The sequence below is a fragment of the Patella vulgata genome, chromosome 3 (genome assembly GCF_932274485.2).
Source record: "Patella vulgata chromosome 3, xgPatVulg1.2, whole genome shotgun sequence".
NCBI classification, from domain to species: Eukaryota; Metazoa; Mollusca; class Gastropoda; family Patellidae; genus Patella; species Patella vulgata.
In genome coordinates this window covers 84,850,516-85,112,734 of record NC_065881.2, presented here as the reverse complement: position 1 = coordinate 85,112,734, position 262,219 = coordinate 84,850,516, and the positions used below count along the sequence as shown (strand labels likewise).

Sequence of the window (262,219 nt, the reverse complement as noted above, 5' to 3'; positions counted from 1 at the left end):
TAGGGTCCTGATTCTTGCTCCGTGTTGCCACACTATGGGGGATGGCGGGGGATGGCGGGTGGGGGGGGGCTCTCCAACCGGGCGCGAAATGTTTTTGAAAAGCTGTATGTAAACGGTACTTTCTATGGTATATCATGGTGTTTCTAGCTTATGCACATATTTAACATGTGGCATTCTTAACAATTCATCAAAAACAACGTAAGTTCATGACTAACAAGGGGCGCTAAACTACTCAAGAACATTAACTACGTTAGAGACCTTTGAAACTACCATACCCCTTTCCAGTCCCTCCCCGGAATTGATACCACAAGGACTGTAAACACGGATAACTTAAACATTTCTGACCGGCATCGTGAAGTTGGCACGTTATTCGGGATTCGCCAATAACGAATAACGAGCCAGCATGTTATTCGGGATTCGGGTTTCGCCAATAAAAGAGAACGATCTATCTTGCATCCGACGATTTCCTCGTTAGGTGACCGATTAGCACGGAGACGACCGTTTCTAAAGTGCGTAGGGTGCTGACTGGTTTGTTAGAGTGCACGGGGAAGTCATCTCTAGCAATCACCTGTTTTATTGAAGAATCCCGAATAAGGGAGATGACTGCCCAGTGCACATCAACAAAGCAGTCAACGCCTTATTCGCTCAACAAACATTCGTCTCCTTGTTAGTCGGTCACCCAACGTTCACTTACCCCTACGGTCGGGGTTAGCGAGGAAATAGTCGGATGCAAAGTAGGTCGGTCTGTTTTAGTGGCGAATCCCGAGTCCCGAATAACCTGCTGGCTCGTTATTCGTTATTGGCGAATCCCGAATAACGAGCCATCACGTTATTCGGGATTCGGTATTCAGCAATAAAACAGATGCCTGCTGGAGAGAGAGAGAGAGAGAGAGAAATGGGATTTAACGTCCACTCGACACAAACTAGGTCATTTCGGGACTAACATATGGTTTAATTTTATTTCAATAATTCGCTTGCGCATAGGGGTCTTTAGCAGTGGGAGGAAACCGGAGGACCCGGAGAAAACCCACGAGGTTGGACAGGCGACCCTATTCCTTGTCGCGTACAACCGGGGGTTCGAAACCACGCCAGTCGACTCAATGACAGACTTTATGATACAGCGCGCGCACGCTAACCATTCAACCATCCAACCCCCCATGCTGGAGAGGACTGCTCCGTACACTCTAACAAACCAGTTAGCTCCCTACTCGCATAACAAACGGTCGTCTCCGTCCTAGTTGGCTTCGCAACGTTCACTTAGCCCTACGGTCGGAGGTAGCGAGGAAGTGGTCGGGTGGTAGGTAGGGCAGTCTGTTTTACTATCGAATCCCGAATAACGTGCTGGCTCGTTACTCGGGATTCGACAATAAAACAGGCGAGTGTAGCTACCATACCTCTTTAGTATACGTTTAATATTGTTATTTGTGAAATGTATAAGGGTACAGTTCGATGTCTACTTTCGGTTTCACTGGTTTTCAGAAAACCTTACTGGCGGTCTTAATCCGCGCCTCGTTTTTGGTAGTTCCCGGTATAAATCATGGCGTGGTTGTCATTTCCAAGTGTGGACGGTTCCTTCGGTATTTGTTTGTAGATGTGATCCCAAACAACTTGAAAAACAGTGAATTCAGTGAGTTAAATGAATTTGTTAATGTGTGGTTAGATACGGACATCTAAACCCATTCGGTAAACTGTTTTAGTATGTATATCGGTTGACTGTTAGAATTTCACTGTGTTTCATATTATGGGATTGAACCCACCGGTAATTTTAATAAACATTGAACTTTGATTTGTCTTGACTTTTAATATACTGTGCAATTGGCACATGAAGTTTTCAAGTTGTAAGCGGACCGACATTAAGATTGGTGTATTCTAGACTGTCAAACAAACACAAGTGTTGTTTTCTATATGGTGTAATTCATGTTTTGGTGCTTGATTATTTTGTTGACATTTAGGCCTACTTGTGAACTTAGTATGGCTCTCGACAAGTTCCCGGATGCTGCGAGGAATGAACTTTACGCGGAACGAGACATATATCTCACACAAGTTCGAACGCTAAAAGAAGAGATTCAGTATCTTATAATAGTCAATTTACCAAGAAAAACACTCAACCTAGAACAAATTGCAAAAGAAATGAGTTTAATTCTATCAACAACTTTGAATGTCTTAGAATAACATATAAAAAATGTAGAAAAATTCAATAAGTGGAACATTTTCATTTTTCATGATGAAATACACCCTATGACGTGTGTTTGAGATCCCAAATATTGCAATTTTAAGGAATGTTAAGGACATATTGCGAGACAGCTGCGTCATTTGAGCACATATCAATACATTCTATTGTTGATAATGGAAGTAAATTATGTGTAGCAATACAAATTATTGGAGACATTTAATTGGCTGATACTAGTAACTAACCCGTTTATCCATACTATAAGTCTGGATAATTGAAATCATCAGACAATCCCAAATTTTCCCAATTATGTCCAAATTTGTGATAGTTTAAAGGCAGTTATATCTACAAAGATACATTTGGTGTATGTACACTGCGTTTGCCTGTATATTCCACTAATACTGGTCACAAATAATGAACTGTTCATCAGTCAGGTTACACATGGCGTTACTGCACGCTACACCCCTGCATTGTCCACATGCCACTGAGCATTCAAGACCATGTGTTCTGCAGGTGCACCTTCTGCTGTCACACTCTGTCTTGCAGTTGCAGCGGATTACTCTCAGAAGTGTGTCTGGAGCTGGAGGTTTATCTGTTGTGCGTGGTTCAAGTTTGTCCGCCACTTTCATCCACATAACTACTAAGGACACATTTTGTAATATTGAGTATAGGATTTCAAAACACGAAAGTGCATGGACAAATTTTGTTCGATGTCACGAGAATATTTATAAAGATTTGGTGGACGCGGAAGAAAAAGAAGCGTCTCGACAATTATATGAGAGTGAGTTATTACAGAAAACTCAATTCGACAAATTGACAATTTCATGGCAAAACGATAAAATGAAGAAAACAAAGACTGATGAGAATTCTATATTCGGTAGTGTAGATAGTCACACAACATCACGTGGTTAACTGACCACAGGGACTTGTAAGATAAATGACATAGGAGTTCGTACTAAGCCTAGTACTAATGACTATGGCGCTCAGTTCGTTTGAAGAAAAGAGAACAGTTAGCCTTAGCTAAGCTTAAAGTGACACAGTTGCCGAAAAAACATGAATTAGCTCAGAATTAATGGAAGCAAAAATGGAGGAAGAGCAAGCAGAAGTTAGCCTCAAGATTTACATGGATGAAGAGTCTGATGAAGAAAAAAGAAAAAATGTGTCTACAGTTCCTTATGTTAATGACTTTGATAATTTTGAGTCTCCCTTTAAAATGAACTTGCAAACTAGTATTGCTAATTCTGCCTTGTCTGCTAATAATGCCCCACCCCCTCCTGTTGAACAATTTAATTAATCCTGTATAGTGTTATTTCATCGAATTTGTCAGCTTCTATATCAGATAGTTTACCAATAACTGTTTCAAGTACGTTACCTGTGTTTATGTCAAATAGTACTTATTGTACCAGTATGCCTTATTGTAGCTCTGATAATTTACCTTTGTTTACATCTGTTAATATTCCTTCATCTATGCATGATAGGCCTTATACTGTTTACTCTATGCCATATGATAGATTTAATCATTGTTTACCTGTTCATACAGTAGACAATACTGGTGTAAACACCACATATTTTAATCCGCATGTGAATAATGTTGTTCTACCTTATGTTACTGTACCACCGCCTGTTAGTAATATTTCATCAGGGCATTTTCAAAATGAAATGAAATGAAATGGGGTTTAACGTCCTACTGTTCTGCTCCTAACCTGGGCTAATGAAGACGGACATACGCCATACAGTGTGCTATGAGGGAAATTTTGCCGGGACAGCGGCACTACGGCCTACTCGTATATCGAATTCCAACTGTCAAGGGATCTTTTACGTGCACGCCAATGTGTACACGGGACCTCGGTTTTTCGTCCCATCCGAACGACTAGACAGCTTTCCTTGTCAGCCCCTCCGTCCTGCATCACTGACAAGGGAGAACCACGCCGGAAAAACCGGATGAACTTTCTCGGCCAATGCAAGGATCGAACACCCGACCCCCAGGCTAGCGAGCTAGCGTCTTACCCACTTAGCCACGTGATCCCCAGGGCATTTACAACCTGCTGTGTCAAATAATCTGTCTGTAAATCCTATTGATAATAATCATAATAATAATCCGTGTGTGCCTTCTCAACGAAATCCTGTTACAATGCATGAACATATTAACCCTTTACCTAGCTTACCAAATACAGGTACAGGTTTGTCAAATTATAGTGTAAATTCTGATTTGATTCAATTTGATGATAATAATAATGTAAATGTTGATAATGTAACTGTAAATCAACAAATTAAGCAGTCGCCAAACGGTAACGTAAATTCTTCACATAACAGCGACATGATGACAAAACTGTGTGAAGCTATGTTAACACCAAAGTTGGAATATCTACACTTTGATGGGAATCCGCTGAAACATGCATCATTTATTCACAACTTCGAAACATGTTTAGAAAGTCAAAACTCGGATAGTTCCAGGAGACTGCAGTTATTGATACAACATTGTACTTTTAAGGCACGCGACGCAATAGAAAGTTGCGTAAATTTACCCCCAGAGGAGGGTTATGTCACAGCTAAAAGAACATTACTAGAAATTTCGGTCGATCACATATTGAAAAAGCTTGAGAATTTATACCCCAATTAAAGTCGCGGACAGTGCGTCTTTGTTGGAGTTCGGACGGAATTTGGAAGATACCTATAGAGTGTTATCGGGAATGGGACCAGAATATGTGACAGATTTAAACCACATTAATACAATCAGATCATTAAACAAAAAATTACCTTTATATATGAAAGCCAAATGGGTAGAATTAGCGGGTAAAATATTGGATAATGGTTCGCGCCCAAAATTTAATGATTTCATGCAATTTATAAAGAACCGTGCGAAGTTAGTTAACAACGAATACGGAGAAGATTTAGTTTCTAATAATCACGGTCATTATAATGATAAACTTAAAGATAATATTAATAGTAAGCAACGGAAATTTTATAGTAGACCTGTAACTACACTTGTAACGGAAGAAAGGAAGCCTTTGTTAAAACCAAAGGACACTGTTAGTAAGCAGGGTGCTGCTAATGTCAAATGTTTACATTGTTCTATGTCGCATAATATCTGGAATTGTGAAAAGTTTATCAATATGTCTAATCAAGATCGTGTTAAATTTGTCTTTGAGAACAGACTGTGTATTAGCTGTTTAAGAACTGGCCATATTGCTAAAATTTGTGTTAAAACATTTGTTTGTCAAATTAAAGGCTGTATGAGGAACCATAATACACTATTACACGGTGCTGATTTTTCTGCATTTAGGAAGGACATAACAACCGAAAATACTAAACTAATGGAAGTTGCAAATAAAAGATCGGTTACAGCCGCTACTGGGGCTGGCGTCCCGCGCATTTCTTTAGGTGTTATACCGGTAAGACTAACAATAGGCCAAGGAAAATCCTTTACGACTTACCTCGTACAAGATACTGCTAGTGAATTAAGTTTATGTGCTGAAAACAATTTGGAAATCCACGAGAATGATGATACCCAAAAACTTGCCTTGACTTGTGTGACAGGTTCGACGGAAATTACCAGCCGAAATGTTGATATTGTTGTTTCATCGTTAGACGGATCTATTTCGTATAAACTAGAAAATGTTAAAACTGTTAAAAACTTACCTATTTCTAAAAATTGTATCCCGATGACGGATGATATCAAGTGTTATCCCCATTTAGATGATATTTCATTGGGACACGTCGATATTCCTGAAGTTAGTTTATTAGTTGGATTAAAGGAGAATCCCAGTTTATTTATCCCCCTTGAATCTCGCTCTTCAGGAAAGGAACATGATCCGATTGCTGTTCGGTATAATTTAGGATGGATGATTCTTGGACCTTTAAATGACTCTAATTCGAAAGGTTGTGATGATTTTACAGTAAACTATTTAAAGGTCGAACCGGTAACTGATTTGGATGAACTTTTGAAACATCAACTTGATCGTTTGTGGACAACAGACTTTGCTGATCTGGAGGTTGATTATAAAGTAGGGATGTCGGTTGATGATAAGCGAGCATTGGAAATTATTGAAAACAGTTTAACTAAAGTTGATAATCACTACCAAGTGGCCCTTCCGTGGAAAAGCGGAACTCCTTATCTTCCAAATAACAGGACAGTTGCCGAAAACAGACTAAACGGGCTAAGGAGACGGTTTCTAAGAGATCCATCGTTATTCGATCGGTATAAGGTCACCATTCGAGGTTACATCGACAGTGGTCATGCTGAATTAGTGCCAACAGAGGAAGTGAACACGACATCGCCAGTTTGGTATTTACCCACTCACCCGGTAACACACCCTTTAAAGCCTGATAAGGTCAGGGTTGTGTTTGATTGTGCTAGTATATTTAGCAATACATCTTTAAATGATCAATTGCTTCAGGGACCGGACTTAGCGAATCAATTAATTGGTGTTCTTTTACGATTTCGGCAGCATAAGATTGGCATTGTTTCGGACATCGAGGCCATGTTTCACCAGGTGCGTGTGGACCCGAGGAACTGTGATGCTTTAAGATTTTTATGGTTTAAAGACAGTGATTTGTCTAGTTGTATTGAAGAATATAGGATGACTAAGCATATTTTTGGTGCAACATCCTCTCCCTGTATAGCGAACTTTTGCCTGAAAATGTGAGCTAAAACTCATCAAAATGAATTTGATCCGGAAACAATCTCGACTGTTCTAAATAATATGTATGTGGATGACTTAATGAAATCGGTAGACAGTATAGAAAATGCCACTAAGCTGTATCGTGAGGTCACTGAACTTTTGTCTTTAGGTGGATTCCACATAACTAAATGGTGCAGCAATGATAGACAGTTCTTAGCCGCCATTCCGGAAACGGAGAGAGCAAAATCCGTTATTAACCTCGACATTGAAAAGTTGCCAACCCAAAGTACTTTAGGTATCAACTGGAATACTGACTTGGATTGTTTTGTTTGGGAGAATGCTGATGAACTCTCTAATAACGCATTAAATAAGCCAATGACTCGTAGAGGTATTCTCTCTGTTGCATATTCACTGTTTGACCCCCTTGGATTTGTTGCGCCCTTTCTTATGAAAGCCAAGTTGTTGCTGCAAATGTTAAGCAGAAAACAGATAGGATGGGATGATTTAATTCCGGACGAAGATAGAAATCCGTGGATTAGATGGTTAAATGACTTTAAACGGTTATCGGAGATTAAAGTTCCACGGTGTTTTAAATTACAAGACTTGAATGATATTGTAGACATTCAATTACATATTTTTGCGGATGCCTCGAGAGTAGGGTATTCGTCAGTAGCCTATTTGCGCTGTATAGATAGAGATATGAACATTCATTGTGCCTTTTTAATAGGTAAGGCTCGGTTAGCGCCATTAAAGGAGATTTCAATTCCTCGGTTGGAATTATCGGCTGCTGTTGTTTCCCTAAAATTGTGTCGCTTGATAAAGAGTGAAATTGACATTGAAATTAACAAAGTTGTGTATTGGATTGACTCAATGTCGGTTCTTAAGTGTATTAACAATAAAAGTAAACGTTTTCACACTTTTGAATCAAACCGATTAACTGTTATTCATTTAGGTTCAAACCCCTCTCAATTTAGGTACATTGACAGGAATATTAACCCCGCTGATCATGGGTCTAAAGGGTTAAAGATGAAATCGTTTATTCAAAACGATCGATGGTTAACGGGACCCGATTTTGTTATATCGTGATGAGTTGTTTTGGCCGGATAAAGTGGACATTCCGGAAATGACGGATACAGATCCAGAAATACGTAAAGAAGCTCAAGTATACGCCATGGTCAATGTTCCGGACAGAACTGTGTTTGATAAACTGTTCGAATATTTTTCATCGTGGTGGAAATTAAAAAGAGCTGTAGCTTATCTGATACGTCTAAGGGCTATTTTACGCGATAAAGTGTCTGAACGGTTAAACGGGAGTAAACCAAGATCGTTACAAAAATATTTAACTGTACAAGAAATTAATTATGCCGAATCGCAGATAATTAAATTTGTCCAGACGGGAGATTTTCCAAAAACGTACAAAGCTTTAAGTTTAAAATCTGAATCTAATATACTATTCCAAAAAAGTAGGGGATATTTGATTTTGGGGGCATAATACTAAAATATGCAAATGACTACGAAAAAAGTCACTATAGAACCTAACAGAAGAAACATTTCCAGTTACATGTGACGCCCAAACGCACCAATGGGCTACCGCATGGAATGCAGGTGATGCTTGGGAACATCATGGGGGTCCAACCCAAGATTTGCACGACTCTGACTTTGAATGTTACAGTCATTGTGGCATTGAATTCCTGGATGGAAACATCAGTTTAATTGTTTTAGTGACCAGAAAACAAATTTTGATATGCGTCGGCTTACCCAAAATGAAAGGTTACGTGCCCTTGGCATGCTACAGATCGGCACAACACAGGCGGTTGTGGCGCGGACGATGAATGTTTCTCAGTCTGTCATAAGCAGGCTATGTTCCAGATACCGTGATACACAATCTGTACAGGACAGACCACGCTCAGGTCGACCAAGGGCGACAACTCAAGCCCAGGATCGATTTATCCGTACCTTGGCCTTGAGAAATCGTGTCATCACAGCAAATCAGATCAGCGCTCGTCTTCAAACAGACACTGGTGTGAGAGTGAGTGGCCAGACGATTCGGAATCGACTGCATAGGGGTCACCTTCGCGCCCGACGTCCTCGCGTGATCCCTTGTTTGAGAGATCATCACATTCAGGCAAGACGTCGTTGGTGTAGGGATCGTCAACACTGGGATAATCGACGCTGGGTCAATGTGATGTTTTCAGATGAGTCAAGGTTCACTGTTGATTTTTTGGACAGACGTAGGAGGGTGTGGCGTCGTCGAAACGAGCGCTTCCAAGACGTTAACGTCATCAGACATGATCGATTTGGGGGTGGTTCTGTTATGGTGTGGGGAGGCATCACTGTTGCTGGAAGAACGGCTTTACATGTTGTTGCAGGGCGTGTTACAGGCCAGTACTACCGGGACAACATCTTGGCAGTCCATGTTGTGCCGTTCGCACGACGTCATGGCCGCCGTTTCATCTTCCAGGATGACAACGCAAGATGTCACAGGGTCAGGATCGTTACAGGTTACCTCCAACAACAGAACATCACCACATTACCTTGGCCAGCACTGAGTCCCGACCTCTCCCCCATCGAGCATGTCTGGGACATGCTTGGACAGAGGTTACGTCAACGTCAACAACGTCCTGCCAATGTCCAAGAACTTGCTACTGCGTTGCAACAGGAATGGGACAATCTGGACCAAAATGACCTTAGACGTCTCATTAGGAGTATGCCACGTCGGATCAATGCTTGTTTGGCAAACAGAGGAGGATTTACCCGTTACTGACTTGGTTGTGATGCTGTGGTAACTTTGCTGTTTGACCCCGGGTATCATTTTACCCTTATAATGGTCAGTCTGTGCCTTACTTAGTCTAACGATCATTTGGAATAAATCGATGAATGTGAACTTCATTTCATTTTGTCATTTGTTTCTTCGTCAGTTTCATTAGGTGACAAATAACACTTAAAAATCAAATATCCCCTAATTTTTTTGAATAGTATATTAATAAGCTGTCATTAAAGGAGGTTGGATCTTCGTTGGTTAAATTGGATCCTCAACTTGAAAATGAACTGTTTTGTGTTGGAGGTCGATTGGAGAATGCTTCAATTGATGGATTGGCAAAACATCCAGTAATTGTGCCATACAGGCACTCGGTGTCATGTTAGTGAGAGCCATATGGGACAAGAAACGGTTCTTGCCACTTTAAGACAGAAGTTCTGGATAATAAAGGGTCGATCAGCCGTAAGACGGATACTTTCAAAATGTGTAACTTGCCAGAGGAGATCTAAGCCAACTGAAACTCAATTTATGGGCAATTTACCGAAACAAAGACTTATTGCTGATAAACCACCGTTTTCATGCGTTGGAATTGATTATTTCGGACCTTTGTTAGTGAAACAGGGACGAAGTATTGTGAAAAGGTACGGCTGCCTTTTTGCTTGTATGGCTTCAAGGGCTGTGCATATAGAAATTGCACATTCGCTTAACACAGATTCTATGATAAATGCCTTACGGAGATTTGTTAGTGTTCGCGGCCAACCAGAGGAGATATGGAGGGATAATGGTTCGAACTTCACAAGTGCGAACAAGGAACTTAAAGAGACACTCAAGGATTTTAATCAGTCTAAACTCTCTAGATTTTGTGTTCAGCGGAATACAACTTGGAATTTTAATCCACCTGCGTCCAGCCACATGGGTGGCGTGTGGGAACGAATGATTCGTTCAGTACGCCAAATATTAAAATCTGTATTAAAGGAACAGTTAGTTTCGGATGAAGTTTTATTAACTGTTGTAGCCGAAGTTGTGTTTATTTTGAATAGTAGGCCGTTAACAAGAAACAGTGACAGTGTTTTAGAAGACGGGTCTTTAACACCAAATCATTTGTTGCATCTTCGGTGCAGTAATAGTTTACCCCCGGGTATCTTCGAAAAGAAGGACTTATATTTAAAACGTAAATGGAAACAGGCCCAATATTTGAGTGATGTTTTTTGGCGCCGATGGGTCATGGAATATTTGCCTACATCAAAGTGGAATCAAGCCAAACGTAACATATGCGTTGGGGATCTGGTGCTTTTAGCGGATGATAATTACCCGCGCGGTCAGTGGCCCTTGGCTCGAATTGTGGAAGTATTTGTGTCCAAGGATGGGTTTGTGCGCACCGTTAAGCTTAAAACAAAAGTAACCGTTGCGACTTGCGCAAAGTATCACAGGGATGCTAACATTAAAGATGGTTATGTTATTCTTACTCGACCAATTCATAAAGTATGTTTACTTGAATTGGACGAACCTGTTATTTTGGATAATTAGTTATTAATGTATGTTTAAGTAACAATTTTGGAAATTTGTAATTTGTGTTTATTACTGAGTTAGCCATAAGAATTAAAATGGAAACTAATCTTTTGTACATAAAAATGTTAACTGTCATTTTTATGTAGGGGCTGGTGTAGCTACCATACCCCTTTAGTATACCTTTAATATTGTTATTTGTGAAATGTATAAGGGTACAGTTGGATGTCTACTTTCGGTTTCACTGGTTTTCAGAAAACCTTACTGGCGGTCTTAATCCGCGCCTCGTTTTTGGTAGTTCCCGGTATAAATCATGGCGTGGTTGTCATTTCCAAGTGTGGACGGTTCCTTCGGTATTTGTTTGTGGATGTGATCCCAAACAACTTGAAAACCAGTGAATTCAGTGAGTTAAATGAATTTGTTAATGTGTGGTTAGATACGGACATCTAAACCCATTCGGTAAACTGTTTTAGTATGTATATCGGTTGACTGTTAGAATTTCACTGTGTTTCATATTATGGGATTGAACCACCGGTAATTTTAATAAACATTGAACTTTGATTTGTCTTGACTTTTAATATACTGTGCAATTGGCACAGCGAGTGCAGTAGAGGACTGCCCAGTGCACATCAACAAACCAGTCAACACCTTGTTAGTCGGTCACCCAACGTTCACTTACCCCTACGGTCGGGGGTAGCGAGGAAATGGTCGGATGCAACGTAGGCCGGTCTGTTTTAGTGGCGAATCTAACAAACCAGTCAGCACCCTACGTGCTTTAGAAACGGTCGTCTCCGTGCTAATCGGTCACCCAACGAGGAAATGGTCGGATGCAAGATAGATCGTTCTCTTTCAGTGGCGAATCCCGAATCCCGAATAACGTGCTGGCTCGTTATTCGTTATTGGCGAATCCCGAATAACGAGCCAGCACGGGATTCGCGAATCCCGAATAACGTGCCAACTTCACGTTACCGAAGGACATACCAAATGAAGAAAATCGCACTTAAAAAAGGGAACGCTAACAGATGTTTGAAATTCTTAAATTCAATTTTGAACCCAAAATAGAATTTAGTAACCCTGAAAATCTTATTAGATACAATGTATATTTTAAAAGCAATGTCCACATGGACAAAATCGCCATTATGGATTCCATTTTGACTGCCGTTTTCAAAGTTAGTTTTAACCCAGTAACCTCAAAAACTTTATCTAAGGCATATTACAGGCTATATCCCACGAAAGAAAATGACGATAAATTCATTTTAGGGGCCATTTTGAATTTCTAAGTTTAAAATCAGAATTTAAAATCCGTCATTTTGGATTCCATTTTGGCTTTCATTTTGAATTTCTACCATGTTGGATTTTCAAAATTCATTTTTAAATTCAGAGACATCGAAAACCATATAAAAGACATAGTAAAATTTATATCTTACGCGATAGTGCCTGGTTATATACGGGGACAATGCCATTTCCTTACCAAATTTGTCAGCCATTTTGAAAAATGGCCCGTACCATGTGAAAAATAAATTTGTTAAAGTTGGTTTGGTCAAGTTTGTTACTTTCGGAATGTTATTTTCGGGGAGGGGGTGTCCATAAAATGGGGACAAACGCAAGTAAAATTGTTCGTAGAATACGTTGCCGAGAGGTAATCAGTCCGTCCTTGGGACGTTTTCGAGATATTGGGGCTCAAAGGTCAAATTAGGTCCTTTGCACTGAAAATGAATGGCCAGCCATTCTTTGTATCATGAAAACATGCTGAAAATGATGGAAAGTAATCACCCTTTCAATAAAAATAATTAATAGTTGTCCGAAAAAAACAATTGAATAGTTTCATGGTTGGACTCCAGCCTGCGGGCCGCGTCACGAAGCCTGCCAAACTTTTTCCCGGTAACATTGAATAATACGACATTTATATCCCGTGAGCTATTATCTACACCTAACGAGGTTGTGACTCCTAGTCACATACAACCAGTGAATCGAAACCATGCCAGTTGACTCAATGACAGACCTTATGAAACGGTCTGTTACAGCGAGCTTTTGGTGTGTGATGCACGGAACTGTGGGTAATCCGTTAGAAACACCAATGCTGATTGGTTAATCAAATGTCTGACGTCATAGGGTCAAAAGCCGCTCGTATGACCTATCACTACAACAGGTCAGATGTTCATTCATGTAGTGTAGGCCATCAAAAGTATAAAAAAAAACGAAACGAAATAAAGATATGTATTTTAATCCGATTGACGCGATTATAAACTCTCTCTCTCTCTCAACTGGCCACTTAAACGTGATGTATGTATATATCATCTAGTTTGATATCTGAGTAACGACCTTGATATACATCAATGAAATGTAACCGGAAATAACAACAAATCGACTCAGTGCATTATAGAAATGGTTACTTCCGTGTCATCTTCTGATAGTTTATAAGGTTCTATTATCACCGGAAGTCACCAATTATTTACATATTATAATTCAACAGTAACCGGAAAAGTTTATAACTTTAAATGACTCTTAGGTCTTAAGGTCGTTTCGACGCCAGGGGTTTGTCATGGTATATGTGAAATAGAGAGAGAGATCGTGGTTAGTGCGCCAGTGCATAAGATGAGCAGCCACCGGGGAGAGAGGGAGAGAGAGAGAGGGTGGTAACGTCAACTCAAGTCAAACTGGGTAATTTCTGGACTAACATACGGTTCAGTTTTAATTTAAATAATTCGCTCTTTAGCAGTGGGAGGAAACCAGGGGACCTGGAGAAAACCCACGAGGTTGGACAAACGACCCTACTCCTTGTGACGTACAACCGGGGAATCGAAACCCCGCCAGTTAACTCAATGACAGACCGTATGATACAACGCGTACATGCTAACCGGTGTTAATACCATAGAATCTGAATTGAAATGAAATGGGGTTTAACGTCCTACTGTTTTGCTCCGAACTTGGCTAATGAAGACGGGCATACGCCATACAGTGTGCTATGGGGGAAATTTTGCCCGGACAGCGTCACTACGGCCCACTCTTATATCGAATTCCAACAGTCAAGGGATCTTTTACGTGCACGCCAATGTGTACAAAGGACCTCGGTTTTTCGTCTCACCCGAATGACTAGACAGCTGTCCTTGTCAGGCCCTCTGGCCTGCATCACTGACAACTGGGGACCATGCCGGAAAATCTGGGTGAACTTTCTCGGCCAATGCAGGGATCGAAAACCCGACCTCCAGCCTAGCGGAGCCAGCGTCTTACCCACTTAGCCACCGTGCCCCCCCCCCCCTTTAATAATAACAACAACAACAATAATAAGTGATCATTTATTAACAAAAGAAGAACTTAAAGTGACTATGATAACAATTGCAAATTTCTAACTGACTACATGGAAACGTCTTTATTATTGGTCGGGTTCTTAATTTCCACTGTGTGCAATAATAAAACCGCGGTTCAAATCCCATCCTCGGTAGCCTCTCGGTCCATTCACGGGACAGATACATAGTTAAATTATCCGCACTTAATAAGTGAGTTAGTGGAGTTGAACGGAACAACACCACTGGGCATACCGGGGATGTTTATGGAACAACACAAATGGGCATACCAAAGATGTTTATGGAACAACACCACTGGGCATACCAAGGATGTTCATGACCATGTTATAATCTCTAGTAACAACAGGCAAATTTTTTTGACTGGCATTTAGTAATTGAACATATTAACACAAGGTACAATTTTATGGATACAAAACTATTGAGTTTATCATTTGCTTTGATAAAGATGAGAGTATCCTCGTGGAAATGTCGCTTAGTATTAAACTCAGTTTATCCATAAAATTGTACCTTGTGTTAACAGGCAAATTATAGAAAGATATAGAGTTTAAAGTCTACCATCGGTTGACTGGGATATTAATTGGATTAGAAAATCAACATTATTTAATTGATTAACGTCAAAAAACGGATAATCCACACTTCGATAGCAAGAACGACTAAGTCTTTATCTAAATCTTACATAATTCATCTTTAAGTAGTACATTAAGACATGAATTAAAACTTTATAATAAATCTTTTAAAGTAGTGGTATTATTATTTATATAAACAAGGGCCTGTTTCACGAAACGTTAACTAAGATAAAATCCAAATTTTAGTAATCTGGTTGGATAATAATATTAGATTGATTTTAGTGCTTAGCCAATCAAAATTGGAGTATCTGCTAAAATTTGGATTTTATCTTTAAGATTTCGAGAAACAAGGCCCAGACCAGGTTCTGTCTGTGCATGTAGTTTAAACATATTATATTATGACAAGCTACAATCTTACAAATCATTATTTTCTGATTGACATATTCCACTAATCCTCTCACTAAAACAATTCAATTCTTTAAATTTAATACCATTAGATGAACCTAGAGTCATATATAGACAGCGTCTCACCAACTACTTAAGTGGTCGCCAAAAATAAATCTTTTAAATAACTTATATTCTGTATAATTGTGTAATATGTAAAAATGGCGACCATTGCTGTAGTTGACCAGATACTAAGCTTGTATAAATTTGATCTCGGCTCTGATCAACACAATATATTCATAGTTATTCAATAACCATGGAAACCAGTACAAGAAGATTCCCAAGTCATTTATCAGCAAGAAATGAAACCATCTGAATACTGAACATGGCCTTGCTGGGAGAACGAATGACGTTTAATGTCTTGACAACCACAGAGTCGGCTCCAGGGGGTGAGGGTGGCATACCGAATTTAAACAATTATGTACCAAATTGAAATAGATATAGCCTGAATAACTGATACCGTATTTGTCAAATAACCAAGGCGGATGTGTTATCTTTAACTAAATCAAAAAGGTCTGATCATTTTCAGACAAAAAGAAGTCCATTCCTAAAACGTTTGTTTATAATCAAAGATTAATGAAAACATTATTTTAAAATCCTTCGTTTTTATGACAATCAACAGACAATATCAATGTACATCAGTTTGATTTCATACAAGTAATAACACGTCATACATCAGTTTGACGTCATACAGATAACACGTCATACATCAGTTTGACGTCATACAACTATTAACACGTCATACATCGGCTTGACGTCATACAGGTAATAACCCGTCATACATCAGCTTGACGTCATACAGATAATAACACGTCATACATCAGATTGACGTCATACAGAAAATAACACATCAGCTTGGCGTCATACAAATAATAGGACGTCATACATCAGCTTGACGTCATACAGGTAATAACACGGCATACATCAGCTTGACGACATAAAAGTAATAACACATCATACATCATCAGCTTGACGTCATACAAATAATAACACGCACTGTGAAACTGGTACCGTTACTTACGGAGACAGGTATTTTAGTTAGGACATATTTTACATTAAATCACCCAAGTTCTCATTACTTTAAATCAGTGATTCTTAGCCAGTGTGCCGCGAGATCTTCCTAGGTGTGCCGCGAAGTTTTGAACGGCACACTAAGACAATGCGAAATATCACGTGATCCCAATTGACTTTCACTGGTGTCTACTGATAAGTTTATAGTTGTGTTTTTTTTTTATTTAGTTTGAGTCATTCTATGTGTGTATGACTAGTCCGTGTCTACGGATGCATGCCGTCTATGACCTGCCACGTTTTTATTTTGCAAAATTCAAATATTTTTCATATATATTTAGGCGGGTGTGCCGCATTTTGTTTTTCATGCGTTCCAAGGTGTCCCGTTGGCAAATAAAGGTTAAGAACCACTACTCTAAACTAATGTTTATGTTTAATATGTATAGAAAGTGGTTAGATATAACACGGTAGTAGGTATGAATCCACCTGTAAAAGTGTGACTATTCCTAATATCTACAACTATTGAATACACAAACCAAACCAATAGCTGTATATATCATTCAATAGTCACAGTCTTTACATGACCACTGTCTGATAACTAACCATTATGCATTTAAAATGAAGACTTCGATCTGTTTGTATCAGATATTTTCATTAGTAATAGTCATGTGTTTACAAGTGAATGATATCAACTTTACAGTGACGACAAAGACTACATGTAGAAATAAAAAAATATAGGGGACTTTTCATAAAACCATACATTAAAGCCGCCGATTGCTATTTACATATTTCGAACAATATCTCATTTATCATTTAATTAAACATACATGCAAGAGCTAAATCTGCCTAATGCAGGTCTTTCTTTAGGCCTGTAATATTATCTAAATTATTAATTTGACATTAATTAACTTATCCAGACCATAATCAACTCTCGATGGCATCGCTAGACTGCGATGTTTATTGGATTAGGTTCCGATTTGCTGTTCGACTTCCATTCATAATTAAATCATGAAATGGATAACCACCGAGACTATGTTTTTTATCCTACCGACTTTAGTAATGAATACCCAGGCTAGGCCGAAAATTCAATGCTAAAAATTCGGTTCAGAATGTATCAATTTGATTGAAATTTTCAGCAAATTCCCTTTTCATTATCTAGTTTTTAACTATTATAGTGAGAACTGCCAGCTCTTTATTTATTCTTCCATAATGTATCTTTAAAAGTAAACACAATCTAAATATCAATGGCTTAATTCAAACTAAATGTATTTAAATTGATTATTCAAAATTCGATTAAGAAAACCAAAACAAAATATCAAGGGTAGAATCTCTTGTACTTAGGTCAAACTTGTTTATTGTATACAGAGAATCCTGAATTTGGGGAATTTTTTAGTTCACCATATCTTTGTAAATAGTGAATAGAGAGAAAAATGGGGTTTAACATCCACACGCCACAAACCAGGTCATTTCGGGACTAACTTATGTTTTTTTTTTTTATTTCAATAATTTACTTGCGTGTAGGGGTCTTTAGCAGTGGGAGGTAACCGGAGATCTCGGAAAAAATCCATGAGGTTGGACAGGTGACTCTACTTCATGTCACGGACAAGTGGGGAATCGAAAACCACGCCAGTTGACTCAATGACAGACCTTATAATACAACGCCCACATGCTAACCATTCGGCCATCCCCCCCCCCCAGTCTATTTTTAGACTGATATTACTTTTAGAGATTCTACTTTAACAATGTCGTAGTTTGCAATATTGTTGTTTACAAGAAATTCAAAATAACGATCAGAGATGAACTTCTCAATGCTGTGTCTTTTTATTGAAGAGTAATAACAAATGTGACAGATTATACACAGGGACTTGGTACAACTATTAACACTGCTTTGATGTCGCAACGCTTAATTGAATGAGAAATACACCTAGACACATACAGGGGATTTTTTCATGAAGAATTACATTAAACTTACTTTAAATTCAATCCGATTAAAACACATATCTTATTTCGTTTCGTTTTTTATAGTTCAAAATTTCGTTTTACTTGTCTTTACTACACTAGGATCTGGAACAGTTGTTATCATTATCGTGTTCTGAATGATGTGAGCTATTAGCCAATGAAACGGTCTGTTACGGCCAGCTTTAGGCGTTTTTTGCACAGAACTGTGGGTAATCCACTAGTAAAATCAATGCCGATTTGTTAATCAAATGTCTGATGTCATAGGTCAAAAGCCTCTCGTATGACGCGACCTATTGCTACAACCGGTCAGATCTTCATGTAGTGTAGGCCATCTAAAGTATAAAAAAACAAAACGAAATATAGATCTGTATTTTAATCATATTGATTTAAATTAAAATATCTTTATCATTTCTGAATTCTTGTATGCAAGTTTCAGAGAGACAAAGAGAGAGAAATGAGGTTTAACATCCACTCAACACAAACTAGGTCATTTCGGGACTAACATATGGTTTAATTTTATTTCAATAATTCGCTTGTGCGTAGGGATGTTTAGCAGTGGGAGGAAACCGGAGGACCCGGAGAAAACCCACGAGGTTGGACAGGTGACCCTACTCCTTGTCACGTACAACCGTAGATTCGAAGCCACGCCAGTTGACTCAATGACAGGTCTTATGCTAACCATTCGACCATCCAACACCCCCCCCCCCCCCCCGTATGCGAGTTTCAATTGAGTTTTAATAAAGTTCCATATATGCTAATTCAAAGGAGGTTTTCAGGGTTCAATGTTAGATTGAATGCAGGGCAAATAACACATCTGATTAATAATATGAAATTAAAAACAGTGACTTGAATTTGTTTACAAATAATAAGATCAAAGTTTTAAACAGTTAAAAACAAATGCTTGTGACATGGAAAATCTCTTTAAAAAATAAAATTATGCTGTGACTAAGTACATGTAAGTGAGATTATCAAATAACTGGTCTGAATCCGATTCTCACCATCCAGGCAGCCATGTTGGGTTTTTATTATCACCCTCTGACTGGCCATGCTTGGCATAGGGTATTACCCTCTGACTGGCCATGTTGGGCATAGGTTATTAACCTCTGACTGGCCATGTTGGGCATAGGTTATGTTAAAACCTCTGACTGGCCATGCTGGGCATAGGTTAATACAATCTGACTGGCCATGTTGGGCCATTTTAGTAAATTCTAATATGTACAGAGTGGACCTCGTTTCCTTATCAGTGTTTTATACATAGTTGTTGACCGACAAGCCCCTGCGTTTAATAAATTGTAATTGACCTGCAAGCCCCTGCATTTAATAAATTGTAGTTGACCTTCAAACCCCTGCATTTAATGAACTGTAGTTGACCTACAAGCCCCTGTTTATTATATGAACTGTATTTGACCTACTATCCCCTGTTTATTAATTAAATGGTAGTTGACCTACAAGCCCCGCCTTTAATAAATTGTAGTTGACCTACAAGCCCCTGCGTTTAATAAATTGTAGTTGACCTTCAAACCACTGCGTTTAATGAACGGAATTTGACCTGCAAGCCCCTGTTTATTATATAAATTGTAGTTGCCCTACAAGCCCCTGCGTTTAATGAATTAATGTTGACCTACAAGCCCCTGCGTTTAATAAATTGTAGTTGACCTTCAAACCCCTGCGTTTAATGAACTGTATTTGACCTACAAGCCCCTGTTTATTATATAAATTGTAGTTGCCCTACAAGCCCCTGCGTTTAATGAATTAATGTTGACCTACAAGCCTCTGCGTTTAATAAATTGTAGTTGACCTTCAAACCCCTGCGTTTAATGAACTGTAGTTGACCTACAAGCCCCTGTTTATTATATAAATTGTAGTTGACCTACAAGCCCCTATGTTAAATGAATTAATGTTGACCTACAAGCACCTGCGTTTAATAAATTGTAGTTGACCTACAAGCCCCTGCGTTTAATAAATTGTAGTTGCCCTACAAGCCCCTGCGTTTAATAAATTGTAGTTGACCTTCAATCCCCTGCATTTAATGAACTGTAGTTGACCTACAAGCCCCTGTTTATTTGGTAGTTGCCCTACAAGCCCCTGTGTATTTTTGGTAGTTGCTCTACAAGTCCCTGTGTATTTATAACAATAATGTATATGTACACTATACAGATTCTATATACAAATAAACAACACGATATATCAACTATCAGCTAACAACAGGCGTAGTTTTCTCACGATATTTCTTAAACCGTTTCCATTCACCCGTTAAATAGTTCATCTGGAAATATGTGTCTGCTATCATAATCTTTTTATTCCCATCCGTCTGCTGAACAAGTTCGTCATCTTCACTTAATTTTATACTCAAAACACTTCCTTGTTGAGGGCAGGGATTTTCTGAAATAAATGATGATAAAATTAAATTGTATCGTTAACACCATATGTAAGCCGCTCCCAGAAAACCAGGCTCTAGGTCATCTTTATGAAAATAGAGAGGGAAAAGAGGGAAATGGGGTTTAACGTTCACTCAAAAACAAAACTTAGTCATTTCAATAATTCGCTTGCGCGTAGTGGTCTTTAGCTGCCAGTGGGAGGAAATTGGAGGACCCGGAGAAAATCCACAAGGTTGGACAGACGACCCTACTACTTGTCACGTACAACCCGGGGATTCGGGTGCGCCAGTTGACTCAATGACAGGCCTTATGATACAGCGCGCACGTGCTAATCATTCGGCCATCCAACCCCCCTCTTTATGAAAATAGAGCTGGCAGCATATTTGAATAGTCCATGGCCTATGAGCTTGCCAAAAATGCAATTCTTTTTAAATTTGTCGTTTTGTCTGGAGTTTGGCTCATTCACAGCAACAAGAAGGCACACAGTTTACGCTTTTGTGTTCTTAGTACAAAATGAAGTTGTGCGACAAACGCCTGGTTTCGAGTGAGCGGGTCACATATACAATGACGATTTTAGTGTCCTTGTAGTAATATTAATTTCACTCTTCAGGATTTTGCAGTGGGGTTTCCTCTTGTCACTGGTTCATGACGGAGGGTCTGGCGGCACGTTAAAGATCCCCTGACAGTAGAAATCAAACTAGAGAGAGAGAGAGAGAGAGACACACAGAGAGAGAGAGAGACAGAAATGGGGTTTAACGTCCACTCGACACAAACTAGGACATTTCGAGACTAACATATGGTTTTAATTTTATTTACATAATTCGCTTGCGCATAGGGGTCTTTAGCAGTGGGAGGAAATCGGAGGCCCCGGAGAAAACCCACGAGGTTGGACAGGCGACCCTACTCCTTGTCACGTACAACCGGGGATGCGAAACCACAGAGAGAGAGAGAGACAGAGAGAGAGAGACAGAGAGAGAGAGAGATGGGGTTTAACGTCCACTTGACACAAACTAGGACATTTCGGGACTAACATATGGTTTTAATTTTATTTACATAATTCGCTTGCGCGTAGGGATCTTTAGCAGTGGGAGGAAATCGGAGGCCCTGGAGAAAACCCACGAGGTTGGACGGGCGACCCTACTCCTTGCCACGTACAACCGGGGATTCGAAACCACACCAGTCGACTCAATGACAGACGTTATGATACACAGAAAAGTAGGATGTTAAACCCTACTTCGTTTCATTTCCACAGCTGATGCAGATTTAAACATACATTATACAAGAGCTAAATCTGCCTATTGCAGATCTTTTTTAAGGCTTGAAATGTTATATAAATTATTAATTAGACATTAATTAACTTATCCAGACCATAATCGACTCTCTATGGCATCGGATTTCTCCGATATTAAATAGATTAGAACAGTTCAGCCATATTTTGATTTGAGCCAAAAATGGAGGAGCCTGATGTTATCTAAATTATTATTAATTAGACATTAATTAACATGACGAGACCATATTCAAGTCTCGGTGCCATCTGATGGGTCCAATTTTCCAAAGATTTATTTTGTACCTTTTGTTATCTTGAATAATTTCATGAAATTATGAAGGAATTGATGTTTTTATAAGTTTATGTAATATTTGTCTAATCATTTTACTTTATGGTAATGAAATATGTTTAAAGCGATAATTTCATATTTTCTAAGAAAGTCAAAACATAATTATTTCTGTCTTTTGCTCAGTAGGTTGTCCACTCAATATCATACGATCATAGGTATTATTCTCCCTCTTAAAAATCTTCACAACGGAAATAATAACACAATTTCCTCCCTTGTTTTTCTATTCTCCCCATGGAATAGCTATCTTCAGATGTTTGAATTTGAAGTTGAAAATGATATTTTTGCCAATTTCTCAACTGGCAATAGCAAATTATAGGATTAATAGGATTATTCTTTAACAAGGTAGGACTGTTTATGGATACCATCTATTTTAAGGCTTTATTTTAATAAATTTTAAAAATATAACTTAAAAATATGAAATTGCAACTTTAGCCCAAACAGTGTCTAGTTACCTGGATAGGACAAAATAAACAAGATCCAGTGTACACACTGCCATTCATGTAAAAGAACCAATAACAGTTGGAATTTGAAATAAGAATATGCTGTAGTGCCACTGTCCAGGCAAATTTCTCTCATAGCACACTATTTCGTTAAGACTTGTGTTGAGAGGTCTGATGTAAATGAAAGACTTGTGTATAGAGACCGGATGATTATGAAAGACTTGTGTATAGAGACCGGATGTAAAGACAGATGAATATATAGAGGATATTTGTTGTTTTAGAGTGAATAACATATTTTATTTCATCGAGAAGCAAGAAAACTTATATTTTCACGAAAGCCTAGCATGAGTGAAAATATAAACGTTTTCTTGCTTAGAGATGAAATAAAATATGTTATTCACGACAAAACGACAAATGTTCTATTTATTTTATGATTTTACAATAATTTTAGGTAAAAACAACTAGCCAGTGGAATAACACTTTTATTTCACTGATAAAACGCGGTATTCCACTACTGATCATAAAATAAAAATTACTCTTACCTCTAGAACCAGCCATAAAACCTAATATTAAAGCTTTCTCGGGCCTTGATACTTTATTAGAATCTCTAAACATTTCCTGGGCTTCAATCATTTGTTCACGCTACAAAAGAAAAAGGTTTAAAATAATTGATGACCATATCGTACGACAACTTTCAACACGTATATTCAAACACGGAATAGTCAGCGGATCTTATTTCAAAATATTAGAATCATATCTTCAGGTACATTAATGAGATAAAACTTTTGTTGTTCTCTGGGTGTGAAAATAATATTTTGGATTCAGGGAGCTAAGACGCTGGTTCGCTAGCCTGAAGGTCGCGGGTTTGCTCCTGGTGTTGACCGAGAAAGTTTATCTGGATTTTCTGGCACCGTTTCCCCTTGTCAGTGGTGCAGGACGGAGGGCCTGACAAGGCCAGCTGTCTAGTCATTCGGATGGAGCTGTCTAGTCGTTCGGATGGGTTGAAAAACAGAGGTCTTGTGTACACATTGGTGTGCACGTAAAAGATCCCTTGGCAGTTGGAATTTGATATAAAGGTAGACCATATCTTGGCTGCCCGGGCAAAATTTCCCTCATAGCACACTGCATGGCATATGCCCGTCTTCATTAGCCCGGTCGGAGCAGAACAGTAGGACGTTACACCCCATTTCATTTCATTTTCATTTGATTCAGGGAGCCTCAGTGTTTATGCAATAGGCCATTGACCTATCAACCAGAATTGCCAAGGTTCGAATCCCTGCGTTGGCCGAATTGAATTGTTATGGTTTTAATTTTTATTCCTGAATTACGTGCGATGCACTGAACTGTGGGTAAACCAGTAGACATGTCAATGCTGATTGATTAATCAATGTCTGACGTCATAGGGTCAAAAGCAGTTCGTATGACCCCTGACACGACTTTCGAGTACAACTTGTCAGATCTTCATGTAGTGTAAGCCATCGAAAGTATAAAAAAAACAAAACGAAATATAGATCTGTATGTAAATACATCTCGAAACAACAAAACAATCGTTTTGGTTTGCAGCACCCTACTTGTGGAACTCCCTCCCCCACCATATTCGAATAATATCATCACTGCATGTGTTTAAACAACAGATAAAGACTCTGCTTTTCACAACTGCTTTCCAAGACCAGTATTGAAAAATTTGCCTAGCGCAATAGAAACTTTAATTAGTATTGTTGCGGGAACATAAATTTAGATATATTATTATTATTATTATTATTAAATCAGATTGGTATTTTATATTACTTGAGTAAACTGACAGAAGTTTCCATGCATGTAAAATTCTTTTTAAAAAATCTTACCGTTAATGACAGGGCTTTTTTAATTTGTGTTCCTTGTGCTACTTGAGGTTGAGCCACCATTGGTGGAGCGGCAGGAGCAGGAGGAGCTGGTGGTTGGACAATAATAGGTTGCTGTAGATTGGTTGTTGATGGTGGTGCCATGACAACTGTTTGTGTTCTGATCTGTGATTGGCCAAGTTGTTGCTGTAACTGTTGTTGAAGATTTTGTCTAGCTGTAGCCTGAGCATTTGACGATAATGGAGCTATAAATAAATACAGTGAATTTTAGAATTCAGAACTAATAAGCATGATCCCATTCAGTGACAAACACAGTTAGTGCTAAATGATAAGGCCAGCTCAATTTTTCTTTATAGATCACGAGATGTAAACAGAGCTAGCCCTAACCCTAACCCTGGACCTAGCCTCAATGCTAACCGTAACCTACAATCTCGCCAACAAACACGTGCCCTAACGATCTTGACGAACATTGAGCTGACGTTAACAAATAGATTTAGCCAACAAACACTGAGAGAGAGAGAAATGGGGTTTAACGTCCACTCGACACAAACTAGGTCATTTCGGGACTAACATATGGTTTAATTTTTTTATTTCAATAATTTGCTTGCACGTAGGGGTCTTTAGCAGTGGGAGGAAACCAGAGGACCTGGAGAAAACCCACGAGGTTGGACAGGTGACCCTACTCCTTGTCACGTACAACCGGGGAATCGAAACCCTGCCAGTTGACTCAACCAACAAACACTACTCCACTTTGTTATATACGTGTACATACCTTCTGACACGGCCATACAAAATAATTTGATCTTTTAACGCACCACTGGGATGCTCAATTGTCAGTCTGGAAGCTTCCGAATTGACAGAATTGCAATCGAGTGATGTGGAATTTAGTCACGACACAGTTCTGTCATTCCTGACAACTGACGTTGTGTGAGTTAAATCGTGACGTAATTAAACACGATTATCTTTCAGCTGTCACGGTTGGTTGAGATATTTTCTTATGCAATCCGTGCATGCATTGTAGCTGGAAATCTTTCTTTTCAATCGATTGTAAATATTTATTGAGAGAAATCAATTCCTGAATGTTCAGCCAAAGCCAAGAGAGAGAGAGAGAGATTTAATGTCCACTTGACACAAACTAAATCATTTCAGGACTAACATATGGTTCAATTTTATTTCAATCATTCGATTCTGGAGGAAACCCACGAGGTTGGACAGGCGACCCTACTCCTTGTCACGTACAAGCGCAGGAAGTTGAGAAAGCCTAGACTAAATCTGTATACTAACCTATATTACCAGAGAGTGTTATTCCAGTAACTGGTACATTTGGTATGCGACTAGTTGCCGAGGGAACGTACGCCGGCGTTGAGGCAGACAATGGTATAGATGTCGTGCTTACAACAACCGTGGCTAATTTCTGAAAAAAAGAAATATTTCGTCGAAATTAAAGAAAATCTGTAATTTCAAGGGTTATAACATAGATAAAATAAGAGGCATGGGTTTCAAAGAAAAAGTCGGAGGTAACCGGAGGACACAATGCAACCCACAAGGTTAGTAAGACAACCCTACACACTCACCCATCTCTCCACAGGGCTTTTATACTTAACCATCTCCCCACAGGGCTATTACACTTAACCATCTCCACACAGGGCTATTACACTTAACCATCTCCCCACAGGGCTTTTATACTTAACCATCTCCACACAGGGCTATTACACTTAACCATCTCCACACAGGGCTATTACGCTTAAACCATCTCTCCACAGGGGTATTAAACTTAACCATAGTAAACACAGGGCTTTAACTTTACAATTTTGTAAGTTTTTGATTTATTTTGTCAGCAACATATTCTTTTCTAAAGATTGACAAAAACTATACTTTATTTATTCAAATGTGTTTTACAATTAAATACTCTGACATACAAATATTGTGGCATGTCAATTCTACTGCTGGATTCAATGCACTGCCAGTCAGTGTAGGCGGGTCAATATGACAGAAACAATAACCCCCTCATCCAAGAATTACTAATAAAGGGAAATAACTCATTTAGGTGTCAGACCACTATTCTTGTTACATGTAAATTTTGTGGTATGCATATCTACTGACAGACAAGTTCTACAAAGACAGGCAATTTCCATAATAGTCAGTTAAAACTTGTAAATATGACTGAAACAATAGGCCCCACTCCAAGTATTATTTAGACGGCTTCAGATCACTATATACATGTTGGATCAATTTCACTGCCAGTCAAGAGGCGTGGTTTACAAAATTATTCAAGTGTTAAATTGACTTGCTGGCAAATTTTAAAGTTTGGCAGAAAATTTACATTAAATTAAATTAATGTCATTTGAATTTATGGATTATTTTCTCCTACTTGTGACCAAACCAGACAGGCAGTGGGGCTGAGTGAATGTTAGGTGATGTACTGGTATATATTCTTTAAGTCGTGCTTTTAGAATAAACTAGTGATTGTATGCCATAAAAACTGTGTTCTGTTAATGATGTACTGGTGCTTGCATTTCATTTAACTGTACGTTTTGGACATGTGGTGGGCAGAAGAAACTTTGAGTAGGAATACCGGGAGGGTTAGTTAATATATGAAATTTAAACTTACTGGTGTAGCTGGCGTCATCAGACCAGCGGCGTAATCTGGTGTGTAAGGTGCTGTAGTTGTCGTGGCAACAGATGTTCCTGCAGCAATAGACGCCTCCTTCTCCTTACGTTGTTGTTCCATGGCTTCCACGTCTAGAAGAAGATAAATAGTGATTAGGGAGAGAGAGAGAAATGGGGTTTAACGTCCACTCGACACAAACTAGGTCATTTCGGGACTAGCATATGGTTTAATTTTATTTCAATAATTCGCTTGTGCGTAGGGGTCTTTAGCAGTGGGAGGAAACTGGAGGACCCGGAGAAAACCCATGAGGCTGGACAGGCGACCCTACCCCTTGTCACGTACAACCGGGGATTCGAAACCACGCTAGTTGACTCAATGACAGACTTTATGATACAGCGCGCGCGTGCTAACTATTCAGCCATCCAACCCCCCAAAATAGTGTTTAACATTCATAAATATTGAATCCGATTAAAATACAGATCTATATTTGAACGATCTTTTACATTCATGCCGGGGGGGGGGGGGGGGGGGTTCGGATGACCTAGTGGTCTAAAGTGCCGCCCTTCGACCTGTAGCTGGCCGATCACCTTTGGCTTGCGGCTGTGGTTTCGATCCCTGGTGTGAGTGTATGTGGCTTGGAGATAGGGGTGCCTTCTCAACCTTGTGGTTACTCCGGGTACTCCGGTTTCCTCCAACAGGAAAGACCCCTGCGCGTGCGCTCAGATAATAAAAATGAAAAATAAAAAAAATTGTCTGCGATATCACCGTCGGTGAAAGCGGACTTTAAACACTAAGAAGAAGAACAACAACATTCACGCCAAGATGTACTTCAGTTATGGAATGAAATGGGGTTTAACGTCCTACTGTTGTGCTTCTAAACTGGCTAATAAAGACGGACATACACCATATAGTGTGCTATGAGGGAAATTTTATCCTGGGCAGCGGCACCACGGCCTACTCTTATATCGAATTCCATCTGCCAAAGGATCTTTTACATGCACACCAATGTGTATACGGAACCTCGGGTTTTCGTCCTTGTCAGATCTCCGTCCCACATCACTGACAAGAGGAAACCACGTCAGAAAATCCCGATGAACTTCCTCGGCCAATGCAAGGAACGAACACCCGACCTCCAGGCTAGCGAGCCAGCGTCTTACCCACTTAGCCACCGTGATCCCCACGCCAAGATGTACTTGAGTTATTTGTTCCGTCCGATTGAACTACAACTTGGGTAGCATGTAGTTGTTCTGTTTTAGCTGAAGTTTCTTTATTTAATGTTTAGTTTCAAACCATTGTAGGCAAATTGCTCAAATTCTTAGAGCTTGAAATATCACTAATGGGCGACACTTTATAGGTTATAAAAAGTTCCCCGTCCGATACGATTCAAACCCAGGATATTTTAGTCACGAGACTGGTATCTCAAACACTCAATACAACAATCTCCATTTTTTTTCAAATAAAAATAAACGATGCCTGCAGAGAAACACTGCAGAACACCATATACACACACCCAACCATCAGTAAAAAAATAGATACAAATTCTTACCTGCTTGTTTCTTTCGTCTTTTAGCTTCTTTTGAACCGATAGGCTGCTCACCAATATCCAAAAACTATAGATACAGAAAAGATGAACATAAATATTAATGACATGAAGTGAAATAGGCTTCAACGTCCTCTATTTCTCCCCGTCCTCTATTTCCCCCCTTCTCTATTTCTCCCCTTCTCCGCAACAAAATGGATGAGAGAGAGAGAGAGAGAGAGAGAGAGAGAGGGTTTAAGGTCCACTTGATACAAACTAAGTCATTACGGGACTAACATTGGGTTCAATTGTATTTCAATAATAAAGGGGTCTTTAGCAGTGGGAGGAAACAGGAGGACCCAGAGAAAACCCATGAGGTTGGACTGGCCACCCTACTCCTTGTCACTACAACCAGGGAATTGAAACCATGTCAGGACCTAATGATACAATGCGCACACGTTAACCATTCGGCCATCCAATCTCCCTTGGTCGAAGGCCCCTTAGATCATAAATACGAAACTGTGGGTGTAATAAAAAAAATAAATCAATGAAGGTACCTTTATTCCGCCTTCTTTCTTGCTGGATCCTGATCTGGGTGCTATTGGCATGTGACCAATCGGTGAGCTATTTAACCGGGCTAAACCAGAACTTGGTGTTCTGTAGCCAGACGGTAGAGGGGTTCGACTCGGTAATCCTTTCAATGGAGCTACAAAATAACAAAAACATTTATTAATATTCTTTGGACCTCTAAAAAATATTGTATATATCTCAGCTAAAACTGTATTTGGAAGACGGAGGAAGAGAGAAAGGGTTTAACATCACAAACTAGATCATTTCGGGACTAACACATGGTTCAATTTTATTTCAATAATTCGCTTGCACGTAGGGGTCTTTATATTAGCAGTGGGAGGAAAATAGATGACCCGGAGAAAACCCACAAGGTTGGACAGACGACCCTACTCCTTGTCACATACAACCAGTGATTCGAAAACATGCCAGTTGACTCAATGACAGACCTTATGGTACAGCACGCACGTGCTAACCATTCGGCCATCCAACCCCCATTTGGAAGATGGAAATGGTACAGAGATTACTAAATCTCTCTCTCCCAATTGACTTCCATGTTAAATTGTCGACATATCTTAGTTCACACACAGACACAGCTCACTAAATATTCCTACCCCGAGACCCACGAATGAAGTGTAAAAGTTATTTCTAGTATTTCTCAGCCTTTCCCTTTTTCCGCCTTTTGCATGGCAGTTATTTGTTGACTTTTTGGTGTAGAATTGAAAAAAAGGGTTTGAAAATACTGGTGAATATTGGTGAATATTCATGATTTTGAGACGGAAGGATAGAACAGTTGAGAGGTTAGTTAGGTTGAAATGTAGGGCAGAAAATTGCATGTTTAGTGATCTTTACTTCCAGTTTGTGTATCTCAAGTTTTCCATGGTGAAGCTCATACATCCTTTTGAGTAAGAGGTTGCCACATGTTGCTGCATCTGTGGTAGAAAGCGTTCCACCCAACGAAAATTTGGGAAAAAGTTAGAGCCAGTCTAAGAGACGAGAATTAACAGGGGAAATCATTAGTGATCTGTGGTCGTGGACACAGATGATAAAAAGAGTTATCTCCCTTAAACCCAAACCATGAAAACAATTGGTATCCTTCAAATTATTTGAGGAAAACAGAAATCACTCTAGGTGGAATATGAACAAACAACAAGAAATGAAATACTTACTGGAATCATCCATTTTTTTCACAAAACTTCTGATTTTAATTGGGACACTATTTGGCATGTTATTCTTTCTATTATTAGACACTTCATTGGCTGTTTAAAAATAAAATAGATCAATATATTCACAATATACATGTACACGTATAATTCAATTAAATAATACACACAAAACAAAATCAACAAGACAAACATGCGGATAAGACAAACTACACAGACATTGCAAGAAATAAACAAATATCAAATCAAGTAAATGAATCCGGCGTCCAGCCGTACAGTTTGGGCCCATGTACATGTAGATATATTATGTAAGAGCTAAATCTGACTATTGCAGGTCTCGTTTTTAGCTTGTTATCTAAATCTTACATAATACATGTCTAATCTCAGTGGTTATTCATAGAATTGAGGCTATTTCGATAAATTGAAATGAAATGGGATTAAATGTCCTATTTTTCAGTACTAATGAGGCTAATGAAAAGAGACATACGTCATGTAGGTGATATGAGGGAAATTTAGACTGGTTGGACAGTGGAGCTACGTCCTACTCTTATTTTAAATTCCACTGAGAAGGTTTCCTTTACGTGGGATCAAACACCTTGGCTTTTCGCCGCACTCCAATGACTAATGCTTTTTCCACGTCAGGCCCTTTGTCCTACACCCATGTCTGACAACGGAGAGAGAAATGAGGTTTAACATCCACTCGACACAAACCAGGCCATTTCAGGACTAACACATGGTTCAATTTTATTTCAATAATTCTCTTGTACGTAGGCATCTTCAAGAGTGGGAGGAAACAGGATGACCCAGAGAAAACCCACGAGGTTGGACAGACGACCCTACTACTTGTCACATACAACCGGGGAATCCAAACCACGCCAGTTCACTCAATGACAGACCTTATGATACAAAGCGCATGTGTTAACCATTCGGCCACCCAACCATCCTGTCTGACAAGGACTTACTCTCCCCAGATTTCGGAGTGAGACAACGTCTTACTCACTGGGCAACTTTGGCTCTTGTACTCATAACAAAACTCATTGGTAGTTTAACTGTCAAAATATTCTTACATTTTTGAAGAAGTTCTCGTTTTAAGGTTGCTGACTTTGGTTTTCTTTTAAGTGTAAAATGTTTGATTGGTTGAGCAGAGTGACCAGCAATAGAATTTAACGCTGATCTGTTTACAAACTGACATTCTAGTGGTAACATCCTCGTCTCTAGAGATTTCTTCACTGAAAATACAAATATATACTTTATTACATGGCAATATATACTTTATTACATGGCAACCCTTTATTACACGACAATATATACTTTATTACACAACAATATATACTTTATTACATGGCAATCCTTTATTACATGGCAATCCTTTATTACATGACAATATATACTTTATTACATGGCAACCCTTTATTACATGACAATATATACTTTATTACATGGCAACCCTTTATGACATGACAATATATACTTTATTACATGGCAACCCTTTATGACATGACAATATATACTTTATAAACCAACAGTCAGCATATTATACATGTAAGATAGGTTGCCAAGCAACAAAACTTATACCCACATAAATTTCATCTCTATGGTTACATGCACAATATATCAATATATGGAGTTTTCTTAATACACCCTAACAACTAGACACACATGCCACGTCAACCCCGTCGATGTGACACCCGACAGCATGTTCTCATCAACCCATGTCGTGACTTAAAGCCAGAAAATTATAATCAAGAGACCAGTACTCTATTACTTACCTGTATCAAGCACAGATCAGAAAGACATCCCCATTGTGACCCGGTATTGAGTACAGGGACCGTATTCACGAAAACTTAAACTAAGTAACAACGGAAATTTTAAGGAATTCTGCAACTTCATTGGATATATGCAAATTGATTTTACTGGTCAGCCAATCGAATTGCAGTATTTCTTAAAATTTCGATTTTATCTTAGTTTAAGTTTTCGTGAATAAGGGCCCTGGTCAGTACACTGTAACCCAGGTATCATTTAATCTTGTGTATCTAGCACTAATTTCTTTCACATTCGTTTAATATCCAATCTTTATTAATTTGGGTTGTTTATTTTTTTAACAGTGATTGAGAAATTAAACACTTGTAAATTGGACACTCATTATCAAAATTGAATGGTCAACTTTAAACTGGACACAAGTACAAATTAGATGTTTTTTGGTGATTTTAAACGATTTTTACGAATTTTTTAACCAAGAATTGATATTAAACGAATGTGAAAGAAATTAGTGCTAGATACACAAACTGGACACAAGTACAAATTAGATGATTTTTGATGATTTTAAACAATTTTTACAAATTTTTTAACCAAGAATTGATATTAAACGAATGTGAAAGAAATTAGTGCTAGATACACAAGATTAAATGATACCTGGGTTACAGTGGTAATTATGACCTGTTTTAGTAATTATGACCTGTTTTTAGCAATTATGACTTGTTTTTAGTAATTATGACTTGTTTTTAAGTAATTATGACTTGGGTTTTTTTTTAGTAATTTATCTAATTATGACCTGTTTTAGTAATTATGACCTGTTTTTTTAGCAATTATGACCTGTTTTTAGTAATTATGACTTGTTTTTAGTAATTATGACTTGTTTTTAAGTAATTATGACTTGGTTTTTTTTTAGTAATTTATCTAATTATAATAACTTGTCAAAGGACTTACTCATTTTTTTAAGATCTGTGATGACATCAGAGAAAGTTCCGCTCACTTCATCTAAATCAAGATTTACGGTTCCAGTCGACGGATACATACGTAACATTTCTGCAACCATGGTAACCCAGGGATCAGAATCATTTTCAGCCATGGTCAAAATTTCTTCTAGATCGGCCTTCCACTACAAATATAAAACAAAACAAAAATAATATTTATTGTCAAATACTTCAGTCAGACTAGAATACATGTACATCTAAGGGGGTTGGATGGCTGAATGGTTAGCGTGCGCGCTGTATCATAAAGTCTGTCATTGAGTCGACTGGCGTGGTTTCGAATCCCCGGTTGTACGTGACAAGGAGTAGGGTCGCCTGTCCAACCTCGTGGGTTTTCTCCGGGTCCTCCGGTTTCCTCCCACTGCTAAAGACCCCTATGCGCAAGCAAATTATTGAAATAAAACCCCATTTCTCTCCCTATAAATCGGCCTTGGTCTGGTTTTCCCTACATAAATTCTAACACTGAAATTTGGGTATTTACAACAGCCCGAATCGGCATTGTTTTCCAGAAGTTTGGCTACAGAATGCAAGTATCCAAGCCATGTAGGTTATTAAAACATATATTTATTAGTTGGACAGTGCGTTCTATTCAATGTTACCAAACACTCCTCAAATAATTATGACAGGTTTAGTAGTTTTTGGGGCCTTACACTAATTTAGCTCTGAGAAACATCACCCTTTGGACCCTTGTATGTGTAAATATAGACTACCCCAGTTAAACCTTTAGCCCCTTGTGCATGTAAATATCAACTACTCCAGTTAACCGTTTAGTACCTGGTACATGAGGATATAGATTACCCTCAGTTAACCCCTTAGTACTTGGTACATGTGGATATAGACTATCCGTAAAACCTGAAAATATTAGAGAACAGTAATCTTGTTTATATTGTGTTTAGTAGCACTTTTTCGAAACTGATCAAAAATACTGCTCCATGATCATAGATTGCTTGAGTCACAGAACTAGTACACCTTATATATCTGACTAGTTACAGGTTTGACCACTTGGATTGATATAAAATCATTTATATCTGTGTCAATTTATATACTTAACTGTAATAATAATAATAATAATAATAATAACTTTATTTTCAAAGGGTTGAAAATTAGGCCAGGAGGCCTGCCTTACATTTTGCCCTTTATAACAGAAGTTAAAGAAGTTAAAAATGAAATTTGAAAACAGAAGAGCAATATTTACAAAAGAATATTAACAAAATCACAATTGAAAATATCAATTACAAACTCAATATAATAAAGTTGTCACACACGAATCATATATTTATCATCTAATACTATGCTTATGGTACATGTAAATAGAACAAATTAATTAATGGAAATTAATTAAATAATCAAGCATTGTTTTGAAGAATTATATGTTTTTGAAAGTGTTGACAACAGTTGCTGTCTCCAAAGAAAACTACATTGTATAGCTCAAAATCTCTTCTCTAAAGACAAGGCGGATTGAGAGATGGGTAGCCACTCGATGATACCATGTCACAGTAAATAATCTAGAGCAGTAGTCGGATACACAGTTTCTTTTTTGACTTATTGCAAGTACAGTGGTTAGGAGTATGGTTATCTGCATGCAGCATTTATAGCATTTACAGCAATGTGGTATCCTCGAGTAGGCTACCGATCAGAGAGAAGAGGTACAATGCTGAATGCATGTAGGCCTACTCGCTCATGTAGACTCAGTAATCTTTGGTTTGGAGGGAACCTGGACCCTGCACCGTACAATGACACAAATTATATTGATATTAATGGGCAACAAACCATCTGTTTCAATAATAATAGGCTTAGATCTACCATTCTATATCCTGGTCATGGACATGGTGATGGTCAGCAAAGGAGCATTGAAACGGATATAAACCTATATGTAACGTACATTTTATGATGAATTATAAAACATTATTTGATACGGAGATTGTTACGTTCAATTTTTATTATGTTACATTTGTAAAATATTGGGTGGAAACAGTGGTTACGGAGTTTAAATAGAACTAAAAATGTAAACAAAAAAAGGCATTTCACCTGTTCGGTATTACGTCTGGGCATATGAAGGAATGCCAGCAAAAGCTTCACCTTGACATGCGGCTGGAGTGTGTGAAAACATTCTTGGATACTTTGCAAACGTTCCTGCGAAAGCTGGGAACATATTGTTCGCCCAGACCACAAATCATCCGTGGAGCCTAATTTATTATGAAGCCACAAAGCAGTGTCTCCAGCGGCCATATTGAAAAGAACCTGCTGCAAAGGAAACCATCATTTTTGATTGGTTAATAATAGTAAATATTAAATGGAGTTTTCTCCCTTGTTTCAGGAAATTGCAACAAATCGACGACATAATTTTCATGTACATTTCTCATACTAGAGATTCTAATTCGTCATTATTTAATTGAAGCTTGTAGCTTGTGCCGTGGTCACACGGTGGTGTCTGACGTGTTTTGAAACAAAATCGGTATTAATGCAGCCTAGGCCCAAGTAAATAAAAAAAGGAAAAAATTAAAAAAAATCATTAATCGATCAACAATCAGTTTATTTTTTTGTTTCTTCATGGTTTTTTTTTTTTGGTTTTTTTTTTTTGTGTGTGTGGGTGTGTGTGTGTGTGTAGGTGTGTGTAGGTGTGTGTGTGGATGTGTATATATTGTCGACTTCTATGTACCGGTATTGCCCGAAAGGTATAGGCTTATATCTAATAAAATATATCTGATATAAAAAAGTATATATATAAATTTCATAAAAGACCCAATCCGTTTTGGTGCTCGTTGAAATTACCAATAGGATAGAGAGAGAGAGAGAGAGAGAGAGAGAGAGAGAGAGATGTTTTTAGTGTCCACTCAACACAAACTAGGTAATTTCGGGACTAACATATTGTTAAATTTTATTTCAATAATTCGCTTGCGTGTAGGGGTCTTTTATAGCGATGTGAGGAAACCGGAGGACCCGAAGAAAACCCACGAGGTTGGACAGGTGATCCTACGTACAGCCGGGGAAAGGAAACCACGCCAGTTGACTCAATGACAGATCATATGATACAGCGCGCACGTGCTAACCATTCGCCCCCCCCCAACAACAACACTAGGAACATAGGCCCTAAACGCTGATTGGTTACATGCAATATTAAAATTTGTTTTTGTCATTTCTAATCAATTATGTTCGGTGAAATTGAACGACAATCCTTTTCGCCCGCTTAGTCCATTCTACACGACTTTTTATATTATTATTTTGTTATTTGTGAATAAATTGATTGGTAAATTGGAAATCAGGTGGGCATGGAGGGAGATTTGGGTTGCAAATCCGTTTAAATAAAACTACATTGGACCATCTTCAAACTGCGCGAGACGAACCTCTTGTCTTGCCCCTCTAGCAAGTTTCACAGGAAACACTTGTCTGCGATAAACATCAAGGCGAAAGCGGACTTTACTTCCCACTGACTAACTGACTGAAAACTTTCAAGTTGATGTATTCACGGACTGAAATAGAAGGGAAACGCATTTGTAGCCGGGCCGAGAAAGTTTATCCAGATTTTCCGGCGTGGTTCCCCCTTGTCAGCGATGCAGGACGGAGGCCCTGACAAGGACAGCTGTCTAGTCTTTCGGATGGGACGAAAAACCGAGGCCCCATGTACACATTGGCGTGCACGTAAAAGATACCTTGACAGTTGGAAATCGATATAAGAATAGGCCGTAGGGCCGCTGCCCGGGCAAAATTGGAATCATAGCACACTGTAGGTCGTATGTTCGCCTTCATTAGCCCAATCGGAGCAAAAGTAGGACGTTAAACCCTATTTCATTTCATTTCATTTGTATTGTGTTATGGGAGAGGCCCAATGCACCATCTACCCCTAATACCCTTTGACGGCATGCGGCATTTATTTTGACCAATTTTATTCCCCCCCCCCCCCACCCGACTTCTCAAGTGCCGATTTCTCAGTGGCTAAACAGTGGGATTTACAGTTTTAAAACTATATTCAACCACTTTCTACTTGCTATACTCACAAGCTAGAAGGACAGGAAAACCTCGCCAGCGATCGGCTATTTCACTTGTTCACCCCACCTCACATGATCTTGTCAGGTGGACGAAGAGTGGGATTTCGGTTGCAAAGTTATATAAAAGGCTATGTGACACCACTTTCTAGCTGCTGTACTTGCAGGTAAACGCTCTAGCGGCCATCTTATTATCAAAATTTTCTGGGTGAAGCCCCCATACCCGCCGTCGCCGTGCTTCGCTCCTTTAAACGGGAATGTTTTTCGACTATTTGATTTCCATGTACTGAAACATTGTGCGTACCATATATGGTACCATTTTCTGGGAGTCACGATTGCTCAGTTCTATCACTGTGTACCAGGAGTATTGCAGCATGGTTTCCTCTTGTCAGTATTGCAGTTCGGAAGAGAAACAAGAAAATCTAGTTGTTCGGGTTGTCCGAAAAACCAAGATCAAGTCGTGCAGGCTACTCATTGGCGTGCACGTAAAAGATCCATTGATAGTTGAAATTTGACGAGGAAAAGAGGCGGAAATACCGCTACCCGGGCAAAATTCTTACTATACCACATTGGAAGGCGCTCATCATTATCACATTTAGAGGGGTGGGGTGGGGGTGGATGGCTGAATGGTTAGCACGTGCGCGCTGTATCATAAAGTCTGTCATTGAGTCAACTGGCGTGGTTTCGATTCCCCGGTTGTACATAACACGGAGTAGGGTCGCCTGTCCAACCTCGTGGGTTTTCTCCTGGTCCTCCGGTTTCCTCTCACTGCTAAAGACCCCTGCGCGCAAGCGAATTATGGAAATAAAAATTGAACCAAATGTTAGTCCCGAAATGACCTAGTTTGTGTCGGGTGGACTTTAAACCCCATTTCTCTCTGTCTCTCTCTACACCGCAAACAAACATTTATATCCAATCAGTGGCAGACTGGCCAGGTTGTCAGCTTGTCCAATGGCAAGTGGGGCCCCTTAGACATTAGACAGTATATTTAAAATATAAATTATCCCAAATATATGAATATTAGAACAAAATTATTAGCATGAAAATATAAAATGATAGAATTGTATTGGTGCTTGGACTCCCTTTGTCTCCTGACACACGATATTTTCAGACCCGGTCCCCCACTGGGTACGGGAGCTAGCTGACTGGGGTAATAAAGACGGGGATACGTCATCCCATGTGTTAGTCCCGAAATGACCCAATCTGTGTCGAGTGGACGTTAAACTCTCTCTCTCTCTCTCTCTCTCTCTCTCTCTCTCTCCCATTTATAGCAAAACAGTCGAGGACGTTAAACATCATTCCATTTCTGACTGTCGACTAATTCATGACAATATTATCTTTGTCTGTAATACCTAAGTGAAAAAAAGGCTTATTTTTTGAAAAAAAAGATTGAATAGTTTATTCGCAATTATATCTACAAGTACAAGTAAAAGGTATTATTGCGTATCTTTTTATATATTATATTATTATTTAATTTGAATTAAAGCACCAATTGCCCAATGTTTTTTTTTAACTGTTTGAGTTTATGCTTATATGTTACGATAACGTAATTACAGTCAAATCGAGTTCTTGCTAAGTCCATATCGTCATCTGTATAAAATCATCTGTATCCTATAACATTTCTTATCAAATAATATTATATAATTATTTTAATCCAAAGCGTGTATATCTTTGTAAGTGGTGGAATAAACTACAACCACCAGAAAACAGCACCACGGTAGAAGACACAACAAGCAAACAAGAACAAAAATAAGACTTTTCACATAGAAATAAATGATAGGTGCAAATTCAAATCTTACAACATAGCATTACTTATCAAAAACAAACGAGTAGGGGGGTTTTCTTTCTCTTTTACATGCAAAAAATCTTAAAATAAAGGCAATCGTAGATATTTAAAAAGCTATAATTTTAAAGGTGTTGTTGGTTTTTCGTTCAGCTACACTGACATTGGAAGGGTTCATAAACACCTGGACACTCGGACGCATTTCTTAATACACAACGCCCGGAACTGTAGCCGATGCTTCTACATCGGGTTCCGCAACTCTGCCAAAACCTATCGATTCCATCGGAAGTCCAGCCACTACATCTGCTCCAAGTGCTATAACATCCAAAAACGGCATCTGTAGGCGGTGCCATGGTTAAAACTGCAAACAACAGCAACATAATCGAACCACTTAGTACTTTTGTATCCACCATTTTGTATTTGTAACTAAAAATGAAAATGAAATTATATGTAGCATTTGTTTCTATTCCAGATGACCTGCATCAAATCCCTTGTCCGGCGTCCATTAAGTTTTACGTTACTTCTCCTAAACCACATTAGCAAATATAGACATTTCTTCATAGACTGAAAAATTATTAATTTATTAATGAGGCAGCTACAGATAAAGTCACTAAGACAGCTAAATTTGCCGGCCGTTTTTTGTGTTGTGTATTTAATGTATTTGCCGTATGACGATAACTTGTATAACTCATCCTCGGTTACCCAGTGTACTCATTCCGTTCTACTCCACTATACCCTGGGTTAATCTAGGGGGGGGGGGGGGGGGGCACGTTTTCAAGTTATCCGCCCTTGATGATTGTGCTATTGTTATCGGCCTATCCCATAAACTGTTATTTATAAAGGAAATTGGCAAAGAGAGGTAACTCTCACCGGACAATGTTAGGAGATGCCCTAATTCCTCGGGTTTTTTTTGGTTTTTTTTGTTTTTTTTTATAAAGAATTTATTCACTCAATAAAAATATTATACATCATATCAAAAATCCCATCATCTATGTACAAACAGTGTAAAAATGTACAAAGATAAAAATTAAAAAATTGATGATGGGGAGTGAATAATGTTAAAATATTGTCATTATTTACTTTAAATTGCAATTAGAAAAATAAACAAAGTACAAATTAACTGTTAACAAAAATATTACCAAAAACGTATATACACCAAATAATATAAAACAATAAACATATTTACAAGCATAATACACATAAACACATGTACAATATTATAATACACAACAAACTATAGCTAATACAACAGAATAATCACAATGTGAAGTGAAAAGAATCTAAATTAAAAAGTCGAGAAATTTTCATAATTCAAAAACTAAAAGACAACTTACCATTTTTATCTAACAAACAAAATAAACCGGGATCAAGCCAATATTTATGAAATTTGCTAGGGGTAAATCTAAATTTATCAACAGTTATTCTAAATCTTAATTTCTCTAAGAAATCACAAATAATAGTTTCCGTAGATACAGACTTCTGTTTAAATTTACAATCCTGACGATTACGCCATATAACAGCCTTCGCTAAATTAACAATATACAAAATAACATCAAAAATAAATTTGTTCATTTTAGGAAAAGTTAAAAACCGAATCAATTCAAAAGTTAATGCAATAGAGCCTAAAGATAAACTGTCAATCCAATTATGAATAATTACCCATATAGGGGAGACAACTCCACATGTATAAAATAAATGTTCCAGTGTTTCAATATTATTACAAAAAGTACATTTTTTTTCTAAAGAATGCTTACGTGTAAAAAGTGTCCACATGCAAGGAACAATATCATGCGCGAAACGCCAAGCAAAGCTTCTTACATGAGGATCAACAAAATTACAATGAACATTAGAAAATACAGTTTGATAATTAATCTGAGGCATAATCTTAACTATAAAATTTTGTTTAACTATAGGTTTCAACAATAAATAATAAAATTCTTTAGATGAAGTATGATCATGCCAATTAAAATCCGGATACAGCTTAATGAAATTCTCTAAAATTACCTTACAATTCTTATAGAAACTTGGTACAGAATCACCATGTGGCATATTATTTGTAAATAAGGAAGAGTCAATTTTTTTGAGAGTAAACCCTAGCCAATAAAAAACAAAATACTTAAAATTAGAATTACAACCATTAACAATATTATGTATATGTTTAAGTCTAAGAGATTGAAATTTTAATAAAATATGCACAACTGACAAACCCCCTTCCCGCTTACTACCGTATAAAACCAGACGTTTAAGACATTCAAAACGTTTAGTGCCCCATATAAATTTGAACATTATTGAATTAAATTTTTGAATTAATATATTCGGAACGTCGATTATACTTCCAACATGCCAAAGTTTTGATAAACCAACTGCTTTTATAATATTAGCACGACCAAATATGCTCATATCTCTATCACCATAATCAAAAGTAACATATATAAAAGAATTCAAAATCTTATTAAAATTATCATCTACAGTAATGGATTTCCCAAATTTAACTCCCAAAACTTTCTGAGAATCTACCCAGGATACACCATAGGCCTGATCCGAAATATTAAAATTACCAAAAGTTAAAACCTTCGTCTTACTTTTATTTAAACGGGCCCCCGAACCTCGACCGTATTGTTCATAAACATCTAAAACCCGCTGGACACTCAGTGCTGTTGTGCAAATAGCAGTGACACGAGCCTCGCCGTTATTACCGGGAAGGGAAATACCTTTAATAAATGGATCAGACCTAAGGCGAACCAAAAAAGGTTCTAAAGCTAAAACATATAATAATGGTGATAACGGACAACCCTGTCTAACAGAACGTGTCACTTTGAAAGATTTAGATATAAAACCATTAACGAGGACTGAGCTGGATACATCTGTATATAAAAGTTTCACCCACTTAATAAAAGATTCACCAAAATTATATCGTTTTAAACACGCGAAAAGGAAATCGTGATCTACTCGGTCAAATGCTTTTGCCGAATCTAGATTAACAAATGCGACTTTCAAGTGTTTTTGTTGACAGTAGTCAATTACGTTCCGTATCAAGTGAAGATTAGCAGAGATTTGGCGGCCAGGAACAGAACAAGTTTGATCAAAATGTACGATTTCCCCGATAACACAGCTCAATCTTCGTTGAATAATTTTTGAAAGAATCTTAAAATCTACATTAAGTAAAGATATTGGTCTCCAACATTTTATATCATAATCATGATTTCTGTCTTTACATAATAAAGTGATAACACTAAGTTTTTGAGATTCACAAAGAGAAAAATTATCATAACAAGAATTATAAAGTTCTAATAAAATAGGACCAAAAATATCAAAAAATTTAGCATAGAACTCCCGACTTAGACCATCAAGACCAGGACTACGATCATGTTTAAAATTATTAAGACTAGTTCTTATTTCTTCCAGACTTATATACCCATCACAGAGCTCGCTTTCCTCATCATCAAGTGTCGGTAAATCGTGTAAAAAATCGTTCATTATATCATGGTCAATAGGCTCTTTAGTGAATAAATTTGAATAAAAGTCACTGGCTATGCGAATTAGATTCTCAGAATCAGTAAAAGTTTTATTACAAGAAGAATCATTTAATTTAGAAATATATTTATCTTTGGCGCGTTTACTTTCTTTATTTAAAAAATATTTTGACGGTGTTTCGTTGTTATCTAAGTATCGGGCCTTGGCTCTAATAATATGACCTCTATCTTTAATTAAGTTAAAAGTTAACAATTCTTTCTTAACAGCCTTAATTTGATCAATATATGCACCAGGATCGGACGATTCAGCGGTCTTAACTGATAAAAACGTTTTTCTAATTCTCTACGTAAAATACAATTATTCTTATTTTTATTTCTACAAAACGACACAATAAAATTCTTTATATCTATTTTACATTGTTCCCACCATGATGTAGAAATTACCTCATCAGTATCAAAATATATCTCCCAAAACAATCTAAATTCAAGAATAAAATTATCATCATCAAGTATTGAATTATTCAACTTCCAAAAACCTGGCCCAATAGTAACAGAAGAATTTAAATTAATATTGATTAAAACGAAATCATGATCAGAAGCTGAACAAGGCAATACTTGATGATGATTAACAAACTGTAAATATCTCTGAGAAATATAAAATCTATCTATTCGTGATGAAACCCCCACCCCGCGCCACGTAGAAATGACCCCCGTAGGGTTTAACGACCTGAAAACATCAACTAAATTAAGATCAGCTACAAGATTTCTCAACTGCACATGGCCTTACAATACAGCAAAAGGGTTTCCCCCTATTTTATCCTTCTCAAGATCTAAAACACAATTAAAATCACCCCCCAAAATTAGAACATGTGATGTAATACAAAATTTATGGATATATGTAAAAAATTCCCGTCTGTCGGTACTATCAACTGGAGCATACACATTTAGAAATCTAAAAAATATATTATTAATGGATGCATCTAGAAAAATCATACGACCAGAAAAATCAAAATCAAATTTAATAATGTTAAAATTAATTCTATTAGATAAAAGTATCCCCACGCCCTTTTCTCTATTTGCCCCGAAACTCCAAAAGGCCTTAAAATCACCAAAAGATTCTAACATTTTGCCGTCTGCTACAGACTGAATGTGTGTTTCTTGTAAGAATACAACATCAGCTTTATGCGAATTAATATCGTTCATTACAAGTCTTTTACGTTTATAAGCAGCTAAACCATTAACATTAATAGTGATAATATTTAAAGTTGGAATTGACATTTTATTGTAGATGGGGAAATAACAGCAATGATAGAAATTGAAACAATAATAAGATAATTCAATAAAATACATATAAAAATATTTAATTGGCAAAAACCCATTATGAATACTAGATAGACAAAAACGTACAGGCTTACAGTGATTACGTTTTTACCTGTTAACACACATGAACAGTGGTGAGTAAAGGCTACAGTGACTGGTGTGTGTATAAAACCATACTCTGTACAAACATCGCAGCAGACGACAGAAAACAACATCACACTATATACACTTTCTAAACAGTTTAAAGTGGCGGTTCTACAACCTGCAAAATAAAAAACTTGTTGAAACAACACATCATTTATATATTTACACATGTTAAAGTTTATTTTTCTTTTTGTCCTTAACAACGGTAAAGCCTTCATCATCTTGCATATGACGTTTATTACGAGAGTCAAAATTTGTTAGTCTCAATCCGGGATGCCAAGGGGTGATCGGGGATAAAAGAGGACTACTACCCCCTGTCACACAAATCTCTTCCTCTTCCTCCTTAAAGTTATTGGTATTACTCTCGCGATCATCCATTTCTTCAATCATATTACCTTCCATTCCATCTACCTGTTTATCACCATCTTCGCTGTTCTGATCAATTTCCCTTTCATCCTCACTACCATCCTTTTCACCTTCTTTCAATACCTCGACCGCAGGCACCTGCTCAGCTGAAATTGCGCTAGTGAATCAAATTGCCAAGTATAAGTTCAATAATAATAAACATAACAGAATGACATATTTAAGACAAAGAACGAATAGTAATAATAACAACAAAAGTCAAACGTATAGATGTTATACATATTTGAAATCAACAACACATACTACAGATTTTGATAATACAATTAAATATAAATAAATTATAAATATATACATTATTTATATAAATCATTCAGCAAATCGACATGAATTTGATTATCTACCCTTATAAAAACGAAGGCGAAACGATTGGTTTGTAAACTGTTTTCTGATTGGTTCGTAGACTGTAGCTACATACGAGGCCAGGGCAGATAATTTGAAATCGTGGAAACCCGATGGATTAACCCAGGGTATAGTGGAGTTGAACGGAATGAGTACACTGGGTAACCGAGGATGGTATAACTAAGCTTACATAACACACTGAATTTATCCACGACTGGGCACAACCAGAGGCGTAGCCGTGAAATATATATTGGAGGGGGGGGGGGAGATCGCAAATGAAATTATATAAAATGTTGACAACCTGTGACGCCGGAGGCACGAGGCTGCGTAACAGCCGATGTAGCGCGATAGGGAGAGTGTGGGAGGGTAACCCTCTCACTGGGTGGGGGGAATTTGGGGGGGGGGGATCCCCATAAAAAAATTGTAAAGTTTCAGTCTTCTGTAAACACTGTTCTGGCATATTTCACGGGGTTAAACTAAAACATCACACCAACATATTGGGATATGTACAGGTTTTATACAGATAGAATCTTAACTAATCCTAATAATTGTTGTAAATAAATAGGAGTTTGGGCCTACTATGTAAAATTTTTGGGGGTCCAAGTATATTCAGACCCCCCCCCCCCCCCCGCCAAAAAAACAATTGGGGGGCGGGGGGGGGGGGTCCGGGGGAGTCCGCCCCCCCCCCCCCCCCACGTGTGACGCCCATGGCGGCGGACTAGACTCTTAGCAAAGCGAAGGCAAGAAGGGAAGAAATCTCGCTCTTTCGCGGCTTCGCTAGGAGTTACAGCGCGAAGTCAAGAAATGGACGATGCGAAGCTAAGAAGTAAGTCGAGAGCGAGATTTGGTCCGTTTGTCGCGGCATTTTAATTGAACCGCCTTCTCTCCACGTTGGCGCGAAGACAAGAAGGAGCGAGACGGTACTTATCGGTCACCATAAAAAAAAACCATCATTAAAATAAAATTAAAGATCCATTATGGAAGATTAGATAAAGAGCTGTCAGTTCTCACTGTAATAGTTAAAAACTACATGATGAAAACGGGATCACTATGAACCGAGATTTTAGCGATTGAATATTGGGGCTAGTCTCGATCATCATTACTATAAAGTCGGTAGGATAAAAACATAGTCTCGATTATCCATTTCATGATTTAATTATAAATGGCCGTCGAACAGCAAATCGGAATATAATCCAATAAACATCACAGGCTAGCGATGACATCGAGCGTTGATTATGATCTGGATAAGTTAATTAATGTCTAATTAATAGTTTAGATAACATTTCAGGCCTAAAGGAAGAGCGTGCAATAGGCAGATTTAGCTCTTGCATAATATATGTTTAAGTACATACCCGTTGTCGTTGTAGATGTCGTTGCTGAATCTCGATCAAATATGATCTGTAGATTTACGATTCTTGACTTAAAGTACCCATATTTATACATAACAGGGATATAGCGACAAATAATTCTCTAAGTCTAACCAATGAAAAGTTTAGTAACAGGGAAGAGGGAAGAACGAACACTATATATCTAACCTAATTCTCTAATCTAACTAATGAAAATTCAGAAACATATGGGAAGAGGACATATATCTGCCCTTGAAACCATTGAGTTTATAAACAGATCTAAAAAAATATTAAATATATGACCCAGTCGAACTTCACTCCACATATGTTTAGTAATGGCGGAAGTAGGGAGAGGGTAACGAGACTCCATTAAAGCGCACCACTGATTCGACTGCAAGTGCTGACGAGACATAAAACAGCTGAAATGTGAGGCACAGGGGGTAAAAATCAAAACTCAGTAACGCCGGTGTCTATGCACCTCTAGCAGCCATGATACACGCGATGCAATGTTATCGAATAAGCCACCAAAAGAGGGATCCATTTGCATAATCGTCGCGATGGTGTGTCCAGTAACTCTGGCCCTCACACACTCTTGAATTAACACACTGGCGCGTTTAGGTGTCAACCCGGGCATTTCGCTGAAAGCTGCGTCTTCCACAGAACTATAGGAGCTTTCGAAAAGCCGAATTTGTACAATAAAATAAAGAATTTCAATAATTTCATTTTGTCGAATTCAGCTATTTGTATTTGAGAGAATTGGTCTGTGGTGTGTTTAAGCAGTCGTGAAAACATCATTCTCGCGGTGTTGGAGCCTTGGTGACTCAGTGAGTAAGACGTTGGTAAGCTAACCCGGAGGTCCCTATTCGATCCCTGCGTTGACAATGAAAGTTTATCGGGATGCAAGACAGAGGGCCTGGGGAGAGAGAACGTATAATCGTTCAAAGGGACGAAAAACCGAGGTCCCGTACACACATTGGCGTGCATGAAAAAGATCCCTTGACAGTTGGAATTCGGTATTAGAGTAGGTCGTAGCGCTGCTGTCCGGGCAAACTTTCCCTCATAGCACACTGTATGGCGTATGCCCGTCTTCATTAGCCCAGAGCAGAACAATAGGACGTTAAACCCCATTTCATTTCTTTATCGTCGTGATCTGATTTTATTACATTTAGATTAAAGCGTATCTCTCAAACGAGATTTCCTATTGTCCATTTATAAAAGTGGTGCGTTTTCATTGAGTCTCGGTACATAAGTTGTGCATTTCAAAATACTGAAATTGGCAAGTTGAGATGTGCCTTTAAAGGAGCTAGATCGCTAATATTTGGGACATTGAAATTGACAGAAATGGGTCGCAACGCATATAATAATGTAATATGAATGTATATAAACTGATTTACATTCAAATGTACGCCAGAAGTCTCAATCGAATGGCAATGGTAAAATATTTATTTTGTCTTAAATATTGGATATCAGAAAGCCATCTTTTCCGTGTAAGATCACAACATCAATGTTGATTTAAATTGACAAATAATTCGCGTTTTCAATGTCGAAGACTTTGGATGATATTGAGTTAGAGACTTAGCTTCTTTAAGCAAGATAGCCAGACTTTAGCGGTGTAGGCTACGTTCTCGCCAATTTTACGAAAACATGTCTACCAATCCATTATCCATTAAACATACATTATGCAAGAGCTAAATCTGACCATTACAGGTCTTTCTTTAAGCCTGAAATGTTATCTAAATTATTAATTAGACATTAATTAACTTAACCAGACAATAATCAACGCTCGATGACATCGCTAGCCTGCGATATTTACTGGATTATGATCCCATTTGTTGCTCGATTTTCATTTATAATTTAATCATGAAATGGGTGATCGAGACTATGTTTTTCATCGTACAGACTTTAGTAATGATGATCGAGGCTAGGCCGAAATTTCAATCGATTAATTCTCGGTTCATAGTGGATGAATTTGACTGAAATTTTCAGCAAATTGCCTTTACATTATCTAGTTTTTAACTATTATAGTGAGAACTGCCAGCACTTTATCTAATCTCCCATAATGTATCTTTAAGCAACAATAATAATAAAAGTCCCTAAATGTACATACTCCTCGCAGTGTTTCGTTTGATTATACCTAATTCCACTAAACACTGCTTTCACGAAAGCAAATTTCGGTTCCAAATTATGAATGGTCAATGGTCTGATTACCAACCAATAGCTAACTGCGTTACAAAAGCATTGCGCATAAAACAGAGCTCCAAATTGGACCAGATATGTTTACATAACGTTACGTCTATATATCCAGTAATAATAGCACAACCATAAAGCTGCACGATGGAAAGATAAAAGGTACGCCGACACAAACTGATTTCAACACTGGTTTAATAACATTTTAACATTTTAAAGTAATTTTCGTCCGTCTTGGGACTATTCATAAATAATGTCATTGTATAAAGATGGACGGTATAGTATATTTATACATATTTACATAGTAACACTGTGGTTTTAATTGGCTATAGTTACCATTGTCTATGGAAGCCCGAAGCCTAGGGGGCCTGGGTTAATACAGTACTGCGACCGTGACCGATGATCTAAATGCGTTCTCTCTCCCTTGTCAGTGATGCAGGACGGAGGGCCTGCCAAGGACAGATGTCTAGCCATTTAGATGAGAGGAAAAATCGAGGTCCTGTGTACACATTGGCTTGCACGTAAAAGATCCCTTGACAGTTGGAATTCGATATAAGAGTAGGCCGTAGTGCCGCTGTCCGGGCAAAATTTCCCTCATAGCACACTGTATGGCGCAGCCCGTCTTCATTAGCCCAGTTGGAAGCAAAACAGTAGGACGTTAAACCCCATTTGATTTCAATTCTTTGTTTTTGCGTTCTCTTTACCGACTTGTTAAATTGTATTAGAATAAAAAAAAATACCTCAAATTTTTTAACTTTGTGAAAAAAAGGCAACTATATTTACAAAATTAACAATAAATTTATTCACGTTGTATACAACTATTTTAACAAGAGATTTAACAATTATTACAAACTGCATAAAATATTCATTTAACATACATTATGCAAGAGCTAAATCTGCCTATTGCAGGTCTTTCTTTAGGCATGAAATGTTATCTAAACTGTTAATTAGACATTAACAAAACATGAAGATAATCAACTCTCGATGGCATCGATACTCGAGATTTTAACTAGATTAAAACGGTTCGCCATTTAAAAATTTGATTTCAAAATGGGAAAGGCTAAGTCTCGAATATACCAGTGCCGGCTGGTTACCACAATGCACACATCTTGTCAAAACTACAAACAGTGATAATTAGGGTCAGAATGAAGTAATTTAAATGAAATTTTTAATATTTTCATTTTACATTATCAATTTTTAAGCTATTATAGCACGAATGGTCAGATCTTTATCTAAAAATTACAGAATGTATTTTTAAGTTAAGAATTTACTCAAAATTGTTCGCCTTATTTTAACTAAAATATAGCCCGCTATAAAACCTTTGTGGTTTAAGTGTATCAAATACATCAATAAGAAATTATGTGCAAAGTTTTGTGTTTCTGGATCAAAGATATTTCTCATAAACAGTGATTGAAAAGTGACTTAATTCGTAACTGAAGTCTGAGAATGCTGACACCATTCCTAATTTGAAGTGTTCACATAGTTCAGGACCGGATTAACGCGTGTGGGTCTGGGGTTAGGTTCCGATTTTATTTATCAATTTTATTGACTGAAAGGATGTAACTGTTACTACATTATTCAATTATAGATCAAAATAATAAAACTAAATTTTTAATTTTACATTTTTCCCTTTAGAGACAATCCGATTAAATACAGATCTATATTTCGTTTTGTTTTTTATACTTTCGATGACCTACACTACATGAAGATCTGACCGGGTGTAGTAAAAGGTCGCGTCAGAGGTCGTACGAACGGCTTTTGACCCTATGACGTCAGAAATTGATTAAAATCAACAAGCGTTGCCGTTTCTAGTGGTTTACCCACAGTTCCGTGCATCGTTCGTCAAGAAGTCGCCGTAACAGATGGTTTCATTGGCTAATCTATCACTCCATCCAGAACGCAGGTTATATAACAACCCTTCCAGATCCTAGTGTAGTACAAACAAATAAAACGAAATTTTGAACTATAAAAAACGAAAACCAATAAAACCATAGTTTTAAATATTATATTTTTTAATATAAGAAGTCAGGGGAACCTGTCAGGCCTGACATAGCCTAGTTACCAAACTTGGGCATGTAAAAAGATCGCTTCAATGAAGACGCCAAAGACGTATAGATGATTCGGCCTACGTCAGACTTGCTCCTACGTCCCACGCCTTACCAACTTGTGTAGAATTCTAAATAGCTTTGTGAAATGTCTCTAACAGCATGGCGTTTAAATTGGCCAGGTGGGTGTAGGTAGGACGTTCAACCCCATTTTATTTTGTAATGTGAAACAGTCCTGCTACTTTGGCACTGTCTCTGCATTTAAAATGGTACACGAGGCAGAGTATGCTTACTATTTGTGGACCACCTGATAGCACTTGGATCTGGTTCGTTCGTCGAGTTGACACGTGTCTATGATAAAAAGTCTGCATATTATTACGCAACCTTTCTTTCAGTTTGGGGTGGGGGGGGGGGGGTGTTCAATTATCAAGAACACAACACTGATAAATGTTGAGAATAATAAGATAGTAATGAAATGAAATGGGGTTTAACGGCCTAGGCCTACTGTTCTGCTCCTAAACTGGGCTAATGAAGACGGGCATACGCCATACAGTGTGCTATGAGGGAAATTTTGCCCGGGCAGCGGCGCTACGGCTTACTCTTATATCGAATTCGAACTGCCAAGGGATTTTTTACGTGCACGCCAATGTGTACACGGGACCTCAATTTTTCGTCCCATCCGAACGACTAGAGAGCTGTCCTTAAGATAGTAATCGTAAATAGATTTATAGTTGTCTGGAAATATAAGAACATTTATTATTGTGTGACCTTACTAGATGCTTCTATCACATTATATGTTAGGTCGTATTTGTTGGCGGAGCTGCGGGGATCTGGGTTCAATGATTCAATCCAGGTTAGATCTAAATGATAAGGCCAACTTCAAGTTTGGTCAAAGGTCACGAGATGTAAACAGGGTAGCGCTAATCCCAACCCTAAACCTGGACCTAGCCCTAATGCTTACCCTAAACCTAACCTACAATCTCGGCAACAATCACGTGTCCAAACCTTATTTACATCTCAGCGACCTTGACGAAAATTCAGCTGACCTTAACAAATAGATTTAGCCGTTCAATCCCAGTGATGGTCGATAAAGCTTCTCGGAGACATTAAACTCCATTTCATTTTATTTTTTTTTCATATTATATGGATGATAATGAAAGAAGCTCTGTAGCCTATAAAAGAACATCAAGTATTTAGACAATACTTGTCTATCACCTCGTTGGAAGCGGACGTAAAATACAACTAACTCACATATTAGACAAACCAAACCCATGAAAAAAGTATAATAATGGTGTAATAATGGCATAATGATGCTATAGTCTCATAATGGCTTCGTGGAAGATCAAATGCTCACAAATTATTTAATCTGTCTTCGTTCGTGTTTTAAAACACAACACAATTTTGCTCTGTATAATTTCTAATCTGGAGCAAGTACCTTTCCAATTAGGCCCACCGGGCAATGGCGATCAGAAATTAGACCTGACGTCAATCTCGCGAACTCATATCAACCGTACGATCCCCATTTCAACCAACAACATAACGATTAATTGTCAATGCCTCATTTAGCCTACAAAGCACATTCTGGGATCCTCCAACAATATATTCTTTCAATCTTAAATTCCTCATTCAGTTTACAAAGCACATCCTAGAACGTTCCAACAGTACAGTCTTTACCGCTGTTCAAACTGAACTTTCTCATTCAACATTCTGTAACGTTCCAACAATACATTATTTCCTGCCGTTCAAACACAAATTCTTCATTCAGTTTACAAAGCACATCCTAGATCGTCCATAAATACATTTGTTACCGCTGTTCAAACCGACTTTCTCATTCTAATTAAAAGGCACGCGTTCTGTAACGTTCCAACAGTACATTATTCCCTGCCGTTCAAACACAAATTTCTCATTCAGTTTACAAAACACATTCTGGAACGTTCCAACAGCACATTCTTTCCCGCCGCCTTTTAAAACACAAATTCCTCATTTAGTTTACAAAACACATTCTGGAACGTTCCAACAGTACATTCCCGCCGCCGTTTAAAACACAAATTCTTCATTAAGTTTAGAAGACACGTTCTGGAACTTTCCAACAATACAAGCTTTCCCGCCGTTCAGACGTCAACTTCCGCTTTCAAGTCGCTGACATCATCACCGATAGGTGTCACCAGTAATTGACCTCCAGTACAACTACCTATTTCCGGGAAAACCGCCACCGGGGAAGTTCTAGAAAAGAAACGAAGTTACCAATACAATGTTATGAAAGCATGAGAAAGAAAACAAAATGTACGCAATGGTTGTCTTATATGATTTTGGACTACAAAATAAAGCACTTAAACCATGAAATAGTGCCTTTTTCGGCGATAGGGAATCCCCAGTTGTACGTGACAAGGAGTAGGGTCGCCTGTCCAACCTCGTGGGTTTTCTCCGGGTCCTCCGGTTTCCTCCCACTGCTAAAGACCCCTACGTGCAAGCGAATTATTGAAATAAAATTAAACCATATGTTAGTCCCGAAATGACCTAGTTTGTGTCGAGTGGACGTTAAACCCCATTCCTCTCTCTCTCGGCGATAGGGTCCTAAAGGAGGTAGAGTGAGGGAGAGAGAGAGAGAGAGAGAGAGAGGTAACTCCACTCGACACAAACTAGGTCATTTCAGGACTAACATATGGTTAGAGAGTTTAACGTCCACTCGACACAAACTAGGTAATTTCGGGACTAACATATGGTTCAATTTTATTTCAACAAATCGCTTGCGCATAGGGAGTCTTTAGCAGTGGGAGGAAACCGGAGGACCCGGAGAAAACCCACGAGGCTGTTAGTCACGTACAACTGGGGAATCGAAAACACGCCAGTTGAATCAATGACAGACCTAATGATACAACGCGCACGCGCTAACCATCCGGCCACCCAAACCCCTAAAATTTGAAAAAAGACTTCGAAGTGTACTAGCCACAAATTATTGTACACATAGTGGACACAGTAAAAACACGGTGCCATACTCCACCCCACCTCTTTTCCCACAGACACCATTGTCTTCCTTAAACAGTGACTATTTCGTCGAGAATATTTTCAAATTGTCCGCCCCCACCCCCGAAAACATCTGGCATCGCCACACCAAAAAGGAGTAAGTACCCGGTTTCCAGCCCCTCCCTCACACCTCGAGAATGCCAAGTTTATTTATCTCCAATGAACTTTGACCTGAATGATTCACGAGCAGATCACAACCCCAGGCCCCGCATGAATGTAAAAACTTCCGGAACGTAAGGATCCCTATTATCATTTAAGCCGAAAGAGAACACACACTTTGTCCCCGAATTTATTTGTTAGCTATGGCGACAATAACACAACCATACCTGTCCACATACCCGCCTTCCAGTACTCCCACTGCGTTCCCGTAATCATCTTCTGAGATGGTATGAACAGCACCAAGGTCTCTTGAACAACGGATATTTCTGTGCCTCTGTTGAAGAACAAACAGTTTAATGGCGGCTTGGTGTAGTCTCTGGGACACCTTTTTATCTTCTGACCTAGAACAATAAGAAAAGATTCATGTAATCATATCCTTTAAATTGACCATTTCTGACAATGCCGTTAATTTCTGAAATTATATAGGGGTCCCAGAAGATATATTTTTGGATTCACTTTTCTTTTGAAACGCCAACACACGTCTTTCCCGACTGGGTCAAATTGCGATGGGTTAGCCAACGTTAATGGCGAGGATCTACAAGAATTGTTATGAACAGGGTCCAAGGGAATCGTAATGGTCAAGATCTATAAGAATCGTTATGGCCAGAGGGAATCGTTATGGCGAGGATCTACAAGAATCGTGATGGCCAGAGTCCAAGGGAATCGTTATGACCAGGGTCTACAATAATCGAAATGGTCAGGATCCATGGGAATCGTAACGGCCAGTATCAAAGAAAATAATGTTATGGCGAGGATAACGAGAATTGTCAGTTCGAGAATTCATGGGAATCGCCGGGTCGAGGATCACGAGAGTCGCCTGGACAGGATAACGAGAATAGCCAGGGTGAGGATCACGAAAATCGATCGTCTTAGCGAAGATAATGAGAATCGTCTGTGCGAGGATCACGAGAATCGTCCGAGTGAAGATCACCAGAATTATCTGGGCGATGATCACCAGAATCGTCTGGGCGAGGATCACGAGAATCGTCCGAGTGAAGATCACCAGAATCGTCTGGGCGAGGATCACGAGGATCTCTGCGAGGATCTTGGTGAATAATATCAAAATCAAATTAATAAGAGTAGACAACTTGCCTGTTGGATAAACCTATTGTTCGTCTATTTTCCTCCAGAATTCCAGAAAACTCGGTATGGTTTTGTTCTACTGACGACTGTTTAGTCTGGTAAGCCGAGTCTTGACTTCTAAGATGTTGCTTTATGTCCGAGTCTACCTGAGTCAACGGGTGATGGGACAATGGACTTAAACTTTTATTGAATGAAGAAAGAGCACTGTCACTATCAGTAGTAGACAACACGGATGTTGTCGGGGCTATCAGTCTCTTATTGTTTATCACTGACGCTGGATCCGAGTGTGATTCCCTTCGGATAACTTCGGGAGAATGTACTTTGACTGGATCTGAAACGGAAGAACGAAGTATCGGATGAATATTGTCTAAGTTCAATGGATGATTATAAACTTCGATATATTTATTCCTTTCCTCTGTTTCATCATCCACATAAAAATCCGTTAAATCTTGACTCAAGAATTTTCGTAAAATCTCTAATCTTGCCATATCCATGTTGTCTTCGCGTTCGCGATCCTCATACGACCTCCGCTTTTGGACATCATGGCGAGCTCGTCTGTGGGAAGCAAGTTTATATTTTTTATACCTGTCACTATCAGTACTTGAACCACGTCGCATGCAGCGCTCTTCCCGACAGGAATCGTGGTGGGAACACGGTGATTGTCGGCGATGTCGCCGTCGACGATCCGGGTCCTGGCGATGATTACAATAGTCACAGTTCGTATGATATCCTGGTAAACGATCGTCAAAGCTACGGGACTGATAGTCATCGTGCCTGTGCCGTTGATGGCGATGGTGATGGTGGTGATGATGATAGTTATGTTCCGACACGGATCGCGTACATGCGGAGCATTGATAATTGTCCTCCATTATCTTTATCTTCCGGGGTTCCAAATTGGGAAACCCCGAGGTTGGCACGTCCAAACTTTTGGATATTCTATGATAACCCTCGAGAAAATCTTTTCTGTACCGTTCTTCTCGTTCAACACATTCTAGTCTATCGACCGATCTTGTTTCGTGTAGCTTTGTACGGTTTACGGACAGAAAATTCGGTGAGAGGCAAAGTCGATCGGACTCATCCTTGCCCAGTTGTTTTAGGGCAGCTTCATCTCCGTCAGCTTTTTTCTGATTCTGCGCGACGATGACGTTGGGATAGATATGATCCGTGGACGAAGACGCGTAGCCATTGTTTATAGACCCGTCTAGAGCATAATCATCAAATTGTGTTTCCTGGCGAACTAAATATGGTCCCGTACTATGAGACCGTTTCATCCTGGCGCCCCTATTTACTGATGCTGCAGTCGGGTCGAGGGATGTCGATTTTCTCGGTAGACTACTGGTCGACTTCACCTGTAGATGATCCAACAGCAAACGTCCGCCAACAATCTCGCCATTTTTATCGTCTGCCGGTTCTGATAAAAATGTTGCTGTATTCTGTATGAAGTCAGTCGTTACTGGCGTTGTTATGGGAGTTGTTCCTGCACCATTATAGGACGCAAAGAAACGTTTAGCAATTTTTCTTCCTTCGTTTGCTGGCTGAAATCAAGAAAACATTTATCATAAACAAAACCCTGATAATGATCTCTGTTCTTGATGGACTAGTTTACGTTTGTGTCCCGTCTTCATAAGCCCAGTTGACCGGAACGGTAGGACGTTAAACCCCATTTCATTTCATCATTTCAGTACGGTAGGATCTACTACCGTTTAATAATGACTGCGCAGTTACCACGTTTTATAGTCTCTAAATGACGTCAGACTTGTTCTACGTCACAGCGCTATTCTGAGTGGCGTAGGACAGGGAAGGACTGAGAAGACAAATGGCGTAGGACATGGATGGTCTGAGAAGACGAGTAGCGTAAGATAGGGATGGACCGAGAAAAACGTGGCGTAGGACAGGGATAGGTTGAGTAAACAAGTGGCGTAAGGCAGGGATTGTCTGAGAAGACGATCAAGTAGCGTAAGATAGGGATGGATTGAGAAAACAAGTGGCGTAGGACAGGAATGGACTGGGAAGGAGCCTGCTAGTTTTTAAGCTCGAGGGTCCATAACGTAGTTTAAGGGCCATTTAAAGTCTTGAATTAATGTCGTTTTTGATGAATTGGTGGGCTTGTCCTGTGATATTATATAGTTGGTACTCTAGAAAGCACCATTTACATGCTTCTTAAGTGGGGCCCCTCACAGGACCAGGCCATTTCAATTTATATGGGTTTTTATGATTATTTTACTATTGCAAAGAGTCGAGTCAGGGTAGACTTGAATATTTAACTACGTACCTCAGAAACTGGGGTATACGGTGTTATTAATATGGGTGGTATGTTGGTAAACTTTTGTAAGGATTTTTCCACTGAGTATATATCACTGGAGAACGTTGTTTCATTCATATCAGTTTTATCTTTCTCTGAAAAATATAACACCAAATATGGAAATAGTCAAAGGAAGCGACGTCATTTATGTCTGTTTGCTTCCTGATCCTCCCGCCTTAAAATCACGAATATTCACCAATACCTGGCAGAAAAAGGAAATTCAATTCGATGCTAGACCAAAACGTCAAGCAAAAATGTCATGCAAAAAGGGAGAGAGAGAGAGAAATGGGGTTTAACGTCCACTCGACACAAACTAGGTCATTTCGGGACTAACATATGGTTCAATTTTATTTCCATAATTCGCTTGTGCGTAGGGATCTTTAGCTGTGGGAGTAAACCGGAGGACCCGGAGAAAACCCACGTGGTTGGACAGGCGACCCTACTCCTTGTCACGTACAACCGGGGATTCGAAACCACGCCAGTCGACTCAATGACAGACTTTATGATACAGCGCGCGCACGCTAACCATTCAGCCATCCAACCCCCAGCACTACCTAAGACCAAGGGAAGCAGTTAATAATCTTAGACTGTTAGTCCTACTATGTGGAGCCTATTTCCGGCTCGGAATGTTTCAATTTATTTTTGGGTTTTAGTGATTGATGTTAAATGATTTGACAGGCTTCTACATAAATACATTTTATGGCGTGTACCATCTGTGAAGATCCTGACCTCGTCATAACTAACACCCCCGTAACAGACGACACAAATTAGGCCTATGACACTGGTTAACATCATCCCATCAATCTAGTCGTCATGGTTATAATGCGGTCATAATTAGTTAAAGGTCGTAAGACGGAAATTTCTTAGAATAGCTTATTACCATTTTAAGAGATAAAAGTGGAATGGTGTTTAACGTTCTGCTTTTTTCGTACCAACTAAGCCACATAGTGTGCTATAAGGGGACATTTTGCCCGGACAGCGGCACTACGGACTACTTTATTTTTCGAATTCTAATTCTCTAGTGTTCTTTTACGTGCACGCCAAAGTGTACAGGGGACTTCGTTTTTTTTGTCCTACCCGATAGAATATACACTGTTGCTTGCCACACCCACAAGGGGCAACCACGATGGAAAATCCCTATGTACTATTTCGGGCAACACCGGGATCGAAACCCTGACGTCCTAGTTAATGAGCCAAGATGATGTATTACGAATCCGGTGTTTGGGTCAAAAGACACCCACATTCATTACTTAGTGTCCAAGCGTCCAAGCGCAGTCACCCCATTTTATGGGACAACATTAGATCGGAGACGGTCCTGCACATATGACGTCATATGCGGATTGTGCGTTAGGGTAAGGGTCACACTGATCCGCAGTGAATATTCGCTAGGCGCTACAATGACTGATAAGGATGACATCAATGCGACTTAATGAGTCTTAAATATTAACTTTTTTCCACCGACAAATTAAATTCTAAAACATTTCTATGATGTATTAGAAAAATAAATAAAGACGTTTGACGTATTTGTAGGTAAAAAATATTTCCTATTTAGTGTAAAATGGGTATTAAAATGACTAAAAGGCAGCATTCTGCCCGAAGCTGTAACGTCTTATGTAAACAATGCACGCGCCATTCAGCCAATGCTTGACGCCGCGTGCTGTGACGGCACGTGTTAAAGGCAGTCATCTTTTACAGAGATATTAGAGAAGATTCGTAATTCTCTGTGAAACAGATAGGGTAAGGGTAAGGCTTGAACCAGCGGTAGAGTTATCGCTAGCCCTGTTTACAATCTCGAAACTTTGACGAAATCTGCAGGTCCTAATCCTTACCCTAACCCACATATGACGTCATATGTGCTCAAATGTGCAGGACCGTCGCCGATCTAGCGTTCTCCCATTTAATAGCCTCGTTTTCGTTTACTCACTGTTATCTTTGTTCGGCGTCTTCTTTTTATTGGGTTCACAACATTTGAAATATTTGCCGCATTTTCTTCGGATGAGGTAAAAAATTCCAAAAAAACAGAGCACGGAGAGAATGACTATGAGACCAATCCAGATTGGTTCGCTCATCAAAATATCACTGATTGAGGATTGAGGTGTTAATACGACGATAGCCTGGGAACAGTTGGAACCTGTAAATAAACAAATCAGATAATCAAGTAGGCAAACTTGTTTTAAAAATAGCGTTGCCTTACAATGGATACAGAGAGAGAGAGAGAGAGAAAGAGAGAGAGAGAGAGAGAGAGAGAGAGATGGGGGTTTAACGTCCACTCGACACAAACTAGGTCATTTCGGGACTAAGAGAAAGAGCACAAGCTAGGTCATTTCGGGACTAACATATAATTCAGATTTATTTTATTAATTCGATTGCGCGTAGGCGTCTTTAGCATAGGGAGGAAAGAGAGACAGACAGACAGAGAGAAATGGGGTTTAACGTCCACTCGACACAAACTAGGTCATTTCGGGACTAACATATGGTTTTAATTTTATTTCATTAATTCGCTTGCGCGTTGCGCGTTGGGGTCTTAAGCAGTGAGAGGGGACCGGAAACACGGAGAAAACCCACGAGGTTGGACAGGCGACCCTATTCATTGTCACGTACAACCGGGTATTCGAAATCACGCACGTGCTAAACATTCACACACCCCCCCTCCAGTTCGAGGAAACCGGAGGACCCAGAGAAAACCCACGAGGTTAGACAGGCGACCCTACTCCTTGTAACTACAACCGGAGAATTGAAATCATGCAACGTGCTAACCATTCGGCCATCCAACCCGAAGAATTGTTTTCAATTAAATCTTTTTCAGGCGTATGCTTTCAAGATTCACAAAACAATGTTTAAAATACAGAAAACAAACAAATAGAAAGCTCGTTTAAACGACACAGAAGAGCTGTTTGAAATAAAAGATAGGACTAAAAAAAAACAAACAATAGCAAATTGATAAGTTCACCTTTAAATAGAACCTGGCATCGACATGTTGGTGTATTGGCGCTGCCTGTGCACTGTCCATTCCCATTACACACAGATATCGAACATTCTTGTGACGTCATGTGACAATGTCTTCCCCAGTGTCCGTATTGACAGTCACATTGATAATTGGTCGAATCGTGACGACACGTTCCACGATCACAAGGACCGAGTTCACACCACGTGACCTGACATAGTAAACCTGAAGTAAATATAGTCAAATGTAAATGTCAAGTCAGCTTAAAGATGCATCATAATATATGATTTAGATAAAGAGCTAATCGTTATTGCTATAATAGTTCAAAAATGATAATCAAAAATGTATATACTGAAAATTTCATTTAAATTACTTTCATATAAATAAAGTTGTGTGTGTTTTAAGCTGTAGTTTAGATCGTTTATTATCGTAAAAATAGTACTAGACAATCGAGACTAAATCTCATCGTTAAATTTTTTAAATCTGGCGGTAATTCTAATCTATTCAGGGGATCACGTGGCTAAGTGGGTAAGACGCTAGCTCGCTAGCCTGGAGGTCGGGTGTTCGATCCCTGCATTGGCCGAGAAAGTTCATCCAGATTTTCCGGCGTGGTTCTCCCTTGTCAGTGATGCAGGACGGAGGGGCTGACAAGGAAAGCTGTCTAGCCGTTCGGATGGGACGAAAAACCGAGGTCCCGTGTACACATTGGCGTGCACGTAAAAGATCCCTTGACAGTTGGAATTCGATATAAGAGTAGGCCGTAGTGCCGCTGTCCGGGCAAAATTTCCCTCATAGCACACTGTATGGCGTATGCCCGTCTTCATTAGCCCAGGTTAGGAGCAGAACAGTAGGACGTTAAACCCCATTTCATTTCTAATCTATTCAATATCACAACCATACGATGGTCTAAAGAGAGTCGATTATAACATGGGGTTTAACGTCCACTCGACACAATCTAGGTCATTTCGGACCTAACATATGGTTCAATTTTTATTACAGCGAGAGGAAATCGGAGGACCCGGAGAAAACCCACGAGGTTGGGCAGGTGACCCTACTCCTTGTCATGTACAGCCGGGGAATCGAAACCACGCCAGTTGACTCAATGACAGACCTTATTATTCATAAGACCATCCAACCTCCTGCAATAGGCAGATTTAGCTCTTATATAAATGAAATGAAATGGCGTTTAACGTCATACTGTTTTGCTCCGAAATGGGCTAATGAAGATGGGCAAACGCCATACAGCGTAACATGGGGGGAATTTTGCCCGGGCAGCAGTATTAGGGCCTAGTCTTATATCGAATTCTAACTGTCAAGGAATCTTTTACGTGGCACGCCAACGTGTACTCGGGACCTCGGTTTTTCGTCCCATCCCAACGACTAGACAGCTGACAATGCAGGGATCGAACATCCGACCTCCAAGCTTGCGAGCCAGCGTTTTACCCACTTAGCCACCGTGACCCCCACCTCTTATATAATGCTTCTTTAAAGGGACGATAACACCCTTGCTGGCTTGACAGCTCCAGAAAATAAAAAATAGCCTTATTCTAAGTACTAGATGTGTTAGTGTCCTACCTGTTGTGTAAACTATCCATTAAATCCTATTTTACTTGTCCAGAGGGTTCAAAAATATTTTTAAATCCAAGTCACATTTGAAAAGCTTTACGTCAGGCTTTTCAAATCATTTAGTTGAATTTTTCCAATTTTTTAAATTAGGTGTGTTAAGATGAAATTTGTATCATCAATTAATTGGAATATTGTAAAATAGTACAATTTGTTGACCAGAATAATGATTGGGACATATTATTCAGTTACAACAAGAGTGGTATTGAGCCTTTAACAAACTAATGATGGTAGTCCTAATCTAATGTTTCAATCTTCTACATCTTGTTTCATCAGATTGGTATTTTGTAACACTGAATGCATGTCTGACATTTTTCGATCAAACAGAACAGAAATGAAATGAAATGGGGTTTAACGTCCTACTGTTCTGCTCCTAAACTGGGCTAATGAAGACGGACATACGCCATACAGTGTGCTATGAGGGAAATTTTGCCCGGGCAGCGGCGCTACTGCCTACTCTTATATCGAATTCCAACTGCCAAGGGATCTTTTACATGCACGCCAATGTGTACATGGGACCTCGGTTTTTCGTCCCATCCGAACGACTAGACAGCTGTCCTTGTAGAGCAGTGGGAGGAAACCAGGGAACCTTGAGAAAACCCACAAGGTTTAATTAGCAAGCGACCCTACTCCTTGTGACGTATCTGCTTGCGATCGAAACCAGGTCACTTGACAGATCTTATGATCTAAAGCGCATGCGTAAGACACCCCACACCCCTCCCTACCAAATTATTTTAGTATCAGAGCATCACGTGGACGGGGACCTACCTGTATAGAACTGTGAACAATGACATGTATATGACGATGACGTCATAGTTTTACACGTGCTATTATTCAAACACGTGTCTTCAACACACGACTCTAGAACACCATTAGATATCCCTCTCGTCGCTTCAAGAAAATGTACGTCTGAAAACAAAAAGATATTGAAAATAAATTGACTAGTGAATGACGAATTATGATCAATGACTGACGAAGTCTTGACCTGTTCCTGTCGAAATCCAAGTATTCATAATTAAGTTCCAAGTATTTATAACCAAGTTAAGTTCCAAGTATTTATAACCAAGTTCAGTTCCACGTATGTATAACTAAGTTAAGTTCCAAGTATTTATAACCAAGTTAAGTTCCAAGTATTTATAACCAAGTTAAGTTACAAGCATGTATAACCAAGTTAAGTTCCAAGTATTTATAACTAGGTTAATTTCCAAGTATTATAACTAAGTTAAGTTCCAAGTTATATAGATCCACAAATAGTGGCGGTATATAAATTTCAGATCCACAAATAGTGGCGGTGTATTTAAATTCTAGATCCACAAATAGTGGCGGTGTATTTAAATTCTAGATCCACAAATAGTGGCGGGGTAATTAAATTCTTGATCCACAAATAGTGGCGGTGTATTTGAATTCTAGATCCACAAATAGTGGCGGGGTAATTAAATTCTAGATCCACAAATAGTGGCGGTGTATTTAAATTCTAGATCCACAAATAGTGGCGGGGTAATTAAAGTTTCGATCCACTGATAGTAGCGGGGTATTCCAATTTTAAATCCACTAATAGTGTTGAGGTATTTAAATTTTCTATCCATTGATGGAGCGGGGGGGGGGGGGGGCATTTATGTTTTGGATCCATTGATAGAGGCAGACGCGGGGACACTAGATGCAGCAATGACAAAATGATCGCAAATGATTTTTCGCACAAGACGATAACTTAAAACTGAATATTTACCTAATATGGTCGATATGTTTACAGTAAATGCTTGATACAGACTGTTATATCTGTTCTGTGAATATCGGATATCCAATTCAACTTGGTGAAACTCTGATACAATACTAAGAGTACGATTCTGCGCACTGGTTTCATTGTTTTTAATGGCCTCACAGAGATTGACGAGTTGTTTGTGATACTGGTCGCCAAATGATACCTCAGTAACCACTAGTGTGGAGTTAACACAGCTACCATTGTATCTGAAGACAAAAAAAATATTTTGTTAAAGGGACATTATGGGAGATTAGGTAAAGAGCTGCCGGTTCTTGCTATAATAGTTAAAAACTAGATGATTTAAAGGGAATATGCTGAAATATTCAGCCAAATTGATCCAGTCTGAACCGAGATATTAGCGATTCAATTTTATGCTATCCACCAATGTCATTACTACCGTCGGTACGTTAATAAACAGTCTCGATTATCCATTTATACGTTAAATAAATCATACATCATAAACCGTATTCAAATCCACTAAATAACGAAAGCTAGCGATGACATCGAGAGTTGATTATGGTATGGATAAGTTAATTAATGTCTAATTGTATTAATAGTTTATATAACATGTCAGGCCTAAAGAAAGACCTGCAATAGGAAGATTTAGCTCTTGCATATTCAAGGAAGGTGGGGACAGAGCTGGGTGTGGGGTTGGGGTGGCTGGGCTGTAGCCAGGGGTACCAATACTAAAGGGGCCCTCAAATTAGTTCTAAAAACAAATTTCTTCCATAATTAAATATGTAATTTATCATGTTGTACCAAATAAATCTATTTATCTACCATACTGATATACAAGTGAAATAAAATGAAATGGGGTTTAACGTCCTACTGTTCTGCTCCTATACTGGGCTAGTGAAGACGGGCATACGCCATACTGTGTGCTATGAGGGACATTTGCAAGGGCAGTGGCACTATAGCCTACTCTTATATCGAATTCCAACTGCTAAGTGGTCTTTAATTTGCGTGCCAATGTATACAAGGGACCTCGGTTTTTCGTCCCATACGAACGACTAGACAGCTGTCCTTGTCAGGGCCTCCGTTCTGCTCCACTGACAAGGGGAAACCACGTCAGAAAAAAATCCTGATGAGTTTTCTCGGCCAATGCAGGGATCGAACATGCGACCTCCAGACTAACGAGCAAGCGTCTTACCCAATTAGCCACCGTAGATCCCCACTGATATACAAATTGCATTTGTGTGAGTATGACGGGAAATGACCAGAACATCCCCCCCCCCGACTTTTGACTGTTTATGCAAGGCGCCCATTGACATTTTAGGCGACATGAAGTTAGCTTGTTGTTCGTTGTTCGGTGTTCGGTATTCGCGAATAACGAACAACGAGCTGGATTTTGTTCGTTATTCTTGTTCGTTATTCGCGAATAACGAACAACGAGCTGGTTTGTTGTTCGTTATTCACCAGATATGGAATGAGTAATATAATAAAGGCACTTTTAGAGAGAATATGCCGAGAGTTGGTTTTTATTAGCCTAATTGGTTCATAAATCTTCAAAGTCTTGGGAATAAATATTCTAACAAACTGGCTCGTTGTTCGTTGTTCGCCAATATGAAACAGCTCGTTGTTCGGGTATAATGAGAGGTTGTTGGAATCTTTTACCCAAGACTTAGAATATTTATGAACCAATTAGGCTAATAAAAACCCACTCCCGGCATAGTCTCTCTAAAAGTGCCTTTATTATATTACTAATTCTATATCTGGCGAATAACGAACAACAAACCAGCTCGTTGTTCGTTATTCGCGAATACCGAACAACAAACTAGCTCTAAAAGTGCCTTTATTATATTACTAATTCTATATCCAGTGAATAACGAACAACAAACAACGAACAAGCTAGCTTCACGTCGCCGACATTTTAAGCCAGGAGCCCCATGCAAGCTTAATCCATCCCTGGGTGGAAAGGGCTGAAGGGTGTTATTGGAGGTGATACGGGTAAGGAAGAAGGTGATACAGGTAAAGGTGTACCTACCTGTTTAAGCCTACAAAGGTGAAGGTTATTAATAGTTTATATCGTATAGGAGCTGATATAAGTGTTGTATATCTATAATCATCTGTGTGGTGATACGGGTAGTTTAAACTGTATATTATTATACTATCATCAACTTCTAATTCTTGTCTATTCTTTAAAACACCACCACCGGAAGTACCAACTAAATAAAAACATTCAAAATAATATTGTTAAACTTTCCGAAAAGTGGTGTGCTGTTCGTATATCAGGGAACGACAAGCTTGTTCCGTCTTATCTCAGGGTGTATGCGCGCTGTATCATTAGGTCTGTCATTGAGTCAACTGCCGTGGTTTCGATTCCCCTCTCGTACGTGACAAGGAGTAGGGTCGCCTGTCCAATCTCGTGAGTTTTCTTCGGGTCGTCAGGTTTCCTCCAACTGCTTAAGACCCCTACGCGCAAACGAATTATTGAAATAAGATTGAACCATATGTTAGTCCCGAAATGACATAGTTTGTGTCGAGTAGACGTTACCCCCCCCCCCCCCGCTCTCTTGAATGGTTTAACGCTTGCGCTTTAGATAAGAAGGTCTGTCGTTGAGTCAAGAGGTGTGGTTTCGATCATGGGTGGCGCCCTAGATTTGGACCCCCCCCCCCCCGTCTAGTTGAGAGTTTCTAGATCCACCACTGCTTCCTGGTTAGGGAGTCAGCGCCTTATTCGTTGAGCCACCGCGGTTCGTATGTCGCAAACCAGTTACTTACCTGTCGTATAGGACCCTTTAAAGCCGTCTGTCTCCCTTAATTCCTTGGCTCTGTATAATATCTTTATAATATTACCACTGGATATAAATTCTTTGCCTTCGATTGTCATATTGCTAACACAAAGAACACTGCTACCAATATCCACTGCCACGCTGCAGGCTAAATTATCTGCTACGACTGGCGGAATCAGAGATGTGAAAGTTAATAGAACACGCGACCCAACCTCTCCAATGATAGTCGTCACACAGTCCACATCCGCCGCGAAAGGTAATCCCAGGTTGAAGCTAGAAAAAATTCCTGATTGATTAGTCAACCGTAAGTTCGAACACATCTCCATATTCACTGCTTTCCACTGAACTTTGACCCCCGCCCTTCCTATGGAACCATCACTGACAAACCTCAAGTTCAGTTCGTCATCGGACGATAGTATATGTCTGGGTTTAGTTAAATTCCCGCATAGTTTTATTACCTGGTGGCTGTCGTTTATCATGAAATAATCATACAGACAATCTATTTGATATTCAACGTCTAATTCAACAACAGTTAGTATGATACGACGGTTGTCTACTTTCACTTTCCAATAAAGGTCAAGGTTATTTTGATACACGCCGCCATCTTGTTCCGGAATTGTTATTGCACCTTGGTATGTGTTTATTGTTACTACTTGATGCTCGTCTGGTGAAACTAGATAATAGAAAAATAAACTTTGAACATAATAATATCGCCATTTATATCAGATTGTAGATAGGAGAGAGAAATGGGGTTTAACGTCCACTCGACACAAACTAGGTCATTTCGGGACTAACATATGGTTTAATTTTATTTCAATAATTTGCTTGCGCATAGGGTTTTTTAGCAGGGGGAGGAAATCGGAGAACCCGGGGACCCTACTCCTTTTCACGTTCAACCGGGGATTCGAAACCACGTCAGTTGACTCAATGACAGGCCTTATATGATACAGCGCGCACGTGCTTACCATTCGACCATCCAATCCCCAGTTAGTATTGAAGAACAATTTTCAAAGCACATTCAAACCATATGTAGTTAGACCTACCTGGGCACGGTTTCTGGCAAATAAAGGGAAGTAACTGATTCTGACTTCTAGTAACTATAGTTACATTGGTGGGTATTAAAGTTACGTTGTTTATCATCTTCGTCTGCCAGGTCATCGACAACATGGTGTTATCTAAAAGTTATAAAACAAAATACGATGCTAATAAAACATCCGAATTCTAAAAACAGGGCCCTTATTCACGAAAACTTAAACTAAGTTACAACCGAAATTTTAAGAAATACTGCAACTTCATTGGATATATGCAAATTGATTTTACTGGTCAGCCAATCGAATTGCAGTATTTCTTAAAATTTCGGTTGTAACTTACTTTAAGTTTTCGTAGATAAGGGCCCTGTAGTGTTACAATTTATCGTAGATTCTATGAAGTTTTGAATTGGCGAAATAGGATATTGTCGACCTGTTTCAACGATACCTAAACAGTTGTATGGACACAACGTAAATACCCAGTCTTGTAATCGTTGCTAATAGTTACCTGACGGGTTTACTTCAATCCATATATGGTAGGCACCGTCTCTTAAATCTAATAAAATAAAAATTAAAATATTAAACAATAACATTTAGATAAATACAGCTCGGGGTAAGTTTTATTTTGACTGATCGCGTCCCGAAATATAAACTCTGTAATAAAGATACTTTATATAGAATTAAGATAAAGAGCTGACCTTTCTCGCTCAATCTGATTAAAATACAGATTTATATTTCGTTTCGTTTTTTTATACTTTCGATGGCCTACACTACATGAAGATCTGACAAGTTATAGCGATAGGTCACATCATATGACCCTATGATGTCAGACATTTGATTAACCAATCAGCATTGATTTTACTAGTGGATTACCCACAGTTCCGTGCAAAACACGCCTAAAGCTCGCCGTAACAGACCGTTTCATTGCCTTATCCCTGACACCATTCAGAACACGAGTTAAATAACAACTCTTCCAGATCCAAGTGTAGTAAAGACAAGTAAAACGAAATCTTGAACTATAAAAACGAAACGAAATAGGATCTGTGTTTTAACCAGATTGTTTCTCGCTATAATAGTTTAAAAATAGATAATGAAAGATTGATATATTGAAAATTTCTGTCAAATTACTTCATTCTACACGAAGTTATGACTGGTTGAAGAATAGAGTGGTAACTATTTTGATTGCTACCATTGATTCATCCGATCGTCTTGATAGTTGATTATGGGCCTGGCATGTTAATAAATGTCTAATTATTAATTTAGATAATATTTCAGGCTAAAGAAAGACCTTCAATAGGCAGATTGAGATCTTGTATAATGTATGTTTTATCAATATATTTACCTGTATTTAAATAAACTGTAGCACCTATAAATCTTTCAGCTGTAGTCATTGGTCTCCACAATTCGCCATTTTCATCTTGACAGACACGCCTGGCATCTTCCAATAACATCTTGTTTTGATGAATTACCAATAAACCTCTATCGCTAGGTAATGAGTGCGATTCACACCTGTCCTCACCTGCCCAAAAATCAATACGTTTAATCTATATAATTACAGCTAATCACGTTCGTTAATATGTTAGGTTTATTATAAACTTCAATTTCATCATTCAAACTGTTTTTGTTTTTTACGTATCCTAAACAGTTTCTTCCGGGATGTCAAAAGAAAATTATTGACACAACTTCCGGTTATTATTCTTGAGTGGCATATTAGGCGTTTTTACGGGAAACCGATTAGGGCTAACCGATTTGCATTTCCTTTCCAAACACATTTACGGCAAAAATTAGCCTAATCGGTTTCACCTAATTGTCGTATTTACCACGACGATTTGCCAAATCGATTATGCAAATCTTCCAACTTGCTCGCCTGCCGGATTGACGATCTTTTGAATTTCACGTTAAAATATGAATATTATGGACATTCCTAATAAAAATACGTGGCATTTAGGGACAGTCAACTGGTACAACTTTTCGTTTTTATTTTTGGGCGGTGTCGCCAAGAACATAATAAAGAAAAGTGAATTTTTTTCACATTTTTCCTCAATTCTTCAGTTTTCAGCCATCTTGCGAGGCAACTCACTGCGTTTACGAGAACCGATTCGAATACCAACTCGCGACCTATGTCTTTGTACAAAACGAGATAGGTAATCAAAACCGATTTGTTTTCTCGTAAAAACGCCTTTATTGATTGAGTCTATTAAAAAAAAAACACAACACAATTTTATATGGAATACAATCACTGCTTCATATAGCACGACGTTTCGACAATTATTCTCTTATCGTTATCAAGTACAGATGATATTTGAAAACAAGTACTTGATAACGATAAGAGAATACATGTTGAAACGTCGTGCTATATGTGTATAAACCAGTGATTGTTTTCCATATAAAATTATGTTGTGTTTTTTTAACTTTCGGTTACATAAATGACCTTGGCTAACGAATCAATCAATACCGAATTTGAATAGCGTAATTCCCGGAGCAGACCGATTAACATTGGTTGGCGTCTGACAAAACAAATGTTTTATACCTTTTTTGAATTTCCCGCAAACGAAATATGTTATACGCAAAAAACGACCAACATTTGTTCAAAAGAAACCGATGACTGACGTTTAGATCTATTTTATAAGGCGAACTTCAAAGTTTGGTCAAAGGTCACGAGATGTAAACAGGGCTAGCGCTAATCCCAACCCTGGACCTAATGATTACCATAACCCTAACTTACAATCTCGACAACAATCACGTGTCCTAGCCTTATTTACATCTCATCGAACATGACAAAAATTGAGCTGGCCTTAACAAATAGATTTGGCCGATGATGGACCCAAACATCACGTGGTAAAAATTGGCGACGTCAGCCATTTCTGTACCACGTGAACGTTAACCAACAAATGTTCGTGTTGATGTCCAACGCAGGCCGGCTAACCTTTGTCGGAAAACATTGTTCAGCCAACAAATGTTAGCGGGTCTGCGGTGGACTTTAACAATGAAGACTCAGAGAAATCCCACGCGGTTTTACACCCTTTATGAACTTTGATCATAATATGTTAATCAAATGACGAATACGAGCGCCAGACCAAGACAATGTAAAGATTCGTTCGTACGCTGGCTCGCTAGCCGGGAGGTTGGGTGTTCGATCCCTGCATTGGCCGAGAAAGTTCATCCAGATTTTCCGGCGTGGTTTCCCCTTGTCAGTGATGCAGGATGGAGGGCCTGACAAGGACAGCTGTCTAGTCGTTCGGATGGGACGAAAAACCGAGGTCCCGTGTACACATTGGCGTGCACGTAAAAGATCCCTTGGCAGTTGGAATCCGATATAAGTGTAGGCCGTAGCGCCGCTGCCCGGGCAAAATTTGCCTCATAGCACACTGTATGGCGTATGCCCGTCTTCATTATCCCAGGTTAGGAGCAGAACAGTAGGACGTTCAACCCCATTTCATTTCATTTCATTTCGTTCCTAGAGTTTTACGTCCCCTTCCACCTAAGGTGATATCGTATACAATGTGTAAAGATTGTGTGTGAAATAGCTTTATTTAACGTCCGCTTCCACCGAGGTGATTATTTCAACCTACCTTTTATAGCAGAAACTTGAAGTTTAAAACCGCGAAATGTTCGCGAGTTATCCGTCGTAAACCTCATATAGACAACGTTACTGGATAACCTCTGGTTTAAAAGTTTAGACTTGTCTGTCCAGTCACCACACAGTTTCACTGTTGAATTGTCTTGTAGTTCGAATGGCGTCCTGCTGACAGACAAATAATCATATGTACACCTAAAAATGAAAATTGTTCAAATTAATGACGAAACGAAAAAATAAAAAAAGCAAATTGAAGAAAAAGGGGAGGTATTACATTTTTCTTGACGATGTAGATCCAGAAAGGTACACCATTACCATCATGCATCTAAAGTCTGGCTTGAATGATCAAGTAACAAATGCTTCACTCGGGCATTACTGAAAACTGCTCTTCATTAAAATGTCCGATATTTGTACGAAGAATCAGATTAAAAGCAATAAAACAACCCAAATGAAAACCGTAGAACAACTTTCGTGGTTTTAAACGAGCTTCGTTAAGGTATGGCCATGCACTAGAGACCAGAAGAGAGTAAAATAAAGCCATCAACCACTGGTCTCCGTATAGTGCTAGCATCACAAAGTAATATAACGTCATCAATGACTAGTCCCCGTATTGTGCCAGCACCACTGAGTAAAATAACGTCATCAACCAATAGTCCCCCTATAGTGCTAGCACCACAGAGTAAAATAACGTCATCAATGACTAGTCCCCGTATATTGCTAACACCACTGAGTAAAATAACGCCAGCAACCACTAGTACCCGTATAGTGCTAGCGCCACTAAGTAAAATAACGCCATCAACCACTAGTCCCCGTATAGTGCTAACACCATTGAGTAAAATAACGATTTCAATGACTAGTCCCCGTAGAGTGCTAGAACCACGGAGTAAAATAACGTCATCAACCACAAGTCCCCTATAGTGCTAGCACCACTGAGTAAAATAACGTCACCAATGGCTAGTCCCCCTATAGTGCTAGGACCACAGAGTTAAATAACGTCATCAACCACTAATCCCCGTAGAGTGCTAGCACCACTGAGTAAAATAACGTCACCAATGACTAGTCCCCGCACGGTGCTAACACCACTGAGTAAAATAACGTCATCAATGACTAGTCCCCGTATATTGCTAACACCACTGAGTAAAATAACGCCAGCAACCACTAGTCCCCGTATAGTGCTAGCGCCACTAAGTAAAATAACGCCATCAACCACTAGTCCCCGTATAGTGCTAACACCACTAAGTAAAATAACGTCATCAACCACTAGTCCTCGTATAGTGCTAGAACCACTAAGTAAAATAACGTCATCAACCACTAGTCCCCGTATAGTGCTAGAACAACTAAGTAAAATAACGCCAGCAACGTCTAGTATTAGGCCAACTGAGTAAAATTATTTTAAAAATCACAAAAGATATTTAATTTGTTAGCTACGTTAACTCCTCAAATGAGAATTGATATCAAATGTTTTGAAAAGAGTAAGCATATCCTGCCTTGTACCTCATTACGTAGAGATGAAATGGGCCTTGATTTCAGAGAGAGGGTTTAACGTCCGCTCCACGTATTGGCTTATTTTGGGACTAACATATTAATGTTATATTCTTTTTTCAATAATACGCATGCGTCTTTAGTAGTTGGAGAAGAGTATAAACGAGTTTTGGCATGCAATCCCAATTCTTGGCCCGTCACGTACAGGTGTCGGAACGATGCCATGACACTTGACTCAATTACAGACGTGGGGTGGGGTCTAGTGGTTTAAAGCTTAAAGCATTCGCGTGAAAGTATAAGGCCAGTCATTAAGTCAAGTGTCTCTTCTTGGCACGTCACATACATGTGTCGGAATGATACCACAACATCTGACTCAATTACAGACGTTACAACACTGAGACACGAACTAGGTCATTTCGCGACTAACACGTGGTTCAATTTTATTTCAATAATTCGCTTGCGCGTAGGGTTCTGTTTAGCAGCGAGAGGAAACCGGGGGACACGGAGAAAACCCATGAGGTTGGACGAGCGACCCTCCTCCTTGTCAATCAATGGCAGACCGTATGGTACAGCGCGCACGTGCTAACCTTTCGGCCATCCAAGCCCACATACAACACTGAGAGTCACCACCCCCTCCACTAAACACGACAGTAAGTACCTTCCCTACAGGGAGTCACCACATCCCCTCTACTTAACACGACAGTAAGTACCTACCCTACAGGCAGTCACCACATCCCCTCCACTAGACAGGACAGTAAGTACCCACCACACCCCCTACACTAAACACGACAGTAAGTACCCACCACACCCCCTCTACTAAACACGACAGTAAGTACCCACCACACCCCCTACACTAAACACGACAGTAAGTACCCACCACACCCCCTACACTAAACACGACAGTAAGTACCCACCACACCCCCTACACTAAACACGACAGTAAGTACCCACCACCCCCCCTACACTAAACACGACAGTAAGTACCTACCACATCCCCTGCACTAAACACGACAGTAAGTACCCACCACACCCCCTACACTAAACACGACAGTAAGTACCCACCACACCCCCTACACTAAACACGACAGTAAGTACCCACCACACCCCCTGCACTAAACACGACAGTAAGTACCCACCACACCCCCTACACTAAACACGACAGTAAGTACCTACCACATCCCCTGCACTAAACACGACAGTAAGTACCCACCACACCCCCTACACTAAACACGACAGTAAGTACCCACCACACCCCCTACACTAAACACGACAGTAAGTACCTACCACATCCCCTCTACTAAACACGACAGCAAGTACCCACCACACCCCCTGCACTAAACACGACAGTAAGTACCTACCCTACAGACGGTTCCACATAGAAATCTTTAAACTTAACATCCAAGTAAAGGCTAGGTGACGCTGTTACAACCACGTGACAGTCCAAGAAATTTGAATAATTATTGGAGTAGTTTGGACTGTGTATTTCTACGCTGCTTGTTATACTGTCTAGATGAATATTCTGATCGCAGTCTTTAGGCACGTCTAAAATTGGAAGAAATCCTGAAACAGATAAGACGAGAAAACATACAGTCGTTCGGATGGGACGAAAAACGGATGTCCCATGTACACATAGGCGAGCATGTAAAAGAAACATTGCCAGTTGGAATTCGATATATGAGTAGACCGTAGCGCCGCTGTCCTGGTACACTTGCCCTTGCAGCACACTGTATGGCGTAAACCCGTCTTCATTAGCTCAGTCGGAACAGAACAGTAGGATGTTAAACCCCATTTCATTTCTGAAACAGCAATAAAGATCTGCGCTTTACGTCAACTCAAAACAACTATTGCGGCAAGAGAGGTAAAATTTCCTAATCGTGGTTACATTTTCACCCTATGCTAGATTGACCTCTCATTTTACGACTGGCTTTTTCCACAAGCATCCTAGAAGATATCGGTCTGCGAATATCACCCAAGGAGGTAGCGGAATTAAAGCTTGGATATGGAATAGACTACCACAATCAATGAAACAATCACCATCTGTGGGCCATTTTAAATCTCAACTCAAAACATTCTTATTTCAAAACCCTGATCTGTAAATAATCAGTGAATATAAAAACCAACAGCACCTTAGAAACTGTTTTCTAACGCGCTTTATAAATGGCCATATTATTATTATTATTATTAAAACGAGAAGTTCAGTTCCCTTTCCTCGATTTGGTACTTACCCGTTGTGTAACACTGACAAATATATAAATTATTTACGGAACAATCTCGATCATTCCACATATACCGATCAACAAGTTCCGATTCCTTGCCGGAATGGCGAAAGGATCGCCGTAGTTCTACGCAATCTTCATTGGACAGGCCGTCATCACTCGGCTGACTCTTACTACCATCACCATCGGGCCAACCTTTAAACCAATCTAAATTTGAAAAAAAAATTATCAAAATATTAATCTAACACCTGGTTTAATTTTATTTCAATAATTCGCTTGCGCGTTGGGATCTTTAGCAGTGGGAGGAAACCGGAGGACCCGGAGAAAACCAACGAGGTTGGACAGGCGACTGGGGTAAGCTCGGGGCCTATACAGAAGTTAATATGCCCTCGCGTAGCTTGGGCCTACCCTTTGTTAGTCTTCTAAACGAGAAAATTGGATACCTATTTCTTTCTTGATCTATTATCTGTTTCATAGTTTTGCCGTCTCTGGAGATTTGGTATTCAGGATATACTCTAGAAAGCAGCATTTACAGTAGAGACTACGGCATTCAAGTGGTGTGGGACTAGGTAGATAGCTCCATATTTGTTTACGTGTCTAAAATACAGATTTATATTTCGTTTCGTTTTTGTTTTTTTCGATGGCCTCCACTACATGAAGATCTGACCGGTTGTAGTGAGGGGTCGTGTCAGTGGTCATACGATCGGATAATGACCCTGTGACGTCAGACATTTGATTAGCCAATCAGCATTGGACGTTTCTAGTGGGACACCCACAATTCCGTGAGCCGCATACTAGGAACTCGCCGCAATAGACCATTTCATTGGCTAATCCCTGATATCAACAACAGTGCGGGTTATATAACAACTTTTCCAGATCCTAGTGCAGTAAAGACAAGTAAAACGAAATTTTGAAATATAAAAAACGAAACGAAATAGGATCTGTGTTTTAATCCGATTGACGTTTAGATGAACTGGAATGACTTACCAGCATAGGTGACCTTTGACCCTCTCGTCCAGTAGAAATCTGATTCGTATTGGATATCATTGGCACCAATCCAAAATGATGACGTTTGGTCGGAACAATTACTAAAAAGAAAACACAGCGATGGAAATCCCGGCTGAATTTAAGAAAACCACCGAACCTTTATTAAATGGGGTTTAACGTCCTACTTTTCGAGCCTAATAAAGATGGACACACGTCATGTGCGCGTTAAATCATAAGGTCTGTCATTGAGTCAAGTGGCGTGGTTTCGATTCCCCGCTTGTGGGTTTTCTCCGGCTCCTCCGGTTTCCTCCCACTGCCAAAGAACCCTACGTACATATGCGAATTATTAAAATACAATTGAACCATATGTTAGTCCCAAAATGACCTAGTTTGTGTCGAGGGGAGTTATTCCCCATTTCTCTCTCTAGTCAATGCGTGCGCAGGACACCTGAACCAGGCTGAACAATCCGGAGGCTGGAACACGTGATCCCCTGGCTAGTGGTCCAGTGTCTTACTAATAGGACGGGAGCCACGGTGGCTCACGGAGTAGGATGTTGGATCGCTATCCTGAGGTAGCGGGTTCGATCCCGGTGTTGGTCGAGAAAGTTCATCGGGTTTTTCTGACGCGGTTTCCCCTTGTCAGTTGGAATTCGATATAAGAGTAGGCTGTACAGCCACTGCCCGGGCAAAATTTCCCTCATAGCACTCTGTATGGCCTATGCCCATCTTCCTTAGCCCAGTCTGGGCAGAACAGTAGGACGTTAAACCCCATTTTAATACCTTGGTCTTGCTTGTGATATATAAAATGTAAAATGACAATACTCACCTTTTTAGGAGTTGTGTGTTTATAACTTCTTGTTGTTTCACGTTTAATACAGACATTAAATGTCCACCACGTGATCGACAGTCGCGCTCACTTTCCCACCAAGAACGTGCCTGGTATACAATCTCAAAACACGTGTTATCTTTATTTAGCACATTAATCGCGCACGTGCTATTATTCTCCAAACTAATCGTCTGCCATTCTAAACTAAATCCTTTTCTAGTATTGACATCGTCGCTCACGAAACGTAACGTCACTGTCGGTTTATAAGATCTGAAAGTTAGGAAATCTTCCTGGCCACTCCAGTCCCCACAGATCCTTTGTGTTTGATCGTTAATCGTCAGTTCCAAGTAATCCTTATTGCATTCGGACCCTATTTGTCGTTTTTCGTCATTGTCAGATTCCGTGTGGAACTTTGAAAATTTCAACACTATTCCACCCGAGGCGTCGTCGACGTTAATATTGTAATAACAGTCCTCACTATTAGCATAGTTTTGTGAATATTTCGTGCTGGCTAAAACGCCATGGTTTAAATTAAACGTTTGATTTTCACACACTTCCTGTCCGCGGTACCACAAGCTAAATCCGCTATTCAGAACTAAAGACTCTGAAATGAATGTAACAGATATTTCCGAAGACGTTGACTGGAATTGGAATTCTTTCTGCTCGTAAAACCGTTCTCCAGCGCACCATTTTCGTGACGTATTAGTCACGTGATCGGTGATTATTAAGGCATCCTGACAGTTATTGAGTTCGAGGCTAAGGTTTGTAATTGTCACATAAACCCTGAAGTTCACGGGAAGTATGATATGAGTTACACAATGGCGGTGATTGACCGGTGGATAATCTGACGGATAGGTCGGACTAGTAACGGTTCCGTTCATATCAAATAGAGTAGCGTTACATCCTGAAACAAACAAGTACAATTATATTATTGGTGGGAGATGGTTAGCTATGAGAGAGAGAGAGAGAGAGAGAGAGAGAGAGAGGGAGAGGGGGGGTAACGTCCAGTCGATACAAAAAAGGTCATTTAGGTACTAACATATGGATCGATAGCAGTGGGAGTAAACAGGAGGACCCGGAGGAAACCACGAGGTTGGACAGGCGACCCTACTCCTTGTCAAGTACAACCGGGGAATCGAAACCACACCAGTTGACTCAATGAAAGACCTTAGGACACAGCGCGCACATGCCATCCAACACCCCCCCCCCCCCCCCCTGTTTTTAAAAATCAATTTGCAGAATTGGCTGTTTTAGAGTAAAACTGGGGAGTACCTACTACAAGATCGCCAGAGTCCAAGACAGTCTTTGCCATATTTGACGTAGATTTTATATTTCTATGAATATAGGGGGGTTGGATGGCTGAATGGTTAGCGTGCGCGCGCTGTATCATAAAGGCTGTCATTGAGTCGACTGGCGTGGTTTCGAATCCCCGGTTGTACGTGACAAGGAGTAGGGTCGCCTGTCCAACCTCGTGGGTTTTCTCCGGGTCCTCCGGTTTCCTCCCACTGCTAAAGACCCCTATGCGCAAGCGAATTATTGAAATAAAATTAAACCATATGTTAGTCCCGAAATGATCTAGTTTGTGTTGAGTGGACATTAAACCCCATTTCCCTCTCTTTCTCTCTCTCTCTCTATGAATATATAAATGGTTGTGTGCGACGCAATACAGATATGAATGAATTGGTAAATGGCAGTGTTCGACTAGAAATATGATGGCGAATTGGTAAATGGTCTTTTGCGATGGGCTACAAACATGCCTGGGAAAACGTAAATGGCCATGTTCGATGGCTACAAATATGACAGCAAATACGTAAATGGCCGTGTTCGACGAACACAAATATGACGGCGAATTCGTAAATGAGCTTTTGAGACGGGCTACAAACATTACTGTGAAAACATAAATGGCCATGTTCCATGGCTACAAATATGACAGCGAACTAGTAAATGGCCGTGTTCGACGGACTACAAATATGGCTGCTGTGAATTCGTAAATGGTCGTTTGCGATGGTCTACAAATATGGCTGCTGCGAATTCATAAATGGTCGTTTGCGACGGACTACAAATATGGCTGCTGCGAATTCGTAAATGGTCGTTTGCAACGGACTACAAATATGGCTGCTGCGAATTCGTAAATGGTCGTGTGCGAAGGACTACAAACATGACTATGAAAACATAATTCAACCGACTACAAACATGACTGGAAAAACGTTAAAGGCCGCTTTCGAACTTAAACCCATTTTAGCTTAAAGTTCAATAATCTACGGAAACTACGGTCTCGCATAACGTATGCAAACCCAGGAAACACCCCACTTAAAGGCCATAGAACTGATTCCTCGGGCATTTACTCACTAAAAAGATTGTTCATGTAATAAAATAGTTGAAATGCTGATCCACTGCTGTTGGTCCCATTCGATACAAAATTCACTGTGGCCTTGTTGGTTTGTGTCGTATAACTGTACCGTGTGGTATTATTTACACCACATAATCTTCCCGATGTTTGATTTTCATAAACAACTTCCACAAAATTCAAACATTCACCATTTAACGATTCCTCCATCTTTAATATATTTATCTAAAATGAAAAAAAAACAAAAAACGATAAACCAGATCAGTGGTTGATAACAGGCAGGAACGGGCTGGAGTTTTGGGGAGAGGTACCTAGTGTAGATCCAATCAAAGGCACGAGGATTCAAATATTAGAGTCAATGGGAAAATTAATCTGGTATTGTGGCCAATTCCGTGTCACTCGGTTGCTAATCCGTCAATTCGGAACGTTCCGGCCAAAGCCCAGCTTAGCCGGGGCGAGGCCCTGGGCCTGACTAGAACCGCGTGGCCCCTAACGCGACGAATAGATTATTTCATACCCTTTTGAATGGCACACATGCGTAACACACAATTAAACGGTTTGTAATACAAGAATAATTACATGATATCTGATCACATACGAAATCTATTCAGTTCCAAATGGCATACAATGCGCGGAAATGACATAACGATGGGTAACATGTGAAATCACCGATCACAGAGAAGGTTGAGGGATAGCGGCTAGATCGATGAACGTGAAACTTTCATCTGGAATTTAAATTTTTTCTCATTTTTTTCTATGAACCGCGGGGCCCCCTAAACCGCGGGGCCCTGGGCCTGTGCCCCCCAGGTCCATGCCTAAGTTGGGCTTTGGTTCCGGCGACAATTGAGCATCCACGAGGAGAGTAATAAAATTAACCACATGTTATCAAATTATTTCACTCCATGTCGGATGATTGATGATTTGTTGGTAGGTAAGTGAAGGTTATCTTGAAGGGAAACAAAGTTTCCTACTACTTCTGGATTGACTCTTCCTTCCGAATAATGACTGAGTATAAATTCCTTCCGAATAATGACTTGAGTATAAATTCCTTCCGAATGACGATTGATTATAAATTCCGTCGAATGATGGCCGAGGATAAATTCCTTCCGACCGAATAATGACTTGAGTATAAATTTCTTCCGAATAATGACTTGAGTATAAATTTCTTCCGAATAATGACTTGAGTATAAATTCATTCCGAATAATGACTTGAGTATAAATTCCTTCCGAATAATGACTTGAGTATAAATTCCTTCCGAATAATGACTTGAGTATAAATTCCTTCCGAATGACGATTGATTATAAATTCCGTCGAATGATGGCCGAGGATAAATTCCTTCCGAATAATGACCGAGTATAAAGAAGGCTAAAGCTAGGCCCAGATTATGTTTTATATAAACATTAGTTTATTTAATTCTAGGATTGGGAAACAGGGTAGATAATGCAGCACTATGCAGTTCGGCAACCAAGTCAAATATGTGGTGATGTGCAGTGCTATGAGTCGCTGGTTAGATGTGCAAAAACTCCCCACATGCAACGTGTGACGCAAACCCTCTGTTACATATTTTGATAGCCTTAGCTTGTGATCGTCTAGTAATGTCTCTGGTTATATTTCTAATTCTGTACTTATGGCTAAGACTTTTTTTTAAATGTCACCCTTAATTTGTTCTCCGCTTATTCAGCCAGTTTATGGTTACACACAGAAATAACATTACAACATGATGATGAGTTAGTTGTATTTTACGTCCGCTTCCACCGAGGTGATATCGCAGACATTACAACAGTTCGTTTCTACATTTTATATCAAGCACTGGATACATAGGTTACAAGCACAGATTTTAAAAAATCATTCGCTCAATCCCATCTAAACTCTCCAGTGCGAGTCTGCTAATAGAAATGGCTACATCTTCCTATCTAAGAATATGCCTGGTGTCTGACTATCGCCCAGGGCCCTGTTTCACGAAATTTTAACTAAAGATAAATCCAAATTTTACTAGATACTTCAATTTTAATTGGCTAAGCACTAAAATCAATCTTGTATTATCTAATCAAATTACTAAAATTTGGATTTTATCTTAGTTAAAATTTCGTGAAACAGGCCCCAGAGCTCTGGTGGTTTTCTAGCTTTGGATTTCGGCTATCTATTATTCAATTGACCAAATATGATGTAATTAATTATAATGATTGGCTCTCATGCTTAATGACGTGAGTACTATCCTAAAAAGGACAGTAGAAATATTATATTCCCCCCCCCCATGAGTGATCTCGACAATCGGAAAACAACAAATAGTCAAGGCCATAAATATTATAACACATACGTATGTGTTGTTTGGCACAAATCTCGAAATCACTTTTATTTTGTAAAGTATCAATTACTTTTAATTTCTAATTGAAAATGTTAATATCCCTTTAAATAAAGACGAATAGTTATATGATCATATCCCTTTAATTGAAGTAGAATAGTTATATGATCATATCGACTGTCAGACAGCTGCTAATTATCCGACACGTTAATGGCAAATTGAGGTATGCAATACGCTTATATAGAATATCACATCTAATCTGATCTGTAATCAAAGTTTATTATCCGTCCCAGACAAACTGTAATATCACTCAGTTCACCCTTATATATCAAACCGATTACATATCTCATGAACTCGGTGCCATGGAAACAGGGGGATTGGATAATGGATGAAATAGCAATTATGTGCGCATTATTCTTTATGTAACAACCAATTTCGACCCGTTTCTTTCCCGGAGGGATAGAACAGGTGTTAACTTCAGCTAATCGGATCAGTCTGTCAAGGGTCAAAATAGAAACGTTAATGGCCTTAAAAAATCAGACAGTGTTTAATGGGTGTTAATTGGTGCTAATAGGTAAGGAACACGGAGGTTAAATAGGAGTTAAATAGGGAGTTAGATAGGGGGTTAAATAGGAGTTACAAAGGGGGTTAAATAAGAGGTTAAATAGGGGTTAAATAGGATGTTGAATAGGTTTAATATGGGGTTAAATAGGATTCTAAATAGGGGGTTAAATCGGAGATTAAATAGGGAATTAAAAAGGAGGTTAAATATGAGTTATATAGGAGGTTATGTACAGTGGCTATGTAACCAAAAACTAAGCTACCAAAACAAATTCAACTGAATCAATAATATCGGTCAATGGAGCATAGCAAAGACGGTACCTGGTTGTCATTCAGTGAAATATACATTTGAGAATAAATAGGTCATTGGCTAGATTATCCGGTCTTTCACATTATCATGTAACAAAATCTACTTTTTACGCACGTGAAATTAATTTAAGAATTGCCATTTCAGAATTGAATTATGTGATTTAGGTAAGAAAAATCTCCATTGCCCATGCGCAACTGGGATTTTTTTTTTCGTGTGGTGGATTATCCAGTACAATTTCGTCAATTGTTGACAAATGACCTGTACGTTAAAGACTATGAGGTTCTGGGTATCCGAGACTGGTACCCGGTAAGTAATACCCCCTACTCTGTACCCCTTCCTATGTAACTGTCTGGAACTGGTGATATCTGACAAGGTTATTTCATATAGTTTATATGTTAATCCATATAATACGCCATGTTTCGCTACGTGTAGACCTTTAAACAACTTAAAATACAAATAACATTATCAAGCTGTGAAAAATCATCTGTATATAAAGTGCCATGGGCCGTTATTTGAAGCAATGCTAATTAAAATTAAAATATGACGTCATCTTTGACGTTGGTGCATGATGAAATCCATGATTCAAACTATAGGGGTACGCCAACGTGAAAGGTTGACGTCATATTTTATATTTTAATTAAAATTAATAGAAGGGATGGGTTTATATAGCATAGCGTTTATGGAGACCACGCCTATAATTAAGAAAATGTTAAAGACCACAGCTATAATTAGGAAATGCAATGGGGTTTAACGTCCTACTGTTCTGCTCCTATAGTGGGCTAATGAAGACGGGCATACGCCATACAGTGTGCTTTGAGGGAAATTTTGCCCGGACAGCGGCAATATCGCCTACTCTTATATCGAATTCCAACTGCCAAGGGATCTTTTATGTGCATTTTCATGTATACACGAGACCTCGGTTTTTCGTATCATCCGAAGGACTAGACTGCTGTCCTTGTCAACCTAGATAATAAAATGGCATAATTTTCTGTACCGACTGAGTAATTTTCACCGGGCAGCGAGACTACTGACTACTCTTTTATCAAATTTCAACTGTCAAGGGTTCTTTTGTGTGCATATTTATGTATACACAGGTTCGCGTTTTATTTTTGTCCCACCCTAACGACTAGACGCTGTTTCGTGCCTGGCCTTCTGGGCAGTGGCGGTCAACTGCTGGTTGTTGGAGGGGCTCTGAAGCCGCGTGCCCCACAGGGGGCTATGAGGACTTCCCCCAAAAGATTTTTAAAAATTAGACTGCTGGAAATGCAGCTTGGCAGTTTTTCAAGCACTGATCGTCGAGATAAATAGAGCTGACCAGATACCTAGCCCCTGTCGCCTAATCACTAGTTTATCAAATCAGACAGGGAGTTAACCATTGAGCTTGAGGGAGCATGACGTGTGAATCGAAAGTGAATAAGTTTTCTCGCCGCGTACGTTGAACCTATACCCCAAAACATTGAGGATCGTAAAAAGTGGTTCACGTGTTATTGTTTATAGTAGGTTTACAGCAGGATGGGCTTGGTAAGAAATCACTCGAACTCTACAACATGCAAGTCTATGACTGAGTGGGAATATGAGATTTAATCACCATAAAGTCGTGATTATCGTACCAAATCACAAATATTTTATTTCATTTTTAAAATCATGGGAGGGACCAACAGAGAGAAGACCAAATTTCATTTGTGGGGGGTGGGGGGCACTACATCATCAAAGGGTGAAACCATTCTGTAAAATCGAGGGGAACTTTCTCCACCAACACCGGTATGGAAACCCCGGACGACTTGGTGTGCCAGCGCCTTACTCACTGCGACACCATAGCACTGGATGTTCTTGGAAACATGCTCGTAGATAACAAATAACAGACAGCCAGATGTAAATTGAATAATATGTCCCAATCTTTATTCTGGTCAACAAATTGTACTATTTTAGAATCGGCTTATGAAACTACCCAAACAATGGACAGAGCCAAATAAAATATACAAGGGACACTGTTTTTTTTGTGAATTTGTTTACCTGTATAGAAAGAGTATTGTTTGAACCCGGTTTACCTGTATAAAACGAGTATTGTTGTAATTTGTTTACCTGTATTAGGTTTATCTGTATATAAAGAGTGTAGCCTATCTTTTGAACTCGGTTTACCTGTATAGAAAGGGTATCGTTTGAACTCAGTTTACCTGTATAGAAAGTGTATCGTTTGAACTCGGTTTACCTGTATAAACAGGGAATCCTTTGAACTCGGTTTACCTGTATATAAAGAATATCATCGTTGTAGTATGTTTAATTACCTGTATAGAAAGAGTGTCGTTTGAACTGAGTTTACCTGTATAGAAATAATATCGTTGTAATTTGTTTACCTATATAGAGTATTCTTTGAACTGGGTTTACCTGTATAGGAAGGGTATCGTTATAATTTGTTTACCTGTATAGAAAGAGTGTCGTATGAACTCGGTTTACCTGTATTTATAAACCTATAACGGTAAATCTCTTTGATCTTTGGGGTATATTCTATGCCCAGAATAACTTGCGGTCTGAAAGTCAGGGGAGGTTTTGCATTTATACAGGGAAATTTGGGGTTATTCTTCTGAAAGTTTTTCTTTAAACCTGTAACGAGTTATTCTTCCAGGGTAGGGGTTTTTTTCCATAAGAAAACACATAAATAGTGTATCGTTTGAACTGAGTTTACCTGTATATAAAGAATATCGTTGTAATTTGTTTACCTGTATAGAAAGAGTATCGTTTGAATCCACCAGTATTATGTACGTACAGTTGATATAATTTCTATACTCAGATGGAAATTCAGGTGAAGCTATCACTCCATATGGTTTGGTGAAATATTCAATGCAGTCTACAGCGAGAAAAAACAAACAAATTAAATTTTTATTATACCATTCTTTAACGTATATTCCAGCCTCGTGGGTTTTCTCCGGGTTCTCCGGGTCCTCCGGTTTCCTCCCACTGCTAAAGACCCCTACGCGCAAGCGAATTATTGAAATAAAATTAAACCATATGTTAGTCCCGAAATGACCTAGTTTGTGTCGAGTGGATGTTAAACCCCATTTCCCTCTCTCTCTCTCTCTTTAACGTATCTATGGTAGTTCAAATACAACATATTGTTTTATGTATAGTTATGGGGTAAGGGGTGAGGTGGTTGTGGGGGTGGGGTGGATGGCCGAATGGTTAGCACGTGCGCGCAGTATCATACGGTCAGTCATTGAGTCAACTGACGTGGTTTCGATACCCCAGTTGTACGTGACAAGATGTAGGGTCGCCGGGTCCTCCGTTTTTCTCCCACTGCTAAAGACCCCTATACGGAAGCGCATTATTGAAAAAAAAATTAAACCATGTGCTAGTCCCGAAATGACCTGGTTTGTGTCGAGGGGACGTTAAACTCCATTTCGATCCCTCTCTCTCTCTCTGTATAGTTGTATTTCAATGTCTCTGATATTTCTGTGGATTTAGAAGCCACGATGGCTCAGCACGTAAGGATACGGCTCACTTAAAATACATTCCAAGTCAAGTGGGTGATCAATTTAGAATTTAGATTGCAGAGAACATTTTTCAAAATGATCAAGGGGAATAACTCAATAAGTGAGAGTAAGACATGATTGGTCCAGAACGTTGGTATATAAAGTTAACAGGATACTGACGTCATATTGCAAATCTTTCGCATGGGTCATCAAAGTTAATTACCATAATCGTTAAAAAAAATCGCGGGGGGGATCTTTAACGTGCATGTCAATGTGAAGATGGATACGTCGGTAATCCACTAGTTACATCAATGCTGGATTATTAATCAAATGTCTGACGTCATAGGGTCAAAAAGCCGCTCGTATGACCTCTGACGCCACCTCCCAAAACATCTGGTCAGATCTTCATGTAGTGTAGGCCATCAAAGTATAAAAAAAAACGAAACGAAATAAAGATCTGCATTGTAATCAGATTGCTTCAAATCCATATTGTGAGGAATTCATCAAAATTATGATAATTATGACCTCTGTGAATGTTTATAAGTGAAACGTTGAAGACCTCATTACAATGTGGGCGTAAAGAAATTTAATATTTTTAAAAATCAATAAATGTCGTTCCCGTGGTATAATTTCAACGTGATTTATAATGAATTCCTCTTCCTAAACTGTAAAAAATCCAATGAATTTGTCATTTGAAAAATGGAACGAAATATATCGATATAAAACAGTTTGTTAGTGACATGAAATAAATAATCCCTGGCGATTCCTGACAATGTTAATACACGGAATTATTTGAATTTGTCAGGCTTAATGGTTATATCTGTCAATTTCTATTACATCTTCCTCCCAGATGGAACACCTTAAAGCATCTACTTAAACAGTTTTAATACAAGCAAATATTTATTTAAAGGGACTCGATATCTCTTTCAAAATGAAATGTGGTTTAACGTCTTGCTGTTCAGCACCGACCGGAGTAATAAAGGGGGCCAAGAAGTGAATTTTTCCCAGAAGTTCGGCCTTTAAAACGTCTCTTGCGTTTTATTTTTTTAAGTGCACGCAAAGTGGAAAGAGTACCCCAGGTTTTCGTCTCACCAGATTCTCGTTTTCGTATTGATGCGAGAGGTTCCTGTTGAATCCAACGACCGACCTACTCAACGATTATTTTGTGAGAATTTTCAATAAATTGTTTGGTAAAAAACCTACAAGATATCTGTACGACTAGAAAATGTCCCCACAGAGTTGTCTCAAATTTTGTGTCCAATCTAATTTATATATGAGAGAGAGAAAGAGAGAGGGGGGGGGGGTGGAATAACGTCCTCTGGACACAAACTAGGTCATTTCTGGACTAACATATGGATTAATTTTATTTCAATAATTCGCTTGCGCGGTCTTTGGCAGTGGGAGAAAACCGAAGGACCCGGAGAAAACCCACGAGGTTGGACAGGCGACCCTACTCCTTGTCACGCACAACCTGGGGATCGAAACCCCGCCAATTGACTCAATGACAGACTTTATGGTACAGCGCACGCGTGCTAACCATTCGACCATCCAGCCCCCCCCCCCTTCTCCTTCCAATTTATATATGTGCGATATAGAAATATATATATAGCCAAATCGATAAACAGCTTTTCCAAACCGACCAACAAAGTGGTCGTGCCTCTTTAAATATAAATGGATGTTTGTTTACATCCGATGAGATCAGCTTTAATTCCGAGTTGTTTTACTTTCTGCATCAAATCTCCGACATTGTCATTAAGAAATCTGCGTCCCTGATATTATATATTAACACATTTTGTGTTGCTGAAGTTGTTGTCAAAGTATTGGTAGAACTAAGGTACCATCATAAAATCTGACTTCTCAAACAACAGTTTTACGATAGCTCAGTAGTAGAGTGTGAAACTGCCAACTGTAGATAGATGGGATGCACCCTTCTCCCTTCCCCCTTAACATCACTATAACTAACAATGACTTTTGATTTACAAATTAAAATAGTTCATCACTGTGTGTAATAAGTAAATCGTTGGACCAGAAAATAAGGGTTATTATAGAATCTGCGTTGTTTTTAGGTTTACTGTACTATGTGACAGTTACACCCATAACATCACATCCGGGGATTTCACAGTTACCCTCAAAACGTCACATCCGGGAATTTTATAGTTACCCTCAAAATGTCACATCCGGGAATTTTGTAGTTACTCTCAAAACGTCACATCCGGGAATTTTGTAGTTACTCTCAAAATGTCACATCCGGGAATTTTGTAGTTACTCTCAAAATGTCACATCCGGGAATTTTATAGTTACCCTCAAAATGTCACATCCGGGGATTTTATAGTTACCCTCAAAATGTCACATCCGGGAATTTTATAGTTACACTCATAACGTCATCTCTAGTAGGTGGAGTCACTGCCCCCGCCCCCATCATACCCATCTTGTCTCGGTAGTTTGATTGTCAGTCATGACCCTTCCACACCCCTGCCCTCCCCACTTACTTTGTTGACATGCTTTGATTTTCTCTCAAAATAACTATGGAGCAGAATAAAAAGCCCAGGAAAAAGTGCTTTGTTCCGTATTACTTTATTCAATAAAATGATATTCATAATCCTTGTTTGCCTTCGATTTGTTTCAAAAATTTGTGTTTGACCCTTCACCTACATGTTTGACCACCATTGCAGTAGACCAAATAATAATAATAATAATATAATATTCTTATATAGCGCTATACAATGTACAAATAATATCTCAACGCGCTTTACAATGTTGTTGGTAGAATGTTGAAGTAAATTATTTTAACATTGCTAAACATTTAGAATTGGTTGTAATATTCTTTAAACAAAAACGTTTATAACGCCGTTTTAACGGACTCATATTTTTCAATGTTTCTAATTGTAACAGGCAATTCATACTTGAATATGGACACCATATAACTACCAGAGTATGAAAAATGACAAGATTCCGATAAAATACGTACTAATTGTGTTTGAACAGCTTGAGATCAGACAATAGAATGGCGAATATCTAGAATTAACCGGTTGCTAACCGTTTAAAGGAAATCGGAAAACATTACGTGTGGATGGGATATTATTGACGTTTATCACTTAATAAAATACTAGAATGTTTTCAGTCTTCACAGATTATTTTTTTTTTATGATAGGAGTGTTAGTAATGTCGAGACAAATAGTAAAATACGCTTTCTGCCCAACATCAATTCAATTTAACTTACCTGAAGGAGGGTGTAAATTTGTCGATAATGTCAACCAAAATGTTTCGTTCACTATAATTACAGCCCTGTAACACAAATAATATAAATAAAAAAATATAAACAAATAATATAAACACACAATATTAACAAATAATATAAACAAATAATATGAACAAATAATATAAACAAATAATACAAAAGCTAATATGAACAAATAATATAAACAGCTAATGTAAGCAAAAAATATATAAACAAATCATATAAACAAATCATATAAACAAATCATATAAACAAATAATACAGAAACTAATATAAACAAATAATACAGAAACTAAAATAAACAAATAGTATAAACAGCTAATATAAACAAATACTATAAGTCGCTAATATAATATAAACAAATGATATAAACAAATAATATAAACAAATAATACAAACAAATAATATAAACACGTAATATAGACAAATAATACAAACAAATAATATAAATAAAAAATATAAACAGACAATACATAAAAATAATATAAACAGCTTATATAATATAAATAAAATAAAACCAAGTACGAACGATCCAAACCATTAGACAAAATTCGAAGTCCTAAAAAAACGGTATAGGCAAAATAGTGTAATCAGCATAAACAAATAATACAACAGAAAATATAAACAAATAATATAAACAGACAATATAAACAAATAATATAAACAGACAATACATAAAAATAATATAAATGAAAATATAAACAGACAATATAAACAGACAATATAAACAGATAATATAAACAGATAATATAAACAGATAATATAAATAATAATATAAACAGATAATATAAATAATAATATAAACAGATAATAGGAACAAATAATATAAACGAATGATATAAACAAATAATATAAACAAATAATATAAACAGATCTTGCTTTTTTGCGCCGACTGGGATAATGAAGACGGGTTTACGCCATGCAGTATGCTACAAGAGAAAATGTTTCCAGGATGGCAACGCTACGGTTCCCTCTTATTTCAAATTTAACCTGTCGAGGGTTCTTTTACGTGCACACCAACGTCAAACCAATGACAGACTGACAAGCGTGAGTGACATAAGGTATAATTCACTATTATAACACTATTATAGTCCTTTTCACGTACAAGCCTGGGGTCGAAACCACGACACTTGAATCAATGACAGTCCATATGATCTAAATCGCACGCATTGGAGCACTTGGAGCACTTGGCTCCCACCCAACTCGGACAAGATTGGCATCAATATATATTTGCGCACTGTAACAGACACAAATTGATATTTATTTATATTCTGAGATAATATCAATAAAACATACCTGATTTTAACTGATGAAGTTATATTTATATCTGGTTTCCATAGCAACGATAGAGGAAGGGTAATATTGGATAGCTTGAAAGGACAAGTGGAATTTGAATCGTCAGTCGAGTCACCAATATTCACAAAGATTCCCCTCACAGTCTCCATTTCTATGTTAGGAAATATTTCCACTGAAAAGGAATAAAAACAAATTTGTTATTATCGTTATTTACAGTTGAATTACTTTATTCCGAGTGACGTTATGAATGTTTGAAGTTTAGATGAGATATATTCCCCTTTATTCACAACCCTGCATCCATCCTCCCGTCTCCCACCTTTATTCACTGTCCTGCAACTACCCTTCCGCCCAACCCTTTATTCAGAGCCCTGCAACTACCCTCCCGCCTCCACCTTTATTCACTGTCCTGCAACTACCCTTCCGCCCAACCCTTTATTCACAGCCATGCAACTACCCTCCCGCCCCCCACCTTTATTCACAACCCTGCAACTACCCTTCCGCCCTACCCTTTATTCACAGCCCTGCAACTACCCTCCCGCCTCCCACCTTTATTCACTGTCCTGCAACTATCCTCCCGCCTCCCACCTGTATTCACAACCCTGCAACTATCCTCCCGCCTCCCACCTTTATTCACAACCCTGCAACTATCCTTCCGCCTCCCACCTTTATTCACAACCCTGCAATTATCCTCCTGCCTCCCACCTTTATTCACAACCCTGCAACTATCCTCCCGCCTCCGACCTTTATTCACAACCCTGCAACTATCCTCCCGCCTACCACCTTTATTCACAACCCTGCAACTACCCTTCCGCCTCCCACCTTTATTCACAGCCCTGCAACTACCCTTCCGCCTCCCACCTTTATTCACTGTCCTGCAACTACCCTTCCGCCCAACCCTTTATTCACAGCCCTGAAACTACCATCCCGCCTCCCACCTTTATTCACTGTCCTGCAACTACCCTTCCACCCGCCACCTTTATTCACTATCGTGCAACTACCCTTCCGCCCAACCCTTTAATCACAGCCCTGCAACTACCCCCCCCCACACACACACACACCTTTATTCACCGCTCTGCAACTCCCCCCCCCCCCAAACACACACACATACACCTTTATTCACTGTCCTGCAACTACCCTCCACCCACCTTTATTCACCGCTCTGCAACTCCCCCACCCTCACACACACACCTTTATTCACTGTCCTGCAACTACCCTCCCACCTTTACTCACAGCCCTGCAACTACCCTCCCGTCTCCTACCTTTATTCATTGTCCCGCCCGCCCAACCCTTTATCCACTGTCCCTGTAAGTGCCTTTCCATCCCACTCATATCCCACCTATATATCCACTGCCCGGCAACCACTCTCTCTGCCTCCCGCTTTATTCAATGCCCGGCAACTACCCTCTCAACCTGCTCCTTTATCTACTGCCCAGCAACTACCCTCATAGCCACACCTACCCTCACCGTTTATTCCCTGAGACTAACATCACATTAAAGGATTTCTAGGTTGTACGTGACAAGGAGTAGGGTCCCGCTGTCAATGACCCCTTCGCGCAAGCGAATCATTGAAATAAAGTTGAACCATGTGTTAGTCCCGAAATGACCTAGTTTGTGTCGAGTGGACATTAAACCCTCTCTCTCTCCCTCTCTCTCTCTCTCTCTCTCTCCCTCTCTCTACTTCATTAAAGGATCTCAGTCCTAAAGAAAACCTAACACATTGATTGACAGTGACTTAAGCTAATTTCTGAACTGCCACAGGCGAGTTGAAGGAGATTAATTATTATAATATTCATATTACATTAAAGATCGATAACAGAGTTGTTAACTTCTTTATTAGCTATTTCTCAGAAATATTAGAATAAGTATCATGTGTATTTTAGGCTGATGGCAAGGCCATGTAGTCTCGGTAAACCATTCTTCCAGTACAGAGGTTTGGCAAATACTATATGTAGTACATATGATTTTTAAATAATACCTGTAAGATTGAGTCTACAGAGATGAATTCAAATATGTACAGCCGCTATCTTTCAGTTACAATCATTGCACAATCAGATTAAAATAAGATATATATTTTGTTTCGCTTTTTTATTCTTTCGATGGCCTACACTACATGAAGATCTGACCGGTTGTAGTGTGAGGTCTCGTCAGGGGTCGTACGAGTGGCTTTTGACACTATGACGTCAGGCATTGGTTAATCAATCAGCGTTGACGTTTCTAGTAGTTTACCCACAGTTCCGTGCATCGCACGCCAAGAACACACCGTAACAGACCGTTTCATTGGCTAATCTCTCACTTCAACCAGAACGCCGATAATATAACAACTCTTCTAGATCCTGGTGTTGTAATGACAAGTAAAACGAAATTTTGAACTATAAAAAATGAAACGAAATAGGAGAGAGACAAATTGGGTTTAATTTTAATGTCCACACAACACAAACTAAGTCATTTCGGGACTAACACATGGTTCAATTTTATTTCAATAATTCGCTTGCGCGTTGGGGTCTTTAGCAGTGGAAGGGAACCGGAGGACCCGGAGAAAACCCACGAGGTTGGACAGGCGACCCTACTCCTTGTCACGTACAACCGGAGAATCGAAACCCCGACATTTGACTCAACCATTCGGCCATCCACCCCCCCCACCCCCCCAAACGAAACAGGATCCGTGTTTTTAATCAGACTGAATCATTACAAAGCTGTTATCAGGCTAATCACAGACAAAATAAAATTTCAATCTCAGATGATCTTGTTTTCTCGTATTAATGAAGGTATATTTCCCTCATGGTAAACTAGATCGGGTATCAAACCTCGGATATTGTAATAATGATATGAGCTTGACTAATTATTGTTTACAGATTCATAGACAACAAAACAACACGTGAAACAAGAGAAATCTGTGATATTATGATACATGAATTGAACTAAAGGTTAATAAACACATTTGTCATATGCCATCGTAAAGGACAATATTGGTGCCAGTCATTATCACATATGTGGTAGAACTGGTTAAACACGTTCCAAATATTATTTTATCACAGAGATCATTGCTACGATAGATGCGTAATCAATGCTTCAGCAATCGGAAGTGGCGAACGCAAAAGGAAAACACGAGTTATCCCTCTATATAACGGACTGAGGTGACGAGTGATAACAGATACATGGGTGAATTTCTGCTCACTAATAATTACTTCGAAGGTGTTGGTACAATAAGTTTAGTGGGGGGGCCTAAACTGTAGTTATAGTTTTAGTCATGGAAGAGAATACAACATGAATATTAATGGTCCAATAGTGCTACAGTTAGGAAAAATAGTATGAGTCATTCTCTGAGTTTCTTTTTTTTTTTTTAATCTTTGCTTATTTCTATCTTCTATCTGAAACAATGGCTGTGGAATTTGTTAGAAATTTAGGTGTCCAATTGACAGGCTTGTCTTTTACAATTTCCACGAGAGAGAGAGAGAGACCACGCCAGTTGACTCCATGATACAGCGCGCACGTGCTAACCATACGGCCATTTGCACCCCACCCCCACCCCATTCGTTGTACAGCATGAAACATATGTTAACTATTTGGGTAAAAGGATACCAATTTGTGTTATAAATAGTACAAACAAAACGTTTAGATTAAAAAAAAGGGGTGCATTGATAGTCGCGCGATCGCTGAGATTGACAGTACAATAGCGTCGGTGGACCAAGTCTTATGGCAGACTTCGCGCTTCGCTAATGCCAATTTAAATGATTAATGTGTCAGATACTTAAAGGACAATATTGGTGCCAGTCATTATCACATATGTGATAGAACTGGTTAAACACGTTCCAAATATTATTTTATCACAAAGATCATTGCTACGATAGATGAGTAATCAATGCTTCAGCAATCGGAAGTGACGAACGCAAAAGGAAAACACGAGTTATCCCATTTTATAACTGAATGAAGTGACGAGTGATAACAGATACACGGGCGAATTTCTCCTCACTAATAATTCCGTCGAAGACCAAAAGTTGTTGTATGGGACTATGAAAGGATATCTGACAATTCATAAAGAAAATTGACTCTCACTAGATAAGAGAAGGAATTTTTAGTCAGCAGAAATTCGCCCATGTATTTGTTATCACACGTCACTTCAGCCAGTTACATAGAAGGATAACTCGTGTTTTCCTTTTGCATTCGTCACTTCCTATTGTTGAAACATTGATTATTCATCTATCGCAGCCATGATCTCTGTGATAAAATAATATTTGGAACGTGTTTAACCAGTTATATCACATATGTGATAATGACTGGCACCAATATTGTCCTTTAATATTTTGAAGGAAAATCATGATTTATTTGCTGTAAGAGACCCAGAGTTAGGACAAACAGATACGGTAAACACGGCCATTGATACAACTGATCATCTCCCATTAAACAGCAGGCATATCGTTCACTATTAATGTCTAGAACTCTAATATGCAATCAGATTAAAACAGATCCTATTTCGTTTCGTTTTTTATAGTTCAAAATTCCGTTTTACTTGTCGTCACAACACCAGGATCTGGAAGAGTTGTTATATAACAGGCGTTCTAGTTGATGTGAGGAATTAGCCAATGAAACGGTCTGGTACAGCCAGTTTTTGGCATAAGGTACACGAAACTATGGGTAAACCCCTAGAAATGTCAACGCTGATTGATTAATCAAAATCTGACATCGTAAGGTCAAAAGCCGCTCGTATGACCCCTGACACAACCTGGTCAGATCTTCATGTAGAGTAGACCATTGAAAGTATAAAAAAAAACGAAACGACATATAGATCTGTATTTTAATCCGATTGCGATTGATGAGATGTTATCCAGTAATATAATAAAAGGAAGCAACAGTCCTTGCTCGTTTTCTATTGTCTTAGTGGATAAGAAAGATGGAACAAAAAGATTTGGCATTGATTTTCGAAAACATAATAAAATCACTAAGCCTATAAGCTGGCCTTTGCCGCTCATCGATGACATGTTGAGTCGATTAGATAAGTCAGAATGCTTTACAACTCTAGACATGAAATCAGGATATTGGCAAGTTTTGATAGATGAAAAAGGTAAAGAGAAGACAGCGTTTGTCTGTCATAGAGGTTTGTTTGACTTTAATGTTATGCCATTTGGAATTAATAATTGTCCGAGTATGGTATCAAATTTAATGGCACGCGTTCCTAAGGGACTCAACAATTTTGAAATAGCCTATAATGATGATTTACTCTCGTTCGAGGCAGGAACACTATGAACATATTATGATTTTTTTTTAATAGGTTGCGAAGACATGTACTGAAATTAGAACCATCTTAATGTTATTTTTTCCAACAAGAAACAACATATTTAGGATTTGTTATCACTCCTAAAGGAATTAAAACAGATCAAGATACGGTTCGAGCGATACAAAATATGGATCAACCTCGTACTGTTACGCTGAAATCTCCCGGAAATCGTTCTCGGCCAAAACTGGAATCAGACCACCTGATTAGTAATCCATCGGGGGGGGGGGGGGCGAATGGTTATTACGTGCGTGCTGTATCATATGGTCTGTCATTGAGTCAACTGGCGGGGTTTCGATTCCCCGGTTGTACGTGACAAGGAGTAGGGTCGCCTGTCCTACCTCGTGGGTTTTGTCCGGGTCCTCCGGTCTCCTCCCACTGCTAAAGACCCCTACGCGCAAGCGAATTATTGAAATAAAATTGAACCATGTGTTAGTCCCGAAATGACCTAGTTTGTGTCGAGTGGACGTTAAACCACATCTCTCTCTCTCTCTCTTTCTCTCAGTAATCCATCCCCCACCACCACCACGATATTTACAAGAAGATGAGACAAACTTGTTGACATTTTACAAATTTAATAATAATATTATCACCCTACGCTTTCATTTATATTTGCTTTTATCTTCTCGTCGTCTCTTTTTACACAAATAATGAAATAATTGTAAAAGGTCATCTATAATGAAAAAACTGATATATTCCTGGAGAAACAGACTATTTTTAAACATTTATATTTTGATACCATCACCAACATCGTAAACATGCATTAACACAATGATTAAACTGTATTCAATTTATTTCTATCCGGCGTGGTTTCCCGCTTGTTAGTGATGGAGGACGGTGGGACTGACAAGAATGGCAGTTGTCTAGTCGTTCGGATGGGACGTAAAAACCGAGGTCTTGTGTACACATTGGCGTGTACGTAAAAGATCCCTTGACAGTTGGAATTCGATATAAGAGTAGGCCGTAGCGCCGCTGTCCGAGCAAAATTTCCCTCATAGCACACTGTATGGCGTATGCCCGTCTCCATTAGCCCAGTCCAGAGTAGAACAGTAGGACGTTAAACCCCATTTCATTTCATTTCCTATAAGTTCACGAGCAGCATCGGTCTACATGTGACGTCACATCATACAGCGTGCTTAACACATGCATTGTTTACATCGGACGTAGTAACGCAAACAGGTTACACTAAATAGCATCTATAATTTTTATCCAAATATAGGCCTACCTTCAACACAAATAATTGTAAAACACGCTTCGACGTCTAGCTGGGCACCTCTGGCTTGCGGTTTCGTGAGCATGTGTGGCTTGGGGTAATAGGGGCGCCGCCTCAACCTTGTGGCTTTACTTTGGTTACACCGATTTCCTCCCACATGAAAGATCCATCCGTGCGCGCTAAGATAATAAAAAAGATTGACTAGCGATATAACCTTCGGTGTAAGCGGACGTTAAACACTAAGAACAACAACAGGGCACTAACTATAATCACCGTAAACAAGCTCATTCAATGGTGTGTATAATAATGAGCTTGTCGACACTTCACCTATAAACCGTTAAGTGAGCACTACGGTAATTAAAGATACATTATGGGAGATTAGATAAAGAGCTGGCAGTTCTCACTATAATAGTTAAAAACTAGATACTGTAAAGGGAATTTGCTGAAAATTTCAGTCAACTTGATCCACTCTGAACCGAGATTTTAGCGATTGAAATTTTTCGGCCTAGCATCGATCATCAATACTAAAGTCGGTAAGATAAAAAACATAGTCTCGATAATCCATTTTTTGATTTAATTATGAATGGAAGTCAAACAGCAAATCAGAACCTAATCCAATAAATATCGCAGGCTAGCGATGCCATCGAGAGTTGATTTTTGTTTAAGTTAATTATTGTCTAATTAATAATTTAGATAACATTTCAGGCCCAAAGAAAGACCTGTAATAGGCAGATTTAGCTCTTACACAATGTATGTTTAAGTGGGCACTTACGGTAATTAAACAATAAAACGGACTAACAATAAATACGTCATTAAACGAATATTAATGGGAAAAACAACAAGTAAATAACGCTGTAGAATAAAGTGGCGATTTGCTGTTTATAATTGGTATGAGAGAGAGAGAGAGAGAGAGAGAGAGAGAGAGAGAGAGAGATGGGATTTAACGTCCACTTGACACACACTAGTTCATTTCGGGACTGACATGGTTCAATTTTATTTCAGTAATTCGCTTGCACGTAGAGGTCTTTATTAGTGGTTGTGGGAGGAAACAACCACGAGGTTGGACAGGCGACCCTACTACTTGTCACGTACAACCGGGAAATCGAAACCCTTCCACTTGACTCAATGATACAGCGTGTGCAAGTCCCCCTAAATGGTATGTAATGAGGTTCAATGTTTTAAGTTTTTGCACCAAATGGGGTTATAAAGATGGGCTTATTTCACACAGTTTGGCATGGGGGAAAGTTTGTCCAGACTATGGAAATGAAATAAAATGAAATGGGGTTTCACGTCCTACTGTTCTGATCCGACTGGGCCAATGAAGACGGGGTCCAGACTGTGATGTTTACCTCTATCCTTTCTTCCTATTCGAAATGTCAATGGCACTGTTATGTGCTCGCCAAAGCGGGCTGGGGACCACTGTTTAAGTGATTAATCTTAGAAGTACTTCCTGTATTATCCTTAGCTGGCGTACAATCTTGGTCAGAAACACAGGTTTCCGCGTTGTGTCTATTTTTTTTTTACAATTCGGAACCTGGCTTTCGCATTAGATACACGACTCAAAAACTCGGGCTCAGACATTCCTTAGACAAATTGGTAATGTTTTAGGCTACCGTAATTTAATTTTATTATAAGATACGAACACTGTTCTACTTTCATTTTATTTATCTCTAAACGTAAATAAACCAATCAATATTGACATATTAAAAGGTTATTTAAATTATCTATTAGCAATGGCATAAACATAAGTATTTAAAAACTAAATGATTGGTATGTATCGATCAAAAATCAATATAATATTACTGAGAACTATGTGTTCAGCGGATAGCGTTTCTGTGTAAATAGGCTACAAATACGTCCTTCTGATTGGTCAGTCCATGTTCCAGGCTATTATAGTGCCTGTGATCTTCCAGGCTCATAGCCCAGATTATCCCTTGTGATCTTGAAGATGACAATGCTCCGCTCGACAATAACTTGACGTTCGCGTATACAGTTCCCGTGGACTTACTTAAGAGAGAGAGGGAGAGAGAGAGAGAGAGAGAGAGAGAGAGAGAGAGAGAGATGGGGTTTTATCGTCCACTCAACACAAACGTGACAAACTAGGTCATTTCGGGACTAACACATGGTTCAATTTTATTACAATATTTCGCTTGCGCGTAGGGAGGAAACCGGAGGACCCAGAGAAAACCCACGAGGTTGCCGGTTGACTCAATGACAGGCCGTATGATACAGCGCGCACGCGCTAACCATTCGGCTATCCAACACCCAACTTATTTATGAAAAATGTCTCAAAGTAGTTGCCTAGAAACCATTATATAAAATATGTAATAAACAAATATGTAATGAAACTGTTTTTGTTACGGTGAAACTATTTCTAAAAATAAGACTTAATTGGTTCAATTATTAGCAGTTTTACAATTTCTATGATTTATAGTATTCTTGTTTAGGCCTATATACATGCATAATTATTGTTTATAATTAATGTTATAATAAATGCCAGAAGAGCAACTACGGTTGTGAAAACGTTAGCACAAATTATGAAGTTTCATTTCGCCAGCGAATTAGTGGAATAAAACTGAACCATTATAACACTATGGGGTCTATATACTGTGGAGGTTACCTAAGTTCTGTAGAGAGGTTCTGGTTAATGTTTCGTCGTCGTTAGCTAGTACCACTGACAACAAGAAATAAGCTAACAACAATGGTGGTCTAAAGTCGGGCAATAACATCATAGTCTGATAATCCAAATATGGTAGTCCCATGTGTTAGAAACGTGGTTAGCCGCCATCCGGGGTGCCCATATAAGTATACTGTGTTGAAATCCAGGGTAGCGTCTGTGCAGCTGACCAATCCGATAAAGGAGGTACCTGGTCAATTTCCCCGGGGCTCGATACATGACTCATGCACGTAACCTCTTTATAACAATCGTGCGCAGTTGAATTTCCTTTAGACAGTGCCGGACTGGTGGGCCGAAGGCCCACCTGTCAGGTCACTGACCAAGGCCCACAAAAGTACGCGCCGAAGGCCCGTCACGAGCGCACCGAAGGCGCGCGAGCGTCTGAGGGGGGTTTGCGGGGGGGGGGGGGTCTCCCCCCAGGAAAATTTTGAAAATTGACAACCGCAAACCCATTTTTGATTTCCTGATACAATTAGATAACAGAATGACCTAAGAGCACAATCATTAAATGAATTTGGGATTTCTCTTCAATGTCAAAAACCGTTTAATCTCCGTGATGAAAATAATGCAAATTAAAATATACATACAGTACACGTATTTGACAGTTCTGTTGTACATCACAGAATATAGCGAGAATCTTCGAACTCACAGAAGTGAACGAATATCATCATAAGCTCCTGAACCTCACGAGCTTATGACGGATATTTGTTTACTTCTGTGATGATAACTGATAATTGTTCTCTAAAGAAGTAAAAATATATTTCTTTAGCTTCAAGGATAGCTAAAGTAATCTTTAGGTCTTTTAGATTGATGGCACTAGTCAACTATAATTTTATAATGTTGTGACAAGCAGAACAGACAACCTGTACTCTCTGTAATATTATTTATTACTATATTAGTTCTTTCCTTGTAGTACCCTTCTTTTTTTGTGTTGTTTGTCAGTCATTTTGTTCCTATCTTTTCTTTCTCCTGTCCTCGTTCTGTCCTCTCCTTCCTTTTCTTTCCTCCCCCTCTCCTTTCTTTCTCTTTTCTTTTTTCTTTTTTTTTCTTTTTTCTTTCTCTTTTTTCTTTATAGGCTTAGGCTCACTTTTTTTCAATAATTCGCTTGCGCGTAGGGGTCTTTAGCAGTGGGAGGAAATCGGAGGACCCGTTGAAAATCCACGAGGTTGGACAGGCGAGAGCATAGAGTGGGATTTCGGTTACAAAACCATGGGACACCTTTGAATCTGCTTAGCTCACTGGCTAGAATATCAGAAAAAAGCATTTGCGGTGGTTAAAGTTTCAAAATTTTCTCCGTGAGGGAGAGATCAACCCATACCGCGAGACGATTGATTTAACATTTTGTGGGATTCAGGTCAGCCAGCTAAGGTAGGCTATATTGACCCACATTGAAGTTGCTGTATTCACGGGCTGGAATAGCAGGAAAACGCATTTGGGGCCCTCAAATTTTCCAAATTATCTTGGGGGATCCCTGTACCGTACGCTCTGCCCCTTCGCCTCTCGCAAAAGACTGACGCCGCCCTCTGTGACCCGAAATTTTTTCAGGCATTTCGGGTTCTGCCCCCTAACAGTCATCGACCCCGTGCGCCTATGATTATTACAACCCACACACAAATTAGAACCATGGCGAAAACATGAAATGGGGTTTAACGTCCAACTGTTCAGCACGCCCCTGTACTCCCCTTCCCTCAGTACTCAGTGCCCTCTAGTGAGGGTGGGGGGGGTGATCGAGTGACCAACTACGTGACATTTAGTCGAGTGACGTGTTTTTTGTCTCATGGGATTTTGTGTGCGGTTCTGCTGCACTTACTATTTCTGATCAGGAAGATACGTCGACAACTAATTTGATATGAGTTGACTGAACTACAATCTGATACGTCCATTAATAATCACAGAGTATTCAGTCATTTGATATTATACTTCCTATTTCATCCACCTTGTTTACTCAGATAAATAAATCAATACTATTTTTATATCATTTAATTTCAATACAAACTTGAACATACATAATGCAAGTTTGCCTATTGCAGGTCTTTCTTTATGCCTGAAATGTTATCTAAATTATTAATTAGACATTTATTAACATGACAAGGCCATAAACAACTCTCAATGCCACCAGAATGGTCCAATTTTAAGTAGATCGGAAAAGTTCGGCCATTTAATGATTTAATTTAAAAATGGCGAACAGAGGCTAAGCCTCGAACAACCAGTACGGTGGTTACAATCGGTGCTTACATCTTGTCAAACCTTCAAAGGCTAATATTTTCACCCAGAATAAAGTTATTTGAATGAAATTTGTAATATATTAATTTTGTATCATCTATTTTTGAACTTTTATAGTAAGATCTTTAATCTTTAACCTAGTTTGTTTTTGGTTGGGGGGGGGGGCTGAGCTGGACGGTGACCCGGGGTGCCGAACGAAGTCTTATATATAGGGGCCCCGGAACGGCGCGAGGGCCAGGGTACCAAAAGATAGGGGGGGGGTAGAAAATTTTGAAATTTGTCAATTCCGACACAGGAATCTGACCTTCTATCCGTATATATATGCATACACCATGTCGTACCAGACAATATGTAATATGTTTTTTATTATATATTGTCTGGTACGACATGGTGTATGCATATATATACGGATAGAAGGTCAGATTCCTGTGATTCCGATAACGCTGTTTAGAGCGCCTCTAGCATTCCAAATTTCAACATAAAACGCTTTAAAATACATGATAATGAAAGAGACAAAAGCCTGATTATTCACAATTCTCGTATCATGAGCAATTCATCTCATAAAAAATTCTTTTTAATTTGACTCAATACACCAATCTTCATCAAGAAAATAGAATAAGCTTTTTGAACTAGACAGTAGATTTAGAGACACGATTCTTGCAAGAGTTCATATTCAGGAGCAAGTGTTGACGAGACACTATTATATAATGAGACTATTATCGACCGAAATAATTGATGCACTGATCAGATTTCACAATAAATTCAGATAATATTTTCACAATGTCTATTTCGTCCATATTCAACTTGTGAAGTTTGGTAAATAGTTTAAAAATGAATAGACTAGTAAAAAGGTTGAAAACTTTCATCATTAGGGCATGGGTATACATGTATACCCCAGAAAAGGGCAGGGGACCATTTGTATACCCTGGTACCCGGGTTCCGGCGCCCATGCTTATATATGAACAAGTGAACAAGACTTGTCCAACACCTGTATCAATCACCGGATCTCCCGTGACTCCCTGATTGTCCAGAAAAGCCACCAAGAAGGTAAGCATTTGGGTTCCGGTGTATACTTTGGCGTCCACTTAAAAACCATTCCATATCATTTCATTTCATTTTCTGGCCAATCAACTGCTTTCTTTCAGAAAGCACGTGCTAACCATTAGGCCATCAAACCCCCCTGGTAGACATGTATTTAAGATATTAAAATGGTTTTATCACCCAATAAGACATTCTAGAGTAGATATCGCTAGTGTGGTAAATTACATAATCTACTGCGATAGGAGATATCGCTTTACATGAATCTGATTGGTCAGTTAAAAAGGAACTACTTTTTTTGTATTTTCAAAGAACAGTTCATTTTTTATTAAAAAAATATTTCTTTTTTTATTAAAAAAGGCCTATATATTTTTATTTAATTGGCCTTGATGGAAACACTGGGTCAATATAAAGGACTTTGCAATGGTTGAATTGCTGTCAAAAAATGATGTATCACTACGCTGTAATGTTATAAGGTTCAGTAAAAGTGAAATCTATAGAAAAGAATCATATTTATTTATATGTGCATGTAAGAAAGGATTGGGTGATAAATAAAATCTCCTACTCTTCTTTTTTGATATCAAAAAATATCAACACTAGTCGATAAAGTAAAAAAAAAAACTCGACAGAGTCTCGTTTTTTTTTATTTATCTCGTAGGAGATTCTCTCTATACAATGTATATGTAATGCCTGGAAATGGAATTTTTCCCGGAGATCGAAAATATTTGATGACCTTGAGACGGTGCCGTCTTCTATCAGCTATAAATATTTTTATCACTTCATCAGTGATAAGTAGACAATCTATAAATATGGAGGGGCAATTTCACATTGATTTACACTTGTAAGTTCCCGGTAGTTACGCATCGTAAATGTTATCAGCCTCTCATCAACATCATTATATTGCCCAGTATAAGATTGATGGCTCCACCTTAAACTGTAAACTAATATCAAGGTTGTTTGATGCTATTCAGACTATTCTATTTTAATCCAAATAAGTAGGGTTTTCTGCAATCTGGTTAAAACGCAGATCCTGTTTCGTTTCGTTTCGTTTTTATAGTTCAAAATTTCGTTTTACTTGTCTTTACTACACTAGGATCTGGAGGAGTTGTTATGTAAGAGGTGTTCTACTTGATGAGAGGAATTATCCAATAAAATGGTCTGTTACGACAAGTTTTGGTCTTTTTATGCACGAAACTGTGGGTAAACCACTAGAAACGTCAACACCGATTGATTAATCAATGTCTGACGTCATGTAGTGTAGGACATCGAAAGTATAAAAAAAACGAAACGAAATATAGATTTTAATCAGATTGGGTTTTCTGATTTATTCAAAGAGTCTGTCTAAAAGTGGTTTACAAGAAATCTAAATGATAGTATATGGTTAGTGCGTGCGTGCTGTATCATAAGGTCTGTCGTTGAGCCATCTGGCGTGGTATCGATTCCCCGCTTGTACGTGACAAGGAGTAAGTCGCCTGTCCAAACTTGTGGATTTTCTCCCGGTCCTCCAGTTTCCTCCCACTGCTAAAGACCCCTACGCACAAGAGAATTATTAAGATAAAATTGAACCATATGTTAGTCCCGAAATGGCCTAGTTTGTGTCAAGTGGTCGTTAAACCCCATTTCTCTCTGTCTAACCATTTGGATAGAGCAAATTACTAGAACTTTCTAGGCCCTTCTTAAATCCGAGGAGCCACATTGGCTAAGTGGCTAAGACGCTGGCTCATTAACGTGGGGATCCCGAGTCCAGTCCCGCGTGGTATCGAGTAGGGTCGCCTGTCCAACCTCGTGGGTTTTCTCCGGGTCCTCCGGTTTCCTCCCATTGCTAAAGACTAAAGACCCCTATGCGCAAGATAATTATTGAGATATAATTGAACCATATGTTAGTCCCGAAATGACCTAGTTTGTGTCGAGTGGACGTTAAACCCTCTCTCTCTCTCTCTCTCTCTCTCTCTCTTATTCCAGAGGTTATTTTGCTTGACCAAGAATCTATAAACAATTATTAGTCAAGGTCATACTCTCTCTCTCTCTCTCTCTCTCTCTCTGTCTGTCTGTCTCTCTCTCTCTCTCTGTCTATCTCTCTCTTGTGATAAAAACGAGATAAATTACTAGATTCCTATCTTACTAATTACACTAGAGTCTGTTTTAAACCTGGTTAGATTCTCTCTGTATCTGATAAAACAGTAATCAATATATATGAACAGGAGACAAATCATAGCACATGGAATGGAGTTTAACGTCCTACTTTTTTGTATCAACCGGGCTGATAAACAGGGGACTATGGTATGCAGTGTGCTTTACGAGTGGTCCTCTGACCGAAAAGCAGCGCTACGGTCTACTATTATTTCAAATTCCATCATTCAGGGTTTCTTTTCCATGCGAGGAGTCCCGGTGGCTCAGTGAGTAGGACGTTGACTCGCTAACCTTGAGGTCCCGTATTCTATCCCTGTGTTGACCACCTCTTAATTGTCGTCCAATCCGAACGACTAAACACCATTCCTTGTCAGGTCCATGACCCCGCTAGTTAAGTCAATGACAGACCTTATGATACAGCGCGCACGTGCTAACCATTCAGCCATTCAACCCCCGCACTCCTCATTGAACTTCAACATTAGGTTCAAATTACGGTCGTGTTTTTATTTATTTTCCGCCATGCACAAGGGTTGGTTAGTGTAGTACTATTCGATCTTTAAGCTTCACGTTGTCTACACCTCCGTGATGATAATTATAACTACAGTTCAGCTTTTTAGTTCTTTCTGTTTTTTATTTATATAGTTACAAATCTTCTTCGCTCTCAAATCAGTGAGAGAGAGAGAGAGAAATGTGGTTTAACGACCACTCGACACAAACTAGGTCATTTCGGGACTAACATATGGTTTAATTTTATTTCAATAATTCGCTTGAGCATAGGGGTCTTTAGCAGTGGGAGGAAACCGGAGGACCCGGAGAAAACCCACCAGGTTGGACAGGCGACCCTACTCCTTATCACGTACAACCGGGGATTCGAAACCACGCCAGTCGACTCAATGACAGACTTTATGATACAGCGCGCGCACGCTAACCATTCAGCCATCCACCCCCCCCCCCCACCTCTCAAATCAGTAAATGGCTAATATGTCAGGCAGTGTGAAATCTGCCAAATACTACTATCCCCCGCCCCACTCTATTTTATAGTGCCAACACCTTAATTGGTTGATGTCATAGAATGCCCACGGTTCCAGTTTACAGATATGGAATAGGCATACCCCCTACACTGCACTCTGGGAGGGACTTATTACTAAATTTGGTCAACAGACACATCCCATTCCTGACCATGGAGATGGCATATGACACATGTGTTTATTAACCTATAGTTCAATTCATGTAGAGATACATCCCATTCCTAACCATGGAGATGGCATATGACAAATGTGTTTATTAACCTATAGTTCAATTCATGTAGATTTCTATTATTTCAGTTGTTATTTTGCTTGACCAAGAATCTATAAACAGCTATCAGTCAAGGTCATAATATTATTACACTAGCTGGATTGCATCCTCAGTAGGGGTTGGATGGCTGAATGGCTAGCGTGCGCGCGCTGTATCATACGATCTGTCATTGAGTCGACTTGCGTGGTTTCGAATCCCCGGTTGTACGTGACAAGGAGTAGGGTCGTCTGTCCAACCTCGTTGGTTTTCTCCGGGTCCTCCGGTTTCCTCCCACTGCTAAAGACCCCTATGCGCAAAGCGAATTATTGAAATAAAATTAAACCATATGTTAGTCCCGAAATGACCTAGTTTGTGTGTGTCTCTCTCGCATCCTCAGTATTCCTAGTGGTGTCATTCCGTTCCACTCGGCGTACCGAGGATGGGTGGGTTGGGATGAGAGACTGGAAACGAAGGGAGTGCTATAAATAGACGAAGTACGTGAACCAGGGAGAGATAATTACTAGTTTTTTAGTCCCATTAAAGATACATTATGGGAGATTAGTTAAAGATACATTATGGGAGATTAGTTAAAGATACATTATGGGAGTTAGTTAAAGATACATTATGGGAGATTAGTTAAAGATACATTGTGGGAGATTAGTTAAAGATACAGTATGGGAGATTAGTTAAAGATACAGTATGGGAGATTAGTTAAAGATACATTATGGGAGATTAGTTAAAGATACATTATGGGAGTTAGTTAAAGATACATTATGGGAGATTAGTTAAAGATACATTATGGGAGTTAGTTAAAGATACATTATGGGAGATTAGTTAAAGATACATTATGGGAGTTAGTTAAAGATACATTATGGGAGATTAGTTAAAGATACATTATGGGAGTTAGTTAAAGATACATTATGGGAGATTAGTTAAAGATACATTATGGGAGATTAGTTAAAGATACATTATGGGAGTTAGTTAAAGATACAGTATGGGAGATTAGTTAAAGATACATTATGGGAGTTAGTTAAAGATACATTATGGGAGTTAGTTAAAGATACATTATGGGAGATTAGTTAAAGATACATTATGGGAGATTAGTTAAAGATACAGTATGGGAGTTAGTTAAAGAGCTGGCAGTTCTCACTATAATAGTTAAAAACTACATAATCTAAAGTGAAATAGATCCACCCTGAACCGAGTATTTAGCGACTGAATTTTGGGCCTAGCCTCGATCATCATTACTAAAGTCGGTACGATAAAAAACATAGTCTCGATTATCTAAAGGTAAAAGCTGATATTGATGCAGCACTTGACAGCAACCTTGGCATCAACCTAATACTTCTATATCTAAGTGCGGCATTTGATACCATCGACCATAGCATTCTGTTCAATCGACTGCAGTAATCTGTGGGAATCAAAGGATTGGCGCTGGATTGGTTGAAGTCTTATCTAACTGACAGAAGCCAATTTGTCCATATTCATAGCAGCAACTCTGTATCTAAACCGCTGTCCATTGGAGTCCCACAGGGATCGGTACTAGGTCCACTTCTTTTCTTACTGTATGTATTTCCACTGTTTCAACTTTTCACCAAAGCTAACCATCGGCGATACCAAAATTTCACCATCATGTAAAGCACGAAATCTTGGTTTAATCATGGACAAGACAATGTCTCTCATCCCACAGGTTAACAATACTATGTGTAAAATGTACATGAGATTAAAGCCAATATCCAGAATCAGGAGGTATCTTACTAACGATTCATGTGCTAGGGTTGTATTAGCATTGGTCATATCTCAGTTGGGCTATGGAAATGGACTCCTGGCTGGCATTCCAGATTTCACCCTCAACCGTCTTCAAGTTGTACAAAATAACTGTGCTCGACTAGTTGCCAAATCATCTTCTAGAGATCATGTAACAGAAACTCTTAAAAGTCTTCATTGGCTACCTGTGAAAGCCCGGATCGACTTTAGAGTGCTATCAAATGTGTATCAAGTTTTGTTGTCGGATACTGCTCCCTCTTACATGAAACAATTATTCACATTCTACAAACAGGAAAGACCGAATCTTCGTTCGTCCACAGATACAACTTTACTATCTGTGCCTGCTTACAAGAGACTCAGAGGAAAATTATCTTTTCCTATAAATGGTGCCCATATGTGGAATAAGCTACCAAGTTCAACTTTTGTTAAATTTAAATCGGAGTTAAAAACACACTTGTTTAAATATTACTACAAACTGTGATGTGACATTTGTTAAACACTTACAAATATCACCGGATATAATGAAGCGCTATAGAAGATGAATAATAATAATAATAAGCAGCAGACTAGGTTCCAATCCACTAAATATCGCAGGCTAGCGATGCCATCGAGAGTTGATTATGGTCTGGATAGGCTAATTAATGTCTAATTAATAATTTAGATAACATTTCAGGCCTAAAGAAAGACCTGCAATAGGCAGATTTGGCTCTGAACTGAATGTTGCTAGATTACTGTGTGTGTGTGTGAAATAGCTTTATTTAACGTCCGCTTCCACCGGGGTAATATCACAGATAATCCAGGTAACTTAACAATTCCCGACCTTATAGCTACGTTATCTACAGACACGTGAACAGTAGCGTCCAATCAAAGGTTGTGACATGGCGACCTCCACGGAAACCTTGACATTGAAAGAACCTTGAACTTTGCAACTCGATTATCACAGGTAGACATTTTAGCTTGAAAGCGTGAGACTTGGTATTCGCGATGATTGAGGAATCTGATCGGCTCCTAAGCTGTGTGAATACCCAATGGAAATTAGTTCCGAAATATGCAGGGTATTACATGAAGGCCTTTATAAGGGATATGTAGTTAAAGCGAGATTAGGTGGTTGGGATGGCCTAGTGGTCTACAGTGCTTGCTTCGACCTCTAGCTGGCCAATCACCTCTGAATTGCGGTTGTGGTTTCGATCCCAGGTGTGAGCGTATGTGGCTTGGAGATAGGGGTGCCTTCTCAACCTCGTGGGTTTACTCTGGGTACTCCAGTTTCCTTCCACAGGAAAGACCCTTGCGCGTGCGCTGAAATAATGAAAATGACAAATAAGACCTTTCTGCGATATCACCTAAGAACAGCAACAACAACAACAATAAAGCAAAATATTGTCTGCGATATCACCTCGGTGGAAGCGGGTGTTAAATAAAACTATTCCACACCAAAGCGAGATCAAGCCGTGTATTGAAGATGCCTATTACTGGCAGTGCCATGTATTTATCAATAATTGTGAATGATATATTCGTTTGTAACCTATTACTAGCAGTGCTATATATTTATTGTGTGGGCTAATGTCCTCACTACATTGATTCAAATGATAAAAACATGAGAAAAAATCAATCAAATCTTCTCAAAGTATGCAATCAACGATCGACTATTAGAAACAATAACGAAAACAATAAACGCTAATTGAACTTAAAATATCCATCCAAACCGACTTAATGAGTATTTAAAATCCTATTAGGGTCCATTGAACATTGGTAAATTATATAAAACTCTATATATCCTTCTACAGCTAATTAAATGAAATGAACGTGACATCACTGGCAATGTAATAGTCTTCGTTCTTCAGGTCAAAATGTGACTGACTTACTCTGTGACGTTAGTTACGTCACACCCATTTCTTCAGTTAGTGTTAAATGGTTGGATGACCGAATGGTTAGCACGTGCGTGCTGTATGTATCATAAGGTATGTCATTCAGTCAACTGGCGTGGTTTCGATTGCACGGTTGTACGTGACAATGTGTAGGGTAGCCTGCCCAACCCCATATGTTTTCTCCACTGATAAAGACCCCTACGCGCAAGCTATTTATTGAAATAAAATTGAAGCATATTGTAGTCCCGAAATGACCTAGTTTGTGTGGAGTGGGCGTTAAAATCTATCTCTCTCTCTCTCTCTCTCTCTCTAATAGATCAACATGGGCAGGTAGGCAGGTGGGCATAAAACAAATTAATCTTGCAATTAAAGTGCTTTTGTAATATCAAAGATGAAGAATTGATTCTATTACATGGTGTCAGGCCCACCGTCCTGCATCACTGACAAGGGGAGAGATATTAGAAGACTTTTGTCATACTCTGTGAAAGAGATTGGGTTGGGTAGTATTGAAATTCGTGTTGAGCGCCGAACATCAACTTGCCTCAAGTTTGGAAATGGGATAACTTTTCTAATTCTTGGACGCCCCCTCCTCCCAGTTGTGATCAAATTGCCCAATTGACAGTAATTCTCCACCGCTGTTATATTCGATCAACAGGTACCTTCATTTTCCTGTCGGTTGTTACTGGTAGTCAGGGACTTGGCAATCGAATATAACTTCCGGTCTAACGAAATGGAGTTTGAATTCCATCAAGTGCCAGCCCTGCTGAGAGACATGTAAAAAAAAAATATATAATACGCATGCACTGCATTGTGCACGACACCATTTTGAATAAACGAAGACGGATACAAATGGGAAATTTTACTCGGACGGAAAACAATCAAATTCCAAATCTCAAGGGTGTGTGGCAGCGTGTACACGGAACCTCGGGTTTTCGTCCCATTCGAACGACTAGGGTGTACGCCAGTGATTTCACGGGACCTCGGGTTTTCATCCCATCCGAACGACTAGACACTGTCGTTACCAGGCCATCAATCTTTATAACTATACCGAAGCACAATAGTGGATTTCGACAGAATATTTTCTCGATATTAAAATAAAGTTGAAGCTCAGTAACAAAAATATTTTACCTTTATAAGTTGCACCGGAAATCAGATGATCAGATTCTTGATGACCTAAGGTCACGCGTATACCTCCTGGATTCTCTTCTTCCGGTAATGACGTAATATTAGTAGCTGTTATATTACCACAGATAATGGTTTTGGTATAAAGGTGTTGGAGGTGCATTGGTTTAATCCATAGAAAGACAATGAAAAATACCGAGAGCATGATGGGATTTCATGACGTCAAGAACTCGTGCCTGAAAGAAACAGAAATTATTAATTGGATCATTTCACTCCAAGTGTCGTTCGAAATATATATTTTTTTTTTTTCTAACACTATTTAGTCATTTTACAATTCAGATATCATTTAGTTGTGTAGTTTTAGCAGGAGTTTCTGTATTTAATGTTTAGTTTCAAACCATTGTTGGAAAACTGTTTGAATTCGTTGAGAATCATAGAAAACTATTGGGTTTCTACTATAGCGTAGTTAAAAATGGTCTGTCCAGATTAGATAATGGGTTGTAGTGTAACAATACAATATATAAATCAGAATTTTGGGATCTGAAAACAAGCCGGAGCTTATCAAAATATTTAACTGTCACAGGCTTCGGGTAGCATTTTATGAGACTAGAAGTCTACAACAAGATGGTCAAAAGAGAGTCAGAAGAGGGTCAGAAGAGGGTCAGAAACCTGTACAGATGATTATTGTTGGAATATTTATTTACCAAATGGCCCTTCAGTCCATCAATTGGGCCCACCAGCCTACACAACCCAAAACTGTTTTTATGGACTATTTATACTCAGAAACGTTTACTTTCCACCATAAAAAACACGTTATCTATGGTCCCTAGTTACACGTACCTTGTAAACACTTCAAAAACTTAGTCGATTTCAGTGAAATCATATTTAAAATTGCCAAAAACATGATTTTTATATCGTTGGGCCTCTATTCGTTTTACGATCTCTGGTTATAGGCCGGATGGGGCGTTATAGGTAGACATAAAGGTGGTTTTCTAATCCTGGAGATATTCCAGAATGCATCAAATCATGTATGGGTCGGTTTTTTTTCGAAAATTTCCCGTCTTCTTGTTTGGGGTGGGGGGGGGGGGGCTTTCAATTTATTTTCATCGCTTTAAAACACTTAAAATGAACCGACAATCCCCCCCTGCGTCAATTTCGTCCCAGTTCAACTGAAGGATCATTTGAACATACGAAGCTTGAGGCTATATTTTACAAGTAAAATGACACGCAGTCAGGTATTATTTAATAGTATATTCCCATTGATGAAGCTCGTTATCATAAGCTCTAACGATTTTGCATTTGTGCTAATGGATTTTTACTCTGGAAAAGTCGTTTGGGTCTGTAATAAATATTGTGTTTCATATCGTTAGATTGGTCTCTACGTTATGTAAAATGAAATGGGGTTTAACTCGGGTCCTGGTTTCCAGGTTGTCCACAGAGGAAAGAGGAGGGAAGGAGACAATACGTTGATTTCTGATTTTATTTTGTCCGCAAAGGAATGGTATGATAGAAATGAAATGAAATGGGGTTTAACGTCCTACTGTTCTGCTCCGACTGGACCACTGAAGACGGGTATATGCTATACAGTGTACTAAGAGGAAAATCTTTCCCGGGCAGCGGCACTATGGCCTACTCTTATGTCGAATTCCAACTGTCTAGGGATCTTTTACATGCAAACCAATGTATACACGGGACCCCGGCTTTTCGTACCATCCGAATGACTAGACAGTTATCCTTTTCATGCCCCCACCCCTTCCTCATTGACAACTGCACCACTGACAAGGGGAAACCACGTCGGAAAATCCCGGCCATTGCAGAGATCGAACATCCCACCTCCAGACTAGCGGGCCAGCGTCTTACCCACTTAGCCACCATGGCTCCAATGGTGGGAGAGAGAGAGAGGGGAGAACAATAGGTTATTATTGGGGTTTTTTTATTTTCAATATGTACCCAGAAGTAGAGGATGGTGGGGAGGAGGACAATACGTTATTATCAACTCTTGTTATTTGACACTTATCCCGACTGAAATTCAATTCATTTGATTTAAAATTGATATTTATAAGGAGGATATCATTTATATTGCAGTATATTATATCAACATATTCGTTAGGCTAGATTTATATAGCAATGAATGAATAAAATGATGTTTAACGTCCTACTGTTCTGCTCCGAACTGGGCTAATGAAGACGGATTTTTTATATAGCATATTGCTGTATATTATGTATTGTTTAAAGGTCGAGAGCGAGACATTAAGTAATATATTGTAACAACAAGAGGGATGTCGGCCCGAGTGTTTTTACAATATATTACGCAATGTCTTAAGCTCGAGACCATTAAACGACTTCAAATACAGACACTCCGCACGCACTTTTACGGTGAATGCGTCACAAGAGTCCAATATTTCACTAGTATAAATAATGTACGATTGGCATATTCGTTAGTCTAGATTTATATAACAAATTGCAGTATATTATATCTACATGGGGTGTTGGGTGGCCGAATGGTTAGCGCGTGAGCGCTGTATCATAAAGCCTGTCATTGAGTCAACTGGCGTGGTTTCGGGACCAATTTTTATTTCAATAATGAAATAAAATTGGTCCCGAAACCACGCCAATTGAACCAATGACAGACCTTATGATACAGCGCTCACACGCTAATCATTCGGAGAGCCCCCCCCCCTCCACTTCCTTAACAAGATAGTAAATACAACGTTGCCTAGATTTGAAAGAGGAAGTTAGAGCTAGTAGAATATATGAATAATAGGTATTGGTTAACAGCCAAGTCGTGTCATCTGTGGTATATATAATAACTAATCATGGCTTATGTACTACTAATAAATAACATATTATTTTCTTTATTCGTCGGCTAATGAGTTACATAACAACTAATTATAACAACTAATTATAGTAATATTAAACTACCAGGACTAGTAATATTAAACTAACGGGACTAACTAAAGAAAGAAAAACCGTCTATATCACAAATTGTAATGTAAAAAAACGGCCTCTATCCGTTCAAGATTCCACAAATGTAAAAAGTGGAACTTTATCCGTGGAGGGGTTCAATTTTGTAAAAAAAAAAAAGGGGGGGGGGCCTTTATCCGTGGAAGACTTAAGTTAAGAATTTGCTCAAAATTGTTCTCCTTATTTTAAATAAAATTTAGCCCTTTATAATTTTTTTTGTTGTTTGAATACATCAACAAGAAACATGTACAAAGTTTTGTGTTTCTTGATCACAGATATTTCTCATAAGCAGTGATTGAAAGTTGAGTAAATTTCTTAATTTAAGTCTGAGAAAGCTTTCTGAAACCGGGGCATGATTTAGCTTTTGAATAATGTATGTTTAATCGTCTTCTATATGTGTACATAAACTGAGGAGATTTTGTTTTATATCTGCAATGTGAGACCGTCTTACTTTCTCTATATGTAGATATAAAGAGAGGGAGAGATAGGGTTTAACGTCCACTCGACACAAACTAGGTCATTTCGGGACTAACATATGGTTTAATTTTATATCAATAATTCGCTTGCGCGTAGGGGTCTTTAGCAGTGGGAGGAAACCGGGGGACCCGGAGACATCCCATGAGTTGGACACGCGTCCCTACTCCTTGTCGCGTACAACCGGGGATTCGAAATCACGCCAGTTGACTTAATGACAGGCCTTATGATACAGCGCGCACGTGCTAACCATTCGGCCCCCCACCCCCCCCCCACCCCGCACACCAATGTGTATACGTGACCTCGGCTTTTCTTCCCATCCGAACGACTAGACAGCTGTCCTTGTCAGGCCCTTTGCCCTGCATCACTGACAATGGGTTACCACGCCGGAAAATCTGGATGAACTTTCTCGGCCAATGCAGGGATCAAACACCTGACCTCCCGGCGCTACTCTTATATCTGCCAACGATTAGGCAGCTGTTCTTGTCAGTCCCTTCGTCCTGCACCACTGACAAGGGGAAACCACGCCGGAAACTCTCGATGAACTTTCTCGGCCCTCCGCCCTGCACCACTGACAAGGAGAAACCACGCCGAGGACATACAAGAAACCAAGGAAGCATGCATTCGACATAACCCAGTGTAAATAAAGGTATTTCATTTATTTGTTCAGCGATGCGGGTGCGTTTTTTACCCATATTATTGGAAATCCCACCCAGTGGAAGCGGGCTAAGTCTATGTGTTAAGGCCAGCTCAATTTTCGTCAAGGTCGTTGAGATGTAAATAAGGTTAGGGCACGTGATTGTTGGCGAGATTGTAGGTTAGTTTTAGGGTAAGAAGTATGGCCGAGTCCAGGGTTAGGTTTAGGGTTGGGATTAGCGCTAGCCCTGTTTACATCTCGTGACCTTTGACCAAACCTGAAGTTGACCTTATCAAATAGACTTAACCGTGGAATCGTATGTTACATAACACAAGAATCAAAGGTATTATATTGATAAAATAAATGATATTTATCTATACTTACAGGGTTAATCCCCCTGTATATAATAAAAACATCAAAATAAAATATTTAATTCCGTTAATGCGTCGTGTTTTTAAGATTAGTAATATGTCAAATATTAATACCATATTCCCAATCGGCGTGATCTGGTTGGAAGGTCACAGTGGCTAAGTGGGTAAGACGCTGGTTCGCTAGCCTGGAGGTCGGGTGTTCGATCCCTGTGATGCTGGACGGAGTGCCTGACAAGGACAGCTGTCTAGTCGTTCGGATGGGACGAAAAACCGAGGTCCCGTGTACACATTGGCGTGCACGTAAAAGATCCCTTGGCAGTTGGAATTTGATATAAGAGTAGTCCGTATGTATATAGTGAAATGGGGCGACCACTCTACACACAAACAAATGAAATGAAATGGGGTTTAACGTCCTACTGTTCTGCTCCGACTGGGATAATGAAGTGTGTTATGGGGAAAATTTCGCCCAGACAGCGGCACTACGGTCTACTTTTATATCGAATTACAACTGTCAATGGTTCAAGCCAATGTGTATACGGGACTTTGATTTTTTTCGTTCCATCGGAACGATTATACGTTGTCCCTTGCCAAACTACACACAAACAATTACACCGCAGACAAACCTACGGACAGGACACAATATACAGACAATACAACACAACAATAAACGCACGTGCATATAAACCAGGTATAGTCAACCAACTTACATACCATACGACAATCAGATGCGCCAACCAACGCGTATTGCACAGTTACGATACCTGATTGTACGGGACAAGGGGTATAGGGTCGCCTGTCCAACCTAGTGGATTTTCTCCGGGTACTCCGATTTTCTTCCAACGTCAAAGATCTCTACGCGCAAGCGAATATTGAAATAAAATAGAACCATATTCTCGTCAAAATCCCTAAATGATATCAAATCGAAATGACGTTTTTCAAATTACCAACAGACGAAAATCTCATTGGCACTAATTCCCATTGAAATTACTAATTCCCATTGAAATTACTAATTCCCATTTAAATTACTAATCCCATTGAGATTACTAATTCCCATTTAAATTACTAATTTCATTCAAATTACTAATTCCCATTTAAATTACTAATTCCCATTTAAATTACTAATTCCATTTAAATTACTAATTCCCATTTAAATTACTAATTCCCATTTAAATTACGAATTCCCATTTAAATTACTAATCCCCATTTAAATAACTAATTCCATTTAAATTACTAATTCCCATTTAAATTACGAATTCCCATTTAAATTACTAATTCCCATTTAAATTACTAATTCCCATTTAAATTACGAATTCCCATTTAAATTACTAATTCCCATTTAAATTACGAATTCCCATTTAAATTACTAATCCCCATTTAAATAACTAATTCCATTTAAATTACTAATTCCAATTTAAATTACTGATTGGTACAGATCTATTATTTGAATTCAGTAGGTTAGCCAGGTTATATGTTTAATGGTCGAGAGCGAGACATTTACAGTGAAATACGTCACGCGAGTCAAATATTTCACTAGTTAATGTACGATTGGCAAGTTGCCCGTACGATTATTTGAAATAATGGTACGCCAACATCTGTATTTTAAAAGTATTAAAGACACAACGCGAACTATAGCGTTCACCTATATATGTGACAAAGTACTCTATAACTTTCATCAACAGAGCTAATCCCGAATTATGTCTATTATCATATTCTTGTCATTATGCTGATCTTCAGTTATCTGTAGTGTAACGTATATCTCGATGGTAAAATATTTGTAAAAGTTGCTTTTTTATAATGTGATCAACACACCTGCAGGGCCCTCACAAGCCTATGTGGCGCTCCTGGGCAAAAGTTTCACTGACGCCCCTCTCCCCCAACCGGTTTGTTCAGTGCCTATGCTCAGTTGACTTTTTATGATTAAAGGAATTTTAAAATACAATTGTTTATACTTTTAACACTTTATCTTAAAACAAAACCTATTTATTAAATCAACTTATCAGTTTATGGTGTTTTCCCCTTCCATCCTCCATTTGACCAATATATCTTAGAAAAATCATAATTCTACCCTCTCAATTTGCTGAAAAAATATGGACTGGTTAGGGGAAGCGAGAGAGAGAGAGGGAGAGAGAGAGAGAAATGGGGTTTAACGTCCACTCGACACAAACTAGGTAATTTCGGGACTAACATATGGTTTAATTTTATTTCAATAATTCGCTCGCGCGTAGGATCTTTAGCAGTGGGGGGGGGGCGGAGGACCCGAAGAAAACCCACGGGGTTGGACAAGCGACCCTACTCCTTGTCACGTACAACCGGGGATTCGAAACCACGCCAGTTGACTCAATGACAGGCCTTGTGATACAGCACGCACGTGCTAACCATTCGACCATCCGACCCCCCAGAGAGAGAGAGAGAGAGAGAGAGATTTTAACGTCCACTCGGGACTGTAACACATGGTTCGATTTTATTTCAATAAGTCGCTTGCGCGTAGGGGTCTTTAGCAGTGGGAGGAAACCAGAGGACCCAGAGAAAACCCACGAGGTTGGACAGGCGACGCTACTTCTTATCACGTGCAACCGGGGACTTGATACCACGCCAGTTGAGTCAATAACAGACCATAGGGGAAGCGAAGGTCGGTGATTTGTTAACACGCCCCCCCCCCCCCCAAAAAAGCTAGTCCATAAATATTATAAGGAGATTTCTGGTATGCACTGAGGTAATTTGCCTCCCGCAAGAAGTGTCGCCCCCGGGCATATGTCCCCCTCAGCCTACCCCTATGTGAGGGCGCTGCACACCTGGATATTTTCTTTCTTTAACACACATAAAAAAATGGCGGTTTAAAGTCAATAATGTAAACTTTTAAAGTCCATAACTTAAATTAAAAATGGATTTATTTAAAATTTAAAATACGATTGGTGGTACATGTATAGAGTCGTCTTTGTTTTAGAAGAAATCCTCAATTAACAAATAGCGTATAAATTGCTAAAAAAACTTAATCGATATGTCAGTAAAAAAGATTTGAAAAAAAAAACTTTCATTATTCATGATGGGACGAAAATACATATCTAATAACGCACACGTGGAATTTATACACGAGATAGAAGTCGCGTTCAATAAACACTACTTTTTTTATATATATAATGATCATACTGCTGTTAAAATTATATATACAAAAAATTATATTTATTTATTTATTTATTTATTTATTAAAATCTTACCTATAAAAATAAACATCATTCATTCATTCATTCATTCATTCACTCATTCATTCATTCATTTATTTGTAAATGTATTTATTTATTAAAATCTTACCTATAATCAAAGGGTTGTATTATTATATCAAGTTAGCAACAGATACAACATCATCGTTTTCATCTTCGTCATCGTCATCCTCATCTTACGATTAAATAATATATATCCAACATCCACAAAAACTGTCGCACTTACTGAACGTGCACTATAAAATTGAACTCGTGACAAGCTATTACATGTTATGTATAAACATCAAATGAAACTTAACGGCCACACCCTGTTCATTAGGCAAGCCTGATTATCGCCGCGTGCATGCCTGTATATATACTTCGTGTTGTAACTATGAATATTTGCTCTGCCTTGCATGCCGAGCTAGTTGCCATGGATACTGAAAGAACATTTTCAAAGCATTCTATATATATGTATGATTATTGACAAGTAGTGCCTAATAAAGCGCGTCACGTGGTTACTTATCAAATAAGATAATGTATATATTATTAAACACGAAGAGCGTGAGAATTTCTGACAGACGAACAGAAGCCCACGGGCCGTTAAGAACGTCAATGCGTAAAAGCGCTCGTTTATACAAAAAATATACGATAAAGCTTTAACACGGCGGAACAAACGATAGATAAAAAGTTTAAAACCACACACATTTAAAAATAACTGTATTTAAAAACAAAATGTTCCAAATGTAAATCGCTGGCCGCATATGTTGGTATTTTCGCCATAATCGTCATGTGATCCCGAAATGTAAAACTACCGCTAATAACGTATCGACAAGATGGCCTCTCGTTTTCGGAAAAATTCATCGTAAGAAGGAAATGGGTTTAACCTCTTACTTTTGAGCTCCGACTGGGCTACCGAAAACGGGCATACAGCATACAGCTCCGACTGGGCTACTGAAAACGGGCATACAGCATACAGCTCCGACTGGGCTACTGAAAACGGGCATACAGCATACAGCTCCGACTGGGCTACCGAAAACAGGCATACAGCATACAGCTCCGACTGGGCTACTGAAAACGGGCATACAGCATACAACTCCGACTGGGCTACTGAAAACGGGCATACAACATACAGCTCCGACTGGGCTACCGAAAACGGGCATACAGCATACAGCTCCGACTGGGCTACTGAAAACGGGCATACAGCATACAGCTCCGACTGGGCTACTGAAGACGGGCAAACGCCCGCAGTGTGCTATGAGGGGAATTCAAACAGTTGGGGTTCTGAAATGAAATGAGGTCTAACGTACTACTGTTCTGTTCCGACTGGGCTAATGAAGACGGACATACGTCATGCAGTGTGCGATGGGGGAAATTATGCCCGGACAGTGGCACTACGGCGCTACTCTTATATCTGCCAAGTGATTTTTACTTGCACTCCAATGTGTATAGGGACCTCGGTTTTACCCTCTTAGCCACCATGACTGCCGCCTATAATAGAGATGACGTAGGAATATATAGATCTGTTTGTATCAGGTATATTTTTATGAAGTGTTTATCACCCGTGGGAAGATTAACAACTTGTAGTGTTTATGTTCTCTACTCGTATGTATTATTAACAAGGGTTATAATATAGATTTCTGTGTTAATCACTCAAGTAGAACAATGTCTAACTAAACCTGTCATCGAAACAGGTTTCATAGTTTTTATACAGAGAGAGAGAGAGAGAGAGAGATTGAGAGAGAGAAAGAGAGAAATGTGGTTTAACGTCCACTCGACACAAATTAGTTCATTTCGGGACTAACATATGTTTTAATTTTATTTCAATAATTCGCTTGTTCTTCCCCCCAGGAAAATTTTGAAAATTGACAACCGCAAACCAATTTTCCAAGCATTTCAGACCAAAGCAGAAGAAGGCAAATTTTTGATTTCCTGATACAATTAGATAACAGAATGACCTAAGAGAACTATCATTAGATGAATTTGAGAATTCTAGTACACTTCTTTTTTTGTGTTGTTTGTCAGTCATTTTTTTCCTATCTATTCTTCCTCCTTTGCTGTGTCCTGTCCTCTCCTTCCTTCTTTCTTTTCTCCCCCCCCCTCCTTTCTTTCTCTTTTCTTTCTCTTTTTTTCTTTATAGGCTTAGGCCCACTTTTTAAATGAGCTTAGACCCACCTGTCACGGACAGGTGGACAGGTGGGCCCAGTCCGGCACTGAATATAAGTGCACTAAGTGTAGAATGAAGCATGAGACTGAGGTTATGCTGAGAAAAGAAAGACTGAAGAAAATAACCCGAGAAAAAGAAAAACCGAGGCCGTTTTTTTCCCCAGCATAACTGAAGTCGAGGCCTTTATCTTACTTATAAACCGTTTATTATGTTTACATGTACGTAAAATGAGAAAATCCCAGAATTCTAGTAAGAAAAACCTTATGGCCTTATATCATGTTTTCTTATGGAAAAAATCTACCCTTTAAGGAAAAACGTTCAGAAGAATAACCCCAAATTCCCCCTGTATATATTCAAAGCCGCCCCGGACTTTCAGACCGCAAGTTATTTCGGGCATAGAATTTAATCCAAAGATCAAAGAGATTTGCCGGTATAGGATTATAAATACGGGTTAACAGTCTAACATGTTTACACGTCGTGAAATAGAATTTTTAAACGTGAATATCTTGGTCAAAGATTGGTAATGGTAATGACTGTTTAATTATAGGCCTATACTCGAACAGATTAGCCTATAATCTGTTTAGAGTAATGAACAAGACATTTAACGATTTCTTGACATGAAGACTTGACAGCATATAATAAACAACAGTTCATCAACAACCTTTAAACTGGTCTATATCATTCACTTCTCTCAAGACTACGGGGGGAGAGAGAGAGAGAGAGAGAGAGAGAGAGAGAGAGAGTAACATATCCTTCAATTTTATTTGAATAATTCGCTTGCGCGTTTAGCAGTGGGGGGGGGGGGACCGAAAGACCTGGAGAAAACCCACGAGGTTGGACAAGCGACTGAACTGAAAATTTCAGTCAAATTACTTCATTCTGAACGCAGTTGTCATTGTTGGAAGTTTGGACAAGCGACTCTATTATATAGCCATAGGCGTACAAACCGGGGTGGGTGGGTGGGGGGTCATTCTGACGGTACGTTCCACTCCTTCGCCTCTCGCAAACGATTGGTACCGCCGTCAGTGTCATTCATCGAGCCAGCCCGTAGGCCTATGTATCACGGGATCATTGTATGTATAAACTCATGTGTTATTTCTAGATTTATCTTGGTAAGAGGATACCGGTGTAACACCCTTCATGAAAGGCTTCTGGTTCTTAAAGATACATTATGTAAGATTTAGATAAAGAGCTAGTCATTCTTGCTATAATAGTTCGAAAATAGATAATGTAAAATGAATAATTTGAAAATTTCTTTTCAAATTACTCTATTGCGAGCGATGATATTAGCCTTTGAAGGTTTGACAAAACGTGTGCAATAATTTCAACCCCCGTATTGTTTGTTCTTAGCTAAGTTTCACTGCTCCATTTTTAGATTAAATTAAAATATGGCTGAACCGTTCTATCTTCCTGGATTATGGCCTCTAGAGGTCACAATTTTTATCCGATTTAAAAAAGAAAACGTTTTAGTATATCACCGTTATACCCTAATGATGGTTGAGTTCGAATTTCGTGAACATCGGACCAAAACTGTCGGACAAAAAGGCTGCCCTTTGTATGCAAATAGTGTAAACATCTAGTATATCAAGGTTGTTGACCTCACAGAGGTCACAATTTTGATCCGATTTTGATGAAACTTAAAATGCATGTTTATAACCCACAGATCTTGGTTCCTGTAGATATTTGCGCATATCGAATCGTAACTTCCTGAATTATGGCCCTTGATTGTACGAAAAATCGCGTTTTAAGCTTGTGGTCCCTATAGAGGTCACAATTATTATCCGATTTAAAACAAACCGTATGGATATATCACAGTATGATGGTTGAGTTCGAATTTCATGAAAATCGGACTAAATCTGACGGACACAATGGCCGCCTCTTGCACGCAAATAGTGTAAAAATATGGTATATCAAGGTTGTTGACCCACTAGAGGCCACTGATTTTATCAGATTTGAATGAAACTTTAAATATATGCTTTTATCATAAAGATCTTGGTTCGTTTTGATAATCACACATATCCGAACGTAACTTCCTGGATTATGGCCTCTGATTGGTCGAAAATTCGCATTTTTATCTTGTGGTTTCTCTAGAGGTCACAAATTTTGTCCGATTTTAAAAACCGTTCAAATATTTCACCATTCCACCATAATGAAGGTTGAATTTGAATTTCGGGAAAATCGAAACGAAACTGGCCGACAAAATGGCCGCTCTTTGTACGCAAATTGTGTATAAGTATGTAATACAAAGGTTATGGGCCCTTCTAGGGGCCACATTTTTTATCCAATTTTGATGAAACTTAAAGCATATCTCAGACCCTTTTGATATTTGCGTATTTCAGACCATAACTTTCTGGATTATGGCCCGTGATTGTACAAAATTTGTTTTTGTTTTTAGCTTGTTCTCTGCCCATCTCTTGCAAAATGTGGGCGCATCCTGCCTAGCAGCCGCTGGGTTTTTTTTTTTTTGTTTTTTGGTTTGGTTTTTTTTTTTATTAAATTCATATCATGGCAACCAATTTTTTACAATAACATTACTTGGGATGCCTCCGAGCCCCTCTAGTCTCCGGGCCCCTGGACAAGTGTCCCAGCCACCCCCCACCCCCTCTCTCTCACGGACCCCGAGATTAACAACATACAACAGAGATAGGTATTGTTCGTGAGAAGACAAGACGGACTATATAACTTTTGTATTTATATAAAGTAAATATTGAAAACGGATATCCTGTACATTACAGCTTAATCAAGATAATTATATAGTTATTAGTATATCATTACTGGTCTGATTCCAAAATCCGATAGTTGATCACCCAACATCCGGGTCAATGTCCTTGACTGAGGGAGGCTGGTGCTTTTAACTCCTTTTACGCGTTAGCGTACTATTTTATGTACTCACTTACACTAAATAGGAAATAAATTTTAAATCCAGATACGCTTCCAACACATACTTTAAATCCAGATATACTTCCAACATATTATTATTATTATTTTTTTTTTTTTAATAATTTAAAAAAAAAACCAGGTAATATTGAGAGCTAATTAACTTATCCCGATGTTGTCCCCGTCAACGAAAGTAACTATCAAGCTCCGCCGCAATTTCCGTATTTTCGCCCAAACTGCCCTATTTAATTTGAATAAAAGGTTTATTTCATCTGATTTGACATACTTAAAACGTCCTCGGTTCTAAGATGTTCCCCCCTTGTCGGTGATGCAGGGCGGAGGGCCAGACAAGGACAGATGTCTAGTCGTTCGGATGGGACGAAAAACCGAGGTCCCGTGTACACATTGTTGGCGTGCAAGTAAAAAGATCCCTTGACAGTTGGAATTCGATATAAGAGTAGGCCGTAGTGCCGCTGTCCGGGCAAAATTTCCCTCATAGCACACTGTATGGCGTAGGCCAGTTCTAAGCAGAACAGTAGGACGTTAAACCCCATTTCATTTCATCATTTCATTTCTAATCTAAGATCCCTGTGTAATGGGCCCTTTTGTTGGATTTTTTTTTGGTTTGGGGGGGGGGGAGCGTATATACAATCCAGAAGATGGCTCCGGGTACCACCATCACCGCCCCCCCCCCCCCCAAAAAAAAATTTTTTTTTATATTTATTTACGGTTTGAGAGAAGTTTTTTCATCAACAGATCTTACTAGAAGTTGTATCGACAAGTAATTACAATGTTACAGGTGCGTTATGATATTATTATATAGTATAAAAGTAATCTAATTAGTAATAAAAAGGTGGGGAAATGGGTGTAATTATGGGCCTCGTATATTTACTTAGGAAATCTGTCCTTCATTATATAAGCGTAATAATCAATGATGGAGTATGGCAGGGGCGTGGTGACACATGTTTTTGCATAAGGAACAAGATTCCGTCCAAGCCCCCATGCGCGTGTGGTTGGGGGTGGTGGGGTGGGTGAGGGGTGGTGCCGCCGGGTAATATTGGACTGTATGGAACATGTTAGAGTCGATTTGTAGAATATTGGGCTGTGTTTAACAAGCTAGGGTACATTTGTAGTATATCTGACCCACGGTATATGTTTGACATGGTTAAGCATTATGATTATAATTATAATGTTGAAAACCGCATTGAAACCGCACTAAAACGTCGTGATTTTTTATTTTTTTTGGGCCATACTTGCAGTCATGTTGCTTCAGGAACATGCTGGGTGTGGCATCAATCAATTGTCGGTGATTGAATATCACTACTGTGTGGAAGCATACGAAACTTTAGAACAGGCACTAAGCTAGTTGACCGACATTTTGGGTAGACCTTAATCTCTCTGGACTCAATCTTTTAATTAAATCTCACTGGATTCCCAGACTATTAAATCGCCAGCTATTAGTATTGCTGTGGCACTTCGATCATAAATATTGATAACAAAAACGGGTTAAAGATACATTAGTTAAGAGCTAAATATGCCTATTGCAAGTCTTTCTATAGGCTTCACATGCTATAAAATTATCATTCAGGCATTTATTTACATGACAAGCTCAAAATCAACTCTTAGGACCCACGGATGGCTTGGATACAGCTTGGATTTAAACAGTCGTCCATTTAAAAAAATCATTAAATGGCTGACCAAGCTGACGTTTACAGTTAATCACTGACGTCATTCCCGGAGACTGTCGATAAAGGGACCGATAATCGAGACATTGAGAATGTCACTTGATAATCGAGAATATATGGGCGGAGTTATCGTCAGTCAATCAAACGATCGGCAATTCTCGGAAACGGTGCGGTGACAGTTGATGTCTATTTCTAGTCCAAACTTCCAACAGTGACAACACCTTTCAGAATAAAGTAATTTGACTGAAATTTTCAATATTTTCTTTTTTTATCATCTATGTATCATCAAGAATGGCCAACTCTTTATTGAAGTCTCAACTAATGTATCTTTAGTGTCCAGAATTATTACCCCCCCCCCCAATTAACCACGGTGGCTCAGTGAGTAAGGCATTGACTCACGATCCAGGATTCCAGGGACTGGTCGTTTACCCTTGGTAGTGGTGCAGAGTGTCGGGCCTGGCAAGGAACACATTACCTACTGAATAATCGTTCGAATAGCACGAAAAACCAAGTCCCATGTGCACGTAGGCGTGCTCGGAAAACAACCATTGACATATGGAATTCGATTTCCTCATCTCATAGCTTACTGTTTGTGCCTTTCATATCTAGAATATCGTCTAGTTTTCCGGACAGCACGAGAAATTCGGGTCCCGTGTAGGCCCACACGTTGGCGCGCTCGCAAAACAACCAGTTGGGACTGGAATTCGATCAATCTGATTAAAACACAGATTATATTTCGTTAGCCAAGGAATTGGTATGTTGTGGCGAGTTCTTGACGTGCGGTGCACGGAACTGTTGGTAAAAATCCGCAGCGAAGACAAAGAAAAAGATGTAGGCTATTATGACCAAGCATAATGACCAGTCAGTTTTAGATAGTATTTAATTTCTCATGGTTAATATAAATCAGAATAGAAGCTAATTAGTGAAGTATTTAATCCATTATTGTTTATTTATGTTAAACATGTCTCTAGTGATAATCCTGTATAGTATATGTTTTGATGTCAACACTTGAGCTTATCCAATTATAGTTAGAATATAAAATGACTAATGTACATCAATAGGCAAGTCATTAGGTCACCCGACTTAGTAGCAGCTACGTCGGTCATCCACTGTGCTGTAAGTGTACATTGTATGTATTGAATTATTGTCATTTGTAAGAGATAAGTTCCAGTAATTAAAAGATTGAAGAACCATTCCAGACTTATTAGTTATTGAAGAACCTAGCGGTTATACTATTTCCTCGCTGATTGGTGAATCAAATTTCTGGCGCTCATATGACCCCTGACACCACTATATAGTAGTTAAAATTTAAGGCGAACAATTTTGAGTAAATTCTTAAGTCTGAGAATGCTTTGTGGGCCTGTTCTCTCATCAGATCAAACGATATAATCGTGACGTATATTATGGCGTATATCGTGACTCATCAATAATTCATTCAATAATGCATTTAACAGCGTTATAGCGGAACCAGGTCTCCATGGAATCGTATAAATTAACATGGTTAAATTATTCACGGCATTATTTCTATGATTCCGCGGAGTCTTATGAATTGATATAGTTAAATTATTCACGATGTTTATTTCTATCTCAGTGGGATCATATGAATTAACATGGTTAACTTATTCACGGCGTTATTTCTAATAACCCTGTAAAATAGTTGTATTTTGTCATCCATAATTCAGGCCTCATCATCAGTGGCAACAAAAGATCAAAGTGTCTGGTTATTTTTGTCTTTTATCCTGGGAAATGTAAGCCTGGTTGTAAACAAGAAAATAATTAATAAGTCAGGAAAATAATGAAGTCAAACAATGATACTTGTTAATCAGGACTATACTTGATAATCAGGAATATTACAGATAATTAGATAATTTGCACTTGTCTACTAATAATGTACAGCGAACGTATCAATAGGTTCATTAAATGAACAACGAACTTTCGAGAAAATAGCCCACTGTATTAGCATTGTTATATGTCATTTGTAGGCCTATCATGTCTAGTGGCATAATCTATACATACGGCAAACTTCGGTAGATTCGGGTACTCTACATGACCTTAGGTCACTAAAGGAAATGAAATGAAATAAAATGGAGTTTAACGTCCTACTGTTCTGCTCCTAACCTGGGCTAATGAAGACGGACATACGCCATACAGTGTGCTATGAGGGAAATTGTGCCCGGACAGCGGCACTACGGCCTACTCTTATATCGAATTCCAACTGCCAAGGGATCTTTTACGTGCACGCCAATGTGTACACGGGACCTCGGTTTTTCGTCCCATCCGAACGACTAGACAGCTTTCCTTGTCAGCCCCTCCGTCCTGCATCACTGACAAGTGAGAACCACGCCGGAAAATCTGGATGAACTTTCTCGGCCAATGCAGGGATCGAACACCCGACCTCCAGGCTAGCGAGCCAGCGTCTTACCCACTTAGCCACGTGATCCCCAGATCACTAAAGATTTCCACATTGACTTTAATGTTAACCCTCGTCTCTTAGACCGACTCTAACTTTTTCCCAAATTTTCGTTGGGTAGAACGCTTTCTACCACAGATGGAGCAACATATGGCAACCTCTTGCCCAAAAGCACGTATGGGGATCCTCATGAAAAACTTGAGATACACATGCAATTTTCGGCCCTACATTTCAACCTAACCAACCTCTCAACTCTTGTATCCTTCCGCCTCAAAATCACCAAAACATGGAAGAAAATGTATTTTCAAACCCTTGTCTTCCATTCTACACCAAAAATCGCCATGCAAAAGGGGCAAAAAGAGAAAGGGAGAGAAAGACTAAAAATAACTTTGGCCCTGGGTGACGGCGTGTTGTAGAAATATTAATTGGTGATCTGTGTCCACATGTAGGGTTTTGGAGCCTGCTGGGGTTTGCCGAGTGATAATCTATAATGGGGAGGTTCGGGAATTTCTGGAGTCCACAATGGCCGCTTATTTACATAAATGAGTATTTTGGGGAATGGGCTACTAACACGGAGAACTTTTCCTGTGGTGGTGGCTGACTACTCTGAAAGCTTTTTCACAATCTACACACTTCTTGCCACAGTCTCTCATGCTCACGATTTGTTTCCCCAGTCTCCCATTACAACATTTTCATCAGCAATTAATGATGATCTTTCATAGTAAAGGGTGACATATTGTTCTTTCAGGGGTCGCGAACAGATGATGGTTTCTGGAAATGGGTCGCAACCAACAGGAGGACCACCGGTCTAAAGAACAAGCATGCTAAGTTTCGTGACGATCGTACCCGACTTTGAGTGTCGTTACTAAGTGTGTGAAGCCACTGGTCCACTCCCTGCATTGGCCGAGAAAGTTCATCTTGGTTTTCCGACGTGGTTTCCCCTTGTCAGTAGTGCAGAACGGGGGGCCTGACAAGGACAGCTGTCTAGTCCTTCGGATGAGACGAAAAACGAGGTCCCGTGTATACATTGGAATGCACGTAAAAGATCCCTTGGCAGTTGGAATTCGATATAAGAGTAGGCGATAGTGCCGCTGCCCGGGCAAAATTTCCCTCCTAGCACACTGTATGGCGTATGCCCATCTTCATTAGTCCAGTATAAGAGCAGAACAGTAGAACGTTAAACCCCATTTCATTTCATTTCATTTCCACTGGTCCACAGAACAAGACTTTGAGTGTCGTCACAAAAAGCAGAAGAATGTGTGTGGAACCAATTCATTGGTTTAACAATCCATTATACTGAATTGTTCCCGGGTTGTAGACACCCACTGTCAGGGTCGGATTAAGACCTTAAGATGCCCTGTAGGCATGGACAAGATGGCGATGGCCCCCTATATATATGTGTGTAATTCAATTCCTGAACTGTTACCACCTTATGGAATCACCCTCACCTCATTTTAGCATCTTAAACCATGGACTCTTTCGACCTGGAACAACACCCATCTCACCTTTCTACCGTTGTTACCATCTTAAACCATGGACTGTTTGAACCTTCTGGAACCATACCGACCTCACCTTCTTCTCATTGTTACCATCTTAAACATGGACTGTATTAACCTCCTGGAACCATGCCGACCTCACCTTCTTCACATCTTAAACCATGAACTGTTTGAACCTCCTGGAACCGTCTTCCCATTGTTACCATCTTAAACCATGGACTGTATCAACCTCCTGGAATCATGCCGACCTCACCCTCTTCCTATCTTAAACCCTGGACTGTTTCCACCACCCGGACCACGCCGACCTCACCTTCTTTCTATTGTTAGCATCTTAAAAAATGGACTGTTCGAACCTCCTGGAACCGTCTTCCCATTGTTACCATCTTAAACCATGGACTGTTTCAACCTCCTGGAACTATGCACATCTTGTCACTAGCATCTTAAACCCTGGACTGTTTCCACCACCCGGACCACGCCGACCTCACCCTCTTCCTAACTTAAACCCTGGACTGTTTGAACCTCCTGGAACCGTCTTCCCATTGTTACCATCTTAAACCATGGACTGTTTCAACCTCCTAGAACTATGCACATCTTGTCACTACCATCTTAAACCCTGGACTGTTTCGACCTAGAACCATGAACATTCTGTCATTACCATCTTAAACCCTGGACTGTTTGAACCTCCTAGAAACACACCGACCGCACCACCCTCTCACTGTTGTAACATCTTCAACCCTGGACTGTTTCGATCTCCTAGAACCATGCCGACCACACCATAGTTCAATAATTCGCTTCCACGTAGGTGTCTCTAGCAGTGGGAGGAAACCGGAGGACCCAGAGAAAACCCACAGGCGATCCTACTCCTTGTCACGTACAACCGGGGAATCCAACACCTCGACCCCTCCAGTTGAGAGTGGTTCCCCCTTGTCAGTGATGCAGGACAGAGGGCCTGACAAGGACAGCTGTCTAGTCCTTTGGATGATACGAAAATCCGAGGTCCCGTGTATACATTGGAATGCACGTAAACGATCCATTAGCAGTTGGAATTCGATGAAAGAGTAGGCGAAAGTGCCGCTGCGCGGGCAAAATTTCCCTTATAGCACACTGTATGGCGTATGCCCGTCTTCATTAGCCCAGCATAGGAGCAGAACAGTAGGACGTTGAACCCCATTTCATTTCATTCCATTCCAGTTGAGAGATCTTGCTGCTATGTGGGCGAATCTCGACGTTTTGTGTGACTATCTTCTTGTCTCATATAAAATAAACTTAAGTTTTTAAAAGACCGTAACAATTTTATTATTCAAAATCAACCATATATCCTCTTCATCAATAGATTTAACAATCAAATTAAAATATAGGTATGCTAAAATAAAGGTAAGCATAATAATTTTAAGCATGTATAAAAATGGTAATAATAAACAACAAAAATCTAAATAGTTTAAAGCGAGAATTTCATATTTTCTAAGGAAGTCAAAACATAATTATTTCTATGTCTTTTACTCAATGGGTTGTCAACTCACTATTATACGATCATAGGTATCATTCTCCCACTTATAAATCCTTGACCCCGGAAATAATAACACAATCACCTCCCTTGTTTTTCTACCCCCCCCCCCCCCCATGGAATAGCTATCTTCAAACGTTTGAATTTGAAGTTGTAAATGATATTTTTGCCAATTTCTCAACTGGCAATAGTGAATTTTTAGGATTAATAGGATTATTCTTTAACAAGGTAGGGCTGTTTATAGATACCATCTATTTAGGGCTTTATTTTAATAAATTTTAAAAATATAACTTAAAAATATGAAATTGCAACTTTAATACGTTATTTTGGTATTCCATTAAGTTAAACTGATCCATATTTTGGACCGTTTTGGGTTCATTTTCAGATTTTAAAAAAAAACACGAGGTTGGACAGGCGATCTTACTCATTGTCACGTACCTTGACTCAATTACAAACCCTACCAACCTTATGATGCAACATTCACATTAACCATTCAGCCATCCAGTGAGTGAGGTACTAACTTGGTAAACAGGAGGTTCCCTGTTCAATCCAAGTGTTCTTTGATGTTTTCTGGCGCGGTGTCCACTTATTAGTTGTACAGGACGAGACCCTTTGACTGAAGGATCCTAGTCGTTTGGATGGGACAAACATCCAAAGTCCTGTTTATCTGTTAGCGTGCACGTAAAATGACATTTGTAAATATGAGTCTTCTCAGAGAAGTCATATAAAATCATAATTCTTATTTTTGAAAATGGTTGACCTGCTATGAACTAATCCAGCTTTCTAACTAACTGAGAGAGTTTTATCTTCTGGTCAGCTGGGGAGGTCAGGAATTTCCACATACCAAGATAGCCACCACATGGGGTTGACCCCAGCCCTTACCCTTGAGCATAGGGGGTCTTTAGCAGTGGGAGGAATTTGGAGAACCAGGAGAAAACCCACAAGCTTGGACAGCCAACCCCACACCTTTTCACATACAAGCGAGGAAACGAAACCACGCCACCTTACTCAATGACAGAAATTATCGTTTCATGTGTCACATTGGAGGTATTCGATTGAACGTTCCAGAATTGAATTCTCTCAATCCCCAAAATAGTGACAATCGAGTGAAAGCCTGGGGTATTTTGGGCTACCTACAACGCATGCGTCAACTGGATAAGTAAATATATCAACCAACCATGTTGGTTTAATAATGTCACGATTCTACTCACACCAACTCCGTCTCCAGGACTGACAGAACTGTGACAAGACTGAATTCCGCGTCACTCAATTGCAATTCTGTCAATTTGGGACATTCTGAACTGTGAATCGAGCACCCTCTTAGTGTAAGCAATAGTTCCAGGCAATCTTAAAGGGTTAATTTAAAATAATGGTACGTCTTTGATGACCTCACATTTGTATTTTCTGGTGGTTATTTAAAATATAAACATAAAAATAAGTATATGAATATAATAAAATAAAACAAGACATAGAAAGGAACCTTGTAACCCAGGTATCATTTAATCTTGTGTATCTAGAACTAATTTCTTTCACATTCATTTAATTTCAAATCTTTGTTTAAAAATTCATAAAAACTGTTTAAAATCACCATAAATCATTTAATTTGTACTTCTGTCCAGTTTAAAGCTGACCATTTAATTTTGATATTGAGTGTCCAATTTACAAGTATTTAATTTCTCAATCTCTGATGATTAATATGTATAATGATTAATTTTTGAACAGTGGTCAGGAAATTTAATACTTGTAAATTGGACACTCATTATCAAAATTAATCAGTCAGCTTTAAACTGGACACAAGTACAAATTAGATGATTTTTGGTGATTTTGAATGATTTTTACAAATTTTTTAACAAAGATTTGAAATTAAATGAATGTGTAAGAAATTAGTGCTACATACACAACATTAAATGATACCTGGGTTACAGTGGAATGTGCAACTATAGATAATACTGTAGATAATCTGAGACTAACACATAATCTTATTCCTTTTTCTGTGGTTCAAAGGTCAAAGTTCAAAGTTCAGGAGGATATTGATTAAAATACAGATCTATATTTCGTTTTGTTTTTTTATACTTTTGATGGCCTACACTACATGAAGATCTTAGCAGTTGTAGTGGGAGGTAGCGTCTGGGTCTGGGGTCATGTGCGTGGCTTTTGACCCAATGATGTTAAGACATTTGATTAACCAATCAGCGTTGATGTTTCTAATAGGATACCCACAGTTCCATGCATCCCACACTCCAAAGACTCAGGTATATTACAACTCTTCCAGATCATAGTGTAGTAAAGACAAGTAAAATGAAATTTTGAATTATAAAAAACGAAACGAAATAAGATGTGGGTTTTAATCAGATTGACATAAGACCTACACATTATTGAGAATTCACCAGAATGTTTTAATATTTTTTAAAGATGCATTAAGTAAGAGCTAGATCTGCCAATTACAGGTCTTTTTTGGGGCTTCAAAGCTTACATACATTATTATTTAGAAATTGATTCGTATAACAAGCCAATAATGTTGCTACGATAATACATGTAAACTCACCAGAATGTTTCTATTTTTTTTACAGATGTATTATGTAAGAGCTAAATCTGCCTATTGCAGGTCTTTTTTGGGGGCTTCAAAGCTTACATAAATTATTATTAAGAAATTTATTTATATAACAAGCCAATAATGTTGGTACAATAATAAACAATCTACACTACATCTCCAAACACTAATAACTTCGCCCGGAATAAAGTAATTTGAATCAAATTTTCAATATATTCATTTTTCATTATCTATTTTTTGCAAGACCGGCCAGCTCTTAATCTAAATCTTACATAATACATCTAGGGGGGTTGGATGGCTGCATGGTTAGCGTGCGCGCGCTGTATCATAAAGTCTGTCATTGAGTCGACTGGCGTGGTTTCGAATCCCCGGTTGTACGTGACAAGGAGTAGAGTCCCGAAATGACCTAGTTTTTGTCGAGTGGACGTTAAACCCCATTTCTCTCTCTCTCTTATAATACATCTTCAAATAGGTATTATCATTTTTACCAAGAGAGAGAAATGGGGATTTACGTCCACTAACATATGGTTCAATTTTATTTCAATAATTCGCTTGCATGTAGGGGTCTTTAGCAGTGGGAGGACCCAGAGAAAAACCCTTAGGTTGGACAGGTGACCCTACTCCTTGTCACGTACAACCGGGGAATCGAAACCACACCACTTGACTCAATGAATTACACGTGTTAACCATTTGGCCACCCAACCCCCACTTTTTACCAATGTACAATGTAAATAATCCTGAATAAAATCAGGTTCTATATAACCTTAAGCAGTGGACACATTAGCCGAATCGTTCGGCCGAATCAATGGGCGCCGAATTTTATCGGCCGAATGTGTCGACACACTAGCCGAATGCTTCGCCCGATTCAACCTGTCGATTGCATCACCTTTCACGTCACATGATTAAACATGGTGGCGTCTATGTCTTCATTCTATCACGTGACTTCTCGATATGAGTGTTGATTGGCTAATGAATTCTATATTCGGCCGAATGCTTCGGCGAAGGGGACACACCAGGCGAATATAATTCGGCCGAATATATCAAACCTGTTTGATTTGGGCGAATCATTCGGCCGAATTTCTATTCGCCCGAATCATTCGGCCGAATGACAGTGGACATACTAGGCGAATTTCGACGCCGATTGATTCGGCCGAACGATTCGGCTAGTGTGTCCACCGTTTTAGGTTAATAATCAAACTTGTAAAATAGTACTATATGTCAAACATTTGTCAAGCAATTTTACCAGCTGGGGCCTGTTTCACCAAATTTTAACTAAGATAAAATCCAAATTTTAGTAATTTGATTGGATAATATTAGATTGATTTTAGTGCTTAGCCAATCAAAATTGAAGTATCTACTAAAATTTGGATTTTAACTTTAGTTAAAATTTCATGAAACATGCATGCCACTGGTGAGAACCCCAAAAGCCCTAATTTCCCTTTAAGAATTACAATTTAAACAAAAAAAACTAAAGATAGATCAAACATACATTGTAATAATGTGGAACACAAGAAATGTGGAAAAAACCCAAAAATATATAAAATAACCAATCTTTAATAAACAATTTATGCAGTGAGAAATTCACACTTTAAAGGGGTATTAGATAAGATTACATACAGAGTTGAGAGTTCTCGCTATAATAGTTAACCAGCAGTTGCTCACATTTTGCAAGATTTGGATAGAGAACAAGTAAAAAAAAAAAATGTGATTTGTTTTACAATCAGGGGGCCATTATCCAGGAAGGCACGACTATCGAAAAGAACCAAAATCTTTTGGATATAAATATATATTTTAAGTTTCATCAAGATCGGATAAAAATTGTGATTTGTAGAGGGTTCACAACCTTGGTATTACAAACTTTTACACTATTTGCGTACAAGTAGAAGACATTTTGTTGGGCAGTTTCTGTTCCATTTTCACGAAATTCAAACTCAACCATGATTAGTGCGTAAAAGTGATATATTTAAATGGTTTTTCAAATCGGATAAAAATTGTGACCTCTAGAGGGTACACAAGCTGAAACAGGGGCCTCAATTCTCAATTCCATATCGACACAGTCAGTTTAACATGGTCTGCTAATCTGAGGCCTATGAAAGCAGGATATGATAGGTATTTAAAAGATTAAGTAAAAAGGTTTTTATTTGTGAATACTGAATGAAAGTATAAGTACTCTATATATATCTATTTATAAAAGTATTTAATCAAATATCGTAAATATATTATATGAGTCAAAAACAAATATTGGGCTGTTTTACTGGGGGCGCCACCACAGTACCTGTTCAATAATAACGACCTACGGAATAGTAACCCAATCCTGCACATATTATATCTGACTAGATAGCGAGCAATTACACGGTTAACTTTGACTGAATGATATAAACTATTTATATCAAACTTTTCATATACAGAAAACTCATCCCAAAGACAACTCATCAAAAAAGACAACTCATCCCAATATTTGACAACTCATCCCAATTTAGAAGACAATTCTTTCTAAGATAAAATCCAACTCATCCCAACTTTAAAACATGGGTCGAGATATAAGACAACTCATCCCAACAAATATAAGTGCTAGTTATATTTGTGTTAATACAATTGCTTTCTTCGAAGACAACTCAGACCAATCTGATTTTGTTTTAAAAATGTGCTACCAACCCAGATCAAAATGGTGTCTTGAGAGGAAATTGAGAAGACACCAACAGAAGCAGACTAGATCCACGCAGTTCAAGCTATTCCATCTGTGTAATAAAATGTATTATTTAATAAATTGTTCATATCTCGACTCATGTATTAAACCAAACAAAACTAAGTTGGGATGAGGTGTCTTTTATCTTGGGATGAGATGTCTTCTATCTTGGGATGAGTTGTCTTATATTGGGATGAGTTGTCTTGGGATAAGTTGTCTTTGGGATGAGTTGTCAGGTATTCCGAACTTCTGCTCTATAAATGTTTCTCCTGGATTCAGTGTATACTTGGCCTAAAGCTCAATTAAAACAGGCCATTTCATTGGCTAATCTCTTATATCTACAAGAAAGTGGTTTATTTAAAAATCCTTCCAGATTCGTTGGTAAAGAAAAATCAAAAGTAAATTTGAATTCTAAAAAGACGAATAAAAAAAGGATCTGTACTTTCACATACAATACGAAAATGAGAAAATGATTTTAACTTTAATTAACTAGCAAGAACTCCTCGACACACCAATCTGATTAAAATACAGATCTATGTTTCGTTTTTTTATACTTTCGATGGACTCTACTACATAAAGATCTGACCAGTTGTAGTGGGAGGCTTTTGACCCTATGACGTTAGACATTTGATTACCCAATCAGTGTTGATGTTTCTAGTGGGTTACCCACAATTCCGTGCACCTCACGCCAAAGACTTGTCGTAACAGACCGTTTCATTGGCTAATCCCTCACATCATCCAGAATGCGGGTTATATAACAACTCTTCCAGATCCTAGTGTAGTAAAGATAAGTAAAACAAAATTTTGAACTATAAAAAACGAAACGAAGTGTAGATCCTAGTGTAGTAAAGATAAGTAAAACAAAATTTTGAACTATAAAAAACAAAACGAAGTAGTTTCTGTAATTTAATCAGATTGTCGAAAATGATTTTAACGAGGACTCTAGCAATAACTCCTCGACACACTGATGTTACTGGAACGTCTGTGGCTACTTACTCGTCTGTATTTCGCTATTATTGCCAATTTCTTTCTGTCACTACTTTATCATCAACATATCTCCATCAAACACAAACTTCAAACTTAATTAACAATGTACTAAATACTTCACAACAAACAAACAAAAAAGCACCATAAACCGCTGCCTGGGTCGAATATTCAGTTCACACGATATAATTGTTTTCCTTCGGGACTCTAGTCAATGTCAGGTTTACCAGACTTTCTCAATTAAATTATTTATATCTGAAAACCAGCGGCCTTAACCACAAAATAAATCAGCTTTTTTCATTGGCTGAGAATCCTAGCTCTTCTTCTACGAAAAACTTGTGTAGAATCCGCATCCACCAGGAATATGAAAACAATGGATCGAAGGATCCGATACGGAAGTATCCTTCACTAGATAAATATTAACGTAGATAAACACACGACACCGACACTGTTTTCATCATCATATTGTTAAACCAACGGTTCGGAGAGGTACTCTCTTCTTCTTCAAGGTAATAAAATCAATGAAAAGGCTGATTCCTTGAAATATTTTAGTTTTAAGTTTTGCTGATTATGTTAGTTGGAGTTTTTGTGGATTACATCTCAAAACATGCTATTCTGTAGATCACCTTTCCACATCAAATTGTTTAATTACAATCATTTAAATTCACTGGAGGGAAAGATTCTAGAATTATTGAAAAAAGAAAAAAAAAAACAAACACAACACATGAGGACCTGTTCACCCAATTTTCCCAACAGCCAAATTCTAAACCCCATCTTTATTTACAGCTCCGCACATACCGTGATATGCATCTAATAGTTATACTGTTGTCGAAAGGATAGACACTACATGGAAAAGTACTCCAACCATGCCCTTTATTCACAGCACTACAGCGACCGCACCTACCCTGGTATCTATCAAACAGTTATAAAGTTGTCCAAAGGATACACACTATAAGGAGAGGTAACTCTAACCATAACCTTTATTCACAGTGCCACACGAACCACGAAATCCATCTATAATAGTTATAAAGTTACCAAAAGTCTCTCAATCTATCCATCAATTTTACAAAAAGTAAAACCTGAACTTTGTTCAAAGTTATGCGTAGTGATGTTAGTTGCAGACACAAACTGATGTCCAATCAAAAAGCACAGATAAATAGACAAGCATGGAAGCGGAGACTAGCACTAGTTACGTCCTTTACAGCAGAAATAAAAACATCTTTTTATATCAGGCCTCCGTCTAAATATGACAGAGATAAAACACCAGTATCGTATTCTATAATTAAAACTCAGGGGAGACCGCTAGATCATATGACCTCATTATGCGGAGTGTGGGTTAGGGTTAGGGTAAGGTTCTTGAGATGTAAACAGGGCTAGCACTAACCCTACTCCTAGACCTAAATTTTACCCTAACCCTAACCCACAATCCATTTGTGCTAGACCGTTTTCAATCTAGCATTCTCCAACACGATGACTTCCACAAAAATGAATGATTTATTATGAACTGTACACATCAGTTGATACAATCGGCACAGAGATTTTATTTTTAAACGGAATCCTATTTATACCAGTAGATGGCGACACTTTGTCTTGCTTGGTGTCTTCTGTATCTGATTTATCTGTTGCTGTCAGGTGGCTGAAAATATCAAATGCAGTATTAGCAAATATTACAGAAAATGCAATATTTTCAAATTTGAGAAATTCTGAATCCCTTGTAAGCTACAATATTGTAAATGAAATGGGGTTTAATGTCCTTCTGTTCTGCTCCAACTGGGCTAATGAAGTTGGGCATTCGCCATACAGAGCGTTATGAGGTAAATTTTGCTCAGACAGCGGCACTGAGGCGTACTCGTCCCATCGTGGCAAGACCCTTCCTCCATCCTGCACCACTGACAAGAGAAAACAACGGCAGACAATCCCATTGAACTTTCTCGCCCAACACCAGATCGCTGAATTGTTAGCGCATGTTGTATCATAAGGTCTGTCATAGGTCTGTCACTGTCTCTCTCTCTCTCTCTCTCTCTCTCTCTCTCTCCACAAACTAGGTCATTTCGGGACTAACATATGGTTCAATTTTTATTTCAATAATTTCACTTAATGACAGACCTTTTGACACATCCAATCGCCCAAGTTGAGAAATAAAGAGAGAGAGAGAAATGGGGTTTAACGTCCACTCGACACAAACTAGGTCATTTCGGGACTAACATATTATTTAATTTTATTTATATAATTCGCTTGCGCATAGGGGTCTTTAGCAGTGGGAGGAAACCGGAGGACCCGGAGAAAACCCACGAGGTTGGACAGGCGACCCTACTCCTTGCCATGTACAACCGGGGATTCGAAACCACGCCAGTCGACTCAATGACAGACTTTATGATACAGCGCGCGCACGCTAACCATTCAGTCATCCAACCCCCCAAGTTGAGAAATAAAGATAGCCTACATAAAAGAATGATGTGTTCTGTACATTCGACAACTATAAATGATAACTACTTCTACATGTAATAAGCTTAGGGGAAAAAACCAAAACAATGAATAAATGATTCAAAAATCAGTAACCATAAATGTAAATTCTAAAACGGAAATCAAAAAATGACTAAGCTATATTGAATGAGAATGAGTTTAAATTGTGGAGAACTTTAACAAGAGAATAAAAAAATTCCAACTGCACAGGGATATTTAAAAAGAACATGGGTTAATAAATGAAAATGTTGATTTTTATTCGGTTTTCAAAGAGAATATCAGTCTGTATTTAGAAATAAGAAGAAGTTTAGGTTCTTTGACATGCAGGATGGACCTGGGATCAGCATAATTCCATAATTTATAATCTTAGGCCAATGTTGCAAGGTAATGTCTATGTTAGGCCAATGTTACAAGTTAATGTCTATGTTAGTCCAATGTTACAAGTTAATGTCTATGTTAGTCCAATGTTACAAGTTAATGTCTATGTTAGTCCAATGTTACAAGTTAATGTCTATGTTAGTCCAATGTTACAAGTTAATGTCTATATTAGGCCAATGTTACAAGGTAATGTCTATGGAATCTCAATGTTACAAGGTAATGTCTATGTTAGGCCAATGTTACTAGGTAATGTCTATGGAAGCTCAATGTTACAAGGTAATGTCTATGTTAGGCCAATGTTACAAGTTAATGTCTATGTTAGGCCAATGTTACAAGGTAATGTCTATGTTAGGCTAATGTTACAAGTTAATGTCTATGGAAGGCTAATGTTACAAGTTAATGTCTATGTTAGGCCAACATTACAAGTTAATGTCTATGTTAGGCCAATGTTACAAGGTAATGTCTATGTTAGGCTAATGTTACAAGGTAATGTCTTTGTCAGGCTAATGTTACAAGTTAATGTCTTTGTCAGGCTAATGTAACAAGTTAATGTCTATGGAAGGCCAATGTTACAAGCTAATGTCTATGGAAGGCTAATGTTACATGCTAATGTTGGCTAATGTTACAATTTTATGTCTATGTTAGGCCAATGTTGCAAGGTAATGTCTATGTTAGGCTAATGTTACAAGGTAATGTTGGCCAATGTTACAAGGTATGGTCTATGGAAGCTCAATGTTACAAGGTAATGTCTATGTTAGGCCAATGTTACAAGTTAATGTCTATGTTAGGCTAATGTTACAAGGTAATGTTGGCCAATGTTACAAGGTAATGTCTATGGAAGCTCAATGTTACAAGGTAATGTCTATGTTAGGCCAATGTTACAAGTTAATGTCTATGTTAGGCTAATGTTACAAGTTAATGTCTATGGAAGGCTAATGTTACAAGTTAATGTCTATGTTAGGCCAACGTTACAAGTTAATGTCGCCTAATGTTACAAGCTAATGTCTATGGAAGGCTAATGTTACAAGCAAATAACTCACTCATAATTAGTATATACCGTTAATTATACCTATCGCTACTGGCTGATTGGTCAGAATCACCTCCTTGATCACATTCAGCCAATGAGAGTTGATTCGATCCAGGTGATGTTGCAACATATTTGGACGTACATGTACTATCTCTCTTCGCTTCTCTGGTAGAATGGTAAAAAAAAAAAAAAAAAAAAAAAGAAAGAATGACCACAAACCATTAAAAAAAATATACAACAATGAAATTTTAATTCCGAAAAAATGGTGGAAAAATAAAATTATTATTTGTAAATTTAAACCCTAAAATAAAACTTTAATATGATAAATTTTAATAATAATTGGAATGCGGAATGATGGAAAAGTTAACACTGCCGCAATCTGATTAAAATACAGATCTATATTTCGTTTTGTTTTTTATACTTTCGATGGCCTACACTACATGAAGATCTGAACAGTTGTACTGGAAGGTCGTGTCAGGGGTCGTACGAGCGACTTTTTACCCTATGACGTCAGACACTGATTAAACAATCAGCGTTGACGTTTCTAGTGGTTTACCTACAGTTCCGTACATTGCATTCCAAGAACTCGCAGTAACAGACCTTCCGTTGGCTAATCCCTCACATCAAACAGAACACAGGTTATATAACAACTCTTCTAGATCCTAGTGTAGTAAAGACAAGTAAAACGAAATTTTGAACTATAAAAAACGCGGGTTATATAACAACTCTTCCAGGTCCTAGTGTAAACTATAGAAAATGCGGGTTATATAACAACTCTCCCAGATCCTAGTGTAGTAAAGACAAGTAAAACGAAATTCTGAACTATAAAAAACGAAACGAAATAGGATCGGTCTTTTAATCAGATTGATACTGCCACCAAAGCTATCGAGATGGTAAATTAATGTGTAAAGGTCAATGAAACATACGCCCGCCAGCAACTAAGACATCAGCGACGAAAGAAGAATAGTCGGCTAGGAGGTACAGAGTATGTGGGGGTTGTTTCTCCTCCAAAACATTTTGCAATATCAGGGTGTCTGGACCCGATTATAGCATTAAGTTTTATCAGTTATCACCCCAAACATCAAAACACTTAAATTTACACATTTCATGAAAAAACACAGAATAATAAGTGTATTTTTATAAGGTTATTTAAGGAGGAAGTGGGGAGGACCTACCCCCCTCCCCCTCCACCCCACCCCAGATCCACCACTTGTCTGTGTAGTATAAGCTTTATGACTCATTGAGGTTTCTTCCTTTGAATAAGTTAAAATATCAGAGCTTAAAGAAGCATTATGTAAGATTTAGATAATGAGCTGGCAGTTCTCTCTATAATAGTTGAAAACTAGATAATGTAAAGTGAATTTGATGAAAATTTCGGTCAAATTACTTCATTCTGAGCGGAATTGTCGTTGATTGCAAAACAGTGTAGTCTTGATTGTCATTGCTACTGTTGAAACAATAATAAACAAAGTCTTGATTATCCATTTTTATATTAAAATCATCAACCGCCAATTGTTTTTAAATCCATTTAAAATGAAGAGAATCCGATGACGTCAACAGTTGATTATTGTCTTGGTAAGATAATAAATGTCTAATTAATAATTTAGGGCTTAAAGAAAGGCCTGCAATAGGCAGATTTAGCTCTTGCATAATGTCTGTTTAACTACTTTAAACATGCATTATGCATGAGCAAAATCTGCTTATTACATGTCTTTCTTTAGGCCTGAAATGTTTTATAAACTATTAATTAGACATTAATTAACAAAACAAGACCATAATCGACTCTAGATGGCATTGGATACTCAAGATTTTAACTAAATTAAAACGGTTCGCCATTTAAAAATTTAATTTAAAAATGGGAAAGCGAAGCTAAGTCTCGAATATACTAGTGTCCTGGGCCCTGTTTCACGAAATTTTAACTAAAGATAAAATCCAAATTTTAGTAGATACTTCAATTTCTTTAATTACAAAGAGTAGAAAATCTGAATCATGTTCTCACCTCAGTTCTCTAGATAATATTTCCACTTGATTTTTATATAAACTTAATTCTTCTTGTAAAATCTCCACTTCTTCTTCCTTCTCTGATAATTCCTTTCTTAAATTATAAACAGTTTCTTCTAAATTCTCACATAATGCCTGAAATTATAAACAGTTTCTTCTAAATTCTCACATAAAGCCTGAAATTATAAACAGTTTCTTCTAAATTCTCACATAATGCCTGAAATTATAAACAGTTTCTTCTAAATTCTCACATAAAGCCTGAAATTATAAACAGTTTCTACTAGATTTTCACATAAAGCCTGAAATTATAAACAAGTTTCTACTAGATTCTCACATAAAGCCTGAAATTATAAACAGTTTCTACTAGATTCTCACATAAAGCCTGAAATTATAAACAAGTTTCCACTAGATTCTCACATAAAGCCTGAAATTATAAACAAGTTTCCACTAGATTCTGACATAAAGCCTGAAATTATAAACAAGTTTCCACTAGATTCTGACATAAAGCCTGAAATTATAAACAAGTTTCCACTAGATTCTGACATAAAGCCTGAAATGAAATGAAATGGGGTTCAATCAGACTTTCTGTCTGCTCTTCAACAAATTCCAACTGTCAAGGTTTATTTTATATGCAGGCAAGCCACACACACACACATACACAGGACCTCAGTTTTCCGTCCCAATTGAATGACTTGAAGTTATTCCTTCCCAGACCCTATATAGTGTATCAATTCCAAGACCTGGGACTTCAAGGTATGTTAGGCAGCACCTACTATACCAGTTTTAATAGAAGTGAAAATTCAAAACACCAGACAATTTATTGGCTGTTCTGATTAGTCGGAAAATAAATATAAGACCAATCAAAATCAACGCCCCTAAATTGCTACCCAAATGCTTATTACCAATGCTTTAAGAATAAGATGCTTGTGGTCATGTCTTTAGTCCTCCTAATAACCATCAATGCTCTCTTGGTATCACTAAAATTCAGGTATCATTTAGTTGAGGGGATCACGTGGCTAAGTGGGTAAGACGCTGGCTCGCTAGCCTGGAGGTCGGGTGTTCGATCCCTGCATTGGCCGAGAAAGTTCATCTAGATTTTCCGGCGTGGTTCCCCCTTGTCCATGATGCAGGACGGAGGGCCTGACAAGGACAGCTGTCTAGTCCTTGGGATGATATGAAAAACCGAGGTCCCGTGTATACATTAGAATGCACGTAAAAGATCCCTTGGCAGTTGGAATTCGATATAAGAGTAGGCGATAGTGCCGCTGCCCGGGCAAAATTTAACTCATAGGACACTGTATGCCGTATGCCCGTCTACATTAGCCCAGCATAGGAGCAGAACAGTAGGATGTTAAACCCCATTTCATTTCATCGTGTAGTTGGTTTGTTTTGGCAGGAGTTTCTGTATTTAACAGGCTATTTGGCTTCAAACCATTGTTGGAAAACTGTTGAAACCCCTAGAGAATAATAGAAAACCATTGGGTTTCTACTGTTGAGTAGTTTAAAATGGTCTAGAAGGTAATGAGAGAGAGAGAAATGGGGTTTAACGTCCACTCGACACAAACTAGGTCATTTCGGGACCAACATATGGTTTAATTTTATTTCAATAATTCGCTTGCGCGTAGGGGTCTTTAGCAGTGGGAGGAAACCGGAGGACAAAGAGAAAACCCACGAGGTTGGACAGGCGACCCTACTCCTTGTCACGTACAACCGGGGATTCGAAACCACGCCAGTAGACTCAATGACAGGCTTTATGATACAGCGCGCACGTGCTAACCATTCAGCCCCAGAAGGTAAATGAGTGTTTAGGTTTATAACAGTTTAATTTCCCTAGCAGTAGTCTGTTAATTACTCAATACATTTTGAGAAAGTAAACAGTTATAAACCCAACTCATTATTTAATTTAGACAGGCCCTGCATGGGTAGAACGTCACGACTCTTCCTTATACCCGTTTTGTGAAACCAAAAGTAGTAACCCTAATCAAAATAGACCATCCATGGGTAGAACTCTACCAGGCTTCCTTATACAGTTTTCGTGAAACTGAAAGTAGTAAAATCTGAAACCAAAAGTGTTAGCTCAATACCACAACGTCTATATGGCACTCTCTAGCTTGAGATGTCTTTATTTCAGCCTCGGCACACCTTATGGTGTAGCCACCAACCCTAAACAAACAAACAACTATCACAAATAACAAATGCTTGCTCTATAGAATAAAATAACATACCCTGCTTTCTTCTAGACTATCATGTGGTCCTGGAGGATCATCAAAACAGAAAAAATCGCGGACACATTTACTGTGGATAAACAAAAAAAACTTGTTATTAAATCTTCAAATATCATGATTTGTTATTGAAAAGTTCAGGAATGGAATGTCTCGTTAACAATTTTAATATATTTTGAAACGTGAACAGACAACATTGGCAAGGGAAATGAAATGAAATGGGGTTTAATGTTCTACTATTCTGCTCCAACAGGGCTAATGAAGACAAGCTTACGCCACACAGTGTGCTTTAAGGCAAATTTTGCCCAGACAGCTGCGCTGCGGCCTACTCTTATATCGAATTACAACTGACATCCGAATGACTAGACAACTGGAGATACCAAGGATGGCCAGACTAATGAAGTTAAAGAATACACCATGCAATGTGCCATGAGCGAAATTCTGCAGGACATGAGGGTTTCGGTCCAGCCGAGGGGGGGGGGAGGATGGTCTAGTGGTTTTAAAGCGTGCCCATGAAATTACAAGGTCTTATATTGAGTCAAGTAAGGTCGCCTGTCTAACCTCTAGAGTTTTCTCCGGGTACTCCAGTTTCCTCTCACTACTAAAGACCCCTACGCACAAGCGAAATACTGAACCATATGTTAGTTCTGAAATAACCAAGTTTGTGTCGAGGGAATGGTAAACCCTATTGCTCTTTCTTTCTCCTTGTTTCTTAGTCAACACCAGGATCGTACCCAAGACCAACACATTAGGGAGCAAGCGCCACCAGGACCCACTCATTAGGCAGCAAGCACCACTAAGACCCACTTATTAGGGAGCCAGTGCCACCAGGACCCACTCATTAGGGAGCAAGCGCCACCCACCACTAAATGAGGTAAACTTACCAATTACAAATATCTCCATGTCCTGTGATATTATTGAGAAAGGCCTGCAATCCCAGAGTTCTTTCTTCCAGAAATTCCTTGTCGTAATTGCTTCGAAACCAACGACGAGGAGGTAAGGCAAGACGAAAATTGGGGAAGATCTCTTTTAACTTTAAAAAAAATAAAAAACTACATTTTACAACTACCTTATTCTAATGTGTACAGATTCAATCTGATTATAATACATATCTATATTTCGTTTCGTTTTTTATACTTGCGATGGCCTACACTATATGAAGATCTGACCGGTTCAAGTCGGGTTGTACTGAAAGGTTGGGTCAAAGGTCATACGAGCAGCTTTTGACCTATGACGTCAGACATTAGATTAACCAATCAGCCTTAATGTTTCTAGTGGGTTACCCACAGTTAGGTGCACCTCACACTGTAACAAACCATTTAATTGGCTAGTCTAGTAAAGACAAGTAAAACGAAATTTTGAACTATAAAAAACAAAACGAAATAGGATCTGTGTTTTAACCAGATTGTTACAGATGTGAATAGAAACAGGCCATTTATCAAAATAACAAAATGCAGAATAATAACCACAAACAACATTCATATAATACCTCATCATAATATTGGAAAATAAAGCGAGACTGTATACAAGGTGTAGTGTCTTTACAAATTATTATTAGTATGTCAACAACTGCCTTCCGTAGTTTAATAACTGGAATTTGTGTGCATGCGTACTAGGTATTAATATGCGCATGCTTTCGGTGATGAGCGTTCTTACTTGCTGCAACCATGCTGTATAGATGCCATGCTCTCGATAATAAGGCTACTATGTATTACAAGTTTTATCGTCATATCCAGCCCACCTAGATATCAAGACCCAATCACTATACAAGGCATAAGATGGGTGTCTAAAACGGAAACAAAACTTTGTTTGAAACAAATAAATAGTTATTAAGTTATGTCCTTTGTCGATTATCTGATATCATGGTAATGTCTGGAAACATGGTAATGTTTGGAAACATGGTAATGTCTGGAAACATGGTAATGTCTGGAAACATGGTAATGTCTGGAAACATGGTAATGTCTGAGAACATGGTAATGTCTGGAATCATGGTAATGTCTGGAAACATGGTAATGTCTGAGAACATGGTAATGTCTGGAATCATGGTAATGTCTGGAATCATGGTAATGACTGGAATCGTGGTAATGTCTGGAATCAAGGTAAATGTCTGGGGTCATGGTAATGTCTGATATCACGGTTATGTCTGAGATCATGGTAATGTCTTTAATCATGGTAATGTCTGGGGTCATGGTAATGTTGTGAATTATAGTAATGTCCATGATCAACATTTAGTGCCTAATAAATCTATTTTATTCTTGGTAATGTTACAAACCTTTTCATGGAGTTGGTAAAAATCATTATATCTTCTAAATACAAACCATTTATCAAAGCCATCTCTTTCTATTTCAATTTTATAAACCTAAAAACACAAAAATACTAAAACGTTAGCAAATTAAAGGACATAGACACAAGTAACAACAAAAACAGTCCATTAAAACAAGGGTCAGTTATTAGCCTTTATAAAAAAAGATAAATAAAATAAAGGTCAATGATTAGTCTTTATAAAAACAGTCCAGTAAAATAAAGGTCAGTTATTAGCCTTTATAAAAACAGATAAATAAAATAAAGGTCAGTTATTAGACTTTATAAAAGCAGTCCAATAAAATAAGGGACAGTCAATAGTCTTAACACAGTCTATTAAAATACATCTCTAAATTTATCCCAACTAATTGGTAATTATTTACTATCCAATTATTTTGAAATGAATGTCACCATGGAGAGAGAGAGAGAAATGGGGTTTAACGTCCACTCGACACAAACTAGGTCATTTTGGGACTAACATATCGTTCAATTTAATTTCCAGAATTCGCTTGCGCGTAGGGGTCTTTTGCAGTGGGAGGAAACCGGAGGACCCGGAGAAAACCCACGAGGTTGGACAGGCGACCCTACTCCTTGTCACGTACAACTGGGGATTTGAAACCACGCCAGTTGAATCAATGACAGACTTTATGACACAGCACGCACGTGTTAACCATTCAGCCATCCAACCCCCCTTATTCTAAGTACTAGATGTGTTAGTGTCCTACCTGTTGTGTAAATTATCCATTAATTCCTATTTTACTTGTCCAGAGGGTTCAAAAATATTTTTAAATCCAAGTCACATTTGAAAAGCTTTATTACGTCAGGCTTTTTCAAATCATTTAGTTGAATTTTTGCAATTTTTTAAATTAGGTGTGTTAAGATGAAATTTGTATCATCAATTAATTGGAATATTGTAAAATAGTACAATTTGTTGACCAGAATAAAGATTGGGACATATTATTCAGTTACAACAAGAGTGGTATTGAGCCTTTAAAAGTTAAATACTTTTAAAATTCTAATTTCATGCCATGTAAATTAAGTGAGTGGTAAGTTTTCCAGCTGGTCCATTTCACTATAACTGTAAATATCTTAGAAAACAACAACTCTGGTGGACACTTGAAGCACCAAAACTAAAAAAATTATGTTATTTACTACATATGTATAATAATCCTTTTGAAGCAATTAATATTGTTGATGAATTTGGGTGTACCATGTGGTCAGTTGGGGTGTACCATGTGGTCAGTTTGGGCATGCCAGGTGGTCAGTTGGGGTGAGCCAGGTGATCAGTTTGGGCATGCCAGGTGGTCAGTTGGGGTGAGCCAGGTGATCAGTTTGGGCATGCCAGGTCGTCAGTTTGGGCATGCCAGGTCGTCAGTTTGGGCATGCCAGGTCGTCAGTTTGTGTGTGTCAGGTTGTCAGTTTGGGTATGTTAGGTGGTCAGTTTGGGTGTGCCATGTGGTAAAAAAAAATTGCTATTAATCAATTTTGGTGCCATGTGGTCAAATTATGTGTGCCATGTGATCAATTTTGAAGCAACTAATATTAATCAATTTGGGTGTGCCATGTGATCAATTTTGGTGTACCAAAAGTAGAGCCCCTAGAAATGTCTGGATCACAGAAATCAGTCAGTCAGGAAGCTGCAGGGAAAACTCCCCAGAGCAACAAACTTTACAAGACTGTAAATAATGTGTGGATTAATCCGAGATGTGTTTTGGGAGATAACCATCAATCCTGAAACCCGCCCTGGATTAAACCACTCTGCTTTTATTAAAGTCTTGTTATGTTTGTTTGTCCAAGGATTATTTTGTTGGATGTCTTAATTATTATTTCTTTATAAAAACTAGAGAATCGTAGTCGAAACCTCGCTCAATAATCCATAGAACTGTGTCCTGTGTATTTTGAGCATGGAGAGATACATGTATTGCTGATGTTTGGGAGCATGGAGTGATACAGGTAGTGATGTCGTTTGGGAGCATGGGGTAATACATGTACTGCTGATATTTGGGAGCATGAAGTGATACATGTACATTTAGTGCTGATGTTTGGGAGCATGGAGAGATACATATATTGCTGATATTCAATACTGGAAAAATGGGAGTACAATTGGAATATTTGGATTTTTAGTACTGGGAGTAAAAAGTGATATCTTTCATATTGGTGGGAGGTCAGGTGCATAGATTGATATTTTAAATACATGTATATTGGGAAGCTGGGAGCATTCAGTGATATTTAGATTATTAAATATATTTGGAGGCCTGGGTGTACAGAAGGCTCTATGTTATATAAATTGGGAGGCCTGGGCCCTTATTCACGAAAACTTAAACTAAGTTACAACCGAAATTTTAAGAAATACTGCAACATCATTGGATATATGCAAATTGATTTTACTGGTCAGCCAATCGAATTGCAGTATTTCTTAAAATTTCGATTGTATCTTAGTTTAAGTTTTCGTGAATAAGGGCCCCAAAGTGTATAATGATATTTTAAATATTATATAAATTATATTGGAAGGCCAAGAGCATAGACGTATATTATGGTCAGGGTGTGGCAGGGATAGCGGGGTCGGGAGCATAAAGTGATATTCAGCTTCACTTACAATGCTTCTCTCCCTTTTTTCCATTATTTCAAATCCAACAATCGGTGATTTTACGGTATTCGGTCTGACTATCGCTGACTTATCTTTCAATCTCCGGATTTCAAATAGTTTTTTCTTTGGTTTAAATATCTGATTTTATAAAATAAAAACAAAGAGAGGTGCCAAAGGGTCTGATGTGTTTCCCCCTGATGCAGCTACATGTCTGATTAACAACCATGGATTAAAAACATCCAACTGTTGTTTGAAAAATTCAATGAGAGCCTTGTCAAAGATACATTATGAAAGATTTAGATAAAGAACTAGCCATTCTTGCTATAATAGTTCGAAAGTAGATGATGTAAAATGAATAATTTGAAAATTTCATTCAAATTACTCTATTGCAAGCGAAGATGCATAGGCGTACGAGCTGGGGGGGCAGCCGCCCCCCCATTTTGGGCACCAAATGCTGGGAAAATTTGGGCACACAATTATACTTTGTAAAAGTTGTATAAAATAATATTGCGTTCTTGAATGTGTCCAATTTAACAGCGAATTTATTATTATTATGTAACATACTAAGAACCTAACTACATTTTTTGGGCACCAACCACCACCGCCCCCCCAGTCAAAAATTTCCCCGTACGCCTATGGATATTAGCCTTTGAAGGTTTGACAGACGTGTGCAATAATTTCAACCACCGTACTGGTTGATCGAACCATTCTAATCTATTTAATATCACAGAAATCTGATGCCATCAAGAGTTGATTATGGCCTGGATAAGTTAATTAATGTCTAATTAATAATTTAGATAACATTTCAGGCCTAAAGAAAGACCTGCAATAGGCAGATTTAGCTCTTGCATAATGCATGTTTAAGTGACCATGATACAATACAAGATATCAATGTGTGATATTAAATCAAGGTTTAATATCTTATTGTTCTGCAGGGGATCACGTGGCTAAGTGGGTAAGACGCTAACTCGCTAGCCTGGAGGTCGGGTGTTCAATCTCTGCATTGGCCGAGAAAGGTCATCCAAATTTTCCGGCGTGGTTTCTCCTTGTCAGTGATGCAGGACGGAGGGGCTGACAAGGACAGCTGTCTAGTCATTCGGATGGGACGAAAAACCGAGGTCCCGTGTACATATTGGTGTGCACGTAAAAGATCCCTTGGCAGTTGGAATTCGATATAAGAGTAGTCCATAGTGCCGCTGTCTGGACAAAATTCCTCCAATAGCACACTGTATGGCGTATGCCCGTCTTCATTAGCCCAGTTTGGAGCAGAACAGTAGGACGTTAAACCCCATTTCATTTCATTTCTGCACCAACTGGGCTAATGAAGATTGCCATGTATAAAACTGTTAAACATACATTATCTGCTTATTGCAGGTCTTTCTTTAGGCCTGAAATGTTATCTAAATTATTAATTAGACATTAATTAATTTATCCAGACCATAATCAACTTTCGATGCAATAGTTAGCCTGCAATATTTACTGGATGTGAATATATTTTGTGATGGATGATTTAACGTCAAAATGGATAATTGAGACTTTGTTTTTTATCGTACCGATTTTAGTAATGATGATCAAGATTAGGCCTAAAATTCAATTGTTAATATCTCCTTCCCTTACTACATGTATTAATTAGCTGTGTAAATATTTTCTACCATTTCTAACTCAAACTACCATCCCTTCTACATGTAGTACCTCAAACTACCACCCCTACTAGTACCTCAAACTACCACCCCTACTAGTACCTCAAACTACCACCCATTCTAGTACCTCAAACTATCACCCCTTCAAGTACCTCAAACTACCACCCCCTACTAGTACCTCAAACTACCACCCCTACTAGTACCTCAAACTACCACCCCTTCTAGTACCTCAAACTACCACCCCTTTTAGTACCTCAGACTACCACCCCGTCTACTACCTCAAACCACCACCCCTTCTAGTACCTCAAACTACCACCCCCTCTAGTAACACAAACTACCAACCCTATTAGTACCTCAAACTACCACCCCTTTTAGTACCTCAGACTACCACCCCTTCTAGTACCTCAAACTACCACCCATTCTAGTACCTCAAACTACCACCCCTTCTACTACCACAAACCACAACCCCTTCTAGTACTTCAAACTACCACCCATTCTAGTACCCCAAACTACCACCCCTTCTAGTACCTCAAACTACCACCCCTTCTACTACCTCAAACTACCATCCCTTCTAATACCTCAAACCAGTGATGGGATTTCAAAATCTTTCTTGTCAGACATTTTTTACCGAAAATAAAGGGGCATAACTCTTATCTAGTACTGTTTCAATATTTGTACAGGGTAGTGCAACGTGCTATAGGGTTAATGGGAAGAAGCCATCAACCTTTTTTTATTAGGAAATGATAATTGTAGGCCGATTGGGGAGGTTCAGGAATTAGGATTAGCATTCCCCAAAATTCTCATTTATATAAAGCGGCTATTTTGGACTAGGGAAATCCCCGAACCTCCCCAACCAACCTACAATTAGCATCTTCCTTTATTATTAGCTACATGTACACTGCTTATTTTACCTCCGGCTTTCTAATTACCTTCCTTACAATAACCACAAAACGATGAATCGTGAAGATAAATTATCCAGTATTTTCAATAATCAGATAAGGATGAATTGTGAAGATAAATTATCCAGTATTTTCAATAACCATAAAAGGATGAATTGTGAAGATAAGTTATCCAGTATTTTCAATAGCCACAAAAGGAGAGAGAGAGAGAGAAATGGGGTTTAATGTCCACTCAACACAAACTAGGTCATTTCGGGACTAACATATGGTTTAATTTTTATTTCAATAAATCGCTGGCGCGTAGGGGTCTTTAGCAGTGGGAGGAAACCGGAGGACCCGTAGAAAACCCACGAGGTTGGACAGGCGACCCTACTCCTTGTTACCGGGGATTCGAAACCACACCAGTTGACTCAATGACAGGTCTTATGATACAGCGCGCACGTACTAACCATTCGGCCATCCAACCCCCCAGCCACAAAAGGAAGAATTGTGAAGATAAATTATCCAGTATTTTCAATAACCATGAAAGGCTGAACCTGTTTAACACTTACAGTAAATTTTGATCTGGATTCCATGACCTCATGCCCTAATATAGGAACTCTCAGCTGATCTGGTTCTATTGGATCAGATTCTGGTGTGATCGTGATAGTAGGAATGTCTTGATGACTTGGACTACTATATAATGAAGCACTATTTGATCCAGTCTCATCACCATCATCAAACTGATCTGTGTTGTTGTAAGGATCAAATTCTCGTGGTGTTTCATTTTCATCCTGGAATAAAAAAAAAAAACATCATTAAATGTTATTGTAAGACTACAATTCTTAAGAGGTCATACACATGGAACTTGCAATGAAATGGGGTTTAAAGCCCTTCTTTTCTGTATTCATTGAGCTAACGAGGACCATGTTCCTGAAGAAACGACCGCAAGTTTTACAACATCTAGACGTTGCTACACTGCTTTGCGATTCCTGAACTTATAGCTATGTTACAGGGGGGTTGGATGGCTGAATGGTTAGCCTGCACGCGCTGTATCATAAAGTCTGTCATTGAGTCGACTGGCGTGGTTTCAAATCCCCGGTTGTACGTGGCAAGGAAAAGGTCGCCTGTCCACCCTCGTGGGTTTTCTCCGGGTCCTCCGGTTTCCTCCCACTGCTAAAGACCCCTACGCGCAAGTGAATTATGTAAATAAAATTAAACCATGTGTTAGTCCTGAAATGACCTAGTTTGTGTTGAGTGGACGTTAAACCCCATTTCTCTCTCGCCTCCCTTTAACAGAGACACATGAATAGTAGCGTCCAATCAGAGGTTGTGACACAACTTTGCAACCTGATTATCACAGGTAGACATTTTACCTGAAAAGCGTGAGACTTGGTATTCACAATGATCCATGAATCGGAAAGGCTCTCAAGCTGGGTAAGTAACCAATCGAAATTAGTGCCGATATATGCAGGGTATTACCTGAAGGGCTTGATAAAATGTACCGAGTTAAAGTGAGATTAAGCCTTCTATTGAAGTGTGATATGAGGCAAATTTTTCCCCGGCACTACAGCTTGTCTTATGTCGAGGGTTCTTTTACATGCACACCAATGTGTACACATCCAAACGACTAAACAGTTGTCCTTGTCAGGCCCTCCAACCTGCACAACTGACAAGGGGAAACCAGGTCAGAAAATCTTGAAGAACTTTCTCGGACAAACACAGGAGTGCGAAAGTGAGACCTCCTGGTTAGCGTGTGCGCATTGTATCATAAGTTCTGTCATTGAGTCAACAGATGTGGTTTCAATTCCCCAGTTGTGCATGGGGTTTTCCCGGGTCCTTCGGCATTCGTCCCACTGCTAAAGACCCCTACACGCATGCAAATTATTGAACCATATGTTAGTCCCGAAATGACCTAGTTTGTGTTGAGTGGATGTTAAACCCCATTTCTTTCTCTCTCTGTAATATTTATTTATCATTATATCAATATGTACTTCATTCTTTTTATTTATTATTTAAACAAACGGTTGCCATGCAAGATATACCCACTTTTTGCAAGAGATTGACAAAGAACAAGTTGAAAAATAGTGATTTTTTTGTACAATCAGGGTTTGTCAATAACCAAGATCGTACAATCATCCAGGAAGTTACAGTCTGATATGCTCCAATATCGACAGGAACCGAAATCTTTTGGTTATAAACATACATTTTAAGTTTCATAAAAATTGGATAAAAAAGAGACCGCTGCAATGTCCACAAGCTAAAATCATGATTTTTCGTACAATGAGGGACCATAATCCATGAAGTTACATTTGGATACATGCATAAGTTGCAAAGAACCGAGATCGTTGGGATATAAACTTATATTTCAAATTTCATAAAAATCGTATAAAAATTGTCACCTGTAGAGTGTCCACAAACTAAATGCAAATCGACAGGCAGGGACAACAACAACAGGGCTGGCTGGAGCCATTACATTGCCAATGTACATGTAACTAATGTTACCATTATCCATTACATTGAAAGTAATTAATTATCATTTCCCATTAAAATGAAAGTAATAAATTATCATTATCCATTACACTGAAAGTAATTAATTACCATTACCCATTACTTTATGACTTTATAAATATTTTTAATAGAAATTAAAGAGAGAGCGCCCAATGAACGTCCAAATAAGAATGTGGATGTATAGAAACAGTGACACTTAAACATATATTATGCAAGAGCTAAATCTGCCTATTGCAGCTTTCTTTACACCTGAAATGTTATCTAAATTATTAATTACACATTCATTTCTTTATCTAATCTCTCATAATGTATCATTAATTAATTCTGACCACACTATAAGCCTATTTATGTAAATTTCCCAGTAAAAATGTGATTTCATTTTTATCAAAAGTAAATTTAACCACAGCAAAGGTTGTTGTTTGTCATACATATGAATATACCACGTTATTTATTGTTATATAAGATTTTATTCACAATTATTTTCGAGACCAGTCGATATTCAAATCTTTTGTGTTGAGAATTCCTATACAAATTTGATTTCCCGGGGAAAGAGAGAGAGTGAAATGATATTAGTTGTAGTCAAGGTGACAGAAATAGGCCCATTGTTCTTTTTAAAAATTTTAAAAGTTAGTGTGTCCTTGTTTCTCCAGAAATCCTTTATTTGATGTGAACGTTTGTTTGTGATTTCTGCGTATTGTGTCTTGTCGGTAGATTTGTTTTGTGTAAATTATGTGTGGCACAGTCCCCCTGCACTTACTATTAGTTTCATTTTTGAGCTTGTTATTTTAATGTCAAAATAGATCTTCTTAAAGACATGTAAATTATATCAGGTCCAGAATATTCCTTGGTTTCCCCTTGTCAGTGGTGCAGGAACTGGCAAAGAACAGCATTCTCTATTAGTTTAGGTAGAGAAAAGTAGGGTGTTACATATAGTTAAGGGAGGGCCTGACAAGGACAGCTGTCTAGTCATTTCGTTTCATTTTTTTTTATACTTTTGATGGCCTCAATTACATAAAGATCTGACTAGTTGTATGGGAAAGTCATGTCAGGGGTCTTACGAGAGGCTTTTGACACTATGACGTCAGACATTGATTAATCAATCAGCGTTGACGTTTCTAGTGGTTTACCCACAGTTCCGTGCATTGCACGCCAAGAAGTCGCTGTAACAGACCATTTAATTGGCTAATCCCCCACGCCACCCAGAACACAGGTTATATAACAACTCGTCCTGATTCTAGTGTAGTAAAGACAAGTAAAACAAATTTTTAAACTATAAAAAACGAAACGAACTAGGATCTGTGTTTTAATAAGATTGTTGTTCTATATAACTCATTTATCATCTATTTAGAAGATTTAATGAAGCAAATTTTTAAAATAAATTCGACAAGCTTACCTCAATAACTTTTATCGGTGTTGATGTGAGTTGTTTTGGGACGAGGGGTGAATCAGGTTCCTCTTCTGTATCACGTCGATCACTCGACCCATCCTCGTCACATCTGTCACTTGATTCGACCCCGTCACGTCTGTCACTCGCTTCGTCCTCGTATCTGTCATTCTCCATTTTATCTAATATTAAATGGCTATCTATAGGATCTATGTTTAATTCTAGAGACAGAAATTCTTCTGCATTCATTATCTTTTCGTCTACATCATGTCAGCTTCTACTGAAAATATTAAACATAATATTAAAGGATCGTTCGTTCGTTGGGGGATATCACAGACAAGTGTTTTTTTGTGAGAAACTTCCAAAAGTAAGTTCAGGGGGATTGCACCACACACAATTACACAAGACACAATACGCAGAAATCACAAACAAACGTAAATATCAGATTAACTGAATGGATCCAGGGGCTAGCCGTAAGTGTCCAGGTACAGACTTTATTCAAAATTGAAAGACAAACAATGAGGAATATAACCCAGTGTAAAACATTGTATAATACTAGTACGAGTCATCATCTGCTATATGCCACATGAAATATGAATGTAAGCATATTGAAGTAAAAAATTACGTAATAGGCTCCTCATATATAGACGCGCGATCGATTAACAGGCCTATTCAATTCTGGTTCCTTTCGGTAAAGATACAGTGCCTTTTAAAGATAGTATCCATGGTAAAAAAAATCATCGAAAAGAGTTGCTCCAGGTACTAAAAATAAGATGAAGAGTGGCCACAGACTGGCCTGTGTTGCCATCAATGCAACATATGCTCTAATTCTACCTGGTCATAAATCTCCAATGCAACCAAAGCTCGACTAAACCTATTTTGTGGCTTCTCTGTGAAATATCTCAGTAAATACTTGTCTGCGATATCACCAAAAGTGGAATCAGATCTTAAACACTAAGAATGAACGAACTTCGCATTAAAATCAAAAGATTTTACCTAAAACTTAAAATATGTTGTTCGTGAGACATTAAAACTCTATTCTATTCATGACATAACAGTCAACTGATTTCACCCAAATGTCTTTTCTTTCCTTATCAAGCAGGAAATAAATAAATAGGTTAAACTACATGGGCCTGGTTATTTATACATTGAACTATGTCATTAAAGATAATTCCCCAGAAAAGTATTTATTGGGTGGTTATTTACAATAATAGTATGGCAATTATGGTATACATGTATATGGACAGTAGAAACATCCAATCTTACTAGAAAAATACTGGATTCCCTGAAAAACACCCATGGAGTGCATACAGAAAAAAATGTAAGGGTTTACCTAACCTACAACCCGACGATTAGAGACACCTGCTCGACTGACGTCCAAGGTTGCACGCGAATATTGTCTTCCAGTGTTAGTGAGCGCTTGATGTATATGTTGATAAACTTGATGGTGAGCTTAAGCGTACAACAGTTTCTTAGATAAAAACCACGGAAAAGGACATGGGCAGTGGATAATCCGAGAATTTAATTAGGCTTTGAAATTTATGATAAATGGACAGCGATTAAAGACAACATCATCTTGAATATGCAATGAATTCTCCTCCTGCTTCTCGCCCGTTGCTAGGTAGCTCCTCAGCCAAGTCACATGACACAAACATGAGTCCTTTTAATAGATTTTTTTTATAGCAAGGGTATTCCCTGGCAAATACAATGTTCTGAGAAGGATTTGAAGAAAAATTTTGACAGATTAATTAGTTTGAATATGTTTTTAGTCCAAATATATCCTCAAATCACCGAGTTTGTACATGGGAAGGTATCTTTTAAGGCTCAATACCACTTTTGTTGTAACTGAATAATATGTCCCAATTTTTATTCTGGTCAACAAATTGTACTATTTTACAATATTCTAATTAATTGATGATACAGATTTCATCTTAACACACCTTATTTTAAAAATTTGAAAAATTCAACTAAATGATTTGAAAAGACTGACGTAAAGCTTTTCAAATGTGGCTTGGATTTAAAAATATTTTTGACTCTGGGCAAGTAAAATAGGATTTAATGGATAATTTACACAACAGGTAGGACACTAACACATCTAGTACTTACAATAAGGCTATTTTTTATTTTCGGGAGCTGTACATGGGAAGGTATCTTTAAATATGATATCCTGAGATAAGGTATCTTTAAATCTGATATCCTGAGATAAGTAAATTAAATATTGACAATGATTAAACTGTGATGTAACAATATAAACAGAGAGAGAGACAGAGAGACAGAGAGACAGACAGAGAAAGAGAGACAGAGAGACACAGAGAGAGACAGAGAGAGAGACAGAGAGAGAGAGACAGAGAGACACAGAGAGAGACAGAGAGAGAGAGAGAGAGAGACAGAGAGACAGAGAGAGAGAGAGAGACAGAGAGAGACAGAGAGAGAGAGACAGAGAGAGACGGAGACAGAGAGAGGGAAGGAGAGAGAGAGAGACAGACAGAGAGAGAGAGAGACAGAGAGAGAGAGAGATGGGGTTTAACCTCCACTCGACACACACTTGGCCATTTCTGGACTAACATATGGTTCAATTTGATTTCAATAATTCGCTTGCACGTAGGGGTCTTGAGCAGTGGGAGGAAACTGGAGGACACGGAGAAAACCCACGAGGTTGGACAACAGGCAACCCTACTCCTTGTCACGTACAACCAGGGAATCGAAACCACGCCAGTGGACTCATTGGCAGACCTTACAATACAATCATTCGCCCACCCCACCCCACCCCCAGTACTTGTATAGGAAATAAAATAAACAGTCTATATGTATTGTTACCTCGGTCTAGCTATTTGTTCCCTATATACCTCATTAACTCTCATACCCTGGCTGTGTAGCCATATGTAAATTGAATATTGACGAGGATTAAATCGTGATATAACTATGACGAATGAGAAAATAAACGTGCAATATATGAATCATGTACGTATATAGTATGTATAATATACCTGTATGTGTAGCTATTAATAGAACTTCAATCCAGGTAAGTTTATAATCAATAATATCTAATAGATAACTCTCACCTTATTTTAAGAGACATTACACTCAATTATTTTATATTAATCTTTTTTTTTTTCCTTCTTTCTATTTTACCTTTCAGGGATGAGTGTGGCTCAGGGAGCTCCTGAGGTGTTTAAAACAAGAGCAACCCCACCCATGAGATCATCATCTTAAGAGACATTGCACTCAAAAATTTTATTATATTTTATTTTTCCTTGTTTCTTTTCTACCCTAAGGATGAGTAGAGGTTCAGGGAGCTCCAAAGGTGTTTAAGAATAGTGCAATCCCCAACCCCACCCACGAGATAATATTTGTTTCCTGTAAGCGTTGCATACTTCTAATAGTGCCCTCTGCTGCGGTCCCAACTACATATACTCCCTACAAGTAACTTAGATCAACCCATTGGTGTGCTATCTGATTATCGCCTGTCCAACCTCGTGGGTTTTCTCCGGGTCCTCCGGTTTCCTACCACTGCTAAAGACCCCTACGCGCAAGCGAATTGTTGAAATAAAGTTAAACCATATGTTAGTCCCGAAATGACCTAGTTTGTGTCGAGTGGACGTTAAACCCCATTTCTCTCTCTCTCTCGCTATCTGATTAAAATACAGATCTATATTTAGTTTGGGGGGGGGGTATACTTTCCATGGCCTGCACTACATGTAGATCTGACCAGTTATAGTGGAAGGTCGTGTCGGGGGTCATACGAGTGGCTTTTGACCCTATGACATCAGACATTTGATTAACCAATCGGCATTGATGTTTCTGGGCACGCCAAGAACTCGTCGTGACAAATTTCATTGGCTAATTCCTCACATCAACCAGAATGCAGGTTATATAACAACTCTTCTAGGTCCTAGTATAGTAAAGACAAGTAAAACGAAATTTTGAACTATAAAAAATGAAACGAAATAGGATATGTGTTTTAATCAGATTGGTGTGCACATATTAAACAAATCCTTGACAGTTGGAAACGTGTAACTGCTGCTGTCTGGGTAAAATTCTTACATTGTGAAAGTATTTTATTATCAAGCTGTTTATTTAGAATCACTATCTTTATATTTTCAATCTCCTGACCGTCATATTTTAGTCGATTATGGTAACATGACTCCCTTTCATTTAAGGCTAAGGTTTAGTATAGAGATATCATTTTGAATTTGAGTCGCATCAACCATGACTGTCATATTATACATATACTCAAAAGGCTAATGTTTTTAATAGAGGACAAATACAATAAACTTATTTTATTACAATGGTAGGCTACGTCCTGATTTCATTTTGTGTGAAACCCCAGCAGCCTGGTATTGGGCAATTGGTTTCAGAATCAAATATAAATGTATTAAAGAATTACATGATCATCTCGATACATGGGTCATGTATAGATTAAATTGTCAATTAAATATCGAGGCTGAAAGTTTAAACAAAAGAAACTTGAAACAATATCCTTTATCACCCAATAATACATTCTACAGTAGATATCGCTTGTGTGATAAATTACATAATCCTTAGGAGATATCGCTTTACATGAATTTGATTGGTCAGTTAAAAAGGAACTACTTTTTTTATTCTAAAAGAACAGTTCATTTCTTATTAAAAGTAACATTTTTTTAATTAAAAATGAACTATTGTTATTCAATTGACCTTGATGGAAACACTGGGTCAATATAAAGGACTTTGCAATGGTTGAATTGCTGTCAAAAAATGATGCATCACTACGCCGTAATGTAATCAGGTTCAGTAAAAGTGAAATCTATAGCAAAGAATTATATTTATTTATTTGTGCACGTAAGAAAGGATTGGGTGATAAATGAAATCTCCTACTCCTCTTTTTTGATATCAAAAAATATCATCACTTTGTTACTTTATCAACTTGTGATGATATTTTTTGATTTAAAAAAAGACTTGTAGGAGATTCTCTATACAAACAACATTTATTTTATTAAGATGGGAATAGTACAAAACACTTTACAACAAATATTAAATATGATTGTTTCTATTTTTTAAACCCTTTGTAGACAATTTCTAATCCTAACTTGTAATCGATAACCTTTGTTTTATTGATTAGAAAAGGTGTGCTAAAATGTTATGCATGTGCCATTCACCTTAGATAAAAATTTTCAGCAATATGTCACTTTAATAATGTCGCTTTGTTTTTGACAGGCGGATGATTGAATCGATTGACATTCATTTAAAAAATACTTTAACGAGTTTCTCCTTCTAAAAATTTATCAAGCATTCCTAAATGTAAAATCTGAATTATTAGATAAATTCTTACTTCTTTCATATCGTCGATAAATGACATTTACATGAACAATAATTCCACTTTTCTCTGGAAATGGTGCTGATGCGTTCAGTGTCACGTGCTGACCTAATACAGCACAGCTGTTGCCAACAACTCTGTCATCCAGACCTAAAATAATGTACACAATGTCGTTGACGGAAAAAATGAAAGTGTGATCGAGACTAACTAGCTATTTACGTGCCATCTATATAAACATTGCATTATAGAAAAGATAATTTGACTTTCTTGCAAAAAAAGTAGTAAATGGGAGGCAACTCCAAATACCTCAGCCAAAAATTTTATATATAATGTATGATTGAAATTTACCTTTTACTAAAAACAAAGGCATTTTGAAGTTTTCAATTTTTTAACTGATGTTACACAAAATACTCCATTTGCCTAACTTAGTTTTTGGTTTCTTTACCGGTATAACTCAACCAAACTTTTAATTCTGATAATTGTGGACCAGTCAGTCGCAGGGGATTGAAATTTTGTGTAATATTCAGTGGTTCCGTCAACAGGAATCGAGATGCAATAAAGCCGCCTTTACAATCGTTTCACAGCGTTGATTCGAAAGCCTTCTCTGAAATCTGCACAAGATACCGACCATTGCGTTCTGGAATGAAATGAACCGTCTTCAGAATATATCGGAGAAAATAACAACGACCACCCAAGCTAGGATATCTCTGCAACCAAACCAGGCACTACAGGAATAAGATCCCGAAAAAAAAATACAATATTTATATGTGTGTGCGGGCGAGGGAATAGGGTGGCAGTCCCTCCCAGTGCCACTAATTAAGTATTGGGCTGTGTGGAACATGCTAGAAGCATATCTGACCCACGGTATATGTTTGACACTGGTTGGGCATTACGATTATTATTATAATGCTGAAAACCGCATTGAAATCACGTGATTTTTTGCCATTAGCGAGGGGTGCAAAAACTCAAAACCATGACAAAAACCTCGTCAGTGCGCCCCTCTCAGTTAGCCCCTGACTGCAGCCCCAGAGAGAAATGAAATGAAATGAAATGGGGTTTAACGTCCTACTGTTTTGCTCCAAACTGGGCTAATGAAGACGGGCATACGCCATACAGTGTGCTATGAGGGAAATTTTGCCCGGACAGCGGCACTACGGCCTACTCTTATATCGAATTCCAACTGTCAAGGGATCTTTTACGTGCACGCCAATGTGTACACGGGACCTCGGTTTTTCGTCTCATCCGAATGACTAGACAGCTGTCCTTGTCAGGCCCTCCGGCCTGCATCACTGACAAGGGGAAACCACGCCGGAAATCGAGATGAACTTTCTCGGCCAATGCAGGGATCGAAGCCCCAGAGAGCCACGTTGACCTAATCAACTAGCGTGTATCGACAGTGTACCATTTATTATGGTAATAATATTCAACAATCACAGTTGGTGACTAATAGCTCGAGTAAATAATTTAGTCATTATAAAAAAATTTGTTTGAAAAGGTTAATAAATACGGAAATGTGAAATCATATTGTTAATTTGAATAATTTGTTAACCCATTTCACTTTAATTCAGCCTTTATATGTTTTGGGGAAATAGAATGCAATGGGGTTAAACGCCTTAAACATACATTATGCACGAGCTAAATCGACCTTTGCACGTCTTTCTTTAGGCCTGAAATGTTATCTAAATTATTAATTAGACGTTTATTAACTTATCCAGTCCATAATAAACTCTCGATGTCAACGCTATACTGCGATATTTACTGGATTAGGATGCCATTTGCAGCTCAACTTTTATTCATGATTTAATCATGAAATGGATAATCCAGACTATGTTTTTTTATCGTACCGACTTTAGTAATGATGATCGAGACCAGGGCGAAAATTCAATCGCTAAAATTACGGTTCAGAGTGGATCAATTTGACTGAAATTTTCATCAAATCCCCTTTACATTGTCTAGTTTTTAACTATTATAGTGAGAACTGCCAGCTCTTTATCTAATCTCACATAATGTATCTTTAAGGGAGTCAAGGTGGCTAAGTGGGTAAGACGCTGGCTCACTAACCTGGAGGTCGTGTGTTCGATCCCTGCGTTGGCCGGGAAAGGTCATCGGGACATGGATTCCCCATGTCAGTGGTTCAAGACGGAGGGCCTGACAAGGACAACTGTCTAGACGTTCGGATGGGACAAAAACCGAAGCCCCGTGTACACATTGGTGTGCACGTAAAAGATCCCTTGACAGTTGGAATTCGATATAAGAGTAGGCCGTAGTGCCGCTGTCCGGGCAAAATTTCCCTCAAAGCACACTGTATGGTGTATGCCCGTCTTCATTAGCCCAGTTCGGAGCAGAGGACGTTAAACACCATTTTATTTAATCGCCATACTTTCTGACTCACCGGGCTGATGAATAAAAATGTACAAATTTTAAAATGTTTATATACCACTCGTTCAGGTCATAAATATCTGAAAGTAAGTGTAAGTGTCTCTCTCTCTCTCTCTCTCTCCATACAAAAATACAGGATGTTAAATCCCATTTTATTTCATTTCTAGTTCAATTACCATTAAATACTACTGCAACAATTACAGGTCATCAAATGATTATTTTCCGGTGAGTTGTTCGATGCTTTAGGGGGAAGACCAAACATAAACATGGCCTAATTTTAACCATTTACATTAGAATCTATATATTCCTAAGTTCAACTCTAAATATTGCGTAGAATTTCACCAGGGCCGTGGTTTTGATTTATTTTACCTTAAATTAAAGGGGCTAATATTTGTTTACCTAGAAATTGACACAAATGGGTCGCAACGCATATAATAATGTAATATGAATGTATATAAATTGATTAACATTCAATCGTTTCTGTTTTTACTGTAATTTCTAATAAGTTAGGTTCCGCGAAATACGCCAGAAGTTTCAATCGAATGGCAATCTTAGCGTCTGGTTATTCCAGTCTACGCCGATAGTATTTATCTCCAGATAAGAATATGAGTCACAGTTTGACATGACATGTGGAATATGTCTAGCCTCGTTCTTCGAGTCCCTTGTTACAAATGGCGCTGAAACGCATTATGGTACACGATTCGTGTACCAATGGTAAAATGTTTATTTTGTCTTAAATATTGGATATCAGCAGCCGATCTTTTCCCGGTAAGATCACAACATCAGTGTTGATTTAAACCGAAAAGTAGTTCGTGTTTTCAATGTCGAAGATTTTGGATGATATTGAGTTAGAGACTTAGTTAAATATAAGAATTTCGTTTATCTCAACACCAACTCTAACTTTTTATTTGAAGTTTGAACATATCTGAACACACCAATAATAAGTAAGGATTTTGCCACTGCAGCGGAGTTAACAAATGCATCTTTATTATATGATTACTAATTTCTCCATCTATTTTCTGCCTAAAATTTAAATTTTTATTATTAGTTTAAACAAACACACCAATTTTGCCACTGCAGCGTGGTTAACAAATATTTTGTATAGGAACATTAATTAAATGAAATGAAATGAAATGAAATGAAATGGGGTTTAACGTCCTACTGTTCTGCTCCGAACTGGGCTAATGAAAACAGGCATACGCCAGTGTGCTATGAGGGAACTATTGCCGGACAGCGGCACTGCGGCCTACTCTTGTATCGAATTCCACTGTCAGGGGATCTTTTACGTGCACGACAATGTGTACACGGGACCTTGGTTTTCGGATCATTTGAACGACTAAACAGCTGTCCTTGTCAGGCCCTCCGTCCTGCATCACTGACAAGGGGGAAATCTGGATGAACTTTCTCGGCCAATGCAGGAATCGACCCATGAAAAGAGAGAATTTTATCACTGCGGAGCAGTTAAAAACTAATGCTTTTTTAGAATTAATAATTACACCATTTTGCATGTAATTTTGTCCAATAGATTAATGGTTAATCTGTTGCTTTTACTGTAGATTTCATATTTTGATCTTTGTAAATGAAAAGACGAAAAACATCTAATTTATCAAAGAAACATCACAGTTGGTGGTCATTAAAATTTACAAAACCTGTCAAAGAGTTATCTGTTCATCATCGTAACAACGGCGCATGTTTCTTTTCTTCCTTAACAACGGTGCATGGTTACTGTTCTCTCTCAACAACGGTGCGTGGTTCATTTTTACATTAACTACAGAATAATATCTAAAACTGTGACATATTTAAATAAACATGGCCTCGTGTCGAGTCCTTTCTATCGCCTGTACACGCCCCGGAGTTCACACATCAAACAATAACACGATTGTTGAGGCAGCAACAAAGGCCGACTTTCTTCACTTCCATCTTGGACTCCTTTATCAGATCTGTAATTTTATCTACAGAACAAACTTTTACATTGGGGTGAAATAAATTGTTTACATTTAGAAATACTATACCTCTATTTAACTGAAAGAGTTGCAGAATTAGGCTAAAATTTAATGGAGTTGGGCGTTTCTTGTTGTAGGTTAAACCGTGACTGAAGAAATGAAATGAAATGGGGTTTAACGTCCTACTGTTCTGCCGCGAACTGGGCTAATGAAGACGGGCATGAGCCAAACAGTGTGCTATGAGGGAAATATTGCCCGGACATCGGCACTATGGCCTACTCATATATCGAATTCCAACTGTCAAGGGATCTTTTACGTGCACTCCAATGTGTACACGGGACCTCGGTTTTTCGTCCCATCCGAACGACTAGACAGCTGTCCTTTTCAGGCCCTCCGACCTGCATCACTGACAAGGGGGAACCACGCAGGAAAATCTTGATGAACTTTCTCGGCCAATGCAGGGGTCGAACACCCGACCTCCAGGCTAGCGAGCCAGCGTCTTACCCACTTAGCCATCATGGCTCCTCATTGACTAAAGAATGACGTTCTCGTTAAATCAATGGACTTTAAAGTCTCTAAGTCTTTAACTCAATATCAGCCAAAGTCTTCAAACATTGAAAACACGAATTAATTGTCAATTTAAATCAAAATTCCTGTTGTGATCTTACCGGGAAAATATTTAAGACAAAATAAACATTTTACCATTGGTACACGAATCCTGTACCATAATGCGTTTCAGTGCCATTTGTAACAAGGGACTCGAAGAACGACGCTAGACATATTCCACTAGTCATGTCAAACGGTGACACCATATTCTTACCTGGACAGGATGCGCAATAAATACTCTCGCTGTAGACTGGAACAAGCAGACGCTAGAGGTTGCTATTCGATTGAGACTTTTGGCGTATTTCGCCGATCATAACTGATTAAAAATTACAGTAAAAACAGAAACGATTGAATGTAAATCAGTTTATATACATTCATATTACATTCGTTGCGACCCATTTGTGTCAATTTGTAGATCCCAAATATTAGCGATTAAGCTTCTTTAAATCTTATCCAGACACTACTTCGGCCATTTTTGGACGGGGAGCCACAGTGGTTAAGTGGTTAAGACGCTGGCTCGCTGGTTCATAGAGATTTTGCGGCGTGATTTCCCCCTGTCAGTGATGCAGGCTGGAGGGCCTGACAAGGACAGCTGTCTAGTCGTTCGGATGGGACGAAAACTCGAGTTTTTCACCCGATCGAATGAATTTGTCTGTCATAAGGTTTGTCATGTAATTATTGAATTGACGACCCGAAATATCTCTCTCTCTCTCTCTCTCATTCATTTTCCGAGGCAAACATTGTAGCTACGTCAACTCATTTCAGAGAATTGCAAACCGCAACAACAAAATATATCAATTTCATCTGACTTTAATCTTGAGAATAATGTCCTTGTTGATTTCAAACGAAACGAAATGGGCTTTAACGTCCTACCTTTTCAGTGGCAACTGAGTTAATCTCAAACGAAATTGGGTTTAACACCCTGTACGTTTCAGCCCCAAGCACGCCATGAAGACGGGCTATTAACTTCAAAGTGCTAGAACATATTGAACTGTTTAAATTGATCGCTATCGATGTTAATTGACCAGTCGTCAAGTGGAGACATTGGAGGTTAAGCTGTGAAGATATCTGATGCCAATTAGAGGGATGAAGCGTGTCCGTAATGGCGTCCATATGGGTTAAATTAATATTTATGACCTTGCTACCCTCTTCATTCAAAATGAACAAATTGGCCCAACCGGAAACAAAGGGTTAGAAAAAGAAAGGACCATTCGTGTCAGTTCAGCAGCAAATTTGGAATTCCAGAACGTGCTGGCGGCGCGCGGGTGTATTTATTATTTGATGATTTATAATGAACGACCCGGGAGTTATTGTATATAAACGTCTGGAGCGTGTCTGGTCAGTCAATTGGTCGTCTGCGCCAATTAAAATCACCAAAAGATCAAGGCACGTCATATTGTTTGTTAGTACTTGATGCGCTCTTTAAATGAGGAACTTACCATATTTGGTTAACTTAATTTAGCCAGGAGTCAGTGACTAAGAAGTCTAGTAAATTATATTCAAACGCAACTGTCGATTTTTGATGTCATCATAATTCTATGTCTCGTTTTGCTTGGGGTGGTTTTAAACTGCTATTTTAACCTATAGGTTACTATTATCGCTTGAAATATCAAATTGCCCTGTAGCCCTGGACGCGTTCATTCCAAAAGTCAAAGGTGTAAGGTCCGCTTTCCAAAAATAAAATGAAAAGAAATGGGGTTTAATGTCCTACTGTTCTGCTCCGACTGGGATAATGAAGGCGGGCATACGCCATACAGTGTGCGATGAGGGAAATTTTGCCCGGGCAGCGGTACTATGGCCTACTCTTATATCGAATTATAACTGCCAAGGGGTCTTTTACGTGCATGCCAATGTATACACGGGACCTCTTTGTTTCGTCCCATCCGAACGACTAGACAGCTGTCCTTGTCAGGTCCTCCGTCCTGCATCACTGACAAGGGGAAACCACGTCGGAACATCTCGATGTACTTTCTCGGTCAATGCAGGATCGAACACGTGACCTCCAGGCTAGCCACTTTCCAAAAACTGATAGCGTTTTCGCGTTTGATTTTTTTTTTTTTTTTTTTGTATTTCTATATGTACAGAAAACATGGCATCATAATTGAGGATTTATCTTTACAGGGTTAGGGTTAGCCCTGTTTACATCCCATGACCTTCACGAAATCTGCAGGTGACCTTAGTATTTAGATCAAATCCCCTGAAATAGAGGTTCTTCTGGGACACGACGGGGGTTAGATGGCCGAATGGTTACCGCGTGCGCGTTGTATTTGTATCATAAGGTCTGTCATTGAGTCAACTGGCGTGGTTTCGAATCCCCGATTGTACGTGACAAGGAGAAGGGTTGCCTGTCCAACCTGGTGGGTTTTCTCCGGGTCCTCCGGTTTCCTCCAACTGCTAAAGACATCTACGCGCAAGCAAATTATTGAAATAAAATTGAACCATATATTAGTCCCGAAATGACCTGGTTTGTGTTGAATAGACGTTAAACCCCACCCCACCCCCTCCCTTCTCTCTCTCTCTGACTCTCTCTCTCTCTCTCTCTGAAACAGAACATAAAGTTGTTGAGGACGCTGGGGAATTAATAAACTAATCTATTGAATATCGTCGGTGGGTGTGGAAAGGTCGTATCTGACATACTTAAGCTGTTTTATGAAATAACGAAACCGAATATGCAGCATTTATATCGAGTTAAATGAATATGGCCTACTTTCGTTATAATTCCTGTGATTATTATAAAGCCGCTAGGATAAAAAGCAACATGGCCTATTTATATCAGTAGAAATATACTTATATTATTATTTAACAGTTGCAGGCCTAGTTCTGCTGAGCTGTTAATATTTGATATTCACGCCAGGAAGAGAATTATGTTTACAAGGGTCGGATCTAATTCATACTAAACTGTCTGTCTACAATTAGATCCGCTTGAGGACAGACGCTAAGCTAGTTGACCGACATTTTAATTTCTAAATCGACGATTTTAGTCGAGAACTCTAAATATACATGTATAATTTTGAGAAATATTTAGTTCCGCTTGAGGACAGACACTGAGCTAGTTGACCGACATTTTAATTCTGAAATCGACGATTTTAGTCGAAAATGTGAGAAATATTTATTCCGCTTCAATTTAATATTGAAAAGAGAGAGAGAGAGAGAGAGAGAGAGAGAGAGAGAGAGAGAGATGGGGTTTAACGTCCACTCGACTCAAATTAGTTCATTTCGGGACAAACATATGGTTTTTAATTTTATTTCAATAATTCGCCATATCCAAAATTTAGTACATGTATACCATTTTGTAATGTGGTTCTACTCCGTCCATACACACAAAGACTAAATAACTTTTTCGAATCCCTGGTTGTACGTGACAAGGAGTAGGGTCGCCTGTCCAACCTCGTTTACTCCGGGTACTCCGGTTTTCTCCCACAGGAAATACCACTGCGCGTGCGCTAATATAATAAAAATTAAAAATTTCGGTTGGAGCGGACGTTAAACACTAAGAACAAACTATAAGAAGGAGGCCTTCGCAATACCTCTATGAAACAGATTGTGCTGTCTGATCAGCCTCTACGCCTTTAATCTTGGCCTGCACAAACAGAGGACGTTATATCCCATTACACTGACCATTTAGTACTGGTCATCACTGGTCTTGGTACGACTTGTTTTATGTTAGTCTAGACAAGGAATGCAGCCTGATTCATCAATCTTCTCCCATTAAACCATTTCATCGACCTCATCTAGATTACAACAAGACATTAAAATAGACTTAACGGCCATTTTCATATCCTAAACCTTTCACCGTCGTATATATTTCTAATTCCTTAAAACTTATCGACACGCCACGCCATTATAGCGGCTCTAGAACCCTTCTCTGTCAACATTTCCTTTTAAAACAACGAATTCCTGGAAACCTTATCATGTTTTTTGATAATTTCTGACAAACTAGGGATTGTAAAATGTAATTCAAGAAATAGCTGAAGACACTAAGTGACAACTAGCTGTCAATGCCAATCAGGAAACAATTTTCAATTCCTAAATTCTGTCTTTAAAGACACAAGAATTTTGAAATTTCGTTGAGGAATTACCCTGAATCCCGTTTGCACGCTGGTCAGCAGAAATACATTTTTGCTTAAAGATGCATTATGTAAGATTTAGATAAAGAGCTGACCATTCTTGCTATAATAGCTCAAAAATAGGTAATTTAAAATGAAGGTATTGAAAATTTCATTCAAATTACTTCATTCTGAGTCTAGTTATCACTGTTTGTGTGCATTGTGGTAACCAGGGCACTGGTATATTCGAGACTTAGTTAGCCTTGCTTTCCCATTTTTAAATTAAATTTTAAATTTTTAAATTGCGAACCGTTCTAATCTAGTTAAAAACTCGAGTATCCGATGCTTTTTTTGTTAGTTAATGTCTAATTAATAATTTAGATAACATTTCAGGCCTAAAGAAAGAAATGAAATGAAATGAAATGGAGTTTAACGTCCTACTGTTCTGCTCCTAACCTGGGCTAATGAAGACCTAAAGAAAGAACTACAGTATGCAGATTAAGCTCTTGCATAATGTATGTTTAACTTTTGTCTAATGGCGGCTAGGTTAGACGCTGGCTCACTAGCCTGAAGGTCGCGGTTCATCGGGATTTCCGACGGAGGGTCTGACAAGGACAGCTGTCTAGTCGTTCGGATAGAACGAAAAACGGAGGTCCCGTGTACACATTGGCGTGCGCGTAAAAGATCCCTTGGCAGTTGGAATTCGATATAAGAGTATAGCCTAGGCCTTAGCACCGCTGGCGGGGCAAAATTGCCCTCGGAGCACAACAGTAGGACGTTAAACTCCATTCATTTCATTTCATTTTGTCTAATGACTGTCGGATCGGTGGTGGCGGAGGGTGACGTCTGCTTCCAAATAGGTTGATATCGTAGTCTAGCCTAAATTTTCGTAAAACAAAAATTCCTAATGGCACCTTTGTCGAATCAAAAGGAATTTCACCCAGTGCTACATAAAACAATGGCGTATCATATCAATCGTCACGGTTGAGTTTGTTACGTCGATATTCCTACTGATGCACCGGATAAACTCAGCATGGTACCGAATGTCTGCAGTGTTCGTAATGGCCATCTTGAGAAGAAAGCACCCGCCTCATTAACATAATTATTTTATTATTGACCGCTCACTGTGGCACTTCAGACGTTACACGTCACAGAACATTCATAATGACGTAATGTATTCTAAATGACGTAACGTTACATCTGGGCAGTATTAATAAACTGTTTTATCATATGTTACTAATTAAATATCTTTTTGACAAGTGAAATAGAATTAATTCAAATATTCTGTTATTCTTGAAAATACTACACGGACCTACACTTTATTTGCCTATCAATATTATGCCGCGTGGAATCAAATATTTGGGATAGGTCTAGGTTGGAAATAGACCATTCTTGAAAATACTACACTCTGTTTGCCTACCAATATTATGCCGCATGGAATGACATAATTTTTTTTATGGCACGTAAAACCTCGCTTAGGAATTTTAAACCAAGAAATGAATCCTCCCAGTTTAAAATAGTTTTACTTTTTAAGGGTTTTAACAAATTAGAAACATGTTGTTTCTGTTTGTGGCAAATTTAAGGTTTAACCAAATTAATCTATGATACAGGGGGGTCGATTGTTGTTGGTTTTGAACTTCTAAAGCTACAGATTTTGTTCAGAAACTGGACTGTATTTGTTTTGTTTTCTTGGCGTTAAATAGGCTTAGCCTCCTTGATAGGAACAGAGAGAGAGAGAGCGAGTTGATCGTTCTTACTATAAAAATATAAATAACGAAAAATGAATATATTAAATATTTCATTCAAATTACTTTAATCTGAGTGTTGTAATTTTTTATTATCGATTATCCACTTTATGACTATATCTCTAAATCTCGCGGGCGTTCGTGTGCCAATTTTAAAATTTTCATTTTGTCTTAAATATTGGATATCAGAAGCCCATCTTTTCACCAATGTTGATTTAAATTGCCACAATGTTTTCGAGCGCCATTTGTAATCATGCGACTTGATGAACGAGACTAAACATGTCCCACAAGAAAATACTACCGGTGTAGACTGGAACAACCAGACGCCAAAGACTGCCATTCAATTTGGACTCTTCGGTATTTCACCGAACATAACTGATTAGAAATTACAGTTTAAACAGAAACGATTGAATGTAAATCAGTTTATATATATTCATATTACATTATTAAATGCGTTGCGACTGATTTGTGTCCATTTCTAGGTGAAAAAAATACAGATTTAGCTCCTTTAAATTACGATATGCGACTTATGTCTTTTATGGAACAATCTGCCTTTAGATGTAAAAATGTGTAAAAATGTTGAAAATTTTAAGATTAAACTGAAAACACATATATATTCAGTATTGAAGAAACCATAATATTCAATTTACATATATATCTAAATTGCTATTGCATTCTATTTTATTTTGTTTATAAATTATACTTTTCTTCTTCTATTTGCATCTATATCTGTTTTGTATTTTAACCCAAACTTCTCACTTTAAAATTCTATTACAATAAAAAATGATTTTATTTATAAATAATTGTACTAATCCCTGATATGTGTTTTGTAGCTTACAAGGGACTTATGGAAGATTAGTTTGTTACAAACTAAATAAGTTGTCTCATTAAATAAAGTTTTTATTATATTATTATTATTATACTTCAACCTAGATTCTGCACGCACCGTTTCAAAATGGACGAAATTATTAAATGATATCATTTTCACTCAAAAGATTTGTTTGAAGTCGAATATTTCTCTATACCCAAGAATTTAACAAAAATATAAGAACTATGAATCTTGGTCCCCTCCGAACCAAAACTACGACTTTTTCTAAGAACAAAGGTTTTACATTGAGTTTCCAACCTAACGATATTAATTCCAGTAAAATAGACATTTGTTTGAAGTTGGCGTTTGATAAGGTTTTGTGATGGGGTCATGCTGTGTGTTAGAACAGGGACGCTATCATTATGGAGTGTTGGTGAAACTAGATGCCTCTCTCAGCTGAAATACCATCAGTTGAGACAACCGCTGTTCTCTGACATACTTTAAGTAATATATGTTTATAATAATACATCTAGGTCATTGAGAACGAACGAATGTTTCAATTGTGACAAGATTTCATATATTACACCGTATGTACGGTGGCTGGGAAATCACATCCAGTTATTTTATTTTTCCCACAGTATGTCGATCGATTCATTTAATATCTCAAATAAATCGACTTAATATCTCAATAGATCGCCTTGGTATCTCGATCGATCGATTTAGTATCTCAATTAATCGACTTAATGTCTCCACCAATCGACTAAATGTCTCCATCAATCGACTTAGTATCTCGATCGATCGATTTAGTTAGTATCTCTATCGACAAAGTATCTCCATCGATCGACTAAGTATCTCCATCGGTCTACTTAGTATCCGGATCGATCGACGTAGTATCTCGATCAATCGATTTAGTATCCCGAGACTATATTTAAAAGGAGAATGACCCAATCAGTGTTGGGGAGACTATATTTTTTAAAAGGAGAATGGCCCAATCAGAGTTGACGAGTCAGAATTGAAAAGGAGAATGACCCAATCAGTGTTGACGAGTCTATATTTAAGAGGAGAATGACCCAATCAGTGTTGCCGAGACTATAGTAAGAAGTGTAATTTAGCGGGAGAATGTCAGACAGTATAAATGTATATAGATTAATTTGTATATAAAAATAGTAAATTAGTTTACTTTAGAACGATATATACCATGCACGTGCTACTTAATATCTACTACATTCAGACAATTAATTTTACATCAAATCTCTTCCACTTGTATGTATACAGAGAGAGAGAGGGGGGGGGGGAGAGAGGGGGTTGTAATTTCGGGAATAACATATGGTTCAATTTTATTTCAATAATTCGCTAGCGCGTAGGGGTCTTTAGCGGTGGGGGAAACCGGAGGCCCCGGAGAAAACTCACAAGGTTGGGCAGACAATCCTACTCCTTGTTACGTACAACCAGGGAATCGAAACCCCACCAGCTGACTCAATGACAGACCTTACGATACAGCGCGCACGCGCTAACCATTCGGTAATCCACCCCCACCCCCCTCTTTATGGGCGGAAATAATCGCTTTTGATAAGACAGCAGGGGTGGTTATGAATAGAATTGTTTAAAACAATGTTCGACATGTTTTATACAGGATTCCCACTAGACGATCACGAGACTGATAAGGTATAAAATTCCTTTAAAAATTTGGGTTTGCAAGCAAAAGATAAAGTGATAATTCAAATTTGAATTTGACTACAATTTTTAAGCAACCAGAAATATTTCAATTCATCTTTCTCACACCGCTAACATAAGTAACATAACCTCCTCACCAGAAAATGAATTCTCGCTTAATTATTAGATAGTTGGACAACATGTTTTTGTGCCCTTTTTTATCCATACATTCCGCGATCACGACATTTTTATGACACTGTAGTATAATGTAATCTTGGAGTAAGACAATCTGTTCGTCCAATCAACGGCGATGAAAAGCAACATGTGATGATACATGGAGACAATAATATGATTGTATATGTTTAATAAGACCCATATGGTCTAAGACTAATATATGTAGTGTGAGTTATAAATAAATAATTTTTCCCTTAATTTTTTTCTCCTCTCTTCCTGCATTTTTTGGTTGACTTTTTGGTCTAGAATTGGAGAAAAGGGATCAAATTTGCAATTTCATAGCAGTTTTGGGTAATACTGATGATATTACAGCGGAGGGATAGAGGGTGTTTTTCTGTTTGAAGGGAGGGGAAAGGGAAAGAGGGGGCAGGGGGTTACAATTATCTGGGGTCCTGCGCCTAGCAGGAGGGGGGGGGGGCATTCGGGAGGAACAGAATCACCGAAAAATGTAAAATGATCATATCTGGTGCTCTTTTTTTGTGTTCATCGAGTTTTTCATTTAATTGTTATGGATTAAAAAGGAAGCTGGGTCATTCGGGACGAGAAGTGGATTACCCCCGCTGAACCCATTTCATTTCATTCTCTATCCCTGTCTTCACGTGCACATATGGGATTAATACCGCTTTAATTAAAATGGAAAGTTAGATTGTAAAATCTGTTGTAGGTCACAAACAACAATGTATTTATGAGTATTAAAAACTGGAATTTAAATGTCAAATGACTCTAGCTGCTGATAAATTCCCCAATTTAATGATGGTATTTAATTTTTATACCACACTAATAATACAGATAATGTTGGTGGCTCAGTGAAGGGGGCGCTAGGTCACGCTAGGACGGCACAGGATCGATCCTAGTATCGACCTAAAAATTCGTTGGGATTTGCGAACGTGGGTTTGTTTCCCTTGTCACAGGTCCAGGAAGCTGGGCCTGACAGAAAATGATGTCTAGTCGTTCACATGGGACCAACAAACGAGAGAGAGAGAGAGAGAGGGGGGGGGTTTAACGTCCACTCGACACAAACTAGGTCATTTTGGGACTAACATATGGTTTAATTCTATTTCAATAATTCGCTTGCGCGTAGGGGTCTTTAGCAGTGGGGAGGAGACCGGAGGACCCGGAGAAAACCCACGAGGATGGACACGCGACCCTACTCCTTGTCACGCACAACCGGGGGATCGAAACCATCAGACAATCAGACGTTAAACCCCATTCCCGACGTGGTTTTCCCTTGTCAGTGGTTCAAAACGGAGGACCTGACAAGGTCAGTTATCTAGTCGTTCGGATGAGACGAAACGCCGAGTTCCCGTGTATACATTGGCGTGCACGTAAAATATCCCTTCATTAGCTCAGTCGGGGCAGAAAAGTAGGACGTTAAACCCCATTTCATTCCTTTGTTTATGGTTTACAGTTTTATAATACAGTTCAGATCGATGATGTCGGCACAGTGTCATAATGGTTTATGACGACAATAAAGTAGTAATACCACTAATTAATATACAAGTTTTCATGTCTGAACGCTCGAACTCCCGCCATTAAACAATAAATTCAGTGTTTAGGAATTTTCATTCATTCGAAGATATTCACCACCAGTTGTCATAATTTCATATTTACGAATGGGGCCAAAATAAATCCGAAAATACGAAAGGCGGATTCTGTTTCTAGAAAGAGCCTACCACATTCAGAAAAGTCATCGGTTTTCTTCTGCTGTACTCTATTTGGGTTTTCTTTATTAATTTATCCCTACATTTAAAAAAAACAAAACAAAACAAACATTACTCGACGTACCCGGCATACCCCCGGGCCCCTCTAGACTCCGGGTTCCAACTGCCCCACCCCCTCTTACGGGCCCTTGTCTGGGTCTAGATGAGAAAACTCTATTTTATAAAACTGTGGCAGATCCTTGGTAAAACTTCTTGAATTCCTGAGACTTTTGTACGTTTATCAGATGATGTTAGAAAGGAATTGCACCCTTTACATCCTGGCATATCCCGATTTTTTTAAATGAGATGAGATTTAAAATTGGTACAGTATGATGTCTTGTCCGTGTATTTGTTTTTGTGTAAATTTTGTGTGGTGCAGTCCCCCTGCACTTACTATTAGAGTCTTGATTTGTTATTTGGAGAATTTGGGGAAAAAACTTATTTTTTTTGTTGTTTTGAATCAATTAACAAACTCTGTTTAATACGGGAGGCGGTGGCGAACGGTTAGCGCGTGTGGGTTGAATCATAAGGTTTCGATTCCCCGGTAGAGTCACCTGTCCAATCTCGTGGGTTTTCTCCGGGTCCTCCCACTGCTAAAGACCCCTAAGCGGCGCGAGCGAATTAATGAAATAGAATTGAACCTAGTTTGTGTCGAGAGGACGTTAAACCCCATCTCTCTCTCTTTCTCTCTCTCTCTCTCTCTCTGTTTAGTTCCTGGTATGGTATGTTCCATGAAAGATAAAAGTCGTAGCTAAAACAGATCGTAGAAGTAATTTGATTGATCAGATTATACCCAACATCCGTACTAAAATTCAACCACCATTAAATGGCTCCGTCAACCAGAAGGTCAGAAGGCAACTAGATTATTTAAATCATAGCTCGGATTACATGCTGGCGGAAAGGACAATTTCAGCCAGAGGAAAATATGACAAGAATTCGGCCATTGTTAAAGCCATTAATTATTCCATTGTTTATACAAACATGGAATACTCTCTGGGATGTCATAGGTCAAAGTTGAACGGCTTACTACGATAGCGTGCTCTCAGAACAAGTGCCGTTCCTCTCAGCCAATGAGAACAAGGAAGCAAGTTTAAAATCGTCACCCCTCTACAACCCAGCGTATTAAGACGGCGTGGCTCACTCTACGAAGGCATGACGAACGCAATCATGAAGGTTAGTAAGAATTGGTTTTCTGTTTTTAAAAAAAAAAAAATTCTGAAACTTTTTATATAACATCACCCGCAAATGTTAATGGAAAAGATAATGAAGTCTTTGAAATATTTGAAACTCAATTTGACAATTTTAATGAGAATTTAGTGATGGTAATGAAGTAGTTATTGGTTTTACATACCGTGGGAAAACTTTTTACTATGTGTAGTAGTAGACTTGGTTGTACGGCATTGGCAACAGACATAAATATCTGGCCGCATATTCTATAAATATTATTCCTTTAATTTGTCTAAAATCGAAAAATAACACGACTCTTTTCTTTTAAAGACCATTCTGAATTTGTAAAATGGGGGTAATCTCGTTTAATTATTTTTATGCTTTATGTTGAAGAATGCGTTTTACGTATAAACAGAAGTTTCCAGCACATTATGGGGTGTTCGTTTGGGCTTTTTTTTGGGGTATATTCTTCATAAATGTCCCGTTCATTTTAATAACATCTTAGGAATTGTCTTTTTAACGCAATATTTCGGTAATTTTGTGGCAACCAATATGTTACTAGTTTTTTTGTTTCTGTTGTAACGTGCCTAATGCGAGGTTGGGGAATTTATCCTGGGGCTCGTTTTCTACACCAACCGAAACGATTAGACATACTTTCCTTGTCAGCTGTGGTAACGTGTGCGAGGTATTGTAATTTGTCATGGAGTTTCTTTTTCCATACCATCTGAAGGACTATGCACACTTTCAGCATTTGTTTTTGTTTCTACTATGGTAACGTGTGTCATGCCATTCAGAGTAATTGTTCATTGAGCTTTTTTTTTATCTCATCCGAACGACGAACGAATCGGCACACCTGCCTCGTAAGCGCTACAGAGGCCACATCTGAAAGATCGGCTTGGAAAATTCAGATTGTTCTTGTTTGACCCACACCAGGGTTTGAACCCTGATCGCTCGACTACGCGGGCATTGCACAAGGAACTAAAACAAATCCTTATTTTTATTTAACTAAAAAACGAAATTACACTTTCTATTCTGTTCAAAAATAATAATTACGATTTATTACTCATGTAAAAATAGGATACATCAATTAAAAGTTAACTTCCGCCATTCAAATCCACTTCCTGAAAAAATTATCCATTTGACGTTGTTACGGAATATTTTCTGTGCCACTTGAACCATTGCATAGTTTTTCATTGGTGTCATTTTCACCTCTCAAGTGTTGTGGTATATTTTTGGTTTAAAGTCCCGGATTTTTAAATGGCCCAACCTCGAGTCTTGATTTCCACTAGATATTAAGAAAGTGAAATGTTTAAAGGGCCCATCCCGATAATATTTTGGAGAATAAAACTGCTTAACTTTGTGTTAAAACCCCTTAAAATCCTTTACCTTAGGGTCGGGCAACTGACTCAATATATGTGATACGTTGTCAAATAACTTAAACCCACCAGTCTTCATCTGGAAATGGATATCCGTGTCTCAAGCTGTATTATGCGGTGTCTGGATAAAACCAGACTTTTATTTTATGAAAATAATGTGTAGGTGCAATTTACCTTTCGTTATCAAGTACAGCACGTGGGTCATTCACTGTATAGACCTCTAAAGGAACGGGAATCGATTATCAGGTCACCCAACGAAAAACTTGACCCGAAATTTTAAAAAGGTTACGTGTCCGGATAAGCAGATTTGACGTTCACATCCAAACGACTCAATATTTTGAGCTGAAATTTTGAGACAAAGTAAATACACTATATTTTGGCGCTTAAATTTCATACGTACTCTGACTTTTATTTATGGGACTCTCTTTAATTCGGGATAGTCCCTTTAAAACATTGTTAGATATTGTGTTTAACTATGATTGGTCTGAATTAGTTTTACCCTGAGAAATTATTATGTAAACGACCATTCACGCGCCTTAATCGGACTTCCGTCTTCATTAGCCCATTTCGTTGCAGAACAGTAGGACGTTATACCTCATTTCATTTCATTTTAATCGGACTTCACGCAAGGGAAACAGTCTATTGGAATAGATCACGGTTTCGATAGGAAATATTGTTGTGTAGTGTTGGAAACAAGAATGAATCGCTTTTGGAAGGTAAAATTTTAGCAGTTTTCTTTTTGTTCATCTACTTGTTTGAAAGGTATAAGCAACATGGTTCGGTCTATTTGATAAGGCCAACTTCAAGTTTGGTCAAAGGTCACGAGATGTAAACAGGGTTAACGCTAATCCCAACCCTAAATCCTTACCTACAATCTCACCCAAATTCTTAACCCTAACCTCCAATCTCACCAACTATCACGTGCCCTAACCTTATTTACATCTCTGCGACTTTGACAAAAATTGAGCTGACCTTAACAAATAGATTTAGCCGAGAAAAATTGTCGTTTTAGTGGAATTCTGATTTTTTACTTTGATTTTGTTTTCTTTTGTAGGAGAATATTGAAGATTTGCTCAGTCCCAATTTGTGGCGTTCTCTGGCTGCAGAGACGTTTGGGACCCTGGTCATCGTCTTGTTGGGATGTGGAACCTACACTGGTGCTGTCCCGTCTGTTATCCAAGTGTCCCTGACCTTCGGTTTAACCGTGGCAACCGTCGTATGGGTGTTTAGACACATCAGCGGTGGACACATGAACCCGGCCGTCACCCTGGCGAAACTGGTCACAAGACGAGTCAGCATCGTTCGAGGTGTCCTCTACATCATTGCCCAATGTCTGGGTGGCGTTCTTGGTGCTGGAATCCTGTTCGGTCTGACCCCGGACACCCAGCGACTGGATCTTGGTGCTACAGCCATGTTGAGAAGGGGTGTGACGTCACCTCAAGGTTTTGGAGTTGAGCTGTTGGTAACGTTTGTCGTAGTGTTGGCTGTTTTTGCTTCTGATGATACCAAAAGAAGAGATTTACGTGGTTCCGCACCTCTGACTATCGGTCTGGCTGTCGTCGTTTGTCATCTTTTTGCTGTAAGTATTGCCTTTGATCTTCTTGTGCTGGGGATCGTACACGAGAAAGTATATGGTTACTCTAAAAAAAATTCCGATAGCACTTTTCACATGGACAGGTCGCACAGCTAATTAATTCTGGTGTGTATAAAGATTATAGATGGTTCCAGGTGTTCTACAAAGAGTATGCATACACTGACTCGTGTACGACACACGGCATTAATTATATTATATCAATCTGGTTAAAACACAGATCCTATTTCGTTTCGTTTTTATAGTTCAAAATTTCGTTTTACTTGTCTTTACTACACTCATGTAGTGTAGGCATTCGGCAAACCTCGACAGATTCTACGTATCTAATCTCGGCTGTATGACCATTCCGACATATTTGAACTATTTTAAAGATTCCGAATGAAAAATGGCTGCCCCCATGGAGATTTCTGTGGAGAGTGTATCATATCAACAAACGTCACGTTTGGCATTGGGTTTGGGGAATTACCAGGGAATTTTATCAAACCAGCAGCCTTGAGACAATATCTCTGCTCATTTAGGTATATACACTCTACAAAAGACGCAATTTGGGACTTTTTTGTAAAAGCGACACGTTTTCCTGTTTAAAGTAAACCGACAGCCGCATCGCAAATGTATGGGCGTAGGTACATATCACTTACTGTCATACAGCCGAGATTAGATGTAGGGTAACGGAATCTGTCGAGATTTGCCGAGTGGTAGTGTAGGCCATCGAAAGTATAAAATAACGAAACGAAAAATAGATCTGTATTACAATCAGATTGATATATATACTAGCAACTGAATGAATAGTTTGTCATGTAGGATTATTATTTTCAGGGAAGTGCAACAATCCTGGGTTAGGGTAGTATTTATGACTGTCGTTTCTCTGTTTGTTTGGGGTTGGCTTCACTAGGGCTGCCCCTAAAGGCATCTCGAGCAGGGGAGCGAGACATCGGTCGGCTGGTTTACTATGGGTGAAAGGGTTCAATAGAGGGAGAGTTCAATTTGCTCTTGCAGGGCTTGACGGAGTTAACTGGTTAACTAGTTACAGAAAAATTAACTAGTTAAACGTTTTTTTAACCAGTTAAAGTTTTAACAAGGAAGTCTAGCTCATTGTCGGTTAAACATACATTATACAAGAGCTAAATCTGCCTATTGCAGATCTTTCTTTAGGCCTGAAATGTTATCTAAACTATTAATTAGTCATTAATTAACTTATCCAGGCCATAATCAAGTCTCGATGGCATCGGATTTCTCCGATATTAAATAGATTAGAACAGTTCAGCCATATTTTGATTTAAGCTAAAAATGGAGAAGCGAGACTTAGCTTCGAACAACCAGGGCGGTGGTTGAAATTATTGCACACGTCTTGTCAAACCTTCGTTCGCAATAGAGTAATTTGAATAAAATTTTCACATTATTCATGTTACATTATCTATTTTCGAACTATTATAGCAAGAATGGCTAACTCTTTATATAAATCTAACACAATGAATCTTTAATATGTAGACGTATTTGCATATGTGTTTTTGTTCTATTGTAATTTTGACTTTAGTTTTTAACTGGTTAACTGGTTAAGCCAAAATTTTGACTCCGCCCAACTCTGTACTCGTGTATTTGGAAGATGAATTTTAAAATAATTTATCATTGTTTTGTATTTGTAAGTCAGTTTGTTTTGTCGCTATCTCAATCAACTTCATACATATTTATATTGGCACGAGAACACACAACAGTACAAAAACTGGGCTAATGACGTCATCGGTGTTTATGGTTCGTCATTGCATTACAAAATAAAAGTTATGAATTTTAGATAATTTTATATGCAAATTATATTACCGGCACAGAATCGTCTAATCTGTATTTTGAAAAGATAAACATTGTGTGAAATTACAACGAAGTATTATTCTCCTATCTTAAACATTGACTAAGCAAAATAGGTTATTTTTAGATGCATTTATTATCTCTTAAGCTCAGACGTTATTTGGATGTTTTATGAGATTTATGAACCAAAATTAGAATTCGGGTTTCGATTGAATTATAACATCTTTTACAGATAATACATGATTTTAAAATCGGTCGAATATATTCACAGTCTCATAAAATTTAGGGCGGATTTAATTTGAACGAGTGTTTTCGTGTAATTGTATTTAGGATTGATATTTTAGACGTTTTTCCGGAGAAATGAATCAAATACTTGAGACTGGGAAGTGATGAAGCAAACATCAAAACGAGGGAGGTCGAGTGGCTGGGAGGCCCAACATGCTTGTTGTAGATATGACATGTCATATATGCAAGTGATGGGTTCTACCCCAGGTCTTTACGTGGTAACGACAGGGCCATGGGCATGGCAAGAAAAACAGTCTAATCGTTCGGATGGATCGAGAACCGAGGTCCCGTGTACACATTGGCGTGCACGTTAAAGATCCCTTGGCAGATGGAATTCCGCTGTCCGGACAAAATTTCCCTCATAGCACACTGTATGGTGTAAGCATGTCTTCATTAGCCCAGTCGGAGCAGAACAGTAGGACGTTAGGCCCCATTTCATTTCTCCCTCTGGCGAGGAATAATTGTACCTCTGTAAAAACAAAACAAAAAAAAGCGGCCTTTCCCAAATTATATTCAAATTTAGATGGTAATTTGTTTAGCATTTTGTTTGGCGGTGATCTATAAAAATACTCAAAACGTTTTGACCTTTGAATTTGACCTCTCCATTATTTAGCTAATATATATTTGCATATAGCGGATGATTTACTACAGATTGTGTTTCATATATACAAGGAGGGGATTAATATACCGCACCCGATCCACAAGGAATAAATTAAACATACATTATGCAAGAGCTAAATCTGCCTATTGCAGGTCTTTCTTTAGGCCTGAAATGCTATCTAAATTATTAATTAGACATTAATTAACTTATCCAGACCATAATCAACTCTCGATAGCATTGCTAGCCTGTGATATTTACTGGATTATGATCCCATTTGCTGCTCGATTTCCATTCATAATTTAATCATGAAATGGATGATCGAGACTATGCTTTTTATCGTACAGACTTTAGTAATGATGATAGAGATTATCCCGAAAATTCAATCTGTAAATTCTCGGTTCATAGTGGATCAATTTGATTGAAATTTTCAGCAAATTGCCTTTACATTATCTAGTTTTTAACTATTAACTATTCCAGTGTAAAGGCCCTTGTTTCAGTTTGATGAATTTTGTGAACTCTCAAAAGACGAAAATTATAATCTGATCTGTATCAATTTGTCTTGTAAATGCCCCCAATTACCTACAAAATAATAAATATGCGACAACCCTTGTCGACCGTCCGAATAATTTAGCTGCCGTGGGCGTATCTTTCGTTGCCTGGCAAACATATCTTTTAAATTTATAAACCACCATGTATCGAATTTCTTCCCATCACAGGTGTAATTATAGATGTTTTACTGTAATAACCAAATCATTGCTTTAAATATAAACAATTTAGATGGTTGTGAGGTTATCGTATTTAAATTATATGCCGTCGTTCTCACGGGACGCGGTGGTTTTTACCACATTGTATCTGTATTGTACAGCGGTTTAATGACGTGGAATCTCCCACAAACTGAAATGAAATGAAATGAAATGGAGTTTAAAGTCCTACTGGTCTGCTCCAAAACTGGGCTAATGAAGACGGACATACGCCATAAAGTGTGCTATGAGGGAAATTTTGCCCGGGCAGCGGCACTATCGCCTACTCTTATGTCAAATTCCAAATGCCAAGGGATCTTTTACGGGCATTCTAATGTATACACGGGACCTCGGTTTTTCGTCTCATCCGAATGACTAAACTAGAGTTTAACGTCTTATGTATGTTTATGTTTCTGCGCCATGTATTGTGCAAGGAGAGGAAGTGGGTGTTTGGGGGGGGGGGGGCTTGCCTTTCCGGATTTTCCGACGTGCGGAGGACCTGACAAGGACAGCTGTCTAGTCGTCCGGATGGGACGAAAAACCGAGTTCCCGTGTATACATTGACGTGCACGATAAAGATTTTTTTTTGGATGTAGGAATTCGATATAAGAGCAGGCCATAGTGCCGCTGCCCGGGAAAAATTCCCCTCCCCTCTTAGCACACTGTATGGCGTATGCACGTCTTCATTAGCCGAGCATAGGAGCAGAATAGTGGGACGTTAAACCCCATTTCATTTCCTTCGTTGTGTAAACCACTTGTTAATAAGAGCTTTTGAAACACAAGAAAACAGTTCACATCAAAGTTAGTAGAAGGACCTGGGAATAAAACGGCGACAAGTCAAGTGATTTATCACCAGCTGAAAAACTTTATTTGGGAAGTTAAATGTAACGTGACGTCTTAATGCATCACGAGCTGTAACGTATGCCGGTCTACTTCTCGTCTCGTGCTGTCGCTACACATTTCGCTAACATCATCAATTCCAGAAGGGTGATAATAGTTTTGAAATTATGGAAGATTAGATAAAGAATTGACAGTTCTAGCTATAATAGTTAAAAATAGATAACGTAAATAGAATATGCTGACAATTTCAGTCAAATTGCCCCACTCTAATCGAGATTTTAGATTTTCAATTTTGGGCTAGCCTCGATCACCATTACAGAAGTCGGTACGATAAAAACAAAGTCTCGATTATCCACTTCTACGTTTAATTATTTTTAAAAAAATGTATTCCAAGCTGCTAAATATCACAGGTTAGCAATGGCAACAGAATTGATTATGGTCAGTATAAGTTAATTAATAATTTAGATACCATTTCAGGCCTAAAGAAAGACCTGCAATAGGCAGATTTAGCTCTTGTACAATGTATGTTTAAGCTAGTTGACGGACATTTTAAGTCCTAAATCGACGATTTTAGTCGAAAACACCAGGTGAAACGGAGTAGAAACGCATTACAAAACAGCATACTAATTTTTGGGTATGGCGGTCATTTAGGGCAGAGATCTATTCTCGACTCTCGAGGAACGAAGCAGATGGATCTATGTGTGCCGAATGAAATTCAGTGCCGCGGGAAAGATGCGCGCTAAGATGAGAACTGCCCTACTTGGTGTCAGTGTACTTCAACGATGCCTCTTAAACAATTTTATAAAGAAACAAAAGTTCACCCTCGAGCCCCATCTCTTGATTGCACCTTTATTAATCTAGCCCCCAAAGGTCTTGATCTACTTTATATCATCATAACCCTTAAATTGAAAGCAAACATGTTGTCAAATTCGGGTACATTTGGACAGTTTCTGGTGTATCCTCGTCACTGGCATGGCGTGGCGTGTTTTAAGTTATTCCACTTTTCAAATTCCTTTCGCTAGTTGGCCTTGAGACATTCCACAAGTAGCGTCTTTTCTTGGCTGTCGAGAAGATTGCGAGAGCTGATACGGTGACCTCAGGGGAATGGATATCAAAACTCCAGCATGTGTCTGCCAGCTTGCCACGGCTGTCATGTTCCGAGTTGACGGACGGAGTACATGGCGTCGCTGATAGCCTCTATTGACAGGTGCCGTGTGTAATGAATTAAACATACTTTGAAATGTTTGAACAAATAACAAATTAACCCTCCCTCCCCGCGAGCAGGGGTCAAAGAGAAAAATTAGTGTTTAATTCCCTTCGTTATCAGGTGTCCGAGAGATAAAATTTATTAATGCGATTATTGACGGAGCGCTGCCATGTTTTACACCCCCGTTGACAGATTCGTTGGCAATCAAAACAATAAGCAAATTATACTCAAAGAGCGAGACTACATGACACCCATTGCGCTTGGCTGCAAAGTTATATTTCGTTTCAGAAACATGAGCCGAACTTTTTATTATAAAAATAAAATAATTTAGGTCAGAAAAATAATCGTCCAATTACTGTTTGAAAAGACTCGACTCGGCTGTTTTAGTTTTTCTTTAATAAATATATATATAAAAAAAAATTGGTTTTAAAATTGTGTGGTCTAGATTTTGTAGGCGCGGTTGAAATTGAATAACGCGGTCTAAATACAAAAGCTTTTGTGCTTAGACTTCTCTGAAAACATAAAAAAAAAATATATCTTGAAATGTATCACGACTGAGCTATCTAGATGCTTGCTTTGCTCTTCAAACAGAATTTCTAGACTGCCATAAGTGTAGAAAAAATAATAAACACCAGATTAAAGAGTAAAATATTATCTTTATTTTTTTTATATTTTTTAGTACAAGTTGTTACTGTTCTTTTTGTAAATCCAGAGTTTAGAATATATTTTTAAAAAGCCATGCTGAGATTTAAATTAATGATCTCGCTCTATGGAGGACATGTTTCTTTTAATATAAAGAAGGCAGTCATACCGTCTTAAATTCTTCATATAAGGTTGTTATCTGACGTACATAAAAAAAAATAAAGAATTGGAATTCGAAGAAGAGCAGGTGGTTGGTGAAGAGGACGTTAAACCCTATTTCATTTCATTCTTATAACAGTCGATAACACTTCTCTTCTAATAAATTGTGTTGTATTTTTATAGTGAATATGTTTTCATTTTCCTACTTTCAGTTTCCCTACACACGATGTGGTCTGAATCCTGCTAGAAGTTTCGGTCCTTCTCTCGTTATGGGAATCTGGCAAAATCATTGGGTAAGTCTATTTTTAGTTTGGTTTATTTTAAATTGGTAATTATATAATTTCGGTTTGGAACACAGTTCCAGAAAATGTTTCTGGAAATTGTCTGTTTTGGTATTAGAATCATAATTCCACAGGGCTATAGTGGAATGATGCCATCTTGCTTGTTCAATCTTTTACAAACAGATTTAGTCCAGTCTGATTAAAATACAGATCTATATTTCGTTTCGATTTTTTTTTATACTTTCCACTACATGCATGAAGATCTGAAAAGTTGTATTCGAAGGTCGTGTCAGAGGTCGTACGAGCGGCTAATGGCCATATGACGTCAGACATTGATTAATCAATCCGCTTTGACGTTTTTAGTGGTTTACCCACAGTTCCGTGCATAGCACGCTAAGAAGTCGCCGTAACAGACCGCTCCATTGGCTAATCCCTCAAATCAACCAAACCGCCGGGAATATAACAACTCTTCCAGATCATAGTGTAGAAAAGACAAGTAAAACGAAATTTTAAACTATAAAAAACGAAACGAAATAGGATCTGTGTTTTAACCAGATTGGATTTGGTCGAACATTAAAAATAAAAGAAGAAAAAATATCTCTCTGTAAACGAAGTTTGCGCTGAAACTGTTTATAACTACCCCCCCCCCCCCCGTCATTTATTTTATACCCCACCCCTATCTTCACCCTTGACCCCTGAATACCTGTCCCTGGCTCTATTCAATGATAAGTTTCTATGTTACCATGGAATCTGTTATAACCATTGCAAAACATAAATTTCTTCATATTAAAAACATATGCTTTGTGAATTCAAGGAATTCGACTGTAAAAATGTTTTGTCAGAACATACCATCGAAACAGGCTTCTTGAAATATTCGGGTTTTTTTGTTCTCTCAGTACTGGGGATATTAAATATTTCTTTTAAAGATTCAGTACGCTAGAGTAAATGTCAAATATATTGTTAATACAATATACTACTCAGTGTGAAGTACTCTTTAACCAAAACGGGGGGTTGGATGCCCATGGAGTCAAGTGGCGTGGTTTCGATTCCCCGCTTGTACGTGACAAGGAGTAGGGACGCCTGTACAACCTCGTCAGTTTTCAGCGTGCCCTCCGGATTTCTCCCACTGCTAAAGATCCCAACGCGCAAGCGAATTATTGAAATAAAATTGAACCATATGTTAGTCCCGAAATGTTGAATATACTGTAACTCTGCTATCGTTTCCGTACAAGCCAGTCCATTTTTTGTTGAACTTATGTAGTTAGACCTGCACGACTATAGAATGTCCCACGAGCCAAGAAGAGGAGGGCGAAAGGGGGTGGGGGGAGACCAAACCCGATTCACGCTTGTCAGAGGTGGCACCTGTGGGGACTGAATAGGAAAGTGTACTTAGTTGTTCGGGTGGGGCGTAAGAATTACATATTTTAGGTTACCTCTTTAGTATAAAGCTGAGTATGTGTAAAATAAAGATTTCTCAACCAGACCATGCAACGTTATCAAAGAACCGAAACATTTCTAGTTAATATTACTGGATTCATTTCAAAACCCGAGGAGGGGGTCTGTAGGATATCTTACAACCGATACACGATACAGTTATAGATCAGACTAGAGATATAGGGCGGGGAATAAATGACATCATCATCTTTTAAAAATATATCTAGTAGATAAAATATGTGGTTTAATGGGTTTTAAAGATGTTGGGTGGTGATATTACCACCGTGATAATATATTTTATAATCATAATTCGGATAAATATATTCCGTTATATTTTCATATTGGTTTATCGCTTAAAGGCTCAATACCACTCTTGCTGTAACTGAATAATATGTCCCAATCTTTATTCGGGTCAACAAATTGTACTATTTTACAATATTCCAATTAATTGATGATACAAATTTCATCTTAACACACCTAATTTAAAAAATTAGAAAAATTCAACTAAATGATTTGAAAAGCCTGACGTAAAGCTTTTCAAATGTGACTTGGATTTAAAAATATTTTTGAACCCTCTGGACAAGTAAAATAGGATTTAATGGATAATTTACACAACAGGTAGGACACTAACACATCTAGTACTTAGAATAAGGCTATTTTTTATTTTCTGGAGCTGTCAACCCAGCAAGTGTGTTATTGTCCCTTTAATAGATGCTAACTCGATAAATATAAACATATATGGAGACCCCAAATAAAGTTACAAAATAATTATATAATTTGGAGGAATGTAGTTCTATATGTTTTGGCTTTTTGGGGGGTCAGTCGCCTCTCGCAGACTATCGGTGCCGCCGTCTGTAACCCGAAATTTTTTCAGACATTTCGGGTTCTTCCCCCTTAACATCATCGAGCCCGTACGCATATGTATTTCTGTAGTTACGGACCAAATTTTGTCCTTTTTGCGGCTTCATATTACAGTATATTATAATCCAGATAATCGACGCATTCGTGGGGATTTGGTTTATGTCGGTTATTATGTTAAATTTGAAAGTGTGTCTTTCTGTTTGAAGTTGTAACAGACTAGGTAACCCGACACGAGCTGAAGTAATTAATTACACAATCAAAGGGGAGTTAATTACTTCTGTAATCACTAAAGGTCGGAAGTGAAGTACAACAACTCGCGGTCCTATTTCACAGGTCAGCTTAAAAACGAGAAAATTGCGGCAATTAACCGCCGCCATTTTGTTGATTAATATCAGAGTTGAATTAATGCACTCTGCTGATATAGCAACATTTTCTTCGCGTATCATGAATAATTTATTACTGTTTCTGTATAAACAATATTATCTGCTTTACATGAAACAACCTTCTTGATTTTTGCAATGGAATGGGGTTTAACGTCTCGTCAACACAATGCGTCGATCATTTTGAGACTAACATATATAATACTTCTCATTTCCATGGTTACGTTACGTGTGCAATGCGAGGAGATGATTTTGTCCGGACAGCGCCGATTCTGCCTTTTCTTCTGCGATTCTCACCGGAATCCCACAACTGACCATATATTTGATAGTTGTTGTTTATTTCTTGCAATGTCTAGGTGGTTTGTGTGACAAGGAATAGGTTCGCATGCCTCTCTCTCTCTCCCACCCCTCTCTCTCTCTCTCTCATCAAGGTCACGGGCTGCACACATGGTTAAGGCACGTGATTGCTACCGAGTATTGTGGGTTGGGGCTAGGTATTGGGTTAGGATTAGCGCTAGCCCTGTTTACATCTCGTGACCTTGACGAAATCTGCAGGTGGCCCTAATATTTAGATCTAGCTCGTGCACAACTATAATTTATGGAATGCCATGTATGGCAAAAATGTTCAGATTAATGACCTAATGAACAGCGAACAAGGAAAGCTTTGTTTAACGTTCGCTGTTGAATTCTGTAGGCTGGGTGAAATTAATTTCAAAAGCTTCAAATTGAGTTTTCTGTTGGTGGTCTTCAAATGTCAAGCATGGTTTGATAAAAACCTACACACATTAATCAAAACATGCTAAGCTGTATGAACAATGGCGAGCAAGCATTTACGTTTCAATTTGATGAAGTCTCTGGAAATGTGGCGTATGCACGACTTCATTATCCCGGTCGGGGCTGAAAAGTAGGACGTTTAACCCCATTTCATTTCATATAATAAGGGGGGGGGCGAATGATTAGCATGTGCGCGTTCTATCATAAGGTCTGACATTGAGTCAACTGGTGTGGTTTCGATTCCCCGGTTGTACGTGACAAGGAGTATGATCGCCTGTCCAACCTCGGGGGTTTTCTCCGGGTTCTCCGGTTTCCTCCCACTGCTAAAAACCCCTACGCGCAAGCTAATTATTGAAATAAATCTGAATCACACGTTAGTCCCGAAATGACCTAGTTTGTGTGAAACCCCAGTTCTCCCTATCTGCAATTTCATTTAAATAGAAATAACAGCAAATATGTTTATCTCTTTCCTTCAATACCATAAGACTGGCTAACTGTTTTCTGTTTCTTTTTATGTGGAGGTTGCTAACAAAAAAAACAATTCTTGTACTTTAGATATACATTTCTTTTAAAAATGTTTGTGCAAATATATCTTGTAAAAGAAAAGAAAGAAAAAAAACCTGGAACACTTTCTGAAGTGTCTATCTTTAAATCGTCGTCAAGGTAACGCCTTTAATATGCTCGAATCTAAAGTAAACCCTAAAGGTGAATATTAAGATTGAAATGTAAACAGTCGGTGATTATGAGGAACTCTGTCTGCTAGCTGTTTATGTTTCATGGGCCAGATGGCCATCTTTGTCACGTCTGCAAGATCTCAACGTGCGATAACGTCATTCCAGCGTCACTTTGTTAGCAGGGGAATTGCTACTGTTCTTAATAAGAAGAAGGGTATTAATTTAGTGGTTTGAAGTACTGAAACTACAGACACGAGTTTATCTTTTAATTTGAAACAATGTGCATGTGTCTAAGCTTGATTTCATCCATCAACATGTCATGTAATTTGAAGCGACGCTACCTCCTATTAACAACAGATTTATGCTGACCGAGACGTTCGAGGAATGAAATCGAAGACAAGGATTAAATAAACTATAAAGTCTCAGTGCGATTTTCCGGAACGAAATAAAAGATGCACTCGCTCTTTGTTGTATAAACGGGGGATTCCGGTGCGATTTTAGATAAACAAATTGTCTATGTTCAATTAAGTTCAAATGAGGCGACCTTTTAACTCCAATTTCAAGATAAAAAAAACAACAAAATTTATGGTGCGCTCCCACCGTTTTGTATTCCGTATTATTACCTTCAAAATGAAAATAGATCAGTGTTCGATCCCTGCATTGGCCGAGAAAGTTCATTCAGATTTTCCGGCGTGATTTTCCCTTGTCAGTGATGCAGGATGGAGGGCCTGACAAGGATGGGACGAAAAACCGAGGTCTCGTGTACACATTGGCGTGCACGTAAAAGATCCCTTGGCAGTTGGAATTCGATATAAGAGTAGGCCATAGCGCCGCTGCCCGGGCAAAATTTCCCTCATAGCACACTGTATGGCGTATGCCCGTCTTCATTAGCCCAGGTTAGGAGCAGAACAGTAGAACGTTAAACCCCATTTTATTTCATTTCATTTCTTAACCCCACCTCACTCCTCCCCATAGGCCTACCTATTAACCCCACCCCCGCGACCCATTAACCACGCCTACGGGAACAAAGTTTAGACAATATTAAAGATCATTTAATTGAGACAAGTATCGGTTTATTCTTGTGTAAATACAAGACAGGAATTTGTGGTTTACGGCACGTGCTGTGTGGTATATTTATCATGGTTACCAGACCTTGTATTCAGTAATCTGGATAAACTGGACTTTGTTAATCCTGACCAGCTTGCCCTTTTTCACCTTAAAGTGGCCAAATGGTCTTTTTCGACATTAACTTTCCATTTCATTGAGGGGAGTTGAAATCTTATTACAAAATATAGCTTTTAGCCACTGGAAGGGCAGAATTCCAAAAATATTTTAGTTTTAGTTTTTTGCGAATAAAGACCCAGAATAGATTTATGACGTCACTGACCTCGTGATGCACTTCAAAAAAGACTTGATGATCCTACACATTGTACCATGTCAAGTTTCTTTTTATACGCCCACATTGAAATGCGGTCGTATATTGTCGTCCCCCCCCGTCTGTCTGTCCGTCCGTCCGTCTAGAGGCTAAAGTTAATATCCGATTGACTTTAAATTTATACACAGCGTTTAAGGTCATGAGATTTTTTATGACTTGGAGAGCTAATTATAAATCCATGATATTAAATGTTTTGTATACTAAACCTTAGCATGGGGCAGAACTAAAAACCAAACAAATTCTAATGATTTTCTGATAAATACTTAATGAGTTCTTACTCTTAATCAGATTTTAGTGTATTATAAATGTGTCATTACCGACAATAGAAAAAATATGCGACAACTTTTGTTGACTGTCTGGACGCCTTAGCTGCTGTGGGCGTATGTTTCGTTGCCTGGCAACCTATCTTTATGATAGACGGGATCAGAATTTTCTTTCTATTTACTTGTGGTCCTTTGAATATTTTGAATATTAAAATGATCACCAAGGGATAATTCCATATAAGAAAGTACCGAATTCCACCAGAGCATGTGGAATGTTGTTTTATGATAGGCCAAGAATTCGCTAACCACATTAATTAGATTTTCACATCAAACGATATTTTAAAAAATTAGATATTTATTTTATCTGAAGTTTTATCTGTAGTTAATTGATATTAAGATGTTGTCAGCACCTGTGAGGCTTGAGATAACAGATGGGGTTAATAAGATAAGCTAAAATTAATTTAGTCTGATCTGGGTTCATTCCCGTTAGGCTACACCAGAAAATCGAGTTCTTTATTTAATCCAGACGAGATCTCTGGTTACTCCAATCGAGGTGCATCCCTGTCTACAGCCAGCTCCGCCTGAGATCATATATTCTCGCAGTATGACGTAGATGGATCGCTGGGTGCAGTATGGTCGAGGTGTTGCCCAGGTGGTGACGTATCTATCTATGACAAACTTTGCTAATATATGGTCCCGTCCATCCACGCATTTTCTATTCCATGGGCCGGGCCAGTTTGCTCTCTGTCCTTACCGGAAACAGCCGTATCCCTGGCAACTTGGTTTTATCTCTACTGTTTGCATCAATTTTTCGTCATAGGTCACGAGATGTAAACAGAGCTAGAGCTGATCCCAACCCTAGCCCTAACCCTGGACCTAGCCCCAATGCTTACCTTAAACCTAACCTACAACTCGCCAATAATCACGTGCCCAAACCTTATTTACATCTCAGCGACCTTGACAAAAATTGAGCTGGCCTTAACAAATAGATTTAGCCCTTTCGGAAGCTTTGCAAGTTCGAATTTAAATTGTTATTTTTGAAATCGAATTTTCTAATCTGTAAAATCATTAAAATAGTGTGTTCATTATATTTTCAGGTTTTCTGGATCGGGCCATTAATTGGTGGGGTTGTGGCTGGTGTTTTGTACGAGTTCGTTTTCTCTGCTGGAGCCACCGTCGCGCAGGCTAAAAAATGCCTGTTAAGAAGCAAACCTCACCCCCCACAGGAAGCTGATCAAGAACTTGATGAGGTCAAAGTTGAAATAAACGGTGAAAAGGTTGCAGAGGTCGAGGAAACGCCTGAAATTGTCGAGGCGAAAATTCCCGAAACAAAAATAAACGAAGAAGAAAAAGAAAAACCGAAGGAATAAATTAGAATGTTTATAATAAAACTGTAGGACAATTAATTAATACTTAGATAAAATATATAAAATTTGTCATTTACGGTTAAAAATCCTTAAAACTATAGAATTTTCAATGTTTACAGTTAATCGATTTTTGGGTAAAGTTAATAATCAGCGATCTTAATTATCATGGTATTTTATGAACAATAATTTTATGGGACCTGCGTTTGGTATCTTTTTTTTTTTATCTTTTTGTAAATATATTGTTATTAATGTATTCCTAAGTGTTGATTTTTAAATATGCGTACATCTAGTCAGTCGTCATGGTAACGTTTATTAGTTGTCATGGTTACGTTAGTTAATCACCATGGTTCTATTACTCACCGATACTCATCTTGCGTTTATTTCATACGTCATGATTACATCTTTCTTGTTTCTATGGCAGCGTACACATTGTACAACATAGCATGTTCACCATCTTTCCAAAACAAAACAAAAATAAAATTCATTAAAAGTCTACGCAATGAATGTGATGTGCCTTGCAATCGATTGTTCAAAATGGATTTATTGTAAGATCTTTAACTTTGGGTCAAAGCTTTGTGGCAAGAAAAAAATTATGGCCACGGGTAAAAAAGAATCGACATACAGGAAAAAGTTATCGCCAAACATTGAATATTTTATCGCCAAAATTATATTTTCATCCCAGTTCGCGGAAATGGCGATCGGCAGCATGAGCGTTGTGCATGCAAAGGACAAAAACGTTTTGATACAATATTTTAATCATTCATTTAGTAATTGTTGGGGCTTTTTTCAATAGAATCTGTGTTTTAATCAGATTGGAGTTTTTTTATTTACAATACAATACATATTTTGTTTTAACAATTCGTTTTGTTACGATATTTTTTTTCGCATTATGAAATGCTCGATGACACAAAATGCTCATTAATTATTATGTAGTTGACTTTTATTTTTTGCCTTGTTCAATATTAAAAAAATATATAATTTTACTTATATATAACATTAAAATGTATTTACCTCAAATCGTTTTGCACGTGACTGTGTATGAGCGGCGACCGGGAATCACGTGCCAACTCTATATATACTTACATACATATATATATTTAGTTTTATTAATGCATAGTGTTACGTCACAAATTAGTGTTTAAATGGTTTCAATGTAAACGTATGAAATTCTCATTAGGTACAAGAGAAGTGGTATTGCGTGTTCTAAAAGATATGTATTTATATCCTGCCTCGTGTACAACAGCTGTCATTAGGTACAAGAGAAGTGGTATCAGATGTTCTAAAGGACATGTATATCCTGCCTCATGTACAACACCTGTCATTAGGTACAACACAAACGCACGGAAGAAATGTGTTTAATGATACGTGGTACCAGGTGGTCTAAAAGATATGTATATCCTGCCTCATGTACGACACCCATCGGCCTTTTCGTTGCTTGTGCATTGTATGTCGTTAAGAATGATCGGATGAGTATTTCCGAAAACATCCACGTTGGTTTAAAAAAAATGTCTACAAGCATGCATGCATGATATCAAATGTTTACATTGAACTAGCAAGCATGATATACAATGTTTACAATGGTTATTTATCACTAATGTATGTAATACACGTGCTGTATTGTGTATTTGTAATAATCACTATTATTAGTGCCTGTTTGTATTGTTTTAGTTAAATACACACTTCATATACTCAATGTATGACGTCAGTCTGTATATAATAATATACATTTTAATAATAAAAAAACATCATAAAACGGTAAAAAATGTGTTTATTAATAAAACTTTATCCGAATCGATAGTTGGGGATCGGGGCCCGGTTGTTGGGACGTAAATAAAAATTGTGCCTGATAAGGATTGAATGAAAAATAAAATGAAATGAGGTTTGATCCGACTGGGCTAATGAAGACGGGCATACGCCATACAGTGAGCTATGAGGAAACTTTTGCCTGGCAGCGGCACTATGACCCACTCTTATATCGAATTCCAACGGCCAAGGGATCTTTTACGTGCACGCAAATGTATACACGAGACCTCGGTCCTGCAACTTTCTCAGCCAATGCAGGGATCGAACACGCAATCCCCAGACTAGCCAGCCAGCGGCTTGCCCACCGTGACTCCAAGGAAATGAAATGAAATGAAATGAAATGGGGTTTAATGTCCTACTTTTCTGCTCCTAACCTGGGCTAATGAAGGCGGACATACGCCATACAGTGTGCTATGAGGGAAATTTTGCCCGGGCAGCGGCGCTACGGCCTACTCTTATATCGAATTCCAACTGCCAAGGGATCTTTTACGTGCACGCAAATGTATACACGAGAGCTTGGTTTTTCGTTGTCCTTCCGTCCTACAACTTTCTCGGCCAATGCAGGGATCGAACACGCGATCCCCAGACTAGCGAGCCAGCGGCTTACCCACCGTGACTCCAAGGAATGAATGCATGAAATTAATGGAGTTTTACGTCCCACTGACTCGGCTCTAGTCGGACTAATGAAGACGGGAATACTTCATGCGCAGTTTTCTATGATGAGGGAAATAAAATAATTGCTGAATAATACTGATTATTACAGAATTGATACTATGTCTCGGCTATATGACCTCCTCAAAATGTCTCCGCTATATGACCCCCTGAAATGACGTGGTACGAGGTGTTCTAGAAAAGGTGTAAACATACCCCACCAAATGCACGAAACTCGCGACTGATTACTGCTAATGGGGCGATCGATACCTCGGACACGGATTTCAGAAATTGAATAGAATTCCACAGTGGAAATGAAACAAACTTTGAAGCGTTGGTCCTAAGAAATTCAGTACACGGTTATATTCAATTCGATAAAAGCGAGAGAGAGAGGGGTGGGGACAGTTTAACGTCCACTCAGAGAGAGAGAGAGAGAGAGAGAGAGAGATGGGTTTAACGTCCACTCGACACAAACTAGGTCATTTCGGGACTAACATGGTTTAGTTTTTTATTTCAATAATTCGCTTGCGCGTAGGGGTCTTTAGCAGTGGGAGGAAACCGGGGGACCCGGAGAAAACCCACGAGGTTGGACAGGCGACCCTACTCCTTGTCACGTACAACCGGGGATTCGAAACCACGCCTGTTGACTCAATGACAGGCCTTATGATACAGCACGCACGTGCCATCCACCCCCCCCCCCCACACACACACACACACACACACACACGCGCGCACATTATCAGAGAATGACCGATGAGCACGAATTGTAACTAAGGGGGCGCAACTCTTGCCAAACTTCAAATGGTCTCGGAAATCCCGTCGCAGTTCACGTCTTTTGATTAATCTGTGTAGAAACGACACCAGACAAACTAATACCTTTACATACAAGACGTGAGAACGGGGCTGGGGTTGTATGGGCTTTCCTTTGGGTCAAAACAGAAACAAATCTAGATGTGAACAAATCGTTAACCATACGGAATGTAACGAAATAATAAACCCAATAAGACATGGAGCGTCTGTCTCGTGCGTAATGTATTTTCTTCTCTTTAGATTTTCAAGTAAAACAAGTTACGGCAATCATGTTTGATGTGACTCCCATTTTTGTGTTATAGGTTTTAATCTTAAACACTTGACCCTAACCCTAACCCTAATAGGAAGTAGGAAGTTCCATGTGGACACAGTACGGACAGCTAACCGCTAGTTTTTCGGTGTAAAAGTGATGGAAATAGAAAAGGGAGTCGGATCAAACATGATCGCCCAAGTTACTCACTGACTTGAGGTTGATCCACAGAACTGAATCTTTTGTTTTATTTCGTTTTTTTTTTTTTGTATTATTTAACTTTCAAAATATATTTATGGAAAACTGGGTTTCCTTTGGTAACAAGCATTTTAAGCCAAAGCCACTGAAATTATATGCATTATATGTTGGAATGACATGAAATTTGACGTCCTACTTTTCTGCACCAACTAATGAGAGAGAGAGATGGGGTTTAACGTCCACTCAAAACAAACTAGGTCATTTTGGGACTAACATAGGGTTCAATTTTTTTCTATAATTCGATTGCACGTAGGGGTGTTTAGCAGTGGGAGGAAACCGGAGTACCAAGAGAAATCCCATGAGCTTGGACAGGCGACCCTACTCCTTGTTACATACAACCGGAGATTCGAAACCATGCCAGTTGACTCAATGACACAGTGCGCACATGCTAACTATTCAGCCATCCAACCCCCCTACCATCTAATGAAGATGGGCCTACATCATTGGCATTTTTTTTAGAGTCTCTGCGCTGCACCACCGACAAGGTTAAAACCAGACCTGGGAATCCCGACAACTCTTTTCAGCCAATACCGGGGGGGGGGGGGGAGCACGGGACCTCAAAATTAGCTAGCCAACGTCTCTCTCAGTGAACCACTGCAACTCCTGTGGATCCAAGATTGAAAGTGTTATAATTTAATTAGATGGAGAAATGAAGGTTTCGAGAGAAACTAGGTCATTTCGAGACTAACATATGGTTCAATTTGAGTTTAAAAATATGCATGAGCGGTAGGGGTCTTTAGCAGTTGAAGGAAGCTGGAGGTCCGGGAAAAAAGCCACGAGGTTGAGACAGGCGCCCCTACTCCTTGTCATGTGCAAAGAGGGAACCGAAACCACGTCAGTGGACTCAATGACAGACCTTATGATTTAAAGTGTATGTGTTACACCATTCACCCCCTCCCCCCCCCATCCTGTATATTACAGAGCATCTTGATTATTGCCCCTATCCCCACCCTCACCATTCACCCCCTGCCCCTCCCCCCACATCCTATATATTACGAGCACCCAACAAACCCCTAACTATATATTGTTGTGATAATAACCTACACACAAGACAAATTTTAAAAGATTTATGAAATAATAAAAGTAAATATTCATAATAAGCTACAACATAATCGTACAATAGTCACATGACCACAAAATAATAATAATCACATGACCACAAAATAATAATAATCACATGACCACAAAATAATAATCACATGACCACAAAATAATGATCACATGATCACAAAATAATGTTTTTACTCTAGCTTTCTAGTATCAACCATTGGTTTGTTATGCGGTTCCAAATTCAATCCCCGGTAATTTCACACATCAGCCAGGCTAATGACATGCAGTGTACTGTATGGGGAATTTTGCCCAGACAGCGACACTACAGCCTTTACTTATTTTCATTTTCTAACTGTCCGTTTTAAAATATATCGACCAAATCATGACTAAGAAAAGCTTAAGGCTTGACACATTATTTTCATGTGTGCTAAAATATCAAAACTTCCCATAGTCTTAATAAGTGCTTAATATTTACTCAAGATAGAATTTTGGACCTAGGATAATTCTCATCTTAGATGCAATTTGAATTTCAGGCTCTAAACTAGAAAAAAAAGATTATTTTGGTTTCTGTGTAGTGAAACTAACAAAATATTTACACAGATGAATGATATAATAAAACAATAACATATCAAATTTATAATAAAATATGGAAAGATGATGTCTTAACAAAAGGAAAATGATAAATGACATTATTTCTATGTAAAGTGCCATCCCAAAATTCCAACAGTTGGGTACAAACGCAAAACCTGTGGAACTGGGTGGGTGGGTGGATTGACATGTGATGAATGCTGAATCATTAATGGAAATATTTCAACGTTTTCTTACTCCATCATCGTGGACAGGTAGATGGGTGGAGATCTATACCCAGGTTATTTGTTTGAACGCAAGCATTGAAGTCCTGCGACTGTCATCAATCTCTAAATGTACCAATTAATACACACATCCTCGGTATCTACAGTGGTCTCATTCCTTTCCTCTCCACTAACCTATGGGGTAGGGGTGGGGGACACACATTCCAAGTTATCTGCCCTTGATGATTGTGCTATTTTAATCAACCAATCCTATAAATCGTTAATTGCAAAGGAAGTTGGCAAAGGGAGAGAGAGAGAGAGAAATGGGGTTTAACGTCCATGCGACACAAACTAGGTCATTTCGGGACCAACAAATAGTTTAATTTTATTTCATTAATTCGCTTGCGCGTAGGGGTCTTTAGCAGTGGGAGGAAACCGGAGCACCCAGAGAAATCCCACGAGGTTGGACAGGCGACCCTACTCTGGCAAAGGGAAGTAACTCTCATCGTGATGCAAGAAGTCGCCATATTGTTGTGAACAGAAACAAAGAGGCTAAAGAGTCTTAGTAGGATTGGTCTGTAAACTGTTTTTTGATTGGATTGCAGACTTAAGCTACGATCAAGGCCAAAGCAGATAATTTGAAATTGTGAAAAGCCTATGGATTATCCCAGGGTATAGTGGAGTAGAACGGAATCAGACCACTGGGGATACCTAGGATGATATATACACTGTATATTCTTTAATACAAATACTTACAATTCAGCACTATTTATGACCATGTTTGATTTTATTTATATTACTAATTATATTTAATAATACATGTATACTGATGACTTTCCTAGCCAACGGAACTGAAATCAAATCGGTTTAACGTCAAACTGTTCTGCACCGACTGGGCTAATGAAGAAGGGCATACGCCTTACAGTGTGCTATCGGGGATATTTTGCCCAGGCAGCGGCACTATGGCCTACTCTTATTATTATATCTAATTCCAAGTGTCAAGGCTTCTTTTATGTCCATGCCAATTTCTAGCAAATATTTTACATTTTTAACATCACTTAAAACAAACAATCCAGATTAACAATGATATCTCTGGGAGAAAATACTCAAATAATTATTCAATCTGATTAAAACACTGATCCTATTTCGTTTCGTTCTTTATAGTTCAAAATTTCGTTTTTGGTTGTCTTGATTATACTAGGATCTGGAAGAGTTGTTATATAACAGCGAATGAAAGGTCTGTTATAGCGAGTTCCTGGCGTGCTCTGCACGGAACTGTGGTTAAACCCTTAGAAACATCAACGCTGATTGTTTAATCAATGTCTGACGTCATAGGGTTAAAAACCGCGCGTGCGAACCCGTGACACAACCTCCCAGTACAACTGGTCAGATGTTCATGTAGTGTAGGCCATCGAAAGTATAAAAAAAAAAACCAAACGAAATATAGATCTGTATTTTAATCAAATTGATAATTAATCTGAAAAATTCACAATTGTATTAAATCGATATGCATGAGTATGGGAATCTATATGTGAATGATATCATGATAAAATGTAAAATAATTTGATGTCTGCTCTGAATATAAACATGATATACGGTGATTAGAAAAAAAAATAAGAATAAAATAATCAAACAGAAATACAATATGGAATAATACTGAATGATATATAAAGGAATACATTTTTTTTTTTTTTTTTAAAAAAAACAAGGGACAACATGGTGTGGTTTGTTTTATGCAGGCCAGTTAATGGGACTGAAGTTGTACTGTAGAGATAATCTTATTTGTTTAAAATTTCTGGGCTAATTCTATATTATATCGATGAGATTGAGGAAGTTGACCCTTCAGCTCTTGGACCGACCAAAACTACTGCTCCTTAATAACCCTTAGGGTCCAGTGATTAGCTGAGGTGCACCAAGAACTAGAATACAACCCTACATTATGAAGAGCTACTCCCATCTCGGGACCCTTTGATTCCAGTGACTTGCCGTGGCCCCCAAGAGAACAAGCATATGACAAGCTACAATATGGGGAGCTATTCCCATCTCGGGCCCTTTGATTCCAGTGACTTGCTGTGACCCCCCCCCCCCCCCAAGAACTAGCATATGACAAGCTACAATATGGAGAGCTATTCCCATCTCTGGCCCTTTGATTTCAGTGACTTGCTTTGACACACCTCCACCCCCCCCCCCCCCCGAGAACTAGCATATGGCAAGCTACAATATCTCAGGCCCTTTGATGCCAGTGACTTCCTGTGAGACCCTAGAGAACAAGTACACAACCCTACAATATGGCGAGTTATTCACATCTTGGGCCCACAACCCCACATATATGCTAGAACGTCTCTGATCTAGCATTCGCTCATATACATACATGTATCCTCATCATGGACCGTCAGTGCATCTGGGGTTCAGCTCCATTTGTTTCATGACTTGACAAATTAAACAATGTTCACAAAATGTTTACGGTATGCATACCATGTATCGGTATGCTAGCTACGTCCACGATCTCCACCCGAGTTCCATCGAACATTCTAACAACATTGTTCAGAAAATATTAACCTTATTCATAACAAGCGCGTATATAAACCATGCGTCTGTATCATAGCAACAAATCACGGTCTCCACTTGACCTCCATTGATCATCATTGGGAAATATAGCAACAACCACGATCTCCACTTGACCTCCATTGATCATCATTGGGAAGTATCATAGCAACAACCACGGTCTCAACTTGACCTCCATTGAACATCGTAACAATATAATGGGATGTATCAAGCGAACAACTACAGTCTTTGACGTCACTTGAGTTCTATTGAACATATAACACCTTAGTAATATTTGTAGTTAATTACAGAATTATTCATCTCCATGACGATGAAACTGGACAGATTTCTTTTTGATTTGGACAGAAAATATCATTTGGTTATATGTCAGTCCTTCACAGCATATTTTGTTGCTGTCTAAGTCACAATAGACGCAATCTAAACCGGATTGTGTAGGAGTTATGGATGCTTCGGAGAAAACTTGATAATACCAGATTTAACAACCCATATTTGACCCCAAAAATGCGGTCTACTAAAATGGATTACTTCTGCATGAATGTTTGGAGCAAACTTGACACTCGATAATATCCGTTTCTTGATAAGCCCTTATTAGGCCAATTTACTATGACAACTTCATGTCAGATCCTTGATATTATAGGACCAGCCCTAATTAAAGCAGTCCTAAGGCCAGTTCTACTTGGAACAAAGTTGATATCAGATCCTTAATCAAATGATTTTTTTTGATGACGAGGCTGTGTTAAGTCAATCTATATGTTTTGTCTAAAAGCTGAAGCATATGAATAGAAGAACAGGTGTATTTATATACAGGTTGATCATTTGTCTGGTAACTACGGTTACTATAAACAGGTAGATGATGCTAACGAAGTTGGGATGTTTACATCAGATTACAGATCCCTGAAATTATCGAAAAATATTCCTGATTAGTTGTTCAAGTATCATTATTGCGAAATGGGGTTTAATGTCCACTCAACACAGAAATTAAGATTAATCAAGGGAAATAACTATTGCAGTAATCCACATTAATCAAGGGCATTAACTACAGCAGTAATTAACATTAATCAAGGGCAGTAACTATAGCAGTAATTAACATTAATCAACGGCAGTAAATACTGCAGTAATTAACATTAATCAAGGGAAGTAACTATAGCAGTAATTCACATTAATCAAGGGCAATAACATTAATCAAGGGAAGTAACTATTGCAGTAATTAACTTTCATCAAGGGCAGTACATATTGCAGTTAATTAGCAAATATACCATGTAAACAATGATTTCCTGTTTTTTTTTATTACTTACATATGTAGACTGTCTTCATCCATATCCATACTCATATCTGTTCCAATACCAGAATCAACAAATGATACTGATGCTCTGTAAACAAATGGAATGGGGTTTAACGTTTAGTTAACACAATAATTTGGTCATTTTGGGACTAACATATGATCATTTTTGGTTCTATGGTCATATGTGCAAATACTAGGAATATGAGAGAGAGAGAGAGAGAGAAATGGGGTTTAACTTACACTCAACAAAAACTAGGTCATTTCGGGACTAAAATATGGTTCAATTTTATTTCAATAATTTGCTTGCTTGTAGGGGTCTTTAGTAACGGGATGAAACTGGAGGGCACGGTCTATCCGTCCAGCACCACTGGACAAAGAGACACCACGCCTGAAATTCTGAGGAAGCTGTACAAAATAAAAATGTCTGAAAGATGCACAAGTAAAGTTATAAAATATAAAACTTACGCTCTACACGTAAAGAAGACGATTCTCTTGAGTTTTCGGTTATAGAAGAAATAATTAAACGACCAAATACAACCTTCTTCACCATAGGGGTCAGAGTTCAAATCAGGATTGTAACTAAAAATACAAACCATATCATTAATGGTTAATACACAATTTAATTTTTATTCGTTTACTAAAACAACAAGTTCTTTGTAACATGGAAAATCTTTCACTTTCAATGGCCTACACTACATGAAGATCTGACCAGTAGTACTGGGAAATCGCTTCGAGGGTCATACGAGCGGCTACTGACGTTTCTAGGGGTTTACCCACAGTTCCGCGCAGAGCACGCCAAGAATTCTCCGTAACAGACCGTTTCATCAATTAGAACGCTTGTTATATAACAATTCTTCCGAGTGCTAGTGTAGTACAGACAAGTAAAACAAAATTTTGAACTATAAAAAACAAAACGAAATAGGATCTGTGTTTTAATCAGACTGAATCCTCCATAGATAACATTAAGGCTAAGTACTATGTCTAAAGTCTATCACTGCCTTCATATTCAGATACATGAGATATTTAAATTCATGAAATCTGATGCAAGATGGAGATTCGGGGTTGGGGGGGGGGATATCTTTGTCAAAAGATTTACATTTCTCACCTCACCAGTTTATTCATGATGTTGAATATTCAAAATTTACTGTACGATAAACTAAACTTAACTTTATTTACCAGCAATAACTAATTTTGAAATATAAACAGAAAAATATGTCCCTTTTCATGTAAAGCAGCTGTATTCAAAAACAAGAATTATTTTTCTCACAATATATATTTTACAGTGTACTAATATATAAACAGTACATAATATTACCATCATTTAACATACAGGATTATCCTTCTATAGAATTCACTGTCTTAATCAACCCTTTTTATCTTAATATTACACTGTTATTACACTTGTAGATAATCAACCCTTTTTATCTTAATATTACACTGTTATTACACTTGTAGATAATCCCTCTATTGTTTAATCTTTATCTACATTGTATCCACTTCATATCACATAATATTACATCTTATTATATAATCATGGCTAATTTGAACAATTTCACACCTGTACATGTACCTTATGCCCTTCAAGTTGAGGATGTGATACATGTACCATCAAGATAATGTGAATATACAAGTTTTATATGTCAAGACTCAAGACACTTGTTTGTATTTTGTAACTTATTTCACTGTTATTTAAACATGCATTATGCAAGGGCTAAATCAGCCTATTGCAGGTCTTTCTTTAGGCCTGAAATGTTTTCTAAATTATTAATTAGACATTAATTAACTTATCCAGAACATTATTAACTCTCAATGCCATCATTAGCCTTTTAGCCGATTGGAATACATTTTTTGAAAAATAATTAAACGTAAAGATAGATACATGTACTCAAGACTTTGTTTTTTATCATACCAATTTTAGTAATGATTTTGGCTGGCCTAAAATTCAAAAGCTAAAATCTTTTGGTGTAGAGTGGAGCAATTTGACTGAAATTTTCAGAATATTCTATTTACGTTATCTACTTTTTAACTATTATAGCGAGAACTGTCAACTCTTTATCTAATCTCCCGTAATGCCCCTTTAATTTGGGTTTAACATCTACTCAACACAATGTAGGTTATTTTGGGACTAACATATGATGCAGTTTTATTTAAATAATTTGTTTGCATGTAGCAGTCTATAGCAGTAGGAGGAAATCAGAGGACCTGGAGAAAACCCATGATCTGAAGATCATATGCTAGACGATCCCCCCCCCCCCCCCGCACATCTCTTCAAATACCCACCTATAAATATCACATTCTGAAAGACAAATTTCTTCATCTAAAGCTGTCCAGAATTGTTGCTTAAAGGCCCCGAAGACATCTCCTGCAGTGGCAAACAACTGGGTATCAACTGCATTAGTCACCCACTGAAACAATACAAAGATAGGTTGCCAGGAAACAATACAAAGATAGGTTGCCAGGAAACAAGAAAAGGTAGGTTGACAGGCAATCAACCATACATCCACAACATTAAGGCAATAAAATAAAACAATAGAACAAACATAGAAAATGAATCATATCGAGATCAATTATTTTGGGATTTCGGCAGGGGACATCAGCCTCACTGTTGGCTTGTTTATATTCTTTTGGTTTTACTAATATCTATTAACTATATATATATATTATATATATAAATATCGTAAATGAAATGAAAATGAATTGAAATAAAATGGGGTTTAACGTCCTACTCCGACTGGACAAATGAAGACAGGCATATGCCATACAGTGTGCTGCTATGAGGGAAATTTTACTCGGACAGCAGCACTATGGCCTACTCTTATATCAAATGAAACAATAGAACAAAGATAGACAATGAATCATATTTGAGAACAAGTAAAGAAACTTTAATCTTGGTCAAAATAAAGTCGCTGATCCACTTTTGTATTTATCTGAAATTTAATTTTTGAAGGCATAATCCACGATAAACTCCACTCATCAACAAAAATCTCAAGGAATGAATTCAATTGTACTAAAAAGAGGCTCATCATGTGTTGATTATAGCTGATCCACTTTTGTATTTATCTGAAATTTAATTTTTGAAGGCATAATCCACGATAAACTCCACTCATCAACAAAAATCTCAAGGAATGAAATCAATTGTACTAAAAAGAGGCTCATCATGTGTTGATTATAGCGGTTAGCGGTTGACCCGGCCGGCGTTGCACGGGTAAAGCCATGGACCGAATTAGCATAACTCTGGTAGTGGTAAGTAGGCCATCGTCACCAGGCCTTTGTTACTCTCGGGCCCGAGCTACCCCACGCTGACAACCCTGAACAGACACAGACAGACAACTAAACGACAGTAACAAATATTGGTATAGATATATTCTACAGTAGATATCGAATTTGCAATTCATCAAATCTTTGGAAATAATGAAAAGAATTTAACTACTTTTGAACTTGTACCGGTATTCTACTTTCACAAAAGTGTTTTATTTTGATTAATGATAGGGAAAGCTATATGGTTATTTTTCTGATCTCGAAATTTAGAGCCAAGATCTTGGTGGTCGATGTTCTTCGTACAAACCAATGGCCCAAGTGTAAATTATAACGTTACTATTCAGTTTACTCACCTGAAGACTTGGCTCTCGGCTGAATTCGTCACTTTTTGCATGACTGAAATCGTAATCAGGTTGAAAGGAAGCATTAAGTGTAGATATAAGATAGAACAGTGTTTTCGTTGATATTGTATCACATAAATATCCTTCACTCGAACCATCATAACTCTTACTATACCCCCGTAAACTAAAACAAAAAAACAAATATCACCATGTAGTATTCTTTTAGATACATGCTATTCTCTACAATATTAAAAGGAGCTAATATTTGGGACCTAGAAATTGACAAAAATGGGTCGCAACGCATATAATAATGTAATATGAATGTATATAAACTGATTTACATTCAATCGTTTCTGTTTTTACTGTAATTTCTAATCAGTTATGTTCGGCGAAATATGCCAGAAATCTCATGTGAATGGCAATCTTTAGCGTCTGGTTTTTCCAGTCTACACCAATGGTATTTATTGCGCATGCTCTCCAGATAAGAATATAGTGTTACCATTTGACATGACTTGTGGAATATGTCTAGCTGAAACACATTATGGTACACGATTCGTGTACCAATGATAAAATGTTTATTTTGTCTTGAAATATTGGATATCAGAAGCCCATCTTTTCCCTGTAAGATCACAAGACCAATGTTGATTTGAATTGACAAATAATTCGTGTTTTCAATGTCGAAGATTTTTGATGATATTGAGTTAGAGACTTAGCTACTTTAAACTATGGTTTCATGATTGTTATCTTATGGTTTCTCTTATTATTGTTCAATGTACTTACCACTGTCACAATTTTTTCCTCATTTGTAATTTGTATGCTTGATAACGACAAGTGAATTCTTGTCGAAACATTGTGTGTATATAATAAAGTGATTGTTATCCATAGAACTGTGTTGTGTTATATTATGTTCAATCGCTAAATGCCATTCAAAGATTATTTTCTCTACAAAACTACTTCATTCTTTACAGGATTATAAACCTAATGTTATTGACTGTTCTCTGTGGACTGTTAGAAATTTACTTTAATGGATTGTGGAGAGACTGTAAACTTACTTTAATGGAGTGTGAGAGACTGTCTACTTACTTTAATGGACTGCGAGAGACTGTCTACTTACTTTAATTGACTGTGAGAGACTGTCAACTTACTTTAATGGACAGTTAGAGATTGTTAACTTACCTTAATGGAATGTGAGAGACTGTAAACTTACTTTAATGGACTGTCACAGACTGTCAACTTACTTTAATGGACTGTCACAGACTGTCAACTTACTTTAATGGACTGTCACAGACTGTCAACTTACTTTAATGGACTGTCACAGACTGTCAACTTACTTTAATGGACTGTGAGAGACTGTATATATTGTAAACTTACTTTAATGGGCAGTGGGAGACTGTCAACTTACTTTAATGGACTGTGAGAAACTGTCAACTTACTTTAATGGACTGTGAGAAACTGTACTTTGTGGTGGTGAAAGAGCTTGTAAGCCTCCAGAATTCTGACTGTTTTCGTTACTTAGCAACTTAAACAATCTTTTGTCATTTCCAGCCATTTTGCATGAATAACTCTCAATTCTAAAAAAAAAAAGAAAAATTAATAACACATGTATTCGTCAAACCTAGAACAGAATATAAGAGGGAGAGAGAGAAACAGGTGACCCTACTCCTTGTCACATACAAGCGGGGTATAGAAACCATGCCAATTGGCTCAATGACAGGCCTTGTGATTTGACATGCATTTGTTAACCATTCGACCACCCAACCTCCCCAGAATATAAGAACTTGATACATTAAGGACGGTAATAAGAAATCCTACTGTTCTACACCATCCAAGCTAATGGATAATGAAGAAGGGCAAACTATACTACATCACATGTATCAGGGGAAGAGACAGAGAGAAAGGGCAAGAGCTTTTTATGAATGTGAAGGACTGTCTATTCATACAAACCTTCCATCAATTCTGCAGTTCTCCATCTCCATGCACAGAGAGGAATTCACGGCCTCAAATTTAGAATTTTCTAACAACTTCATCTTGAGTTTGTATACGTCTGCTAAAGGTCTCTTTAACTCCTTCTTTTTGACTTTATATTTATCTGCAAATTCTAATCAACAGTATTTTCCAATTTTTCCTCTTTTTTTTTAAAACTTTGCAACTTTTCTGTCGGTCACTACTGACAAATAATTAAATTCAGAATTCGGCTTTTTAAATATACTTCTTTCAAAGGCCTATTTGTGTTTTGGTCGATTGTCTAATCACTTGTGTAAACACTAATTATCACGACTGGTCGGCTTTGTTTGTTGTGGCTTCGATTTGACAGGCGTTCGTTCAACCGAATTTTGACAGCGATTATAACCGTAAATTGGCTATGATTCTTTCAATAAATACATGAAAAATGCGGCGAACAGTTTCTTAAAATACTTTTAGGGTGATTAAACAAAAGTCTGTACGATGATTTACCATGTGAAGCGACAGTGGGTGAATTTTTTAACAACAAATTTCTCATTTCTGTATAGCGGAAATAAACAACCGCCATTTGCAATTTATCAGCTGTCAAAATTTTTTGTCTCTTCAATAACTATTAATGGAAACAAAGACAATGAATAATTTTATACGTATCAGATCCTTTCTATCAAAATACACAGTTTTTTAGCCTTTCAGCTCACACAATTCGCAATGAATACCACAGAACCTCAATTTTACAACAGCACTGATGACCTACAAATTTCTTCCTGGAAAGAAATTGAAAACAATACATAGATTCCCACAATCCACCTGCTGAGTTCTAAAAATAGACAATATCTCATAAGCGCGTGGTTTACCAGTCTTTCTTTATTAGCGAATAGAGTCAATACTAGCGAATATTCGCCAAGCCGTTACAATCACTGAATACTGATAGGGATGACATCATAGACATTAGTATGTTTTTGGATGACATCGGTGCGGCTTAATGAGCTCGCGATGTTAACTTTTTTCCTTTTTCAAATTAAATTCTAGGACATTTTTTTGAAGCATTCCATTAGAAAAATAAATAAAAGTGTTTGCAGCTAGATAAAAATATGTTTCCTATTTAGTGTAAAAGGCACCATATCCTGCCCGGACCAGATTGTTTACAAACACGCGCCATAGAGCCAATGATTGACGCCTCGTGATCTGACGTCACATGTTGATCTTATACAGAGTTATTAGAAAGCTTTCGTACTAGGTCCGTGAAACAGATTGCTATTTTTAGTTACTGGCTAAACATGACTAGACGTCAGGATAGATAACTCTCGTGGGAAAACCCAAATAAAACGAAAATAGAACAAAATGCAATAATTTTGAAGATTTTGATGAAATGATTGGTAGGTATCTAATAATTTTGTTGTTTTTTTGTTTTAAGATAGACAAAGATACTCCAATCAATTATAAATTGCATACAATTATTTACACATACATTTCACATCAAATGATTGACAACCCTTATGTATTAGTTACCACCCTTGAATTGCATAATGATATTGATAAATGACAGATAGCCTGCCAATTCAATCAATTGTCGCATCTAATTTTGGAATTTGAAAGACAAAAGTTAGTGAAAGTATTTCTGCGTATTCTTGTCAGATCTGTTGTAAACAACGATTCTATATTCATAAACAGGTAATTTTGTATGGGACTCCTCTCGCGATCATGTTCGTGTTCAACAAAATTCAACAATTGTAAGTTCTGGAAACTTCCATTAAAGGAGGCAAGTCTCTAACTCAATATCATCCACAGTCTTCGACATTGCAAATACAAACTTACTGGTCAAATTAAATCAAGACTTAGAGCAGGGTGATATCCTTGGAAAGAGATATCGCGATATTTTAAAAAAATATCGCGATGTAATCACTTTATCGCAATATTGTATAATATGTCAATAATTTCAGTTTAGCACTTTTTAAATGTCAATAAACATGCATAAAAAGTTGGGAATACCCCCAGGGTAGCCTATTCTCTTGACACTTTGTAGTCAAATAATATTATTAGATTTTTTTAGCATAAATATACGGGTACAGTGCCAAATTGTCAAACAAAATTTGATGAGCTGGTTCAAACACAGATCTATATAGCCATGAAGACTTGCTAAAAATGTTGTTGTTTATTACAGTTTTAATTTTCAATATATTAATTAAAATATTTTATTTAAATTAAGAATATTTACATGAAGGAGGCACAAAAAACATTAAATAAAGCTTGTGTTCTTTCAGCCATGCATTTTATTTTTTATAGCTACTTGCGTGGATGCTATTCATTTACCCTTGCAAACTCGTTTTGAACACTCAGGAGTTTATAACAGTATTTATTGAGATTTATTCAATCTTATTAAAACACAGATCCTATTTCGTTTCGTTTTTTGTAGTTCAAAATTTTGTTTTACTTGTCTTTACTACACTAGGATCTGGAAGAGTTGTTATATTACTGGCGTTTTGATGGAACTGAGAGATTAGCCAATGAAACGGTCTGTTATGGCATCTTCTTGGCACGGAACTGTGGGTAAACGACTAAAAATGTCAACGCTGATGATTGATTAATCAATGTCTGACATCACAGGGTCAAAAGCAGCTCGTATATGACCCCTGACACGACCTTCCAGTACAACTTGTCAGATCTTCATGTACATGTAGTGTAGGCCATCGAAAGTATAAACAGACAAAACGAAATATAGATCTGTATTTTAATCAGATTGAGATTTATTAAGCAATAAAATATCGTAAATAACATAAAAAGGAAGACATTTTTTAAAATAAATATGTTAAACATCATCCAGAAAAATCAAAACCTCCACCTCCAACTACAATCGGTCAAATCTTCAAAAATACGAGAAAAACTGTCTTACCCCAAGCAATAACTATGCCAACACCATTCAATTCTTCTTATTTCGTGTAATATTTTTGACAACAACATAGAAACGCCAAATAATTTTCTGCGTCATAAAGCCTAGTATTCAAAATGTATCCAGGTATATTCTCACTTCAAAATAATCAAGAAAGGTCACTCTTTGGATGTCGATATTTTTTTCATGGACATTATGTCCCTTGAGTTTATGTCAACAACATGGAGGAAACAATAGTTGTATTGCTGCTTTAGATATATTTTGGAATGATAATACTAGACTTTATGATGCTGATAATTATTTGGTGTTTCTACATTGTGAAAAACATTTCACAAAATAAAAAAAAAAAATTGGTTGGTGTTTGTTGGTAGATTTATTATTGTTTGGGGTAAGACAGTTTTTCTCTTATTTTTTTAGAGCAAAAATACATGGTGGTTGGCTTATTTCATCTAATTAGTAAAATAATTTGTACCTGATCAGACATAATAATTGTGTAGCAATAATATTTTTAGTTAGCTGATAGTAATGATAGTGAAAGAACTTCGATCAGACAGGGTGTAAATGGTTGTTGATTAGCTAAGGGGATGTGGACAGTTTGCTTGACACAGCAATTACTGGAAGTGGGTGTGGCCTGCGTGTTTTTTTGTTACCTCTAAGCGATCGTCATGTTTCTTCTGCAAATTGAAAACAAGTCTGGTGGTCGTTTAGAGCGTTACCTTTTTTTAAATTTAATTAAATTTAATTATTTCGGTAGTTTTGTAATCGGAATTCAGCTTTAACTAACTTCCTAGATCTACCACCAGGACATTAAATGATTAAATATAATTAATCATATATTTAGAGAACCTGCTCCATTAAAGAAACACATACTCTTAATGACTTCCCAGATATTTAATATAATCAACGAAGATACATTCTGAAGGTATTTTTTTAAACTTTAAATGTTATATAAATTATTATTTCGACATTTATTAACATGACAAGCTTATAATCAACTCTCTAGACAATCAGAGGACAGAGACTTAGTCTCGTTTGTCCAGTACCGTTATCAACACTCACAACTTTGCTCAGAATAAAGTAATTTGAATGATATTTTGAAGATATTCATTTTTCATGATTTATTTTGATCTATTAGACAGCCAACAGTGTGTAATCCTTCTTCTACTTGACCTAAGTGCAGCATTCGACACGTTAGATAGTGAGGACCTACTTAATGCTTTTCAGCAAGAGATTGGTCTTCGCGCTATGGTATTACAGTGTTCAAAAGCTATCTAACTAATGGTAGTGTCACTGTAGATGTCAAGGGCAGCAAGTCATGTGAACTTTCTCTTTTATGTGGTGTGCCACAAGGCTCAATCTTAGGACCCATATTATTTATCATATCTATACTAATATTTGTGACTGTCGTTTGTCTGTCTGTCTGTTCGGGGTTGGCGGCTACACTAGGTCTGCCCCGAGTCTGAAATTTGGGGTATAGGGGTAGCTCGGACTGGGGAGTAACATAGACCAGGTGGCGTTAGTCTACCACTTTCGGTTTTGGGGTTATGACCCCCGAGCGAAGCCGGGAATTCTTCTAGTATTTACTAAACCATTAACAAAAATACCAGAGAAAATGGATTATCCATACATTTGTTTGCTGATGACACAGAGTTATATTTGTGCTTTAATACCAATTCTAGCAAACAGACAGTTAAAGATACAGAGCTCTGTATTGCTGAAATACATGACAAGACACTCTCTAAAATTGAATCCTGACAAAACTGAACTTTTGATTCTTGGTACAAAACAGCAACTATCCAAATTTGCTGAAATAAATATTCATTTTCAAGAAGAAACAATTATCCCTACATTAAAAGCAAAGAATATTGGAGCTACCATTGACCCTAGTCTATCATTCAAGTGTCATATACAGTCAATATGTTCATCATCCTTTTACCACCTTAAACAGATCTCCCGAATACAGAAATATCTCACTCCAGAAATAACCGAAAATCTCATTCATGCCTTCGTCACAACAAAACTAGACTACCACAACGCTCTGCTCTATGGACTTCTCGACTATCAAGTTAGAAAACTACAAAACATTCAAAACTCTGCAGCACGACTTTTAACTAAAACAAGAAATTTGATCATATCACCCCAGTACTCCGTTCCCTACACTGGCTGCCCGTCAAAAAAACAATTGCGTTCAAAATCTTGCTGCAAACTCATAAAGCCTTGAATGACAAATCACCATTATATTTAAAACAGCTGTTAAAACGATGTGAGAACAACACCAGAACCTTGAGGTCATCATCAGAATATAAACTGTAAAACTCCGTCTGTGAAATTAGAACTAGGAAAACGAGCTTTCTTATTCTCAGCCCCCAACCTATGGAATAATCTTCCCAAAGGATTACGAATGGTTAAATCTGTTGACCAATTCAAACGCGAGTTGAAAACACTCCTATTCAACATTTAGTTCTTTCATAGTGTTAGATAATTGGAAGCGCATTAGAAACTTTAATGAAATCTTGCGCTATATAAATCTGTTATTATTATTATTATTATAACCAGAGCGGCCAGCTCTTTATCTAAATCTTACATAATGTATTTTTAAGAAAACCCTTAGAACAATATTTTCATCTGTACAAATTCTTGGTATACGATTACATATTTACAGTAAAATGTACATGACTACAAATATGAAATCTAGATAAAAATTCTGCCCTTAATATTATATTTTTGAAACTACACGTATTTACAATTAAAATTCATGATACAATGTACAAACTATTAAAAACATCCATATTTCATAATATTGATGATACAATGTACAAACTATTAAAAACATCCATATTTCATAATATTGATGATACAATGTACAAACTATTAAAAACGTCCATATTTTATAATATTGATGATATAATGTACAAACTATTAAAAACGTCCATATTTTATAAAATTGATGATATAATGTACAAACTATACTCTTCAAAAAAGTAGGGGATATTGAAATGCAAATACCTATGCAGGTTGTGATGTGATAAATAGTCATGGACACTTGCCATGCTTTGAGAGTATGTTCACAGATGAAGAACTTATCCACCCCAACAGAACCACTGAGATGCACCTGCAACACGAAATAGCGCCATACACGTGGGAGGAGTTCATTGTCAAATTTGACACTTCAAGGAAGTGCCGCGTGCTGGTTTATCCTATCCATGTTTGCTTTCCTATCGGTTCTTGCATAAGATTTACTGTTTAGCATATCTTTGCTTTAGTGTGTTACATTTAATTTGCAATGAGACGTCTTCAACATGATGAACGTCTACGTGCTATTGGCATGCTTCAAATGCGTTCTACACAGCGAGCAGTAGCCAACATGCTTAATGTGTCACAGTCTGTGATCAGCAGACTGTGGAACCGGTACCAACAATCACACAATGCTGATGATAGACCTCGTTCAGGTCGTCCTAGAGCCACTACACAAGCCCAGGATCGATACATTTGTACACAAGCCCAGAATCAAATTGTACCAAATTACAGGAATTCAAGTTACACCCCAGACGATTAGAAATCGGCTACATGCAGCCCATTTGCATGCGCGTTGTGCCTCCATTAACTTGCCAGCACATGGCAAACAGGCGGCAATGGTGTAGGCAGCGTAGAAATTGGGGTAGTCATCGATGGGCACGTGTAATGTTCCCAAATTAGTCCAGATTTACTCTGGATTTCACCGGTAGACGTGCTCGTGTTTGGAGGCGTGTAAATGAGTGTCATGCTAACGTTAACGTCAGACAACATGACAGATTCGGGCTTGGGTCTGTTATGGTGTGGCGAGGAATCACCATGACTGGCAGAACAGACTTGTATATTGTTCAAGGAAGGGTCACTGGTGTGTAGTACCGTGACCACATCCCGGCACCGATAGTTCTGCCCTTTGCTCAATGTGCAGGTCGACGGTTCATCTTTCAAGATGATAATGCCCGTGCCTATCGCGCTCGTGATGTGAATGACTACCTCCAGCATCATCATATTGTCCATATGCCTTGGCCAGCCATGAGCCCTGACCTTTCCCCTATAGAGCATGTCTGGGACATGTTCGGAAGACGTGTACGTCAACGTCAACCGACAACACTGCAAGAATTGGCCGTGGCACTGCAAGAGGAGTGGGTCAGGTTGCCACAAATTGTGATTGGACGGTTGATAGGAGCATGTCACGACGAATTGCTGAATGTCTGAGGATTGGTGGAGCAATTACTTATTATTAAGACAAAATTCAAAAACATTCATTTTCACTATTGACAGTGTATCTCTTTGCGAGTGAAATGGGGCCGTCAGATAAGCCGCCCATATGATCTGTTTATGTTCATGTGTAGGCAATTGGCCTGTTATTAACATACACCGGTTACCTCTAATAAAAACAGCAGTGCATTTCCACAGTTTTGTAGTGTTTCTGAATATCCCCTACTTTTTTTGAAGAGTATATTAAAAACGTCCATATTTGATAATATAATGAACAAACTATTAAAAACGTCCATGTTTCATGAAATGAAATGAAATCATCACCTGCCCGATCATTCAATCACATAGTCTCATACACACTAGTCCTGATCATTCAGTTACGTAGTCTTGTACACACCAGTCCTGATCATTCAGTCACATAGTCTTGTACACACCAGTCCTGATCATTCAGTCATGTAGTCTTGTACACACCAGTCCTGATCATTCAGTCATGTTGTCTCCTACACACCAGTTCTGATCACGTTGTCTCCTACACACCAGTCCCGTAGTCTCCTATACACTAGTCCTGATCATTCAGTCACATAGTCTTGTACACAGTAAACATGATGATTCAATCTTGTAGTCTTGTACACACTAGACATGATGACCCGAAGAAAACCCACAAGGTTGGACAGGCGACCCTACTCCTGAAATGACCTAGTTTTTGTCAAATGGAGTTAAATTCTCTCCCTGTCTCTCTCTCTCTCTCTCTCTCTCACTCACTCTCTCTCTCCATATAAATGTGGTGGAGTTCATTACTTGTAGATGATTGGATGAGAAAGAAATTACCAGTAGAAAAAAATTCAGTAGACTTACTTTAATCTGAAGTATTTTTGTCCCTTCCGAATGACTAGACATTGTTCCTTTCTAGGCCCTCTGTTCTGCAACACTAGCCAGGTGAAACCACGCTGGAAAATCTTTCTCGGCCAACACAGGGATCGAACCCTGACCTCCAGGTTAGTGAGTCAGCATCTTACTCACTGAGTCACCATGTCTACCTGGTGAGTTATAGAATCCCCAGTTATACCTGAGAAGGAGTAGGGTCACCTGTCCGACCTTGTGGGTTTTCTCTTGGACCTCCTGTTTCCTCCCACTGCTAAAGACCCCTATGCGCAAGTGAATTATTGAAATAAAATTAAAACTATATGATATTCCCTAGGCAGGGTTATCCAGGCAAATTGTTATTGCTTTTCAAACAGGTTATATTTCCTTTAAAGGGACAATAACACTCTTGCTGGCTTGAAAGCTCCAGAAAATAAATAATATCTCTATCTAAGTACTATATGTTTAAGTGTCCTACCTGTTGTGTAAATTATCCATTACATCCTATTTTACTTGTCCAGAGGGTTCAAAAATATTTTTAAATTGAAGTTTCATTTGAAAAGGTTTACGTTAGACGTTTCAAACCATTATGTTGAATTTTTCAAAAATTTTAAATAAGGTGTGTTAAGATGAAATTTGTATCATCAATTAATTGGAATATTGTAAAATAGTACAATTTGTTGACCAGAATAAAGATTAGGACATATTATTCTGTTACAACAAGAGTGGTATTGAGCCTTTAATACTGTGTACATTTAAACATACAATGAATCATTGCGATTTCTTCAAAAAAAAATTTCTAAATAAACTCTGTCACTTTATAGATTTCCCGTTTTTGATCATTGATATGTAAAAGTCTCAATATAAGATGAATAAATTTAAAGATAGGTTCCCAGAAAAGTATTTATCGGGTGTTTATTTCCAATAAAAGTATGGCAATTTTGGCATATATGGGAAGTAGAGATATCCAAAAATACTGGATTCCCTGAAAAACACTCATGGAGCGTATACAGGACAAAAATGTAAGGGTTCCCCTAATCGACAGCCCGATGATTAACAATATCTGCACGCATGAAGTCAAAGGTTGCATGCGGAGATTGAGCGCTCAATGTACATGTTGATAAACATTATGAAGAGTTAGACGTACAACACTTTCTGAGATAAAAAATCACGGAAAAAGACACGGGCAGTGGATAATCCGAGAATTTAATTAGGATTCGATATTTGTATAAATAGTCAGCGATTAAAGACAACATCGTCTTGTGTATGGAATTGGATTAGGCCAATACATAAAAATGAAGACTCTGGTACAAAGGAGAAATGGGGTTTAACGTCCACTCAACACAAACTAGGTCATTTCGGGACTAACCTAACTTAGGTATCTATAGCAGTGGGAGGAAACCGGAGGACCTGGAGAAAACCCACGAGGTTGGACAGGCGACCCTTCTCCTTGTCACGTACAACTGGGGATTTGAAACCACACCAGTTGTTTAGCTCTTGCATAATGTATGTTTAATAAAATAAACTTATCCTCCTTCCCTGTGTGGGTTAACAATCAATGCACACACTGGGTTCTCCCCAGAATACAAGTGGGCTGGGTGATGTAACAATTAAAGAACAGGATTGTTATGTATATGGGTTTCTCCCACAGCTTCGCCACCAAAACTTAAAATTTTTAGTTGAGAAAGTTCACTCATAAATAAGATTTTTTAATTGATGTCAAAATAAAGAGTGGAAATAGGTTGATGTCGTGTGTCACTCGTATTTCAAACTCCATTCAATTCAATCTTTGTCACTCATTAAAGATGCATTATGTAAGAGCTAAATCTGCCTATTACATGAAATGAAATGGGGTTTAAAGTCCTACTGTTCTGCTCCCAACTGGGCTAATGAAGACGGAAATAAGCCATACAGTGTGTGTGCTATGAGGGGAATTTTTCCCTGACAGTGGCACTACAGCCTACTCTTATATCGGATTCCAACTGCCAAGGGATCTTTTACGTGCACGCCAATGTGTACATGGGACCTCAGTTTATCGTCCCATCCGAACGACTAGACAGCTGTTCCTTGTCAGGCCCTCTGTTCTGTACCACTGACAAGGGGGAACCACGCCGGAAAATCTTGATGAACTTTCTCGGTCCAATGTTGTGATTGAACACCCGACCTCCTGGTTATTTGGCTTTAAATGTCATATGAAACTCTCTAGAACATCATCAGATGTAAACAGATTAAAATAATAAGATCGCCATTTAATGATTTAATTTCAAAATGGAGAAGTGGGGCTGGGTCTCCATTAACAAGGAACAGTGCTATGGTAATAAACGATCTATGTCAAAACTTCAAACAGTGATAACATCACTAAAAGAATAAAGTAATTTGAATCAACTTTTCAATATATTAATTTTGATTTCTCTTATTTGGAACTATTATAGCAAGAATGACCGGCTCTTTATGTGCATCTAGGGGGTTTGGATGGCCGAATGGTTACCATGTGTGTACTGTATCATAAGGTCTGTCATTGAGTCAACTGACATAGTTTCGATTCTCCAGTAGGTTCGCCTGTCCAACCTCATGGGTTTTCTCCGGGGCCTCCGGTTTTTCCCTTACTGCTAAAGACCCCTGTGCACAAGCGAATTATTGAAATAAAATTGAACCATGTGTAAGTCCTGAAATGACCTAGTGAGTGTCAAGTGGACATAAAACCCTCTCTATCTCTCTCTCTCTGATCTGATCTAAATCTTACATAATGCATCTTTAAGGGAAGTATTTGTTGGGACTGGTTTCGATTAGTAAGGACCTATCATGTTTTGTCTAGACTGTTGAGTATGGTAGTAAGAGATATGAAACTGATATTAATAACTTCCTCGTTCTGTGACATGAATCACTCATTTATTGTTACTATAAGGCCAATATAAATCATAAAATGAAATGAAATGGTGTTTAACATCTTACTGTTCTGCTCCTGACTGGGCTAATGAAGAGGGGCATACGCCATACAGTGTACTATAAGGGAATTGCCTACTCTTATATCACATTCCAACTGCTAAGGGATCTTTTCCATGCATGGCAATGTGTACACGTAGCAATTTTTTTTTTGGTCCCATCTGAATGACTAGACAACTGTCCTTGTCAGGCCCCCCCTCCTGCCCCACTGACTAGGGGAAACCACGTCATCTGCTGGTAAACATGATGGAAAGAGAAATAAAATTAAATGGGATTTGACGTCCTACCTGTCTGCACCTATCGGGCTGATGGAAATGAAATGGGAGTTTATCGGCACCAGCGTAGTCATGAGAGAGAGAGAGAGGAGGGTGTGGGGGGGTAACATCCAGTCAATACAAACTAGGTCATTTTGGGACTAACATATAGTTCAATTTTATTTCAATAATTCGCTTGCACGTGGAGAAAACCCCATTCTTTCTCTCCCCCTTTGAATCAGAGTCTTTATTTTTATGGGGGGTTGTATGGTCGAAAGGTTAGCACGTGCACGCTGTATCATAAGACCTGTCATTGAGTCAACTGGCGTGGTTTCGAATCCGCGGTTGTAGGTGACAAGGAGTAGGGTCGCCTGTCCAACCTCGTGGGTTTTCTCCGGGTCCTCCGGTTTCCTCAAACTGCTAAAGACCCCTACGCGCAAGCGATTTATTGAAATAAAATTAAACCATATGTTAGTCCCGAAATGACCTAGTTTGTGTCGAGTGGACGTTAAACCCCATTTTTATACGCCCACATTGAAATGTGGTCGTATATTGTCGTCACCCCCGTCCGTCCGTCCGTCCGTCCGGCGTCCACAATTGATTGTGGACACTCTAGAAGCTACAGTTAATATCCAATTGACTTTAAATTTATACACAGTGTTTATGGTCATGAGATGAAGAAGCCTATTGATTTTCAGCGATTTCTGATAATTACTGCCAGAGTTATGGCCCTTGATCTCTTCAAAAAATCTTGTGGATGCTCTAGAGGCCAAAGTTAATATCCGATTGAGTTTAAATTTATACACAGTGTTTAAGGTCATGAGACGAAGAAGCCTATTGATTTTCAGCGATTTCTGATAATTACTGCCAGAGTTATGACCCTTGATCTCTTCAAAATATCTTGTGGACGTTCTAGAGGCCAAAGTTAATATCCAATTGACTTTAAATTTATACATTGTGTTTAAGGTCATGAGACGAAGAAGCCTATTGATTTTCAGTGATTTCTGATAATTACTGTCAGAGTTATGGCCCTTGATCACTTTTAAAAACCTTGTGACCCTCTAGAAGCTAAAGTTATCATCAGATTCATACAAATTCTAATGGTTTTCTGATAATTACTTAATGAGTTGTTTTTCTTAATCAGATTTTAATGTATTATAAATGTTTCATTACCGAAAAAAGTAAAAAATATGTGACAACTCTTGTTGACTGCCCGGACGAGTTAGCTGCTGTGGGCGTATGTTTCGTTGCCTGGCAACCTATCTTTCTCTCTCTCTTTATTTTTATGTATTGGCCTAATCCATCTTGTATATATGTGAGATCATATTAAATGTAAACATAAGATGCGATATATACTATTATTACATGGTTGAATAATATCTTATGGTTCAAATATTATTTATATTCTAGATCAGAATAATGACGCCCTCATCAAGTTTCTGATCATCAGTTGAATCACTTGTAAACAATCATACAGTGAAAGTTGTGTCTGGCCGAATGGTTAACGTGTGTGCGTTGTATCATAAGGTCTGTCATTGAGTCAACTGGCGTGGTTTCGATTCCCTGTTTGTACTTAGGGTTTTTTCCAGGTCCTCCGGTTTCCTCCCACTGCTAAAGACCCATTAGCGCATTAACCCAGTCAACAGGCCTGGCAATAACGATTTTAGAGGTACCTGATGCACTAATGAAATAGTACCTGACATTTTCCACTTAGTGCTGGACATGTATTTAGTGCCTGACAAAGCCTGAATCTGTGACTGACATTGTCTGTGACAGGTGCCATATTTCAAGGATTGCCTGTGGGTGCAGAAAAGTAGGCCGTTAAACCCCATCTCTCTTTCTCTCTCTCTCTCTCTCTCTCTCTCTCTCTAAATAAAATATCAGTCAATTTCCTTTAGTATTTACAAAGATATGATGAATTAAAAATGTGTCATAATGAAAGTTAAAATAGGAGATGCAATTGTAAAATACTTTTATTCTAAAGAAGATAACCGATGTTAGACATTATAACCTAATCGTATCAAAAACGTTAATCCATCCATCAATTAAATGTTGTTTAAACGCCAATCAACAAACAATACGAGGCTACTTGATTACAAAAACACCGGTGAGCAATAATTATTGGGTATAGCGTAAAAAAAGATAATTACCTAATCAACATTCTTAATCCCACTAACACTCACTGCTTACACCAACTTGAAATTAATTTATGACCCATGCCTGTATAACTTTTATAGTCAGATTGATTAATTAATGACAAATATTAACGACACTACACTTTATGTGGAAAAGCGAAGTGCTCGGAGTAAAAACCACATAACTGGACCCGTATATTTTTTACATATTAAAAGTGTTCGTCCAATAAGTTCCATATTGTAAAAAATTAATTAAGAGTTCAGGACTTCAAAGTTTAAAAGTTGTAGGCACTCTAAATTGGATCTTAAATTAAAATGAATTACAAAACAAATTATTCCGTAGTCAATTGTTTTATTTAATTAGGGGGATTAAGGAATCCTTCAGGCGTTAAAGAATACACACGCCGTCTGTATATAGGTAATTAAGGAATAAACATTCCGAATATGCATTTGGTCACTGTGACGTCACTGGCGTCTGAGGGGATTAAGCGTGTTTTCGATAATTGGCAAAGCCGTTTTTACAGAAGGTCTATTTTTACGACTTTGAATGAAGATAACTGAATTAATTTCAACCAGATTGGCGTGAACTTGCCGTAAAGTGGATATAGTAACCATTGGCTACACGTATCTCAAATCTTCCGGGACCATCTTATGTGCACTTTAATTATTTAGACATTTATTCATATGACAAGCCTATATTCAACTCTCTGACCATAGGATGGTGAAGATTTAAACAGATTGAAACACGATCGGCATTTCATTTAGTCTTGATTAACAAGTACCGTTGCTACGATCATAAACAATCCATGCCACATCTTGTCAAAACTTCAAACAGTGATAACTTCGCTCAGAATATAGTAATTTGAATGAAATTTTCAAAAGATTTGTTTTACAGTATCTATTTTTGAACTATTATAGCAAGAATTGTCAAATCTTTATCTAAATCTTACATAATGTATCTATCATAATTTCTTACCTGAGTGAGACATTATTCAGTAGATTAGGGTTTTAACAGTGGCCATTTATTAACTGTAATTTGAATAGTATGAAGGAGGGTGTACTTTGACTGGGAAAAAAAACCCTTGCAATAAATATCCAACTTCTTTATAACACAGATGATGTTCAAGTTTAAGGTCACTTCAGTTCTATTCTCCAGTAATTTTAACTCTCAAGACGTGAGTAGAAAACTTGACATATTGTTTGTGTCAACAATTTGTATCCATTGTGTGGTTTGGAAATTGATGTGTAGGTGTTTATTGAGAATTAATAACTTCTTTTTGTGAACTGACTAAAAGGACTAGAATGTTTAGTGGGTTATCTACTGTGAGGAAAAACTGACAGTTTTGGAGATCTTCATTATTTTAGAGATTTTATGGATTTTTCTACTTTCATTTTGCTTTGTTACTGATAGTATTTTTTTTCTGAGGAGGTAGAGAATTGCGTAATTTTAGTTTCAAACCTTTAACCACGACTAGTAGAAGTATTCGTTTCACTTTCAGTTCCTGATTTATCTGTCTGATTACTGAAATCAAACATCAAATTGATATTTAAATACTGTATTATAAATACATGTATGCACATTGAAAAACATTCGAGTGGAAGACAAATTATCATTTTATGAAGTATAACAACCAGACCTATATGTAGACCTAGATGTTTTTACCTGATACGAGCACAGGTGTCATTTATTAATTGGATATTATTTAATTTTTAAAATAACATTTTTCATACTGGTACGGAATAGGATAAAAGTGTTGATAAGTTAAAGGATTTGTTTCTATGGAAATTAAATCAGCGGTTGAAACATCATTCCTCAATCAAGACCAAGGGTAAAGAGTTGCATGCCTCAATGGTCATCGAATTAGATGAAAAACATGACCTAGTGAAAGTGATATTTAGCAGAACTTTACTTTTATTTAAAGTGACATATCCTAATAAGTTCTCTACTTTCATTTTGATTTAATGTGCTTAATTACACCTGGATAATTTTGTTGTATAAGCAGATGTAGAATTCATTGTTTTTGGTGTTCATTAGATTTTAAAGGCAATCTTTATTTTAGATGTCAGAAGTACAAAAGAATGTGCCAATTTATGCACAGAGATTTTTATTGTTCATCGGAAATAGAATTGTTTCTTCGTTCATGAATATTTCCTGTGTTCACTTAATGTTGTCGAATCTCTATTAATGAGTTCTGTGAATATTTCATACGTCATCAGCAAAGTCATCTTGAAGTGGATAATCTTTAACGAGATTAAAAAAGTTCAACTAGAACCATGCTGGATAACTGCATGTCAAAAAAGAGACAAAACAAACAATACAGTTGGACAGCAGAGACTGGACAATTACAGTTAGTTACGAATTCCTGGAGGAGTTATGTTTTAATGAAAATATCCATAGTTTAGAAAGTTTTGTTAGAAATGTGAGACATCAAACACCGGTTAATATGTTTTGATTATCATTCGTTTCCAACATAACTAGGAAATAAATCAAAATTTGAATTTTATGAAACAACCTATATTTTGACGCTGTGAATGAGAATTTTAAACTTCAAAGTTATAACATTTTGACGCTGTGAATGATAATTTTAAACTTCAAAGTTATAACATTTTGACGCTGTGAATGAGAATTTAAACTTCAGTTATAATTTTTAATTGTGTACAGTGTCTTCATCCTTGAAAGATTTGATACAGTTGAACAATTAATTTTTTGAAATAATCGAATCAGGAAATATTGATAATATTGATATGGTTGAATGATTGATTTTTTGGAATAATCAAATCCGATTTTTGATTGTTTTAAGCTGGTCGTTAAACTTAACTCTTAAACCTTGTCTTCGGGTTGAGAGAGGGCTAGGCCTACTAGCCTAAACAGGACAGAATATTTAAAACATCTTTGGATAGTTGCGATTCATTCTTGTGGGAGGATTAGTTTATATAACAATGTCGTCAAGTTTGGAACCCGATTAATCAGAAAAATATGGCATTTTGTGATTTTTGTTTCCATTACCGACAAAATGGATTTAAATGTGAGAGGATTTATCATTGAATGTTTTGTAGAGGTTCATCAACTTCTGACATAATTTTATAGTTGTCCAACCATTGAGGTTTGAACATTTGTCAAAAGTCGCTAAACTTGACATTTGGCATTGGAAAATGTGAACTGAAATGTCTTTTTGTGGTAAAAAAACAAAGTCCGAGCGAAGACGAACCCAGAGTGAAAGATCTCTACATAGATACAGTACTTATGAATTGTCGCAAACTCATGATAGTCTCTTCCACTGCCCTTGTAATGTATTACAGCCCATGGTTCCATTCACGAATGACCGTGTGAACAATGTTTGCGGACATATCGACACATGTAACTGTGATTCAGTTGCTTCGTTGGTTCCCATGACGTTACATTTATCCATGAAAAAAGAAATCGATGGGGATATTTATCGTTTAACGGTTATTAAAGATAAGTGTAATAATGATCAGGTAAGGCTAACACATTTTGTTGTATCGATTGGGGATTGGCTGGTCTGGCGGTTTAATGTGTACGCATTGTATCATAAGGTCTGTCATTGAGTCAAGTGGCGTGGTTTCAATTGTATCTACGTCATTATATGGGGAGGTTGGGTGGTCTAGTGGTTTAATACGTGCGTGTTGTGCCATAAAGTCTTTCATTGAGTCAAGTGGCATGGTTTCAATTCCCTGCTTTATGGTGACAAGGAGTTGGGTCGCCTGTCCAACCTCGTGGGTTTTCTCCGGGTCCTCAAGTTTCCTCCCACTGCTAGAGACCCCTACGTGCAAGCGAATTATTGAAATGAAATTGAACCATATGTTAGTCCTGTTTGTATTTTTCCAGGTCCTCCGGTTTCCTCCCACTGCTAAAAACCCATAAGCGCATTAACCCAGTCGGCAGGCCTGGAAATAACGATTTTAGAGGTACCTGATGCACTAATGAAATAGTACCTGACATTTTCAACTTAATGCCGGACATGTATTAATAATATCAATAAAAAAGACAAATCAGTGCCGGACTAAATTGACAGGCACCAGAGGTTTAGTGCCTGACAAAGCCTGAATCTGTGACTGACATTGTCTGTGACAGGTGCCTTATTTCCAGGCTTGCCGGTCGGTGCAGAAAAGTAGGCCGTTAAACCCCATCTCTCTTTCTCTCTCTCCCTCTCTCTCTCTCTCTCTCTCTCTCTCTCTCTCCCTCTCTCTCTCTCTCTCTCTCTAAAAGAAATATCAGTCAATGTCCTTTAGTATTTACAAAGATATGATGAATTAAAAATGTGTCAACATTTAGGATCCAGCGCCATATATAATTTTCACTTAAATTTTCTTTTTAATCTGATTGAATCCAAACTAGGAGATTATTTACAGTGGGGATCACGTGACTAAGTGGGTAAGACGCTGGCTCGCTAGCCTGGAGGTCGGGTGTTCTATCCCTGCATTTGCCGAGAAAGTTCATCCAGATTTTATGGCGTGGTTCCACCTTGTCAGTGATGCAGGACGGAGGGCCTGACAAGGACAGCTGTCTAATCATTCGGATGGGATGAAAAACTGAGGTCCCGTGTACACATTGGCGTGCACGTAAAAGATCCCTTGGCAGTTGGAATTCGATATAAGAGTAGGCCATAGCGCCGCTGCCCGGGCAAAATTTACCTCATAGCACACTGTATGTTGATGCCCGTCTTCATTAGCCCAGGTTAGGAGCAGAACAGTAGGACGTTAAACCCCATTTCATTTCATTTCATTTATTTACTGTCTGATAAATATACAAATAACGGTCAGCCCCCCCACCCCGCCCCCGACTATAATTTGAGAGTCCCCCCTTATATGAATTTCATTCTGACTTTGTAAAATATTTCTCTTCATAAATTGGCTTAATCTGCCAGTTGCCGGTCTTTTTTATTTTGGCCCTCAAATGTTATATAAACTGATAATTATTTAGACATTTATTCATATGACAAACCTATATTCAACCCTCTAGACCATAGGATGGTGAAGATTTAAACAGATTGAAACACGATCGGCATTTAGTCTTGATTAACAAGTATCATTGCTACGGTCATAAACAATCCATGTCACATCTTGTCAGAACTTCAGACAGTGATAACTTCGATCAGAATAGAGTAATTTGAATGAAATTTCAATGTTGTCATTTGGCATTATCTATTTTTGAACTATTATAGCAAGAATTGTCAAATCTTTATCTTAATCTTACATAATGTATCTATCATAATTTCTTACCTGAGTGAGACATTATTCAGTAGATTAGGGTTTTAACAGTGGCCATGTATTAACCTATAATTTGAATAGTATGAAGGAGGGTGTACTTTGACTGGGAAAAACCCCCTTGCAATAAATATGCAACTTCTTTATAACACAGATGATGTTCAAGTTTAAGGTCACTTCAGTTCAGATCTATTCTCTAGTAATCTTCACTCTCAAGACGTGACTAGAAAACTTGACATATTGTTTGTGTCAACAATGTGTGTCCATTGTGTGGTTTGGAAATTGATGTGTGTAGGTGTTTATTGAGAATTAATAACTTCTTTTTGTGAACTGACTAAAAGGACTACTTTAATTTTGCTTAGTTACTGATAGTATTTTTTTTCTGAGAAGGTAGAGAATTGCGTAATTTTAGTTTCAAACCTTTAACCACGACTAGTAGAAGTATTCGTTTCACTTTCAGTTCCTGATTTACCTGTCTGATTACTGAAATCAAACATCAAGTTTTTCGATCATAATTGTGGATTCGTCTGAAATATTTTGTGGTGTGCCGAATTGATATTTAAATACTGTATTATAAATACATGTATGCACATTGAAAAACATTCGAGTGAAAGACAAATTGTCATTTTATGAAGTATAACAACCACACCTATATGTAGACCTAGATGTTTTTACCTGATACGAGCACACGTGTCATTTATTAATTGGATTTTATTTAATTTTTAAAATAACATTTTTCATACTGGTACGGAATAGGATAAAAGTGTTGATAAGTTAAATGTTTTGTTTCTATGGAAATTAAATCAGCGGTTGAAACATCATTCCTCAATCAAGACCAAGGGTAAAGAGTTGCATGCCTCAATGGTCATCGAATTAGATGAAAAACATGACCTAGTGAAAGTGATATTTAGCAGAACTTTACTTTTATTTAAAGTGATATATCCTAATAAGCGGACGTAAAATACAACTAACTCATCATCAATAAGTTCTCTACTTTCATTTTGATTTAATGTGCTAAATTACACCTGAATAATTTGTTGTTTAAGCAGATGTAGAATTCATTGCTTTTGGTGTTCATTAGATTTTAAAGACGATCTTTATTTTAGATGTCAGAAGTACAAAATAATGTGCCAATTTATACACAGAGATTTTTTATTATTCATCGGAAATAGAATTGTTTCTTCGTTCATGAATATTTCCTGTGTTCACTTAATGTTGTCGAATCTCTATTAATGAGTTCTGTGAATATTTCATACGTCATCAACAAAGTCATCTTGAAGTAGATAATCTTTAACGAGATTAAAAAAGTTCAACTAGAACCATGCTGGATAACTGCATGTCAAAAAAGAGACAAAACAAACAATACAGTTGGACAGCAGAGACTGGACAATTACAGTTAGTTACAAATTCCTGGAGGAGTTATAATGTTTTAATGAAAATATTCATAGTTTAGAAAGTTTTGTTAGAAATGTGAGACATCAAACACCGGTTAATATGTTTTGATTATCATTCGTTTCCAACATAACTAGGAAATAAATCAAAATTTGAATTTTATGAAACAACCTATATTTTGACGCTGTGAATGAGAATTTTTAAACTTCAAAGTTATAACATTTTGACGCTGTGAATGATAATTTTAAACTACAAAGTTATAACATTTTGACGCTGTGATTGAGAAGTTTAAACTTCAAAGTTATAACATTTTGACGCTGTGAATGAGAATTTTTAAACTTCAAAGTTATAACATTTTGACGCTGTGATTGAGAAGTTTAAACTTCAAAGTTATAACATTTTGACGCTGTGAATGAGAATTTAAACTTCGCAGTTATAATTTTTAATTGTGTACAGTGTCTTCATCCTTGAAAGATTTGATACAGTTGAACAGTTAATGTTTTGAAATAATCGAATCAGGAAATATTGATAATATTGATATGGTTGAATGATTGATTTTTTGGAATAATCAAATCCGATTTTTGATTGTTTTAAGCTGGTCGTTAAACTTAACTCTTAAACCTTGTCTTCGGGTTGAGAGAGGGCTAGGCCTACTAGCCTAAACAGGACAGAATATTTAAAACATCTTTGGATAGTTGCGATTCATTCTTATTTTTGTGATAGGATTAGTTTATATAACAATGTCGTCAAGTTTGGAACCCGGTTAATCAGAAAAATATGGCATTTTATGATTTATGTTTCCATTACCGACAAAATGGATTTAAATGTAAGAGGATTTAACTTTGAACTTTTTGTAGAGGTTCATCAACTTCTGACATAATTTTATAGTTGTCCAACCATTGAGGTTTGAACATTTGTCAAAAGTCGCTAAACTTGACATTTGGCATTGGAAAATGTGAACTGAAATTTCTTTTTGTGGTAAAAGCTCATAATCAATGAATATCACAACACTACCAATGTCTGGTCACGGGAAAAAAACAAAGTCCGAGCGAAGACGAACCCAGAGTGAAAGATCTCCACATAGATACAGTACTTATGAATTGTCGCAAACTCATGATAGTCTCTTCCACTGCCCTTGTAATGTATTACAGCCCGAAATAAACTATCCCATGGTACCATTCACGAATGACCGTGTGAACAATGTTTGCGGACATATTGACACATGTAACTGTGCTCCAGTTGCGTCGTTGGTTCCCATGACGTTACATTTATCCATGAAAAATGAAATCGATGGGGATATTTATCGTTTAACAGTTATTAAAGATAAGTGTAAATATGATCAGGTAAGGCTAACACCTTTTGTTGTATCGATGGGGGATTGGCTGGTCTGGGGGTTTAATGCATGCGCATTGTATCATAAGGTCTGTCATTGAGTCAAGTGGCGTGGTTTCAATTGTATCTACGTCATTATATGTGGAGGTTGGGTGGTCTAGTGGTTTAATACGTGCGTGTTGTGCCATAAAGTCTTTCATTGGGTCCTCCAGTTTCCTCCCACTGCTAGAGACCCCTACGTGCAAGCGAATTATTGAAATGAAATTGAACCATATGTTAGTCCTGAAATGACCTAGTTTGTGTCGAATGAAAGTTATACCTCTCTCTCTCTTTTGTGTGTTGTGTCCGTGAGTTTGTTTTGTTGATGTCTGTTTTTTTATCTGTGGTGCAGTTTAACTGCACTTTGTTATTTATAGGAAAGGAGTGGAGTGGTACATGTATTTAGGCCAAGTTGAATTATCCTTGAATATTTCTTTATAACCCATTAGTACAGTAACATGATGACTAACCTACTTCCTGCCGTTTAACATATCAATATGATCTAATGACCTTCATATTGTTTCCCATGGGGATTACACATACAGTCATATAACACTTGTGTATGGCTTTTCCTGTCGTTTAATAATAATATTATTAATTCCTACAAACCAACCACACCTTGTCTTATTATGGAAATGAAATGAAATGAAATGGGGTTTAACGTCCTACTGTTCTGCTCCTATGCTGGGCTAATGAAGACGGGCATACGCCATACAGTGTGCTATGAGGGAAATTTTGCCCGGGCAGCGGCACTATCGCCTACTCTTATATCGAATTCCAGCTGCGAAGGGATCTTTTACGTGCATTCCAATGTATACACGAGACCTCCTTTTTTCGTCTCACCCGACCTCCAGACTAGCGAGCCAGCGCATTACCCACTTAGCCACGTGATCCCCGTCTTATCATGGAGGAGCCACGTTGGCTAAGAAGTCAGACGCTCACTCACTAGCCTGGAGACCGCAGGTTCGCTCCCAGTGTTTGCTGAGAAAGTTCATTGTGATATTCCGTCCGACGTGGTTTCATCCTTGTCATTGGTGCAGGGCAGAGGGCCTGACAAGGACAGCTGTCTAGTCGTTCGGATGGGACAAAAAAAACCCTAAAAAACGAGGGCCCATGTACACATTGGAATGCACATAAAAGATCACTTGGCAGTTGAAATTCGACAGGCTGTGACATCGCTCTCCAGGCAAAAGTTCCCCTCATAGCACACTGTATGGCATATGCCCATCTTCATTAGCCTAGTCATGTTGCAGGGAAAGGGAGACAGGGAATGACAGGAGGTTATAGACAGGAGGTCAACAGAGATAACATTTCAGTTGTTTTGGTATACTCAAAAGTTTGGCCTTTTAAAGATGCATTATGTAAGATTTAGATAAAGAACTGGCCGTTCTTGCTATAACAGTTCAAAAATACATGATATTGAAAATTTCATTCAAATTACTTTATTTTGAGCCTGTTTGAAGTTTTGACAAGATGTGACATAGATTGTTTATTATCGTATCAACGTACTTGTTATTCAAGATTTAGCCTTCATCTGCCATTTCAAATTAAATCATTAAATGGTGACCATCTTTTTAATCTGTTTAAACCTCTGCCATCCGATGTTCTAGAGAGATGATCAGAGGTCGCATTGGATCAATTTTGAGTTGTGTTAAAATACCCAGACATTCCAAAATTTTGCGTTTTTGCCCTCTACATCTGCGTGACTTAGAGCCTCTTAATGTACTCAATAGAAGGAAGTAAAATCGTTATTTTAAAGGGACTATCCCGATTTGAACAGAGTCTTAAAAATAAAAGTCAAAATATAGAGGAATAGTGTGTTTACCTTGTCTCAAAAATTCAGCTCACAATATTTAGTCGTTTGGACCAGAACGTCATAAATGCTTATCCGGACACATAACCCTTTTAAGATTTCTGGTTATTTTTTCATTGGGTGACCTGATAATCGATTCCCATTTCTTTAGAGGTCTATACAATGAATGACCCATATGCTGTACTTGATAACGAAAGGCAAATTTCACCTACACATTATTTTTATAGAGTAAAAGTCTGGTTTATCCATAAGCTGCATAATACAGCTTGGTACACCGGTCTCCATTTCCAGATGAAGACCAACAGGTTTAAGTTGTTTGAAAACGTATCACAAATATTGAGTTAGTTGCTTGGCCCTTTGGTAGAGGATTTTAAGGGATTTTAACACAAAATTAAGCAGTTTTATTCTCCAACATATTATCGGGATTGACCCTTTAAGCATCCTTATTTTATTGATACTGTATTTAGTCTAATGACGACTAGAAGTTGACAGCATATCTTTCTTCGATAGGAAGTAAAGAGCAAACTATTGATATGAAAGCCAATATTTGATTGGCTGAATATGCTTTATTTGTTCCAATGCGTCAAAATAGGGGGTGTCTTAGAATAGCTACGTATAGGGGTCTTTAGCAGTGGGAGGAAACCGGAGGACCAGGATTCAAGGATTCAATGACAGGCCTTATGATACAGCACGCACGAACCATTCGGTCATCTAACTACTGTTGATAAGAGTAAGGATGTTGTTTTGTTTATAGACCCCAATGTTTAGGTTATCATCTTTTGTTTTGACTGACAATCTTGACCTACACCGGATGTGTATCGAGGATGTTTAGGGTTTAGGGTTACTGACCAACCTAGTTACGTGACGGGTGGTAAGGTAAAGATTTCTTTCATATGAATTCAATATCTATTATATGCAAAAATCATCGAAAATCACCTCAAATCATGTCTCTCATTTGTACTTTTACAAATTTTCCAACCAAGATTTGAAATATGCAAGATTAAATGCAACCCAGGTTACAGTGTCATAACCCGACACCATGAACATATATTTAATACTGTCATTTGTATGAACTAACAGAAGTGTAACGGTAACCATCACAATACCAGTAAAAAATTGGTACCCTGGTCCCTCCTCCTTCAATACCAGTGACAAATGGTACCCTGGTCCCTCCCCCTTCAATACTAGTAACAAATGGTAACTTGGCCCCTCGTCCTTCAATACCAGTGACAAATTGTACCCTGACCCCTCCTCCTTCAATACCAGTAACAAGTGATACCACAGCCCCTCCTCCTTCAATACCAGTAACAAGTGATACCATGGCTCCTCCTGCTTCACTACCAGTAACAAGAGGTAACCATGGCTCCTCCTCCTTCAATACCAGTAACATTTGGTAACCATGACCCCTCCTCCTGCAATACCAGCAACACGTGGTAACCATGACTCCTCCTCTTTCAATACCAGTAACAAGTGGTACCCTGGCACCTCCTCCTTCAATACCAGTAACAAGTGATACCATGGCTCCTCCTGCTTCACTACCAGTAACATTTGATAAATATGACCCCTCCTCCTGCAATACCAATAACAAGTGGTACCCTGGCACCTCCTCCTTCACTACTAGTAACAAGTGGTAACCCTGGCACCTCCTCCTTCAATACCAGTAACAAGTCGTACCATAGGCCCCTTTCAAAACAAGTAACAAGTGGTAACCATGACTCCTCCTCCTTCAATACCAATAACAATAAGATATACTGATTAGTTTAATCTGTTGACTTGGTGGTTATTAAGACACTAATCTCTGAGAATTTGAAAGTTTTCATAGTTACACAATAAAAGATTATGTTGCCACTAGTGACTTACTCTTAATAATTAATTAAAATGATAGATAATTTTGAATTTATAAAGGCAATAGATAAGGGTAAGGAAGGGTTTAGTTAAACATGCACTATATTTGTAAAGTTAATACAGGAGATATTTTTTTTGAAACAAGTGTAGGAGATTGTCATAGGAGATTAGATAAAGAGCTGACAGTTCTCACTATTATAGTTAAAAACTAGATAATGTAAAGGGAATTTGCTGAATATTTCAGTCAAATTGGTCCTCTCTGAACCGAAAATTTAGCGATTGAATTTTCGTCCTAGCCTCGATCATCATAACTAAAGTCAGTATGATAAAAAACATAGTCTTGATTATTCATTCCATGATTAAATTATGAATTGAAGTCAAACAGCAAATCAGAACCTAAACCAATAAACATCGCAGGCTAGCCATGCCATCGAGAGTTGATTATTGTCTGGATAAGTTAATTAATGTCTAATTAATAATTTAGAAAACATTTCAGGTCTAAAGAAAGACCTGCAATAGGCAGATTAAGCTCTTGCATATTGTATGTCTGATTTTGAATTATCTATTTTTGAACTATTATATTACGAAGGACCAGCTATTTATTTAATTCTTACATAATTCATCTTTGATAATACAATTTATAATTTATAATATCAGTAATTATTTAGGAATAAAATATTAAATAGAAATAAAATCCCACAATCATTAGATTGACATGTTTGTTTATACGGTAGTACCAATCTTTTATGAGATTAATCAAGGCTCATCCTGCACATGCTCTCCCCCCCCCCCCCCATCTTTCCCCCATCTGGACTTCTGACTGAAAAAGTCCAATTATAATTCATTACTTTAGAACCAGATTTTTGTTTCAGATCACTGGAAATGGTATTTCCGGGCTTCTAGTTTTCAAAATTTTCCACTGTATGCCCTGTTGTGCGTTTCGCGCCTTTGGCACTCACAGTCCGTGTGCTCTGGATCCGCCCTTGTTGATATTGTTACTTGGCCTGGCGCCGGCACCCTAATATTGATTTATTTCAAGAATCTAAATTATTTGAAATTATTTCTATTTTCAGATCCAGTTTTCCCTCATAGCCCAGTCAGAGCAGAATAGTTCAGACGTTAAACCCCATATCATTTATAATTTCAGATATCATTGTTTTTAAATATTCCACTAGTTGAACAGGAAGGGGAAGAAATTAAATATATTATCCTCTCAGACACGCAACATCAAGTAGAGATAACAAGAGATGGACGAAGAAGAAAAGTTATTTTTGAGTTGGAAGATTTGAAGCTAGCTGAGGAGTTTACGAGAAAATTGTCTAAATTATTAGATAAACTTGTAAAAGACGAGAAAATAACCAGTTTTAACCTTTGTTCAAATTCAATCAAATGTCAGGATGCTAACGGTAAGGACATTTTATTATATGACAAACAATTCTTAAAGATACATTATGGGAGATTCGATAACGAGTTGGCAGTTCTCACTATTATAGTTAAAAACTAGATAACGTAAAGGCAATTTGCTGAAAATTTCATTCAAATTGATCTACTATGAACCGAAAACTAAGCGAATGAAATTTCTGCCTAGCCTCGGTCATCATTAATAAAGTCATTACAATAAACAGCATAGCCTCGATTATCCATTTAATAGTTAATCGAGAAGGAAAGTTATGCAGTAAATCGACTCACAATCCACTTAAGATCACAGGCTAGCGATGCCATCTAGAGTTGATTATGGTCTGAATAAGTTAATTAATGTCTAATTAATACTTTAGATAACATTTCAGGCCTAAAGAAAGACCTGCAATAGACAGATTTAGCTCTTCCATAATGTATGTTTAATATGATTAATACAATGACATCATTATTAATGTGACGTCATAATGTATGTTTAATATGATTAATACAATAACGTCATTATTAATGTGACATCATAATGTATGTGTAATATGATTAATACAATGACGTCATTATTAATGTGACGTCATAATGTATGTTTAATATGATTAATACAATGACGTCATTATTAATGTGACGTCATAATGTATGTTTAATATGATTAATACAATGACGTCATTATTAATGTGACGTCATACTGTGTGTTTAATATGATTAATACAATGACGTCATTATTAATGTGACGTCATAATGTATGTTTAATATGATTAATACAATGACGTCATTATTAATGTGACGTCATAATGTATGTTTAATATGATTAATACAATGACGTCATTATTAATGTGACGTCATAATGTATGTTTAATATGATTAATACAATGACGTCATTATTAATGTGACGTCATAATGTATGTTTAATATGATTAATACAATGACGTCATTATTAATGTGACGTCATAATGTATGTTTAAGTCCCGAGATATGCTTTCCTCGTGGCCAGGTCTCACTATAAATAAATTTCAGATGATTTTTGCCTGTGCAAAGAGTAAATGAAATGAAATGGGGTTTAACATCCTACTGTTCTGCTCCTAACCTGGGCTAATGAAGACGGGCATACGCCATACAGTGTGCTATGAGGGAAATTTTGCCCGGACAGCGGCACTACGGCCTACTCTTATATCGAATTCCAACTGCCAAGGGATCTTTTACGTGCCGCCAATGAGTACACGGGACCTCGGTTTTTCGTCCCATCCGAACGACTAGACAGCTTTCCTTGTCAGGCCCTCCGTCCTGCATCACTGACAAGGGAGAACCACGCCGGAAAATCTGGATGAACTTTCTCGGCCAATGCAGGGATCGAACATCCGACCTCCAGGCTAGCGAGTAAGCTGTAGCAGTCATTGATTTTTAAGGCGAGCGATCGCTCTCAAGCGCCTGCTGCTCACCTGAATGTTGACCGAGGGGAGCTTTTTCTCCCTCTCTCTAAACTTGAAAATCACTCTGCTTTACAAAGTCATGGGGGGTTAATTATCATTTATGAAACCAGGAATGACCCCCCTGACATGCAGTTATTGATCTTCAGAACCATTTCCCATACACACAACTTATCACTCTTCTTATCGAAACTGGGGGAGCTTTTTTAGGGGAGCTATTTTTTCAATTTGTTGATTAAGGAGAGGTTTTTTTTGGCTCTCCTCTAAAATACAAACAACGACTGCTGTAGTGCCGCTGTCTAGGCAAGATTTCCCTTTCATTAGCCCAGTCGGAGCAGAATAGTAGGAAGTTAAACTCCATTTTATTTCATTTGGAATAGGAAGAAAGGATAGAGGTAAACATGACAGTCTGGGGCCCCGTCTTCATTAGCCCAGTCGGAGCAGAACAATAGGAAGTTAAACCCCATATTATTCATTTGCCTTACTGATGTGTTTTTTGGGAAGTTAAACCCCATTTTATTCATTTGCCTTACTGATGTGTTTTTTGGGAAGTTAAACCCCATTTTATTCATTTGCCTTACTGATGTGTTTTTTGGGAAGTTAAACCCCATTTTATTCATTTGCCTTACTGATGTGTTTTTTGGGAAGTTAAACCCCATTTTATTCATTTGCCTTACTGATGTGTTTTTTGGGAAGTTAAACCCCATTTTATTCATTTGCCTTACTGATGTGTTTTTTGGGAAGTTAAACCCCATTTTATTCATTTGCCTTACTGATGTGTTTTTTGGGTTGTTTTTTTTTAGGTTCTTTGAGGGAAATGAACAGGATGGATGCACCTCGTCCCTGTACCTTGAATAGAATGGCCGGCACTGGCGAGTCTGTCTCTTCATTAGCGCCAGACAGACCGTTCAACTTAAAACCGTTATCGTACGAACAGGTTCAAGAGATCAGTAAGGAATTAATGGCAGCTGTTAGTTTGGGTTGTACCGATAAAGCGAGCCAGTTAGCAGCAAGATTAGCAGCAGAAAAAATTAAAATAGATATTACGGTGGATGAGGATTCGGTAACCAAGGCAGTGGAGCAATTTTCGTAAGTCTATTTTGTTGAGAGACAGACATACAGACAGATAGACAGACAGACAGACAGACAGAGTCATTTCAATACTAACACATGGTTCAATTTCATTTGAATAACTCACTGGAATATAGGGGTGCAGTACAAGGAAACCGAATGACCCGGAGAGAACCCGTGAGGTTAGTCAGGCAGCACTAGATATCAGATGATAATAACACTTATGACATGCCTTATGATGAACTACAGGCATTAAGCCACTTGGTCCTTCAATAATTCCCACTCCATCCGAAAAGAGACAGAGAGAGAGAGTTCAATTTTATTTCAATAATTCATTGTGTGTACAGATCTTTAGCAGTGGGAGGAAACAGGGGGACCCGGAGAAAAACCCACAAGGTTAGACAGGCAACCCTACTCATTGTCACATATAAGCACATCTTCAATAGAAGGCTTGATCTCGCTTTAACTACGTACATCTTATCAAGGCCTTCACGTAATACCCTGCATATTTCGGCACTAATATCAGATTCCTCGATCGTCGCGAATACCAAGTCTCACGCTTTCAGGCTAAAATTCCTACTTGTGATAATCGAGTTGCAAAGTTCAAGGTTCATTCAATGTCAAGGTTTCCGTGTAGGTCGAGATGTCACAACCTCTGATTGGACGCTACTGCTCACGTGTCTGTAGATAACATAGCCAGGGCTGTCGGTAATTTTTCACAGATGATTAGCAGCACTGCTAATCAAAAAGTCCAATTTTGCCAAATTTGATTAGCAAATTTAAAAATTGATTAGCAGTTTTTCAGTTTCAAATCAACATAAAACACCTAAATAACAAGATTATTTTAATTTTAATTGATAGCAAATGATTAGATTTCATTCTTAAGATTTTTTTTGAATGTTAGCACTTCTACAGCTAGCTGTGAACATTTCTGAATGAATGTAGACTTTTGTTAGGCCTTATGTCTGGCTTCTTATTTCTTCGTTAGAAAACAATTTCGTCTGCTTTTTATCGTGTGTTATTATTTTTGTTCAATCGGAAGCACGCGGTATTTTACGAATAATCTCAATTAACTAGACGCACGCGATATAAACAATAATAGTTTACGGGAATTCTTACTTTAATTTCTCACTTTACAATACGTTTACACGTATTTATTTTTTATATTTTATTTACAATACGTGGGGGATACACTGAATTTATTTTTTTTCAAATTGAATACTGATATAATTACTCGAAATTGACATGTCTCGCAACGTGAGTGGTACTACTTGATTCCCTATTTCCGGTTTAATAGTCCCGATTCATAGAGTTATGTCCCTGTATTATATAGTATCATGAATTGAGTCTGGGTAGTTCGAGAAGAAAATGTCACACGGAGAATTTCGTTTTGTTTATAAAAGTTACTGCGAATCAAAAACGTTAGATTTTAATTTTTGATTAGCAACGGACAAAATATGTATCGCAAATTGCGCTGCGATACTGGTTGTCGGCAGCCCTGAACATAGCTATAAGTTCAGGAACTGTGAAGTAAACAAGCAACGTACAGATGTTGTAAAACTCGCAGTCGTTGCTTCAGGAACATGATATAAGCAGGGAATCGAAACCCACGAGGTTGGATCGGCAACCCTACTCATTGTCACATATAAGCGGGGAATCGAAACCACGCCACTTGACCTTATGATCTAATGTTCATACATTAAACATTCGGCCACCCCAGTAAATCAATTACTCTTATATTTGTATGCGTGTGTTTGTTTTTGTACTTTTGAGTAGCCTCATGGCTCTGTGAGGAAGACGCTGTCTCAGTAAGCAAGTACAGTCCCGATGTTGGTCAAGAAAGTGCAGTATAATGTTCCTGCATATTTTTCTCCTTGTTAGTGATGCAAGACGAAGAGTCGGGCGAGAACAGTATCTAGTCATGCGGGTGGGACAAAAAAACAAAGCCCTGTCTTCATTAGCCCAGTAGGACGTTAAACTCCATGTTTGCATTTCATTTATTTGTGTGTTTGACCATTTCAGTTTAAAAATACATGTTGAAGACCGAGAGACAAGCGCTGCTATAAATTTGAAAGTTTTCCAATCGGATACTGTTGGAGAATTAAAAATGAAGGTAATAATCTTTGATGATCGAAATATTTATTTAATAATAATAATAATAATAATTGTGACCTGTATACTCCAGTTCAATTACTAAATGCCATTGAAAGAATTTACATTTGTGGAGCACGAAATTCATCCATAAGCAATGAAAAAAAGGTTATGTACACAGTGAGTGGAAAGCCTAATGAAATGGAGTTTAACGTCCTACTGTTCTGCTCGGACTGGGCTAATGAAGACTGGCATATGCCATACAGTGTGATATGAGGGAAATTTATACCCATACTTTTTCTCGACTCTTTGATGAAAATGGGAGGGTATACGCCGATACACGGCCACTTTTGACGGCCACTTTTGAAAAGTGGCCGTGTATCAGTTGAAAAGTGGCCGCGTATCAGTCAGCTGAAAAGTGGCCGTGTATCAGTTGAAAAGGGACAAAAATAACAAAATCATGATTTACATATTTATTTGAACATCTACAACCCGTTTTGAATATGTTATGGTAAAAGAGTCATCATTTTCAACTGTCTCAGCACTTTTCGAATGTGCGTCACTCTCAGTCATATTCTTACATTTTGTCTCACATTTCTTTACATTTTGATATCTAGTCGCACTTTCACATTTTGTTGCACTTTCACATTTTATCGCGGCTTATGCTTATCCGCAGCACGTAATCCAAATATTTTAATCTCTTGGCATTTTCAACACTAAAAACTTTCACATTTTGTCGCGGTTTATGCTCATCCGCAGCACGTAATCCAAATATATTACTAGTATAAATTAATCCATTGGCAATTTCTACACTACACTCTTTCTCGGTGTATGAGTTGATACACCGTCTCTTTTTTGAGTGGAGATCTCTTCGGCTTTGCCTCGGAGCCCCATTCAAAAAAAAGACGGTGTATCAACCCATACACCTTGAAAACAAGGTATATAACTATTACTTACCCTGGACACCAGCACTACGGCTTACTCTTATATTGAATTCCATCTGCATTGTTTCTTTTATGTGCACGACAATGTCTTATCCGAATGGGGGATCACGTGGCTAAGTGGGTAAGACACTGGCTCGCTAGCCTGGAGGTCGGGTGTTCGATCCCTGCATTAGCCGAGAAAGTTCATCCAGATTTTCCGGCGTGGTTCCCTCCTGTCAGTGATGCAGGACGGAGGGCCTGACAAGGACAGCTGGTTAGTCCTTCAGATGAGACGAAAAAACCGAGGTCCCGTGTATATATTGGAATGCACGTAAAAGATCCCCTGGAAGTTGGAATTCGATATAAGAGTAGGCCATAGTGCCGCTGTCCAGACAAAATTTCCCTCATAGCAAACTGTATGGCATATGCCCGTATTCATTAGCCCAGTATAGGAGCAGAACAGTAGGACGTTAAACCCCATTTCATTTCATTTCTTTTCATTTCCGAATGACTATACATTGTCCCTTGCCGGGTCCTCCGTCCTGCATCCTGGAAAATCTAGATGAACTTTCTTAGTCAACACAGGGATTGAACAAAAAACTTCCAGGTTAGCGAGCCAATGTCTTACTCGTTGATCCACTGTGGCCCCAGTCTTACCAACTAATCCACTGTGGCCCCAGTTTTATTTATTATTAGCAGGGGTTTGGTGGGTGGCCGAATGTTTAGCGCGTGGGTTTTGTATCATAAGGTCTGTCATTGAGTCAACTGGCATGGTATTGATTCTCCAGTTGTATGTTAGAAGCAGTAGGGTCGTCTGTCCAACCCCATTGGTTTTCCCCAGGTCCTCCGGTTTCCTCCCACTGCTAAAGAGCCCTTCGTGCAAGCGAATTATATAAATAAAAAATTGAACCATATGTGAGTCCCGAAATGACCTAGTTTGTGTTGAGTGTATGTTAAACCCCATATCTCTCACTCTCTATTTTTTATTTGTATTAAAAAAAATTTTTCCTTCAGTTAATGGTCAAGTATAATTTTCCTATAGAAGTTCAGAGGTGGATAATAGGGAAAAAGTTACCAGAAGACAATGAAACATTGTATCAACATAGAATACGAGGACCGGGGTACACCGTATATGTTTATTTACTGAAGGCTAAATCTGTTAACTTGACTCTACCAGAATACGAACAACAACGTTCAGCAATGTGTAAATATTTACAAATTTATTATTTATCTGATCTACATATAATTATAGTTTCATTGTTTTTCCCATTCTTTTATGCACCATTATTGTCATCACCCCCTTCCAGAGGTCGCAGTTGATTATACGCAGATGTTCCAAAATTTTGCCTTTTAGCCCTCTACATCTGGTGACTTGGAGCCTCTCAAAATATTTAATTTAAGCGTCCTTATTTCATTGATACTGTATTTATTTTAATGACGACTGGAAGTTGATGGCATATCTATAGTTGACGACACAGTCATTTCAATCTTTCACTTCGACAGGAAGTATAGAGAAAACTATCGCTATGAAAGCCAATATTTGATTGGCTGAATGGAAACAATATATCATGTTCTAGCCAATCCAATGTCTTGTATGAAATGTGCTTTATTGCTTCCAGTGCGTCAAAATGGGGGGGGGGGGTCTCTCAGAATAGATACGTATAATAGAAGGCTTAATTTTACTGCCATGAACTTAGGATTATGAATGAAATAAGAGGAAATATAAAAACCTATGGAAACTACGTACAGTAGCAGTGTGTAAATGCCGCTTGAAGCACGTAATTTGATGACGTAGTGTACAAACTATGACATAGAATAATCTAATTATTCTCACGTTGGGGATATTTTATGCATGTAAATTACGCAGCGTCCATCAATATCTGTGTTTATTTTGAAAAAAAATGTGTGAAATAAGTGGATTTTTGCGTGACTGCGACCTCTGCCTCCATTCATCTGTCATCCACAATAGCAAATAACTTTGATTTGATTTAGACACCACAAAGGTTCCAGTTAATAATAACCATGACACTATCCATAAAACTCTCCCAGAATTCCTGATAAAGGATTTTTCTGCATGCAAATGATGTTCTCAAAGACCCGATCTCCTTCCCTATCAAGATTGAAACCACCATTAGAGAGATTTACATGGTTAAACATCATCAGTTTTTGTGACGTATGACGTGTAGCTGACAGATAGCAGCCCCCATAACCTTAAGTTCACAAAACCTAGCTAAACCTTGTTTAATTTCTATGACCCAATCCATAATTTTATCTCTAAATCACGAACTAAATCCACAAAGAAGACCTTCGTGTATATAAAATAAGAAGAGTCTGAGACAAAACATGTGCATGCTTAAGTAATCTCATCTTTCACAATCTATCCGTGATGTAGACCTATCAAGAGGGTGGACCAAGTTTGTGTCGCCACCTTCTAAGTGTAATTGTAAGTGTGAATTTAGCGAAACGTCATAATGTACAGTTAAACTTTCGCTTATCTAAATGTAACTGTAAAGCTGCAAAACATCTCTAATATAGAATAAGCATGAAGATATAATTTAACACCAGGTACAATTTTATGGATACACATTACTGAGTTTATAATTTGCTGGATAAAGAAGAGAGTATTAAACTCAGTAATTGTGTATCCATAAAATTGTACCTTGTGTTAATATGTTCAATTACTAAATGCCAATCAAAGAAGATATAATTTGTATGTTTTTATTAGTAGGGGGTAGTTTTAGACATGATGAAAACAGAAGTGTGTCATCGGAATTACCAACAGGAGGTAGGTATAATCATGGATAACAAACATTAAAATCAATTAGTTACGCCATTTTGTTATTCATTTGGTTTCCTCATACTGCTAAAGACCCCTACACGCAAGCAATTAATGAAATATAATTTGTGTTGAGTGGATGTTAAACCCCACCAGTAGGAGGTGAACAGTAGGACGTTAAACCCCATTTCATTTCATTTCATGTTAAACCCCATCTCTCTAAACAAAGAACAGCTTTGCAATGAAAACTCTACACACTCTTTTGAGAACTCCTTTCTAAAAGCGCCAGGGGGTTGGATGGCCGAATGGTTAGCATGTGCGTGCTGTATCATAAGGTCTGTCATTGAGTCAACTGGCATGGTTTCAAATCCCCGGTTGTACGTGACAAGGAGTAGGATCGCCTGTCCAACCTCGTGGGTTTTCTCCAGGTCCTCGGTTTCCCCCCACTGCTAAAGACCCCTACGTGCAAGCGAATCATAGAAATAAAATTAAACCATATGTTAGTCCCGAAATGACCTAGTGTATGGCGAGTGGACGTTAAACCCCATTTCTCTCTCTCTCTCTAAAAGCCCCAAGTTTTCCTGTTCAGGAAAACGGTCGCTGCATCACAATTGTATAGGTGTAGATACATATCATTTACCATCATACAGACGAGGCTAGATGTAGCTGCCGAAGTTTGCCAAGTGGGGCAGTATAATACTAGCATACTTGTTTCATTACAGATTATGTCTCCATGAAAAATGCAACTCGACGAAATCCTGGATGTCAGCAGCCTAACCAGTCGAATGCACACATATACGTAAATGATGCTGTTGTTGGTGGTGCCAAAGGCGGAGCTGTTGGTGGTGCCGTTGGTGGTGCTGTAGGTGGTGCTGTTGGTGGTGTTGCTCCGAGAGTGCCTGTAGGCGGTGCTGTAGGCGGTGCTATTGGGGGTGCTGTTGGTGGCGTAGCGCCGAGAGTGCTTGTAGGACCAACTATAAGCATACCAGATGATAATATATATGAATCCATGTATGCTGCACCATTTGAAAAAAAAATAAATAATGTGAGTTCATTATTTTACATTAGGTACATCGTCTTATTGTGTTTCTGTTTCACTCGGTACCTGATTTGACTTGTTACCCAATTTGAAAGTAGGTTAGATTTAAATGTGGTCTTGTATTGTTATCACCCCCGTCTGTCCGTCCTAGTCACCAGGGGCTAAAGTTATACACAGTGTTTTTCTCCTGTATGTTATTTTCACAATTGCTATCAGAGTTATTGCCCTTGATCAATATAAACGTTTTTGTCTTATAATTACTTCATGATTTACTGCCCTTGATCAGTCTTCCTTTACCTACAAAAGAATACAAATGTGGAAATCTATATCGACTGCTTAGATGACACAGCTGCTGGGTTCAAATGGCAACCTATCTTCAATTATTTTGATACAGCCTGCAATCTGATCAAAACACAGATCCCATTTCGTTTCGTTTTTATACGCCCACATTTTCATGTGGACGTATATTGTCGTCGCCCCTGTCCGGACGTCCGTCCACAATTGTTTGTGAACAGTCTACAGGTCACAATTTTTATCCGATTTCAATGAAACTTAAAATATAGGTTTATCACAATTTTTATCCGATTTCAATGAAACTTGAAATATAGGTTTATCACCCTAAGATCTCGGTTCCTTCGATATTGGCATCTATCGGACCATAACTTCATGGATTATGGCCCCTGATTGCACGAAAAATCACGTTTTTGGCTTGTGAACACTGTAGAGGTCACAATTTTTATCCGATTTTGTTGAAACTTGAAATGTAAGTTTATAACCCAAAGATCTCGGTTCCTTTCGATATTGGAGCATATCGGACCGTAACTTCCTGAATTATGGCCCCTGATTGTACGTAAAAACACGTTTTTTGGCTTGTGGACCCTAAAGAGGTCATAATTTTTATCCGATTTAAAAAAACGTATTATTATATCACCGTTAAACCCTAAGGACGGTCGACTTCGAATTTCGTGAAATCGGCCCAAAACTGACAGACAAAATGGCCGCCGTTCATTCTCAAATAGCGTAAAAATATGGTATATCAAGTTTGTGGACCCTATAGAGGTCAGAATTTTTATCCGATTTTGTTGAAACTTGAAATATAAGTTTATAACACAAAGATCTCGGTTCCTTTCGATATTCGCGCATATCACACTGTAACTTAATGAATTATGGCCCCTGATTGTACGCAAAAACGCGTTTTTTGGCTTGTGGACCTTATAGAGGTCATAATTTTTATCCGATTTAAAAAACCGTGTTAATATATCACCATTACACCCTAAGGACGGCTGAGTTCGAATTTCGTGAAAATCGGTCCAAAACTGACAGACAAAATGACCGCCCTTCTTTCTCAAATAGCGTAAAAATATGGTATATCAAGGTTGTGGACCCTATAGAGGTCACAATTTTTATCCGATTTTGTTGAAACTTGAATAGTTAGTTTATAAAACAAAGATCTCGGTTCCTTTCGATACTCGCGCACATCGGACCGTAACTTCATGAATTATGGCCCCTTTGTATGACAAATCGCGTTTTTAGCTTGTGGACCATATAGAGGTCATAATTTTTATCCGATTTAAAAAAACGTTTTATTATATCACCATTAAACCCTAATGACGGTTGAGTTCGAATTTCGTGAAAATCGGCCCAAAACTGACAGACAAAATGGCCGCCGTTCGTTCTCAAATAGCGTAAAAATATGGTATATCAAGGTTGTGGACCCTATAGAGGTCACAATTTTTATCCGATTTTGTTGAAACTTGACATGTAAGTTTATAACCCAAAGATCTCGGTTCCTTTCGATATTCGCACATATCGGACCGTAACTTCCTGAATTATAGCCCCTGATTGTACGAAAAATCACGTTTTTAGCTTGTGGACCCTTTAGAGGTCATAATTTTTATCCGATTTAAAAAAAACGTATTATTATATCACCGTTACACCCTAAGGACGACTGAGTTCGAATTTCGTGAAAATTGGCCCAAAACTGACTGACAAAATGGCGGGCCCTTGTTCTCAAATAGCGTAAAAATATGGTATATCAAGGTTGTGGACCCTATAGAGGTCACAATTTTTATCCGATTTTGTTGAAACTTGAAATGTAAGTTTATTACTCAAAGATCTTGGTTCCTTTTGATATTTGCGCATATCGAATTGTAATTTCCTGAATTATGGCCCTTGATTGTAGGGAAAATCACTTTCGTTTAGCTGGTTTTCTATCCATCTCTCGAAAATGTGGGCGTATACTGCCTGGCAGCCGCTGGTTTATAATTCAAAATTTCGTTTTACTTGTCTTCACTACACCAGGATCTGGAAGAGTTGTTATCATTGACGTGTTCTGGTTGACATTACTGGTTTAGCCAATGAAATGGTCTGTTACGGCGAGCTTTAGGCGTGTTTTGCACAGAACTGTCAGTGATCCACTAGAAACATCAATGCTGATTGGTTAATCAAATGTCTGACGTCATAGGGTCAAAGGTTGCTCGTATGACCCCTGACGCGACCTCCCAAAACAACTGGTCAGATCTTCATGTAGTGTAGGCCAACGAAAGTATAAAAATTGAAACGAAATGTAGATCTGTGTTGTAATCAGATTGGTACAGCCTGCTACTTTTATCGTAAAAGGGGGGGTTGGATGGCTGAATGGTTAGCGTGCGCGTGCTGTATCAAAGTCTGTCATTGAGTCGACTGGCGTGGTTTCGAATCCCCGGTTGTACGTGACAAGGAGTAGGGTCGCCTGTCCAACCTCGTGGGTTTTCTCCGGGTCCTCCGGTTTCCTCCCACTGCTAAAGACCCCTATGCACAAGCGAATTATTCAAATAAAATTAAACCATATGTTAGTCCCGAAATGACCTAGTTTGTGTCGAGTGGACCTTTAAACCCCATTTCTCTCTTGTAAAAGATACATTATGTAGGTCCTTCGGTTTCCTCTCACAGCTAAAGAAAAAAAATTGAACCATATTTCTCCTTCTCTCTTGACAGCCGGAAGGATGGGTGTGTCCAGCGTGTACGTATATCAACATACCAACTCGGCCAGGCTGTGAAATCTGTGCCCACAGTCGACCTGATGATTATAGAGTACCAGAGGGGTACGTTCCAGCACCGGAAGAGCAGGAACGAATTCTACAAGAAGAGGCCTTAGAACGACAGATTCGAGAGGTGAGTCCTAAGTTACAAGATATAGTCTTTTTGTATGTGGTCGTATGTTGTCGTCGCCCCCTGTCCATTCATTGGTCCGTCATCCACAATTTCTTGTGAACACTACACTGCAGACTACATTTATAATTCCATTGTTTTGAGATTTCTATATGTTGTTAACATTGCTGAGATGAAGCGGTCTATTTCATTTCAACAATTTTCGTTAATTACTGTTAGAGTTATGGCCCTTGTTTCACTTTTGTAGAACCTTGTAAACATGCAGCAACAAAAGTTATCATTCAGTCTGCATTAACTTTATATTCATTATCTAGATAGTAAAATGAAGAAGCCTATCAACAATTTTCGTTACTTTCAAGACGTTATATTTCGTATTCAATGTGACAACCCATGTCAGCTACTCAAACGATTAAGCTGATGTGGGTGTATGTTTCGTTGCATGGCAACCCATCTTTATATGCTTGAATTCGACAAGGAGTATGCAGAAACACTGCTGTCAGTTTAAAATATACCTCTTAACAAACTGCATGGTAGAATACCTGTCTCCATTAGCCCATGTATCGGTTGGATGGCTGAATGGTTAGCGTGCGCGCGCTGTATCATAAAGTCTGTCCACTCGACACAAACTAGGTCATTTCGGGACTAACATATGGTTTAATTTTATTTCAATAATTCGCTTCCGCGTAGGGGTCTTTAGCAGTGGGAGGAAACCGTAGGTCCCGGAGAAAACCCACGAGGTTGGACAGGCGACCCTACTCCTTGTCACGTACAACCGGGGATTCGAAACCACGCCAGTCGACTCAATGACAGACTTTATGATACAGCGCGCGCACGCTAACCATTCAGCCATCCAATCCCCCAGTTTTAGAGGTACCTGATGCACTAATGAAATAGTACCTGACATTTTCAACTTAGTGCCGGACATGTATTAATAATATCAATAAAAGGGACAAATCAGTGCCGGACAAAATGACAGGCACCAGAGGTTTTGTGCCTGACAAAGCCTGAATCTGTGCCTGATATTGTCTGTGACAGGTGCCTTATTTCCAGGCTTGAATAGAAATGAAATGAAATGAAATGAAATGAAATGGGGATTAACGTCCTACTGTTCTGCTCCTGACCTGGACTAATGAAGACGGGCATACGCCATACAGTGTGCTATGAGGGAAATTTTGCCCGGGCAGCGGCGCTACGGCCTACTCTTATATCTAATTCCAACGGATCTTTTACGTGCACGCCAATATGTACACGGGACCTCGGTTTTTCGTCCCATCCGAACTACTAGACAGCTGTCCTTGTCAGGCCCTCCGTCCTGCATCACTGACAAGGGGAAACCACGCCAGAAAATCTGGATGAACTTTCTCGACCATTGCAGGGATCGAATAACCAACCTCCAGGCTAGCGAGCCAGCGTCTTACCCACTTAGCCACGTGATCCCCGTGCAAAGGCTTGAATAGAAATAAGGAGATGTCATAATAAAGAATGTAATTATTTTCATTTATAAAGCCAAGTTATTTACAGCATATATACACACTGACATATTAGACCATTATGATATCAAATAAAATATTATAGTTACTCTTCATGATCAAGATTCGGGCGCTGTAGCGTGATGTATCGCCCTAAAAAAAATAAAACTGTACATTCAGTGTCAATCCATCCCTCTTGTCTTTACAGATAAGAGTGAATTTTCTATATATTGTCAATAGAGACTAACATATGAGATTAACATATGGTAATCATGTGGTGATCACGTGTTAGCTACTGAAATGGTTTTTCTACAGCTATTTCGTTATTTAAGTAGCCAAAACGGAATATTTAATGAATAATTAATTATCATAAGCCTTACTAATATTTCATATTTCAGTCCAATATATATTTTATTGTGTGCGCCATGCTGACAAAGTGGTATAGAGACGTAAATTCACAACACCCTACCATGAAAAAAATAAATATAAATTTACTTTGAAAAGTTTTCGTGCATTATCAAAAATGACCAGCAGTGTAATATTTGAGGTGGAAGCCCTGATATGGACCGATTTTATTTCAATAATTGGGTTGCACATAAGGGTAAAAACCCATGAAGTTAGGCAGGCAAGCCTATGTAGTGGTAGTCTCTATCATGTACAAAAAATATTCTACGAAAATTAATCTGGATGCATTGTCAACATTTGAGAATAATAGGTCATTGGCTAGATTATGCGGTCTTTTACATTATCATAAACACCGTCTAAGGGAGATAACTCGTTCTAAAACAAGTTGATGACGCCCATGAAATGAATTTAAGAATGCCATTCCAGAAAATCCATTTGATTGCATTGCCAGTTCAATATCCAACACAGGGGGGTTGGATGGCTGAATGGTTAGCGTGCGCGCGCTGTATCATAAAGTCTGTCATTGAGTCGACTGGCGTGGTTTCGAATCCCCGGTTGTACATGGCAAGGAGTAGGGTCGCCTGTCCAACCTCGTGGGTTTTCTTTGGGTCCTCCGGTTTGCTCCCACTGCTAAAGACCCCTACGCGCAAGTGAATTATGTAAATAAAATCAAACCATATGTTAGTCCCGAAATGACCTAGTTTGTGTCGAGTGGACGTTAAACCCCATTTCTCTCTCTCTCTCTCTCTCAATATCCAACACTCTGAATTTTTTTTATTGTAAATACCTCTCTTCATTGGCCATGTTTTTTCAATTAATCCTAATTCATGTTTGTTTATAATAATGCAAGAATTAAGGGATTTATTGCATGAAGAACCAAACTCCCAGGTTTCGCATCGGCAATAGAACTTTTCGTCAAATATTGACAACGGTCCCAGACCCTCCATATGATGAAGACTAGCGGTTCTGGGTGACTAATGTTGTGAATTGGGGTTTAACGTCCATTCGACAAAAACTAGATCATTTTGGGACTAACACATGATTCAGTTTTATTTCAATTATTCGCTTGCACGTAGAGGACTTTAGCAATTGGAGGAAACCAGAGGACCCGGAGAAAACCCTAGGCGACCCTACTCCTTGTCACGTACAACCGGGGAATCGAAACCACGCCAGTTGACTCAATCAGGGTTCCCGCGGTCCTTAAAAATCCTTGAATATCCTTAAATTTAAAATTTCATTTTCAAGGTCTTGAATATCCTTGAATTTCGCGGAAATAGGAAAATATCCTTGAATTTCAGTTGAGATCCTTAATTTTGTTTCAAATGTCTTCAATTCCTTTTAAATATGATATTATAACGATAGTTGGTAATGTTTTGGTTATTTTTAAGATGAAAAATTGTAACTTTAGGCTAAAAAATGTCCTTGAAAATCCTTGAATTTGACGTAAATTTATCCTTGAATATCCTTGAAAAAATGCTTGACGAAGCCGCGGGAACCCTATCAATGACAGACCTTATTTGAGCGTGGATGCGCTAACCATTCAGCAAGCAATAGGACTGTAAGCGAAAGGACCCTTTTTTTTTTTTCCAGCCAGTAGATGAACCATATTGATCTTCAAATTTCGTATGAAGCGTGGTGAGGATGACCCCAGTTTATTATCAGCGGACCCTATCTTTCTGTTCCATAAATATTATGTGTCCAGAAAAGCTTGTGACCACGCTAGAGATCAGATTTCTTGTAGACACGAAGAACCCTTATCAAATTTGATCAACATCTAAGGTTTTCTTCCTTGATGAACCATATTTTAGTCCCAAAATTACCTAGTTTGGTATGGTGGATATTAAAACCCCATTTCTCTGTCTCTCTCTCTATTTTGAGGATTTACCAGTTGTTTTCTTCACTCAAAAGCCAATTGAAAATTAACAAATTGAACATATAATTTTTTTTTTCATGTCTTTTGTTCTTGAGGTCTCGTCAATTCTGCCCTGCCTTTGTATTTTCAGGAAAATGAACGGCTCGGAGGAAGAATTGACGAACCCTTGAGACCAAAACTATCGGAACAAGAACTTGACTTAATACTAAAATTTAACGATGCCATTCAGACCCATGTGAGACCAGATACGGATGAACTGAATCAGTCGTTCGAGGAGGACTTTTCTTTCATTCCTGTGGAGTATACAAACAAAACTAACCGTGATCGGACCAGCTAAGATTGGAATATCTACGCAGAAAGGCCAGCGGTGATTTTTTGTTGCCACGGCTGGAAATGATAATTTTTGTTGCATTATTCAACTAGTATCTGACATTTTGAACTTTGTGGTGGACATGTACTAATATTTGTGACTGTTGTTTGTTTGTTTGTCTGTTCAGGGTTGATAAATACACTAGGGCTGTTCCGAGGTTGGTGTATAGGGATAGCTCGGACCGGGGAGTAAGATAGGCCTGGTGGTGATGGTCTATCACTTCTGGTTTTAAAGCTATGCTACTTTTGGTTAATGGCTATACGTGTGCTACGCTGGATCAACCGCTAGTTAGGAATAAAATTACAAGGATAAATTTTAACCGGACACATTGTGCCTGACAAATCCTGGATTCGTGCCTGACAATGTCTGTGACAGGTGCCTTATTTAGAGGCTCGATTGTAGTGTCTTGGATGTGTACTATAATAATACATGTATTGTAATTTCTATAAAATCATGTATTAAAAAAACCCAAACAAACCCGAACAGTTATCTCCCTTTGACCTATGGTATTTTAAACTGGACAGAGAAACACGTTTATTTGATTTCAAATGTGTAATGTGCTATAAAATCATATCCAATAAAAAAAAACAACAGTTGAATGGACCCAATAGTTGTCAAGCAAGTTATCTCCCTTTGAGGTATGGTAGTTGAAGCTGGAGAAACAGAAACACGTTTATTTGATTTCAAATGTGTAATATGCTGTAAAATCATATCCAATAAAGAATGGACCGAATAGCTGTTAAACAAGTTATCTTCCCTTTGACCTATAGTAGTTTAATCTGGACATCCAGACCTGTTTATTTGATTTCAAGAGCTTCATGTGCAACTCCATGTTCGTTACCACGGGGATGTACCACATGATTTAAATGAATATTGTAAAAGTTAAAGACTATGAACGACCTCAAGTTTACAGATGACCAAGACTACCTGTGATACGACCATAGCGGCATACGTCAAAATATACGACATAAAATCACATGATAGGGGAGATAACTATGTGATTGAATCATCATGACTGGTGTGTACAAGACTACGTGACTGAATGATCAGGACTGGTGTGTAGGAGACTATGTGATTGAATGATCAGTACTGGTGTGTAGGAGACTATGTGATTGAATGATCAGTACTGGTGTGTAGGAGACAACGTGACTGAATGATCAGGACTGGTGTGTAGGAGACAATGTGACTGAATGATCGGGACTGGTGTGTAGGAGACAACATGACTGAATGATCAGGACTAGTGTGTACAAGACTATGTGACTAAATGATCACGACTAATGTCCCACTACCCCTCCTACGGCCACTCCCTATAAAGTATGTCACTACTGGTAAATATAGAGATATATTTATGATGTTATAACGACGGTCAGAGAGGATGATTAAAGGTGATTTCATTTCATGAAATATGGAAGTTTTTAATAGTTTGTACCAGGCCCATAGCCAGCTTGCTGGCTGCGGAGGGGCAGTGAGTTTTTTTTTAGGGGGGGGCACAGTCTACAGTAGGTATTTTAGAGCTATGGTCGGCAACTTTTTTTTCGGGGGCGGGGGGGGGGACATTTTTTCAGGGGGGCATTGCCCCTCCTTGCCACCCGCTGGCTACGGGCCTGGTTTGTACATTATATCATCAATATTATAAAATATGGACATTTTTAATAGTTTGTACATAAATTTAAGTTGTAAATATTTTTACAAATTATAATATTAAGGGCAGAATTTTTATCTAGATTTCATGTTTTTAGTCATGTACATTTTACTGTAAATATGTAATCGTATACCAAGAATTTGTACAGATGAAAATATTGTTCTAAGGGTTTTCTTAAAAATACATTATGTAAGATTTAGATAAAGAGCTGGCCACTCTGGCTATATTGAGTGTTGATAGCGGTACTGGACAAACGAGACTAAGTCTCTGTCCTCTGATTGTCTAGAGAGTTGATTATAAGCTTGGCATGTTAATAAATGTCGAAATAATAATTTATATAACATTTAAAGTTAGAAAAAATACCTTCAATAGGCAGGTTTACCTCCGGGAAGTCATTTAAGAGTATAGGGGGGGTTGGATGGCTGAATAGTTAGCTCGAGACAAGGAATAGGGTCGCCTGTCCAACCTTGTGGGTTTTCTCTGGGTCCTCCGGTTTCCTCCCACTGCTAAAGACCCCTATGCGCAAGTGAATTATTGAAATAAAATTAAACCATATGTTAGTCCCAAAATGACCTATAAGAGTTTCCACAGCCATATATATAGAGCGAGCTATCTAACGATTGTCTCAGTTGTCATTGAATAACAAAATGGCTTTATTTGTATGGTCTTTGTCATACATTTATAAATTTCTACAGTTCCTACCTATATATTAAACACAACTACTATTCCGTATGTTTTCACTGAATAATGCATGTTTAACATGAGAAGTTATTTATTTAGTCCTGTAAATATTCTACCTGCTCAAATAATTGTTGAAAATAAAATATTATTTATTATTACAAGATTTCATGTTGATATTTTCATATCATCAAATTGCAGCATAAGGGGGAATCCTATCAATAAGTGATTATTTGAAATGATATTGATTTAATTAAAATGATGAAGAAAACAACATAGATATTTCATAATATTCTTTTATTTGAATTAACATTGAATAACAGGGGTGGGGGTGGGGGGAATGGTTAGTGCGTGTGCGCTGCATCATATGGTCTGTCATTGAGTTAACTGGCATGGTTTTGTTTGCCTGGTTGTATGTGACAAGGAGTAAATCGCCAGTAGGAATAAATGTCTCTTATATAGGTACATAATGCTGGCTGGATATTAAATTGTAGGCTAGGCTTTGGGACTGTTTGTAAATCGCCAATAGGAATAAATGTTTCTTATGTAGATACATTATGCTGGCTGGAATTTGCGCGGTAGGTTAGCCTTCAGGACTGCGCTGTATCATACGGTCTGTCATTGAGTCAACTGGCGGGGTTCGATTCCTCGGTTGTACGTGACAAGGAGTAGGGTCGTCTGTTCAACCTCATGGGTGTTCTCCGGTATCCTCCCACCGCTACGCGCAACCAGATTATTGAAATACAGTTGAACCATGTGTTAGTCCCGAAATGACCTAGTTTGTGTTGAGTGGACGTTAACTGCGATAAAATTCTAATAAATTGATCCGTTTATATTACTCTACAATACACAGTCTCGGAACCGTGCCAGGCACACCAAGTGTGGAACAGTTCACAGAAAAGTTAATTTCAGTCCCTATGCAAATTAACCGGATGAAAACAATTATGGTGGTTGATTTTGTTAGGGCAGCCATTTTGACAGAAATGTCAAAGTTCGTGGGAAAATAAGGTCAAGGTTCATTTGGCGCATGCACAGTACTGAGAACCATTCTCAGACAGGATAGCACTATACCGTGCCTAGACCATCTCACTCCAGTGGGCCAAATTACCGCGGTATTCAGTACAGCACGCTTATATTTGACCCGTTTACACTACATAAAAATTAACCGTGCCGTGCCTGGTTATTATTAGTCTCTATCATCCAGAAATGTATTGCCAGTTCTATATCCACCACTCCTAATTTATTCTTTCTTCATGGGCCATATCTATGCCCTATTTATACGCCCACATTTTCATGTGGACGTATATTGTCGTCACCCCTGTCCGTCCGTCCGTCCGTCCGTCCGTCCACATTTGTTTCTGAACAGTCTACAGGTCACAATTTTTATCCGATGTCAACGAAACTTGAAATATAGGTTTATCACCCTAAGATCTCAGTTCCTTTCCATATTGGTATGTATCGGACTGTAACTTCGTGGATTATGGCCCCTGATTGTACGTAAAAATCACGTTTTTAGCTTGTGAACACTGTAGAGGTCACAATTTTCATCCGATTTGGTTTAAACTTGAAATTGATGCTTATAACCCACAGATCGCTGTTCCTTTCGATATTCGTGCATATCGGAACATAAATTCCTGAATTATGGCCCCTGATTGTACGAAAAATCGCGTTTTTAGCTTGTGGATCCTATAGAGGTCATAATTTTTATCCAATTTAAAAAAACGTATTATTATATCACCGTTACACCCCAAGGACGACTGAGTTTGAATTTTGTGAAAATCGGACCAAAACTAACAGACAAAATGGCCGCCCTTCGTTCTCAAATAGCGTAAAAATATGGTATATCAAGGTTGTGGACCCTATAGAGGTCACAATTTTTATCCGATTTTGTTCAAACTTGAAATGTAAGTTTATAACACAAAGATCTCGGTTCCTTTCAAAATTTGCGCATACCGGACCGTAACTTCCTGAATTATGGCCCCTGATTGTACGAAAAATCGCGTTTTTAGCTTGTGGACCCTATAGAGGTCATAATTTATATCTGATTTAAAAAAACGTATTATTATATCACCGTTAAACCCTAAGGACGGCTGAGTTCGAATTTCATGAAAATCAGCCCAAAACTGACAGACAAAATGGCCGCCGTTCGTTCTCAAATAGCGTAAAAATATGGTATATCAAAGTTGTGGACCCTATAGAGGTCACAATTTTTATCCGATTTTGTTGAAACTTGAAATGTAAGTTTATAAACCAAAGATCTCAGTGCCTTCCGATATTCGTGCATATCGGACTGTAACTTTCTGAAATATGGCCCCTGATTGTACAAAAAATCGCGTTTTTAGCTTGTGGACCCTATAGAGGTCATAATGTTTATCCGATTTTAAAAAACATATTATTATATCACCGTTACACCCTAAGGACGGGTGTGTTCGTATTTCTTGAAAATCGGCCCAAAACTGACAGACAAAATGGCCGCTCCTCGTTCTCAAATAGCGTAAAAATATGGTATATCAAGGTTGTGGACCCTATAGAGGTCACAATTTTTATCTGATTTTGTTGAAACTTGAAATGTAAGTTTATAACCCAAAGATCTCGGTTCCTTTCGATATTTGCACATATCGAATTGTAATTTCCTGAATTATGGCCCTTGATTGTAGGAAATATCACTTTCTTTTTAGCTTGTTCTCTATCCATCTCTCGAAAATGTGGAGGTATCCTGCCTGGCAGCCGCTGGTTAATTAATACTATTTCGCCGTCACCATTCATGTTTGTTTATAATAATGCAAGAATTATGGGATTTATTGCGGTAAGGGGTGCGTCTCTTATTTGATTTGGCCAAAGATACTGAATAATCAACCACATATAGAACCAGACTCCCGGTTACGCATGGACAATGTAACTTTTCATCAAATATTGACAACAGTCCCAGACCCTCCATATGTTGAAGACTAGGACGTTATGGGTGATCGAGACTATAATAAATGTCATCACTAGGAAGAACTAGAAACCAACAAAAGTTTTAGTAACATGATTCTGATAAATACTGGGGGGATGGATGGCCAATGGGTCAACTGGTGTGGTTTCGATTCCCCGGTTGGATGTGACAAGGAGTAGGGTCACCTGTCCAACCTCATGGGTTTTCTCTGGGTCCTCCGGTTTCCTCCCACTGCTAAAGACCCTTACGCGCAAGCGAATTATGGAAATAAAATTAAACCATATGTTAGTCCCGAAATGACCTAGTTTGTGTTGAGTGGAAGTTAAACTCCATTTCTCTCTCTCTATCTCACTCTGATAAATACTCCACGAGTTATTACTCTTGATCAATTACCTTGTATATGCGACAACCTTTGTGGAATGATCGAACAATGTTTTCGCATGTTCCATCCCTGCATTGGTCGAGAAAGTTCATCAGGATTTTCTGGCGTGGTTTCCCCTTGTCAGTGGTGCAGGACAGGGGGGCCCGGCCAAGGACAGCTGTCTAGTCGTTCGGATGGGACAAAAAAACAAGGTTCCGTGTATACATTAGCATGCACATAAAAGATTCCCTGGCATTTGGAATTCGATACAAGAGTAGGACCTAGTGCCACTGCCATGGCAAAATTTCCCTCATAGCACACTGATTGCTGGCAATCTGATTAAAATACAGATCTATATTTTGTTTCGTGATGTTTCTAGTGGTTTAGGGGGGTTGGATGGCTGAATGGTTAGCGTGCGCGCGCTGTATCATAAAGTGTGTCATTGAGTCGACTGGCGTGGTTTCGAATCCCCGGTTGTACATGACAAGGAGGAGGGTCGCCTGTCCAACCTATCGAGTGAACGTTAAACCCCATTTCTCCCTCTTTTTTTCGTAATGTTTCTAGTGGTTTACCCAAAGTTCTGTGCACCTCATGCCAAAAACTTGCCGTAACAGACCGTTTCATTGGCTAATCCCTCACATCATCCAGAATGCGGGTTATATAACAACTCTCTCAGATCCTAGTGTAGTAAAGACAAGTAAAACGAAATTTTGAACTATAAAAAACAAAATGAAATAGGATCTGTGTTTTAACCAGATTGTCGTCTTGAGGAGTAGGTGCTGTCCACGCAAAATTCCCTCATAGCACGTCTTCATAGGTTCGGTTGTTGCAGCACAATAGATCGATCGTTAAAGCGAGAATTTCACATTTTCTAAGAAAGTCAAAACATAATTATTTCTATGTCTTTTGCTCAATAGGTTATCAACTCACTATTATACGATCATAGGCATTATTTCCCACACTTAAATTTCTCAACTGGCAATAGTGAATTATAGGATTAATAGGATTATTTTTTAACAAGGTAGGACTGTTTATAGATACCATCTATTTTAAGGCTTTATTTTAATAAATTATAAAAATATAACTTAAAAATATGAAATTGTAACTTTAAACCCCAATTTGTTTTATTTTACAGAGAAATGAAGCAGAAAGATTACAAAGATTTTCAGAATTACTCGTAACAGATGACATTGATCTGATATCGAATTCTGAGGTGTTTGATTGTCCGATCTGTTTCGAACGTATTGCCATTGGTGATGGTGTGGTACTTAGAGATTGTCTACATATGTTCTGTAGGTGAGTAGCCAATGTTTTATCCAATTGTGGGTACCGAGATGGTTAAATTTAATGGTGGTCTGGATCCTAATGTGTCAAGGGGAGATAATTGAATGATTTTTAGTGTGTCAATGGAGATAATTGAATGCTTTTACTGTGTCAAGGGGAGGTAATTGAATGCCTTTAATGTGTCAAGGGGAGATAATTGAATGCCTGTAATGTGACAAGTGGAGATAACTAAATGCCTTTTATATGCCAAAGGGAGATAATTGAAAGTCTTTGATAAGTCATGGGGAGATAATCAAATGCCTGTTATTTTCTAGGGAGTGTTTAATGGGAGCCGCCCAACATGCGGAAGAAGCAGAATTAAAATGTCCATATCAGGATGAGACATACACGTGTGAATCTGTGATGCAAGAAAGAGAAATAAGAGCAGTAAGTAAAATTTGTCGAGAAATTTCTCAGGTATTTCGGTGTGGTTTTGTTAGTTGTCATGCGTGATGGAGGGTCTGGTAAGGAACAATGTCAAGTCAGTGACTAAGGTCAGGAAGTTCAGATTTCGATCTCGGTATTCATGGAGAAAGATCTTCAATGTGCTTTCCCCTTTGGGGGGTTGGATGGCCGAATGGTTAGCGTGCATGCGCTGCATCATAAGGTCTGTGATTGAGTCAACTGGCGTGGTTTCGATTCCACGGTTGTCCGTCACAAGGAGTAGGATCGCCTGTTCAACATTTGTTAGTCCCGAAATGACCTAGTTTGTGTCGAGTGGACATTAAACCCCATCTCTCTCTCTCTCTCTCTCTCTCTCCAGTTCAAACATTTATTATATGTGAATAATTACTAGTAAATTTATGGTATTTTTATTTTCCTCCAGTTAGTGAATGATCAGATATTCCAACAAATATTACAGAGAAGTTTAACGACGGCAGAAAGTCAGGCAACCAATAGTTATCATTGTGCCACCACAGACTGTCATGGCTGGTGTATTTACGAAGATCTCGTTAATTTCTTTCTGTGTCCGGTGTGTAATAAAGAGAACTGTTTAACTTGTAAAGCGATACACCAAGGTCAGAACTGTCAACAGTATCAGGAGAATTTACAGATAGCAGCTCATAATAATAAGACAATTAGACAAACTAAACATTACCTCGATGTAAGTATCTATTCCTGGAGGGGGAGTGGTCTAACCTACCTTGAGATAAGTATGGGGGGAGTGGTCTAACATACCTCGATGTAAGTATCTATTCCTGGAGGGGGAGTGGTCTAATCTACCTATCCATTCCTTTGGTCGGGGGAGTTATCTAACATACCTCAGCATAAGTATCCTGGGTTGAGTGATCTAACATACCTCAATGTATCTATTCCTATTGGGGAGTGGTCTAACATACCCTGATGTAAGTATCTATTCCTGGTGGGGAGTGGTCTAACATACCTCGATGTAAGTATCAGAGTGATGTCCCCATGTCAGTAGTGCATTACAGAGTGATGTGTCCCCTTGTCAGTGGTGCAGGACAGAGCAATGATGGGATTTTGTCCGTATATTCCGGACATGTCCGACGCTATTTTCCAAACGTCCTAAATTGTCCTACCAGGAATATGCCCAATCCGACATCAAGACATGGTAAATAATATTCAAAATTGTCGGTGGTGCTGGACAGAGTGTATCGGCTTGTCAGTGGGGCCAGACAGAGAGCAACCATGTTTCCAATTCAGTACTAAATGTCATTGAAACAATCTTAATGACAAGGAATTGTTATACCCATTCACAAATATCAAAGAATCTTAGATTCAGTTTATCATGAAAATCTATAGGGGTTGGATGGCCGAATGGTTAGCACATAAGGGCTGTATCATAAGATCTGTCATTGAGTCAACTGGCGTGATTTTGATTTCCCTGGTTGTACGTGACGAGGAGTAGGTCGCCTGTCCAACCTCGTGGGTTTTCTTTAGGTCCTCCTGTTTCCTCCCACTGCTAAAAAACCCTTACGTGCAATCGAATGATTGAAATAAAATTGAACCATATGTTAGTCCCGAAACGACATTGTCTGTGTCGAGTGGACATTTAACACCAATTCTCTCTCTCCTATTATTTATATTTTTTGTAGAATATGGTTGATGCTGGTGAAGCCATGCACTGTCCACAATGTAGTATCATCATCATGAAGAAGGAAGGCTGTGATTGGGTAAAGTGTTCATGTTGTAAAACAGAAATATGTTGGGTGACTAAAGGTCGAAGATGGGGTCCACTAGTGAGTGTAATTCTGATTTTATCCATACAAGGTTTTTGTTCACACACACTTTGAGGAATTTTATTCTGCATTTAAGCATCAGTCCTAGTATTGTATACAATTTGAACCCCTTTTCGGGGGATTGGATGGCCGAATGGTTAGCATGTGCACACTGTATCATAAGGTCTGTCATTGTGTCAACTGACATGGTTTCGAGTCCCCGGTTCTGTGTGACAAGGAGTAGGGTCGCCTGTTCAACCTTGTGGGTTTTCCCCGGGTCCTCCAGTTTCCTCCCACTGCTAAAGACCCCTATATGCAAGCGAATTATTGAAATAAAATTGAACCATGTGTTAGCCGAGTTTGTGTCGAGTGGATGTTAAACCCCATTTTTCGCTCTCTAAATTCCTTTTCATTTATTTTCTCTTGTGAAAATAATACAGTAGTCCCATTTCTAAAAAAATGATTTGACTTTATTTCAGGGTGAGGGAGACACATCTGCAGGATGCCGATGTAATGTTAACGGTCATAGATGTCACGTTGATTGTAATAATTGTCACTGACCTACACCTTGGTCTCACCATGGTAACAGACTTGAGGATTTTTACCTGTCCTTAGTGCAATGCTTTGAAACATTTCCAAATTTGGTTTGTCATTGTTGACTACAATGGACTAGCCCATTAAAGTTGTCAGTTCTGTTGACTATAATGGACTAACCCATTAGGATTATCAGTTCTGTCGATTGTAATGGACTAGCCCATTAAAGTTGTCAGTTCTGTTGACTACAATGGACTAAACCATTAAAGTTGTCACTTCTGTTAGCTACAATGGAATAACCCATTAAAGTTGTCACTTCTGTTAGCTACAATGGAATAACCCATTAAAGTTGTCAGTTCTGTCGATTATAATGGACTAACCCAATAAAGTCGTCAGTTCTGTTGATTATAATGGACTAGCCCATTGAGGTTATCAGTTCTGTTGATTATAATGGAGTAAGACAGTGTGACAGTATTGGTTCTTTAATCAGGTTCTGATGACAAGATTAGTTTCAGGTTCATACAATACTTTTTATTCTGCTATAAACATATTTACAATACTCGTACTACAAAACTTAAAGACTCCATAACTAGCTTGTATTGAGGGAGCCATGTCCTGGCTTGGCTAGGCACGTGTGCCAACTCCAAACTAACTTACATTACATAGCTCCAGTGTCCTGCTTGGACCTCTCTGCCTATTTGTTTCTTAATCTGGGTTTATAAACCTTTCCACACACAAAGGAATCTCATTAGGCATCTGCTATAATGTATCATGTTTCATATCAGTTAAAGTTCAGTAT

General features: G+C 38.3%; 6 protein-coding genes across 15 annotated transcripts; 2 read left to right on the top strand and 4 right to left on the bottom strand.

Moving 5' to 3' along the window:
* Nucleotides 1-14,338: 14,338 nt before the first annotated feature.
* On the bottom strand, nucleotides 14,339-35,475 carry LOC126816448 (negative elongation factor A). Of its 2 annotated transcripts, XR_008787526.1 has the most exons (12): nucleotides 35,252-35,475; nucleotides 33,180-33,351; nucleotides 31,541-31,702; nucleotides 30,480-30,569; nucleotides 29,301-29,449; nucleotides 28,771-28,834; nucleotides 27,225-27,355; nucleotides 25,898-26,027; nucleotides 24,617-24,858; nucleotides 23,315-23,414; nucleotides 19,818-20,720; nucleotides 14,339-19,709 (listed from the first exon to the last, which is right to left on the bottom strand). XR_008787526.1 is itself a non-coding variant. In XM_050543029.2 (11 exons), exons 1-11 carry the CDS (start codon nucleotides 35,450-35,452, stop codon nucleotides 20,533-20,535), a joined length of 1,629 nt encoding a protein of 542 aa, XP_050398986.1. In that variant the 5' UTR covers nucleotides 35,453-35,475; the 3' UTR covers nucleotides 14,339-20,532. The 2 variants fall into 2 exon arrangements, 1 of the variants encoding a protein (XP_050398986.1); XM_050543029.2 differs by having other exon boundaries at nucleotides 14,339-20,720.
* Nucleotides 35,476-53,854: 18,379 nt separating this feature from the next.
* On the bottom strand, nucleotides 53,855-76,649 carry LOC126815047 (uncharacterized; the record flags this gene model as incomplete). Its single annotated transcript, XM_056099460.1, has 9 exons — nucleotides 53,855-53,861; nucleotides 55,208-56,067; nucleotides 56,805-56,929; nucleotides 58,759-58,948; nucleotides 66,351-66,454; nucleotides 70,493-70,581; nucleotides 74,270-74,402; nucleotides 75,183-75,283; nucleotides 76,420-76,649. Coding segments are annotated over 9 exons (1,839 nt in total), but the record flags the coding sequence as incomplete, so codon positions are not given.
* A 55,569-nt stretch (nucleotides 76,650-132,218) lies between these two features.
* On the bottom strand, nucleotides 132,219-160,948 carry LOC126815054 (sorting nexin-16). Of its 4 annotated transcripts, none has more exons than XM_056099700.1 (9): nucleotides 160,816-160,948; nucleotides 155,514-155,784; nucleotides 152,182-152,403; nucleotides 146,476-146,562; nucleotides 145,088-145,236; nucleotides 144,207-144,276; nucleotides 141,980-142,116; nucleotides 140,023-140,145; nucleotides 132,219-137,748 (listed from the first exon to the last, which is right to left on the bottom strand). In XM_056099700.1, exons 2-9 carry the CDS (start codon nucleotides 155,751-155,753, stop codon nucleotides 137,610-137,612), a joined length of 1,167 nt encoding a protein of 388 aa, XP_055955675.1. In that variant the 5' UTR covers nucleotides 155,754-155,784; nucleotides 160,816-160,948; the 3' UTR covers nucleotides 132,219-137,609. The 4 variants fall into 4 exon arrangements, with proteins under 4 accessions (XP_055955675.1, XP_055955676.1, XP_055955677.1 ...); XM_056099701.1 differs by having other exon boundaries at nucleotides 155,514-155,781; nucleotides 160,816-160,915; XM_056099703.1 differs by having other exon boundaries at nucleotides 137,609-137,748; nucleotides 139,994-140,145.
* Nucleotides 160,949-176,943: 15,995 nt separating this feature from the next.
* Nucleotides 176,944-195,554, top strand: LOC126816475 (aquaporin-5). 2 transcript variants are annotated; one of them, XM_050543092.1, is made up of 4 exons: nucleotides 176,944-177,087; nucleotides 179,512-180,036; nucleotides 186,535-186,615; nucleotides 193,522-195,554. In XM_050543092.1, the coding sequence occupies exons 1-4, from the start codon at nucleotides 177,067-177,069 to the stop codon at nucleotides 193,792-193,794; spliced, it is 900 nt and encodes a 299-aa protein (XP_050399049.1). In that variant the 5' UTR covers nucleotides 176,944-177,066; the 3' UTR covers nucleotides 193,795-195,554. The 2 variants fall into 2 exon arrangements, with proteins under 2 accessions (XP_050399049.1, XP_050399050.1); XM_050543093.2 differs by lacking the exon at nucleotides 176,944-177,087 and adding an exon at nucleotides 179,015-179,173.
* A 3,061-nt stretch (nucleotides 195,555-198,615) lies between these two features.
* LOC126816477 (repressor of RNA polymerase III transcription MAF1 homolog) lies at nucleotides 198,616-209,600 on the bottom strand. Of its 2 annotated transcripts, XR_007678390.2 has the most exons (8): nucleotides 208,795-209,600; nucleotides 208,284-208,421; nucleotides 206,863-207,034; nucleotides 205,532-205,656; nucleotides 203,717-203,830; nucleotides 203,265-203,339; nucleotides 202,087-202,863; nucleotides 198,616-202,034 (listed from the first exon to the last, which is right to left on the bottom strand). XR_007678390.2 is itself a non-coding variant. In XM_050543095.2 (7 exons), the coding sequence occupies exons 1-7, from the start codon at nucleotides 208,875-208,877 to the stop codon at nucleotides 202,854-202,856; spliced, it is 717 nt and encodes a 238-aa protein (XP_050399052.1). In that variant the 5' UTR covers nucleotides 208,878-209,600; the 3' UTR covers nucleotides 198,616-202,853. The 2 variants fall into 2 exon arrangements, 1 of the variants encoding a protein (XP_050399052.1); XM_050543095.2 differs by having other exon boundaries at nucleotides 198,616-202,863.
* A 493-nt stretch (nucleotides 209,601-210,093) lies between these two features.
* Nucleotides 210,094-261,878, top strand: LOC126816440 (ranBP-type and C3HC4-type zinc finger-containing protein 1). Of its 4 annotated transcripts, none has more exons than XM_050543015.2 (13): nucleotides 210,094-210,188; nucleotides 234,914-235,172; nucleotides 237,404-237,689; nucleotides 239,694-239,784; nucleotides 241,700-241,889; nucleotides 243,411-243,470; nucleotides 244,184-244,506; nucleotides 247,477-247,653; nucleotides 258,519-258,679; nucleotides 258,982-259,093; nucleotides 259,533-259,811; nucleotides 260,764-260,907; nucleotides 261,366-261,878. In XM_050543015.2, exons 3-13 carry the CDS (start codon nucleotides 237,418-237,420, stop codon nucleotides 261,444-261,446), a joined length of 1,890 nt encoding a protein of 629 aa, XP_050398972.1. In that variant the 5' UTR covers nucleotides 210,094-210,188; nucleotides 234,914-235,172; nucleotides 237,404-237,417; the 3' UTR covers nucleotides 261,447-261,878. The 4 variants fall into 4 exon arrangements, with proteins under 4 accessions (XP_050398972.1, XP_050398970.1, XP_050398969.1 ...); XM_050543013.2 differs by lacking the exon at nucleotides 210,094-210,188 and adding an exon at nucleotides 224,801-225,596; XM_050543012.2 differs by lacking the exon at nucleotides 210,094-210,188 and adding an exon at nucleotides 229,362-230,080.
* Nucleotides 261,879-262,219: the final 341 nt, after the last annotated feature.

What these genes read in the sequence shown, in the direction of transcription:
- LOC126816448 (XM_050543029.2), bottom strand. Translation starts at nt 35,452, where the DNA reads ATGGCCGCTGGAGACACTGCTTTGTGGCTTCATAATAAATTAGGCTCC. An exon ending in GAAAAAAATGGATGATTCCA is followed by an intron (nt 29,450 to 30,479) that starts GTAAGTATTTCA and finishes GTTATTTTGTAG; the next exon opens with CTCCATTGAAAGGATTACCG. An exon ending in TGATGACGCCAGCTACACCA is followed by an intron (nt 26,028 to 27,224) that starts GTAAGTTTAAAT and finishes TCTTTTTTTCAG; the next exon opens with AAATTAGCCACGGTTGTTGT.
- LOC126815054 (XM_056099700.1), bottom strand. Translation starts at nt 155,753, where the DNA reads ATGAATGCAGAAGAATTTCTGTCTCTAGAATTAAACATAGATCCTATA. An exon ending in CACCGATAAAAGTTATTGAG is followed by an intron (nt 152,404 to 155,513) that starts GTAAGCTTGTCG and finishes TTTTTATTCCAG; the next exon opens with GATGAAAATGAAACACCACG. An exon ending in ATATTATCTAGAGAACTGAG is followed by an intron (nt 140,146 to 141,979) that starts GTGAGAACATGA and finishes CCATTCTACCAG; the next exon opens with AGAAGCGAAGAGAGATAGTA.
- LOC126816475 (XM_050543092.1), top strand. Translation starts at nt 177,067, where the DNA reads ATGACGAACGCAATCATGAAG. An exon ending in TCGTTTGTCATCTTTTTGCT is followed by an intron (nt 180,037 to 186,534) that starts GTAAGTATTGCC and finishes TCCTACTTTCAG; the next exon opens with TTTCCCTACACACGATGTGG. An exon ending in GAATCTGGCAAAATCATTGG is followed by an intron (nt 186,616 to 193,521) that starts GTAAGTCTATTT and finishes TTATATTTTCAG; the next exon opens with GTTTTCTGGATCGGGCCATT.
- LOC126816477 (XM_050543095.2), bottom strand. Translation starts at nt 208,877, where the DNA reads ATGAAGTTGTTAGAAAATTCTAAATTTGAGGCCGTGAATTCCTCTCTG. An exon ending in GCCGAGAGCCAAGTCTTCAG is followed by an intron (nt 205,657 to 206,862) that starts GTGAGTAAACTG and finishes GTATTGTTTCAG; the next exon opens with TGGGTGACTAATGCAGTTGA. An exon ending in GTCTTCTTTACGTGTAGAGC is followed by an intron (nt 203,340 to 203,716) that starts GTAAGTTTTATA and finishes ATTTGTTTACAG; the next exon opens with AGCATCAGTATCATTTGTTG.
- LOC126816440 (XM_050543012.2), top strand. Translation starts at nt 229,733, where the DNA reads ATGAATATCACAACACTACCAATGTCTGGTCACGGGAAAAAAACAAAG. An exon ending in TTGGAGAATTAAAAATGAAG is followed by an intron (nt 239,785 to 241,699) that starts GTAATAATCTTT and finishes TTTTTCCTTCAG; the next exon opens with TTAATGGTCAAGTATAATTT. An exon ending in TGTCTACATATGTTCTGTAG is followed by an intron (nt 258,680 to 258,981) that starts GTGAGTAGCCAA and finishes GTTATTTTCTAG; the next exon opens with GGAGTGTTTAATGGGAGCCG.